Source organism: Lepidochelys kempii, chromosome 3 (assembly GCF_965140285.1).
Source record: "Lepidochelys kempii isolate rLepKem1 chromosome 3, rLepKem1.hap1, whole genome shotgun sequence".
NCBI classification, from domain to species: domain Eukaryota; kingdom Metazoa; phylum Chordata; order Testudines; family Cheloniidae; genus Lepidochelys; species Lepidochelys kempii.
The window spans coordinates 30,887,036-31,175,393 of NC_136382.1; the positions used below are offsets into that span (position 1 = coordinate 30,887,036).

At 43.4% G+C, this 288,358-nt stretch overlaps 3 protein-coding genes and 1 long non-coding RNA gene across 9 annotated transcripts; 2 read left to right on the forward strand and 2 right to left on the reverse strand.

The window, feature by feature from the left end:
- The first annotated feature begins 21,279 nt into the window (after positions 1-21,279).
- PDIA6 (protein disulfide isomerase family A member 6) lies at positions 21,280-43,661 on the forward strand. The gene is made up of 13 exons (XM_073336018.2): positions 21,280-21,406; positions 27,585-27,726; positions 29,852-29,909; positions 30,568-30,694; positions 32,057-32,163; positions 33,364-33,500; positions 34,007-34,121; positions 35,359-35,499; positions 37,120-37,204; positions 37,295-37,367; positions 38,838-38,996; positions 41,993-42,089; positions 43,338-43,661. The coding sequence occupies exons 1-13, from the start codon at positions 21,373-21,375 to the stop codon at positions 43,404-43,406; spliced, it is 1,344 nt and encodes a 447-aa protein (XP_073192119.1). The 5' UTR covers positions 21,280-21,372; the 3' UTR covers positions 43,407-43,661.
- ATP6V1C2 (ATPase H+ transporting V1 subunit C2) lies at positions 26,946-70,846 on the reverse strand. Of its 2 annotated transcripts, none has more exons than XM_073336015.2 (14): positions 70,674-70,846; positions 69,243-69,402; positions 67,476-67,543; positions 63,155-63,240; positions 55,660-55,754; positions 54,223-54,314; positions 51,681-51,779; positions 49,014-49,082; positions 47,841-47,933; positions 47,254-47,347; positions 46,799-46,896; positions 46,213-46,342; positions 45,488-45,578; positions 26,946-27,481 (listed from the first exon to the last, which is right to left on the reverse strand). In XM_073336015.2, exons 2-14 carry the CDS (start codon positions 69,369-69,371, stop codon positions 27,108-27,110), a joined length of 1,518 nt encoding a protein of 505 aa, XP_073192116.1. In that variant the 5' UTR covers positions 69,372-69,402; positions 70,674-70,846; the 3' UTR covers positions 26,946-27,107. The 2 variants fall into 2 exon arrangements, with proteins under 2 accessions (XP_073192116.1, XP_078708189.1); XM_078852063.1 differs by lacking the exon at positions 26,946-27,481 and adding an exon at positions 37,346-37,492 and having other exon boundaries at positions 70,674-70,840.
- An 8,003-nt stretch (positions 70,847-78,849) lies between these two features.
- On the forward strand, positions 78,850-175,365 carry NOL10 (nucleolar protein 10). Of its 5 annotated transcripts, XM_078852064.1 has the most exons (22): positions 78,850-79,044; positions 87,639-87,684; positions 90,283-90,381; positions 91,528-91,605; positions 93,004-93,041; positions 95,407-95,544; positions 96,844-96,980; positions 98,585-98,650; positions 99,255-99,315; positions 99,892-99,977; positions 100,359-100,437; positions 102,459-102,608; positions 106,277-106,343; positions 111,981-112,033; positions 146,612-146,738; positions 150,727-150,806; positions 150,948-151,046; positions 152,058-152,144; positions 154,488-154,661; positions 155,056-155,303; positions 162,244-162,346; positions 168,556-175,365. In XM_078852064.1, the coding sequence occupies exons 1-22, from the start codon at positions 78,979-78,981 to the stop codon at positions 168,670-168,672; spliced, it is 2,199 nt and encodes a 732-aa protein (XP_078708190.1). In that variant the 5' UTR covers positions 78,850-78,978; the 3' UTR covers positions 168,673-175,365. The 5 variants fall into 5 exon arrangements, with proteins under 5 accessions (XP_078708190.1, XP_078708191.1, XP_073192120.1 ...); XM_078852065.1 differs by lacking the exon at positions 102,459-102,608 and having other exon boundaries at positions 78,851-79,044; XM_073336019.2 differs by lacking the exon at positions 95,407-95,544 and having other exon boundaries at positions 78,852-79,044.
- An 85,626-nt stretch (positions 175,366-260,991) lies between these two features.
- LOC140908138 (uncharacterized) lies at positions 260,992-270,726 on the reverse strand. Its single transcript, XR_012157773.2, has 2 exons — positions 270,181-270,726; positions 260,992-261,525 (listed from the first exon to the last, which is right to left on the reverse strand). It is a non-coding gene; the product is annotated as an uncharacterized LOC140908138 (long non-coding RNA).
- Positions 270,727-288,358: the final 17,632 nt, after the last annotated feature.

Consider the following 288,358-nt stretch of genomic DNA (forward strand, 5'->3'; position numbering starts at 1 on the left):
TTTGAGTGTTCCTCACTGCAAAGTGGGAGGTTCTTACCTGAGTTAAATTGAAGCCTGGGTTTTAACCGGCACCCCCAGCTGCGTCAGCTAGCCCAGGCTGAAAGCATCAGGTAAGAGGTTGTTGTGTGTGGATGGTAGTGAGGTTAAGGTTAAAACCCTGGTAAGAGCCTGGGTTAACTGTGCAATGCAGATCCTACAGATCAAAATCAACACCTTAAACACCATCCAGAAATCCACATCAGGTACCACATAATCACAGCAAAATACCGGACTTAACCTTCAGCACTAGCTTCATTTTCCAAGCTGATTTAATAAATAGCCTTATGTAGAACACATTGTAGTAGTCTTATCTCGAAGAGAAAAAGACATGAATAACCATAGCAATGATGGTCCACAGTTGAGAGAAAAGTTACCATCTCTTGATTAAACACCGGGGGGAGGGGTGGAATTTGTCCTAGTCATTGCTGCTATCTGACCATTTAATAGCAGCTGGGTGTCTAGCAAAACCCCTAAATTGTGAATGCTACTGACAAGCAATAAATGTGCCCCTTCAGTTTAAAAAGCAGATCTAATCCTCACCCCATCCTCCAATTTCTTCTTCCAACCTACCAACATCACCTCAATCATCTCTGTATTGAGCCTCAGACAGCTGGCTCTTTCATCCATGGTTCAGGCTTGACCATACCCTTTGAGTTCATTGAAATAGGGATATAGAGATGAGTGTCTTTAGCACCCTTTAGCATAAGGGGTTGAGAGTGGGCTACCGACCTTCTCCTGTAAAAAACAAAGTTGTTAGGGTATGCTACTGCTCTGTTCAACAAACTCATGTCCAAGTCAACTAAATTTAAATAGACCTAGAAGAAAGATGATGATACAAAGTGGCCAAATCTGCAAGGAAGCTACTCTGCTGATGAATTTGCTTTCTCCTAAATCCATTATCAAAAGTTGGTACATGGAATGTGCAGATCTTGGTAAAATGGTCCAAGTAACAAAAGAAATTGATAGATAAACTAGATATACTAGGCCTAAGTGAAATGAGATGGGTAACATCAGGACAAATAACCTTACCAACTGGACACATCTTACTATATTCTGGACTACTGAATTCCAGTGATGTACACAGAGATGGTGTGGGTCTGATCAAGGAGGGCAGGCAAAAGCCTGATAGAATGGGCACCAGTTTCAGAAAGGATTATAACAATATGATTTATGACAAAGTTCTGGGACTGACATAGAAGAGGACCGATATTTCACATTTCTTGGTAGCATTGTAAGTACAGACCAAGAAATTAAAACCAGAATAACAAAAACCAAATATGCCTTTGTAACTCTTAAGCCAATCTGGAGAAACAGAAATACTGCGCTCCAAACTAAACTTTGAATATCTAACACCATTATAAAGTCAGTCTTACTAGATGGTGCTGAAACTTGGAGACTTATTAAGACCTTACTGTCTACACTCCAAGTTATCATAAACAGCTGCCTTAGCCAAATCCTCAATTTCAGGTGGCCAAAAAAAATCACAAACAAAGAACTCTGGAAGAGGACGAAACAGAAACCAATCGAACAGGAAATTTCAGAACGAAAATGGAGATGTCTAGGACATATATGGAGGAACTATCTGAATAACATGACAAGACAGGTGTTGGACTGAAACCTCCAGGGCAGGAGGTGATGAGGTAGACCAAGAATAACATGGGAACAAACAATAGAAGCAGAACTAAAAGCTATCAGAAATGACATGGGAAAAAGCTAAGACTGCAGCAGGTGACTGGCAAAGATGGAAGGCAGTGGACGAAGGTCCTATGCTCTTCATGGAATAGAGTGGCATAAGAGAGGAGAGAATCATTAGCATATTGAAAAAATTTCAACTCACATCCACTCACTAACCCTCATATTAATTCCATATAGGCATTGAGAAGAAAGGGTGATAAAATGGCACTTTGAGGGACCTGACATGAGGTGGCCTCTGGGACAGAAAAAACATTATCCAAAACTAACCTCTTAAATCACTTTGAGAGAAAAGGATGAAATTGCTGCAAGGCAGCTCCATCTTCTCTTGTTTGGGTCTGCGAGTCGATGATACCTCATGATCAATGGTGTCAAAGGCAGTTAACAGTTCTGATAATATCAGCCTGGACATCTGATCCTTATCCATCACCAGGAGGTAAACATAGACCAACACTGCCAGGGCAGTGTTCAGTGCCATAACCAGGTCTGATGCCAAACAGATGAGGAAGATCTGAGACTCTCTAGACACTCAAAGCTACCTCTCCACACCCTTCTCAATGATCTTACTCAAAAGTAGATGAGATACAGCTCTATAAAAATGGGAAGATCAGGTCATGAGGGTGATGGCACCTTTTTAAAAAAACTGAGGTATAAATCTTTTGCAATAAAGAGAGAGCATTCAAAGAAGCCATGTAACAGGGTGGAGTATTTATTCTGCAATGACTAGTACCCAGTTAGAGAGGAATTTCTATGGAGATGTATTTCATGCTCTAATAAAGACCCCATCAGTTCCTTATAAATAGTGTTATTGCTGCAAACATTATCTACATCAATAATATCTCATTAATCATAGTGTCTCCCAGATCAGACATACAGCTGATCTCTTCCAGGAAGGTCTAGAGGATCTCTCTACCAGACTCCCATTTAGGAAGGATGGGGCCCAAAGACCAGGTTGTGGAATTGAGTTCTTCCAGGATATCTGGAACCCTAGTGAGCACCAGCATCCTCAGGCAGAGAAGGCCTCATTTCCGTCCTCTGAAAATCCTGAAGTTACCACATATGTGGACAGATCAGTCAGAATCTGGGCTCTTTTCTCTACAGAGCAACAGGAAATATCCCATCTTTTCAGATGACATCATTGCCACCTGGATTTGCATGGAGAACTGCAGGAAATGTCCCATTGGCCTGAATAGGGGCTGCAGGTGGTTGCCAGGGTCCACCTGCATGTTGCTCCTTGTTGGGAAGGAGCCATTGACTGAATCTACCCAAATGAAAAGATATCCTTTTAAAGTTTGTGCATAGCAAATCTAAAATAATATGCATGAAAAATGGCACACTTTTGGTCAATAAATCAATCTGAAATTACATATTCCAGCCAGAACATGTAATCTATGTGCTTCAATTGGAGGTAAAAGCAATGACAAGTTTTAATTCAAGGTCAACAGAATAAGTGCAGATCTTTTACTTTCCATCTTTTAGTACAAGCAAGAAGTTTTTTGGTTTTGCCGTTTCTCAAGTTAATGGCAAAGTATTATGGAAGTGAATAACACATTAGATCTGTAGTTGGGCTCATTTGCTTCAGAGCTGTGATACGGTAGTTTTAGTAGCTGTATTATCTGATCTGGGAGACACTATGATTAATGAGATATTATGGATGTAGAAAATGTTTACAGCAATAACACTATTTATTACTGATGGGGCCTTCATTAGAACATGAAATACATCTCCCTAGAAATTCCTCTCTAACTGGGTACTAGACATTGCAGAATAAATACTCCATTCCCATTACATGGTTTCTTTGATTGCTCTCTCTTTAGCTAATCTTGTTCAATTGCACATTTATTTTTATTGCACAAGATTTATATCTCAGTGTTTTAGAAAGGTGCCATCACTCTCACTCACACTCACCTGATCTTGCCATTGTTATAGACAGTGGTACTTCAATTATTTTTAAAACATTAAATGTATCCTTTTCTACATTACTGCTTGTGTAGTGTGTTCTTATACTGTGATGCTGGTTAAAAAACGTCAAGAGTACCATCTAGTGGATTTTTATTATATTGTCAGAGGCCAACCTATAATACTAAATCAGGGCCCATTGCTACGACACGTCCGTGGAGAGAGAGAAAGAGAAATACAGAGAGAAAAGATGGAACAGACCCATGAGGTCATCCTTTCTGTCCCCCTGTCAATGCAGTTTAAATGCTCCAAGCAATATGCTTTCCACTACTTCCCTTGGAGACTATTCCACAGGCTAATTATCTGGATGTCTTTCCCTTTCTACAGCTTAAATGGTCCCTTTCTTAATTTCATCCCATCACTCCTAGTTGTATCACACTAAATAATTCCTCAGTCACCTTGATGTTTATACTCTGCAGATACCTATAAGCTGTTTTCATATGTCCCCTTTCCAGTTCATCATTGCTTGGGCAAGCTATACAAGAGCATACTTAGCTCTTTAAATAATTTCTCCTAAATCCTTCTTCCTAGCATGTAGTCATTTTTGGTGCTCTTCTCTGAAATCTCTTAAATTCATTGATACTTGTATGGCAAGGCAGTATCTAGAACTGAATGCATGTACCAGAGCCTTACAGGGAAGGTCAGTGTATGTACCCAAATTGGATTTATCTTTTTGCTGGCATGTAGCACTGCATACTCATGCCTTATTTGCTGCCTACTATAGACTTAGGGTGACATCCTCGCTCGGCTGAAGTGCACGGGAGTTTTGTCATTCATGTCAATGGAGATCTCACCCCTCATTTCCTGCTATATTTTCTGCTATTTTCCAGATGTTGCCATCTCAGTGAGTACCTGTGTTTCACATAGCTTTCCGAGATGTGTTTGCCTACATTTTTCCAAGCTCAGACTCATTATTATTTTCCGCCCTGGTTTCTAGGTCTTTGTATTATTTCTCTGCACTCACTTAGCATCATCTTCCAATGGACTATTGCCTGCTGAATTTCATGAGCGTGCTTTTTTTCTGGATCATTAATGAAGACATTGATACTGACACTAACCCTAATTCTTGCTGGCCTCATTAGGTACATACCCCTAATTTGATACATTCCTGTTTTTTCATTACCCTGGGTCTATGGTTGTATGGCAAATACTCTTCCTTCAGTTAAACATCTCAGAAATTTCTGTCTCCTTTCCTGATCCTGGCATCAGTTTTAAGCTCCTTCACTACCCATATCTTTATTATGACTTATTTTCTAGTGCTGTATGTGTACATGGCTCTGCAGCAGGGTGGCCGTGCCAGGAAAAAGCACAAAGCTGGAACAGTAAAAAACAGAGCGCTGAGTGGTAATCACAGTAACTGTGCAGTCCGCTAGTTGGTCAGAAGTAGAACCTGTCATTTGGCTATGTGGTTACCATGACTTTGTGTGCATGAGCAAGCTAAGGCATAGCCTGATAGCTGTCATCCAAGGGGCCTGTGGTAGGGGAATCCTCCCCGGTCATAACCAGGGCTTTTAGGGCACCTTGATGGTGTGCTGGCCCTATTAGCAATCTAAAAGAGGCCAGAGACGGAGGGTGAGGGTCCCCTCTAGAGAGCCTGCTGGAGGCAGAGAGGAAGGGAGCAACAGCTCTCCAGAGCTCCCAGCCTGAGGGCTTGGGAAGACAAGCTGGGTTGAGGGGAAAGCTTCACTTGGGAGATCTGCAAGGAGCAGAAAAGCTCTGCTATGGCAGAGCTAGCAAATGGCTGGGTGGAGGTGGCCTGCCAGCCCTTAGTAGGAGGGCTGCGGAGACGCAGCACCATAGTTGGAGTGATTTGAGCCTGGACTGGCCAATGGATTTGTGTGTCTATTTTGTGATGGCCCCTGGAGTGGGAATGTTATTTTAAAGCTCCTGGGTGCATGTGAGATAATTGGAGAACTAAGAGGGGAAACTGAGGCAGGGTGACTGCAGCACTACACCATGGTGCAGTGTGTTCCGGCAGCACCCTGCTACAGGGATGTTTTGAAAGGCCCCACTCTCCTTTTTGTACTCAACAAGATTTATTTCTGGGGACAAGTAAGTAAATGAAGTCAATAGTACAATATGCTGTGCAATTCAGAAGGGCTTGGTGAGCTATTATTAAGTTATCTCATTTAATTGTCAGTTGATGATGGGCTTTTTCTTTTTAACACAGCAGGATGGCCTGTGACAGCTGGAACATTACCTTTGGTCTCTTACCTGCAGGGAGAAACTCCCTGAAATGAAAGCTCAGCCAGGAGCTGGGGTTTCCTGGGTCTGAGGTGAGCTAAACCAGGCTAGATGAACTCATGAATTTTAAAAAGAAAGTATCAAATTTAAATTTTTAAATTGTAAATCATGACTCTTTTTCATTTCAATTGATTTTTAAACTTAAATCAGATTTTTGTACACACTTTCCTAGTTCCTTACTTCCCGGTTTATAGTTTTAAAATGAATGTTAGGCATTGTTCAGTACTTAATTTGTCATGAAAGAGGTGCCGGGGCTCAAGCAGTTTTTTTTTACTTTCATAACTGACCCAGCAAGCCCAGAGGTGCTGGGGCTATGAGGTGCTAGGGCCTAGCCTAAAGGTGTCTCAAATAGTTCATGCTATATTTTAATCAACACTAGCTTTCAGTACATTGGGGCCTCCACAAGCCAAATCTGGAATGTTTCAACCATACTACACGCTTCTGTCAGCATTTACAGTTTGAAGTCAATGACACTTGTGCTCCTAAGTCATTTAAACATTTTTTAAAATACTAGATTTGATTACATAAATATGGACTTAGGCCTGGATCCACACAGGGACTTAGGTGGGTGCGCTCAGCTTCGCAACACTTAACTAATAGGTGCCTAGAAAATTACATGAACAACACTGTGATCACAAAGCCTGAGTGAGGCATCTAGACTCCCTATACAATGAATGGGGACAGATACGTACCTGAGAATGTGATCCACAAAAGCCAGGATGCTAAGTGGGAAGCCTTCGAAGCTAGCCAATGGGAGATGCCAAGGACAAGGGTGTGTCCTAAACCCTGTCCCTCTCATGGAGATAAGCACTTAAGTCGGAGCTGCAGGGAGGCACCTGTCTCTGCTAGCGATCCACAACCAAGAGCCCCTCTCCTAGAGTCAGGTGGTATAGGTGTCTTAGTCATTTCTTGCAAGAATGAGTGAGGCAGGTGCCTCACTCCACATAAAACAGGAGGAGGAAAAAGAAGTGCCCATCTTATAACTTTTAGCCCAGTGATTCAAGTGCTCACCTGAGCTGTGGGAGGCCCAGGGTCAGTTCCTCCTCTCTATCTGATGAGGAGAAAAGATTTAAACAGAGGTCTCCCTCCTTTCAGGTGAGTGCACTACCCATGGAATTATAGCTATTCTGATGTGAGGCTCTCTCAGTGTCTCCTGTTGAAGCTGTTCCACTTTGGATATATACTTACAGAGTCATTGGGCATGAGAGAGAAAGAGATAATGGCTCTATAGCCCAGTGGTTAGAGTGCCCACCAGTCAGGTGGGAGATCCATTGTCCAGCCCCCCTGCTCCAGTGACCCTTCATTTAAAACACAGTGGAACAGTTTCAATAGGAGAGATTGAGGGATTCTCACATCAGAGTATCCCATAGTTCAGTGGTGGCAGCATTCTTTTGAGAGGTGGGAGACACATGTTCAAATCCTTTCTCGCCCCTCAGGCAGAGAGGAGAATTGAACCTGCGTCTCCCACATCCTGGTTGAATGATCTAACCACTGGGCTAAAATTTATAAGGTGGATAGCAAAACCACCACCACCTTCTTCAGCCGGATTCTGAATGGGACCTGATCCAGCAGGCAGCCTCTGAACACACCTGTTGGATTGGGCCCCATAGGTGAAAGAGGCAGTCCTTTGCCTGCCTTCACGGGTTCGTGGATAGCATGGGGCTTAGCCAGGAAATAAGTGCCTGGATGCCCAGAGACAGGAGGCAGCAACTTTGGTACCAAGGGAACTTTTACAGCAGAAATTTAGACACTGAATTAGTTTAGGCGCACACAGAGTTAGGCAGCACAATGGAGAGTAAAACTGGGACTTAGCCACCTAACTACCTTTGTGGATCTGGGTCTTAGGAACCTATCTTTAGTCTCCTATTTTTGAAAATGTTGGCCTGTGAGTATAAATATGTGCACAATAACTTTGCTAATGTATAGAAAGGCTAGATAACATTTCATTGTCACTTCAAAATAATTTTTATTGTTGTTAACAGATTTTATGCCACTAAATTTTTTAAAATAAAAATACAGTTTTAGTCCCTGTTGCTGCAGTTGTTTGGCACATCCTTAACTTCAAACCCAGTGGTAGTCCCATTGATTTCAATATTTAAGTGTCTGCAGGATCAAGGTCTTAATTTTCAATATCTTAGGGTTTTTTTGCATATAGCAGTTTTGTAACACTCTATATTATAAAATTTATAATGAACTACATTATAAATGCTGGGTTTTTTTTATAATTGCCACTATTGGTAGGGTATCTTGAATTTTATGTATTTTAATCTAAATTTGCAATAGCAAAAATTTTCAAATTAGCTTTACAAAGTCAACCTTTAAAAATGACTTGAAAAAAATCAAGTGATTTAAGCCAATTTATTTAGCTTGCCTTGAGTTAAATCATTTCCCCCTGGCATGAACCCTGACTCTAGGCTTGTGTGGTGTTCTGGGAAGCACGTGGCAGTAGCTGAGTATCTCTTACATTGCAGGCAGGTTTGTTGTGACTAGGTAACTGAGTTAATATTGGTTTAAGAGTTTTATATTTTTGTCTTAAAAATACGTTGAGTTGCCTGGTCAGCTGCAGCATAATTGGGGTAGGGAAGATTTCTTTTTATAAAGAGTTATATTGAGTCGGTTGTTATGGGTAAACAAGGCTGAGCTGAACCTCTCAGGAGAGCCTAGGTACAGTCAGAGATAGGCTTTGAATGGGGATAGACTAGAGGTACTTTCTTAAATCCACTCCACTATGCCAACCAAATGATAATGGGTAGGTGAGTGATCTATTAGTGATTCGTTAACAGCACCTGTTCACTTATTTCATTAAAATGACAAATAACTACAAAGCGTCCAAATTGTACAGCTAGTTAAAATATGCAGCCTTGTGTTCTTCTGGTCACTCGTTTTCCTCCTTCCTATTCTTTCTGTGTTCTATGCCTACCTATCTCATCCTGTCTATTTAAGCCCAGTCTTGCAAGTTAGTCTGCATGGGTGGATCTAGCTCCAGCCCCAGCCCTAGCATGCTTCCCTGAAGAGTAGCAGCCAGCCTGCCTTGGCTGGGGCCAAGGGGAAAAGGCAAGCAGGAGGGGGCCTTCCGGGTGGAGTGTGGACGGGGCCATGCTGGGCTGTTTAGGGAGGTATCGTCTCCCCCAGTCTACGATAGCGCTGTCCATGACTATGGAGTCACTGTTGATTGACACATAGTTTCCCCAAGTTTGGCCATGCTCTGGTGACACATCTTGAATCCAAATTTAAATGAATCCCACACTGCACTGAAGAACAGAAGGTTTCAGGAGATTACTATTTAATGATTTATTCTGATCACTGCAGAACACTATAAGGACATTAATTTTGGCTGCCCAGAAAACTGTGGGGTTTCATCAGTTACTACAGAGAATTTCTCAACACTCAAAGGATCCTTAATTGCAGCTTGCTGGTAAGCAAAAACTTCAGGTAGGTATTTTCTTCCGCTGATGAAGACATGGGCAAATGTGTGCTGCCAATGCATACTTGCGAAGCAGAGCTAATAAAAAGCTTGAACCATTGATCGGACTCATTAGAATCACTTCAGTGCACAAAACATTTACCAGACTATGGAATATCAGCAGCTTCTGGTAACAGGGTGAAGGCTCCAGGTGGTGCTTACCTCAGGTTGTTCCTAGAAGTGGCCAGCATTTCCCTTTGGCCCCCAGGCACAGGGGCAGCCAGGTGGCTGTGCGTGCTGCCCTGTCTGTGACGCCACCCCTGCAGCTCCCTTTGGCTGTGGTTCCCAGCCAATGGGAGCTGTGGAGCTGGCACTTGGCACTCGGGGCAGTGCGTGGAGCCTCCATGGCCATGCCTCTGCTTAGGAGCTGGATATGCCAGCCTCTTCTGGGAGCTGCATGGAACCAGGGCAGGCAAGGAGCCTGCCTTAGCCCCACTGCACTGCCAACCAGACATTTAATGGCCTGGTCAGCAATGCTGATCAGAACCGCCAGAGTCCCTTTTTGACCAGGCACTCAGGTCAAAAAACGGACACCTGACAACCCTACTTAGCGGCTGCCTTAGCCTTTTGTCAGGTGATCACCTGCTCAAATGCACCTTGCCTGGCCACATGGCCAGCATTGCCAGGAAGATATCCTTTCCTCCGGGACCATAACCAGGAGGACGAGCCTCCAGCCATGGGGGAAGCCATCCCGCTGCTGAACAGCTCCAACCTAGAGACAGCTCCCACACTCCCAGCTGGTAAGTCAGTGAGTGGGGCCATGACTGGATGATCATAATGGTCCCTTCTGACCTAAATATCTATGAATCTATGACAGTGGGGCTGCAGAGGGCTCCCTGTGCAGCCATGGGGCCAGTGATACTGGATCCCTGCAAGCATAAGGTTTGGAGGAGGCTGCAGTCCTAGTGGGGCAGAGACCCCCCAGCTAGGACTGTCAGGAGGAGGAATCAGAGTAACATCCGTGTTAGTCTGTATTTGCAAAAAGAAAAGGAGTACTTGTGGCACCTTAGAGACTAACCAATTTATTTGAGCATAAGCTTTCATGAGCTACAGCTCACTTCATCGGATGCATGCTGTGGAAAGTGCATAAGATCTTTTTATACACACAAACCATGAAAAAATGGGTTTTTACCACTACAAAAGGTTTTCTCTCCCCCCCACCCCACTCTCCTGCTGGTAATAGCTTATCTAAAGTGATCACTCTCCTTACAAAGTGTATGATAATCAAGTTGGGCCATTTCCAGCACAAATCCAGGGTTTAACAAGAACGTCTCTGGGGGGGTGAGGAAAAAACAAGGGGAAATAGGTTACCTTGCATAATGACTTAGCCACTCCCAGTCTCTATTCAAGCCTAAGTTAATTGTATCCAATTTGCAAATGAATTCCAATTCAACAGTCTCTCTCTGGAGTCTGGTTTTGAAGTTTTTCTGTTGTAATATCGCAACTTTCATGTCTGTAATCGCGTGACCAGAGAGATTGAAGTGTTCTCCGACTGGCTTATGAATGTTATAATTCTTGAAATCTGATTTGTGTTCATTTATTCTTTTACGTAGAGACTGTCCAGTTTGACCAATGTACATGGCAGAGGGGCATTGCTGGCACATAATGGCATATATCACATTGGTGGATGTGCAGGTGAACGAGCCTCTGATAGTGTGGCTGATGTTATTAGGCCCTGTGATGGTGTCCCCTGAATAGATATGTGGGCACAGTTGGCAACGGGCTTTGTTGCAAGGATAGGTTCCTGGGTTAGTGGTTCTGTTGTGTGGTATGTGGTTGCTGGCTGACAAAGGAGGTGCTGTTGTCATCATGAATAGGTCAGAATATGAACAAGAGGCTGCTCGGCAGCTCTCCAACACCACTTTCTACAAGCCATTACCCTCTGATCCCACTGAGAGTTACTAAAAGAAACTACAGCATTTGCTCAAGAAACTCCCTGAAAAAGCACAAGATCAAATCCGCACAGACACACCACTAGAACCCCGAGCAGGGGTATTCTATCTGCTACCCAAGATCCATAAACCTGGAAATCCTCGGCGCCCCATCATCTCAGGCATTGGCACCCTGACAGCAGGATTGTCTGGCTATGTAGTCTCCCTCCTCAGGCCCTACGCTACCAGCACTCCCAGCTACCTTTGAGACACCACTGACTTCCTGAGGAAACTACAATCCATCGGTGATCTTCCTGATAACACCATCCCGGCCACTATGGATGTAGAAGCCCTCTACACCAACATTCCACACAAAGATGGACTACAAGCCGTCAAGAACACTATCCCCAATAACGTCACGGCTAACCTGGTGGCTGAACTTTGTGACTTTGTCCTTACCCATAACTATTTTACATCTGGGGACAATGTATACCTTCAAATCAGCGGCACTGCTATGGGTACCCGCATGGCCCCACAGTATGCCAACATTTTTATGGCTGACTTAGAACAACGCTTCCTCAGCTCTCGTCCCCTAACGCCCCTACTCTACTTGCGCTATATTGATGACATCTTCATCATCTGGACCCATGGAAAAGAAGCCCTTGAGGAATTCCACCATGATTTCAACAATTTCCATCCCACCATCAACCTCAGCCTGGTCCAGTCCACACAAGAGATACACTTCCTGGACACTACAGTGCTAATAAACGATGGTCACATAAACACCACCCTATACCGGAAACCTACTGACTGCTATTCCTACCTACATGCCTCCAGCTTTCACCCTGACCACACCATATGATCCATTGTCTACAGCCAAGCTCTGCGATACAACCGCATTTGCTCCAACCCCTCAGACAGAGACAAACACCTACAAGATCTCTATCAAGCATTCTTACAACTACAATACCCACCTGCAGAAGTGAAGAAACAGATTGATAGAGCCAGAAGATTCCCAGAAGTCACCTACTACAGGACAGGCCTAACAAAGAAAACAACAGAACGCCACTAGCCGTCACCTTCAGCCCCCAACTAAAACCCCTCCAATGCATTATTAAGGATCTACAACCTATCCTGAAGGATGACCCAACACTCTCACAAATCTTGGGAGACAGGCCAGTCCTTGCCTACAGACAGCCCCCAACCTGAAGCAAATACTCACTAGCAACCACATACCACACAACAGAACCACTAACCCAGGAACCTATCCTTGCAACAAAGCCCGTTGCCAACTGTGCCCACATATCTATTCAGAGGACACCATCACAGGGCCTAATAACATCAGCCACACTATCAGAGGCTCGTTCACCTGCACATCCACCAATGTGATATATGCCATCAAGTGCCAGCAATGCCCCTCTGCCATGTACATTGGTCAAACTGGACAGTCTCTACGTAAAAGAATAAATGGACACAAATCAGATGTCAAGAATTATAACATTCATAAACCAGTCGGAGAACACTTCAATCTCTCTGGTCACGCGATTACAGACATGAAAGTTGCGATATTACAACAGAAAAACTTCAAAACCAGACTCCAGAGAGAGACTGTTGAATTGGAATTCATTTGCAAATTGGATACAATTAACTTAGGCTTGAATAGAGACTGGGAGTGGCTAAGTCATTATGCAAGGTAACCTATTTCCCCTTGTTTTTTCCTCACCCCCCCCCCCCAGAGACGTTCTTGTTAAACCCTGGATTTGTGCTGGAAATGGCCCACCTTGATTATCATACACATTGTAAGGAGAGTGATCACTTTAGATAAGCTATTACCAGCAGGACAGTGGGGTGGGGGGAGAGAAAACCTTTTGTAGTGGTAAAAACCCATTTTTTCATGGTTTGTGTGTACAAAAAGATCTTATGTACTTTCCACAGTATGCATCCGATGAAGTGAGCTGTAGCTCATGAAAGCTTATGCTCAAATAAATTGGTTAGTCTCTAAGGTGCCACAAGTACTCCTTTTCTTTTTTCAGAAGGAGGAAGAGTCCCCAGCTACGGGGGAAGTCACACCTCTGCTGAACGGCTCCTGCCCAGGGATGTCCGTGCCCCTCTTACCCACTGACTGGTGAGTGTGCAGGGCCTTGATAGTGGGGCTGCAGAGGGCTGGTGACACCAAATCCCTATATGTGCAAGGAAGGCTACACTTGGCCAACTGTTACTGATGGACATTTTTTTTTCTATCTCAGTGCATCAGGTGAAATTGACGTTTACCGACAGCCAACTATTTAAATCGAATCCCACCGAGCCTAATTATACAAACGTATTTTTGTCCAAGTAGTCTAAGAAATCAAGATTCTATTGTTCTATTCTATGAAAGTATTAGCCTCCAAACACAATATTATTCGTGCAGTTTTTCAGATCCTTTTCAGAGTCACTGCTTTCCAAGATATGATCTCCCATTCTGTGACCATGGCATCATTCTTTGTTCCTGGCAGTATGACCTTGCATGCAGCTGTATTAAAACACATTTTGTTTGAATGGGCCCAGCTAACCAAGCAATCCAGATTGACCTGCATGACTGCCCTGTCCTCATCATTATTTACCTCTCAGTATTTGTGTCATCTGCAAATTTTATCAGCAGTGATTTTGTATTTACTTCCAGATCATTGATGAAAATGTTGACTAGCAATGGGCCTAGTACTGAATCCTGTGGAGCCCCATCAGAAACATCCCTATTTGATGATGATTCCCCATTGCCAACTACTTTTTGAGATCTGACAGTTAGCCAGTTCTTCATCCATTTAACGTTTGCTTAACTGACGTCGTAAAATGCTACTTTTTAAAATCAGAATGTTGTGCAGTAGTAAGATGCCTTGTAAAAGTCTATTATATCTACACAGTTATCAAACTTATCAAAAAATGGAATCTGGTTTCTCTGCCAAGACCTGTTTTCCATGCATCCATCCTTTAAGTCTTTATTGTTTGATTCTTGTATTAGTTTTTCTGTTATTTTGTGTGGGATTGATGTCAGTTTAACCTGCCTCTAATTACTCAGGTCAACCTGTTTGCCCTCTTTGAATGCTGGCACAACATTACAGAAATCCTGACTGTAATTCTCCTCTGGGGAACAGTTGAAAGGATGCATTAAGTTCTTGACAGCAACTCCTGTTCATTTTATATATTAATTATGCTTTTCCTAATATTCCAGTGCTTTTTGTTCATATCTTCAAACTAGGGCAGTGTTCCCCCATGAGACGATGTATTGGCAATATACTAGCCGTTGTGGACTGCACATAACTTACATAAAATGAAACAGGCAGCAACCACCTTTTATCTTTCATACAGAAATGTAGCCAGCAGAGATGACAGGTCCAAACATGCAGTGTTTTATGTTGGTGCTGTGGAACATCACAGGCTACACCTTGCCAGCTCTGCAGGTTGCACCTTGTTATAGCTACTCAGATAACGATGATGTGATCTTTCTAGTGTGGATGGCCACTCTGATCATGGCTGCTTAACTTCTTGTGCCTCCGTCCCATGTGTGAGATAACTTGGGGCTAATACTGTCTGGGTGTCATTTTCACTACTGTACTAACAATGTAGCACTGTTGAGAGCCAAACATAAGTAGCACTAACAGCATTACTTGTGGGCACATCACCAATGGCAGGAAAAAGCTCAACACCAGATCTATGTGAGTTCTGCTTGTCTTTGGACCCAATCCTGAAACTGTACCATCAAAGTTGAAAACAAGACTAGCCACTTTTACCAAAAAAATCCAGACCTCAGCATATCCTCAAGCCTGAGCACTACAAAAACCCCAATCTGATATCTGGATCCTGCTGTCTTCAGCCAAAGTTTGGCTCAAATTTCCCATATTCTAGGGGTTAGAGGAACAGTCTATCAACGCTTACTGCATCAAAACTTCTGGACCCCACAGTCCATAAGCCTTATAAAAACTCAGATCACACAACTGATATCATGTAGGTGTGTTTTCAGTGCTATTAGAATGGAATGCAGATTTTTTTCCAGTAAAGGAGGAGCAGCTACACTGATTTTCCATTTATACTGAACAATTTAGAGTCAAAAATTGCCAAGATGCACCTAGATGTAAATGGTGGATCAAAAATTTTTCAGTGCTCATGTGACAAGATTCATCAAAGCCCAGAATGTTTTTGGTGCAATAGAAGAGGCTAGAGTTGTTCTTGATTTATGCATTGGAACATGGGGGGCATCAGGCCAAAATTTGCCTGAATCCAGGAGCTGGAACTGGGATTTTGTAACAATTGTGCCCAATGCTGTCAGAATCCAGGGGAGGTTGGTGCAGGAAAAGGGGACTTGATACTAAATAGCAGCAGAATCCAGGCAGATTTCAGCTTTGGCCTTTTTCTCTGATTGAATAAAAGTCTAAATGTGCAGTTTCCCCTTCTCTGCTCAGCAGGTGGGCGGCTAAGGGCTGGGTAAAAAAATCTGTTTGCATTTTGCCCTCGTACCACACCAGGGGCTGTTCAGAGGGGCAGAGGGGCAGATCCCCTCCAGGCAGCAGCAGGGGTTAGTTCAGAGCAGGGAGTGGGGCAGTGCCAGGGATTTCCTACACTCCCCCACCAATTTTCCCAGACACCCCCCCATGGTCAACTAGTTACATGCAGTATTGCCAATTTAGTCATTGGCTGGAAATTTGAATTCAAACTGAAACATTAATACACACTTTAAAAGCACATACAGTATATGATAAAATATGTGTATCTGAAAAAGCATGATAGGTTTGAAAAGTATGAACCAAGACTAGCTTCCTCACACAGCTGTGTTTTTTATGACACTGTCGACGCATTCATTTCAGGGATGTTGGCTGACCTAATAATTTAAATTATTATTTGCAAGCAGGGTCTGAATGAGCTCTCCCTTGACAGCTAGTGATGATCTAGGGTGGGTGAGGGGGAAAGGCTTCAGGACCAGATTGTATTTAAATGAAAACACCTATTCTGCCTAGGTATCCAGCAGACACAGTTGTGTTGCCCAAGTGATCAATTCTGGCTGGTGTTGGGTTATAAATCAGTTTAGAATTGAATGCCGGGGTAATTAAATGTTTGTTGTTATTTTATAATTAAAGGGCAGCAGAACTGTGCTTAGCCTGTCCTGACTGAGGGGGTCACCCACCCTCAAGTGAACTACACTCGCTAAGCAGAGGGCTTGGAGGCCAGGTCCCAGTGGAGAGAGAGGGTGGGGACAGGTGTTTTGCTTGATGGTGTGGGCTCTGCCTAAGGCTTTGTCTATACTAGGACTTATGTCAGCAAAATTTTTGTCTGTCAGGGGTGTGAAAAAAAGACACCCCTGACCGACATGATTTTCACCAACAAAAGCGCTGGTGTGCACAGTGCTATGTTGGTGGGCGCACTCTCTCCCACCGGCACAGAGCACCTACACAGGAGACCTTACAACAGTGCAGCTGCAACGGTTCAGCTGTGCAGCTGTAAGGTCTGCAGTGTAGACATAGCCTAAGGGCAAGTCGACACTACCGTGCCGCATCGGCACAGCTGCACTGATACAGCTGTGCCACTGTAGAGCATCTGGTGAAGACGCGCTATTCCAGTGGGAGAGCACTCTCCTGTCGGCATCATTACTCCATCTCTGCGAGAGGTGGAAGCCATGCCAGCGGGAGAGCGTCTTCCACTGACATAGCACAATGTGGACAGCGCTTAGGCCATTGTAACTTGCGTTGTTCAGGGGGTGTCGTTATCACACCTCTGAGTGATGTCAGTTAGATTGACTTAAGCGGTAGTGTAGACCAGCCCTAAGAGTGACCAGCACTATTTGACCTGCCTCTATCCCCTGTTAAAAGATAGAGCTGATTAGGCACCATTGAGAGTCTTTTGTTATTAGGATACCACTAGAGGTGAAATCACTGATAATCAGGCCTAAGTGCTGAGACCTGCTGTGGGACAGTGTTTCCGTGGAAGAGACTTGCCCAGCCTTCACCAGCAGTGAGGTTCCCCCACTGAGAGCTGAAATCACTGAGAGCTGGGTGGAACCTCAAGAGACCTACTCGCAGAGGTCATAGTGGTAGGTGACAGCATAAGGTGAGGGTGCAGGGCCATTGGCAATGGAGCGGTAGAGTGAACGGTGACATGATGAACAACAGTGGCCAGAGCAAGCGGTTAGCAGCTGGAGGAATCAGCAAGGTACTTTTCCCCCCACCCTCCTCCATGGGAGGTGAACTCTCGTGAAAGCACCTCTGCACTCCGGAACTCCAGTGACCAAAGACAACAACGGTGAGTGAGGTGGGGTGGAGGAAGACTTGACAGCGATGTTAAAGGAACCTTTGTTTGTTGGACTATGTTTTAGTGACTTTGCTCCAGAATGCCAGATTTGTGACTGGGAAACTTATATAAATATATGTTTCCTAGTAGGCCAAGATTTTTAAAATGCATTATTTGCCAAGGTTGTTATCTCACATTGTTACTATCTCAAGAGGTTGTTATCTTGGGGAGTTTCTGTACTAAACATTTTTATTATTATATCATAATTAATTTTTACATAAGAACGGCCATACTGGGTCAGACCGATGGTCCATCCAGCCCAGCATCCTGTCTTCCTACAGTGGCCAATGCCAGGTGTTTCAGAGGGAATTAACAGAACGGGCAATCATCAAGTGATCCATCCCCTGTCATCCAATCCCAGCTTCTGGTGAACAGAGGCAAGGGACACTCAGACCATGCTGTTGTACCTCTGCCAATCCTACCTAATAGCCATTGATGGACCTATCCTCCATAAACTTATCTAGTTCCTTTTTGAAGCCATTTATACTTTTGGCCTTCACAACAGCCCCTGGCAATGACTTCCACAGATTGCCTGTGTGTTGTGTGAAGAAATACTTCCTTTTGTTTGTTTTAAACCTTCTGCCTATTAATTTCATTGGTGACCCCTGGTTCTTGTATTATATGAAGGATTAAATAACATTTCCTTAATCACTTTCTCCACACCAGTCAAGATTTTATAGACCTCTATCATACCCCTTAAGTCATCTCTTTTCCAAGCTGGAAAGTCCCAGTCTTATTAATCTCTCCTCACATGGAAGCTGTTCCATACCCCTAATCATTTTAGTTGTCCTTTTCTGTACCTTTTCCAATTCCCATGTATCTTTTTTGAGATGGGGCAACCAGAACTGCAGGCAATATTGAAGGTGTGGGTGTACCATGGATTTATATAGCGGCATTATGATATTTTCTGTCTTATTATCTATCCCTTTCCTAATGGTTCTTAACATTCTGTTAGCTTTTTTGACTGTTGCTGCACATTGAGCAGATATTTTCAGAGAACAATCCACAATGACTCTGAAATCTCTTTCTTGAGCACTAACAGCTATTTTAGACTCCATCATTTATGTATGTATCGTTGAGATTATGTTTCCAACGTGCATTATTTTGCATTTATCAACCTTGAATTTCATCTGCCATTTTGTTGCGCAGTGACCCAATTTTGTGCAATCCCTTTGTAACTCTTCGCAGCCTGCTTTGGACTTAACTATCTTGAATAATTTTGTATCGTCTGCTAATTTTGCCATCTTACTGTTTACCCCTTTATCCAGATCATTTATGAATATGTTGAATAGTACTGGCCCCAATATAGACCTCGGGGGAACACCACTATTTATCTCTCTCCCGTCTGAAAACTGACCATTTATTCCTATCCTTTGTTTTCTGTCTTTTAACAGTTACTGATTCATGAGAAGACCTTCCTTCTTATCCCATGACTGCTTACTTTTCCAAAGTCAATTTAAATTCAATACATTTTTATGTATGTTTTTTGTTTTAGAAATCTAGAACTGTTATGTGTTTTGGCATAATTTGCATTATCCTTATGTTAAATTTGTATTATGCTAACAAAACATTTAATTTATTCATATCTGTTTTATGTGTTGCAAGTCCAAGTGAAAATGAAAAGACAAAAAACAATGCCACAATTTTTCCACTCAAAGGCCTCAAAAACCAGCCAAGATAAAGAACACATCAAGAACCAAGAATATACCTATATGTGATCTGAAGGTTAAAGTGGTATATACTATATCTGACCAGCCTAAAGCACAAATACAGCAACCTGCTGAAGAAACAGTGTCTCCAAAACCTAAAGGCAGTTTCCAATGTTTGTCGGTCAAAGTTTTCCCATATATTGAAGTGACAAAAGATGGCTACCAGTGCACCTCTTGCATAAAAGCTTATGAAGAAGGAAAGCTTCCCAAAGCTACAACTGATGTGAAGGGGCTTGGTTTTCCAGACCAACTTGCAAAGTCAATACTGACAAACTATGTGAAAAGGCTACAAAACCCCAACCATCTGCACTGCATCGATATGCAGAAAGCCTTATAAGCCAGTCACTGTCAAAGCCAATATTAGAAGTACTTTATGAGGCTGTTAAGAATGCTGGAGACACAACACAGTTTATGCGAACATATGGCTGTCACATCATACTTTCTATTTAAGCAAGAGATACCACACACTACAAACTTGAGGCCAATGTTAAGGGCAGTGTCACTTGCTAATCCTGAAGTTGGACACTGGCTCTGAACAAGACTGGCAAATGTTCACTATCTTTCTGCAAGAAACTCAACTGACTGGTTAGAAGCATGTGGTGCAACAGTGAAAGACTCAGCAGTTGAAAAAGTGAAGCACTCTCTCACTACATTCAAAAAAATTGCATAAAGGGCTGATAAATGCACTGATACAAATGGATGTCAAGTATTACGTCATTGCATACATTATCTTGATGCCAGTGGTAGGCCAGTAGATTCATTTCTAGATGTTCAGGTTATAGAAGACACATTGGCTGCATCTGTGACAACCCATATCTTAGAAGAGTTAAATACTTGTAAATTGGACCCCAAACAGATGGCTGCTTGTGCATTTGATGGAGCTGCAAACTTCTCTAGAAGACATAGTGGAGTACAAGCTTTGCTCAGAGAAAAGTGTAACCCTAATCTCTCCTGTACACGCTGCAGAGGCCATCTACTCCAACTAGCGCTAGTACGAGCGCCAGACTCTTCAAAAGACATTTAAAAAGCTATAAATGTAATGTCTTCATTATACTCTTTTTTCAGCAAGAGAACAAAAAGACTGAACCTCTTGGAAAAAACAGAAGATACTCTGGGATTGAAGTTCAAATTAGTCCAACCTGAGAAAACCCGCTGGCTTTCTCATGGGTAATCCTTGGCTGTTGTCTTAAAATTACTGCAACCGTGACTCTCCCTGCTTGCAGCAGTCTCTCCCAGCCGGTCATTCACCTGTCACCCATGCCTCTGCCTGATCATATGAACGAACTAATGAGCATATCAGTTGAAGGAATGGAAGTACTGGACACACGAGAAGCCACTGAAGATGGACGCACTGTATTCAAAAGTTCGTTAACAGAGTTGTGCAAAATTGTAACTCGAAACCAAGAAGGATGTAGCTGTTGTGCTTCATAGCCAGCTTGTGGAGCTAAATTTAATATATTCAATGATTTTAAAACATGAGTTAAAATTAATGAAAAGGTCACGAAACGTTTTTCAATTTTTGCTATGGTGCCATGACTACAGCCCACCTTCTCCCTCCTGCTCTCGCCCCTGCCCCAGTTTCAGTTCCTGGGGGATACACGGGGCAGTGCCCCTCTAGCCAGCAGCGCGAGGCAGTTCAAGGGGGAGAGGAACAGGGCCCCTCCAAATTAGCAGCGGGGACCTGTTCACGCGGTGCACTGCCCGTGTCCCACCCGCCTGCCGGGGGAAGCTGCTGGACATGGAGGAGAACGGGGCGGGGAACCCCACGCGCCCCTCCAGGCTGCAACCACAGACCCAGCCACGATCGCGCCCGCCATAGGCTCAGCGGGGCCGCCGGGCTCCACCCTCCGAACGCTGTCGCTCCCAGCTGGGAATGACCCGGCCGCCATCTATTGGCTATGCAAATGAGAGAACGGCGGCAGCACCAATGAGCAGCGGCCACGGCTGGGAACTCGGGGCCGCGTGGGCAGGAGGGTGAGGGTGAGGGTGAGGGTGAGGGTGGCGGCGGGGAGCGGATCTTAGGGGCCGGTTGCGGGGAGGTCGCGAGCCCGCCAGCGAGACACGGAGCAGCCCAGTCACCATGGGGATGTTCGGCGCGAGCGGCCTCTTGCTGGGTAGGCGCCCTGCGAGCGCGGGCTCCGGCGGGCGTGGGGCCGGCAGGCCGGGGTCAGGGCGCTCCCCTGGGAGCTGGTTGGGCGGTGACCCTGGCGGAGGCTCCATCGCTGGCCGAGCTCCCTGCTCTGAATGGAGCCGTGAGACCCTGGGCTCGGCACGAGCCCACCTTGCCCGGGGCCCTGCGGGCGCAGCGCGGCTGTCCCTGCCTCTCGGGCACTGTGGAGAGGGGGAGGCTCGCGGCCGAGTCAGGCCTCCCTGCTCGGTCGGTGGGCGGCTCCTGGAGATCCCACGCGGGAAGGGGGGGCCCTAGCGCTGCAGTGGGCTGTGTGTGTGTGCTGGGGCGGGGGGGGCCTGAGTGACTGGGGCACAAGCTGAGGGGGGAGAAGTGTGTAACCAAAGCTAATGGGAAAAGAACATAGATTCGGGCTCAAGGAAGAAACCAACTAATGGGGAGATTTGTTAGGTTGCAGAATAATCTTTGAGGGGAAACAGTGGGAGCCCTAAATAACGAAGAGTCCTTGTGGCACCTTAGCGACTAACAGATTTATTTGCCTAAATTTGTTAGTCTCTAAGGTGCCACAAGGACTCCTCGTTGTTTTTGCTGATGCAGACTAACAGGGCTACCCCCTCTGAAAATAGGAGCCCTGTTCCTGAAGACATTTTAAAATTAGGCCTGACAAATAGCAAGAAAGAATCCTGTGATTGCTCCTGGGGGAGTGGCCTACATGAGCCAGTGGTGAGCCTCTTCCATCCTTTCATAGAATATCAGGCTTGGAAGGGACCTCAGGAGGTCATCTAGTCCAACCCCCTGTTCAAAGCAGGACCAGTCTCCAATTTTTGGCCCAGATCCCTAAGTGGCCCCCTCAAGGATTGAACTCAGAACCCTGGGTTTAGCAGGGCAATGCTCAAAAACCACTGAGCTATCCCTCCTCCCACCCCTCATTTATAAGAACCCAGTTCTGTTCTAATTTGGGCCAAGCTCCTGTTGAACAACTGTGGAAGTTCATGGGATTGTTGGACTCTGATTCTAAAAATTTTACTTCTCTGTGTATTTTCTAACCTTACCAAGGTATCCATCTATAGCAAACCTTATTCTTAGTTGAGCCACACTTTCCAATGGAGGTGTAGGAGACTATTCTCCATGCATGAAGAAGATCATTCCGGGAGATAAGGGTTCAAGTTGTGAGATGTAACATGATGCAAAGGCCAAATCATAGAATGCATGGTTATGCTACTGGATTCCTGAATTGTAAAAAGTGTTGAGTGCATAACTTTGAGGGGAGGCCAAAGCAGCAACTAGATCTATGAACAGATCACTGCAGTCTCACAGATCATTTTATTAGAAGCATCATGTTGTAATGGAATCATGTTGATAAGTTGTATCATTTAACATCTTAAAGAATTGCTTATAATTGCTAGCTCCAGAGCACACAAGAGCAGAGACTATCATCCTAAGTAACACACAGGTGAGGAATTAATGATAGGTAGGCTACTGAGTTCTAGTGACCACAATGTAAGTAAGTTTTAGCATGGAGGGATAAGCATTGTGAGCAAGTTTAGAAAGTGAGACTATTTTTTTAAAGGAGGATAATCAAAAATGAGAACTAAATTTCTCAGACTCAGCATGTATATCATAAGCGGCAAAATATATCATAAGACTCAAAGCATGTATAATACCCCCCCTAACCAAAATAATAATTACAGGAAGGCAACCAGTATGGATAGTTAAATGGGAAGGTTCCAAATATGGATTCAGATGTGATCCTGGAAAATGGAAATCCATATTGAAACCAATAGGAATGTGCAGTTACTGTCAGGTGAAATGCAAGACGAATAAGAGGGAATGGCCAAAGAGACGCAACCAAATGCAACACAAATATATTGGAAGAGGAAATAAGTGCTGAGATGATGGCTCTCTTAAAATAGAAAGCAAAGCTGTCTACAATGTGCACTTCAACTGTTGCAAAATGATGAATCATTTGCAGTAGGAAATACAGTGGTAGAACACTTGAGATTACCTGTTTGTTTTTTGTAGAAAATACATACTGTGTATTTTTCCCTCTCTAATCCAGGCCTAATTAAATGAATTCTGTTTTACATCTCCAGTGAGTGTCTTGATGCTTTATTTACATGGCTGCACATAGCTAGGATCCTGCACACCAGTGTGAGAAATCGATATTTTATCAGAAAGCATAGAATTTTGATGGGGGGAAAGAAGGAAGGGTAGAGACTAAATAAATACTTCTGTGGCCTTTTTTCCACCCCCATTACTCATCCTGGCCCTCCAACGCTTTTGTGAGTGTGTATCCCTTAAAACATTCACAGGTAGGGAGAAATGCTGAATAAACAGCACCATGCATGGCCAGGGTGGAGTGTCTTACCTGTCATGCATGTGCACCAGTTTATGAACTGCACAGTAATCAGACTTTTACAAAAATCCTTAGTAAGGGACACATGAAATAATCTGCTCTTAGGGGAAATTTCTTCCTTAGCCCTGTCAATGCGTGGCTTTTGTCATGACAGTGAAGGTTTCTATGTAACATTTATACTTCTATTCTGTCATAACTATGGATGGGCTTGTTTTCTGTATAATTCATTCAAATTGTAAAGCACATTTTGTTTTGACAGTGTTGGGGATCCTTTTACTTTGTATTATGCTCTTTGTTTTGAAAGCCCTATTCCAGGTTTGATTACTGTTTGTGTGAAAGTGAGTTTTAACCTTGAATTTTTGCTGAAGGCAAATTTCAAATTGCGTATGCGGTTGTAGAAGTTGCAAATCACACTTTTGGTTAGTGCGATGTCTTCCAGTCTGGGAACAGAAAATGACTTGGGGCAGATTTCATAGTGAACTGTTAACAATTTGGTGATTAACAAAAGCTTCTGATAAATTGGAAGATCTGTTTATGAAAAGGGGGAAAATGGCAGAAATTATTGAATAAAATTCATTGAGCTCTAGTTTTGACTTCATTCTGCCACAGATCTCTTAGGTGATATAGAGTTACTTCCTGAAAAAGTTTTGCTGTAATTCTACATACAGCGTACTCAGCTCTGAGGGGAAGTTTTCCTTTTCTCTTAAGAGCAGCTGTACCATGCAGCTAAGGCTCTCTTTCACTTTCTCAATGCCTTACCTTACCCTAAATGGCAGCTGTTACTGCAGGTCAGCTTGACATGCTGCAGGAGCAATTGTATGTGGGCTGCGTGTCACTCCTGAAGTACAGTGGTGTGAGTTGATCACCTGTGGTGAGGGTAGGAAGGGGATGAGGGGAAGAAAGACTCTCTAGAACAGGGATCTCAAACACGTGGGTTGCATGCGGCCCGCAGGGTTCTTTCGTGCGGCCTGCCAAGCTTCCTGTACACCCCCACCCTTCCCGTGCGTCCCGCCGCCCATCTGCCTACCCCGTGGCGCCGTGAGCCCCGTGCCACTCCCTGAAGCGGCTGGAACCATGTCCCTGTGGCCCCAGGGGGGCAGAGGGTTCTGTGCATTGTGCTCGCTTCCAGGCACCGCCCCCCTCAGCTCCCGTTGGCCGGGAACAGGGAACCACAGCCAATGGGAGCTTTGGGGGAGGTACCCGGAGGAGCTGCAAGAGCAGCACACGGAGCCCTGTGCCTCCGCCTCCCCCAGAGACGTGGTTCCGGCCGCTTCCTGGAGCAGAGCAGGGCCAGGGCAGGCAGGCAGGCAGCGAGCCTGCCCTGGCCCCAGTGCGCGCCACTGCCACCCCAGAGCCTGCACCCCGAACCCCTCCTGCACCCCAGCTCCCTGCCCTGAGCCCCCTGCCGCATCCCACTCCCCTCCTGCACCCCAACTCCCTGCCCTGAGCCCCCGCCACACCCCGCATCCCTCCTGCACCCCCTGGGGGTAGGGAGGGGGCGGAGTTAGGGTGGGGACTTCGGGGAAGGAGTTGGAATGGGGGCAGCAAGGGGGGATGTCAGTGATGCGGCCCTCGAGCCAATGCACTAGTCCACATGTGGCCCTCGTGGTCATTTGAGTTTGAGACCCCTGCTCTAGAACATGAATAAACATACTTAAGTTGGTCCAGGATTACTTCAAAAGAAACTCCCAGATTTTAAGGCCAGAAGGGACCATTATAAGGCAGTGTGGAGATCACTGGAATGGGACTCAGGAAAACTGTGCTATATTTCCAGCACTGCCACTGATTTCCTGGGGTCGGAAAGGAATTTTCATCCAGGTCAGATTGGCAGAGATCCTGAGGGTCCTGGTGGGATTGCCTTCCTCTGTCGAGTGGGGCATGGGTCACTTGTTGGTCTGAAGTAGAGTAAAAGGCGTCTCTGTAACTTGAAGTCTGTAAATCAAGATTTGAGGATTTAAGTAACTCAACCAGAGGTTATGTGCCTATTACTGGAGTGGGTGGGTGAGGTTGTGTGGCCTGCTGTGTGCAGGAGGTCAGACTAGAAGATGATCACAATGGTTCCTTTTGGTCATAAGGTCTGAGTCTGAGTCTGGGCAAGTCTCTTCACCTCCATGGCTTAGTTTCCCCATCTGTAAAATGGGGATAATGATACTGACTTCCATTGTAAAGCACTTTGAGACCTACTGTTGGAAAGCACTGTGTAAGAGGTGGTATTATTACCTAGTCTGACCACCTTTATAACATGGGCCATAGAATTTCATAATCACTAAGGCAGATCTTCCAGAAAGGCAGCCAGTCTTCATCTAAAGACTTCAAAAGATGGAGAATCTACCATTTCCTTTGGTAGCTTGTTCCAATGGTTAATCACCCTCACTGTTAAATTCAAATTAGAAACACATCACACATTTTTATCTGCCTTTAACTTCCAGCCATTGGTTCTTGTTATGTTTTTCTCTTCTGTTGTGAAGAACCTTTTAGTACCTAGTATTTTCTCTCCACGAAGGTACTTAATATATTCAAGTCACCTCTTGATCTTTAGATAAGTTTAAACAGATTGAGTTCTTTAAGTCTCTCGCTCTTAAGCCATTTTTTCCAGCCCTTGAATAATTTTATGGCTCTTTTCTGCACCGTCTCCAGTTCAAGAAAAAGAGTTGCTCAACTTTTCACCATGAAAAATCTTCTAGAGTTCAAAGAACCTTTTAGAGTAGGGATGTAAATAGCAGTTTAAAAAAAGGAACCGTGTAACTGATTAAAATTTTAATTGGTTACACGGTTAAACGTTTCACCGGGGAACTGAGGGTGCGGGCGGTGCTGCAGTACCCTCACATTTTACGTGGGGCTCTGCTCCCAGGGATCCCGGCCCACGTGCCCAGGGACTCTGCCGCCGGCCTTCACCACCCGCCACCGCACCCGGGGACTCCGCTGTCGGCCCTGCGCCTGGGGCAGCAGTGGAGTCCTGGGCTCCAGTGGGCAACGGAGTTTAATCATTAACCGTTAACCAATACCAGTAAGTAAGACTGATGCTTATCGGTTAACCTTTTACATCCCTATTTTAGAGTGTTTGTTGTTGCAGGAGGTGTGACCCAAAGACTAACTTCTGGTTTGCCTCCCACCACTTGAGAAACAAAACAATACTGTAGGTGCTAGGACTCATCAGTAGCAAGGACAGAGGAGTTCCTTCCTTTCTTCCTACCCCTCCTGCTGCTGCTGTTTGGTACTAGTTCCAAATTGAACGTAGCAAGTCCTAGACTCCAAACCAGTGTAACTTGAAATAATTGAACTAAGACACATGTCCTGTTATCTTGGGGGGAAAAGATCTGAGAATTTTGGCCTATGCTGTCCTTGTATCATGTTGGGTAAGGGGTGTGGCCAGCCAACCCTCCATTTTTCCTGAGACCTGTGAGGACATCCTGCAGATCTCCAGGGTATGCACATGGAGGTCTAGCCTGTCTGTGCTGTTCCAGGCCTTCAGGTAGTTGCTATGGCCTCCAAATGTGAGCCAAAAATCTTTGAGGAGGTTTGGAGAGGCAGCATAAATTCCATCAGGTTTGCTGGAAGATGGTGGTATAGAAAGCATCCATGGAGTCCTGGACACATGATCTTTGCATAGGAAGGCTTCTGCAGGATGGCAAGGAGAGAGAGATGGGTTGCTGCAATTTCCCTCCCTCTGGCAGATTTGGTGTTCCTGTCTCTTTCTCCCTACTGCTAAAAGAAAAAGGGGGTGAGAGGGGGGTCATTCAGCCATGAATCTAGTACAGCCGTTGATATTTTTGATGAGACTATAATTTGGGTTTTCTTTTTGTTCTAGGAGCTGTGAGCTGCACATTCTTCCTGGCAGCTAACAGCCTATATTCATCCAGTGATGATGTGATAGAGCTAACACCAACAAATTTCAACAAGGAAGTCATTCAGAGCGACAGTTTATGGCTGGTAGAATTTTACGCACCATGGTAAGGATTATAGCTAGTCAGAGAATCCTAGCACATGCTGTCCTGCCAGGAGTGCTTGTAAGAGGGTTGACTAATTTCTATAAACAAAGGACTTCCTGCTCACCCTTATATCTTCGAGGAATACGAAAGGTGACTTACTAGAAATCCTGGACCAACCATTCACTCTCTCACACAGATCTCACTTGGGTTTCAATGCATTTCAATAGCCTTGTGGCCAGCAAAATAAACCTGGGTTTATAGAACAGATTGGTGGAAAATAATTAGTCTGGATTGGTAAGAGGTGCATTAGATTCCAGCCTAGACGCTCAAATCTTTTTGCATTTATAACTTTCAATATTAACTTCAGTAAAGATAGAAAAATAATTAGAGCTGTCAATCACCATTAACTCAAGCGATTAACTCCAAACAAATTAACTCAATTAATTTTATCACAATCACAGTTTTAATCACACTACAATAATAGAATACTAATTGACATTTATTATGAATATTTTGGATGTTTTTCTACATTTTCAAATGTATTCATTTCAATTACAACACTGAATACAAAGTGTACAGTGCTCACTTTATATTTTTTATTACGAATATTTGCACTGTAGAAAAGATAAATAAAAGAAATAGTATTTTTCAATTCACTTCATACAAGTACTATAGTTCATTCTCTTTACCGTGAAAAACAATGTAAAAATTAAAGTCTACAAGTCCACTCAGTCCTACTTTTTGTTCAGTCAATCACTAAGATAGACAAATTTGTTTACATTTATGGAAGATAATGCTGCCTACTTCTTATTTTACGATGACACCTGAACGTGAGAACAGGCATTCAACGCCAGCTACAATAGTGCCATATGCAAGATATTTATATGCCAGTTGAGTGCAGTTATGTAAAAAAAAATTCTACATTTGTAAATTGCACTTTCACGAAAGAGATTGCCCTACAGTACTTGTATAGATGAATTGGAAAATACTATTTCTTTTTTCTTATCTACAGTGAAAATATTTATAATAAAAATAATATAAAGTGAGTACTGTACACATTGTATTCTGTGTTATAATTGAAATCAATATATTTGAAAATGTAGAAAGCATCCCAAAATATTTAAATAAATGGTTTTCTGTTATTGTGTAACAGTGTGATTTAAAACTGCGATTAATCGCAATTCATTTTTTTTATTGTTTGGCAGCCCTAAAAATAATTGATTAGCAGTGTGTTCTAAATGAAGAGTTTCTCTGCGTCCAATCTTTCCCATCCTGACCTCGCCATGAAGGCATAAGGCTGAATTTGTGGTTATGATGCACGCACCTAGCTGCCCAACTTAGCCTGTATTACTATTCTAGGCAAAGCTTTGTGTCCCTCATCTCCTCTATGAAATGTAATAGCATACTAACAAGGGTGAATCACTGTTGGGCTAACACATCCAGGTTCTAATCCATTATAACTAAAGATAACCTATCATAAAGTAACCAGCGAAAAAGGGAAAGTCTTCAGGGTTAGCCTGGGGCAAAGCATAATGGAAGTATAAGAAACAGGTAAGATCTCAGTGTATGCTCTTTGCAGAAGAAAATGTCTTTTACACACCAGAAACAGAAGAGTAGCTTACTGAAAACCACAGCTTACCAGAGCATGTGTATACTCTTACAGTTTTCTCTGACATGCCTCCTGTGCAGATCTGCTTAAACAAACTACTCAGTTATCATCCCTCAGTCAGGATTGCTTGGGTGTTCTGCTTCACTGGAATAACTTCCCTTGAGATTTCCCCTTTCCTTTCTTTAAGGCTTAACAGTACTAGGCAGTCCAAGTTCTTATCATATACAGTTCTCTTGCTAGGTTGGAGCTCACCATCTCCGTTTGAGGCTAGTTTTTAGATTATCGTTGTCAGCAGGGTAAGAATCCTTTGCAGTGTTTGCTCCTGGTGTCTGCAGTGACACGGTGATATCACAACTTGGTATTCTTCCCCCCCTCATGTGGCTAGAACTCCCAACTCCATTTCACAAAATGCAAATAGCAAATGATAGATTACATTCGTATGCTGGACTCTTGCAGAGTTCAAACTTCATTGATTTCTTAGGTATTTTGTGAAATGAAGTACTTACTTGAATGAAAATAAATTTATTTTTCCAAAAGGTGTGGTCACTGTCAACGACTAACTCCTGAATGGAAGAAAGCAGCGACAGCATTAAAAGTAAGTTTAAACTTTCCCACGCACATGCAGTGCTTTGGAGTTGGGGGAAATTGGCTTTTGTGAGCTCTCTTAGAAATTTACAACTAACTTTAGATCAGCCTTGTGAAATTCTACTAGCCCTGGACAAGTAAAATTCTTTAACAGGCAAAACGTCAGGTTTTTCTAAATAATCTGTCCAAGGGTTTTTGCTTTTTCTGGTAAACTTCCATGACTGCTTTGGAAGGCTGTTATAGAATCAAAAATCAATGGTTTATAATCCAGATTTCTGGTTGAGAAATATTTTTCTTTCTCTCTCTCTCTTTCTCCCCCCTCCCCCAAAAGCCTCTGACTGCCTTTAGATCCCAGAACTAGCACAGGTTGGGTGTGTGGAAATAGCTCTGTAAACTGCAACATACTAGCATTTGTTTCAGTATGGTAAATGTGACAATGCAGTGATCTGCTGAGCTTTGAATTTGCTGTTTAGTCTTTCTACTCACCTTTTTGTTTAATACAAAAAAACCATTAATTGATAACTTTGTGTCTCCCATTCCCAACTACTAGGCTGCCATAGCCCCAGACTTCCCCAGTACATTACTCACTGGTTCTTTCCACCTGACCATTATGGCTCCTGCTGTCAAATGCATTAAATTACAGTTGAAGCTTTTTAAAATTTAAATAGGGTGTTGTGAAAGTTGGTGCAGTTGATGCAGATAAGCATCAGTCCCTAGGTGGTCAGTACGGTGTTCGAGGATTTCCAACTATCAAGATATTTGGATCCAACAAGAACAAAGCAGAAGATTACCAGGGTAAGTGCTGTGTGGTACTCTTTCATGTGTGGTGTGTTTTCATGTCTCATGTGATATGATTGGCACGATAGATAAAAAGAATTGTGAAATTGCTTATTCCATGTCTGCTATCTATAATCAGTAAGGCTATGTTTTATTCACAGTTATTTTTAGTAAAAGTCATGGACAGGTCACGGGCAGTAAACAAAAATTCACAACCTGTGACCTGTCCATGACTTGTACTGTATACCCCTGACTAAATCTTTGGGGGAGGACGGCCCGTGGATTGCGGGGGGCAGGGGCGTGCAGCCTGGGACCCCCGCTGTGAGGTGGGTTGGCGGAGCTGCCAGGCTCCCTGTCTGACTCCATGTCTCCCCGGAATTGGCAACATCCCCCTTCCTCAGCTCCTAGGCAGAGGTGTGGCCAGGCAGCTCTGTGATGCCTCCGCCCTGAGTGTCGGCTCCCATTGGCCGGGAACTGCGGCCAAAAGGAGCTGCGGGGGTGGTGTCTGCAGGTGGAGGCAGGGCACAGAGCTGCCTGACCACGCCTCTGCCTAGGAGCTGAAGGAGGGGGATGTCGCTGCTTACTGGGAGAGCGCCCCCCCCCCCCCGAGGTAAGTGCCACCCAGAACCCGCACCCCCTCCTGTGCCCCAACCCTGAGTCCCCTCTCACACCCAAACTCCTGCTGCTGGAGTGGGGAGGAGACTGAGACTGCCCCAGGTGTGACTGGCTGGGGGGCCACCCAAGCTGCTCGGGTGGCCTCTAGGCCAGCCGCACCAGCTGCTGCAGAAGTCACAGAGGTCTCGGAAAGTCACAAAATCCATGACCTCTGTGACAAACTCTCAGCCTTAATAATCAAGTATTTTCATGTAGATTGTGGTTATTTTAGGAAACAAACAGAAAAGAACTCTGCTGCTAGTAGTTGCAGTTGAGTAATTCATCTGATGTGATGGCATGGAAACATAATAGCAGATTCCCAGTTAAATCACGCTGCAGTGCTCAAGTTTGGAAGGTCCGAGGCATTGCAGTAAGATATTACTGATTTCTTGATGTGCATGCACTGCGGAGAGGATTTATTAGAGAGGGTATTTGTTTGCTGTCCTGGTGATGGTGACCTAATTCTTGTAGAGTATTGTGTTCAATATCAATATTGCCTTGCATGTAACTTCCTTGCTTTTTAGCATTTTTGAGGAAATACACTTGTGCAACCTTAGTGCCCAAGTTAGTTGAGTCCCACCATACATAAAATGTCAGTAAAGGCCAATCCTGTGCCCACTGAAGCCAACCGGAGCAGGATTGGGCCTTGAATCTAAGCTTGTAAAATAGGGTGCTAATATGATTTGACAGTTCAGCCCTTTATCTCTTTATTCTGCTGTGTCACAGGTGGCAGAACAAGTGAAGCTATTGTTGATGCTGCTTTAAGTACTCTTCGATCACTGGTGAAGGATCGTCTTAGCGGCAGAAGTGGAGGATATAGTTCTGGAAAGCAGGTAGTTCTGAGTGAATGGATAATGCATTATTTTTATTGATGAGGCTTCATGTCTTCTGCAGCAAATCAGAGCCTTGTGCTCCAAGATCTGTGTAGCACTTGAGGGTGCATGGGATCACTTTATGTGTTCATGCTGGAACGACACTTGCAAAGTGTGTGAAAGAACTTGGAGTATTGGTTAAGCTGATTGACAGAAGATTATCTCTTTGGGCTGTTTGGCAGCACATTCCAGAAAAGCCACAAGTCTCATTCTTAGGATATGTCCGCATGGCAACCAGAAAGCCTAGGGAGGGAAATGGGCTTCAGAGCCCAAGCTGCAGCACGAGCCTGAATGTCTATGCAGCTATTTTTAGTGCTGTAACTTGAGTCTGAGTCTGTCGACCCAGGCTCTGAGACTTACTGCTGTGGGTTTCTGCTTGCTGTGTAGACATACCCATAAGGTAAGATAAAGTGAATTACATGGTTTAGAAAACAGCCAGGTTGCATGTGACCCTGATGTGGTATACCAGCTGCAGCGGAACTCTTCATTGGCCAAAATGGTTTATATGGCATGTTTATCTCAGTCCACCAGTGAGCAGTCAGAATGTCTATCAGCCTTTTAGAGGTTCAGTAATTCAACTTGAAGGAAAAGTCATAGGGTAACACTGTCAAAAACGCTTGGTACCCAGCCCCCATTTTCAAAAAAGGCCATTGACTTTCAACAGGATTTGGGCTCCTGTGTGCCTAAGTCACTTCTACAAATATGATTTTTGCACCTAACTGATTTAGGAACCTCCTGAAAATTTTATACTTAACCTACCAAAGTGGATAAGAACTTTTTAATGGTAATTTTTTTTAACCTGACTGTGTCCCTTTATATTCTGGCAGTGAGACTTCTTTCTAAAAGTGAACCAAAAGATCTTGAGCCACTAAGATCAGAGTTCTGGTCTTTCCAGAGACTATAGTGTTGCTTCCCATAGGTCTTTAGGAGTTTGCTGCAATCTGTATGCTCTGTGGGTGTTCTTAACATGGATAGCTCTAGCATGGGAAACTCAGATTGTCTGAACTTGGAAATTTCTGATAAACGTGTTTTAATTTAGCAAAGAAATGTCTAGGTACACACACATGGAAGTGATCACATCTGGAGCAGCTGTGGTGTGGTTATGTGAGGGAGCAATGGAAAAGTTCCCCCGGCTTAACAGGTTTTATTTTTGAACTACAGAATAGCCAAGAAAGTGGAGGCGGTGATAAAAAGGATGTGATTGAACTGACTGATGACAACTTTGATAAGAATGTTGTGAATAGTGATGACGTTTGGCTGGTAGAGTTTTATGCCCCATGGTGTGGACACTGCAAAAAGTAAGTGAAGCTGTTGGCAATCATTTTAAATGGGTACTTGCTTGTCATCTGCAGTTTATGTAAGCAGGCTTATTTCTTGAATTGGGACCCTGTCTCTCTTGTTTTATTGGATGTGAGTCTTGACAATGGTGCAAGTTACTCTTTAACTTGCCCACTCCAGAATTTACTAGGGAACCTGTGTTTCTTCCCTCCCCACACCCATCAGCAGTTTTAGCATTTGTTGGACCCAGTCCTGCTTCATTTGAAATCATAGGCAAAATTCCCACTGCCACCAGTGGGAACAGGATCTGGCCCTTTGAAAGTTTCTTATGTTAGGAGAGTCTTCTAATCCTAGAATTCAAGATGTCCTGAGATATTTCATGTAGTCCTTGAGTCCTTTTCCAGAGCTGCTCCTACTCTGGAGAGAGTGCATTCCTCCAGGTATAAGCTGTGGGTTGTGGTTTCACTAACTTGCCTCTAAAATACCAGTTTTTACTGCTAGTAATTGGCATTATGTTGCTTTCCAGTCTGGAGCCAGAATGGGCAGCTGCTGCCACAGAAGTGAAAGAACAGACCAAGGGAAAAGTGAAACTGGCAGCCGTAGATGCTACAGTGAATCAGATGTTAGCCAGCCGATATGGGGTGAGTGTGCTCTGCAGGCTTGAAAATTCCCTCCCCTTGTTTGCAATCTCTCTAATAGGTCACGTTCCCTGGTAATACCTAAAGAACTCTTACCTCAGCACTTACTTTTAGTTCTTAGTACTAACAAATATTAGTATAAAAGGGACTTGAGCAATTCATGGGGAAATCAGTTGCTTTTCCCAAACGCTGAGAGAAGATGGAATAAATATGGATGTTTCCATTGAGAAAGTATCTTTGACTCCTGCAGTTTGCTTCCACGAGGTCTGGCATAACTGCATCCTATAGTAATTTACTAAGTGCCATCCTAAAATATATACCACCTCTCTGAGACTGGCAGTTTTTGTACATGGATCCAAGTGCAGCTGGTATCTCCAGCGGAAAGAATTCCAAAGGTGTCATGTTAGCTATACAGATGTGATACCTCAGGCTCAGAACTTGGTGCTTCGTTGGCTTGCTCTCCCCCAGAAAGAAGTTTCTTGATTTTTAAAGGTATTTAGGCACCTAGTGGGGTTTTCAGAGGCACCTAGACACATAAAACTCATTGATTTCAATGGGTGTGAGGTGTCTAGTTGCTTTTGAAAACCACACTTGGCTCCTAAGGGCCTGATTTTTAAAAGTATTACGTGTCCTTCCATATCTCATTAATACTAAAATAGTTTAAGAAAGTAGAAAGAAAAAACATCACTGAGTAGCATGCGGGTGGAGGGTGAATTCAATCTCACTGTAATTCAACAGTCATTGATAATCAATTGGCAATCAGTGAAGGTACTAGAACAAACTTATTAAAAACGAGTTGTTTTTTAAGGTCCATGTGATGTAGAGGTGGCCACAGTTCTTAACAGGCCTCCCTCTCTTCCCTAATAAACTCAGGGGATCTTCACCTTCAGAGGCATGGAGGAGTAAGCTGGCCCTGCTGATATTTAAATCCATGGCTCTAGGGAGATCTGGTGTCAAAACTTGGACCCTTGATGCACCACAGATGCTGATAGTACAATAGCTAATAGTGTTTTTAACATGTAGTGACTAACCCAATTTTAAATTGTAGCATAGACAAGGAATAACTAACTTGCCTTTTAAAATGTTTAGGCTGAGGGTGTAGCCCTGCAATGTAGTGTGGAGATCCCCTGTCTTGATGCAAAACTCTCCCTCTTTATCTAGAGCACATCATGGTGGTATTCCATTGCAACCACTAACATTCTTGTTAATTTGAACTAATAACTTCCATATTTTATTGCAGATCCGTGGATTTCCCACAATCAAGATCTTTCAGAAAGGGGAAGACCCTGTTGATTATGATGGTGGAAGAACAAGATCTGATATAGTTGCTCGAGCTCTGGATCTTTTTTCTGAAAGTGCCCCACAACCTGAGCTGCTAGAGGTATCCCTGCTCTGCAAACCTAACTTCTCTGAGTGCTTTTCCATCCTGTCTCTTGGGCCCTGCAGTTATTTTTAAGGAAAAATAGTGATGGTAAAGAAAATGACCAAAGTGGTGCATGAGCAGAGCTTGTTTTGGATCAAAAGTACCCAAAGATCACATCCCGGTCCATGGTGTAGCTTTACATTTTTTACAGTGTATAGTACTGCTCATTAAAGAAGCTGGACTGATAGTCCTGAATGCTGAAGACCTTGATCCATGGAATAGATACCGTGAAGGTGGCAGCAGTATGAGCTATCTTGCCAATGTATCTAAATCCTCATTTGGAGAAAGGGGGTGAGATGAAAGTTCAGATTCCATTTCCACTAAAACCTTGGCTGCTTTGCTGAGACTCTGGTGGTGGCTTTGTCATGTGGATCACCTGTAAATGAAGGACTGGGTGGAAACCACACTCATGTCACTTAGTCTAACGGCCTACAGTTGGTAACTTCTAGATTTGATTGACGTGGGCTGGATTTGAACCACTGACTTAGAAGCAGAAATTGACTCCTGTTATATAGTGTGTTGTGCTGCCATTATTTTAACAAGGAGCTTCCACAAATCTCGTGCCTTAGCCTGTGATAAAATCTGTGCTGAGGTGAGGGACTGGCCAATTGAATAACTTTGCCATTTAAACAAAAACTCCCTTCTAACTGACATCAGAGAGGCTAATGACGCTACTGGGCAAACTTATACTAAGCTGCACTTCGTAGCAAAGTGTTTACGGTATGCATGGAGAATATTAACATTGCAGCACTGTCAACGGTTTATGTAATCTGACACACATGCAAATTTCACCAGGGTTGGGTGTCTGCACCGCTTCAGTGCAATTCTATCTATTTCACAGGAAATAAACTGTTGTTCAGAAGTAATAGTTATCTGGCCTGGTATCACACCTCTTCACCACCACCACCCCCCCCCCCCAAATCATGGTATCTTAGTGACTGACAGAATTATAAAATGCACGCACCCCTCTCACCCCCTGGAGATTGGCAGGGTTGGACTAGGCCTTTTTTTGTTGTTGACAAACCACAATATGTCTGTCTAATGATCCTAAAGACTAGAAGTCCCTCTTGGCTTGGGAAGATTTAGCAGCATGCCAAGTGTGGTTGGCTCCACCAGAGGCACTGAAATCACCCAACCTGTTCCCAGTTCAGTGAAATTTTTACCATGGCGATTCTGTCCGCTGCACTGCCCCCCTCCTCCCCACATGTTGCTGCTAACCACTTCACTAGCTTTTATAGTTAGCCTGCTGACAGGCTGTATAAAACTTTATTTCCTATCAGCTGAGTCTCCATTTGATCTCCCTTCACATCTGAATATGCAGCATCAACAGTATTGGTAGGAATATTCATAGGTTTGGGCATGGTGTTTCAGATGAGCATCCTGCTAGTGGACTAGAGGGAGGCTTCCAGTGTCTCTTCTGGCATGTTGCCGTGGGGAAAAGTAGGTTGTTTTTTTTTCTCCCTCAAAGCAGTTGTCTTTTCAGGCAGGACTAAGTTTGAGGCTATGACACCCATGACTGTTAATCACCTGAGTGCTGTGGTGTTTTATAATCTGTGGTTTCTTGTTTCATTCTCCCAGATTATTGATGAAAATATTGTGAAGAGTACCTGCGATGCCCACCAGCTCTGTGTCATTGCTGTGTTGCCTCATATTCTTGATACAGGTAGAATAAAAGGAAGCATTTTTCTTTATAATGTCACTTAAGGAAAAAGAACGACCTGCCTTAACTTGTCAAATTCTGTCTGGCAAACAGGAGCTGCAGGTAGAAATTCCTACTTGGAAGTCATGTTAAAAATGGCAGACAAATACAAAAAGAAAATGTGGGGGTAAGTGTCATTGCTGGCTTGGCCACTTCTTTTGAAAAGGGGTGTGTGTGAAGGACCTCAGATGTCCACGTTAGATTCGGAGAGGTAGTTACTCTGTGTTCTGGAAGATCCCGCGTCTTGTTTTTCTGTAGAAATACATAAATACCTTGCAGAGATGGGCAGAGCTTTGCATCTGACGGTGCTATTTTGCAGATAAGCTAAGAGCATGGTAAAACGGAAAGCCCTGTGAATAGGTCAGTGGATACCTCTGTCAAATTGACTATTTTTTAAATGGGGTCTGTTTAAAAAAACAGACAGAAAACCAACTGATTTAATCCTTTTTTCACCTTGTGTGCATTTTGACTACTTAAGGCTAATGTCAGCTAAACATTGAGATTAGATCAAACATACCTCCCAGGTCTGAATGTTGAAAGCAATATTTGAGCTGTAAAACATGTCTGGTTTCTTTGGAGCTTTACTTTGGTAGGCTGGTTTTTCTCTGTTGTTGTGTCTGATTATATTTCAGAAGTGCAGGCTCTGTTAATGTGTTGCCTCACATTCCCACTGTGGGCCAGCTGGCATTTTCTTTCTCCTTCTCTCCCCCTTCCTCCATGCTGGGTTGAGCCAGTGTGTCTTTCGTTTCCCACAAGCCAGGGAGAGGTCTGCTAAGGAGGGTGATGTTGCCTTAGGGCTACCTGTGGACTCCAGGTTGCTGGACATCACAGGAAGTGTTGGGGAGCATTCTGACATGGCAGCTGCTGGGAAAGAGGCCATGGGAGGGAGAGGGGGTGGCATGACAGACTTCAGGGGAGTGCTGAGACCTTTTGAACTCCTGACTGGTCTAATGCTTCACTTTCTGTGGAGGACTTGTTAAGGGCAAGAGAAACTGAATTAGCCAACTGGAGAGTGGAAACATCACACTCCCCTTCTCTACTCAGCAATCTGCCTCAGGCGTTACTCAAGGCTACAGTTTTTCTTGTTTAGGTATGTGACTTAGCCCACTGTAAGCCTTGCCTGCCTAGGTTAAAGCACAGCAATCTGTTGAAGTAGAGCAAGTCTGTAACTGTTCAACTGTGCTTAAGCATTTGTTCACTAACATGGTTCCTGTCTTGTAGGAGCATCTGTTTATAGCCACTTACTATAGTACAGACTTCAATGGCTGGGCCTCCTTTGGGACCTTGGGCTAGAAGTCATTGTTGAAGATTGAAAAGTTTTCTTCACATAGTCAGAGCATGATTCCACATCACGGCTAGATCTTACTGACTTGAATAGAAATGAGGGTCTCTGTGCAGTTTTCCGTGATGATACTGATCAAAAACTTTGGAATCTTCCTTAAACTTTATCAGTTTTATTCGGTGGGAATCTGTGCAGCCCTGTGAACAGTGCTACAAAGGACACGGATGTTTTTGCAAAAAGCAGACTTGCCAAAAACTGGTGTAAAAGCAATAATATAGTACTGTCTTCAAGGTTCTTTCTTTTTTCTTTTTTAAGGTGGCTGTGGACAGAGGCTGGAGCTCAGTCTGAGCTTGAAAATGCATTGGGAATTGGAGGATTTGGGTACCCAGCAATGGCAGCAGTCAATGCACGGAAGATGAAATTTGCCCTCCTGAAAGGATCTTTCAGTGAACAGGGGATTAATGAATTTCTCAGGTACAAACTTTTTTTTTTTAAAGTAATTTAAACTGTTCATTTAACTAAGTCTCTGGATCTGTGGAGACAGAACACATTGTACAATGTACATTGGCATGCCAGTGTAAATTCATTCAGGAGTGTGGAGCTCTGGAAATAAGATTACAAGTTGCTGTGGATTTTTTGTTGTTAGTGGCTTTTTTTAACTAAAATATGGGGCTAAGGGGGAGCGTCAGAAAGCATAAGACCCTGATCCTGCAGAGGATTTGCAGGATCAGACCGAGCCCTTAAACTGTAAGTTGCCAAATACTCAAAGTAGTTAGTGTGGCAGTAGTGTGGGGGGACATGGCGCCTATCCCAACTGTTTGATTCTAATAGACTGAGATTGTGCTAATAACTGAAGTCCAATGCAGAATTTTCCTTTACCCAGTGTCTGAAGGTAGGTCTGCACCATCACCATTCTTCCTAAGTTTTAAAAATGCACTGTAAAGCAAAAACATTTCTGTGCTCCATGTCTCTTCCAGCCACCATCACTCTTTCCTCCCTCCACCAGATTGTGAGTGCACTAAGCATGGCATGTTCTAACCACCATTTCAGAAAAAGTTGTTTTTGCACCTGTGGCATCCTGGTTAACTGACTTCCCAGACAGTGACTTCACCAATACTAGATGTTCATTTTAATCCGGAGTACTTCATATCGTGATTATGCGCTCTGGGTAGCTTCAGTGAATCGGGAAGTACCTGATTTTACATGAACTTTACTAGTATGAGTCCATTGGTTGCGAGCAGCTCAGTTAAGGGATTTGTCTCTGATGGAAAACCCCACAACTGCCAACACCAGTGAGTTTGTAACCGTATTCTTTCAAACCAGTTGATGCACTGTGAACCCTAGCACTCTTCTGTGGTGACGGCACAGAACAGAATCTGCTGCATAACATACATACTTACAAGGATGTAAAAAATCATTGTGGAGGCATCAACCTAAACCAGTGGTTCCCAAACTGGGGTTCATGAACCCGTGGGGGTTCACGAAATGTTACAGGGCGTTCTTGGGGAAAATTCCCTAATGGCAGACAGAGCTGCCCTTAGGGACCTCTGGCAGCACGGGGCCATCAGCCCGGAGCCCCGGGGACTTCCAAGAGCTCTGCAGATCATAGCAAGCATATCTATCACACTGAGGAGACTGAAACTTCAAGACTCTACAAGAAATGGAAAGGGAGTGGATTTTTTTTTCTTTCTGTTTTTAAAATTAAATGACTACTAGTGTTGTTTTTAAAATGATTATGAAGAACAAGCTTAAGCTTTGTTTTAACGAGCGTTGGTTGCCTGGGCTGCTCAAGACCTGAATGCTTGTGCAGGAGGAACTCCTTTGAGTTGGCTTCTTAAATCCCTTCATGCTGTCTCACATCTGATACTCCTGGATGAAACATAGGAGCCTTGTCTTATAACAGGCTTAATCAAAGTGACACAAGGTACGAAAGTGAGGTCTTGGAAGAGTGGTGGTGTTTTCATAATGTAATGATAAATAATAAATAGTGTGTAATAAGCACGTCATAAAAACAAACTTTATATTTCCAAGATCGCTGCTTTTATAATTTATGCTCAGGTAAGGGAGAAAATCCCTGGAAATATTCATTTTTAGGACGGGGTTCACAAGACTGGGCATTTTAGTGAAAGGGATTCACGGGTTGTTAAAGTTTGGGAACCACTGACCTAAACCAATGTTTATTAGACTGATTTAGTGGGTTTTCCATTTAGTTTTGGGTTGAAATCTACCAGAATCTTTTTTTCCTTTAAGCAGAAAGATGTAAGTTTAACCCATGAAATTTAAGGTCTATTAAATACAAAAGTAATAGCCTCACAAAGCATACCAGAAAGTGTCCATATGCTGGTGGTCAGCACGGCTATGACAACTGTCTGTCATTTCTCAAACTTAGTAAGTTCTTGTATGTTTTAAAACAACTTTAGTGAGACCTCAACAGGTGCTGTGAATAGTGATGCCAGAGGACAGTCTTCCTAGGGCAAATATCCCACAGTAACCACCATATTGATGGGCTGTATAATTAAAGGTTCATGTTACCTTACCAAAGAGAAGGACTTGCAAAGTAGAAGATGACATTAACACTTCAGCTCTGGTGTGCTGTGTCTAAGGGAAGTAGTACAGTCACAGCAGCTCTAGTTAGCTCTCTTAGTGCACGCTGAGCAGGATGCTAAACTTACGACTTTATGTAATGTGATAGGAAGCCTGTAAACTGTTCAGCTGAAATCAGGAAAACTAAGCCTCCGAAGAGGAGAGGAGCAGGAAAACGTAGACTTTAATGAGATAATGAAGGACAACCTCAGAATAAGTGTGAATTTACCACTGGAAAAAAAAATACTGAAAGGAATAATGCTTGCTGTTCATAAAGGTCACTCTCTTTCTACAAACTGAATTAGCAGAGCAGGTTGAGATGAATGCAGAAGCTGTTCACCCTGTGAATCACTCTGTAACTGATAAAGATTTAGGCTTCTGACTTGAAGGAGATGAACTTCTGCAGTTGGCAACTAAGAAACGTTACTGCCCATCTTAAAATAAAAACGTCGTTGCCAGAACGTGTAAACCAACCAATAATTTTGGGCTTGTCTCATCTTTACTGTGAGGGGCACAACTAGGTTAATCCATTATAAAAAGGTGCTCAGAAGCTGACCAGTCATGGCAATAAATTGTTTTTAAAACCAACCTCCCCTGTTTATGGGTTGAATGCTTTGAAGTTTGTTGGTGTTTACCTTGGGATCTCCCTAAAAATTCTTCTTGTCACCTTCAAAGTTTTTACCGTTCTCTAATGATCTATGAACCTCAAATTAGGGCTATTTGATGTGGTGGAATTGGGATCCATTCAAGCTAAACATCCAGTAGCACACCTAATTCCCTATTAAATGTATACAAAGTAATACAGTGTGTTTGAGGTGGATGAGATTGGAAACTTCTTAAATGTGTTTGGGTTTTTTTTCCCCTTCCCCTCCCGCCCTCTCTCCCAGGGAGCTCTCCTTCGGTCGTGGATCAACTGCACCAGTAGGTGGTGGGGGTTTCCCTAAAATTAACACAGTCGAGCCGTGGGATGGCAAAGATGGTGAGGTAAGAGGCACCTCGCCGCTGGGTGCATGAACACCTTGTTAGGTTATAAAGAAATACTGGACATAGGAACTGAACCAGGGTGGACATGCTTTCTCAAAATACCTATTCCAAGAGTAAGTGAAACACTTGTAGTTTCCCTCACAAAGTATTCAGACTGCTGCTTTTTAAGCTTACCTCCATAGCCACTTGGTAATAAAGAATAGCTAGGTAATATTGTAATGCTCATTCTCTAAACTAAACCTCTGTTGAATCTCCTAGTTACAGAGACAACAGGATTTAAACAGTAGGAAACCTAACCAGGCCTACCAGATAGCTAGTTACCTGAAGTCATGGACAGTTATACTCTGCCTTGTTAATGTCTTATGTTCTGGTCAATAGTATTAAATTACAAACTGTTGAGGATGAAACGCAGTTTATTGCCAACATCTGGTTATGAGGGAACCTTAGTGTGTGAACTAAAGGGGTGACTACACTATAGCACCTGAAACTTAGATGGGTGTTGACTTTGTAGTGTAGTGACTTGAAACTCAGAAGTTTCACTTGCATGGGACGCAGCTATACAGTTTTCATTGATAATGAAGTCATGATAATTGAGGCATGCAGTAAATCCTTGATTATATAGGGTTCAGTGGCAAAAGGTGGTGGTGGTTGTTGTTGTTGTTTTTAAAAAGGCGGGGAGGAGCCAAAGAATCAGTGGTGTGGCTTTGTTTTAATAAGAACTTGGCAACGTCGTACAAGTTCCAACTTTCTGGATAGCGTGTTGTAAATAAATTCCCTGGTAGAAAACACTCCCAGCAACATGTATTGTACTGGTCCCAAGCTCAGTTAAGTGGCCACTGGGCCTGTGTTGAAATGCACTAAGGGTCTTTTAGTCATGTGAGCTTCAGCTTTTTCCACTGAAGTGCCATTTAGCTCTGTCTCAGAGTAGCAGCCGTGTTAGTCTGTATTCGCAAAAAGAAAAGGAGTACTTGTGGCACCTTAGAGACTAACACATTTATTTGAGCGTAAGCTTTCGTGAGCATCCGATGAAGTGAGCTGTAGCTCACAAAAGCTTACGCTCAAATAAATGTGTTAGTCTCTAAGGTGCCACAAGTACTCCTTTTCTTTTAGCTCAGTCTGTACATCCAGACTTAGTCTTATTTTGGATGACACCTCTGTCATCCTCAGCAGGGCATTGATTTTTCAAGTCACATATTAGAACAGCGTTACAAGCACTGGTGTTCAAAAACTCTGCTTGTGGTTCCACAGCTTCCAGTTGAAGATGACATTGATCTGAGTGATGTGGATCTCGAAGACTGGGATAAAGACGAATTGTGAGATCTTCAGGAAGTTTCTTTTCTTGGGAGAGTTTGTGCAGCAGTTTGGAACGTTGTTCAAAATCAAATGGATATTCCAGTGGCCTTTTTACAGAGAAGTAGCACTTGGCCAGCTCTCTGGAACACTGCGACAGTGAACTGTATGCCTCTCAAGAAAACATTGCAAAAATTCTATGAATTGTTGTAACCAGTAAATTTGATTGTATTCTGTGTAACAAATATTTTGAGGACAACATTGATCTTTGATTACATCTTGGTTTTTACTTTGTCCATAGCGTTTGTGCTTTTTGAATGTTTCTGGGGGATGTTACTGTAACCTGTTTTAGATGTGATTTTTTTTTTCATTTAGATGGAACCTGACCAGCTTCTGTTTCAATTAAAGAATAAAACAAGGTATTTTTGACATAGAGTATTCGTCTTGTACAGAGCAACAAACCAGCACACAATTAAAACTGTCCAGGTTCAGATGACTGTTGCAAAGTGAACAGTGTATCATAAGGAATGGCACTGTAAGGCTCTTAAACTACCCCGCCACTATAAAACTTCTTGACAGTCTTTGCCTGAAGATTATACCAGACAATCTTGCTTTAAAATGCTCTTTCTAGTCTAGTCCTTTTCCTCCTGTTTTCAGTTTCTTGGAAACAACATACCACCTCAGATGGTGATCTTGTCATCTGATAGCTAGGTTGCTGCTTGAATGGGAGATTTCTAGGGAAAATGCAGGCTCGTGAAAAGTACTGCTGATTTCAGAAGGTGGCAGTTTTCCTCTGAGTTGGTAGTGAGCGAGTGACCCACCAGAGTGTGAAGGGTCAATGTGCCGCTGTAGCTGCTTTCTCTAGAGAGAGGCCTAAAACTGATACTGACAGGTCTCTTCAATGGAATCCAGGTGTTATGTCCAGCATCCTGGCCCAATTCCAACTTGGGTGATTATGTTCTGCCTTCTTAAATGTCCCCTGCATTTTCCATTGGATCTGGTGTTCCTTGCTTCCCAACTTACACTGTTAAAATACTTACTGTTTCACCCCAGGGGTGGTTACACTTTGGTGTTTGGTATAATTACTGCTGTTTGTAAAATCAATATTATAAAAAGGCAAAAGGTACTCAAATTATTCTGCGGCTGGCCCCCTCTTGTATCAATGTCTAGCAAAGTTACTGTACATGGGACTGACCTGTGTATGAGAGAAGGAGATGGCACAGCTGAAAGCTCCTTTTCACAATAGTAATTTTACAAATCTACCCCCAACCCAATAATGTCTTTAAGGAGTCTTTCACACTGACAAGGTGATGGACTGTACCAGCTATGGATGATGATTCATGCTGGCCTTCAGTAATGATTAAATTCTAACTAAAGGATCTGGGATAAAAATTTTTAAAGTACAGGCAGCGCTAGGTCGACGGGAGAGCTTCTCCCATCGACACATCTGCTTCCCAGGCAGGTGGAGTACCTACACCAACGGGGGAAGCTCTCCTGTCAACAGAGGTTGCATCTCCGCTCAGTGCTGCAATGGCACAGCTGCAGCGGCATAGCTGTGCTGCTGCAATTGAAGTGTAGGCAAGCCCTTGGGCTCTAAAGTTGTGTTTTCAAAAGTGACTTAGGCACTTGAAGCCTTTGAAAATTTTATTCCATCTGGTTTTAAGGTTAAGAGCAGGATGTCCTCCCTTTCTGTTGGATTAGTAAGAAATCTGTTACAAAAACCTGATTGTACATTGCTAATTAACCCACTACCCACCAGACTACTTTAACTTTTGATTTTATTTTAAATTCCAGTAAAAATGATGATCCCCTCTTTGTAACTAAATAAATAATAACTACCTGCTTGTGAAGCATGTTTCTAACCATACAAAGTGAAGAGACTATAAAATAGTAAAACACTTTCCTTTCAAAGTGGAGTAGATTGACTGCTTTAAATTACTGTGCTACAGATGCAAAAGAATTCTTATAAAATTATCCAGCTAAGTAGGTGCCTGCATTTTAATTTGATTGTTAATGGCTGAAGAGCATAACTCTACTGGGACACTGGGGACTTGCACATGAGTAAGTCAAGCTTGATTTTTTGTTTAAAAATTTTTTTTTTAATTAACTGTAATCAAGAAGACTGAGGTCGATCTTGAAATAGACATAAGGATAGTATTCTTGATTGCTCAGTTGTAAACCAGGAATGTCCATGCTCATCTGCAAAAGGAGACAAAGTAACTTAGGTGCTAGAAATAAACTCTGTTCTGAGATACAATCACTTGTGTTTTTACATCCCTGTCAGTAAACAGAACATGCTCTTACATTTGCTTTAATCAAAGCTTTCTGTCTGAGAAGTCATGCTCAGTTCTGACTGTGGATTCTTTTTGAAGTATTTATAAATTAATTTTTTTAATTGTTCAAAACTAATTCTTCACCTCCTCCACCCTCCAGGGTGGATACCTACTAGCCACTTGTCTGTAAATTGCTCCCTACTATGGGATTGTGCTCACCTCCATTAGAATAAAGTGAGGTTTTTGTAAATATTGCTTAGGAATAGCCAACAGAGGCTGGGGAGAAACCAGGGGGGCTTTTTGGTCACAGGAATTGCCACCCTGGATCCGACACGCGATGGTGGCCAGATGTTTCAGAGGGAGGTGTATGAAATATCCCATTAGGCCTCCCACACTAGATCTCCTAGCCCCTTGAGATAGCACCTCATGCTCCAGGGTTTAGGCCTATGTGATCTGCTTCCTGAGCACTGGTTTTAATTAAATTGATACAAAGTCTTGCAACTATAGTCTTGTTCAGAACTAATGGCCATAGTCTCTCATGCAGTAGCCTGAACACATACATCCAATATACTTGCTGCTGCTACTTCGTCCAGGTGTTTGAAGACTGCATTTAGAACATCTCTCAGGCGTTTTACAGACTTCTTGCTGGGCTGCAGCAGCATTGCCTGGAAATTCACCGGTAGGCCATACCTTTAAATACACAGACGTACACTTTTTGCTCTTGCATTCCTTTCAAAACTCTCTGGGAACTCTTCCTCGTCTTTCTCCAATCTCCTATCAGCCTGTCTTCACCAGCTCACTCCTCTCCACCAGTGCAGAGTGTCTTTCCCTTGTGCTGTCTCATCACCTGATCACAGTGCATGGGAGCACCCTTGTGAAGTCTAAAGTCGATTAAACAACATGTTCTGTCCCCACTGTAGCCTTCATTTTACTCCTCCCCTGTAAATACACTTGAATAGTGACTTTCACCCTTTTGCCTCCTTCAAGCAACAGTGCTGTTCCTCTCAGTCATCTAAATTTTGTATGTGCTGGTGGCTCTAGCAATTCCTAACTCTAAAGTGGTGAGCCTTTCCCTCTAAAGTTGTCTGAACACTGCTACAGGAAAATAAACCGCTCATTTTAACTTCTGCATATTTGCCCACTTACCTCAGGACAGATTCAACAAAAACTCTCAGGGCTTTTACGTGAATCCAAGCCACAAATGCTTCACTGAAGTTCACTTTCAGCCAGCGCAGTAGTGGCCCCTATGGCAATAAACAGAGTAACATTGCGGTTTCTCACCTTTGGAAGCAGTGATACTGGTGCTAATTCTGAACCATTCAGATTTACGATTGGGGGCCTGTAGGGTAGGAAGGATGATTTAGTGGATGGGGCACTAGACAGGGTTCCAGGCTCGTCCACAAGCTTGAGTGACCTTGAGTGGCAAGTCACTGACTCGACCCTGTGCCTCAGTTTTCCCCCTGAATAAAAGAGATTTTTCTACCCTACAGGGATGCTGTGAGCTAAAAATCCATTTATGATTGTGAGCTGCTGAGATACTACAGTGATGAGGGCCAAATCAGTCACTGGAAGGTCAAATCAAAGTGTTACTTGTTACTTACATATTGTTGTTTCTTATCAGAAGCTAATTTAATCATTTCTTCCTTTTCACATTTCAGTTCTTTCTCATCAAAATAAAATTCTCGGACCATGAACCTTAAAACAAATATATTGGCTTGTAATAGCTGCCACTCATGTAACTTGCCTGATCATCTGTCATACGCTTCTGGAATAACATGCATTTCTAAATTGCCAGCCAATACCATACAGCATGCTGAATGGTGCTGTTACCCCAGAGCAATGTGGAGTCACTTCAGCATAGCAGGAGTTATTCTCCCAGACACATTGTGCCTTAGGCGGGCAGCACCAGGAGCGGCGGTTGTGGACAGCTGCTGTGCCACTCTTGGAGAATGCCGTGTACATTCACCCCACAGAGGACAGACCCTGCTGGGTTTCCCTGCTCTCAGTGAATCTAGAGCCAGCAGCAGCAAGAGACGTGAGCAGTCCTTGCACTTAGAGAAGTGTAAAGGCTCTGGTTGTGCTTGGCTCCTGCTTCATGCAGGCCAGGGGCTCCCTGCATCCTCTCCCCACCCTGAGCAACCATGTGAGGCTGGCCCACTCTGCAGGAGCTATTCAGTAACTACAGTACCTGTTTTCTCTGGCTTTGGCTTTGAAATCATCCATCACTTTTCTAAACAGTGTCACAGTGAAGAGTCCTCCCTCCGCATCCTCAGCAATCATTCTGCAGGAAGGAAATGCACTGCAGTGAGCAAGCGTAGAGGATGCCCTGTGCTTTGATTACCTGGTTTCTGTTGCAATTCTCTTTTCCATTTACAAAACTGAATGATAACATGAACTTTTTTAGGTCTGCTGCTACTGAAAGCAACGGCAAAATGTTCATTGATTTCTGCTGGAGCACGACTGGGCTTTCAGTTCTAGGCCCTCTATGACCAAGCTTCTGAACCCTGCCAGGCAGGTGGGTGTCTGTGTCTGCTTGCTTCTCTCCTATTGTTCCTTCTTTCTGGCTCCTGTTTGCCCCTCTTCTTCCTTTCTGTCCACCTATATTTTTGAGACAGGAAGTAGCAGACAATCCCCTTTCCTGCCCACTCCCTAACTTGCCCTTCTCCACTTTCTCCTGCTCCCATTGGTTCCTTCCCTCCTGATCTTCCATCTCCAAGCCTTTTATCTCTGGATTGGACCTTCTCTTCTGCCATGATCTACACTTTCCTGCTATTGGCTATCCACTGGAACTTTTACTTCCTGGTAAGTCCAACAGGGTAAGGGTTAACTAGGCTTTTGCTGCTACAAGAGACATCTTGGAAGCTGAATTAACCCATCCCCAATCAGGAAACAGTTAAATGGTAGCACTTGTGTAAGTGTCTGTAATTCCACTGGCTTTAATGACGTGCCTATTTACATCAGGACAGAACTTGACCCATATTATTGTAACAACGTGTTCCTCTATTTTCATAACAATAGCAGGCAAAATAAATGGTTTGTTGAGTAGTCAGATGTCAAGGTAAAAGGAGAGAGACCTGAATCACTAGACATTTCAAAAGAAAAGCAAGGTTATTGTAAAATAGCTCACAGAAGCATTTGCATTCATCTGCACTTTCCCACAACCAAGCAGCTTCCATTTTAATCAGGGATTGAAGTAGCAACAATGAGATTGAGAGGATAGTGTCGTTCCATACAGTCTCATGGAGCTCTTCTGTTACATGCACTATTCCCTCTGCAAGCCAGGGACTTCAAAGGATTAAGATGAAAACAGCACAGAGATCTCAGGAGCAAACAGGGGAGCTAGTTCAGGAATGTCACTCACTTTGTGGATCGAGGCACTACCATATCGGAGAGGGATTCATATGTTTTTTGCCATTGTGCATAGTTTGATCTGTTGGCAATACAAAACAAAGTGCATTAAGTAACGGAAAAGCGCAAGCATTTTTACTAAGTATATACATGGGTATGTGATAGCCAATGCCAGGCTGCACGGGGCATATTATAAATTAACTTATCAAAAGTCTATTACCACATCACCTGCCAATGAAGCTCTTTCACCAGGATTTATTCTAACATTCCAAACTCTAGAGCTGTTTCAAACTGCAGCCATTAAATAAATAAATTAATAAGAAATCAGCCTGCCAGCACACATTTCCTCATTCCCTCACATGTGGCATTCCTCCCCACTTCCTCCACCCAGTTATTCTAGCTGGAGGCCCAGCATGACAAAGGTTTCCAGTGATGGTTTTTCTAAATATCAAAATAGCACAACTTTAAAATCTGGCATCCTTGAAGGTCTAGAAGCAGCAGCTTTATCCCATGGGAGAGGGGAGATTCCCAGCTTCCCAAAGGGACCCAACACTTACTCCTAGCCCACCCTGGAAGGGCCTGAGATAACAGACTATACACAGTGACATTTTGATGTTTAGACAAGGTATTTTTAGAATGATTTTTCCCCTCCCTTTGAGCCTTGGCCAGTTGGCAGCATGGTAAAAAGATGCACTTAATGTGCCACTAAGAGCATCCTAAAGCCAGAGGGCAAGGGGCTCCCAGGTGAAGCACTGAGTCTCAGCTGGCCTGTACACCCACCACCCACTGTCATGTTTATTTAAAAGGTGTCTCGCAATATATCACTGGAAAGCTAACTCACTGATCAATTAGTATGCTTGCACAGGGTATGTGCAGTTAGCAGATAAAGAATTATAAATGTGTGCTGGAACTATGTTCTTCAACTGCGCTTGGCAGGCAGGGCTTAAGGCACCCAGCCCTAGACTAAGGAATGTGCTTCCAGCTGGCTTGAATATATCACCAGTGTAAATTGAGCAAAGAGAGACCATGGAAATGCATTTACAGAGCAGGTGAACAAAGCCACCAAACTAGCGAGTGGGGGAGATAACCACTTAATTGTCATGACAGTGGGAGGAGACTGCAAATATTAAGATGGTGTCAGCTCCTTGGTGGCCATACCAAGCTGAGCCCCCCAGGAAGGCTTCCTAACTTTGAAAAGAAAGATAAAATTTGAGGATATAGGCAAAGAGAGAGCCATTCTGGCATCCTTCTCCTGCTGAGACAAAGGAACAGAGTGCTTTGAGCTCTCTGTTGGCTCCTGGTTAAGAACTGGCCAGCCATGCTGGAAGAATGACCATGGCGAGAAAACTAGTTCATTAAGTTAGGTTTTAGTCTTAGAGGCACACTTTTACTTTTGTTTGTTTGTAACCATTCCTATCTCAATGCCTTCTACTTGGGATTGCTTAAATGTCTGTTATTTGTTAAAGAACCAAGGTGGGTGAGGTAATAGTTTTATTGGACCAACTTCTGTTGGTGAGAGACACAAGCTTTCGAGAGCTTGTGTGGCTCAAAAGCTTGTCTCTCTCACCACCAGAAGTTAGTCCAATAAAAGATATTACCTCACCCACCTGGGCTATCTGATAACCTGGGACCGACACAGCTATAACACTGCTGCATGTGCTTTGTTAACAAACTTGATCTTGTTTTATTACACACCCGTCTCAGTGCATTATTTCCAAATGTGGGGTAAAAACCTCAGCCAAACTAATAGCTGGTGCTGGGCACTGTTTCTTTAAAGGAGCAGCAAACTGAGTGCTACAGTGAGAGGGGCTGAGCACTGCAGAGGAGATGGTTTTGAGGAGACCCAGGACTGGAAGGGCTGCTTGGGTCACCCTGCAAGGAGTAATCAGGCTGGTGGAAGCCAGGGTGAGGCCATGGTGCTGCAAGCAGGCTGCTGGGACCAGGGCTCTGAGCCAACACAGAAGCGGTTAGGTTTACAGGGCAGATGGTGACACAACCCCATACTGTCTGGGGGAAACCCCAAAGTGTCACACACAGCTTTACAGGTACAGGGTTGTTTTTTTTTAAATAGTCCCAGTAAAAGTATTTTAAACTCTCAAAAAGTTTCTTAAAATAACTTTTCTGTACAATGTGTCATTAAAGAAACCATGATGATGGGGGTTGGTATAAAGGTTTAATGGGCTCTCAGTTGGCATGACTTGTGACATGTGCATTGCACGTTTATGTAGTTCCTAGATGTATCTTAGACCTTGTCTACACTCAAAAATTAGACTGACCTAGCTTCATGTGAAAAATTTCACATCCTGAACAATGTAGTTACATCAACCTAACCCCCAGTGTAGATGTGGTTAGGTCGATGGAAGAATTCTTACATTGACCTAGTTACTACCTCTCAGAAAAGTGGATTAACTACATGGATGGGGGAAAAAACCCTTTTCCGTTAATGTAGGAAGTGTCTACACTATGTAGACACAGTGCAACACAGCAGCAGCACAGCTGAGCCGCTCTCATGTAGACATACTCTTAGAGATGGGCCCAAACCAAAACCCTATATCCAAACTTTGTGACTCTGACCCTGTCTTTCATAACTACCTCCCTCCCTCTTAAAAGGAAACCACACACACTTGCATTCTGTCTCTCTCCCTCCTTCCCTGAAAGGGAAGACATGAGATTATCTTACTTTGGAACTACAACGAGAAGAGTGATGAGATATTCTGAATTCAGCACAAAGTCTTCTTTGTTCACTATATCAGCTAAAGTACGAGTTAACAGATTTCCCCTAAAATAAAACAAATCAGAAGAAAAGAATCATGACTGGAGCATATACAGGTGACTACAGCACTTGGGAAATGTCAAGTGCTATACAGCTAACTGCGAAGTAGTGTTACATACTGAGGAATGCACGTTCCAGATCTGACATGTCTAAAGGCCTCGCCTACACACAGGTTTTGTACTAGTATATCTATTTTGGTAAGGGGGTGAGATTTCTTACACGAGTTATACCAGTACAACTCCTAGTGTGGACTCAGTTATACCAATATAAAATTGCCTTATATCAGTTTATTTTATTCCCCTGCTCATGTGGGAATATTTATTACCCCGGTACCACCGTGCCCACACTAGCAGTGTTGTACCACGTTAACTAAGTCTAGTTAAAGCAGTATAAGTTTTGTGTAGAGAAGCCCTTCAGCATTGCCAGGACATACTGTATAGAAAGACACCCTCCATGCCCCTGAGTCTGTGATGGTGAGTAGAACTGAAGCTTTCACTATACCCTTCATTAAGGTTCTTCATATTTTTGCTTAATCTCTTATTACAGCTCAATATATAACTGGAAACAGAACCACCACAGCCATGTTATTTCTCGCCTTGTCTTTCCCATACTGGAGGTCAATCCCTCTGAGGAATTGGAGAGGGGACAGCTAGTCTGGGAGCATCTGTCCCAGCTCCACTTAGCCACCCATGGGTATCTTCTGTCCCATGCGGCAAGTGCTCTTCTGCTGAGTCGGGGCTGGGAGGAAAGACCCAGGGAGCACAGCAAAACTCAAGTGAACAAACATGAATATAAAACAAAAAACAAAAGCACAAGGGGGGGAAGGAGAGAGGCATGAAGGGAATAAAGAATGCAGACCCAAAAGGAGAGACAGAGTAACCCTGCCAGCGTATGCCACAAACAATTAAGAGGGTGTTGGGGGAGGGAAGATGTTAATCCACCAGTTTGTTGCAAGGGGGGGCAGGGGGCTGCGTCCTAAATAGAGCTAGGCAGGAAACAGTTTCTCTCTTTCTGGCAAAAATTTTGAGATTTTGAAAAATTTTCACATCCTAAATCTGGATAAAAAGTCAAAAATCTCAAATTTTTGTGAACTGAAACTCCAAAAGACTTTGATTGTGTTCTATTTTACTATAATTAGCTTACATTTCAAAACAAAAGGGCATTTCAAATGGAAAACCGGAATTGTTCAAACATGCCAAAATGAAACATTTCAACAATTTCAAAACCTTTTTTTCAAAAATGTTTTGTGTCGAAAAAATGCATTGAAACAGACCAGTTCCTGCTAACATTTTGGTTTTGACAGAAATAAAACAAACTAACAAAAAAAACCCACTAAGATGAAAAATGCCTGGCTACTTCTCATCCTAACCATTCTCCAAAGTGCTAAGCTACATTGCATGTGGCACTCTTCTCCATTCCTGGAGCCCTACTTCCCCTCCCACAGGGCCTGGGTAACTTTCATTGGTACAGTTCAGCTCCCTGGGAACAGTCCCAGCAGTGTGGAGTGGCAGCTGTGAGGCTGTTTATGGAACTAGAGAACCTGCACAGGAAAGGCGAGCTCACATTAGCATTGAGACTTGTGTTGGCACTGACAGTGGGTTTGCCTGGCACTCTCTAAGATGCGCCAAAAGTTCTGTTTACAGATGTTTTCTTCTCAAATGGGTTGCTTAAAATTCACCTTACCTAGGATTTTCTAACTCCCATTGGCAGTGGGGAGATGATAAAAGCAGACTTGAATTTAAAAAGAATGGAGCTGGCCAGTCAAATCTCATTGCTTGTTTAAGGAAAATTACAAAAGTAGTGAATCAAGGGAACCCAACATACTTTATATTTATAATAGTCTCAACATGTTTAAAGAGTGAACTTATTTAACCCAGTGACGAGAGGAAAGAGAACATTTACAAAAGCAAGAGGGGGTAGCTATGAGTAACAGGATGAAATTAAGAATGGGAAGGCTGATCATCAGTGAGATGCAGACAGCGGTGTAATGGTCTCCCAGGGGAAATAATGGAAGCACAATTGCATGTGACTTCTATAACCAAGTATAGGATACAATCTGCATCGCATGGGATTGCACTGGTTGACTTAGTAGAACGTCCCCATCTCTTATTGCTGATACTATGCGATATGCTCAGAACAAATGCAATGATATTAGGTTTTGATGCATTACAAAGCAAGTCAGTCACATTGCCTCTAATAGATAAGAGTTATGAACTTTAGCCGAAGCAAAGAGAAGGAATCTATTGGTCTGACTTTAAGAGGTACTGGACATCCCCATTCTCACTTAACTTCCGCTAGATCTGTGGGCACTCAGCACTTCTGACAATTACTCCCGATACTCATTCCTGTCAGAACATGTACACTTTTATAAAGTGGGCAGGAAAGTACATACATACAAACAACACCCCAGCACAAACACTCAACATACACAGGCACATACTGTACATACACAGTTTTTCTTTCCAGGCTTTGCAAATTTCCTTTAATGTTGTTGTACGCTGCTGTTCGGGACTTCAGGTCTGTTTCTATTTGTGTGATTTGCTAAATACAAAAGCAAAAATGCAACTGATGTAAACTGACTGCATTTACGTTTACAAAGTCAACAGTGCTGTCAAATAAGTAGCAAATGCTAAATTCGTTACAGGTACATTTTCATGACATTTTCAGTGCATCCACCAGCACAAGTAAGAGAGTTATCAGATGGCATGTTTGTTAATGAAGGGCGTTACACTTGCAAAGAGGTAGCTTCACCTGGGTTTAAGAAAATAACTATAGGAAAAGTGGTTGTGAACAGAATTCATTGTTTCCATGCTCTCTCCATTTCACCTCCCTCCCATTATATCCAATGCGTTAGGCCTCAACCATGATCTGGGCCCTATTGTGCTAGGCAGTATAGTGATATAAAATAGCAGATGGCTCCTGCCCCAAGAAGTTTACAGTGTAAATAATTCATCCATCCTGCAATGTGTTTTGATTTAATGTAAAGCCATGAATACTGTAGAAAAAAAATACAATATTTTCCACATGGACAACAACATTGTAATATATAATAATAACAAAAGTATTATAATAAAGGAGATTAAAGCAGTAGGAAGCTTATATAAAAATATTCTAGGAAGATGGGGTTGCCAGGCATCTGGTTTTTGACTGGAACATGCAGTTAAAAAGGGACCCTGGCAACCGATTCCTCGGAGCCACGGTAAACGTGGCCAGGAACCCCCCCCCCCCCGCCCATCGTACCCCAATCCCCTGCCCCAACCCACACTCGAACCCCCTGGCCCAGCCTGGAGCCCCCTCCTGCACCCCAAACCCCTCATCCCTGCCCCACCCCAAAGCCCACACCCCCAGCTGGGGCCCTCACCTCCCCCACACCCCAACACCCTGGCCCAGCCCAGAGCCCCTTCTGTGCCCCAAACCTCTCATCCCCAGCCCCACCCCAGAGCCTGCACCCCCAGCCCAGAGCCCATTCCCCCTCCCACACCCCAACCCCCTACCCCAGTCTGGTGAAAGTGAGTGAAGGTGGGGAAGAGTTAGGGAAGGAGGGGGCCTCAGAGAAGGGGCGGGGCAGGGGTGTTTGGTTTTGTGTGATTAGAAAGTTGGCAACCCTACAGGAAGAGCTGTTAAGGCACATTGTCATCCTCCTGTGACATGAGTAGGTTTCACCATATATTATTCTGAGTAGATTTCACCAGCATTATTTCATAATGAAAACATCACACTGACTATTTCAGTACAAACGGTCTGCTTCTGCTCCTACTCAACTCAATGGCAAAGCTCCATTGACTCTGATAGGGGAAGGACCAGACACTGATACTAGCCCTGAGAACTGCAACAGCATGATACTCCCATTTGGATGTCTTTTTAGAAGTCGGTGAGTACGATTTACCTTTGCTAATGCTTCTGAAATATTCTTCAATGGCTGCTTTATGGGATATTTGGCCATGTCCCACTCAAACCGGGTCAGGTAACTAATTAGGTCAACTGAAAAGATACAAATATATGTATGAAACAAGCAAGCTGAGAAATCCACTACACTATGTTCAAAAACTGAAAGTAAAATACAACTTTGGGAGCTATTCTCCACTTGCTTCACTAGCCATACCTTTCATTAACATTAGAGAGGGGCTCACCCAGAATCCCACTTCTGAATGACCCAAGAGTTCCGCACCAGATCTGAACTTCACAAACAAGAAGCACAACTCTAAAAAACCCTCAAGATCCTCCCCTGCCGCCCCCGCTTTCCCCAAACTTGGAAAAAGTTCAGATCCAGAATTAAACTTTGTAGCTCAGGCCCAACTAATTAATAATCAAGTCATACATCCTCACTGAGGTAAATTGTTCCCAATCAATTAGACCCAGATCCTCAACAATATTCAAACACCTAACTTCCAGTGGAAAATATTTTTGAGGATCGGGGCATTAGTATCTATCACCAAACTAGAGTCACTATAAAATTAGCTGTGCCTGTTCTGGACAAAAAGATATTCAACAGTATCAGATTTTGCAGTCATTCTCATTTGAGGCAAATATGCTCATGAAACACACCTCAGTTTTGATTATTAAAGTGTGGCTGAAGTTTATAATCATATCAGTAGGAGCTGATATCATTCGGGCAAACACTGGAGTTAATGGAATTGCACTGAGAGAAGTATTTCACCCAATTTGCTACTGATACAGCTGATACTGTTACTCAGTTTTGACTCTGTCAGACTCCTCCTGAAGTCAAACCTGAATAAGGAGTGAGTCAAAACTGAGCAAGAAACTCCTGATTTGGCTTTGACAGTGTACCAGTGCAAGCATAAACTCAGAATTCCCAAGCTAATGGAAGCAAAGCTGTGCAACAGTGTTTCTACGAAAGAATAAATCAATCCCAGGACCCAAAGTCAGAAATTCACAGCAAATTCTGTTACGCATACAGCCCCCATGAATGAGTCACTCTGAAACTGAGAAATGGGAGCCTCTACTCCTTCCTGTGATGGGGCAGAAATTTACCAGTGACTCCCAGCTAGCAAAAAGGATTCTTGCCATGATGCACCTCTTTGAAAACAGTGATCATTACTGTCCGCTACCATCAAAGGTTGAGTAGACATTACAAAACCAAATGAATGTTTTTGCTCATCAATATGTCAAATGCTGTTATGAAACAGGCAATTTTTTGCATAAGTCAACCCAGAAAAGTTGTACACTGATGTTACGTCAGTGTAGGGTTGTCTTTATGCAAGGTTGTACAATGTGATAAGCTCACATGTCCTCAGGTTGTGTCATGACGTGACAAGACCATGATGCTACATTAGAATTCTACCGTGTCCCATCAAAAGTTCAGGCAACCTTTAGAAATTATTGTAGGACTGTCATGGGGTGAGCTGGCCCTTTAAGGGAGCTGGGGTTTGGCTGCACCCTGTGCCAGGCTCAGCCTGCCTTCCCAACAGAAGAGAATAAGTCCTGTGATCACATGGTAGAAGATTGGGCCTCAGAGTTGGACCTACTGGAATATAATGGGCAGCCTGAGTTGAGGGAGGAGGCTGGAGACAAGAAGGAAGACAAAGGCTCTCTTCAGTATCCAGGCAGCAGGTCTGGGACTGTAACCCTGTAGGCTAGGAAGCTCGAAGTTCATATATTGGAGAAAGGCCCCAGCAGGCCAGCAGAGGACCTGGGGAGTGAGACCTACAGGGAACAGATAGGTGCCTGCAGGAGGCTGTGAGTCAGGGGAAAGGACCCACAAACTGGTATCATCCCACAAATAATATTTGGGTTCAATGTGAAAACAGTAATTCATTGTCCTCAACCAGTGCAACATTGGGAGGCAGTTTTCAGAGCAAGACAGCCTAAAATACAATGCCACCCAATGTAATTTCCCCACGACTATTTCCTCTACTCAGTGGATTTTACACCTGCGTAGTTTTTTTTATACATAATAAAAGCTGGCTGCCTCCTAGACTGCAATCAGAGTAAGACAGGGTGTGTGGTGTAGAGTCCATGCTTGGGGGAAACACCTTCAGGGCTTGGCTTTGCACTGTGCCATGTGAAGAGCTGAGAGTAGAAGCACCAGGTTGAAAGAGGCGAGCAGGATGGGGAATGCTGCAGTTTTCATCCTCAGACAGATGAGGCCCTCCACTACCTCGGAGGAAAGAGGCCTAAGAAAAGGACAGTATAGCGTCCCCCATGCTACCTCTTACTCAGAAGTATCTGTTTGAAGAATTGAGTGTAATGAGAGTAAAATAAACTTGTTAATTTTACAGAAATAAATAATATATAAATATGTGTGTAGATAAATGTTTGATGACTTTATAATTTTTTTTGCAATATGTAATTCATACTTAGGCCCTTCCCTCCCATTAGCCTTAGGCCCCTCATAACCTTAACCCGGCCCTGTTTGCAGGGTTGAGGATTTTGCCTGTTAAGAGCACATTAATGTTTATTATATTGCATGCTCTGTGTGGAGGCAGGCTGCACTTATGTGGGTGTTACAAGGTGGAAAGGCAAGGGGTCCAGCCCATCCCTACTCCAAGTTCTGGCCTTTGAGGACAGGCATTCTGGGACCCTGTAGTTCCCCAGAAGGATCATATGACTACAGCCTACAACAAGGCCTATTGGGAAAAGGGGCAGGACTATACAAGGCTCCCTTCTGCTCACTGTGACAGAGATTTAGTTGAGAAGGTGAAGGGCCAAATTGCCAACATGCCAAATCAGCTTAGCAGCTGGAGGGAAAGTGAGGCAGTGGATGCACCTCTGTGCTGGAGAGGTAAGATGTCTGTTACAGTCACTTCGGAGTTTGTTTCTTTCATGTGCATAGTGAAAAGTAATGCTTTATAGGTGACAAACCTAACTGAAACCTGGTTTCTAGGCAAGGTGTGCCTGAATACAACATGGAGCTACTTGCAACTAATGATGTAGAAATTGCTCATGAAAACACATGGAAGACAGAAGTTCCAAGAAGACTTTACCAACCCCCTCCCTGGGGCAAACAAGCCAAAACACTCAAAACATTAAATTCAGAGTTCTCTTTACCTTGGGCACGCCACATCACATGGTCCCTGCCCAGATATCTAACCTGGCCCCCTTCTGTGTTCTCTGCTGCTCCATCATCTCTGAACCTGCCAGTGATGCCAAGGATCCCCCTTTTCTGCTCCTTTTTTATGTCTGGAATGCCCCTCCCCCAATACCTATTCACCAAAGCACCTTCCTTCCCACATTCAGATGCCTCTTAAAACTCATTTCTGACAGCTTTCCTAGAGAAGGAGGTCAGGTAACATGCACACAAACTGAATTGCCTTCCTGAGGAAATGCATGCTCTTATTATTGTAGCTTATGGGTTCCAGCCATATGCTATGGAGTATGATAAAATAGCCTCAAGGGTCTCTCTGTGGCAACAGAAGTGAACACTCTGTGTGACTTTTCCTCACTGGGTTAACTGACTTCAAAATCATCTTAGAGCTGGTACAACGCCAATGAAAGCTGGTTACTGTAAACCTGCAAGTCTGTTAGCCAGTCAAGAGCGTTTGGAAGAAAGTCGGCATTTGAGCAGCAGGAGAGAAAATAGTATCCAGCTTGATACTATTGGTCAGAAGAAAGAGATGAGCACTGGTAGTCACCCACATAGTCTGTGAATGATCTGACGGTGTCAATCAGCCTAGTTTGGATAGTAAATAGATGTAGCAAATTCTACACAAGCTTCCACAAGCATTTGTTCAAACTTCACAGTCACTCTGACCCTTTTTATGTCTGCATTTCACTCACACTAGTACTTCCAAAGTGACCTTTAAGTCTTTCCAAAGTTGTTGTGCAACAGTACTCGGAGCTGGGATAATTTGAGGTGGGACGCTGCTTGACACAACAGGGACACACTATTCCCCAAACCCCTCACCAGAGCTACTAAATGAGCCAAACAATCTACCACACCTTTGCAGCTGGGACAGCACACACTGATTTTGTGTGTCCCAGGCAATCAATGCTCTGTCCCTGTAGTGTGCTAATTGTAGTAGGAATGGCACTCCAGGCAAGCCTTTGTTTCCTCTTATGGGTCATACATTACCCCTTCTAAAACTGATTAAGCTGCTATTCATCCCTGAGATTCAAAGCTCCAGAGCTTCTGCAAGCCCCTCCTCCTGATCATGAATTACATTTATCCACCTAGGAAGTAAACAGAATATCAATACCATCACAAACTTTCAATACAAAATACCAGATATTTACAGAAAACTGTAAAGAATCTATCCAAAGGTAAGAGAAAGATCCTCAAAAAATTGCATTAATTCAAATACTAAAAATCCTTGAGGAAAATCACTGCTAGTAGTAGTAAATATTCATATTATGGTAGCACCTGAGGTCTGACCTAGGATTAGGGGCTTCATTGTGCTGGGTACAATGTACAAACAAAGAAAAGAGACATTTCCTGCCCTGAAGTGCTTACAATCCAGCTGCTGTTGGCACTCCAAGAGCCAAAAGACAGGCTATAAGATAAATCCTACAAGGAAATTATTGAAATTATTATCCTTCAAGACTGTGAATTAGTCACTCAGCTGTAATAATTTTATTCCACACTGTTTAATTCTTCAAAATGTATATGTATTTCCACCCCTGTTTTATCCCCTCTTGCTGTTCCTATGAGTTTTGATCTCCTTCTACTATAGAACATAATTTGTAAAGCTGGCATAACTCCACTGAATTTCAAGTCACCTTGAATCAATGTTGCTATAAATGACAGCAGATTTGGGCCTAGCACCTTTGGAAAAGTTTTATTTTCACTCCCTAGCTTTTGAAGTTCGTATAATTATGCCGCAAGAAGGCATTTCCTGCTGTTGTGATGGGCTAGTGTTCCTGGTAGCATATTCATTTTGCTTTTTATAAAAGGCGTACCCCACCTGCCCAACACTAACTGGCTCCTGCCCTAATGAAGTCTGCATATGTCTGTTGGCTAACCTAAAAAGGCAGTGTGTTGTGCTATTCCCAGTCCTCCCTGCTTGAATGTAGACAAGACACTGTCATGTAGACACACATGCCATTTTGATAGTTTAGTCTCCTGAGGGCTGAAATACTTCGGTTTAATTCTGGGTTGGTGTGGAGATGGCTGGATGGTGTTTTGTCACCTATGATTTACAGGAAATCAGACTAGATGATCTGGTGGCCCCTTCTGGCCTTAAACTCTCTGAATTCAGAAAGTCTGGGCCATATTTCCGTCAATCACACACATGATCCAGCTGAAATCAATGGGATTGCATGGGTGTAACTGAAGAGAGAATTTGACCCAGTATGGTCAAGTGGGCTGAAAATGGGAGTAGGAAGCAGGAGCTCAAGTGTTATAGTATTGATGCTGACTTGCTCTGTGGCCTTGGGCAAGTCCTTAATTTTGGGGTGTCCGTTTCTTCCACTGTGAAGTGGGGATAATATTTATCTCAGATGGTGTCAAGAGGATTAGTTAGCTGGCGTCTATGCATGACATCCTAATGTATAAGGAGAACTCTTTAGTGTACAAAAATCTGACTCCATTTTCAAGACGCAATAGTCTTTGAAAGGCTGAAGTACTCCTAGCCTGAGTTTAAGAAAGAAATGAATTATCTTAATCATCAGAACTTAAACGTTTGTAACAAATATTGCACAGCCAACTCATTCCCACATTTGTCTGTTGTGCATGCAGAGTTGTTAGAAGAGGAGAGGAAAAGGGCAAAATGAGGAAATAAAAGAAGACAATGGGTTAAACCTGTTGTTATCTAAGTCATAGGGATATCGTGATCGAGCTATGAGGTTGTTACTTGAGAAATCCCTCGTAACCTGATCACTGTATCCCTACAACCAGACTGAGAGACCCATCATTTGCATTAACACACTCAAGTGCATGCTTGTAAAAACACAGCAACAATCAATACTCAACATACTCTTTAGACACTTCATTTTATTCTTCAGTCCTGAAACATAATAAGTGGGATTATTAAACTTTCAGAATTCGACTCATCAGATGCAGATTTATTATATGCAAGAGGAGCTTTTCTAAAAGAGAAACCCCAACACTGTTCCTACAGGGTTTGGAAAGCAAACAATGCAAACAGTCAACGCTAAACTACTTGTTTAAAATTGGAACACACAGAGTATGACTGCCAAAGTATTCCTCTGGTATCTAAGGATTTCTCGCTACAGGTCTGTGGTAGCCTAAGAAAACATGAGGAGAACAGACATTTCTAAACAGCTGAGACACTCATAGGCTAATGATATGAGCACAAGACTGGGAGCTAGAAGCTCTTAAACATTAATTCCAGTTTTGGCATAGACTCTCCCTGTGGCCTTGGGCATGGCCTGTAACCTTAATTTCTCCTTCTGTAAAATGTGAATGATGCTTACTGCAGAGGTACAATGAGGAGTGGTCATTGTAATATTTGTAAAGTGCTTTGAGAATGAAGAGCACTGTATGGAGTACAAATGCTGCTGGCTAGGGCAGAATTGCACAGGGAAGATTGAAGGGAACACACTCCAAACAGGAGCAGCATGTGTGTGTATCCAGCTACCACACAGCCACTGACTGCTGCACTGGAGTTGGTCCTGCTCTGTAATTGGCAGACTAGTACCCTGGCCACACACTGTGTCCTCAAGAGAACATCTCAAAACACTTTCAGCACTATAGCAAGTTCATGCCCTGGAAAAAGCCCCTCATCTGCTCTCTCTTCCTGTACAGAATAAAGCAGGATTTTTGCCCTATGTATCAAGCAGGAACACCATTATTCTAAGTTATTGGTACAGAAAACTGCTTAAAGTACTGCTTACCCCTGAAGTATTGAGACTACTGTATTATACAAATACAATGTCCGCTGTCCTGCTACCCAGAACTGGCACTTAGTCTCCATTAGATGAAGTGACTTTTAATGGTCTGGCTCTGAGGCAGACTGACGTGTCCACTTATGATATCAGGTAGGTAAAGCTGTAGTTACCAGAGAGTTCCTCCTTTCTCTGTATTGTAGTGGAGAATGAGAGGCATATATGCCTTTGCTAACTGATGTCACAAACTAGCATTCCAGTCAGACAGTCAATCAGAACAAATTAAGGCTCAGTGGTCCATACATTTTCAAAACCACACAGCCCATGAGGGGTCATGAGTCAGACAATGACGCCTACCTTCTTTTCTATTCCCCTCCCCAGGCTGATAAAAGTTCTCTCTTAAATGAAAAATGGACACTGGACAATGGAAAGGGGAAGTGAAACTGAAATAAACTGGAAAAAGCTTGTATTAACATCGGTGGAAGTAGGACCAGGGTTAAGATCTGTTTTAGAAAATTTAGAGAATTTCCTGCATCTCCCCCACAAAAAAGACAGATGTCTTAATGCTACTTGTTCAAATTCTAACGTAGATACAGAAAGCATCAATGAATAAAAACATTCATATTCACAGCACCTACCTCCATTGGCCAGAAGATTCTCCTGGACTTTATCTTTCGAGTCCTCCATAACCTCTCCTATGTACTGTGCTACTTTCTTTATTACGCTTATGTGTAACAAGAGAAGCTTTTGTTAGTGACAGAATCTAATTGAAGATAAAACAGTTACAACAATTATCTGATTAACAAGGAGGTACTTGTTCAACATATTTCTGAGGCAAGGCTTTTAATTTGTAATTCAAATGATGATGAACAAAAGACCTATGGCATATTGCATAACTACACTGTTTATTTCTAAATACACTGTATTCTGTAAATACTCTCTAGTCGAGGCTATAATCTGGCCCCATTCAAACCTATGGGAATCTTGCAATTGATTTCTTTGGGATTAGGATTTGACCTCATGTGCATCTACTACACTTCATAACACCGATGCATAAAGACTTAATCCTAGAAAAATGTATGTGTGCATAAAATTCCAAGGATGGTCAAGGGATTGTCTTCTAAATATTGAGTATTCCAAAGTAACTGTGGTTGAAATAAAAAAAGTAATGCAAATGTGCAACTAGAACAAAAATAAATCAGTTTCATAGGATGCTAAATCAAGTTCTGTAGTTCACTAAGATTTAAAAAGCTTCCTAAGGACAAAACCAAAATCCTACTGTACAGCAAAGGTGCACCCCCTATGTATTATCCCACAGAGGGACGGGCCTAACTGCCCCTCTCCTGCAGAAATATCCATGGGAGGTAGCTGGGGGAGTGCAGAATTCCCCGTACAGAGTTTCCTCCAAATTTTACTTCTGTTGGGGATTTCCCGCACCCCACCCCTTCACTTGCCTCCTTGCAGAAAAAGCAGCAAGTCCAGCCTCCTAAACTGGAAAGTTCAACAAGATATGCAGGGATCTGGAGACTTACTGGCTACAAAGAACCATCTTGCTGAGGCCTTGTGCCAGTGGTCCAGTTCCTTGAACCCCCTACTGTCTTCTCCAGCTCACTAGCAACACAGCTATTTCCTCTAGTCTAGGTTTCTTCCCTCTGGCTCCTTGAGAGAGATGGCAGCACTTGGCTCCTCACCACTCCTTTGCTGGGCATTGGTGTCATACTCTCCTGGGCTCCACTGCCAAGGAGAAAACTGAAGCAAAATATGCTTCAATTAAGCCTCTTATTTGAGTAATAAGAATCAGAACCTATGAACTGTGTTCTCTCAAAATAACCATCTTGTAGTCTATTATAATGGTCTAGAACAGCGGTTCTCAAACTGTGGGTTGGAACCCCAAAGTGGGTCATGACCCCTTTTTAATAGGGTCACTAGCTCTGGCGTTAGATTTGCTGGGGCCCAGGGCTAAAGCCAAAGCTCAATCCCCGCCACTCAGGACCAGAGCTCAAGCCTGAGGGCTTCAGCTCTGGGTGGCGGGGCTCAAGTTACAGGCCCCCTGCATGGGGCTGAAGCCGTTGGGCTTAGGCTTTGCCTTTGCCCCACCTGCCCAGGGTGGCAGTGCTCAGGCTTCAGTCCACCCTCTCAGGGTCATGTAATAATTTTTGTTGTCAGAAGGGGGTCGCGGTGAAATGAAGTTTGAGAACCCCTGAACTCGAAGAATCAAATATGTTGCATGTGAAAGAAGTTTGCAATGTTATCACCTAAAGAAAACTACCCAGCACTGGATTTGTAGGCAACAAATGCATTAAACAGCAGTTAGTAGATAGACCCAGAGGATACTAATGGAAAGGTTAGAGCAGTGGAAATGGTATGTGATCTGCAGCTCCTTTTCAATTGATGTGGATGAAATATTATGAGAACTGAACAGTGCAGAGGGGTGTGGGGGAGATAGGTGATAGGGACAGGACAGGGGTCAATGTCAGGATCTCTCTCAGGAACCAATTCTGAAAAGGTGTTGAACACCCTCAACAGTCTTTGAAACCAGTGGATGTGAATGTGTTCAGACCCTTACAGAGTGGTCCATGGAACAAAAATGCTGGTGAATCCCTGAGTAAAGGCATGTATCGGGAGTGAGCAATCAGAAAGTAACAGAGCCTAACACTGCCTTCCAGTGACATGGAAAAACACTCTGTCTTGCTGTGTAAATAAATAATAAAAGTATGTGGAAACAAGAGACCCTGAAAACTCTTGCCCCTTCTCTGCTGTCCTAGTGAGAAGTAGTGCTGACAGGTTTGTGCTGCCTCGCTTTAACCAGCATTTCTTGCATTTGTTTATCTAACAACAGTTCAGCAGGGAGCTCCTTTCAATGAGCAGGAATGTAAATGTCCAGTTCATTTTCATAGCCTGTCACTAATAACCAACTGTACATTGTTTACTTCTACTGAGGCAAGTGTGCTTGGTACATTAACCCTTGGATTACACAATCTAGTCTCAAAAACCTACCGGACTATTTATATAGTGAATAAAACATATGCTTTTTTTTTTTTTTTTTTTGGTATTTCACTGTGCTAAGGCCTTACCACAATTGTATCCACTGATATCTTTCTCTGCTCATCCTTTGCTTTGATATTGTACATATCTGTCTTATATTTAAACCAGTTTAATTCTTTGGTACTGCTTAGCACCACTGACAAGCAGGAGTTTTACAAAACAGATATACTGAGGCCTTGCCCCAAAGACCTTATAATATAAGGGCCTGATCCTGATCCCTTTGCTGATGATGGATATCACGTTACTTCACAAGTGGGACTGCTGAAGTCAATGGGACCATTTGTGGAGTCAGGTGCGACTTGATAAGGGATCAGAATCTGGAGCTAAGTTAAGACAAGGAAAACACAAGGAGATGACAAACAAAGGGAAGGGCTGGGGGAGGGATGAGGACACCTTGTATTTCTACACACACTGAAATACTCCAGTGCACAGCCCAAGCTCTAAGAGCCTGACTCTTAACAAGTACTGAGCACTCACTCTAGTTGATGGGAGCTGTGCATACTCAGCATCTCTGAAAATCAGGACCTAAGTGCTTTTGACAAACATTCAAACCCAAACCATGTAGTAACTTTGCCACTGGCTCACTTGGATAAGTGGTACCCTATTGTTACAGCTGGTGACTACAAAGTGAAAACCATCTTCCCCATTTCTTGCCCACTCTTCACCCCACACCACTGTGGACATTGACGGCTGTGACTAGGTTTTCAAAGATTCTGGGGAGAAAATCTGACTCCCTCTGCCACCACAGGAATGGCGGGTGAGGACTGATCATTGAACTAAGCATGAAATAGCTTCTGCTTTGCGAAAAGGCTGGAGAAGCAGCCATAAGAAGTGCAACTGCATGTGCACCATATAATGATTAAAAGCAATGGTCCACATTCAGCCCTGCTGTAACTCCACTGAAGTCGAGAATTACACCAGGAATCAGTTTGCTCTAATGGGCTTAATCCTGATGTAGCTGTAAGAAGCCCTCATATCCCCTCACAGGTAGCCCTGCATACAGCTTCAGCTGCTGGACAAAATCCCTTCAGGCGGCAAATATATATCTGGGCTAGGAAAACAGCCTGAAGAGGGTTAGCATGACTAGCCCATAAGTGAGCATGTGTGTATTCCGCTGCCACCGCCAGAACCATGACTATGAGCAATGTGTGTTGCCAAAAGAAAGGAGCAAAGAACACCCAAAAGCAGGTTGTGCTGGCTCAGCATGTGAAGTCTTGCCCTGTGCTACAGAATGCCTTGTAATGAGGCAACCTCTCTGCTCCCTTCATGATGCATGCAGCCCTCTGTGTGCAAGTGTGATTTGGCCCAAAGGTCAGACCTTAGAGCGGTCACTCATTCATTAAGGTGAGTCCCAATGAGATCAGCATGGCTCTTTGCTTCTGTACATGTTGCTCCTCTGCGGAAATAAGGGCTCAACAATCTGACCAGTGTTGGCATGGCAGGAGTTGAGGAATGTGAATTAGACTCCTGGAAAACTCAAACTTCTTGCTTAGACAAACCTTCCCCTGAAAAATCCTGCCTCTTACCGGGGAGGGAATAGAGTCTTTTGAGAAATCCTTTATTCATTGGAGCACCTGCTTTTAAAAACCTCCTACATTTCTCATTGGAGCTTCCTTCCTAGTACTATAGCCTTAATCAGGGTTACCTTTCAAACAAATTCTGCACAAGGACCCCAGTCCTGCTGCTCTTACTTGGACAAAACTGCCACTGACTTCAGTGGGCCTGTTGGTTAAGGAATGTAGAATCTGGCCCCTTATTTGTGGTGACCCACTATAGGCTAGCCAAACCTATCAACTTTAGTTGAGTTCTAGAACCAGGTTTAGACAAGTCAGGGTAGATGAACACAAGGACACTGTGTCCTGTGAAAACAACGTCCGTTTCTCATTTGTATGCAGTAAATAACATCTATTTTACCTTTCAGCAGAGCTATCAAGTTTTCCCAACTCATCTGAGAGACCAACAAGAGCATCCAATGTCCCCACCTGTGCAAAGGACCATAAATAAGTTAAATGTACACAAGCCTGTGCAAGGCGTATGCTTTAAAAGCTTTATCAGCACCGACTTCTCTTTAGCAATTATAAAACCAGCAAACTTAGTAGAACTTTGTTCGCTTAATGGAAAATAGCAGCAGGTGCTCTTTTTAGATTTTGGGACTATAAAGCGCATTATGATAAATGGAAAAAATACATACATTAGTCTCATGATCATGCACTGATGTCCTCCTTCCTATTTTTCATTCCTGAATCATCACATAGAATAGGCTGGACATTTCACTAATAAAATACTGTATTTTTGTAAGCATTTAAGAGACTAACACATACACACAGGAACAAACTTGGTGTGGGAGGAGGAACAGTATTTATACTAAAGAAATGCTTTTGAGCAATGCTTGTCTGTTTTCTTTGCTATTACTGAAGATCGTGTCTTTCTCCAAGCCCAGCTTCTCCTTTTTGTATGATTCCACACTATAGTCATAATCTTATGTTTATGACATCACAGTCTGTTGCTCAATCTATTATTGTAATGTTGCCAAATCATCATGATGGACTTTACTGCAGGGTCATACCAAGAGAGAAGAAGGGTTGAGTGGAAGAAAATGCTACGGAGTGTAATTAGCAAAAATATGGTAATCAAAGTAATAGGGCTACATCTTCAGTTGATGTATATCAGCCTAGCTCCCCTGGTTTCAAAGGAGATCTACTAACTTACACCAACTAATCTCCTTTGAAGCCAAGGGAGCTATGCTAATTTACACCAGCTGAAGATGTTGCTCATAGTAGGTAACTATATATTTGGAAAGCTGGCCCCAGTCTAAAAGCCCTGTGTTGCACAAACTGTTTTTCATTTCAGTGTTTTAACAGCCAGAAGGCCAGACTCTGATCTCCACTACATCAGTAGAAATCTGGAGTAACTCAATTTGTAGATGGTTAGTGGTTCCTCTGGATTTAGGGCTGGATTCTCAGATGTTCTGAGATTCTCCTTCAAAATGCTGCACATCGTCAACTTGGATTGTTCCCTCAAAAAATCTGTTCCTAAATCTAGTGTAACTCCATTGACTTTAATGGAGTGACTGGAACTGCTGGAACTGAGATCAAAATAAGACTCAGAGCTTTAAAAATAAGGATGAATAATGGACTGAAATTTGAAGTGTAATCATCTATCTATCTATGAGAGATTTAGCTCATTATCATATCTAAATGTGCACACCTTGGTGTACAACTCTTTGTTTCCTCAGAGCAACATTTATCATACAGACTCTATTTTCTTCTTCGTCAAGTTTCTCATTAACACACTCCTGGGTATCCATATATCTAACTACTCCCATTGCATTAGTGAGCCTATTGTGTGTAATGGTTTACTACCTTGAAGCGCATGGGTAAACGGTGAGCAGAGTGCAACAGAGATCAACCAGCATGTGTAGAGTTTTAATTGTCTAGCCACCCCTGGCATGTACCACTCCTTGCTGACATCCTCTCAGTAAAGTAAAATGTATGCAGGCAACCTCAGAAGACCCATTTCTTTTTTCTCTCCTGATCATCTCTGTCTCAGATCCATTTTCATTGGACTCCCTGCATAACTCTCTTCCATTTCCCAATATATGTACCCCATAAAGAAAAAGAAAGATTTCCCTGTTTGTGTTCGTTATGCCACCCAAACCCTATCCTCTCTTTCTGCTTTTACCTTGAGGTCTGGGATGAGGAATTTATTGTTGCTGGACAGGTTGGCTTTGGATGTCACTGTGTTCATTCTCTCCAGGGCTTGCAGATTTACTTTATCCCCCGGTGCAGAAATTAACCAGAACTCCGACATGCTTTTTAGCCTCTCTCTTCACTCCTGATTACTATAGCCACAAATAACAAGACAAGCAAAGGTTACTGTATTTCCCCTGTGAACTGAATCCAGATAGAATGAAGCACTATATAGATACAGAGAATATCCAGACTAACTTAATAAATAAGTTAAAGAACATTGTAGCTCCCTCAGTTTGAAACCTAAATTGAATGTGACCTTCTCCTGAATGTCATGAAAAGGCAGCAGAAGTTCCTCCTCCCCCAGAGTTGTTTCATCTGGTTTCTGGAGAGGAGGTTTTTGTAAAAATAAATCTCCATGATAGCACACCATCCTCTATCAGATTTAAGGCACTGATCCTGCTCCCATTGCAGCCAATGAAAAACTCCCACTGGCTTCAGCATCTATGGGGCAGGGAAGGAAGAGTGAACCTTTTGTAGGTCGCAAAAATCCAAATGTAATATGTGTTTCTGTTTGTTAAACACAGTCTCTTAAAAAACTTTAGTACCATGGTGGTCGTGTAGAAAAGGAAAAGTAGACTGTAAAATAAATTAAAAAATCCTTTTCTGAACTTTCAGGCAGTCAGAAAATGCCACTACCATAGTGATCAATTTCCACAATTCTATTACTTATATACAGAGAAGAGAGTTGGGGGAAACCACACTAATTGGTCTCAAATCTACAGCGTAAAGAACACGTCAGTAAATACAATATATTTAGCAACTAATAATGCAAACTGCAGAAAAAAATAGAGAGATGAATGAGAAAGTACATTATTAAACAGTTCAGAGTAAAGGAACAGCTGGAGTGGATGGGAAGAAAATTTCCCTCTCTGTCACACAGAGATTGCTGATTTTTTTCTTCTTCATAAAAATATCTCAAAAGACCCTTCAAATAGCATTTCCTGCAGTGGACTTCATGATTTAGGTTTCTTTGCCCATTTTCACAGGTTGTCCTAGGAGGGACATAACTAGTTTGATCATTTAGGGCTTAATCATGAATTATTTGCATGCACATACACAGCTCCTTGGGAATTTGGGGAGCATAAGAAATGCATAATCAGCGCTTAGAGTATAAACTCCTTGAGGCACAGTCAACATTTACTTATATGTTCTGTACAGAGCCTAGAACACTGTGGTAATTACTAATAAAATATAACTGTTGTCATTTGCCTCACATTTAAGATTCTGAGACAAGGCACTAGAGAGACCCCAGTTACCCAACACATTAAATCACTTAAAAATGACATAAAAGACCCAGGGCATAAATCGTTTCCCCAGCTCACACACAGACACTATCGTTCAGTTGCTTTGTTTCTCTTACCTTGTGCTGGATGGAAGTTTTCATTCCATGAGAGAAGAGGCTCCGATGCTCTGAGCCCCTGCTGGTGAGAACGGTGGCTTGGTCTGGACTAGCTACTCTGTGCAGCTTGCAAGGGAGTGAAGAGTTTCAGGCGTAGTGCCAGACACTGCTTCCTGCAACTGAGTATGTTCCAGCGATCTGAGCGTGCTCAATAACATCTTCTGAAGGCACTGCCCTAGCTGTACCTTCTTTGCTATCAGAATGGGAAGGGAAGGATGGGGAGAACTTTTGCAGGGAGGAATAACCAGGTGGAAGGAGGGGTAGGAGAGGGACAGACAGGCAGAACTGGGGACCTGATGACAGAGGTGAGCCCCTGGAAAAGTGGCAGAAGGGGAAACCGCACGAAAGGAGACTTGATTCAGTGAAATATTTTACACATACAAAATCCCAGAATCTTTCATAATTCTCATATGTTTTTGGTGTTTAGAAGAATTCCTTGTCAGCTTCCATAGCTGCAACATGTCTACATATAATCTCATGGCAAATCACAAATTTCTTATCTGATGTTCTGATTGCCCGCATACTACTCTATTCCTTGGTCCCCACACTTAATGTAGTTTCACTCCTAAAGTGTGCTTATTTTAAAAATGGCATTTTTATGACTTACTGTCCTGAACTAAAGTAAATGATGTGCTAACATTGTGCTACTTAAATTATTGTTCAAATAGCAAATCACCAGATATTAACATGCTAGTAGCTAAGCACTCGCATCTTTAAGTGTTTTTTTATGTTAATACTTCCTATGTTCTGACTTTGTTATTTTATAACTTTTTTTCTACATTTATTTATTTCTGTTCTACAGCACAAGTTTATTTTTTGCTGGGTTTCCTGCATTGCTGTCATGATTTTTTTTTCATTCCCTTGGTCCACTCATGAAGACTGCCTTTCTTAACTGTTATTTTGCCTTTCTCTTACCTGTTTTTTCACATCAGCACTTGTAGAACTTATTCTTCAAATATTCAGTAAGAGCACTACACTACCATATCTGAGGAACTGTCCCAGGCTGAGCTGTCAATAGAGAAGGTTATGGAACAAATTGATAAATTAAACAGTAATAAAAGTCACCAGGACCAGATACTATTCACCCAAGTTCTGAAGGAACTCAAATCTGGAATTGTAGAACTACTAACTGTGATATGTAACCTGTTGCTTAAATCAGTCTCCACATACCAGATGACTTGTGGACATATAATGTAATGTTAATTTTTAAAAAATGCTCCAGAGGTGATCCTGGCAATTACAGGCCAGTAAACCTAACTTCAATACTAGGCAAATTGGTTGAAACTATAGTAAAGAACAGAATTATCAGACATATAGATGAACACAATATGTTGGGGAAGAATCACTGTGGCTTTTGAAAAGGGAAATCATGCCCCACCAATCTATCAGAACTCTTTAAGGGGCTTAACAAACATAGACAAGGTGTACTTGGACTTTCAGAAAGCCTTTGACAAGGTCCTTCCACCAAGGGCAAGCAAAATAAGCACTCATGGATAAGAGGAAAAGTCCTCTCATGGATCAGTAAAAGATAAGAAACAACGGGTAAGAATAAATTATCAGTTTTCACATGGAGAGAGGTAAATAGTGGGGTTCCCCCAAGGATAAGTTCATGGAGGATAGGTCCATCAATGGCTATTAGCCAGGATGGGTAGGGATGGTGTCCCTAGCCTCTGTTTGCCAGAAGCTGGGAATGAGCTACAAGGGATGGATCACTTGATGATTACCTGTTCTGTTCATTTCCTCTGGAGCACCTCGCACTGGCCACTGTTGGAAGACAGGATACTGGGCTAGATGGACCTTTGGTCTGACCCAATAGGGCCATTCTTATGTTCTAGATTCGATCATGGAGGATAGCTCCATCAATGGCTATTGGTCAAGATGGTCAGGGATACAACCCCATGCTCTGGGTGTCCCTAAACCTCTGATTGCCAGAAGCTGGACCTGGACAACTGGGGATGACTCAGTTGATGAATTGCCCTGTTCTGTTCATTCCCGCTGAAACACCTGTCACTGGCCACTGTCAAAAGATGGACCATTGGTCTGAACCAGTGTGGTCATTCTTATGTGCTTAGTCCTGGTCTACATTCACAGTTTTTGTACTGGTATAAATTTTTTGGTTAGGGGTGTGATTTTTTTTATAACTGAAATAGTTATGCCAATACAATCCCAACTGTGGATACAGTTATACCAGTATAACATTGTCATCACTTATTTCCCTTCCTGGATGGAAACACCCATACGAGCACAAAGCACCTTTATATGGGCATAACTGTATCTTTTCTATGGGTTGTCTATGCTGAAAAGTTATATTATGAACATAAGAATAGCCATACTGGATCAGACCAAAGGTCCATCAAGCCCAGTATCCTGTCTTCCAACAGTGGCCAAAACCAGGTGCCCCAGAGGGAATGAACAGTACAGGTAATCATCAAGTGATCCATCCCTTGTAGCTCATTCCCAGCTTCTGGCAAACAGAGGCTAGGGACACCATCCCTACCCATCCTGGCTAATAGCCATTGATGGACCTATCCTCCATGAACTTATCCAGTTCTTTTTTGAACTGTTATGGTCTTGGCCTGCACAACATCCTCTGACAAGGAGTACCACAGGTTCACTGTGCATTGTGTGAAAAAATACTTCCTTTTGTTTGTTTTAAATCTGCTGCCTATTAATTTCATTTGGTGACCCCTAGTTCTTGTGGTATGAGGAGCAAATAACACTTCCTTATTTACTTTCTCCACACCAGTCATGAATTTATAGACCTCTATCATATCCCCCCTTAGTCGTCTCTTTTCCAAGCTGAAAAGTCCCAGGCTTATTGATCTCTCCTCATATGGCAGCCAATCCATACCCTATTAATTTTGTTGCCCTTTTCTGAACCTTTTCCAATTCCAATATATATATTTTTAAATAGGGCGTGTGACGGTGCCCCCCATAAGGCTTTACGGAAATATGCTTATGAATATATATATGATATAACTGGAATATGTTTTATGCTACATATGCCATGTAACATATCTCTGTAAAGGTTATGATCTACTGAATCTATTAATCCTATTTGCATGCATGTAACATTTTTGTATTTGAAGTTATGAATATTTACTGTGTACTAGCTTGATTTTTAAATAGCCTTTGTTAAGCATTTGGTCAGCTTCTTGAGAAAGGAATGTGCAAATTAAGTGCCGAATCAAGAAGCACTTAAGAGACAATGGATCTTGGAAGGCTCCAATCCACATAAGAAGTCTACCTGAGGATGATCAAGGTAGCATGTGACCCGTGGCTGCTACCTATAAAAAACGGAGTCATGCATGGACATGGGACTTGCCCATGTGACTCCAAAACTCCATCTTGAAGCTGGACTTTGCATAGGAGAGAGGAGGGAGTCTCAACCCACAAGAGAAAGTCTATTTAAGTCCATGGGAGACCCCTCCATTTTGTCTTCAGCTGGCTAAAGAGATAGCCTCTCCACCCCCAAGGATACCTGAAAGAAACTGGAACAAAGGACAGTAACTACAGGGAGTGTGAATGATTGCTGGACCCAGACTAGGAGACTAGTCTGTAAAAGGAAGCTTACTGGAATTCCTCTGAGGATGAGATTTTTATCTGCATTCAGTTTTCTTACTGTATTAGACATAGACTTGCGTGTTCTATTTTATTTTGTTTGGTAATTCACTTTGTTCTGTCTATTACTTGGAACCACTTAAATCCTACTTTCTGTATTTAATAAAATCACTTTTTACTTATTAACCCAGAATATGTATTAATACCTGGGGGGGTAGGGGGCAAACAGCTGTGCATATCTCTCTATCAGTGTTATAGAGGGCGAACAATTTATGAGTTTATCCTGTATAAGCTTTATACAGGATAAAATGGATTTATTTGGGGTTTGGACCCCATTGGGAGTTGGGCATCTGAGTGTTAAAGACAGGAACACCTCTTAAGCTGCTTTCAGTTTAAGCCGGCACCTTTGGGGCACATGGTTCAGACCCTGGGTCTGTGTTGGAGCAGACTGATGTGTCTGGCTCAACAAGACAGGGTACTGGAGTCCCAAGCTGGCAGGAAAAGCAGGGGCAGAAGTAGTATTGGCACATCAGTTGGCAGCCCCCAGGGGGTTTCTGTGATCCAACCCATCACAGGGCGACCACATCTGCATGCAGTATTCAAGATATGGGCGTACCATGGATTTATATTGGGATAGCTATGTCTCTCAGGATGTAGAAAAATCAACCCTCCTGAGATGTAGTTAAACTGACCTAACCTTCAGTGTAGACAGTGCTAGGTCAATGGAAGAATTCTTCCAACGACCAAGCTACTGCCTCTCATGGAGGTGCGTTACCTACGACAGGAATACTCCTCCCATCACTTTAGTGTCTACGCTGAAACACTAAAGCTGCGCAGCTTCAGCTGTATCCTTCTAAGTGTAGACATAGCAAAGTGTGGTGTACTGCTTTAACTATCCAGCATAATTAAATCAGTACAAGTTTTGCGTGTAAATAGCCCTTAGTGATAGTATTACAATAGCATTTAAGACCCTAATTCTGACTCAGAACAAAATATGTTAGGTGCTTCATATACATTAGAGACAATTCCTGTCCCAGAGAACTCAGTCTAAATAGACATGACAAAGAGTGGGAAGAAGGAATTATCTCCATTTTGCAGAAGAGCAACTGAGGCAGAGAGAGTAGTAAACTTGGCCAAGCTCAGGCATGTCTGTGGCAGAAATAGGAAGAGAGGTCTCCCTACTCCTACTCAAACACTGTTCATAAAACTATGTTTCCTCCCTCATCTTTTTTAGAATCATTTTCCTCAGGTGGAAATGTTGGAATAAAAGACTTCAAAAGGGACTAACCAGTCTTATTAGGTCAGATCTTGGATATTAATTGGTGTTAGAGCATTAATTTAAAGGGGCTTATGTTGTTACATTTTGGACTTGTCTGTGTAGATGGGAGAATACCTATGTTATAATTATGTTACAGTCTTAGCAAACAATTTGATAGCCACACTGGATACACTGCTTTGCCTGGAGGCATCATGATAGCTGTCCTATTTTGGCATACGGTACACCCTTTTGTTCTACTGAATGACACAAATATGGGAATGATCAGGCCCTAAATATTTCCCTAGATGGCAAATAACCCTAGATTAGACTAATCTTCACATCAACTCCTGAACACTTTGAAGAGCTTCTTTTCAGTCAAGAATTTAGCAAGAACCAACTTTACTTTTCATATATTTCTACGTGGATGCGTCTGCACTCAGGTAGATCAGAGACCTCTGTTTTCAAGATCAGCCTAGTATAGGAGCTTCAAAAGACTGAAATACAACAGCACATTTTAGTACCAGCAGCAGGCTTTTTTCCAGTGCTATTAAACGTGATTGCAAACTTGAATTCATGCACCTGAATGCTAGCAGTGATTGGACATTCTGGGTATCAAACTCGTTCTGTGGAGAGGACTGAACTGCATTTTTAAATATGTTCTATGTGCAGGGGCATATACTAACCTTAATAACATAAAAAAGATCTTTCACATGACAATAGTTCACTTGTGCATTCAGATATTCTAATTACATGTCGTCATGGTAAGCTGTTTATTGAAAGAGAAATACCCTGAAGATTAGACTCCTCATTAGGAGTCCTTATCACTATTGAGATGAATATGGCAGGGAATGTCTACATGGGGAATTTTACCAGCATAATTATACTGGTGTAACTCCCCACATGCATGCTTATTTTGGAATAAGCGTGTTCACATGGAGAGGTATACCAATATACTTATACCCCTTGTGGACAAGCCCTGAGGTCTGGTCTACACTACAGAGTTAGAGCAACGCAAGGCAGCTTACATTGACCTATGTAAGTGTCAACAGTTAAATTTCACTCCTGCTGATATAATTGCCCTGCTATACCAATGTAAAAAGAAAAGGAGTACTTGTGGCACCTTAGAGACTAACCAATTTATTTGAGCATAAGCTTTCATGAGCTACAGCTCACTTCATCGGATGTAGTAACTCAACCTCCACGAGCGGCATAGAGTCAAGGTTGATGCGGCTAGGTTGATGCAGAGTCAGTGTAGACACTGCATTGCTTATATCGACCGTTACTGGCCTTCAGGAGTCATCCCATAATGCCCCACACCAACAGTACAATTGATGCAAGTGCTCCTGGTGAGGATGCACACCCGCCAACACAAGAAGCAAAGTGTAGACATGCCCAAGAAATGTAATTACTGCGGTACCTGTATGCCGACATAAATTAGATGAATTTAATTTTGTAGTGTACACTTGGCTTAAGTGTTACATCTTTACAATACCGTGTCGCTCTATTTCCTGCAGGAGTGAATTGGAGCCGGATCAACCACCTCTGGTTGCCAACCTGTGCTCCTGGATGTAACTTTTTTTTTTTTTAAATTAAACCTTATGGTTGCAAGATTACATCTGGTTACATTTTTGAAGGTTAACAGACAACCTGAAACAACAGGTCACAGAAAAGTGTGAACTGCTCCATTTATCTCACTAGGTGTTAACTCTGAAGCATAATTACAGTATTAACAAGTTCACCAGTGATCAAAGCACACAAGAAAGAAAAGGAAGTTGCACTATGGAGTTCTGCAGGCTCTACTGTCAGCAGTATTTTGTTATAGTATCAGGAGGGGGTAGAGCTGGAATTGTAGAAACTGAACACTGGGAAAGTAACATCGCCCACACACAATTTGACCTCTGATTTCTAGCAATTTGCATGTCAGGTATTCTGATCTCTTTCCTCCCTGTACTTAGCTTGCTGTTTAAACTCTTGAAGACACTTTGTTCAGGTGTCAAATTTCCATTAGTATGTTCTCCTCTTATCTAACTGTTCCTTCAGTGGGTACTTTGGAAGATCCTCCTCATCCTCCCATCAACTTTCTGAGGGTGTTCCTGCAACATACTTCTCTCTAGCCTTGACAAACATAACCTTGCCATACTCATATCCGTTCAGAATGGTTCTGCAAAGAACATTTTCCTAACCCACTGCTTTGACCATCTCACCATCCTTTTGCATCCTTACAATGGCTTGGTCTTCTCTGCTGTATCAAACAGCTAATCAGCACCCTATCATCTCTCATTCACTTCAATCAGCTCATGATGTCAGCCTCCATAGCTTGACATAGAATCATAGAATATCAGGGTTGGAAGGGACCTCAGGGGGTCATCTAGTCCAACCCCCTGCTCAAAGCAGGACCAATCCCCAATTTTTGCCCCCAATCCCCTCAAGGCTTGAACTCACAACCCTGGGTTTAGCAGGCCAATGCTCAAACCACTGAGCTATCCCTCCCCTCATTTGTTAAGTTTGTCAAACAAGTTACTGTGTGCTTTAATCCACCCTGCCCCTCACACCTGTGAAGAGCTACCTGTAAATATCCACAAGTCTAATTCATTATCCCTCTTAAAATTTTCCTGTTCTGTGATACCTAAAAAAAACCCCTGACAACAGTAAAGCTGTTAGCGGCCTGAGGCCGCTGAGCAACGCTATCTCCTTGCGTCCTATCTGTCATTTCCTCTTAGACTGTAAACTCTGTATGGCAGGGTCCATGCTCTTGGGCTGTGTGCATTTGTACAGCCCCTAGCACACGGGGGTGCTGGGCCGTGACCGGGGCTCACTGGCCCTGCAGCAATGCAAATAAGGAGACAGGCGCGCTCTTTATCCCGCTGCCGCTTCCTGACTCGCCCCCTGGGGCTGCAGGCGCCTCCACTCTGATCCCAGTGACTTGTACCCCCTGCTTCGCTCCAGCTGTTGCGCTCTCAGTTCCCGCCCGCGGGCCCCCCTCCCCCATTAGCGGGCTTCCCCCGCTCCGGCTCTGACTCCTCTAGCGCCCTCCCCGCCCTCCGGTCTCCCCTGCGGGCCCAGCCAGCCCCAGCTCGGCGGAGCGGCTCTAGCCACAACCAGCGGCTCAGGGCCCCGGCCCGCGCTGCAGGCGCCAGACAGCCGCTGGAGGGGCGGGTCCTGACCCGCGCTCCGAGGCACAAGCCGCCACTAGGCCTCCCCGGGAGAGCCGGGCTGGAAGCAGGAAGCTGGAGGACCAGCACCTAACGGCTACTTTCCGCCCCCTCGGCGCGCGGGGGGGGGGTGTCACTCGACACTACCGGATCAAAGGGCAGCCGGAAGTCCCGGCGCGAGGGATTCCTTCCGGGTCGCTGATCCCGTCGCGTGCGCCGACTTCCGCTTGGCCGGCCACCCGCCAGCAAAGCGAGAGGCGCGGGCCGGCAGTCAGAGAAGGCGGCGGCGGCGGCCATGCAGGTCTCCAGCCTCAACGAGGTGAAGATCTACAGCCTGAGCGCGGGCCGGAGCCTCCCCGAGGTGAGGCAAGAGCGGCCCCCGCCCGCTGCTGCCCGCAGCGGGATCCTGGCCCTTTCTCCGCGGGTAGGGGGTGGGGCGCAGTCTCTGCTCCCGCGTGGGGGGCGCTGCACGGAAAGCACCCCCGTGCTCCCCCTCCAGGACCTGGACAGGCGCGTCTGCGGCAGGGGAACCGCTGCCTCTGCTCCGCCTCATGTCCCCCAGCCGCCTGGGCGCTTCCCTCCTGGCCGGGCCCACGTCGGCGGGGGAGGGGGCGCTCAGGCTGGGAACACGGTTGCTGAAACCCCTTTAAACTTTGTGCGTGAACCTGACAGAGCGACGGAGTTTCTTCTAGAACGGCGGTTTGGCGGGGGGGGGGGGGGGCGTGTTCAGGCCTGTTTTTCTGACTCTGTAAAGCCTGCCCCTGTCCGGGTGAAGATCTGCTTGAACAACAGGCGAAACGGTGAAACTTCCTCGACAAAACCTGCTGCAGTGTGCAAACGGGCCGGGGAGGGGGGGGGGCCAGAGAACTCCCTACATCAGTGGTTTTCAACCTTTTTTCAGTTGCAGATCCCCTAACAAATTTCCAGTGGAGGTGGCGATTGGGGCTGTGTACACGCTGCAGTTTAAGTCTGTATAAGTAATGCCACTCTGGTGTGAATAAGGGTTTGTCTACACTGGCAATTAACAGCGCTGCAACTTGCTCCCTCAGGGGTGTGAACCCCCCCCCCCCCCCCCCCCCCCCCAGAGCGCAGCAAGTTGCAGTGCTATAAAGCGCCAGTATAAGCAGTGCCCCAGCACTGGGCGTCATGCCCCTTGTTGAGGTGTGTTTTTTTAGAGCGCTGGGGGAACTCTCTCCCGGCACTGCGCCGTCACCACACAAGGCACATTAAAAGTGCTGCCAGTGTACGCTAGCCCTAATAAGCTACCCCCCTGAGTGAAGTACATTACACCAACGTAAGCACTGGTGTGGACAGCGCTGTCCCGATGACATAGCTGTTACTGCTCATGGGGACTGGAGTAATTGAGTTGATGGGCTTAGCGCGTCTGCACTAGCAAGGGTGCAGCTGCATGCTCTGTAGTGTAGCCATAGCCAGTGAACCTGCAGGGGTGTGCGGACCACAGATTGAAAGCCGGTGCCCTAGAACTTTCTTCTCTAGTCTCTCTGGGATCAAGGTTTCAGTAGCCTTCAGAAGGAGATTAGACCTGTATGCAGATAATATTAATATCCAGAATTATATTAGTAAAAACCTCTAAAAAGTAAATGTTTATGGAGAAATATAATACCTCAGGTTTCAGAGATTAAGACAACCTCTAACTATTAGAGGCTGGGGAAAGGTGAGCTGGGGTAGATTATCCCCTTTTTTATGCCTTTCTGCATCATGGTTTTTTTGCAGCTCTTCCGAAGCTCATGGTATTAACTACTGTTGGTGATAGGATACTAGGTTAGATATACCTGTGGTCTGATCCACCTCTGCAATTCCTGTGTTCATACAGATGTTATAAATTGTGGTAATAGGTCTTAAAAATTGGGTTTTAAGTTGATGGTGTCCCCTTAATATTTTTGTCCGTGTCTCACACGGATATCTGAGAAACAGAATCATAGAATATCAGGGTTGGAAGGGACCTCAGGAGGTCATCTGGTCCAACCCCCTGCTCAAAGCAGGACCAATCCCCAATTTTTGCCCCAGATCCCAAATGGCCCCCTCAAGGACTGAATTTACAACCCTGGGTTTAGCAGGCCAGTGCTCAAACCACTGAGCTATCCCTCCCCCCAAGGACAAAGTGGAGTGGACAAATAGGAATAGAACAAAGTGAAGAAAACTGAAGAAAATAAATTTTGTCTCATGACAAAATTGTAATAATTTTGAGTGAAGTCTGTGCTTGTTTTACCTAAATTAACTGCCCCAATAATAACCTTTTACATATTTGTGGATTATATCATTCTCTCCCACCCCACTCCTAGTCTCTTTCTTGACAGCTATCCTAATCCTTGGAATTGTAACTTGTAGGGCTTTTAGACTTAGATAAAAGTTGTGTTGCCAGTATGTTAGCTAGCACATGCTAACTAATACATTTGAAAAGTTTAGTGTAGACTATGAAGTTTATATACTTTAACGTGTGCTAAACTGTTAGACTTACAGCTAGGTAGGAGCCTTGTCTACACTAGGCTGTTAAAACTTGTTAGTTAATTAGTTAACATGCTAACAGCGCATCTTAAAGCCTCATCTAGACAAGGCTAGAGTTGATGGCAAAGCTGGTTTTGGGAGTGTAAAGGGGCTAAGCCAGGGCTCGACCATCTCCGGGGCGGTGGGGAGCCACACCGGCTCAATACACATAGTTATCTTTGGGGAATTTGTCTGGCCACTGGAGTCTCCCTCGGCAGCCATTGCGGTAACTGGACTGAGCACTGTAGGTCCGGGCAGGGCACCTAATAGTCAGTAGCTCAGGCCCTCAGGCAGGGCTGAGCAAATAGCCCAATGTTAGTAGGCCAGGCCCTGGGTCAGGGCGGGGCACCAAATAGTCAGTAGCTCAGGCCCTCAGGCAGGGGCTGAGCAACACAGCATGTGTGAATTAGCCCAGGCCTCCAAGGACCTGGAAGAGGGAGAGATTGCCATCCACGAGTTGAGTGGCAGGAGGGACACAGCATCCCACTCCACTGCATCCCAGCCCGGGGCCCTAGCAGCAGCAAACAACCCGCTGCTGGGTCAGTGGGGATCCTGACCGCAACACACTGACATGGGTTCTGGCAGAATTACAGCCAGACTAGGGTCGGCTGTCCCCGGGCTACTTCCTAACTCCCCTCCTTCTGGTACCTGGGTCCCGGCAGTGGTCTCCGGGAGGTCCAGCACCATTGGTTCCTTGGGGCAGTGGACAAGCGGCTGGACTGGTAACTCCCCTGGATAGCTGGCACAGAGCAGATCCGGCCAGTCTTGGTGTGGACCTGGGGCTGTGGGGTTTTCCCAGTCGCGGGCTAGGCTGGCTACGTCTGGCCTCCCCGGCGGCTGGTCCTGTAGTGAGCTCTGAGGGCCCACCTTTCTACTTCTGGATTGCCGCCTGTCCCTCTGAGAGGCGGGCTCAGAGTTTCCTGGCTCCGTCCACTCTGGTGGCTGGAGGGGCTCAACCCTCTCTGGGGAGCCACACCACCTCGCTACCCCCGTCTCCCCCAAGTCTGGCTCCCGCTTGTCGGGGTCAGACTCTTCCATCCCTCCTAGGCGGGACAGGAAGTCTGCATTCGCATGGTCCTTACCAGCCCTATGCCGGATGGTGAAAGCGTAGGGCTATAAGGCCAGATACCACCGCAGTAATCGATAGTTGTTATTTTTCATTTTTGTTAACCATTGGAGGGGGGGCATGGTCCGTGACTAACGTAAATGGAGCCCCAAGGAGGTAATACCGCAGGGCGCCACAGGCCCACTTCACGGCGAGTGCTTCCGTTTCGATCACGGCATAGTTCTTCTCGTGAGGGAACAGTTTTCGGCTGAGGTATAGGACCGGGTTGTCATCTCCATCCACATCCTGGGATAGGACAGCCCCGAGCCCCACCTCCGAGGCATCGGTGTGGAGGATGAACCCCCAGTCAAAGTCCGGACTGTATAGGACTGGCTGCTGGCAGAGACACGTCTGGAATGTCTGAAAGGCGTCTTCACAGTTTTGGGACCATTGCACTCGCTGGGGACTGTTCTTCGTCAAAAGTCCTGTTAAGGGGGCTGTGATGGAAGCAAACTGTGGAATGAACCGCTGATAGTAGCCGGCGAGCCCCAGGAACTGTTGTACTTGGTGTTTCGTAGTGGGAGGCGGACAGGCTCCCAGGGCTTGCACTTTCTCCATGAGGGGTCTCACTCGTCCTTTCCCTATGATGTACCCAAGGTACATGGCCTCCTGCCACCCGATGCAACACTTTTTCGGGTTGGCTGTCAGTCCCGCCTGCTGCAGTGATCTCAACGCTGTGCGTTCCAGGTGGTCCTCCCAGTGGTGGCTGTATATCACGACATCATCCAAATAGGCCACCACATAGGCTTGATGGGATCGCAACAGACGATCCATCAGTTGCTGGAACGTCGCCGGGGCCCCGTGGAGGCCGAAAGGCATCCGGGTAAACTGGTAGAGTCCCGAGGGGGTCGCGAATGCAGTCTTCTCCTTAGAGGTGTAGTCGAGCGGGATCTGCCAGTACCCTTTACTGAGGTTGAGGGTGGTAATGAACTGGGCCTCCCCCAGGCGGCCAAGCAGTTCATCTACACGGGGCATAGGGTAGGCATTGAACCGTGAGATGGCGTTCACCTGCCGGAAGTCTATACAAATGCGCCGGGTGCCGTCGGGCTTGGGCACAGAGACCACCGGACTACGCCACTCACTCTGCGATGGCTCAATGACTCCTAAGGCTAGCATGGCCTGTACCTCTTCCTCCACCTCCTGTCGCATTCGGTATGGCAGCGGCCTGGTCGTCTCCCAGATTACCTTTCCCGGCTCTGTCTGGATGGAGAGATGGACCAGGGTCGTATAATCGGGTAGGGCCGTAAAGGTTCTCCAGAACGCCTGCAGCAGACATTGAGCCTGCTTGTGCTGTTCCTCCATGAGGGTATTGCCGAGCTGGGGGCTGGCAGGGCCCTCGGTCAGGGGTGCGCAAGGACCCAGCTCTGGCGGGCAAGGGTTAATCAGCAGACCCTCCCGCTCTCGTCACGGTTTCAACAAATTCACATGATACCGTTGGGTCTTCTTGCGCCGGTCGGGCTGGTGGATCTCGTAGGTGCCAGGCCCGACCTTCCGAGCCACCTCATAGGGTCCCTGCCATCGGGCCAGCAACTCTGACTCGCTCGATGGCAGGAGGCGCAGGACCCGATCCCCTGGTTCAGCGACCCCCTGGTGCGCGCCTGCGCATCCTGGTTATAGGTTTGTTCCCGTGTCTCCTGCACCGCCTTCAAGTTCTTATGAGCTAGGGCTCCAGCCTGAGCGAGGTACTCCTGCAGCTGGAGGACGTACTTCAGGAGGCCTTGGGTTGGAGAAGGGGACTGCTCCCATGTTTCCTGCATGAGGTCCAACAGGCCTCGTGGATGGCCTCCATATAGCAGCTCAAACGGGGAGAACGTTGTCAACGACTGGGGTACCTCTCGGATGGCTAGCAGCAAGGGAGGGAGCAGCTGGTCCCACCGGCGTAGCTCCTCTGGGGGGAACTTCTGCAACATCTTCTTCAGGGTCCGATTGAACCATTCCACCAGCCCGTGCATCTGCGGGTGATAGACGGAGGTGCGTAATTGTTTCACCCCTAGGAGGTTGCATACCTGCTGCAACAACCGGGAGGTGAAATTGGTGCCTTGGTCCGTTAAGATTTCCCGGGGCAGGCCCACTCGGGCAAAGACCTTCACCAGTTCACCAGCGATGGTCTGGGCGGTGGTGCTCTGCAATGGCACGGCCTCCGGGAGGCGTAGTCAACGATGACCAAGACATACCGGAACCCTGAAGCACTTTTTGGAAGCGGACCCACCAGGTCCATGGCCTCTTGCTCGAATGGTGTCTCTGTTATGGGCATGGGAACTAGAGGGGCCCTGGGTACTCGCGGGGGAGCGGCTAACCGGCACTCTGGGCAGGAGCTACAATAGTTTCTCACTTCCTGGTGAACACCGGGCCAGAAGAACCGCGTCAAAATCCGGGCGAAGGTCTTTTCATGGCTTAAGTGCCTGGCAGTGGGGATGTCATGCGCAAGCTTCATCACAGCCCGTCAGTGACACCGTGGTACCAGCAGCTGCGTTCGTGGTTCCTTCGTGTGGGGGTCGCAGTCAATCCGGTACAGACGGTTCCAGCGTAGCTCGAAGTGGGGCCACCTGATTGCGCACTGAGGGTCGACCATAGTCCCATCAAAGGCCGCTAGGTATTTAAAGGCCTGGCTCAGGGTGGGGTCGGCTTTTTGGTCCTGGCAAAAATCAGCATGGAGTTGGGATTCGGCAGAGGGCCCCAGCAGGGGGCCGTGTGTTTCCTCAGTCCCTTCTCCAGGTTCCGGGGTCCCGTCGTCGTCCTCCGGTAGGGCCTCGGGAAATTCTCCTTCCAGCGTCGGGGTAGAGCGGAGGATCTCCTCGAAGGTGGGCCAGTCCTGCCCCAGGATCACCGGGTATGCAAGTCGAGGGGCCAGGCCAACAACGATTCGTTGGGTAACCCCGGCCACTGTCAATGGGATCCAGGCACTGGGGTAGGGCCGAACATCGCTGTGGATGCATTGCAGCTGAATTGTTCCCAAGTGGGAGTCCACCGGCGGTCCCAAAGCCTGACGAATCAGTGTCTGCCCGCAGCCGGAGTCTAGCAGGGACTGGGTGGGATGGTCCCCGACAGCTACCGGAACTGTGATCTTGGGAGCCTGTGGTAGCCGGGCCCTGGTTTCCCCCGCACAGACAAGGCCAAAGCTGCAGTCCATTTCTGTGCAGTCCTGCTGCAAATGTCCATACTTCCCACATAGAAAGCAGGGCCCGAGTTCAGGGCGACCATGCCGGGTGGGGGCTCCTGACGGGTTCCTAGGTGCACTCCAACTGGTCCCCGGGAAATTCAGCATGGTGGTTGCAGACCCTTGTTGAGGGGGGAGCTCAGGGCGTCTGGCCTGAGGCCCTGAGCAAGCCTTTTGCCTGCGGGGGAGGTTCCATCGCTTGGTCGGGGTGCCCCCTTTTCTTTCGGTGTTAGTGCGCTCTGGCCCAGGGGTTTGGGTTCGGATGACGAGCCTCACCAGCGTTTCAGCTGCGAGGAAGTCTTCCATCAGCGTGATGGCGGCTGCTAACATTGCTGGCCGATGGTGGAGCACCCAGGCCCGTCCTCGGGCCGGGAGGATTTGTACGAACGGTTTTAAAATGATTTGTTCCGTGACCTCCTCTGCTGTCTTCCTGTCTGGTTGTAGCCACCGCTTGCACGTTTACTTCAGGGTTTGGGCCACCAGCTGGGGTCTGGTGCCTGTGGGGTATGTCTGACTTTGGAACCGCTGTCAAAAGGTTGCTGACATCCAAGGCGTCCAAGATTGCTGCTTTTAGCTGCTTATAATCCTTTGCCTCACATGTAGCCAGCCCCCGGTATGCCGTTTGGACAGTCCCGGTCAAGTGTGGGGCCAAAAGAGTGGCCCATTGGTCAGGGGCCCACCCAGCAACCAGCGCCACCCGTTCAAATGTCACCAAGAAAGCCTCGGGGTCATAGTCAGGTCCCATCTTGGTTAGCCGGACTGGCACTGTGGTGCGTGAGGATCCGGCCGCATTTCCCAGCTGCGGCTCCGCAGGGCGCAGTGATGCCGTCACTAACTGCTGGAGCTGGGCTCCTAGCTGCTGCTGGAGCTGGGCGGCGGCTTGCTGTCGCTCCTGGGTCTCCATCAGGAGCTTAATTAGTCGATCCATCTCCATGGCTCTCTCGGGGTGGCTCTCCCCCTCAAACCCCTTCTCACAGGGGCTGAGGGATCGTGCCTGCATTCTCCACCACGTGTAAAGGGGCTGAGCCGGGGCTCGACCCCCTCCGGGGCGGCGGGGAGCCACACCGGCTCGCTACACACAGTTAACTTTGCGGAATTTGTCCGACACTGGGAGTCTCCCTCGGCAGCCCTTGCAGTAATTGGACTGAGCACTGTAGGTCTGGGCGGGGCACCAAATAGTCAGTAGCTCAGGCCCTCGGGCAGGGGCTGAGCAACACAGCATGTGTGAATTAGCCCAGGCCTCCAAGGACCTGGGAGAGGAGGAGATTGCCATCCACGAGTTGGGTGGCAGGGGGGATGCAGGCCCACCCATTCCACTGCGTCCCAGCCCGGGGCCCTAGCAGCAGCAAACAACCCGCTGCTGGGTCAGTGGGGATCCTGACCGCAACACACTGACATGGGTTCTGGCAGAGTTACAGCCAGACTAGGATCAGCTGTCCCCGGGCTACTTCCTAACTCCCCTTCTTCTGGTACCTGGGTCCCAGCAGTGGTCTCCGGGGTGTCCAGCATCATGGGTTCCTCGGGGCAGTGGACAAGCGGCCGGACTGGTAACTCCCATGGATAGCTGGTGCAGGGCAGGTCCAGCCAGTCTTGGTGTGGACCTGAGGCCGTGGGGTTTTCCCAGTCGCAGGCTAGGCTGGCTACGTCTGGCCTCCCTGGCAGCTGGTCCTATAGTGAGCGCGAAGGTCCCACCTTTATACTTCCGGGTTGCGCCTTTCTACTTCCGGGTCGCCACCTGTCCCTCTGAGGGGCGGGCTCAGAGCTTCCTGGCTTCGCCCACTCTGATGGCTGGAGGGGCTCGACCTTCTCCGGGGCAGCGGGGAGCCACACCGCCTCGGTACAGGGAGGCTGTGATTCTTAAGATTTTATGTGGGGGAAAAAAATGTATAACTGCTCTGATTGCAAAGATAAACGTTCTGAATTTAAAAGCTGTAATAATCAGGTGAGTGTTGAGAGACTCACAGCACACTCAAATTTTCAATTACTTTTTTTCTTAAGTGTGAAATTATTAAATATCTTCATGGAAATGCTTGCTTTGCTATACATAGCACAATAAACAGAAAAAGAATTAATTTGACTGTTAAATCCCAGCATTGTTTCACTGGCAAATTTGATAAATCTAACTCACACTTCCTTTTCCTAGCACTTTAAATTAGTACTGACAGCAATTATTTTCCTTTTCTTACAGTGGCTTTCTGATAGGAAGAAGAGAGCACTACAAAAGAAAAATGTGGGTAAGTTGTCCTTAACACATACTGTTCAGTAATGGGTTGCATTTACATAGCATCCTAGTCCAGAAGTAGATCAAGAAACTTTACAAACTGATTTAAGAGCTACAATTATATCTTGCTTATGTACGTAGATAGTTGGCAGCCACCTTTGGATTGAAGAGGCACAGCTGTAAATTGTTGTAGATTATGGGGTCAAGAACTAAACTTTCTCATGTGCAATATTGTACAGTTGACTGGATGAATTATGGGTTGTTCTTGAATTCCTATGAAGCATCAGGTGTCGGCCACTGTAGGAAGTGGGACAGAATATATGCTGGACCCCTTTTACATATACATTATGATAAGATTATATCTGCATCAGAAATGTGACAATTATGATCCTCAAGGACAATGCAGTTGGTTATACTCACATTTCTCAGCACTGAGTACTGATATCAGAGCATTCTTTTCTGGCAAGAAGTCCTGTCACCAAGATCTGTTGTTTAATTAAAATGTGGATTTTACATTTTGAGTTGAAGCCTCCTCTTCTTGTCCCAGACTCTATGCTGTTAAAAAATGCCCAGCAAACAAAAAAACCTGCAAACAAAAATTCCTACCCATGTGTAGTCATGCTTCTCTGCCTAGAGATCGGGAGAAAAAACCCCCACCTTTTTACTCTGGATTTTTATGCTCTTTTGTTTTTGGTATAAATACCATAGTGATAACTGCCATACAGAAAGCTAAAATAGATATATATATATATATATTGGATTTTATTGCATGAATCTATAACAGAGGGCAATGTGATACACTATATCAGGGTTTCTCAGCCCATGGGTTGGGACCCAAAATTGGTTCGCCAGAATGTTTCAGAGCGTCGTGTGGCAACTCCTGTGGCTACAATCCTGTGAAGCTGGCTGGGCTGCCTCCCTACTCCAGGAAACCTCCGGGGTCCCGGTGCCACTCAAGTTCACTGCAACCCTAGAAGTTGCAATGCCTGGAGTGGAGAGCCATGCCCAGCCAGCCCCACAGCACAGGAGCTGCAAGAGCCGCCACTGTGGGGTGAGTGCTGGGCAGAATCTGCCTGAAACTACCCCAGGGCCTCCATCCCCAGATTATTTACTGGGTCATGACAGGCTATTAACATTTACAGCCCAAAAAGGTTGAGAACCACTGCACTATACAATGTCTCTGCTATATAAGGTAAAAAGCTATTTAACACACTGTCTGTACTATAATTATACTAATATACCATAACTGAAATGACGTGATTTGTTCTATATTGATATAGTCTACTTCTGAAAATTCACAGAATTTACTGATCTGTAAATTTATCACTCAGCATATTTTTGGAAGCAGTATTAATTACTCCTAGGAGAATTCTGCGCATCTGTGGACTAGCAGAATTCATTTGTCTCACATAATTTTGTAAAAAGAAAAGGGGTACTTGTGGCACCTTAGAGACTAACAAATTATCCGATGAAGTGAGCTTTAGCTCACGAAAGCTTATGCTCAAATAAATTTGTTAGTCTCTAAGGTGCCACAAGTACTCCTTTTCTTTTTGCGGATACAGACTAACACGGCTGCTACTCTGAAACCTGACATAATTTTGTATTTTCCCACATAAAAAACACTTTGCCTAAGAAGTGCTGAAGTTCCGCCTTTTGCCCAGAAGAGGCTGCTGTGGCGCTAGAATAGCCAGCATGAAAGCAGCTGGCTGTTCTGGCGCCACAGCGACTTCTGGTGGACAAAAGGCGGAACTGCAGCACTTATTAGGCAAAGTGCTTTTTATGTGGGAAAATACAAAATTCTATTCCCAGTGCTGCAGAATTCTCCCAGGAATAGAGTTCATCACAGCACCCTGCCCGCAGAGCTAGGTTAGGACACAGTGGGGCACACAGGGCTGCTGGGGGTCACAGACTGGGGTTCAGAATGGCTCGTGGGGCAGGGGGACAGACTGGAGCATGGGCTCAGGAGCTGGTGGGGTGACAGCATTGAGCCTGGGGGAGGGGCGGGGCGGGGTCAGGGGCAGACATGCCTGACTGAATGAGAGAGGCTTGGGGTCAGCCAGGGTGGGAAGAAAAACCTCCCACCAACACCTTCCAGGTTCACTCCTAGGCTCCTTCCCTCTCCCTCAACTCCCTGTCTCCCCCAAGCCTTTGCACTGTTTTTGACAGGTGCAGGAAATACAATTCTGTATTGTAACTTAAATGACGTACACAAAGTTCTGTATTAATATGCCTCGTAAGGAATCTGTCAAAAAAAATTACCAGAATCTTTTTTTTTTTTTTTTTTGTCTGTGTTGTTACAGACATACTTTCTGACAGATATTTTGAAACAAATTACCAAAATAATTGTAACTGGCTTAATTATATTGTGTTATTTTGACAAATAAAATATGCAGAATTTCAAATATTCCGTACCAAATTTTAAATTTTTTGGTGCTGAATTTTTAATTTTTTTGCGCAGAATTCCCCCAGGGGCATTATATTAAATGTTAATCATGCTTAAAATGAGGATTTTTGTCCTTTGTTTAGTTACTAATGATGCTGCCTTAGAAAACTTTGCCTGTCAAACAAAAGATGTTACCAGTTTTCTTTAATAGGAATGTTTTCTCTTCAGATGTTCGCAGAAGAATTGAACTTATTCAAGACTTTGACATGCCCACAGTTAGCACAAAGATTAAGGTATCAAGGGATGGACAGTATATTATGGCAGCTGGTGAGTTAACTAAATGTTTATGTATGCCAAAGGCTAAAATATTAGAAAACCTTGACCTGGAGCTACCTTACTGAAGGAGAGAAAACTTTCTAGATAATTTTTAAGTGTCAATGTATAGGTGCTTTTTCAGCTTACTGTTACCAGGTGGTGATCCTGGTAGCTCACATGTCATGATGCTCCGTGAAGCACTTCTTTGTAGCACATGGGTATTTGTAGAATTTAATTAAGTTATTTTTTGCAAATGGAGGCTGCCCTTGACACTTCTATTACATGTATATGAATCTGGCTTTCAAAATAAGTTTTTAAAGTTTAATTGATTGAAAATCCCAATGGCCACCAAACTATTTACTGATCCAAATTTGCATAAGTAATGAAACCTGGTTTTGATTGTTTTTTTTTTTTTAAATCAAAAGTAAAAATCAGTGAAACTCTAAATATTTAATGGATTGGCCCAGGTAAACCATATATTATTTGATATTAAATGTACTATTTTAAGACATGATAGCTGCATGTCTGACTTGGTGAATGAACAGTAAATGTGGTCTTTAGTTATGAATCTCACTTTAATGGTAAAGTGTAAGGAAAATGTTATCTTCCTATTCCATTCTATGGGTACTTCAGCCATTTTGATTAAAATGCTCCTGTTATGATTATTATTCTTGTACAATAATCATATCTTCTTTTAAATTAATCTGGTATTCTTTAAAAGGATGGAGGTATAGTACTACAACTAAACTTCACAGAGAGAACAACTGAGAATTAGTTATTTAAGCAGACCTGGGCAATCTAATACAGTACACAGGCTTAGCCTTTCAGGCTGATTAGAAGGTACTATTGTTGAATCCAGGCACAGAGACCGTTATCTTCAGCTTAGATGTGTTTGTGTGTGGTTTTCAGAATAAATCTGCAGCACCAAGATCAAGGTTTTCAAAAACGGGTCCCTAAAGTTATGTCCCTACGTGTCTTGATATTTAAAAGTTGCAAGCACTCAGCAGCTACCATTGATTTCTAGGGCTAAAGGTCCCAACAGTTGAACTAATGGCAAAAGTAAACACTGTGCATACTTAAGACCTGACTCTGTTTAACTGATTGTTTTGAAAACATATTCTCTGCTTTGCTTATGTCAGTGATAAAACTGTTTTGCAGGAACATATAAGCCAAGGATCCGGTGTTTTGATACCTATCAATTATCCCTGAAATTTGAAAGATGCTTGGATTCTGAAGGTCAGTAAATGATATGGCTTTAAACTGTATATGGGAAACAGTGTAGACCTGTGAGTAGAGCACTGAAGTGGAGTAAAGAGACCTGTGTTCTGTCATTAACTTGTTGTGATTTATGCAAGTCACTTTTTCGTACCTCCATTTTCCTATCTGTAAAAGGGGGATAATGTTACTTAACGTATGTTGTAAATCATTTTGAATTCTGTGGGAACTTAAATAACATATCTAAAGCAAAGCACAGGCTATCTGATTTACCTTGTAACTTAAGTTTGTAAGATCATAAGGTTTTACATTGCACTTTTCTTGGTAATTGTTAGATCCAAATGTCCATGTGTATCTTTGGTCAACCCAAATGGGATTTCCGTAATCAATAAGATTGCTAGAAAGTGAGCCATCAATCCTAGATAAACATGCTTTTATGGCTGGCTGGCCTTTTACAATTTTTTTTTTTAATTACAAAAAAAATCTAATCAAATAACCTTTATCTAATCAGCTATCAAGAAAAGCAATAAGTACAGAGTAAAATTTACTAATTTGCCTACTCCTGTCTTGAATAGTAGAAACTGTCACACCAGTATTGCAGTTTCTTCTTTCCAAGTGAATCAATCTAGTTAGTGTTCTAGAAAACTGTAAAAAGCTTTAATTTTTTTTATTCGGTATCAAATTTAAATCTGTAAGCTAGTTAAGGTTATTAATTATATGTTAATTGCTTACATTCTGAATGGAATTTGAGCTTATTTGCCTTCTTTCCTATCTGAAAAGCACTTTACATGTTGTGAGTGCTACTAGAAATGAATAAATAATTTCATCTAAAAAACTAAATTAAGATATTATTAAAGTTGTGTGGTTAAGTGCTCAAGATATGACAAAGGCAAGGTTGTACTTTGTGCATATTCGTTATGATAACCTTTAATTTCATCATTACATCTCCATTTGTTTTAAACATGTGTATAGTCTTCTAGTATTCCAGAATAACAATCTGTGAAAGTCATTAATTTACAAAGAACTCCTTCAGAGTAAGTACAACAGTTTAATAGTGGACACCTGCTGGCATATAAAAGCTGCCTAAATTCACCAAAAAAAATTGCCTTTCTCTGACTTAACTAGCATCTAACTAGACTGAGTCAAAAAAGATATACTTGAGTATTATTTTAAGGAAAATACATTGTTTACAAGAATGATAAAACATTACGAGATGCTACATGTGTATCTCTAAGGCTTTAGAAAAGCATATGAAGATTGTATTTGATCATGTAATTAAAGATTGCATACATAATGCATTGACGTCAGTGTGAACTACTTACATGATGAAAGTTAAGCATCAAAGATCTAGGTCACTGTTTGTAAATCATGTTTACATAATTTGATTCTTAAACTTCCTTTATTCCTCCTCCTCCCCAGTGGTTACATTTGATATTTTATCAGATGATTACTCAAAGGTATGTTTAATATTTTATTTTTAATGTCTATTGAGAACTGAATTATTTTAGACTTCTATGTATTAAAGGGATACTGCCAATACAAACTTTTGAAGTTGATGAGTTAAAATGAAAGTCCAGTTTCTTTAAATAGCATGTCCTGACTCTTTAAAATGATCTTTAAAATGTTTTATTTTTTTCTGCCTCTGTTGTTTGGATGTCTTCTCCTGAATAGTCAGGATACAGGACAAAGAACAAAACTGGAAGTTAATGCAAAGTTTGGTCAAAAATACAAAAAAATGAAATGTGAAAAAGAAGGAAATGTCTTTACTAATTTCTTTCAGTTATAGACATTTTAGGCTTCGTCTATATTAGTAACAGTGTATCGGGTATGCGTACCTATATGCCTCAGTGACTAGCAGGCTGCGTCCACACTGCAGTGTACAGCTACACATGGCAGTGGATGGTCCTCTCCTCACTGCTTCTCCCCTTTCCCTGCTGCCAGAGCCTTCAACTTTGACAGGGAAAGCTCCCACAGCAGGAAAGGGGCAAGGCAGTACATTGCTAAAAATAGCAGGGTAGATGTGGGAGGCATTTTTCAGGTGTGTAAAGAGCTGTGTAGGATAGATACTCCCGCGGTTCTGGTGCATCTTTACTCGCCTAAGCAGTTCCTCACCATCTACAGTACTGTTTATACTCGTGCTAGGGGGCTATTCTCTACACACCACTGTAAATATAGACATAGCTTTAGTCACAGTCATTCACAACTACAAGGTAGGTACAAATTTTTCGGACAGAAATGTGATTTTTTTTCAGATTGACTGTTCCTTTAAATGTGAATGTATTTAAGGTGCTGATTGATCAAGTTGTTAACATGTGTCTAATGTTAAGCATGTGAGTAATTTTGTTGACTTCAATAAGACTACTCAGATGTTTAAATTTAGACATATGCTTAAGTACCTTGCTAATCAGGACCTCAGTTTCCCTGGACAGACATTGCCATTTTATTGGATACATAATCTTGTTGCTTTTCTAGATTCAGAATGTCTAAAATTCTGCCACCTGCTAGATAACTAAGAATAACTGTGTCGGCATTGAAGGGGAAAAGGAGGGAACTGATTCTATGAGTTACAGCAGTCTTCCACCTGCTTTCTCTCTAAAGGTACGTCTACACTATGGAGACTATACTGGCATAGTCCAGTAGTGTAGACGCAGCGTACATTGACAGAAAGGGGTTTTCTGTTGGTGTAGGAACACCTCGTCCTGAGCGATGTTAGCTACATTGATGGAAGCGCTCTTCCATTGACATAGCTGTGTCTACACTGGGGTTTATGTTGGCATAGCTGTGTTAGTCAGAGGTGTGATTTTTTTTTCATACCTGTGACCAATGTAGCTTTCTAGACAAAGCCTAAGAGAAAATGCTGGCCATCTTAAGGACTGAAAAAGAACTTGTGAGGTTATCAGAAGACATTTTTGTTTACAAATTAGTTTCCTGTCTGGTTACTAAATATAGTCTTGCTTTTTTGTGTTTAGCTGAAATTGCCAATATATTCAGATGTAGAAAAACTATCTAGAGAACTTGTCTAACTCCATATTTTCCTTGTTGTATGTCTTTTTTTAACTTTATTATCCAAAAACATACTATATAATCAATAAGGAGAAAAACTGAAAACCAGTCCAAATAATCCTACCTACTTTAAATTAGCAAAAAAAACTAGGAGTACTTGTGGCACGTTAGAGACTAACAAATTTATTTCGGCATAAGCTTTCGTGGGCTAAAACCCACTTCATTCGCCCACGAAAGCTTATGCCCAAATAAATTTGTTAGTCTTTAACGTGCCACAAGTACTCCTAGTTTTTTTTGCTGATACAGACTAACACGACTACCACTCTGAAACCTGTCACCATTTAAATTAGTAGTGCATTCAAGATATTTTTAATCAAAGAGGCATTACTCTGGAAGTATTTACTATTGGATGTTTTTATGACTCACTGTGTAGGTTTAGTAAGGAATGGTGTTTTTGTTCCCTGACCTTTTCAAAGAAGGTTGTCTTTCCATTTGTCTGTTACCCGTAGCAGTAGCCAGATACATTAGGGAAGTTGATCTTGTCATCCAGTGGTTTTATTCTCTAGGAATAACTCAGTGGTGGCAGAAACTGACATGATGCTAAGGGAAAACTAATATAAAAAAGTTCCACTGAGTTGGATCTATTTATTAATAAAGGAAAACCTGAGTGTTTTCCGTTCCAGTATTGTAGAGACTTTCCAAAAATATCTAAAACAACAATTATTAGAGATTGAGGGAAACTTCAACATTTGTATGTCCTTTAATTACTCTGAGCTTACTTTATGGAGGCATGAAATTTGATTGTGTTTTATTTTTTAGGTACATTTTGAAAAGTCTTTAAAAATTCTTTTTGTGTGGGAAGTAAAGGAGGATGAATATTCAGATTTGTCCTTGAAAATAAACTGCATCTCTGCTCCCCGTGAGAGTGATCCTTTGATGTCTTCCCCCTTTCCTTCTGTCAGTGGACTTAAAACATGCTGTTAAAGCTTAAATTGAATATGATCTCATTTTGCGTTAATCTCTTTAACTTATTTTCTGTACTGCTCCATGCTTCAGAAACTTCCTTTAGTTTTACTAGACTGTCGAGTTAGAACAGAAGAGATTCTAGTTAGACTAGAGAAGAGAATTGACCTGGGCATCATTGTAAAAAGCTGAATGAAGAGCTCTGCTTAATGTGCAGCTGTGGTCAAAAGCCAAGCAAGATGTTAGGCTGCATGAGGAATTGGATGGAAAATAATTTGGAAAATGTTGTTATGCCATTATATAAATGAATGAGGTGGCCTCATTTGCAATATTAATCACCCACATTGTAAAAAAATAAATAAATTGCAGAATGATCAAGGATGTGGGAAAACTATGTTGAAGAGAGATTGAAAATATCTGGATCCTTTATGTTAGAAAGGAGATGAATAAGAGGGGACATGATAAAATTATGTAAAATAATTAATGGTCTTGAGGATGTAGATCAGGAATTTCTGTTCTCCCTGTTTCATAACTCAAGAACAACAGATATTCAATGAAATTAAAAGGTGGCAAATTCAAGTAATTTTTCGCACAACCTGTAGTTGAATTCTGGAACACATTGCCACAGGAAATTGTTGAGGCCAAGAATTTAGCAAAATTCAAAATAAGTTTGGACTTCTATGTGAATAACATGAATATCCAGAGTTGCTATAATTAATGGTAACAAATTGTGGGGAATGGATATTCAACCTCTAGCTTCGGGGTTTAAGTCAGTCTCTAGTTCTTGGATCATGAGACCTAATGTATGGGGCAGATTATCTTGCATCTATCTGCTGCAGCATTCTTACACCTTCCTCTCAAGCATCTGGTGTGGCCACTCTCTGAGACATGAAACATGATATCAAAGGTGCACATCAGTTAGACATCGGTCCTTCCCTTCAGGGAGTGGTGATGGTAGGGGAGCTGTTCATATATGCATACAAATTTCAGACAAATGAACAGAAAATGCCACCACCATTATGCAACTTTTTAAACACATGTGTAAATTTCACTAAAAACATTGATCAAAGGCTACAGAAATCATTTGGAAAGATTCTCTTCAAATTAATTTATCAAAATCTCTCCCCATACCCAATGAAAATAGTGAGTCAGGATCAATGTTAGTAAATTTTACCACTGGAAAAATAACTGGAGTTTTCTTTAAAGAAAAGAGTAACGAGGGTGGGGAAGGGGAGGAAACCATCAGAAAAACAACCAACCAACCCCCAAATCCTTTCTGCTTTGTGTTTTCAGATTGTCTTCTTGCAGTGTGACAGATACGTTGAGTTTCATTCACAACATGGCCGTTATTACAGGACAAGAATACCAAAGTTTGGTAGAGATTTCTCCTACCACTACCCATCATGTGACCTGTATTTTGTAGGAGCAAGGTATTGATCCAGATGGGCTGGTCTTTGTTTTCATTTTTCTTAGGACTGTTTGTTTTTTTTTCTTCAAGTATAAAATGAAGCTAAAAATATACTGTAAAAATTGACAATTCCATCTACATGCATAGTGGAAGATACTATTCTTCGGTGAAGAGTAGAAAATGTTGGTGATAGAAAATCTAAGTTGGTTCATTAAACAGAAGACTTTACAAAATTAATTGCAATAACACTCAGGAAGGAAAAATCATACACAAATACTAATTTGGGAATAACTCTGTAGACAATAATACTGCAGAAAAAGATCAGGGGAGGATATTGGATCACAATTTGAATATGGGCCAACAATGCGATGCAGTTGCAAAAATGGCTGATATCATTCTGGGGTGTATTTACAAGATTATCATATGTAATATATTGGAGATAATTGGCTCTCCTTGGCACTGATGAGACCTGAGCTGGAGTATTATGTCCAGTTCTGGGCGCCATACTTTAAAAAGATGTGGACAAATTGGAGAGAGTCCAGAAGAGAGCAAAAAAACCAATAAAAGGTTTAGAAAAACCTGACCTATGAGGAAAGGTTAAAAAAACTGGATACATTTAGTCTTGAGAAAAGAAGATTGATATGTCTTCAAATATGCGAAGAGCTGTTATAAAGAGGAGATTGATTGATTGATTTCCATGTCCACCGAAGGTAGGACAAGAAATAATTAGCTTAATTTTTAGCAATGGAGATTTAGGTTAGATATTAGGAAGCACTTTCTATAAGAGTAGTTAAGTTCTTGAATAGGGGACGCTGTGCAATCACCATCACTGGAGGCTTTTAAGAACAGGTTGGACAAACACCTAGCAGAGATGGTGTAGACATACTTGGTCCGGTCTCAGCACAAAGGGCTGGGCTAAATGTCCCCTCAAGGTCCCTTCCAGCCCTGCATTTCTGTGATTCTTTAAGTCCTTTCATTTCCTTAGTCTGTTACCATTGGATAGTTCTATGCCCAGTTACATTATGTTTTTGAAAATAGCTGTCAAAAATTACAACACAACATACTGTCATGTTAAATCATGTGTATTATGTAATTTAAAAATCAGAAAAATCCAAAAGTCAATTTATATTTTTCCATGTTTGTCCTTGTTGATGATTTTGTTATAATTTTACTAAATTGAGTTAAATTGTGTAAAAGCATGAATTATAGAGTCCCTAGGAAGGCAGGGGAGTGAAAGCCATATGTAGACCTTCAAAGTTTCAAACCAAGATGAATAGTTGGTTGTGGGTTTTTTTTAAGGAAATAATTTATATTTTATCTATAAAATAAATAACAAACAACAGAAAATGCTGAGAGTTGCTAAGGTAACATATTAGAAAATTAACACATTCCTTATCTGGGAAGGTGTAGTTTTTAGTATAGTACCAACACTTTTTGTTGGTGAATATTTGGAGATGGGAAGAAAGATTAGTCGGGCATAGGAGTTTCCCTGTGCTATTCAAATTAAGTTCTGAAAATTTATATTTGCTGTAAAAATGAGATCTAAACAAGAATTGTCTTATGGTTTTCACTCATTTAAAATATGCAGCATTTAGAGAGAAATAATTAACTTTAGCTTCTTTGTAGTTCTGAAGTATACAGATTAAATCTGGAACAAGGAAGGTACCTGAATTCTCTACAAACAGATGCTTCGTAAGTAACTACAGTTTATCATGTTCATTACAATTTTTCCAGCAGGGGGAGCCAAATATTTATCTTGCTCATTATCAATAGCACATTCCATGTGCAATCCAAATGCACTTTAATGTAAATAAAGGTATATAGTTAGGAGGAAGCATGGTCAATTCTGAGCTTCATACTTTAAAAAAATCTTCGCTCTGACAGTTTGACATGTTCAGTTTATTTCTATGGATATTTTTTAATTGTCTAATCTGCTCTTTAAAATAGATTTTATGAAACTTCCTTTTGATTAATGTGCCCTCATATAACCATCCCCAGTGCTCTTCTGTCTAGCGATCATATGTTGGCTGATTTCTTGCAGTCTTCATGGCAGAAGTGGGTCTTGAGAAGGGACTTGGAGGAGGTGATAGACTTGTAAATCATTTCAGGGAAGATTTCAAGTACAAGAGGGGATGAGAAACAATAAGATATTTATGGAAGGAATGAATAAGCAGGCAGTTGAGGGTGGGATTGTTGGTAGGATCTTGGTTTTGGGATAAGCGTGATAATTAAAATTGTTGTAGTTCTTCTAAGTCATTTTGTGGGTCATTAAACTTTGCCCCTCTTTCTATTCTAGGGAGAATAATGTCTGTGACATAAATCCCATACACTGCTTATTTGCTACTGGGACAGCTGAGGTAAATGTTTAAATTAACCTTAACTGTGGTAGTATTTCTTTCTCATTTCTTGGTGATCATATGCAGATCATAGAAGTGAATCATAATATATAGCTGAAGAATTAATTTGATCTAATGTATTACGTTAAATGTGAATTGATTAAGATGTTGGACAGCATGGCTGTTTTCAGAGCATAATGCAAACACAATTTCTTGCACTATATTGGATGTGGAGACACTTATGATTCCACAAGAAAACAAAGAAAATAATCATCACATTTAATTTTAAAATATAGACATATGTATAACTTAAGTAGCCTACACATATCCTGTTACTATTTTAGGATTTAACATTTTAAAGATATTCAGATCTGATCGTATTTTTTAGAAAAAGAAGAAAACTAAAATGTGGCAATTAGCATGTGATCACTTAAATCCAATTCTTCCATGAGCTGTTCACCTTTACAATTAAAGTGGCTTGTCAATAGATCCAGCATCCTCTATAATTTTGATTTCTGGTTTCTGACAGGTCTAAATAATTGCACTGTAATCTTGAATTATATATTTTTTGTCATTAATTGTTTATTCTGTATTTAGGGGAAAGTGGAATGCTGGGACCCTAGAACAAGAAATCGAGTTGGTGTGTTGGACTGTGCTTTAAGCAGTGTAACAGCAGATACAGAGTAAGTAATGATTGGCTGTTAGTGCATAATGTTAGGTCCTGATCCTACATTCCAGTCCTGCTACACATCAGTAATCTCATCAACGTTAGTGTGTAAATGCTGTAGAATTGATCCTTTATCTGGAAAGTTAGGTCTCTTATTTCATTGGTCTGACAGGCAAAGGCTAACCTTTAAAAATGCACATCAACACAATGCTTGTGAAGATGAACAATAATATTTCTGAAAAATGCATGTCATTGGTGTCCCCATTAGTTTTTGTATCTAATTTCTGAGTATATAAATAAACATTCAGTATTTTAAGCCATTAACTGTAGGCATTTTAGCAAATATTCACAGTCTTTACTAAAAGGAAAATATAATTATAAACATTGTTCTTTTCAGGATAGATGGCTTACCATCTATTTCAGCACTGAAGTTTAATGGAGCTTTGAATATGGCTGTTGGCACATCCACTGGGCAGGTAGGCGTGCTGTTGAATTAACTTTCTTTGCCGTAGATCTTGAGAGATACAGTTCTTGTACCAAAGACCTGGATCTTTTCAGACATTCAGTATAGTTGTTCTGAAGCCAGTTTGTACTAGCGAAGGAGTAAAATATACACAAACAAACATTTTTGTTTGCATACAAGATAGTAATACTCAACCTTAAGGCACAGAGTAACTGCATCAAGAGGAATTAAAGAGCTACAAAATAACAATGTAGTGATGTCCTAATGGGATGGCACAAAATCTCCCCCACATGCACAACATCTCAGTGTAACTTTTGGTTGACTCAGTAGTGTGAGGAAGTTACTGTTTTTTGTGGTTCTTCAGCTGTTCAATTCGATGTATCATATCCACTCTCCTCCTACCCACCTCCTGGCTATTGTAGTGAAAGGGGTTATTTTTCATCTTTCTTCCAACTGCTCCTGGGTGAAGTTAGGGATTGGCCAACTCCAGTTCATTGATTCAGTATTACTTTGGCTGTCCATGTGTAGTGCAGTGTTACAATTTCTTCTGTCTTCAGTATTCTGTTTGACTGTAGAGCCCCAGGTTGAGTATTGTTTGTGTACATCTGCTTTCTGAGTACCTGTTCTGTATGTTTTGAGAGAGCCATTCACCTGAATGCTTGGGGTGCAAAGTCTAATGTTGCTGAACCAGAAGAATATTTAGTACTGGCATAGCTCTGCTCATGTGTAGAACTGGGTGCTTTACAAAGGTAAGTTAGCATTAGTCTCCACACTTTACATTTAGGAAATTGAGACACTGTCCAATGCCCGATGGCAGATCAGTGGGAGAGCCAGGACTAGAATTTAAGTCGCCTGAATCCCAGGCCAGGGTTCTTACCTACTGGACCACATTACTTCCCATAAAGGGAATGTGAACACTAATCTTTTCAATGAAAGAGTGAAAACGAAATTCCCAGGTAGTAAGTTGATTAAAAATTGCTAAATCCCAAGGGGCTTCTAAGAACCTGAGTTACATATTTTACTTGAAGTTACCTTGCCTTATCACCATCTTGTGCCATAAAGGAAAAATAGCACTGGAATACACTAGGCAGATGACAGCACAGATAACACTTCATTTTCGGTATTTACTAGGAAGTATGGTAAATGCTTACGTTCATATATAATTATCATAGTACTGAAGCATCCGTGTGGTATTGGTTTAAGACAGAGGTGGGCAAACTATGGCCTGCGGGCCACATCCAGCCCGCGGAACCATCCTGCCCAGCTCCTGGCCGGGGAGGCTAGCGCTAGCCCCAGCCCCTCCTCTGCTGGCTGCGCCGCCATGTGGGCAGTGCTCCAGGCGGCAGGGCTGTGCGCTCCTGCAGCGCAGAGCAGCAGTGTGTCTAGCTCTGGCCGGGCGCCACGGCTGCCAGACATGCTGCTCTGAGCAGCATGGTAAGGGGGTGGGAGGCAGTCAGGGGACAGGGAGCAGTTGGATGGGGCAGAGGTTTGGGAGGGATGGGGGGCAGGGAACAGGGGGGTTAGATGGGGGGGTCCCAAGGGGTGGTTATGGGCGGGGGTCCTAAGAGGGGGCAGTCAGGGGACAAGGATTGGGGGGTGGTTTGGATGGGGGGGTTTTTGAGGGGGGCAGTCGGGGTGGGAAGTGGGAGGGGGCAGATAGGGGGCGGGGCCAGGCTGTTTGGGGTGGCACAGCCTTCCCTACCCAGCCCTCCATACAGTTTCGCACCCCAATGTGGCCCTTGGGCCAAAAAGTTTGCCCACCCCGGTATAAGAGATTAATTCAGAGTAAACCAGGCTTGTTTCATAAACAATAATCCGTTCAGAACTTCAACTGCTTCTTAGTTATATTTTTACAGACTTGTCTAAATACAAAAGTTGTACCAGTAAAAGTTGTACCAGTTTAACCACCAGTGTCTCAAAGGTGATGTTGTACAAATTTAGTTTAACCGGTACAACACTGAGAGTAGGCCAGGTCTAGGTTGAACCCTCTTGATTAGATAGTACAGGGCATTCCTGTTGTCTTTATTTTTCCAGGTTTTGTTGTATGATCTCAGATCCAGTAATCCATTAATAGTCAAAGATCACCAATATGGCCTGCCTATTAAATCAATCCAGTTCCAGGATCCATTAGATTTAATAATATCTGCAGATTCACGAATTGTAAAAATGTGGAACAAGGACACAGTAAGTCTATTAAATTATTTTTCTTAATTTTGTTCGTGATTTGAACTTATGTCTTATGTCTGCATTTCAATATAGTGAGGTATTTTTGTGTATCCTAAATTGCTTAGTATTGTTAGATTCTGTTTGACTTTACAAACACAGCCTTGGGAAAATCTTCAGTAAGCTGTTGTGTATTCAGATGCACAGACTGTTTTCAACAGTTATATAGTTGCTTATAAGCCTTTTTTAAAAAAAAGTAAAGGTCTAAAACATATGTAAAATTGGTGAGATGTAAAAAAAACAAAACACAAAATGTTTTCCTTCCTCTGTCCTTTTGGCACAAAGTCTGTTTTGCCCAAAATGCCCTTAATTCATTTCTAACCCCTGTGATCAACATTCTGTAATTCAAGGAGTCAGATGCTTATATTTATATAACTATGCCAGTACAAAGAAGGAGAAATTAAGCCTACACTCAAATTGCAATGTGCAATATGTTATATATTGCATTAACTGACTCATTTACAGTAGATCTTTTTAACCTTATAAGCTTAAAAGGCAGAGATACAGTTGAGCTCTCAGCCTGAATATCCATATGATGCAGGAGATGTCATGTTTGTTGGATGTGTGACCATCTCTTTGTCTTAATCTGTGCATTCATACTAATATTCTGTAAGGAATTTACTATGCGCAAATTAGCAGATCCATAATAGCGCTGTTGTAACTTAGTTTCATTTCAGGGTCTTGCATTATTTGCTGTTTTTCTCTTACAAGTGCTTGCATTACAGTCCTCAATGACTCACTAGCTGTTCTGCTCCTGTACTCCTCTTCTGACTTGATGATGGACTTTATCAAGAGAAGTCACAGCCCATTCAGTAGTTTCCAAATGCTTTATAGCCTATTTCAGTCAGTCATCTAGGGTTGCACTATTATTTCTCCACCATAGGAAAACTACTTGCCTTTACAAACACTGCGAGGCCTTTTAGGTTCACCAGCTTTCTTACAGTTTTCTATGATCACACATGGGTTGGTTGGTAACAAGCCCCTTTGCAGTAACTGTATAGTTAGTTACAAGGCTTGATAAATCCTTGACTAGTGTGTAAACACCAGTGCTAGCCTCTCTCCATTTTTCTTAATTTCATACATTTCTCTCAACGACCGTTAAGCACCATAAAACTTAGTAGGTGGCTCCTGAGGTGGGAAGAGAGAGAGTTTCTTACTGCAGGAGGCAGCGCTGGGTTTGGACTCTTTCCTAGAGTGGGTGCCAACTGGCCCCACCTCCACCAGATGTTGGTTCCTGAATATCTCTGTCTGAGTGCCAACTGTGCAGAGGGAGGTTGGGGTGGAGAGTCTCTGGCTTTGATACCAGAGTAGCCCCGTGCTGAGACGTGCCTTCAGGTGGGGAGCGGGAGGCTTTTGTCTGCTGAGATGGGGGTGGGAGAATGCTCTTCTGTTAATCATCAGGAAAAGACCAGAAGTGGGTGGGGTAACAGCATTCGCCTGGGAGGTAGGTGCGACTGCTGCAGGGAAGGAAGAAGAGACGAGAAATGGGATCCAAGTTTGCTCTGCTTTTGTCCCTCATTTTAGAACACTGAGGACGTGTATGATCATGCTTTTAGTACTATGGCCTAAGTCTTAGAGGCTTCTTTCTTACTGGCTGTCTTTTAGGTGCTTTTATAAGCAAACATATCTGTGCTGTCTGGGTTTTCCCACTCTTAAAATAGTCTTGCTTCTGAGTCCCTCTAAATTTGCGCAATAATTCTGGATTCAGTGCAAAACAGGTTCTGACCATTGTGGTCATTAAAGCTCACTTGGCACGTTTCAGGTGAGTAGGAGTAGATGCGCCATTTCTTCAATGATAACAGAAAGGGAAAGAATAATAGGAATAACTACAAGCTGGCAAGGAAGGGTATGAACCAAGTGGGTGCCAAATGGCTATTTCAGGGCTACAGCTGCTTTTCTCTGTCCAACTCAAAGGGCCAGTCATCATAAAATTATTCTGGGAAAGTTTTCTATGAACGAGTGACCCTGTAGTCTGTGCAGTCGGAGAGAGGTACTTGCAGAGAAGGGACTGAATTCCTACATTTTCAAGCAAATCCTTTGCCTTTAGACATCCGCATCTTTGGTAGTAACCTAATGCTTGAAATATTTTTATGTATTAGAATTTCAAGCGCTATGTTTCAGTGTGTTTTTTGCTCATGTTTCTATAATGAAAACGGAGACGGACATCAACTGCTTCCCTCATTCAGTGCCCTGCCACACACGGTAGTTTCATTGTCCAGGCACCATTCTAATTGGTAATCACATTCTTCCTAGCTAAATTCCCCCTGTAGATTCTACATACGGTTTTCTTCACTTTGTCTAAATTGATGTGTAGTGTTGCTATGTGTTGTTAAACAAATCACGTTCCACTCAAGAACAGGCTGTCTTTCAGTTACGGGTGAAGTGATCGGCATATATCACTCATGTATCTCAGTTCGTGGTTGAGGATTTGAGATCCTCAACTGAACGGCATTGTATAAATGCCAAGTGGTATTAAATGGCTATTTATGATATAAGATTATACCCAGAATATACTGTATACCTAGTTTTCACCTCTGTAATTAAGAAGCAGGTTTGGCACCCTTCTATGTCAATTTGTTAGAACAGGCAGAGGCTCATTCCTTCTATGCTGTCAGTAAAGGGATCCATTTTAAAATATTTAAAAACAAAACTTTTTTTTTTAATTAAAAAACCAACAGTTTGGGTCACAAAATTATTTTAATGCATATCTTGCCTATCAGTGGGATTATGTGTAGCAACATGAACTGAAAAGGTTGTTCAACAGATCTTACCCTTTTCTTAATGTTGTGCAGCATTGTTTCCTGTTTATCTATTTCTCCTGTTCTGTTACTTTGGATATTTTTTAAAATAGTATCCTCTTGTCTTACTTCACTATAGTAGTTTGGCTGTAAACTGAGATGTGTCTTCTTTTTTTTTCTTTTTTCTTGATATATCAAGTCAAATTCCTGAAGAGACACACAATCCTTAAACTGCGTACTTTTAATATCATTATTAAATCACTATTAACCTCTATTCCAGTCTTTCTAAGTTACTTACCACTGGATCCTTTTATTCAGACCTCTTTAATACAACGTTAATAAATTACAGGTAGTGTAAAGTGCTATGCCATGCCTTAATTTACACACAAGAATAGGGTGGGAGAACCAAAGCCCACACCCAACCTGTCATTTCAGCTCTCTAGTATAGATGGATTACTTATTAAAATGAGACTACATAGAACTGGCACATTCAAACTTTGCCGAAACGAGGGCTACATTGGCAATTTGCCTTGAACCTGAGGGCCCCATCCAACTTAAATAAAATGGAGTAGATTGCTGATATCCCCATCTTCAATGCAGCAGTTCCAAAAGGGAGATTACAAGTCCCAGCATGCAGTGTTGTATTTTGAGTTGAGCAACCGGTAGGCCACATATTCTTATTGAAGAGCTGGTCAGCCAGGGGCTACAATGTAGAATTCCTTGAGCTGCCTTTGCCATCATAGTGCAAAGCCTTGTTTGTACCATGCCTTGCCTGCTGTACTCTTCCACTATATTTTTAATTTCCATAAGGGCTACTTTTTAATCGGTTTGTTTTATTGAACTTTGTAATTGCATCATTTGAAATCTAATGTTTTCTTCCTACTATTTCAGGGGAAAATATTTACTTCCATGGAGCCAGAACATGATATCAATGATGTCTGCCTTTATCCTAATTCAGGTATTTAAAATACCCTAAATACCTATTACATTCAACAGGTAAAGCACCTCCTGCCTCAGGCTGTGATCTCCTTAGCTGTCATAGTGATGGAGAGTCAGGCTTGGTTGACTTTGGTTGGTAGACTTTTTATGGAGCTTAGTGTGGTCTTATTTGTATCCTCCTTTCCTCTGAGTCGGTAATGAATCAGTGGACACTATGGTTATAGGCCACTGTACTGTCATTCGGAGGATCAGCTGCTTTTGGCCATTGAAAATCCCATGCCATTTTTCATAAGAGTAGTGGTTTTAGCTCTGTGTCCAGGCCAGGACATAATTTGAGTAAGGAAAGTTTTCTTTTCAGAACTGGACAAGTTTTTTTTTCATCAGTGTTTTGACCAAAAAAAAAAAAAAAACCACATTTAAAATGTTTGGGTTTTGTCATAATTTCCCATTTTAAAACCGACAATTTTGATTGTTTTGAAAAAGAATAATTTATTTTCCCATTCTGTCAATTCTCCATTCCCACAGATGTTTTTTCAGTGTGTGTGGAAAATTAGATGGGTGGGGGAATCTCAAAAAATTAAATGTTTGAATCTCAAATGAAAGGTTTTTTATTAGTGTTTTTTGTTGTTGTTGTTGAAAAACAAAACAAATTTTTGAAAATTTTGGTCAGATTGGTTCTTTGGCAGCAGGCATATCCTTTGATTCACTATTGTTTTGCGGGAGGGTAAGAGGACTGACTGTTTTCACAGTAAAATCTGCTGTGTCATTGGCGTGTTAAGTCATGACGATGACAATACTGTGTTACAATTCAGTTTGGTCTTGCCTGTTATACGGCAAGCCAGCTCTGCTATAGTTAAGATTCAGGTGCACTTTATAATCTGCATGTCTACTTAGAAATTTACTATGCTTCATAGAGGTGTAGGTGGTGTTAGTTGTCCTTGTTTGGGCTCAGAAGAGTAAGGGGTTCCTGAGATACAGCCCCCTTGGAAAAAACAGCATTTTACAAAATCTGGTTCTTATAATATTTTTTGCATGCACACCTGGGACTCTACCTACGTCTTTGATCATCCTCCAACTGATCTTAGTCTGTATTTATCTCACCTAGTGCATGGCACCCATTGCTTCTTTGGGGAAGCAATATTGACGAAGTTATTAAAGAAGAGTTTAGATCTCTAGAATGGCACATACCAAAACTATCAAGTCAACAAGATTGAAATACAGATGTGCAGCAAAAGTAGGACTAGAGGGTTTCCAGACACCTTGTTGACAGTATCTGGGTAGCTGAAGAGAAGATGCTGTGGTTATTGAACAGAGCTACACCCATGCACTGAGAGTTCAAACCCTAGCCTTATCAGGAATCTGAGAATGATCTGTAGGCATACTGCTACTGTCTGTCTCTGTCTCTGTTAAGGGTTTTTTGACTTTTGGGAAATGTGCCCTGTAAATTTAGAAGGAGCTCTGTTTTCTGAATGATAATCAATTACACGTGCCCTGCATAAATATATTAGAGTAATTGCTGGGTACTTGCTACTTTTCCACCTGGGGATTATTATAGCAGAGTGCTAGCATTGATTAACTGGAAGGAAGATGAAAGGCCTTTAGGATAATGTAATCATGTTTCCTGAACAATGAAACTGAGTGTCATTAAAGGAAACCAGGTCGCAGGATCATTTGATCAAGGTGTACCTGATACACAGCCCTCTCATACAAGGTGCTTATAACATTGTTAGATTCTTATAACTTTGTTGGTGCAGAGCTAGGGAATACAAGGGGTCAGAGCAGTAAGGTGGAATGTAGGAGGATGTTGGAGTATTGCTGGAGGTCTGGGGGATGAGACGGCAGAGGAGAAGGGTTTAGGTGATGAGGGGGATAAATGGAAGGGCGGTAGGGACAAGGGATTGTGGGTGTCAGGCCAAGAGGAGGGAGTGGGGATTAGGGATGGTAGGACGGATGGGTGGCAGGAAGTGGGTGGGGGATTAGAGGTTGGAGGCTTGTCAGCTTCACATTCTCCCCTTCTGTGTTCTGAGTCCCTCTCCCTGTTCCCCTGTGTGTGCCAGGATCTGGGGAGATCTGAGGCTGCCTTCCTTCCCCCCCATGTGTGTGCTGGAATGTGGGTTGGGAGGGGAGTCTGCCCCTCTCTGTATCCCCCCATGTGACCTGGTATTTGCAGGGACCATGGTTCCCCTGGAGGATCTGAATTCCTCTCTCTGTCCCCATGTGTGTGCCAGGATGCAGGGGGTGGGAGGACCCTGTTCCTCTGCGTGGTGAGCTGAGAACAAGCATGCATGGAAAATGCACCAAGTATACAGTGCTGAGTCCAGGATGGGGAGCGGCAAGGAGTATCTGTCCCTCCCCTCAGAAAATGTCCCCACTGACTCCATGCTAGTACCTATACTGTTCCTGCAGCCTCTCCCCAGTTCCTCAGTCTGCAGCTCCCACCCTGACACCTGGCTCGCCACGGGAGGACTCTTGTGGAGGGAGAACCAGGCCGTCTTGGACAGCAGAGACGGACAATGAGAAGATGGCACAGAGGGAGTGAAGGGATTAACAAGCAGCCAGTGCATTCTGTGGCCAGTGTAATTGTTGACAGGGATCCAGAGGCAGTGCAAAGGGAGTGCTGGCCTGTGGTACATGGGGATGCTGAGAAATAATTTTTTTTATAAAAACAAGGAAATTAAATGTCCCCAACGTCCATTACCTCATAATTAAGATTGCCTAGTGGAGCCTCGTACCTTTCTGGAACATGGAGGCTGGCTAAACTTCTGAAAACCAGGAAATAGAGTTACAGTAATGCAAACTTCTGAAAACTAGGAAGCAGGGTTAAGGTGCAATCCATTGCAGTCTTAACTCTGCCCTTGGAGTGCTGCTCCAATGTGCCCATAATATGCCTACTAACAATCTGCCTTTGCAGTTAGTGCAGAACACTCAGGGAACAGGGCACATGATTACTGTAGCACAGAGTTTAATACTTTGTTTGCTAAAGCAAAACTTGTATTCGGGTGAGGGGTACTAGCCAGGAGCTACCTATACCTGCCCTGCACTCAAACACAGCCTTCTCCACAGACACAACAAAAAACTTGCTCAAGTGTACAATCCCTTTGTCCTTTTGCACAGGATTCCATCAAACACTGTACTTTCATTTACCCCTCATTAAACCTACAGACCACTTTCACATCCCACCTCACTATGGCAAGAAGGGCCCCTATGCACCACTACTCACACAACTTCAGAAGTAGTGCTGAAATGAGGCATACTGCGTCCCTCAGGCTACACACGCACCTCTTTCCTTTTATATCACACACAGGGAGTGCCTTGGAGAGAGGCTCAGATCACTCCTTCTGTATATCTCCTTAAATCACAATCACAGTTTTGCCAAGCTACTCAGCTAATCCCTCCGCCACTCGATACAACTTCTCATAACATAATGAAGGCAGCTGGAACGCATGCACATAATTCCCAGTGACTGTTGCCATCTCGGGGGTGAGGGTGCAGAGTTAAGGTTGAGTTGGCATGTACCTTATCTGTACTTCCTGGTTTTCAGAGGTTTATATTCGGCCATTCTCCACGGTTTTGGAGGGCATGAGGTACCACTGGCCACCCTTAACTCTTCGTATCTAAGTTGTGTTAACTAAGTTTTTGGGTATATAATATTGATTGAGACATAATCATATTTCCATTAAGTAGAAGTCTCTCTGCCCCATCTGCTTCTGTTCATTGCAAGTTTCTAAAGAACTTGTTTTTTTCAAACAGGCTCCAAATTAACACTTCCCATTGAAAAGAGAGTTCTTGCTTATTCCAGTCTGTGAAATCTCTTGCATATAAGAAGATTAGTCTAGTCTGTGGTTTGATAGGTGTGTCTCTGTTCTCATGAAAGATGGTCAAGGCTAACAAGCTGAGACAGCAGAAACATGCATAGGAGACTTCTTTGATCAAGACTCTCTTTTTCTGTTTCTCAAATTTCCCCTATGGTATACACCCAGGTACTGTCCCTGAGACAGTTTCCTCCTCTAATTGTTGGTGGAAACTTCCCAAGATGCTTACCTTTACTGTCTTCTTTGAAGCATTAGGCATAATTGGTAAACTGCTTCTACCGTTCTGTCTTTGGGGTTTTCCCTGTTCACTGAATGAACGGTTTTTCCTTTTCTAGTGGTAGTGAAATGCTAATGCTCCAAGGCACTGTTAATCCATGAAATAACCATAAATCGTTCTGGTTTTGTTTAGGTTGCCCGTAAACTTTTCTGCACTTGGTTTTTAACCTTGCTACTGTGACTCTCTTGGTGTTCCAGAAATATTCAGCCCTTTTTCGGTCTTCTAGAGTCCAACTGCATTGTGTATTTTTAATAAAGGGATTGTCTGGAAGGGATTATCCCCACCCATATTAATTGTGTGCCTCTATTTGGGTATAAATTGTATTTCTCCCCTCTGGCTACATGATGATTGATTGCATTATTCATAGTCTCAGTGGAATCTTTTAGAATGTTTTTAGGTCAGAAAGTTATCTAAATTGATTGCCCCCCCACACACACAACACACACTTCCCTTCATGCTTTTTCTTATTTGTATTATTTAAAGGTCATTTATGTAGGAAAGTCAAATGACATAAATGCAGAAATATATGCTGAATGTCCTTACCTACTAGTTTGGGGGGGAGGGGGAGGGAGGGGAGAAGTATAGCATATCATTTGTCACATCAAGTTTGTACAGAGCCTGTTGCCAGTTCTGGGTTTGCTTAGATTTAATAATACTTGACACTTGTACCTCACTTCTTGTCTTCAAAGCATTTCAGTTTGCACAATACCTCCATAAGAGTAGGTATTTCCCATTTTAAAGTTGCACAAATTGAGGTACAGTGATAAACTGGCTTGTTCAACAATATCATAAATACAATTGACATCTGTGTCACAAGATCCTGGCTCCCACTTCTGTACTCAGACCATACGTCTGATTCCCAGAATGATGTATTCTGGGCCATCACCAATACTGTAAATGGCAGTTGCTTCACTGAGACGGTCTATAGATCCCCAAGTAACAGGAAACTAAAAATTGCTACCGATGAGGACCCTATCAATGCGAAGGAAATTTTTCAAAAATTTCACCCCAGAATTAACATTGTTTCATCTCCATTGGTGCTGACCACCAAGTTAAGCACAGTATTAATTAGACGCCCTCTGAGCAGAGTGAGAGGACCGTAGCAGCCCCTGGCAGCCTACATACAGTGGGGCTCATAACAGTGCTCACATCAGTGGAGATGAACCAGTATTAGCAATAATGGGATTTTTTTAAATAGGGCAATGAGGCAGGGATAAGCAACTTACTTGGGGCGCAGTTGACAGGCTCTATTCAAGTCCTAATCAGTTCTGTTTCGATATGCTGTAGTTAACACTTTTTTTTTTCCTCAAAGATCTTTCATGTTTACTCAGACTGCTATTCTAATAACTGTTCCTTTTTAGTCTTTTATTTTATTTTATTTTTTATTTTATTTTATTTTATTTTATTTTTAGGAAAAAATAATTTAAGGGAAATGGAATTGATGTACAAATCTGCTTTGTATTGAATAGGACCTATTTTCTTAAAACACTTCTAAATAAAACAATAAAATAAATAAGCTAGTCTTTTATGGCCATTGTTTACACCATGTAATTGTCTCTCTCTTTAGGAATGCTGCTGACGGCCAATGAAGACCCTAAAATGAACATCTATTACATTCCAGTAAGTAATGCAAATAAGTTTGGCCCTGCTAGAAATATTTATGAAATATTGTTTTAAAACTGTCAGCACTTTAATGTAACACATTTTCTTGTCCAATTGTTCTATAGTAAATTTTGTGTGCAGACTGAATTAATTCTGGAAATTTATAAATAAGGCTTCTACGCCTGTGTAATAATTTGTAAAATCTATTGCTTAATCTCATACTAAACTAGGTATTGGAAACAAAGTGTGGTGTATTTATATTACATCATTATTTTATTGAAAATCAATCCTGAAGCTTGCCACACTCTTAACAATTCCTAAATTGACTAGTGGCAGTGGGGAAATTCAGTCAGAGCCCAAGAGAGAGAATCTATCAACTTGTTAAGATAGATCATTAAATATAAAATGTGGAACTTACCATCAAGATATAAACTGTCTTCTGAAATAATTACCCTAGCATCATAGTTCAGCTATAAGCACTATATTCATGGCTGCTGCTCTGACAGCCATCTTAATTTTGGTGGCAGTTCTTAGCACCTGGTTACCCAATGTCCTATTTGAATTGGAGCTTTTGGTTTCAGAAATTTAAATATATCCTCAATCTTGAGGTATATTTTAACCAGGCTTGTACCCAATCTCTAGTTGCTCACATACAGCTACGTCTGCATTTTAGTCTAACGCATGCGTGTTTGGATTCTTTAAAGTGTATGCACACGTCTTTATCTCTACAGTGTTCAGGTGCTAATATACATGTGAACAATTTTACATACAGAAAAGGAGGCCACCTCTGAAAATAGATAGGCCTTTCACCAATCATTATATTCATGTTGGCTCTATATCATGCATATAAACCAAAAATGTTGGTATATCTGACCACAGAGAGGGCCACCAAGCCTTTTCAACATTCTGGCAACGCTGCCCTTCCACAAATCTGACTTGCTCTACAGATTGGCTCCTTAATTATCATTGTTCATTCAATAATTTGTTCCTTCTGAGTCCAGCATGTAGTTTGAAAGCTTTCTGTGGTAGCATATGAGTTATTGCAAAGTTCTCTCTTTAGGAAGATTGAAGTTGTGTTAAAAATGTTTCAATCTAGTGTCTTGTCAGTGTCTTCAGTTCAACTGAATAATTTGGTGACTGTACTTCTTGTCTCTAAAACAGCTTGAAAATTTTCTGAGTATGTTGCAGTATCCTTTTTTGTGCATGTTATGAATATCACATGTGCTTTACAAATGTAGTAACTTACCTATATTCTGTTGTGATGGTGCTGGGTTTTGCAGTGACAAATCCAATGTTGTTTCATAATGAAAACATTGCATGCATGCCTTCTTTTTCACAGACAGGCATGCTATGTTACAAAATGCTATACTCAGACTTATTTTGGTTAATTCCCTTTTCAATGAGTACACACGTATAAATTGTAAAACAACTAAAAAGAATCCATTTTGTCCATCTCAAAAGTCTGAAATTTTAAAAATCCTCCTAGGACTGTTGAATTTACACAGTGTTTCTGAATGCAACATTTTGCATTATATTTTAGATTATATCTGAGAAATGTAAGTCACGCATAGCCAGACATTCCCTAGCGTAGAGCATTTGTACTTGTACTTGTGTAGAGCACAAATTATTCCAGTTACAGTCAGCATTAGCCTAGACTCAGAATTTTCTCCTTTGTCCCATTTTCCTGTTAGCATATGTCTTAACTGTGTGTGAATCTATCCACTTTTGATTAGACCATGCCTTCTTTAGAAGTTTTCCCATCACAAATACAAAATATGGTCCTGGAGAGAGAGACTAGCACTTAGACATCCAAATGATAAATGTTCTATAAATACTTGTAATAGATGAAGTACGGGTTTTGCAGGACTGTAGCATTAGAGGAAATTGAATTTTGGTGTGGAGATCGTTGTCCAACCATATAAGAAATTTAAATTGAGTTCTCTCATTCACCTCAATGAGGCTGTTGAGTTTGAAGTCTACTGAGGATAATTTAAATGCCAACATACGTTTTTAGTACAAAAATCTGATCCATTTAAAATGGAAAGTTCTGGTACACCATAAAATATATTGAATTTAATATCAAAGTAAACAGCTGAACTAGAGGGGAAGAAAGCCTGGAAAGGCAGTGCCACATAATTCAGGGGGTCCATGATGCATATTGAATCTAACGTGTCACGAGCTGAATTTGCGGTGAACTATTTCTTGAAGTTAAAAATGTGAAAATGTTTTTACAGGCTTCATACTTAGCAAATGGAAATATAAAAGACAGAGATCAGGTTAGTCCTAAAATATTTCATGGCATTTATCACCAGGATTAACTCAGCATTTCTTAGTGTCTTCATACTACAGCTTTACTTTTTGAGCAGTCTGGCTCAGAAACAGGCAGATTCACATATCCATGTTTCCTGTAGTTTGCATGTCAGTAGATGATTTAAAAACAAAAGTATTTTTTCATTTTTCTTCACACTTCTGGCGTCCTAAGCAATGTGATGGTTCCCTTGCAGAGAGACAAAAATTGCTTTAGCCCTGTGGCTACTCTGAGCAGATCTTAACCTCCAAGACCCAGCAGCTTGCTGTTCTAACTACTCCAATTTTCCCCAGGCAAGTTTTTTGACGATTCTGGGATTGGTTTGAGCCAGGATTCAATTTTACCAACAAATAAGGGCTTAATTTATTTGTTTATTTGCTGCAAGTTAGGCATGAATAGTGCTTCAGAAACCCTGTCTTTTTGAGATGCAGACAAGAGCTGATTTATTATCCTTTAGTTTCACAACCAAATAAATGCCCTCAGAAAGGGCTTACTAACGTACAAGGCAATGTTCCTTCAGCACCTTTCGGGATAATTTAATGTGCCACACTCGAATAAAATCCGTTCAACTGATCCTGTCTCTTAATTATTTAGCATGTGCATAGTCGTCTAGCCAAGTGACGACATCTTCAGTGGCGTGATGCCATTCTTCTACGCCACCGCTGAAGCTAGTAAGCAGGCATTCATCAACAATGTGCGTCATCGTCTGTATTGCGCCGCAGCTGCATAAAGGGCTATCACAAAGGCCCCAGTGATACTGGTTGGCTGCACAGAGACCTTGCCCAATCCAGAACCTGTTCAACAGGGACCATTGGCAATGGGGCAGCTCATAACCAGGCAGGGAGATTGTGGGGTCGGTGACGAGGGACTGGTTGGGGATTATAACAGATATCCATTCCTCTCGCCAGAGTGTTTCTGCCCTAACATCCTGGCGTGGCGAATGAGACCATAATGGGTGACGTGACTGCATACGTGCAGCTGGTGGTTTAAAAAGGTCATTTTGCAGCAGCAGGCTTGAGCTGGCATGTACTTTCTCCAGGCTCCGGGAGGTGCTTAACTCAGGCAGCTCCCAGAAGTTGCCAGCATGTCCGGCTGCTAGGTGGAGGGGTCAGGGGGCTCTGCGTGCTGTCTGCGCCTGCAGGAGCCACCCCTGCAGCTCTCATTGGCTATGGTTCCTGACCAATGGGAGCTGTGGAGCCGGTGCTCTTAGTGCAGGCAGCACACAAAGCTCCCTTGCCACCCCTGCACCTAGGAGCCAGACATGCCACTGCTTCCAGGAGCTGCACAGAGCCAGGGCAGGCAGGGAGCCTGCCTTAACCCTGCTGTACCGCTGACCGGACTTTTAGCAGCCCGGTCAGCAGTGCTGACCGGAGCCAGTAGGGTCCGTTTTTGACCAGGTCGAAAACCAGATACCTGGCAACCCTAGATAACATTTAGTCATGTCCCAAAGGGAGCACAGAGGCAGGATGCCTTCAGGAGCTCGCTGGTACACCAGAACATAGATGCTGCTACGCTCATATATGTAGCAGGGATAGTAATGGATGTGTCTGCTCTATACCCCATCGTCACCCCTTTTGGGGTGCAGCATGTACCCCCAGAATAGTTGTAAGGGAGTAGTGCCTATATGCCCCACGGCCCAGAGACTACAGCACTGTCAAGGCCTTGTGCAGACCTTTAAATGGTTCCTTACTCCCTCCCTGCACTGCATAAAGGCCAAGTGGAATTTGGCCCTTGATGAGACGTTTTAATTTTATTTGGCTTATATGTCAAAGGGCCTGGCGTAGAAATTCCATTCTTGTTTTATTCTGTTGGCCTTAATGAGGGCAAGTGCCTCTGAACTGAATTGGGCAGTTTGGCAGAGGCTTAATAGTTACCTACAGTTTATGCAAACATTCGGAACCTGCATCCCATGAGCCGGTTTCCTGATACATAGTTTGATGTGTGCCTCAGGAAGCTTGAAATCAAAGGTATGTGTGCTTTGGGATATTTGAAGGCTATTGATGTTAAAAGTGTGCACTGAGACTGCTGCCAGGGAGATGAGGAGGAAAAATCTGTTGGGGCAGTGAGGTCCAATGGACTGAGATCTGAAATTGGAACCAGGAACTCTTTCGCTCTAATTGCAGCTGTCCGATAAATAGATTCATAGGTTTTAAGGCCCAAAAGGACCACTGTGATCCTCTAGTCTGTCCTCCGTTTACATAATGCCTTCTGTTCAAGGATTTCAGGACCCCTAATATAAGGGTTTGAGAGTCTTAAATTATCACTGAGTGAGAAAAGCACTGTTATCGACATTTAAAAATGAGGTGGGGAAATTGAGTCTCTGAAAGGTTGTATGATGAGTATATAGGGACAAACAGGGTTAGAATGCAGGGCTGAAGCCTTGGTTGCATGCCTAGTCCTCTAGCCTCATTGGCAAATTACTTATTAGTGTCTGTTTTCCCCCATACAAATTATGGATATAAGATTGCTGACATGTAAATCCTCAGGGCATCTCTGTGAGGCAGATGTTTTACCACTGAAAATGGGAAGCTCTATATCAGGGGTCTCAAACTCAAATGACCACGAGGGCCACATGAGAACTAGTGCATTGGCCCAAGGGCTGCATCACTGACACCCCACCCTTGCTGCCCCTGGCCCAGCCCCCACTCTGCCTCTTCCCACCCCTTCCCTGCCCTCATTCCAACCCCTTCCCCGAAGTCCCCACCCCAACCCTGCCCCCAGGGGGCACAGGAGGGGTGCGGGGTGTGGCAGGGCTTAGGGCAGGGAGTTGAGGTGCAGGAGGTGTGCAGGGTACAGCAGCGGGCTCAGGGCAGGGAGTTGGGGTGTGGGGTGCAGGAGGGGTGAGGGGTGTAGCAGGGGATTGGGGTGCAGGGTGCAGCAGGGGGCTCAGTGCAGGAGGTGCGCAGAGTGCAGCGGGGGCTCAGGGCAGGGAGTTGGGGTGTGGGATGCAGAAGGCGTAAGGGGTGCAGCAGGGGGTCGGGTGCAGAAGGCGTGTGGGGTGCGGGCTCTGGCCTGGCGCTGCTTACCTAGAGTGGCTCCGGGGTGGCAGTGGCACGTACCGGGGCCAGGGCAGGCTCACTGCCTGCCTGCCTGCCCTGGCCCGTGCTCCAGCATCTCCCTGCTCCGCGCTGCTCCAGGAAGCCGCTGGAACCACATCCGTGGGGGTGGGGGTCACACGGCTCCGTCTGCTGCACTTGCTGCTCCTCCAGGTATAGAATCATAGAATATTAGGGTAGGAAGGGACCTCAGGAGGTCATCTAGTCCAACCCCCTGCTCAAAGCAGGACCGATCCCGACTAAATCATCCCAGCCAGGGCTTTGTCAAGCCTGACCTTAAAAACTTCAAAGGAAGGAGATTCCACCACTGCCCTAGGTAACGCATTCCAGTGTTTCACCACCCTCCTAGTGAAAAAGTTTTTCCTAATATCCCACCCAAATCTCCCCCACTGCAACTTGAGACCATTACTCCTTGTTCTGTTATCTGCTACCACTGAGTACAGTCTAGAGCCCTCCTCTTTGGAACCCCCTTTCAGGTAGTTGAAAGCAGCTATCAAATCCCCCCCTCATTCTTCTCTTCCACAGACTAAACATCTCCAGTTCCCTTAGCCTCTCCTCATAAGTCATGTGTTCCAGTCTCCTAATCATTTTTCCTGCCCTCCGCTGGACTCTTTCCAATTTTTCCACATCCTTCTTGTAGTGTGGGGCCCAAAACTGGACACAGTACTCCAGATGAGGCCTCACCAATGTCGAATAGAGGGGAACGATCACATCCCTTGATCTGCTGGCAGTGCCCCTACATATACATCCCAAAATGCCATTGGCCTTCTTGGCAACAAGGGCACACTGTTGACTCATATCCAACTTCTCGTCCACTGTAACCCCTAGGTCCTTTTCTGCAGAACTGCTGCCAAGCCATTCGGTCCCTAGTCTGTAGCGGTGTATTGGATTCTTCCGTCCTAAATGCAGGACTCTGCACTTGTCCTTGTTGAACCTCATCAGATTTCTTTTGGCCCAATCCTCCAATTTGTCTAGGTCCCTTTGTATCCTATCCCTATCCTCCAGCATATCTACCACTCCTCCGAGTTTAGTGTCATCTGCAAACTTGCTGAGAGTGCAATCCACACCATCCTCCAGATCATTTATGAAGATACTGAACAAAACCGGCCCCAGGACTGACCCCTGGGGCAGTCCACTTGGTACCGGCTGCCAACTAGACATGGAGCCATTGATCACTACCCGTTGAGCCCGACAATCTAGCCAGCTTTCTATCCACCTTATAGTCCATTCATCCAGCCCATACTTCTTTAATTTGCTGGCAAGAATACTGTGGGAGACCATGTCAAAAGCTTTGCTAAAGTCAAGGAACAATACATCCACTGCTTTCCCTTCATCCACAAAACCAGTAATCTCATCATAGAAGGCGATTAGATTAGTCAGGCATGACCTTCCCTTGGTGAATCCATGCTGACTGTTCCTGATCACTTTCCTCTCGTGTAAGTGCTTCAGAAAGGATTCCTTGAGGACCTGCTCCATGATTTTTCCGGGGACTGAGGTGAGGCTGACTGGCCTGTAGTTCCCAGGATCCTCCTTCTTCCCTTTTTTAAAGATGGGCACTACATTAGCCTTTTTCCAGTCATCTGGGACCTCCCCCGATCTCCAAGAGTTTTCAAAGATAATGGCCAATGGCTCTGCAATCACATCCGCCTACTCCTTTAGCACTCTCGGATGCAACGCATCCGGCCCCATGGACTTGTGCACATCCAGCTTTTCTAAATAGTCCCGAACCACTTCTTTCTCCACAGAGGGCTGGTCACCTTCTCCCCGTGCTGTGCTGCCCAGTGCAGTAGTCTGGGAGCTGACCTTGTTTGTGAAGACAGAGGCAAAAAAAGCATTGAGTACATTAGCTTTTTCCACATCCTCTGTCACTAGGTTGCCTCCCTCGTTCAGTAAGGGGCCCACGCTTTCCTTGACTTTCTTCTTGTTGCTAACATACCTGAAGGAAACCCTTCTTGTTACTCTTAACATCTCTTGCTAGCTGCAACTCCAGGTGTGATTTGGCCTTCCTGATTTCACTCCTGCAAGCCCGAGCAATATTTTTATACTTCTCCCTGGTCATTTGTCCAATCTTCCACTTCTTGTAAGCTTCTTTTTTGTATTTAAGAGCAGCAAGGATTTCACTGTTAAGCCAAGCTGGTCGCCTGCCATATTTACTATTCTTTCTACACATCGGGATGGTTTGTCCCTGTAACCTCAATAAGGATTCTTTAAAATACAGCCAGCTCTCCTGGACTCCTTTCCCCCTCATGTTATTCTCCCAGGGGATCTTGCCCATCAGTTCCGTGAGGGAGTCAAAGTCTGCTTTTCTGAAATCCAGGGTCTGTATTCTGCTGCTCTCCTTTCTTCCTTGTGTTAGGATCCTGAACTCGACCATTTCATGGTCACTGCCTCCCAGGTTCCCATCCACTTTTGCTTCCATTACTAATTCTTCCCAGTTTGTGAGCAGCAGGTCAAGAAGAGGTTTGCCCCTAGTTGGTTCCTCCAGCACTTGCACCAGGAAATTGTCCCCTACATTTTCCAAAAACTTCCTGGATTGCCTGTGCACCGCTGTATTTCTCTCCCAGCATATATTAGGGTGATTGAAGTCTCCCATGAGAACCAGGGCCTGCGATCTAGTAATTTCTGCAAGTTGCCGGAAGAAAGCCTCATCCACCTCATCCCCCTGGTCTGGTGGTCTATAGTAGACTCCCACCACGACATCACCCTTGTTGCTCACACTTCTAAACTTAATCCAGAGACTCTCAGGTTTTTCTGCAGTTTCATACTTGAGCTCTGAGCAGTCATACTGCTCCCCTACATACAGTGCAACTCCCCCACCTTTTCTGCCCTTCCTGAACAGCTTATAGCTATCCATGATAGTACTCCAGTCATGTGAGTTATCCCACCAAGTCTCTGTTATTCCAATCACATCGTAATTCCTTGACTGTGCCAGGACTTCCAGTTCTCCCTGCTTGTACCTCCCCTGAAGCTCCCATTGGCCGCGGTTCCCTGTTCCCGGCCAATGGGAGCTGCAGGGGTCAGTGCCTGGAAGTGAGAGTAATGCATGGAGCCCTCTGCCGCCCCTTCCCTCCCCTCCCCTCCTGCAGAGGCATGGTTCTGGCCACTTCAGGGAGCAGCACGGGGCTCACGGTGCCATGGGGTAGGCAGAGGGGCGTGCCGGAGTTGGGGCACGGGGAGCTTGGCTGGCCGCATGAAAGAACCGCGGGCTGCGTGTTTGAGACCCCTGCTCTATATTGTGGAGGGATAACAATCGTTCCACATTTGAGGTTTTGACCAGCTTTCTGTTTAACACAGTCTTTACTCCCTGATGTTGCTAAAATTACATTAATCCACTTGTAGCTTCTTGTATGGTGTAATAAAATGACTGTGTGACTATGTCATTCTCCATCTGCTAGCTCAGAGCAGTCATAATACTGCTGCAGCTCCTAGAGATTGTCATTTCAGTTGTGGAGCCAAAGGTCCTGGATTCCCATCCTGGCTGATGACTGTGTTATATGGGTGAAATATGTGGGATGTTCTCAGTTTTCTACCATTTCATAAATTTTGTTTTGTAAAGTTTGGGAGCAATTTTATAAGGCTCGTCTTAACTTTAAACAATTAATCAAATCAATCAAATCAAATCAATTTAGACAATTTAAAAAAAATCAGTGTGTTGTACATTTAAAAAAAGTTTTTAATGTTTTCCTACCTTGTAATTGAAAGAGCTGTGCAGATGCCAGTTTGACAGATGCCTGCCTACATCATAAATTGTGCTGAATACTTAATTGAGATCAGAAATCCAGTTACAAATATCCTGGAGTCCCTGTAAGGTGAAGCAGTTCATTAATAAATTCTAAGGCCAGAAGGGACCATTGTGATAATCTAGTCTGACCTTCTGTATAATACAGGCCATAGAACTTCCCCAAAATAATTTCTAGAGCAGATCTTTTAGAAAAACATCTCGTCCTGATTTTAAAAATTGTCAGGGATGGGGACTCCACCATAACCCTTGGTAAACTGTCCCAATTAATTAGTAATATAGTTAAACACTGTTAAAAATGTGTGCCTTATTTCCAGGCTGAAGTTTTCAACTTCTGCCATTGGATTGTGTTGTACCATTCTCTGCTAGATTGAAGAGTCCATTACTAAATATTTGCTCCCCATGTAGGTACTTACAGACTATAATCATGTCACTCCTTAATCTTCTCTTTGAGCTCCATGAGTCTATCTTAACAATCTGTTTATCACAAAAGGCATGTTTTCTAATTGTTTAATCATTCTCCTGGCTCTTCTCTGAATCCTCTCCAGTTTATCAACATCCTTCTTGAATTGTGGGCACCAGAACTGGACACCGTATTCCAGCAGTGGTTGTACCAGTGCCAAATGCAGAGGTAAAATAGCCTCTTTACCTCTACTAAAGATTCTCCTGTGTATGCATTCCAGGTCTGCCTTTCCCTTCCCCTCCCTTCCAATAGCTAGATTTCACGGCAGAGGTCTGATTTCATGGTCCGTGACACATTTTTCATGGCTCTGAATTCGCTAGGGCCCTAGCGATTATATTGCTCCTGGTGGTCTGATCTATGGACCAAGTTCATTTATGTGTTGAGGTCAAGGCTGAAGTAGTCTGTGCAGGTGCAAAGGATTGTGCCTCTTTGATGCTATGGAACAGATTCCCTCAAGTAGGTTCCAAATACTACAAGAAGGTTGTGGAAAAATTGGAAAGAGTCCAGCAGAGGGCAACAAAAATGATTAGGGGCTGGCACACATGATTTATGAAGAGAGGCTGAGGGAACTGGGATTATTTAGTCTGCAAAAGAGAAGAATGAGAGGGGATATGATAGTTGCTTTCAACTACCTGAAAGGGGGTTCCAAAGAGGATGGATCTAGACTGTTCTCAGTGGTAGCTGATGACAGAACAAGAGGTAATGGTCTCAAGTTGCAGTGGGGGAGATTTAGGTTGGATATTAGGAAAAACTTTTTCACTAGGAGCGTGGTGAAGCACTGGAATGGGTTACCTAAGGAGGTGTTGGAATCACCTTTCTTAGAGGTTTTTAAGGTCAGGCTTGACAAAGCCCTGGCTGGGATGATTTAGCTGGGGATTGGTTCTGCTTTGAGCAGGGGTTTGGACTAGATTACCTCTTGAGGTCCCTTCCAACCCTGATATTCTATGATTCTAAGTTATCTCCGCTGAACCAAGTGCTAAGGAAAGCAAGGGGCTGAAGCTGTTTAATACTGATGCCTCGAAACTGGATACATGGACATACTCAATCCTTGCTTAAGTATCTCAAAGCAGACTGATTCTCATTTCCTAGACTTAAAGACAACTGATGTGGGGTTACATACTTATACCAGATCTCGATACTTTAGTGTATTGGCCTGATTGTTAAAAGAGGAGTGTGGAATTTTTCTAAATTAGAAGAGTGTCCGCTTTAGAAGTTGTTGACTTTCCTAAAGTCTTGGCATACAGCCACATAGACTGGCTTCTCTGACTGGAAGTAGTTTAGCTTCTGGTGCAAGGAAGAGATGTTAGTCTCTAAAACTTCCTAGAACATCTTTGACTTTCAGGTGGCTTTGGAAAATAACTTGATTCCTTAGCCCTTTCCTGGTTCAGGGCTGGTGTTCTACATGAAACTTGAAAATGCTTCAAGATCACCTTGTGGGGATTCTTCCCCTTGATTCATTTCTTCAAAGAAGTATCTTTAAAAGGTTCTGATTTTAATAGAATACTCTCTTTCAGCCTCAGTTTTGTTATGTGGGCATGTCTCCTTATGGCTCCATCCTCTGAATGTCTCTTCATTGTGATTTCTTCTCCCAGAAGGATCAGCAATTCGGTTGACTTATCCACTCAATCTTGTTTGCTTTTCCCCTATACAAGGTGCTGTTTAAATGATCAGTTCTTGCATTTTCTTGAAAGTCTTCTCTCTTATCGGTATTAACTAGGATATTTCACTACTTTGCATCTGTACTCATTAAAAATCTCATTTAGAAAAGTGGCGTTGATTTGTCAATAGCAATGCTCTAACACATTTTGTCAACATAGAACGATCTCATCAAATTCTAGGGTTATGTGTGCATGTGTCTTCCATTTAATTAACTGAAAATTGAATCAACAAATTCATGTTCAATGGGAAAATTTGTTCCCTTCCCCCCCCCCCCCCACATAGATGAAAGGAGCTTTTGACTTCTATAGTCCATCTCCCCTGCTTCACCCTCTTATCAATCCACAGCAATGCCGAATGGGTGGCAGGATTGGAGTACGAATGAAAACATTCTTTTTATCCTGCTGTAGGCTCCTGAGTTAGGTCATACTTCTAAGGCCACATGTAACTGAATGGGTAAAGAGCTGTGTTCAAGAATCCCATAGACGGAACAAGACAATTTTCCTGAATGGTATTGTACTGTAGCAGTCTGTTGGGGAACAGGTGCTGTAAGAGATGGCAACTAAGCTCAGGGGTCTTGTATAGCTATCTTCATCATGCCAATTCAGACAGCCTAGTGAGAAACCATCCTTTGTTCACCATTTGCCTCTGCAAGTACAGCCTTGAGTTGTAGTTGTGCCCATCTAGGGCTTCACAGATGTTTGTCACGTCTGTTTTTCATGATTTTTGGGTGTTGCTGGTCATATCCCATCTCTTGAGGCAGGACTTCTTTGAAGCAGAGTGTGGTGAAGAAGGGGCAGAAGCATCCAACCTACCCAGCACCCATTTACTCTCCCTCTTCATGCATACACCTTGCACTTTCACTCCCAACATTCAAAATCTCATTCCTGGTTTCTTGCTATGGCCAAATCCCACAATCCTTGGTTGGTGCAGAGAGTTTGCATTGCAGGAGGAACCTTTAAGTGGTTGGGCCCTGTGTGGAAAAAATTAAGAAACACATAGTGAAGGATGCAGGGCTTGCATCCATTTACCAGTTGATGCTTTAATAGAAGTAGACCAGCAGAGAGTGCTAGAAACAATACTGATTGTAGTTGTTGCTTCCTGTAGATGGCAAGAACTACATCCTATTTGTTATGTAGTGGCAACGCAAAAAAGTAGTCGTCTTGAAATAGACTTTATCAGTTACATTGTGCATTTATCAAATGTTAGCCCATTCTGTTTACAAAAGAAAGAAAGCTATCAATCTGGATCTTAATTCTCTGGGAGTTCCAAGTCTTTTCTAAAAACTCATTTTTTTCTGCAATGCTCAAAACCATTGACCTGTGTCAGTGAAATGTCGAGCTTTATGTCAAGGTGGAGAGATCAAATTCACATTCCTTTCTCTGTTTTTCCCATTGTGCTCTCTTACTTGTCTTTTGTAAATTGCAAGCTCATTGCGGTAAGATGGTTGTAGAACTAAGCACATTGACAATTCAGAAATAGTTAATAAATTGGCATCAGCCACGGTAGACTTTGATTTTTCTTTAGGACATTCTGTTGTTTTGTACTAGGTAGTATTAGATCACTGTGGGATCAATACTGTCATTAGGCCTTTTTAAAGCACACACTGTTGGATGAACTTTAGAAGACCAGTGATATGTATACTTCAATGTAATCCCTACTGTCCTAATTTTAGGTGAGGTGAAAGGCAACCATGAAGCAAATGAATTGTACCATAAGCTCATCGACTTTGATGAAGCACTATGAAATGTAGAACAGTCTCGAATCCCCAAATTAAAATCACTGGTAACATAAAGTTAGTGCAGTAAAGAAGATAATTAAAATGCCTTAACGTTTCTTCATCAGTAATACAGCTAACAGGGATGTTTGGGGGTTGTCATGGAATCACAGGGGCTGGTCTATGCCCCAGCCTGTAATCAGTCCCTTGGGAGTGACCCTTTTAATGTGCTGAGCCCCAGGGGTCCACACGGTTTCACAGGGGCAAGCCTGCCACCTCTACAACCCCAGACTGGGCCTTTGGGAATCCGCAATCCCTGTCTTTTCTCCGTGGCTCCCTGCCGTGAATCCAGGCAAGCCAGATTCCTGTGGGAGGCTTGCTCTGTACCCCTTCAGGATTCAGTGTTCTTAGTAAGTATCTGAGTATCTCAGTAAGTAAGTAGCACCACTGCTACAGCCTTTTCAAAAAGAAGGTAACAGTTTATTAGTCATCTGGCTACAGAATCTGAAAGTCCATAGGTGAACATAGAGAAACTAAGGTTAAGACACAGTCTGTACTGGCTAAAGCCAGGGCGCCGTTGAAAGCTTTGGCCTTGGGCTGTGCTAGGAACCATCTTGGTTTGCTTTCTCTCTGTCCCTTTGTTAGTCTCGGTCAGAGCTGCTGTCTCTTTCCAAGACCAGCTCTTACCACAGCCACCTGACACCTTTCAATTTTGTTCTCTGGCTCAAGGCCTTTCTCTGATTCCCTACGGGTGGGGTGGCCATGGGGGTAATCTCCTGCCTCTTGGCTGTTGGTTGCTAGGTGTGAGTGTCCTGGCGATTGAGGTTACCATTGTCTTTTGGGATCCTCTGTTGATATGGGTTGGTTTCAGCCAGTCCTTAAGGACCCATTCATATCATCCCAGGCAGTTGCATGACCTAAACACCTCATGACAGGTTTCAGAGTAGCAGCCGTGTTAGTCTGTATTCGCAAAAAGAAAAGGAGTACTTGTGGCACCTTAGAGACTAACAGATTTGTCTCTAAGGTGCCACAAGTACTCCTTTTCTTTTCGCTAAACACCTCATGTCTCCCACTGTGCTCCAGGTGCATTTTAACTGTTGTGCCCCCACTGGCTAGTCATGTAAGTCACTGCGGTGCATACTCTTCCTAAAAAGGTTATGGAAAATTCCCACTTCATCACAGTTTAGTGCTGACAAAGATGTTTTGGGAGCCTTGAGCTAAAGGGTGGTGGCATTAAAAGCACAAAATGTTTTAGTATTAAGAAAACCACTTCTTACTAAAACCAAAGATGAACTTGTTTTAAGACTTAGTACATCATCCTATTTAAAGTATTTGGTTGTTGTGTAAACTTGAAAATAAGTTCTATCATATCATCCTGATATCTTAAACATGAGTTTGAGCAAATACACTACGAAATGTGTTTTAGGTGAACAATATGTAGCCTGTTTTACAGTATGTTAACAAATTTAACACAAAAAAAATTGTTTGTCCATGCAGACGGAAGTGTGAGCTTCCTATCTTTTAACCTGAAGGTTTTCAGGCTGAAAAGTAGCACATTGGGCATATTCCCAACAAAGGAAATCCTCTATTTCCCATCAGCATTAATTGGTTCAGAAGAATCACACCCTTGCAGGCATGAATACCCAAACCATCAATGTGTGACATTCAGGAAGCAATTTCCTGGTCATCCTGTGGAATCTTTTTGGTGTCGATGTTCAGCTAAAATCATGTGTCTGCATTATGAAAGTATATGAAGCCTTCATATTGCTATTATATCTAATACAAGACAATCCAGTAATTAATTGTCCATTTTAAATTGACACTACTACACTGACTCATGACTATAGTCCATGTCTCATTTTGAGGGAAGTAGCCAGTCTAAATACAGACTACACCAAACAGCTCAGGTAGCTTAGTTAAGCAGGACAGCACTCCTTACAAAATACATTATGCTATGGCCACTATTTTTTGTGCTCTGATTTTTACATTAATAACAATAATTGAATATTATATCAAAAGTCCTTCAGACTAAATTCTATACAATTAGCAAATTTTACTGTAACAGTGATAAGGAAAAAGCAAGTATCTTCAGTCATCCTGTGAGTTAGAAGGGACCAGTAGTGTGGTTATCTACTTGCCCTCTTGTTTCCTAGTAAGCTAAATTAGTCCAGGTAAGACTTCTCTTTATGAGCTAGATCATATATCCATACATTCTTAACTCTAATAATAATAAAGAGGTTAAAGAAGCCAACAAGAAACTGCCCTTTTTGTTCATTAACCCTCTGCTGTGTAGCTCCCATTTTCTTCTGAGCTCTATTTGAGTCCTTAATTGCAGTGTTCTCTATCATTTCTCCAGCAGATTTGATATTCCAAATTGTGCTCAAATTTTCATTGCAGAGTGCTCCTGCTTTTTGAAGGTTAAATAATGTGCATGAGAATTTTTGAATTGAACTACACACTCCACCTTTCGCTTGGTAGCAGGGAGGGGGCTTGAGATAGAAGTAAATTCTCTGCCACTTACATGGTATGTTTCCTTCACCACCATACATGCAGATGCTGATATTCTGCGAGATTTTGTGTTGTGCTTCTAGAGGGGTGAAGCATAAAGTTGAGAAGGGTATGGCCCCCGGAATAACTTCAGTGGTCCAGGAGGGCAGCCTGTCCCTGGCTGCTCAGAGGCAGCAGTACCACCCAGAATCCTGACAGGGCTACATGCTGTGGCCCTGCTCGCAGTCTTGTCTCGGACGCCCACCCCACTTCACCCCCAATGCACTACAGCTTGTATGTGGAGCACTGTAACTGGGCTATTGCAGAGAAGAGAATTCCTTGGACAGTCTTTGTTGTAAAGTTTGGGTAGATGGGCAGTCATTGACCTACAGATCGTGGTTGCACCCTGCCAGTTGATTCTGTGGGTCTGACTTAGTTGAATCTTTTCCACAGATATGGTGAGAGTTTGTTTGCAAAGGAATCAGTAGTATAGGGACCTCTATTCTTGGGTTCTCATTTTAAAAATAAAAAATGGTTTTGGGGTTTTTTCCCCCCCTTTCCTTTCTCTAAGGAGGCAGAAGATTTGAACTTCAAGGATCTCTTTAAAAGTTGCACTTGGTAGTTCAGTATATCTGACCTTGTACACTGTGTGTGATTTTTCTTTGTCATGTTATATAGAGACAGTGCAGTAATTTACTTAGCCCTAGCCAATGAAAGGGTAAAGGAAACCATCTGCAAGTATTTGAAGGATGTAATAATGATGGAGGGAGAGTTTAGAAACTGGTCTTGTCTAGCAGTATATAAAAAAGAGTAACTGGATACTTGTCATGGTAGACTCCTTCTAATAAAAAAAGCATTTGTGATTTTTCTCTGCAGGGTAACTTTAAATGTTTGTGCTGCTATCCAACCTCTACATTGTTTCAACTCATATAGGTATCGAGTAGATTACTCTTTTTCCTGTGAGTAATTTATACAGATTATACTGTTTTACAGTGTGTTTAACTATTAAGCTAAATCCTTTCTCAGTTATGACTCCTCATAATTATAAACCAACAGTCACAGAATTATGAGGATGTAAAGATGTGTTCCCGTTTCTAACGTTTAAAGCTGAGAGCTAAATACAATCAGCAGATGCATGAAAGCCAGCTAGGGTGACCAGACAGCAAATGTGAAAAATCGGGACGGGGGTGGGGGATAATAGGAACCTATATAAGAAAAAGACCCCAAAATCGGGACTGTCCCTATAAAATCGGGACATCTGGTCACCCTAAAGCCAACATTAGGAATTATATATTTTGTTTTCATATTGAAAACTGCTTTTATATTCAGAAAAGCTATAAAAAGAACTTACTGCAAATCACTAACTGGTCCCTAACTGAAACTCAGCTATGTACAGTTGCAGGAATAGACTTTTACAGTTTATCAGTTTATCCTGGACATCTCTATGTTATCTGAATAGATGAATTGGAGACCCCAACAGTTACCCTTTCTTCCCTCTATATTATCAGGCAGGAGTTGTGAGAACTGATATGCCAGTCTTTCTTCCTTCAAGGCTTATAAGATAGGACGTTGTGAGGGAAGAAATTAGATTGCCATGCCAGTGATTTAGCACACACTTGCTCATCGCAAGATTCCCAACTAATTTTCAGTTACACAAGCTAGAAAACATATCAGTAGACCTGGCATTCCTGATTCTTTGTCATCTTTCTGACACACACTTCCCATTATTCCCCCCCACAGGATTCCCTTGAACGCAGCCAACACTTCAGACTCCACAAAATATGTAGACTAAACTTTTTTGATAAATTTAATTCCAGTAGAAAGTCTAATATACTTTAGAGTAGTCTCAATAAGGAAAGTGTCATAACCCCTATTGCTCTAAATGACTTAAAACTGAGCTAGACAAGTCAATTGATGATACAGCACATGAACAAATTTGTATTGTCAGGGCTAAGGGCAAGATGACCTGATGGAGGTTTCCATTTCTGGTTTCTAGAAATGACCCTTAGCAACTTGTATCAGTTAGTTTATATTGTATTATAAAGGCCAATACAAGCTTATTGAAATCAGTCTCTTGTGTTCCTCTCCTGTGTTTTTAGATTTTACTGCTTCAAGTTGGGTTCTGAGCTACCCTTAGTCTTAATGTTGCTCTAAAAATACTCTTGTCATGGAATTCTTTTGTATTTTGAGATGACAAATTCTAAAATTTAGAACAACTTTAAAAAGTGGAATGTTGAAGGAAACTTTTTTAAAATAAATTGTGGAAGGTCTTCATTAAATGTGTTCTGCCACAACCTGTGCCATGTTGTATCCCTTGGAATTTTAAAATACTGTTAGTGGGGAAAGGTCTCAGAAAATTACATATGAGCTGGGTTGCTGCACTTCATTATGAAGAACAGTGGGATGAAATAGTCATAGAGGCTATGGAAGCACAATGCTGATCAGGAAACAATAACACACAAGTTTCATGGATAATATTCTAAAGCCATCTGTGTGTTTGCTTGCATTAAAAATGCAAACTGTCTTGATATAAACATTACCATGCAGCTGGTGGTCAAGATAAATGAGACACACGTTTGGGCCAGGAGGTACTATCCTTGTGCCTCTAACATCCTGTATGAGCATGGTAGCCTGGGCACCCAAGGTTTTCTTCAATATACTTGGAAAACAAGGTAAAAGTTCTCTGCCAATGTCCAAAGTTACTGGGTCAGATTCTCCGGTCTGTAAAGGCTTCTTTGCCTTAATTCAGCTGGAGGTAGTCTGTGGAAACTTCCCACCTTAGGGGAACCCTCTGCAAGTATAATACTTGTGAGAATGGATCCACTGTGTTCTGTACCAACAACAGCCCCTAGAGTAAGATGGAGGTGGCATTGTGGGATTTGTATTCCCACAGAACATTATAGTATACTTGTGTGTCTAAATAGGATCAAACAGAAGGAAATAATTTCCTTCATTTTCCTCTTTTCATGGGTAATTTGGTTAACTAATACCAATTATCAGTCCTTAACATGAATATTCTGTTCAGCACAGCAATCAGAAAATACACAGGATACAAATACCCTAGAGGTTGTAAAGCTTATGAAAAGTAGTAATTATTTTTATGACTGCAGTACCTAGGAGCTCTAGTCAGGGACCAGGACCCCATTGTGTTACATACAGTACAAAGGTAGAATGGAAAGCTGGTCCTCGCTCCAGAGAACTTACAATCTAAGACCATATGGACCCAGAAAGGAGAATACAAGAAAACAATGAAACAGTATTGAGCAGCATGAAGGGCTATGCGTGGTCTCTACAAATTGTAAAATCATCCTTTTTAAAATGTACTAATCTTGTGCTTCAAAATGACAGTTATGAAACTTGTGTGCTTTTTTTAGACTAAAGTGCTTCTATTGATGCAAAACCAGTGTGTCTCCTACTTTAGTTTAGCAATTTCATCTGCTAGGCTTTCCTGCTGTTGGTGTGTCACTATCAATTTTTAGGTAATGGCTGGCAGCAAGAAGAAATTTAGAAGTAAGTAAATATAAATAGTTCTTTAGGTGCCAAATGGAAATGGAATTTCTAACTGGAAATGGAATTTCTGCACATTTTAAATGTGGTAACAAAAAAAGCTCACTTAGGGAAACTTATTGATCATAAGGTTTTATACAAAAAAAGCTCACTTAGGGAGCTCACTTAGGGAAACTTACCGATCATAAGGTTTTATATTGGAATCCATTATCATAGTGTTAGTGCTTCCCAAGTTCATTAGATTGGATTAATGAAGTCTTTAGTGAGCCTTTGACTCTCCTTCCACTTCTGTTTATGTGAGTCTCTGCTTGAAGCTTGTTGTCAGGGTTTGTTTTTGTTTTGTTTTTTAAGTTTACTGTCAGCCTGTACTCCAACCAGCTTGCTTGGGTGCTCTCACTTACCAGTTCTTGTAGCTGCACCTGCTGCACCGCAAGTGTGTGAAAGCACACACAGTCATAGGTGTGGCTGCAGGGCATAATGGTCTAGTAAGACGATCTGCATTTGAGGCCCAGGTCAGATGTTGCACCTAGGCAAGCTGGGGATGGTGCGTAAGTAATAATCTGGTATGCGGTAAAAGGAATGTTGAGTGTCACACTCAGGCTAGCCCTGGAAAAACCATTTTTTTATGGTTTGTGTGTATAAAAAGATCTTCTGTACTTTCCATAGTATGCATCTGAGGAAGTGAGCTGTAGCTCACGAAAGCTTATGCTCAAATAAATTGGTTAGTCTCTAAGGTGCCACAAGTACTCCTTTTCTTTTTGCGAATACAGACTAACACGGCTGTTACTCTGAAACCTAGCAAATAAGTAGGGAGCTGCTACTCCTTGGATGTGTGGCAAGCCCAGTATGAATGGGAAAGAGTTTGTTTTACTCTCGGGTATATATCTACATAGATTTTCCTTTTCCCTTATCTTCATATTGAAATCTGAAAGGGATTATGGTGAAAACTTAAAATCCTGTTGATGATCGCTTAAAGCCACTGCTGGTTATACTGAGAAGCAAGACATAAAAGATGAAAACTGATTCTGGTACTATAGAAGGACAAAAGAGTTTTCAAAGGACTTGCAGCTTCTGACACCAATGGTGAATTTGGCCCCAAGATGTTCCTCGCAAATAGAGTAACATTTAAAAACTTCTTGAGGGAAAAGAAAGATCTTCAAATCCAAACATAATGTAGGAAACAATGAAAGTGGTAGCAAGATGTTGGATGATAAAATACTAGAGACCAAGAACCAGAATCTAAAACTAAAAAGGTAAGACAATAAACACAAAATGTCACCAACCAGGGCAAATGGGGTGACAACAAAAAGGAGAGAGCAGAGTTGATGATGATAGAGGAATAAAAAGATTGATTTTTTTTTTTAATTAATGACTTTGTTACTGTGGGGACACTTGAAGATCTGAAAAGACAGCTATTTGATCAACTAATAAGAGTAGAATAAATGATGCATTAAAAGGAAGAAACAAAGGGAAAATGCCTCGAAAAGAGGCTTCTATCAGTTTTATTTACCTTTTTTAAGGAGTGACTATCCTGTCTACTCTGGAAAAACTATTAAACTCTTAGTGATTCCTGTTCCTCAGGGCTGCTCCCACAGACGATGAGCAACACATCCATTGTCTTAATCAGAATCCCAGAAGTCACCCACAGTATGTGAAGTTGGTCCTGTCAATGAATGACTGACTGCAAAACCCTGGCAGAGCGCAGGATATGATGCATAAAACTGTAAAGTCAAACTGGGCAGGATTAACAGAAATAATGGTTATTATCAGATAATACCAGAATGGGAAGATATTAAATATTACACATTGCACTAAATCTGTGCAAGTTCTTGCAGCAGTCTGTGTATCAATGTAGAAAAACTTTTTAATAAGAGTGTGGCATTCTTTGACATGCTGAATAAGCAAAAACAAAAAGTGGTGTTTTGGCAAAACTCCTGTACACATTGTCCAAGTTTTCAGTATGTGAATGTTTTATGCATGGGGGAGATTTGCCGTGGGGTCAGCAAGAACATAGCAATGCCCACTGTCCCGTCTTATTTGTTATGATTATTGAGCTACTGACACACTAACTTAAACTACAGAGAATGAACTTTTGGCAGGGGAGAAAATTAAACTGGACCTACTTTATAAACAAGTGATCTGTTACTCTCTTGTAAATCCTCAGAAGTCTGTCTCATGCACTGGACAGGGCATATCAAAGACTTATGGAAGTCAGGTTTTACTGTGTGATGTCAAAAACATCTGCAGCAATGTCTTTGAGAATACCGTGTAAACTAATTAAGAGGTAGAAGGCTTAAGAATCACATAGGGAAAAAAATTGTCTTCTAATGCAATTCCATCCTGAGAGAGAAAACTGAATGGGCTGAATGGTGTCTAAACCAGAAGGTGGAAAGGATAAAAAGATTACTGGAGAGATCGGGTATAAAAGGCCCAACAAAAATGCTGCTATATGCTTTTAGCCAATTTAAATTTCTCATTTGACTGGAGGAAGGGGAGCAAAGGATATAGATCCAAAGAAAAGTGTGGTTTTCTGGGGGAAGGTGAAGTCTGGTTTTCCCAAATGTAGAAAAATTGTGATTGGGTACTAATGTCTGATCTGTCCCACCTATTCTAAGGCTCCGTCTACACTACGAAATTAGGTCGAATTTATAGAAGTCAGTTTTGTAGAAAGCGTTGTTATACAGTTGATTTGTGTGTGTCCCTGCACAAATGCTTCAAGTGCATTTAGTTGGCATTTAGTCAGCGAAGTGCATCCACAGTACCGAGGCAACCGTCGACTTCCGGAGCGTTGCACTGTGGGTAGCTATCCCACAGTTCCTGCAGTCGCCGCCACCCATTTGAATTCTGGGTAGAAATCCCAATGCCTGATGGGGCAAAAACATTGTTGCGTATGGTTCTGGGTACATATCGTCAAGCCCCCTCTTTACTCCCTCCCTCCATGAAAGCAACGGCAGACAATCGTTTGGCGTCTTTTTTCCTGGGTTACCCGTGCAGACGCCATATGACGACAAGCATGGAGCCCGCTCAGCTCACCGTCACCGTACGTCTCCTCGGTGCTGGCAGACACGGGACTGCATTGCTACACAGCAGCAGCTCATTGCCTTTTGGCAGCAGACCGTGCAGTATGACTGGTAGCCATCGTCGCCGTACTCCAGGGTGCTCTTTTAGCTGACCTCGGTGAGGTCAGTCAGAGGTGCCTGGGCAAACATGGGCGTGACTCAGCCAGGTCATTTCCTTTTTATGTTTCGTCTCATGGCAATTCAGTCCTGCCAGCAGTCCTACTGCACCGTCTTCTAATGAGCAGCCAGGAGATGATGATGGCCAGCAGTCGTACTACACCGTCTGCTGCCAGCAAGATGTATAAAGATAGATGAAGTGGATCAAAACAAGAAATAGACCAGATTTGTTTTGTATTCATTTTCTCCTCCCTCCCTCCGTGAAATCAGTGGCCTGCTAAACCCAGGGTTTTGAGTTCTATCCTTGAGGAGGCCATTCTGTTTCTCCTTGATGCAAAGCCACCCCCTTTGTTGATTTTAATTCCCTGTAAGCCAACCCTGTAAGCCATGTTGTCAGTCGCCCCTCCCTCCATCAGAGCAATGGCAGACAATCGTTTCGTGCCTTTTTTCAGTGCAGACACCATAGCACTGGGAACATGGAGCCTGCTCAGATCACCGCGGCAATTATGAGCACTATAAACACCGCGTGTGTTATCCAGCAGGGTATGCAGAACCATACCCTGCAAGAAAAGCGAAACCAGGCAAGGAGGAGGCGACTGCAGCGTGGTGACGAGAGTGATGACGACATGGACATAGACTTCTCACAAAGTACGGGCCCCTGCACATCATGGTGTCAGTTGGGCAGGTTGTGGGCCACGGAAACAAGCACAGACTGGTGGGATCACATAGTGTTGCAGGTCTGGGACGATTCCCAATGGCTGCGAAACTTTCGCATGTGTAAGGGCACTTTTCGTGGAACTTTGTGACTTGCTTTCCCCTGCCCTGAGGTGCAATAATACCAAGATGAGAGCAGCCCTCACAGTTGAGAAGCGAGTGGCGATAGCCCTGTGGAAGCTTCCAACACCAGACAGCTACCGGTCAGTCGGGAATCAATTTGGAGTTGGCAGATCTACTGTGGGGGCTAGTGTGATCCAAGTAGTCAATGCTGTCACTGAGCTGCTGATATCAAGAGTAGTGACTCCGGGAAATGTGCAGGTCATAGTGGATGGCTTTGCTGCAATGGGATTCCCTAACTGTGGTGGGGTGATAGATAGAACCCATATCCCTATCTTGACACTGGAGCACCAAGGCAGCGAGTACATAAACCGCAAGGGGTACTTTTCAATGGTGCTGCAAGCACTGGTGGATCACAAGGAACATTTCACCAACATCATCGTGGGATGGCCAGGAAAGGTACATGACACTCGCGTCTTCAGGAACTCTGGTCTGTTTCAAAAGCTGCAGCAAGGGACTTACTTTCCAGACCAGAAAATAACCGTTTTGGGGATGTTGAAATGCCTATAGTTATCCTTAGGGACCCTGCCTACTCCTTAATGCCATGGCTCATGAAGCCGTACACAGGCAGCCTGGACAGTAGTCAGGAGCTGTTCAACTACAGGCTGAGCAAGTGTAGAATGGTGGTAGAATGTGCATTTGGGCATTTAAAAGTGCGCTGGCGCAGTTTACTGACTCGGTTAGACCTCAGCGAAACCAATATTCCCATCTTATTACTGCTTGCTGTGCGCTCCACAATATCTGAGAGTGTAAGGGGGAGATGTTTATGGCAGGGTGGGAGGTTGAGTTAAATCGTCTGGCCACTGATTACGCGCAGCCAGATACCAGGGCGGTTAGAAGAGTACAGGAGGATGCGGTGCGCATCAGAGAAGCTTTGAAAACCAGTTTCAGGAATGGCCAGACTATGGTGTGAAAGTTCTGTTTGTTTCTCCTTGATGGGAAACCTCCCCTGCCCCCTTCGATCACCACTTGCAGAGGCAATAAAGTCATTGTTGCTTCACATTCATGCATTGTTTATTTATTCATCACACAAATAGGGGGATAACTGCCAAGGTAGCCCGGGAGGGGTGGTGGAGGAGGGAAGGACAAGGCCACACAGCACTTTAAAACTTACTGAATGCCAGCCTTCTGTTGCTTGGGCAATCCTCTGGGGTGGAGTGGCTGAAGGCCCCCCCACCGCGTTCTTGGGCATCTGGGTGAGGAGGCTATGGAACTTGGGGAGGAGGGCAGTTGGTTACACAGGGGCTATAGCGGTGGTCTGTGCTCCTGTTGGCTTTCCTGCAGCTCAACCATATGCTGGAGCATATGAGTTTGATCCTCCAACAGCCTGAGCATTGACTCCTGCCTTCTTTCAGCAAGCTGACGCCACCTACCATCTTCAGCCCGCCACCTCCCCTCGCAGTCATATTGTGTTTTCCTGCACTCTGAGATTGTCTGCCTCCACGTATTTTGCTGTGCTCTGTCAGTGTGGGAGGACAGCATGAGGTCAGAGAACATTTAATCACGAGTGTGGTTTTTTTCGCCTTCTAATCTTCTCTAGCCTCTGGGAAGGAGAAACATATGCAGCTGGTGGAGGGGAAAAAAAGGGAGAGTGGTAGTTTAAAAAGACACATTTTATAGAACAGTGGGTACACCCTTTCACGGTAAACCTTACTGTTAACATTACATAGCACATGTGCTTTCATTACAAGGTCGCATTTTGCCTCTTATTGAGGGTATGCCGGTTTGGTGTGAGAAATCACACACGCAGGGCCAGGCAGCAGAATTCGGCTTGCAGGCAGCCATGGTAAGCCACAGTCTTTTGGCTTCTTTAACCTTCATAACGTGGGAATGGCTTCAAACAGCAGTGCCCTCATTTCCCATATGAAGTAGCCGTTGGGCTGGATATCTAAAATGGGTTGGCAATTTAAAAGGAGGGGCTGCGGTTTCTGAGTTCACGTGCAGCAGAAACCCAACTAACCCCCCCACACACACACAATTCTCTGGGATGATGGCTTCACCCCTCTCCCCACCACATAGCTAACAGCGGGGAAGATTTCTGTTCAGCCCCAAGCAAACAGCCCAGCAGGAACGGGCACCTCTGAATGTCCCCTTAATAAAACCACCCTATTTCAACCAGGTGACCATGAATGATGTCACTCTCCTGAGGGTAACACAGAGAGAGAGAGAACGAATGTTGTTTGAATGCCGGCAAACACCGGGACCATACGCTGCAGTGCTTTGTTCTGCAATGATTCCCAACTACGTGCTACTGCTCTGGCGTGGTAAAGTGTCCTACCATGGTGGACGGAATAAGGCTGCCCTCCCCAGAAACCTTTTGCAAAGGCTTTGGGAGTACATTCAGGAGAGCTTTATGGAGATGTCCCTGGAGGATTTCTGCTCCATCCCCGTACACGTTAACAGACTTTTCCAGTAGCTGTACTGGCCGCGAATGCCAGGGCAAATTAATCATTAAACACACTTGCTTTTAAACCATGTATAATACTTACAAAGGTACACTCACTAGAGGTCCCTTCTCTGCCTTCAGGGTCCAGGAGCCCGCCTTGGGTGGATTCGGGAGGTAGTGGGTCCAGGTCCAGGGTGATAAACAGATCCTGGCTGTTGGGGAAACCGGTTTCTCCACTTCCTTGCTGTGAGCTATCTACAACCTCCTCTTCCTCCGCATCTTCCTCGCCCCCCAAACCCACTTCCATGTTGCCTCCCACTCCTTGGACGGAGTCAAAGCACAGGGTTGGGTTAGTGGTGGCTGCACCCCCTAGAATGGCATGCAGCTCATCATAGAAGTGGCATCTCTGGGGCTCTGAACCGATGCGGCCATTTGCCTCTCTGGTTTTTTGGTAGGCTTGCCTGAGCTCCTTAATTTTCACGCGGCACTGCTGCAGGTCCCTGGTGTAGCCTCTGTCCTTCATGCCATTGGAGATTTTTTTCAAATATTTTGGCATTTCGTCTTTTCAAACGGAGTTCTGCCAGCACGGATTCATCTCCCCATACAGCGATCAGATCCCGTACCTCCTGTTTGGTCCATGCTGGAGCTCTTCGGCAATTCTGGGACTGCATGGTCTCCTGTGAGGATGAGTTCTGCATGGTGACCTGTGCAGGTGAGTTTGCCACGCTGGCCAAACAGGAAATGAGATTCAAAAGTTCGCAAGCCTTTTCTCGTCTACCTGGCCAGTGCATCTGAGTTGAGAGCGCTGTCCAGAGCGGTCACAACTGAGCACTCTGGGATAGCTCCTGGAGGCCAATACCGTCAAATTGCGTCCACAGTACTCCAAATTCGACCCAGCAAGGCCGATTTCAGCACTAATCCCCTCCTCAGGGTGGAGTAAAGAAATCAATTTTAAGAGCCGTTTATGTCGAAAAAAGGGCTTCGTCGTATGGATGGGTGCAGGGTTAAATCGCGATAACGCTGCTAAATTCGACCTAAACTCGTAGTGTAGACCAGGCCGAAGAAAATAAAGTATGCAGGCACAGCAGGTCCATTTCCTTGAAGAGTAAGTTTGGTTCCGTTTCCTGCATGTGATTTACAAATAATCTACCTAAAAGGGCTGCTAAGACACACTGGACATAATTGGATTGAGATCCAAATCGATCCAATTTGGAATTGTTCCCTCGTTTATAATGGGAAAGTTATGGGACCATCTGACCTAAGCTCACATGGGCTGAAAACCAATATTGCTGCCAGTAGTATGCTGCAAAAAGTGAAATGTGGGGTTCCCGCAACTGATTTCTTGTTTAAAACTGCGTTCCAGTGTGCTCCTGGCTGACTAAAGAGAAGCTGTGATTATGGTTATAGTGTTAAATCTCCCAGATATTGAGGCTGATGAGAATGTGAGATGTTAAAAAATAGAAATTTATGGGAGAGAGACGTGGGGCCAATCCCGCAAACCCTTATTCAGGCAGGTTGCTGCATTAAACTAATTTGGAGTACTTGCCAAAGTAACCGTTGCAGAGTTCGATCTGGTTTTAGAGATTTAGTTGGAAAGAGCATATTTGAGAGAAATCAGGGACGAGCCTGTGGAAATCAAAGGTAGCAAATTACAGTTGATATCTGATTTTTATTACTCCATGTGATTTTGCAAAATTCTGAGCATGAATGTAACAAGTGTTGTATATGGGCTATAGATGAGATGCAGTCAGACATATGCTAACAAAGCCACAAGATTCTTAGCTTGTAGGCTCTTTTGGACAGGGAGAGTTTCTTATGTGTCTGTGATGGAGATATCTCATACTGGGACCCCTTGGGGCCTCTGTTTCCTTCTACACTGTAAATATAAATGAAGTATGGAAACATACATTTCACACTTTATTGGATTTTTGTAAAAATTACTGAGCAGCCTGACTCAGCAGTGCCAAAAAGATGGGGTAGCAGGACAGAGAATTTAGAACCACAGATGTGTCAGGGTTTTGAGGTCAATCATGATATGATTGCAGAGGTACTCTTGATTGGAATGGCGATTTTGATCATTTATACCATAGATAGGGAGAGATGGATTTATAGAGATTATTATGAGATGGTTGAAAAATATTTAATGGAAAATGAATAAAAGACTAGTCCTTCTGATCATTGATGGTATCTGAAAACAGAAATGCCTTGACCAACTGTTGGGGCTCATTGCACTAAATGAGTAGAAGATTGTTTTGTCCCTCATTAAGACCGCAACTAAACAAAGTAGCGAACGAAGGCTGTTCCTGTGCTTGAAGTCAGACCCATACCATGAATTGCAGCCTAAAAAGTTAAAAAGAAATAGAAAGCAATGCTGTCAAAGATATAACTTGGAAACATTAAAGGCTTGTTTGCATATTGGTTTTATTTCAGACTAACTGCCATTTTATAAATTAAAGTGGACTGCATCCACACGATGTAATTCTTCTTCTGAATTAACTGGCTAGTTAATGTAAATTGGATAATTCACGTTGAAAGTTGGTTGAGTTCATTTCAAAATTAAATTAGTGTGGGAAAGGTTGTGTGGTCTGTATTTTGTGTTAACATTTCAGTCCTCCCTCTGATATTCCACAATGCATTGTTTCACACCAAGGTCAGCCTGTCTTTTTACATGTGCCCTCTACTGCCCCAGGGTCATGATAGCGGGATGTTACCTCCCTGTTTAAATCTGTTCTTGGCTAGTTACTGTGTTAAAGTAAAAATGCCTTCTCCCTTCTCTTGCCTTTTCAATACAGATGATGGAAAATTGTTGCACATTCAGATCGATACCTCTAATATTAGGAAGTAGAGAAGAAAACATTAAAAATAGTACTCTTTACGTGAGTCATAATTAATCACTCATACAAGTGCATTGACTAAACTTGGTTGTGCAATTAGAGAACTAATTATGATGAAAATGCAATTGCACATTTAAATCGCCACCCATACCCTGAGGGTCACCCATTTGTTTCTCCTCCCTCATTTAGGCTTGCTGTAGTCTCTCTGCAATTAAGCAGCACTACTGAAACCATGTGCAAGTGTAATTATGTGTCCATTTAGACATACTTAACCTTTTTAACAAGTGCATCCTACTGAAAATTTAACAAGTAATTTTTTTAATGTTAATTAAAAATATAGATACATTTAGACAAGTTTTGCATGAAAGTCCTAATCCAGTAAGCTCATATACGTGGATTGACTCTGTTGAAGTCACTAGGGCTCTGCATGGGCATATGAACTTGCACCGTCGGAGTCTAAAGAATATATACCTTTCATAACTATTCTAGTCTGTCAGGCTAAATACACAGTAAAAACTGTACAAAAATCCACCTTTATTAGAGAACCTTCTGTTTTAAAAAGATTTCCTCAATGTGTCCCCCAAACATAATGGGCAACGTTTTCATTTACACTAAGGCTCCTTTTAACCACATTCTGGGAGTGTGAAGAGGCCTTGCCATGAGAGTGTCTTACTTTTGCATCCATTTTAAGACCCCTGTGCATTACCAGAGCAAAGTAAAGTGGCCATAGGGTATGTCTGTACTTCAGTGTAAGCCCAGGGTTAGTAGAATTCAAGTTAGCAGAGCCTGGGTCTAACTTAGGGCTTGAGTGTCTGTCTATGCTCACTTGTAACCCCAGGTTTGGAATTGTTGAAACCTGGGACTCCAGCATCAATGCTGCATTATGTGGGTCTGAGTCCGTCCGTCCGTCCCCTCCTCCCCCCATCCCAGACTTCCTAGTGCCCTCCCAAAGTGTGGTTGCTGTAGGCATTTGTTTGTGGCTGTGTGCCAACACTGCAAAGCAATAGGGATTGAACGCTGGGTCCCAGCTTGACTCAGGCGTGGACCCTCCACCCGCAGGGGTACTGGGACCCTGGGTCCGATCCCTGGGTTAGCACAATTTATGATGGAGCAGGGTTAGGCTTGAGCCTGAGTTCGAACCCTGGGCTTACATTGCTGTGTAGACATAACCTTACTATAAAGGAGAATCTGACCAACCAAGAACAATTCTGTTCCACCTTAATTTGAAGACCACCATTAGATAATTTTGTGTGTTGCCTGTTCAAGACCAGTCTGACTGCATAGTCAAGCTGTAGTAAAAGGCTGTCTTTGTTGTTTGAACTAGTTATTCAAACCTGATGCATTTGTATTTTTGTTTATTTTTTAAATACATTAATACCGTTTTGCCACATGGCTGAGATCTTGCATTCCAAGGTAAATAACCAGTTTGGAATCCCCTAAAAGAGAGGCTTATTTAATATGAAGAATGGAGACGCAAGTTATATGCACAGTGATATGGTGTTAACTAGGCAGCGGAGGTGGGAATTACTGGGGGGGTGGGGTGGGCTGAGCATTGCAGCACCTGCCGTCTAAGCACCCTGTTGCCAAGTGGAATTCACAACTCCATGTTAGGCACCCAGGCTCCCTATGCAATGCAAGGGGGGTTAGTTAGGCGCCTGTATGGGCAGTTAAGAACTGAAGTCCCCCTTTTGAATCCCACCCGTAAAGCCGCCACTCTATGTGCTGTGGAACCCATAACAAAGTAGTAAATGGATGTTTTACAAGATTACACATTAATCAATACTGACCTAAAATAAGAATCCTAAGATTGACTGACTGATAACTTGATAGCCCATATATCCTTGTGTGTTTTGTAAAATGTGAAGTGTTAATTTGAAGCATTACAAATTAGTTTTGTGTTCTGCCTTCTGGGCAATTTAATGCAGTTTAGACTATATAACTGCATTTGGAAATCCAATTTCTGCTGCTTGCAAATATATATTTTAATATTTTTACTGCAGTAGGTAAATAGTGCAAAATATTTTTTGTGCCGTGGGAAGACTTACTGCAATTTCTAGCATCCCATTTACAATTTGGTAATTCCACTATAAACTCTCTTTAGGTTCCTATAATGTGGCATTTGATAAAATAGAACTTTTTATAGAAACTTCTGCTTCCTTTGAAAACTCTTGTTAATTTCAGTTGCATGGGATTGGGCTCATAAACTGCATCAAACTGATACTTAACATAGTACTGTCCCCTTCTTAAAGTCAACTTTATTCTGTTTATCTCATAGGGCTTGATCTTGTGCGGTACTGAGCACCCTCAACTTCCTTGTGAAATCAATAGGAGTTTAGAGAGTTCAGCACCTTTTGGGATTGGTTCTGTTGTTTCTATGGTTCAAATGAAGCTGTGGAACTGACTAATTAAACAGTATTTAACTGCTCAATTGCTATCAAATGTACCAAATACAGGTTCGCAAGAACGTGCTGTGCTTTTGAAATAATATCTGGTATAGCCTAACATTTCATTAACTTTAGTGGAATGTTAATGGGATGACAACAGCATGGTATTATCAGGAGAGGTCCGCAGGGATTTCATACACTTTCTTTAAATTCATCTACAACAACATAGATTAACAGTTGCATTGTATGAGAGCTGTACCACATGAGGCTCTTGTATTACAATATCATTCTCTTGGTGTTGGTTTAATTGCCCTTTAAAATACAAAGAATAGTAAATCTAAAAAAAAAAAAATGTAATTTACAGTAAGTCTTTTTGGGGAGGTTAATCCCACCAGAAATTTTTTCCCTTTTATAATTAATGTTTGAATAAGTTTTAGGCATATTTAAAACTTAGTTGAACATCTCAGAACATTTCAGTAATAGAGGACCCATTACACTTTGTCTTGTGTTAACAACGAAAAAGCTGAGAGAATTCTTTGCCCAAACACTATAATGTGGACTAGGAAAACTAGGCACTGTCTGTTGATTTTTGCATCTTTGCCTGGTGAATCAGAGACGTAATGGCTAGATAATTTTGTCCATATTAGACTGTAGGGGGGAAACTTAGGTGTCCGGCTCTCATTGATTTTTCACTTGGAGTTTGGTGCCTAACTTCCCTTTGTGCCTTTGAAAATCTTCCACTTCTTGATGAATATTGCTAGTGATTTTGAAATTTCTATGTTTATAGAAATATAGAACACGAATAAAAAATGAATTTAAACGTGTACTGGCTCAGTGATTTACAATTTGCTAACTTTATTAAAATTGTCATTTTAACAGATTAGAAATGTCATTTGTTAATATTGTACAACTGGGAACTTTCTACTTTGAGTCTAGTTTCATCACATTGTTTTCATTTCTTTGTGTATCTGCAGTTGCATCAGCTATCCTGTTCTTGACCTAATTGCAAATTTCAATGCATTTTTCTCCATTTGGATTTTGTAGAATTATGTATCTTCATGTTGGTTCGCAGGCATATTAACCACTTAGTCTAGGCAGTCCTCCTGCTTAACCTCTCTCAGTGCAAAGCCTGATCTCTCAGGTGGGGAAGGAGTCTCTGTTCCCCTGGCTGTGGCATTGGTAATAGGGAACTGGACAGTCAGACCCTCTCAGCTCCCAGAACACTTGCTGACCCATCAATAGTCTATGTGTTTGTGCCAGGGGAGGATTTGTCTCTGAATAGGAGAAGCATAGAAACTCTCTAATGGTGCCTAGGGCCCTGTGGAGATGGAAAGGCCAAGGCTGTTTGAGTGGTTGCTGGAAGAGAGGGGAGGCGAATGTAATGTGTTTTAACGGAGAGAGGAAATAAGAGGAGGAAAGGAATTAACAGTTAAAGAGGAAAATAAAACTGCTATAAATTTATTAAAATGGAACATATGCTGTAAAGCAAAGGGAGGATGGGCAGGAATTCCGTTTCAGAGGGCTTTAGGGGAGAAACAAAAGTGGTAAAACTAATAAAAGAATATCTGTATTTAGAGATACAGTACTGTTAAATGTAAACTAGATAAAACAGAGTCTTTAAAAAAAAAGATTTGACATGGTAAAGAAACTGTTCCTGTGCTTGTTTCATTTAAATTAATATGCTTAAAAGCAGCATTTTTCTTCTGCATAAAGTTTCAAAGCTGTATTAAGTCAATGTTCAGTTGTAAACTTTTGAAAGAACAACCATAACGTTTTGTTCAGAGTTACGAACATTTCATAGTTATGAACAACCTCTATACCTGAGGTGTTCGTAACTCTGAGATTCTGCTGTATTCAAGATGTCCTTTGGAGCTCACTGTGCATCTGAAATAACCTGTGCTTTAATGGATAAATTTGTAGTTTTTAAATTTTGTTGGACACAGCCTGAGGATGTGGTGTAGTAGCAATGGATGATAGCTATTTTTTTAAAAAGTTGTCCAAGTGACAAGCAGGAACCTTGCATTTGTTAAAGCAACGTGACAGCAAGATGTTATGAAGAGCTAGTTTTCTGTGGGATTCAAATATACATGAGTTAAGAACTCCACTTACTTCAAAGACTCTTCAGGAGACAGACTAAGATCATGATGAAAGAAAATATTTCTCAGCAGTAACATAGAAAAAAAAAAGTGAATAGAATTGTATCCAAAACAAGAATGTAGGTAACCACAAAACATATGACTAGGAAAAATCCTTTCTTTTAGCTATGGTAATGAAGCAACATTTAGCAGTGACCATTTGAATTAGCATGAAAGACTGGAACATTTGTACTCAGTTGACTGAAATCTAGTTTTATTAAAAGCTTTTCATTTAGCTTTGAAGCAGGGAAAAAACAGGAAATATAATTGGAGATGTTTAAGATCTAAAAGGAGGAAAAAATGTCTGACAGGAATGATGACTGTAAGATTTTTCTGAATGTTACCCATGTTAGTCAAGTGGTTACTGCTGTTCAGACAGCCATGGAGATTTGGTTAATCCAACCTTATTGATTAAGTAGGCAGCTGTTTCTGTTGTCCGAGACAAGTTAATTGTGATCTTCCGAGGAAAGAGCTAATCTGGGTAAAACGAATGGCGTGGTTAATGATGCCAGTGTACATCTCCAGTTGCCATGTTTGTTGTGGTTGCCAACTTTGATCACAGTTTGACCTTATTCTTATTTCTTATGACTTTAAAAGATAGTGCTGCAAATTTCTAAACTGCAAAGGATATATATAAAGCCAGTTAATAGAGCAGATTAAACAAAATAAGGAAACCGTGCTAAATCTGCCCGACATTTTTCTCGATGAAGGAAATATTGCATCAGGGGCGTTTAAATGTTGTTGAATAAATTTGAATGTTATGGTGTGGAATACAATACTGCTATTTTAAGGCAACTATAGTTATTTGAAGAAAATACATTTTTAAAAAGGGAAATTACACTTTTCTAATTGGAGCAGAGTGTCTTGTCACCATAGACTTTGAGAGATCCTTATTGGTGTAATGCAGTCTTCTCATTAAGAACAAATTATATGTATTTCATTATCAAATGTTGCCTAAAAATTTCTTTTGAACTGCATCCACTGCCGTATCTATTGCGACTTTTTTTCTCCCATTTCACATATTAGTAATGATGGAACAAAAAAGAAAATGGATTATTAAAAGTTCCACTCTGCTGGAGTTAGTGACCTCCCTTACATCCCAAGCTTCCCATTGATTCTCCATTTTTCCCCCTGGAGAGAGGACCTTCATGTTGACCTTTTTTCCACAGAGCTAGCACGCCTACTAAAATAATAGGCTCAGCACAGTGGCTGTGACTGTATGCATCAAGATTGAGAAGGATTCGTATCAGCAGTGGAAAAAGTGAGGGGTGTTAAAAAAAAAAAAATTAATACATGCTTTTTGGGAGGAGGAAGCATGAATTGAAAGTACATTGATAGTCTAGCAAAACTGAGTTCAGATCTCACACATTGAGTATTTAAATTTTTTAAATGTTTCCAATTACCAGCTCACAACAGTGTGCTTTTCCTCGAATGAAAGTATGTGAAATGCGCACAGGCATCTTAATTACATGAACAGGTCAAAATGGGATTTAACATAATTGCCCAGTGAGCTAATAAATTCAAGATCCAGCTGAGTGTAAAAGATTTGTTTGATTTCTAGCATTATTAGGTAAGTTCAAAACTATCCATCATGTTTGGCTTTTAATATATAATCAGCTCAATTTGTCACATTTTGAAGTAATTAAACTAGAAGCCTCTAAATTGTTGACTTAGATTAAATTACCTAGATTGTAACAATAGTGCTGTCAAAAAGTATACAGGATTATTTCTGTTTGTACTACAAGCAGTAGGTTTGACTGTGCTGTGCTCTCAAGATGATGTCTAAGCATATTTGGCTTCAGTGTTGTTTATTTACTCTCATACTGCAGTAGAGCAGCAGATGTGAGGAGCTGGCTGTGCTTTTATCTTTTGAGTGCATGTATAAATTCAGAACTCTTCTTAACATGCCTACAGGTTTTAGGTCCTGCCCCGAGATGGTGCTCATTCTTGGACAACTTGACAGAAGAACTGGAGGAGAATCCGGAGAGCACAGTTTATGATGATTACAAATTTGTTACCAGAAAAGACCTTGAAAATTTAGGTAAAATTTAAGAGACCCCCCCACACCCCACCCTTTCTTTGTGTATGTGTGTGTTTCTTGTCCTCTTTTCCTTGTTCAGTTTTAAAGCACTCACATTGCTGCATGTTGCAGGTCTGAAGTTTGGGTGTGCTGTATAGCAATAAAAGGACTGTTAGAAAGTTACTCAAAGTAGTTCTTCCTAACTCTTGCCGCTGTTTCTAACATGCCAGTCCTGATTGCCCTAATTGGTGGTAATCTTTGTCAATTTAATGAGAACCTTTGCTCACAGCTTGTCTCCTAAGGAGAAGGTTGATGTACAGTGATTTAGTGTGTCTGTGGAAGTGCTTTGAGGTTCTTTTAGCCCAGCGTTTCTCAAATGGCGGCATGCAGCCACCCCTGTGGCCAGGAAGAGCGGTGATGCGGGGGAGAGACAAAGCATCGTCCCTTCCCAGCTCCTTCCCTGTTCTTCCTGGATGCGCAGCCCTGCCCAGGTGGTGCACAATGTTGCAGGAGCACGATGAGTTCTCTACTTGGGGGGGGAACAATGAGACTTAGGGCATGTCTACACTTACCTCAGGAGTGATCGATCCAGTGGGGGTCGATTTATCGCATCTAGTGAAGATGCAATAAATCGACTGCCAAGCGCTCTCCCGTCAACTCCAGTACTCCACTGAAGCGAGACTCGAAGGCAGAGTCAACGGGAGAGCGTCAGCAGTAGACTTACCGCAGTGAAGACACCACGGTAAGTAGCTCTAAGTACGTCAACTTCAGCTACGCTATTTTCGTAGCAGAAGTTGCGTAATTTAGACAAACTTAGCTACCCTCCTTCCCTCTTCCACAGCATAGACCAGGCCTCAGGCTTCAGCCCTGAGGTGCTTGGGAGGCAGGTTCCAGTGGCGGGACTTAGGGAGCCTCGCTGTGTGGACCAGGGCTCCAGGCATGGGGCTTCAGGTGCCAATACCTGTCTCCAGCTGCAGGGTTTCAGGTGCTGACTGCCAACTCTGGCCATGCATCCCCAGCCTTCGGCCATGGGGCTTCAGTTCAGGCTCCAACCCCTGGCCACGCGGCGGCAGGCTCCAATCCCCATCTCCGGCCATGCGGCTTCGGCCCAGTGCCCCGACCCCTGACCCTGGCAGCAGCTGCTGGCCCTGGGCACCAATCCCCGGCCACGTGCTCCGACCCCCAGTCCTGGCCGCTGACCCTGGGTGCTGACCTGTAGTGCCAGCTGCGTGGCAGCAGGCATCGCTCTGGGCACCAATCCCCGGCCCTGGGGGTGCGACGGTCCCAGGTGCGCAGTAATGGGTGCTGGCTTTCGCCTTGTGGCGGTGGGCACTGACCCCCACATCCGACCACGCAGCCTCAGGCTCTGGCCACGTGGTGGCGGGTACTGGCACTTTGCTCCAATGCCCTGCCTCTGCCATGCAGCTCCTGCTCTGTCCACGGTCACTGACTCCCAGCTGCACGGCAGCAGGTGCCTATCCCCAGTTCCAGCTGCAGGGCTCACCACCCACCCTCCTCTCTCTCATCCATGCCCTCTCCCCATCGCCCCTGGACCCCACTGTCTTCCTGGCCCTGCATCCACCCCTCCATCACCCCAGACCCCCACTGCCTCTGTCTCTGACTCTCAACCCACCCCCAATCCAGGGTTTAATTTGTTCTGAGACTTGCTGAGAAAAGTGATATTAACGAGCATACAAATATCACTTTTCACTGTAATATTTTTATTATTGAGTCTGCAAAAAATCCCCTACATAAATAAATTACAGTGGTGTGGATGTGTATATGTGCTATGGATTTGTTTTTCCTGAAGTTAATCAAGTATTTTAGGAAAAAGCGTCAGTGCTGCCTTGGTGGCCACTCTGTGAGGCCGCCAAAAAATTTGTTGCGAGAACCCCTTAGCCACACAATGAGAAACACAGGAAAGGAAGAGAAGTTGTTTCTACTTTTAAATACTTATGAGATGCTCAGATACTGTGGTGCTGAGGCCATAGTAAGTACCTTGATAAAGGAATCCACTTGCAAATGGTATCCTCAGTAAGGAGTATATTTTGGACTTTTATACAATGAAATTCATACAGCTGTCAATGGAAACTTATTTTTATGGGCTTTTTTTATGTATACACCACCCATAACGCTTTACCTTCATAACATCACTGGGAGATAGGCAGGTATTATCCCCCCTAGCCCCCCCCCCCTTTTTTTTTTTTTAAAACAGATGGGGAACTGAGGCACAAACTAATGTCTGGTCTACACTGGAAACTTAGGTTGACATAGCTACAATGCTCAGGGTTGTGAAAAATCCCCAGTCCTGAGTCCTGTAGCTATGCCAACCTAATCCCTGGAGCACACACAGCTAGGGTATAGAAGAATGCTTCCAGTGACATACCTGCTATTGCTAGAGTTCCTACAGCTATGGTAAAAACCCCTTCTATCACTGTAGTCTCTGTCTACACTACAGGGTTACAGTCTCATAGCCACAGTGCCATAGCTACGCTGCTATAGCGCTTGTAGTGTAGACATGATCTTAGCAACTTGACCAGCATAATACAAAAAGTTTGTGGTAGGCCCAGGAATAGAATCAGATCTCTAAGACTGTGTCTACACTACAGAGCTTACAGTGGCACAGCTGTACCCATGCAGCTGCGCCACTGTCAGATCTCCCACTTAGCTGTTCTATGCCGATGAGAGAGAGCTGTCCTGTCGACATAATTAAACCACCCCCAGTGAGCAGCGACAGCTATGTTGCACTGTGCACGCTTCCACTTATGCTGGCAAAATGTATGTCACTGAGGGTTCTTGTTTTTTCCACACCCCTGAGCAACATAAGTGGTAGTGTAGACATGGTCTAAGACCTAGTCCAGTGTTTTAACCAAAAGACCATTCTTCTGTGAACTTGGAGAGGGTTCAGAATGTCCCTTTTGAGCAACTAAGCTGCAGTTTGGGATTTTCATTAACCTGCAGAAGCTAAACCAAATTCACCTAGGATTGACAAATCAGGTTTATTGGGGCATCTTGCACCTAGAACTTACAGGTATTACTGTTTTGTATCATTAGATGTCAATTGATGTAGCGTCTTTCGGAGCTATACATCTGTATAAGTTTAAGTCCCTTCTATGACTAGTAGCAATCAAGTTTATAAAATTTAATTTCATGTTTTACAGTGATAGCATTATTTTTTGAACTCAGTCACATTTTCCTCTCAAAGATGATGCCTGTGTCTTGTTTTTAAAAACAAAATTAGTTTGGGAGATAAGAGAGAAACTCAGGGTAAATCTCTTATTTTTGAAATTGTCTTTTAGCCAAGATTTATTAATTTCTGGAACTATTGGATCTGTAGGTAATGTTTGCTTTAAAGAAAAGTTCTCCTTTTTCTCAACTATACAGAGCTGCCTGAAGATAAATACTCTCACAATCTTCTCCCATTTGGAGATTTTCATTCTTTCTTTAGGTTAGGGCCTAGGGTAACAGTTTTATGAACTGCTGTGGTATCTATATCCGTGCTGTATTTATATCTTTCAGCATACCCCTTCTTCAAAGGTAGTGACCCAGGGCAAAAACTCTTAATTAAAACATCAGTATGCCACACCAAAACCTGTAATTCAAATGTGTATATCAAACACGTACATACCTTCAGAAAGCTCTCTCCTCACAAATAATGCTTCTTGGTAAACTATCCATAGATTGTGGGCTAGTGGGCATCTTTAAAAAGTGTGCAGTAAACATTTACTGCAGCGAAAAGAAAAGACTATTTCTGTTGTGGAGCTGCTCAAGTACTTTGCTAGCTTAACATAATGGTTTGTAGTGCTACCGTCTCTATAGAATGGACATGAATATGGGTAATTTTGATACTTTCAAATCAGTACCGTTGTTTTGCTTTAGTCAAGTATTCAGTCAGCTTAATTGGGAGAATTTCCTATATCCTACTCTCCTTTGAAGTCCTCTGATAACATTATGCTGTTTTGTTTTTGTTTTGTTCCACCTCTTCCCCCCCCCCCCCAAACACCCCCAGGCCTTGCCCATCTCATTGGATCACCACTACTCAGAGCATATATGCATGGCTTTTTCATGGACATACGACTGTATCACAAGGTAAATAAGGTTAATTCATTAAGGCTGATCCTTATTTTGGTACATTTTTGCCATTATGTATACTGTATATTTACTAATTTATATATTTACTCCTTCATTATTTGTTTCCTTTCTTTAATGCCTTCTATTTGTGTTTAAAAGGTGAAAATGATGGTCAATCCATTTGCCTACGAGGAATATAGAAAAGAGAAAATTAGACAGAAGATAGAAGAAACACGTGCACAAAGAGTTCAACTAAAGGTAGAATCCTATTTATGATGATTAAACTTTTAGAGAAAATTGTTCATATGGAATAATGTAAAATAACTACACCACAGAGCTGTAACTGGATTAGGAGTTTATGGTGTTTCGCCTCAAACATGAGTTTGTTGATGTTACCATGTATATGGAACCCAATTTGATTAAAAGAAACCTGAGATGAAGCAGTAGAAGAAAATGGACACTTTAGTCTTGTCATGCTTCAGAACTTCCCCAGACTACTCAAGGCATAAAGCTTGCACTTTTTTTCTACTTCTACATGTAAAACTGGAGGTTTACCAAATGACTCAGATCCTTAAAATGCAGTTATGCCCTGAAAAGTGACTGTTGAAAATGGTATCATGGGCTTCCATGTTTGTTTATCAAGGCTTTACAGATCAAATCTGCTCAGCATACAAAAAAACCCAAAAACTCCCCCCCTAACTATCTGTCCTGATATCTTATCCCTGCCAAGGCCAAAGATGCTTCAGCATTTAAGTACAACCCTACCAATTCCTTTGGACTAGTGATCAGAGAGAATATACAGCTTCTGCAGCTTTCTAGGTGCTGTGTTAACACTGCTTTTGCCCTGTGGTTATGGCAGATGAATGACCTCTTCTGAAACCATGATATGGCTTCGCAGTCAACAATTAGAAGGTGAATACATGGTATGCCATTTGCCAGAAGACTCAGTACTGCTTTGGGGACCTTGACCTTTCTTATTAACTTGACAGGGAATAGTCCCGTGACTGATTCTGTGCTTAGGTCTTAGGAAGCTGTTCGGTTAAACATTTTTTATAATAATGCCTGTAACTGTATTGGATGGGTAAATCCAGTTTTTCATTAATTTGGGTTGAACTTTGTGATCACAGTGAGGAAAAAAGTAGAGATGGTAGAGATTATTTTTGTCCTTGGAACTAAATTCATGATTGTCAAATGTGTAGTGTAGCCAAAATTTCTTGGGCACGAAAGAATAATATACTGATGAGTTCTACATTTCCTTTTTTTCATTAGAAACTTCCAAAGGTTAATAAAGACTTGGCACTCAAGCTGATTGAAGAGGAAGAGGAACAGCAGCCTACTAGAAAAAAGAAACAAAAGGTAAGACTTTATGTAGGAGGTGTCCAAAACTCTACAGAAGCACCAGGATAATAAATTGTTCTTGTGTTCATTATTATAAATGGTTAGGCAGATTCGTAGGTCAGTGTTCCTTTGTTTTTTAGATGATCATACACTGAATCTTCTAAATAGGTGGCTTTCCAGTGGAATTCATCAGTGCTAGGGAATCAGGAATACAGTGCGATAACATCTGGCCAATTGTATAACAAACCTATAGTGGGGAAGCACTTGCTGTGGAGATGAGGTGGGACGGAGAGTCCAAAAACACTCTAACTTTTGATTAGTAGAGTATCCAAAGAAATAAACCTATCTACCTTCTTACTTACTTCTCTCTCTCTCTTCTTCCCCCCCCCCCCCCCAATGTGCGAGGCATTGTCCATATTATAGGATGTGACAGTTCTTGTCCCAAAGAGCGAACAGTGTAAATATTGTACTTTGTTCACTCTGATGCAACAGTAACTCTTGTACAATTGATATTGAAAATGCCATATATGTTTTAGATACAGGCAGGTCTGAACAAATGTTTAGTATCTGGTGGAAGAGAAAAATAGCATATTGCAAACCAATGGTGGAGCTGTGTAACACCTTTTGATGGCTCTTTCCAACATGGGCCATATAAAATCTGCCCTGACACCCTCCTGATATGCAGCAGAGACTCCCTTTACTTTATATAGATGAGAAGGGTGACTGAGCTACAACAGAAGAGCACTGGAATTCATATAGTTAGCAGAAAAAACATACGGTTCATGTGGTGTCTGATCAGGTGAGAGTTTCTGGCTGGCAAGTGGGATGGTAGGAAGAGAGAAAGGGGTGAAGAGGTAGATGATGGTGGTGGAGTCTTCACTGCAAACTTTCTGAGCATCTATCAAAAGTCTCAGCTTTTACTTTCATAGTATATTTGTTTGGAGATATATATTATACACTGTGCATTAAAGTAGAAATAAAATGCCATATAAAAATACAGGTTCTGAATATTTCCCTGAAACAATATTAAGGATTTTACCAAGGACAGGTGATTTAGTTTTTGTTTGTTCTGCTGTTTATTTTTAGATTAGACCATTAGCCAGACATTTGTAGATACTAAGCTTCTCTAATTTAAACCTATCCCCTTTTATGTTTTTTCCTTTCTAAGCAGCTGTGAAAACAAATAGTTGGACCATAGAGAGCCCTCCTGGTAGAAATTTTGCAGCTGCATCAGGCAAAAGGGTGGTTTTTTTTGTTTTTTTTTATTAAAGGAAAAAAGTCTTGAGGAAATCTTTAATATGAAGCATATTAATACTAGCTGAAATTATAAATTCCTTGTGCCTGATCCTGGGTCCAGTAAAGTCAGTGGCAAAACTACCATTGGCTCCAGTGTTGCAGCATTAGGCCCTTTAATGAGACAGACAAAATTGTCTTTCCTTGCTATGTTTGGGATTGGTTGGTGAGGGGGAGGGAGAAAGTATGCAGGATGCATAGAACCATTGTGGGGGGAGAGTTGTAAATATTTTTGATACTAAAGCAGTCTTATAAAATATGAATGGAAATGCATCTCTGAGGAATAGTGTTTCATATGTGATGGAACCATCCTGGTCAAGCAGTTTTCTCCACCTGTAAACATGGCTGATTAGCTAACGGATGCAGAGGAATGTCCAAGTTCACATATATTCAACACATTATCGATGCTAGAGTTGGTTTCATGGAAACTTTTTTTTTGTGTCAAACGGTTTCATTAGGACACAGAGGACTCTTAGATCTAGAAAAGGAGATATCCTGTCTCAGTACTAAGCACCTGTCCTTAATGATTTCAAAAATAAAAATAGACTATTTTTTTAACTATTTTGTCATCTCAGCAGTAGTAGTGCATAATGACATGTCATAACATAATGTAAAAATGAAGAAAAAACATAAAATAAATTCTAAAATAAATATTTGAAATTCCCAAATGAAATTATCGTGCCAAAAAGAAATTTCAAATTTTAAAAGTCAGAATTTCCCATGAACTGGAAAGTTGGAGTTTTGACCAGCTCTAATAGACACTTACCTTGAAATATAAAACACTGGACCTGAGGTTCCTATAGTTTGAATAGCAGAATATGTATTGTTAACAGATGTGTCAGAATAGTTTTTGTGATTTATATGAAAATAGTAAAACCATACTATAGATAAATTGAACAGATCTTGATGTAAATGGTCTGGGAGAACCAAGCAATCAATACCTATATCTAGTTGTCTTTTCTTGCTTAATTAAACCTGAGTAGTAATTGAATGAGCTTTACGTTTTAAATCATTGTACCAGCATTTGTTTCAAAATTTTGTAACTATTGTTTTTCTTCTCCATTGTAGAATCTGCCTAACATTCTCACTGATGACCGGTTCAAAGTCATGTTTGAGAACCCAGATTTCCAGGTGGATGAGAAGAGTGAAGAATTTAGGCTGCTTAATCCACTCGTTTCTAAAATAAGTGAGAAAAGAAAGAAGAAACTAAAGATTTTAGAACAGCAAGAAGCACAAGAGCAGGTAAAACTTTTTCCTTCTAGGTTAGGATTACTTCTAGTTCTTTGTTTTTTATTACAAGCATTCAGGCTTTTCTTTTATGGACCTTAGAAAGGTGAAGAAAACAATGGAAAATTATCAATTTGTCTATAAATGAGTGTGATTAAGATTTATATACGTAACTTAATATTAAATTAATATTAATGTCTAAATATACTAATTTATTGTTATATCTATCACATAGTGTGTCTGTGGATGTAATTAGCATTTACTCTGCATGCTGTATTTGGTTAATGGATTAGAATTCTAGTTTTCTTCAAATTGGACATATGTAGAGATTGTCACGTACTCTAATTGGGCAAATAGTTTTTAAAAGAATCAGTTAATGGTTCCTTAGAGTAACTATTTTTGTCTGCAGGAAGAGGAGGAAGAGCCAGAAGGGAAACCAAGTGATGCAGAAAGTTCTGAGACTTCAGATGATGAGAGAGGCTGGGTTGAAGAGGTCAGGAAACAGCGCAAACTTCTACGCCAAGAGGAAAAAGTAAAACGGCAGGAAAGGTTCAAGGAGGGTCAGCAAACAACGTTGAAACCCCAATTCCTTGAGCTTAAAACAGGGGAGGAATTCAGAAGCTTCAAGGACTCTGCCAAAAAGCAAAAGTTAATGAAGTAAGACTAACACTTCAGTTTAATGACGTTTGGTTGGCTTGTTCGCAACTGTCTTTTTGTTATGGGGGCCCAGGTTATTTTATTTAGCAGGCACAATGGTCCTGGAAGCAGTTTCTACAGCTAGACTTTTTTGTAATGAGGGGGCATAATTTGAAGTGACACTCATTTCATCTCTTATTCCCTTGTTATGTGAATGTGGTATGTGTATTCCCTGTGCCTTACGTTAAGGGAAAAGAGTAAGGGTTGGATACTTTGAACTAGATTGGGAGGCCCTTACCCCACACTGGTGAGAAGTTTCTCATATAGATAGTCCCATTGATGTTAGTGGGACTACTCCATGTGAGTATCAGTTCACCAGTGTGAATAAAGGGGCTTACAATTTCACCCTGTGTGATCTCTCCCCATTAGAAAACATAGAGTACCCCATGATTTCTCCGTGCTTACAAAGTAAACCTCTCTTTGCTGGGCAGGGACAGTAAAAACATGTTTTGACCTACATAGGTCCAAAATGTCTGGATTCTATAAAAAATAATCTATTTTAGTTGTCAGAGTTCTAGTCTCCAGGCTTTCTCCTTGCAGTGCTAAAAGCCATGGTTAAATATTTTGTCTGAGTTTCATATTTTGTTTGTATATAGTGTTGTTCTAGCCTTGTTGGTTCCAGAATATTAGAGAGACCAGGTGGGAGAGGCAGTATCTTTTATTGGAACAACCTCTGTTAGTGAGACAAGCTTTTGAGCTGATACAGAGCTCTTCTTCAGGCCTGGGGAAAGGACTGAGAGTGTCACAGCTAAACACAAGTTGGAACAGGTTGTTTAGCATAGTGGGTTGCACTCCCCTAGGGGACTTGGAGGAATATTTGGTGGGGGAGGCGGGCAGGGCCCAGGGCAGCCCCCAGTGGGGGGCAGGTAAGCACACATTTTAAGGGAGCATTCAAGGCGAAGTGGCCAGTTGACACTTTTCTAGTCATAGGGGTGAAAGGAGACATTAAAAATCATGGACTGAATAGAGACACTGGATTTATGGCTTATTTGCAACTATCTATAACCCACTAAGCTGCCTCCTTGTTTTTTTTTTCCTCCTTCCTTGCCTCATGACAGGAGACGTGTTAAATACAATTTTGTTTGTATCCTTTAACTCAGCTGTTAGCTAAAAAAGTAGGATTCTGTATCTAGAGCATTTCTGTCCTTTAGAGATGACAGAAAGTGTCCTGATTTTCCAGGTGTTTAGTGCCACACATTCTCATTGATCTCACTTAGATATCTTCAGCATTTCAAAAAATCAGACTTTTATTACAATTTTATTAATTGGAGAGCTGTGCTGAAACTAATTAAGAAGCCTTGAAAGACAGCAGCTGCTGAGATAGATATGTCACAGCATGCCAAGTGCTCAGCATAGCTCTGACTAGAATGAATGCTATAACAAGAGGGCGATTATACATGCCAAAACATTTCCTATACAAATAGTGAACAAATGCATCCATCCTAATGTCTGATGATCATTTTGCTACTGTTCAGATTGGGCAGATTTGTCAAGGTACCATTTTGTCACTCAGCTGCATGTTGATGGGCATTTTAGAAATAGTTAAGTAACACAGTGATGTGCATTGAAAGGAAACACTGAACCCAAAACCTCTAGGACCTGTTTTTTTGTTTTTGTTTTTTTTTAAACTATAAAATTGGTTCTGTAATATCAACCTTTGGGTTCTACTGTAAGCACTATAGAAATCCCTAAGATAGAAAACAATACGAGAAACAATTTTCTTATGGAGTGCTATCTAAAACAAACACACAGCATCATAAAAACTCTGCAGTTCATATGCATATGGGGGGGTTCTTTGCTCGTAAATGTTATCAACATGTGTGAAGAGGCCAGTGCTCAAAAATCTATGCACTTGGAGGCCAGGTTAAAGAACCTTGGGAAGAGACCAACAATCTACATGGTCTGTCTGTAAAGTGACATACACATCTTGGGCACCATATTATAAATCCTAATTGAGATTAGTACTTTAACCTTTGTCTGTTCTGCAGGTTTGCTCGCATTTTCCCTGCTCACTTTTTATTAGCAAATTTTACACACAGCAGGTTTGTGTTCATATCTTTATTCAGCGTACATGTTCTGGATGCTTCAACTCCTTATCTAGAATCTTCTTCAGCTTACGTATTAAGTTTTCAGTTTACTTGCTCCTGGCTGTTTTCCTTCTTTTCATTCCAGGGGATGGGGCTGCTTTTGTGCCCTTTTGAGTTTTTCAGAGGCATACAGATTGTAGTGTAAGGTCACCGGGTGCTCTGTCAGAGGGGAGTGGATTGTGTGCATCTTTGTTTTGCTACTTCAGCCAATGATCTGAAAAGGAGAACAAATTGTGATCAGGTGGCATGTGCTCTGATTTCCATTGCAACAGGGGCAGAAATGGAAGCACGTTTCACTATTGCCAACCTACTGTTTTGTAAGTGCACGCAATGACCTCTGATTAAGGTGTTCTGTCCCACTGAAAGAAACTTTCAGATGCTTCCTTGATCTTAAATGAAATGACTGAGGAGCAATCACAAACAGATGGGAACCTTAACTGTAAGCAAGCAGACTGAAAGATTCAGTTAACAAGCTAAAGTCAGCTCTAGATAAGACTTAAAAGTTCAGAAGAAATTAGTACAGTGCAACACAGCAGGAAAGAAATTACTGTGGAAATTAAGTAGAGTAAAGAATCTTCTGTGTGGATGGGTGGTTGGGTGTGTGTCTGTGTGCATGTGGGTATATTTGTTTTCTGTTGTAGAGGAGAAAATTGACAGCAAATACTGTAGATCTCTTCATGGGATAAAGGAGTACCAGTGATGACAAACTGAGTAGACTTTAAAAACACTGCCGTTTGAAAAAAGTGCCTATTGTACTGCCAGTGGGCATGACGTTTTACAAACGTAAAACAAGACATGATTCCACCATGTGGGGTTTAGGCAAAACACAAATAAGACATAGTGACGTGATAGCAAATGAAATGAAGAAGAAATAGGATAATTAAACAAGTGAAGTGGACTAGAGTGCACATCGCATCCTTTTCCTTTTTCAGTGAACTGCTGTTGTCATGTCACGTGAAATTCTTTCTCCGCGGAAAAAAATGTTTAAATTACGAGTTCTGTGAAGAGTGATCCCATTTACACTCAGTCAAGAAGCATTCAGATTGCACATAGGGTACTCCCCAAACTCTTCCAAAACCTTAAATTATCAGCTGCTGTCAGTTTATAATACCATATAGCTGATCTGATGCAAAGCATGATTTGTCCTGGTCTGTGCTTATCATAAAGGCACAATCATCATAGTGTCAGCTAGCTTTATTATTTAGAACCATGTTTGCACATGGTAGAATTTTGTAAAGAAGACTAGCCCTAAAGAGAGGTCTACTGGCCCTATAGCATGATAAATGCTCAGCACTTTTATCCTGACTCCTTAAGCAATGTACTGAAAATTGGAAAGATTGTAGTGGCATGTACCATCTGGTGATTCTGGCATGTTTGTCTTTGATTTGATTTAACCAATTTAAAGAATGATGGTCTGTGACCAACATAATTAAGTACCTTAATGCCTCCACTACCCACTTAATGGCAAAGCGTTTTTTCTATAGTTGTATAATGTTCCTGGGGAAACAGTTTATGACTTATATAAAACTGGGTGTTTCTTTGTCAAGTTCCTGACTCAGCGCTGCTCCAAGCCCAACTTCTGAAGAATTGGTGTATACTTAAAAATTTCTTCATAAATTCAAGGATTCTCAGGACAGGAGCATTCTGAAGCATATTCTTAAATGCAGCAAAGACCTTAAGAGTAGTCTCTAATGACATTTACGTAGCGAGCAGACTGAGCTCAGAACCAGTACTCCATCCTCATTCTACTTTGACTTGTCAGCCATGTTTGACACTGTTGACCATGTTCTTCTTGAAATTCTTCTTTGGTTCCATGACACACTCTCCTGCTTCACATCCTACCGCTCATCACTCCTTCAGAGGATTCTCCTTATCCCCACTCCAACTTTTTGTGGGGATTTCACAGGACTCTGTCTGTGGTCCCCTTCTCTTCTCCCTCTACACCTTATCTCTGGGTACTTTATTTGCAAACAAATTCAGATACCATCTCTGTGCTGACAGCTTCACAGATCTATCTATCTACTCCAGGCATGTCTCCTGTCCAAATTAAAATCTTGGCCAGTCTTTCTGACATCTCCTCATAGATGTCCAGCCATTAGCTCAATTTCAACATGGCTAAAAGAGCTCTTAATTTTCCCCTTTCCTTTCCCTCCAAAACTAATCAAAGCAAAACAACCAGAACCCTCCCTGCTACTGCCTTTATTGGTCACACTGGACAACACGAACATCCTGCCTGTCGCTCAGACCCACAACCTGGGTGTCATCTTCAATTCAGCCTGCGCGTGAAGACATAGACCTCTCTCTATGTCCAAATCTTTCAGACTCTTTCTGTGTTATATCTCTTAAGATACAACCTTTCATATCCGTCTCCTATAGCTAAGACTCTCGTCCAGACTATCATCATATCATGTCTTGATTACAGTGACATCCTTTTCTCTGGTCTTGACAAATGCAGTTGTGCCCTGCTCATATCCATTGAGAATGCTGCTGCAAAGACCATTTTCCTACCACAGTGCTTTGACCATGTCTTCCAATCTCTCTGCAGCAAATATAAGTTGCTTGTCTTCACTTTCAAGCCCTTCCCAATCTGTTGCAACCCTATCTTTCATTCTCTGTCAACATGTCAGCCTCCATGTGTCTTCTCACATGTTGCACCTCCTTAAAACTCCTCTGCTCTGATGCCTGCAAAAACTCCACAACTATTAAGCCGCTGGTGTGCTGAGATCAGCCTATTATGCTGACCATTGTTTCCTTGTGCTCCCCTGTCTGTCTGTATCCATCTGTTGACTCCTGTCTTACACTTTGTTTCTGCCCCAAAGAGCTTACGATCTGTCATCTTTTTCTGTCTTTGTACAAAGCCTAGCAGGAGTCCTTGGCTGGGACTCCTACGTGCTATGGTAATACAAATAATAAATAATAATTGAACAGCACTCTTAGTGTACCCGTTGGGCCATGTTTTTGGAGGAGATAAAAAGTATGTTTCCTTCCCCTTCGCTATGTATGGAGTAGTTGTATGTCACAACATAGATGTTTAAGCAATATTTTTGTGAGTGCATACCACACAGATACATATATGCACCACCTTATTTATAGAATAAAGCTATTATCCTATAGCATTTTCCTACCATCTCCCGCACATTAATTTTCCTCTGACTGAAGCACCATCCAAGCAGTCATGCTAAAGAATTGCTGGGTAGTAGCCACATTTCTCTCATTCACTTTCAAAGGGGAGAAAAGTGAACTTCAGTTTAAAGTAGAAATCCCGCTACACTGTCAGTGACTGATCTCCTGCCATAGTTAGCTCTGAGGCTTAGCTTGTCTTCTCAAATAGCACAGATGGAACAAGTTTTTACAAGTTCTCACTGAAAAATATACTGGAGAAAAACCAGAGTCAAAATAGCTAGTCATGGGGGGAAAGCAATTCTTGACAGTAATTTTGTATAGTTCATATGAAAAAGCCTTTCATATACATAAATTATTTTTTAACCAACATCCTGCAAACTCCCCTGGCTCCATACTGAGGGCCCAGTCTTTCAGCCATTTGTCTGTCTGTTTTTTCCCTTCATAAAAGTAATCTGTGAAATATATACATCAGTACCTTGCTGATAATTTGCACAAAAAAGGCAGTCTCTCTCCCCATCTCAACAAAGATCTAATAGTGAGATTGTGGATTTCTAAGACTTCATTACATTTATGAATGAATGAAGTATACTTCATTTATAATGAATGCTATTTAAAAGTAAACTACAATTGTCAGACTAAATGATGTATATTGCATAATAAAGTTTAATCTTCCTTATTGATTGGTCATTTGGGCCCTGTCCTATTTGCAGTTAGTATTACAGTACTGTACTACATAGGGCCCCAATCATGGATCAAGGCCGCATTGTGCTAGGGACTGTGCAAACACATAACAGACACAGTCCCTCTCCCAAAGAGTTTAGACTCTGTTTCAGTGGGAGAAGGGGTCTGTCCACATAGAGCTCCTTATGGAATCAGGGTCTGTCTTGCTAATTCAGAAAAATTCAGTCATTCACAAAGGTCTTCCATTCATTAGTGCAGAATCATGAGGTTTGACTCTATTTTTAAATTTTTAAATCTAAACCTATGATAGGTATAGAATATTTTCTCCTGATATAGAAGTAGGATGAAACTTTTAGAATCACTTACATTGAGCTCCCATACCGCCAGTGTTATTTTAATCAGCTCAGGTAGCTGCTACAAATAAGGGAGTCAGAAATGCCTATTATAATGGGGGGAAAAATCAAAATAAATGTTCGTAGAAGTAGAAGGTAGAAAGTATTTTTGGCTTTAGAAACTAAGGTTGCTAAGCAAAATGGGTGCATTTTGCTTTAAAATGCCTGTCTTACATTTTATTTAAGATCAATACACTAGAATATCTACTGCAACTGAATTACTTGGCACCTGCAGATATTCCATAGAAAACTGTTGTCATAGCACATGTTGGTTCAGTGGGAATGGCATGGACTAATTGGGTCTGGTTTGTGTCTGAACTAAGGCCTGAATTTAAAAATTAAAAAAATCTGTCAGAAGTTGAAAAACGGCTGTACAATGAGCAATGCTTGAAGGGAATAACTGAAACTTGCTTTTCATATGTGTTGGCTGCATGTATGTTGCTTAATAATGGGGTGCAGAATGACAGAAGTACAACCCAATTGCAATTTTTTTGCATGTTATAGGATTTGACTGTTTTGTAGAGTTTGTGATTTCTTCTGTTTGCTATTGTAAAGACTGATGATACAATGTGATGTGACAAGAATAGAAACAGGCTTTTCTTTAATTGTTCTCTGCAGAAAAACTCTTGGAGATCGTTTGAAGCTTGAAGAAAAGCTTGGCACACTCAGTGTATCTGATACCACAGTAGGCAGCAAACAGATGACATTCAAATTAAAAAAGGTGAGTTAAAAAATATCTTCTGTAAATAAGATAATGCACAGGATGATAAATTTGTCATCTGAAAAAACAGGGAGCCCAAATCCATCCAAAACAGATGTGCTTCTTGATTTCTTCATAAATTGACTGCACCTTTACTTTTTTGCACACCCGTGTGTGTGTGTGTGTGGGCAGCCCCACCAGACTCATATCGTGGTGGGAAACACTAGTTCCCTCTCTTAGTAGATCATCTGTAGCTATATCATCCAATGCTAGCACCTTGTCAATTCTCACAATATTGTGTTTGATCAGTACTTGATTCATAGGCAAAAAATACCCAGGATGCTGAAAGAAGTGGTGGTGATGTCCTGTAGGTGAGAGTCTTCCCCCTGAGTCATTAGTGATGGGAGTGTCTCATATTGATAAAACAGAACTTCCGACGACTTTGATCACTGAAGTTCCATGGCACTACTGACAAGAATAAGAAATGTAGTTCCAATGTACTTGCCAAATTACAATTTGAGTGAGTAACTGCATTCTTCCCACCTAACTTTGCCAAGCAATTTCAACTGGATGGTGTTTTCGTAATTTCTTTCCGGAAACAGTTGTGTAGTTTCTAAAAAGCTGTTTCACCCTCCAGGTGATTGCATTTGGGGGGATGGGGAGGAGGCAAGGAGGAGGGAAATTGATTGCGTATGTGTTTACATATTCTGTAAACCACTTTGGGATCTCTGGGTGGAAAAGTGATGCACATGTAAAACATGGTCGGAGATGGTGAAAGATAAAGATTCATATTAGTTGATTCTTCAGCTGGTGAAATCTGTTTCAGTTAAAACTGGTCTTCCTCTGGGCAAGTTGTTCATCATCATCCATTTGTGTTCAGCACCTGTCAATTAACTCTCATCATGGAAGTAAAACTACAATAGTGTGGTCAGAATGTCTGAAGTAGTTATTAGAATGTGCCACTTTGGATAATTGGGACACAAAAGGTTAAGTAAACCAAAGTCACTGGAATTTCTTATTGTACTTCCTATCACCAATTTTTCACACGCGTTTCTCATCAACATTTCTCTGTATCCACTTTGGAATTTAAAATGTGTGGACTTTGGAATAAGTCACAGATTCCAGTGAAGCTCTGGAAAGGATCACCATTTCAGGAGCATTACCAGCAGGTGTAACTCCTTACAGCTAATTAAATGAGCGTTGCAGGGCTTCCCATGTATACCCGCTTTATATTAGAAAATGATGAGACAGAATGCTTCCTACAATTGATGATGGGGAACAAAAGAAAGATCAGCTTCCATAAAGATTTTTGGGGGAGGGGAAGATTTGGGAATAGTTGGAAATGCCATTCTGGATTTGATCCCAGCAGAATCAGTATATTACTTTGTTACAATTCTGTTGCAAGTGACTCCATTTAAAAGTTCTTCAGTGTGGGTGCTTTATTGAATATAGAAATGTACACAATTTATAATGGTAAGAAGGCCTAGTTAAAAGTAAATATGACACATAGTTCAGTGAATGTGGGCCCCCAGTGTCCTCTCTGTGAAGTGGGGAGAAGAGAGATGAAGAAAAGTAAAATGGGATGGAAAATCCCCCCTTCCCTGAGCCAATCCCACTGTAGTCCATGGGAGCAGAAAAAAAGTAGGGCTGGAAAGGAGCCATGTCATATGATATGATCTTTTCAAAAGATGAAGAGAATGCAGTTGGCAAGCCTAGAGGGAGTTTAACACTGCTAGGACCATCATTAACTCCTGCCTTTCATTGTCCCATCTCCAAGGTTTAGACACCGATATCATGCCCTTTTGGAAGAGGGCATAAAATTAATACATAGCCTTCATAAGAACAGCTGTACTGGGTCAGACCAATGGTCCATGTGGCCCAGTATCCTGTCTTCCAACAGTGGCCAATGCCACATGCTTCAGAGGTAATGAAGAGAACAGGGAACTATTGAGTGATCATCCCCTTGTCCACTTTCAGGTTCTGGCAATTAAAGGCTTAGGACACCCAGAGCAACTATCTTGACTAATAGCCATTGATGGACCTATCCTCCATGAACTTCGTTAATTCTTTTTTGAACCCATTTATACTTTTGGCCTGCACAACACCCGTTGGCAATGAGTTCGACAGGTTGACTGTGCATTGCGTGAATTAGTACTTCCCTTTGTTTTTTGTTTTTGTTTTGTTTTGTTTTTCAATCTGCTGCCTATTAATTTTATTGGTTGACCCTTGGTCCTTGTGTTATGTGATGGGGTAAATAACACTTCCTTATTCACTTTCTCCACATCATTCATGATTTTATAACCTCTATCATAGCCCCACTTAGGTCATCTCTTTTCCAAGCTGAACACTCCCAATCCTTTTAATCACTCCTCAGATGGAAGTTGTTCTGTCCCTCTAATAATTTTTGTTGCCCTTCTCTGTGCCTTTTCCAATTCTAATATATCTTTTTTGAGATGTGGCTACCAGAACTGCATGCAGTATTCAAGGTGTGGGCATACCATGGATTTATTGAATGTCATGATATTTTCTGTCTTCTTATCTATCCTCCATGGGTTTGTATTTTTAGTTCTTGTGGATCAATGTAGTTTGGAGGTTGAACAGGTTTTGGTACCTGAGTGGCTCTGTGGTATCTGCTTCCCTCCAAATCCCAACTTCCCCCACAAAGGAATTGATCATTGTTAACGTTACAAAGTTTATCTCCTGGTATTTCCTAGATGGTCTGTCTTTTTCCATTGTTTTTACTGAGGGGTCCACAATATTGTCCAGTGCCTTTCAATTCCAATTGTTTGCAGTGCTGTTGTAGCTGTGTTGTCCCAGGATATTGGAGAGAGAGGGGAGACACACAGTAGTTGAGATAATATCTTTTACTGAATCAACTTACACAGGGTTTTCTTCAGCGCTGGCCTTCTAATGTCCTTCATAACAAGTGACATTTGACTTAATCAGTAAAGTAGCATTTCTAATGTGCTGGATAAAGATGTGAAAGGGACTGTGTGGAAGCAAAGTCTGGTCATCAAAAGAGAAAAGCATGATTCAAGTCAGTTCCATATTAACAAGCTAATGCTTAAATCAATGCAACTTTATTTTCTAAAGAGTACTTTAGAATGCATTCTGGACAATGGTAGGAAACCCCTTTTTATGCTATCTGCTTATAGGGTAAGAACAGCGGATAAATTTAAAAGTCCAAAAAGCAATAACTTTTGGCAGTATAGTAAGTGTTGCAAAGAAATACTGTGTGGAGATTTAAGGTACTTAGGAGAGTTTCTTGAACCAAGAAATGTATTAACAAGGGTTTTATGGGGTATTCAGATGCTCTCCAGGAAAAAATATTTAAAATGCAAGAACAGTCATTGCAAGTTATTTAAAAACAATTATAATTTGTTTTAGGAGAGCTAGCACATGTTATAAAGACGTCTATTAAATTAGTCAAAATGGAGGTAGCTGAACAGTTAAAGCGAGGGGAATCTCAGGGTATGTTGACACTGCAGTTAAAAAGCAGTGGCTGGCCCATGCCAGTTGACTTGGGCTCAGTTTAAGGGGCTGTTTAATTGCAGTGTGGATGTTTGGGCTCAGGCTGTTGCCCAAGCTCTGGGACCCTCCCACCTCGCAGGGTCCTCGAGCCCGGCTCCCGCCAAAGCCCGAATGTCTACACTGCAATTAAACAGCCCCTTAGCCTGATCCCCGTAGCCCGAATCAGCTGCCATGAGCCAGCCACTGGTTTTTAATTGCAGTGTAGACATACCCTTAGTAACTTTTTTTTTTTTTTTTTAAAGGAAAATCTTTTTGGATTAAATTGATCAGTTAATAATACTCATCCCATGCTTTGTGTGCCTTTCAGCAATCAAATTGTATTACTTTTTTTTGCTTGTTAGCGTAAAATGTTGCTAATGTACCAAAATGCTGAGTGGTATAGTAAGTAAGTTCTTGATACACTCATAAAAATATCTATGAAACTAAAGATACATAACTGGAAGGAATAAACTTCTGAATTAACTGGTTCACATACATTCAAAAAAGTGCTAAAAAGCAAAATGGCATGTATTGATTTAATGAACATAGAAACTAGTTCTTTCTGCATCTCCAATAATTGGCTCTTCGCTGTAGCAGACAAAGGTCTACTGGCTAGAAGCCAAATCTAGACAAATTCAGACTAGAAATAGGGCACACATATTTAACCATTGGAACCACTTACCAAGGGTCATGGTGGATTCTCTGTCACTGGCAATTTTAAAATCAATATTAGATCTTTTTCTAAAAGATATGCTCCAGTTCAAAACAGGAATTATTTCGGGTAAAGCCTCTGGCCTGTGTTATAAAGGAGGTCAGACTAAATGATCACAGTGTGGTCCCTGCTGACGTTATCTATGAGTCTGAGTATGACACAGATTGATTAATACAATAATATTAATACAGTGGTTAGTATAGTGTCCCTCCTGTATTGCATTGCATTCCTGACAGAATCTGAATAAAAATAATTCCAGCTGTTATTTATGGTTTGACAGATATAAATAATCTTATCGCATCTAAAGTATACTAGTCATTTTACAGCACACAGAAAAGATACTTCAGTGCTTTGAACAGCTTCCAGACAAAGGCCCTGATTTTGCAGTGTGAGCCCAGTGGGCAGATTCCTGCTCTCAGGTGGATCATGAGAGTCCACTCATATTAATCAGATTGCAGAAGCAGGGCATAAATATTCTGTATGCATAACTATTAGGTTTGCTTTGGTTTTATTTCCCTATTAATGTGATTTCTCTCCCCCCCCGCCGCCTTTTGTGTATTTCCATGACTTATTGGTGGTGATATGTATTTTGTGCTCTAAAGGGAAAACATTTCATTTAACACTGTGAATTCACACTCTAGTGAATTTCCAGGATTGCAGTTTATTGCTAAAATACAAAACAGGTGAGGTGGTGCTCGTGCCTCTGCCTCCTTCCAATGTGGGTGGAAGAGAAATTGTCACCACCGTATAACCCATCCCTGTTCTGGCTTGCGTGAGTCTTTGGGGCATGGGGTTATGCAGTGCTCCCCCACTGGCCCATGGAGAATGTGCATGCTGGCCTCTCTGCCCATTACCACATTTTCCAGTCAGTTCTTGGGCTGGCCCTACAAAAGTGCTGACTAGTGAAGCTCTACTATAGTTTCTTGTCTTATAAAGTAATACCTGAATTTCCTGAAGTTACAGGAAATTACAGGAAATGATTTGTAGAGAGGCAGTTTAATTTGCACTGGGTAACTACGTACCTGCTTTGTTCCTGTTTGTCCTGAAACGTACAGTGTGCTTTTAAGGTTTTGTTGAGCTAGTATTTGTAGTCAATGATAAATGAGAAGGAGGAATAACATTATCAACAAAGCACAGAAACATGCCATGTTGGTACAGAAATTTAATCAATTTTTTTGTAAAAACATGCCTAGTAATGTAATCAATAGCAGAGCTATTGTGTAACATGATACAAGTTTAAAAATACAAAACAAAACAAAACCCTTTGTTTCTGGGAGTTTCTCTTATTGTCTTTTGAAATACTTGTGTGTAAAGTGTGTGATAGCCATCTTTAGCCAACAGGAACAAACTCTTCTGGGCTTGAACATGAGTAGGTGGAATAGAACACATGGAAGCCTGCAATGAACTGTAAACCGTGTGTCTCCATTCTGAAGTAGAGGTGACGTCAGGAAAGCACAAAGTAAAAATCTTATGTATGTTTGGAATGTAAATAATTTTGAGTTCAAACTAGAGAGGCAGAAGATTTGGAGAACAAAAGGACTGAAGATTTTTTTTTTAATCATTACATTAAACTGTGTGCCTCTAAAATACACTGCATTTTAAAGCTGCAGTGCTAGAACCTAAAGCATCGTGCTGAACAAACTGCTATAACATCACCTTAATGGTAATATTTTTACCATTAGAATTCTCTGCTGGAAACATAGCTTTTTATGCTCAAATAACATGATGGATGCATGTATAAGAACCTTAGTTTTACACAAATTCATGCAATGTAGATAAAATTAAAAACATCATTTCTATGGTACCTGAGTGCTTGACAGTTTAATGGGGAAAGTTTTTGTAAACTGTAAATATTACACATAAATTATCTTGTTCCTTTTCGTGTTTATGTCTAGAATTGTGCAGTTTTTACTACATGTAGCTCAGGAACTGCCCTGACTTTGTTAATGTTGTACCATTTTTGCGGGCCAGCTGGAATTCTAACTCGTCTGTTTTGTAAATATTCCAGTCAGGGCAGCAGAAGAAACAGCAGGAAGCTGAGAAGCAACATCATCAGGAGAGGAAAAATATCAGGCGTTCAGCAAGCCACCTCAAGAGTAAACGTGGTAGAAGAGGGCCATTTTAATTACGTTTTAAAGAAACTGGTTTACTTTCACTTGCTACCTGGAAGGTGGGACTTTACAGCGCAGACATACTCCTTTTTGTATCTAAAAGGTGGACACAAGAAAACTAGAACCTGTTAAACTGTATGCGAGCTAATGAGAAGTTCACAAAATGCTTGGAGTATTTGGAGAAGACACCATGAGGACAGTGTTACAAACTCAAAGTCTTGATTTTGACTTGTGCATGGAGCAGCAGTGACTGGTTATTGTGTAACCCTGGATGTGATTTATATGAAAGTCCTGTCTGTGCAAACAGGACGTTATCTGTCTCTTTAATTTGAGAAACAGCGATTTTTTTTTTATAGCATCATGAAATGTTCACTGTTTAAATGTGGATTGAAAAGTTTTAGGCTGCTAAGACCTGAGATCAAGGGTTAAGTCATTTTTCCCTATAATAGCTGACATTATAAACACACAAAATAGGAATCACCATAGCTTTGGGTATTGCTGTTGTCCTGATAGCAGATTAAATCAAACACAACCCTGAGCATTGGCTTTGGTATGTACTGGTAAGTAAGGCCATAATTCAGCAAAGTAGTTAAGTGCCTAAATGTCTGTAAGTTGAAGTCAATGAGACTAGTCGCATGTGTAAAGTTAGGCACATGATTAGTACCTCGATGAATCAAGGCTTAAATTAGGAAGTGACCAGTATGTTCAGTGCTGTGTGAACATGGGGCCTGATCATGCAAACCCTTCATTTATGCAAGCAGTCCTCACCCACATGAATTAGTACCATTAACTTCAAATGTTGCAGGATTGGAATCATGTCAAGGAACATACTGTAAATGGGATGTCTATCAAATGCTTTAAAGAGAACTTAGTTGTAACTTTAAATCCTACACTTTTCAACGGGGGTGAAATTAATTTCAGTGCAGAGAGGGCAAATACAAGGCTCTAGGCAATGGAATGAATTCTGCCTTAAGTGTTTTGAATCTTAAAATAATTTATTCATCATTTAAAAAAAATCTGATACCTCTTTGGCTAGTCCAAATAAATTGTGAACTTTCTGGATAGAGCCAGTTTTCAAAATCTCCTTAATTCAAAGCACTGAGCAGTGATCTTCAAACTTGGGACAATGAGATCATCTAGCCTGATTTCTAAATAACACAGACTATATAACTTCATCCAGTGACCCCTGTATTGATCCCAGTAATGTGTGTATGACTAAAGGATATAATCAAGAAAAACATCCAGTCTTGATTTGAAGATATCAAGAGATGAAGAAACCATAATTTCCCATTTTAGTTTTTTCCAGTGGTTAATCACCCTCCATTAAAAAGTTATGCTTTGTTTCTAATTTAAATTTTATCTTTAACTTCCAACTCTTGGTTCTTTATATGCTTTTTTTTTTTTTTTTTTGGTGGGGGGGGAGTGCAAGATTAAGTACCAGGTATTTTATGTCAAGTTGCCTTTCAGTCTTCTTTTTGATTGAGGTCCTTCAGTGTCTCTGTGACAGAGTGTATTGGGTCCAGAGGCCCTCGGCTGGAGGCCTCAGGGTCCTACCACACCCTGTCCCAGAAAGGAGCAGTAGAGAAGTCTTCCAGTCTGCCTAAAGGGGCTGTGGGGGATGCAGCTAATTGGAGAGAGGCTGCAGGTAAGCAGCCAATCAGGGCCCACCAAGGCCATATATAAAAGAAGTTGGCGTACAAGAGACAGTCAGTTGCTGCCTGCCTGGAGCTGGAGGCATGAGGACTGTGTTCCTGGCTGATTGCAGGAACGACAGGACCACAAACAGTTCAGTTGCTGGCAAGATCTGGGGGAGCAAGAGGGAGCTCCTGGCTGGCAGCTGGGACTGAGTAAAAGACTTCAGCCTTATGGAGTTACTTTCACCTGGTGGCATACACACCTGGTTTCCCACTGGCAGCTTGGAATAATCGCCCAGGTCTCCAGCGGTGATTTAAAGGACCTGAGGCAGCGGCAGCCGGAGCCTCGGGCTCTTTTAAATCGCTGGCCCCGGAGCAGCTGCTCCCTTTGCCCCACGATTGGCGGCCGGGGGGAAAGGGGGAGGCAAAAGGGGCAACGATGTTAAAGCGTTGCCGCGGCAGTGCTTTAACTATAGGGTTATTATGCCTATTAAGTAAGTCTTCGGATTTCAAGAACTGTTCCGTCCTCCAAAATGTGCAGTTCCTGAAATGACAGGAGTAGGCTTCTGTAGGCTACCAGCCTCCCCACAACTCCAGTTGCAGAGCCTGGGGGGGAGTTGTGATTTTTAACTTATGATTCTCTCAGCACTTCTTTCACTGTGATTAAACCAGCTGTGCCTAAGGAGTTTGTGCCCTCTGCCAATATATTGAAGTTCAGTTTTCAAAAAGTAACATTTTCTGCCCTTGATATTCCAAAACGATTTTTTTCTGTGCTCTGGCACTGGGCTATTTGAGACAACCCTCTATGTCTTGTCCTATTCCAAGCCCTTCGCCCTCTACAAGCTATAATACCGCCAAAGCTTCCCCACACTGCAGAAGCCTGGCTCCCCATAGCTTCTTGCACTGTTACAAGAGGAAGCATTTGTGTACTTACATTGACATTCTGGCCCAGGCCAACAGGCAGGTTGAGTACCAAAGGCAAAGCAACTTGCAGCAAGAGGAGAGATATGGTGAGAGGCTGGCTTGGCAGCTTGAGCATAGGGTAGCAGAACAGGAGCAGACATTTGTTTGCAGTTCCTGGAACAGGAATGGCAGTGAAGGGAGGATGATAGAGTGCACGAGAGAGAACTGTGAGCAGCTGCTGTCTCTAATAGTCATAAGACATACCCCTCTGCAGTAACCTGGCCTGCATTCCAAGAACAGCTTGGACAATTGCATAGCTGGGTGGGCCATGCAGTTGGGCCATATGAACAGTGGGATGCATGCAGTCCTCAGTGCTGAACCCCTCCCTTGTGGATGCCTCCCCCCTTGCTCCAGCCTCAAGTGTGTGGCAAAAGTGGAAGGAATGGAAAGGAGAATGGGAGGACGGGACATTCAGTAGTAATGAGGGGCGGTGTCTTGTACATCATTCCACTGATTGTACTTGTTTATGCACTTTGTGCTTGGTTACTTTAAAGCTTTTTGTGTTGCTGGTGTAATGGCAGCTGGCTTGCCAGGCAGTGGTTTAATAGTGTACTTGTCCAATATATGTGGGAAAAAATTATAAAGAAATTTTATTGCCCTCATTGCAACACATCAGCTAATGTGTTTTTCAAGTAATAAAGGTCAACACATGATCAGGGACAATTTGGGGGCTGTATGCAAAATCCATGTCTCAGCACAGTTATATACATAAATCCATATGGTTTCTCTTCTGCCCCCCCATTTCATAAGCAGTAATGTCATTCAGAAATACAGTGCAATGCAATCAACACCCCACCCAGACAAACAATCAATGCCTCCCTCTTCCATTGGGCCATGCAAACATCCCTGATTTCTGTTGCTGGACTGCATCCAGCCGCAGCTGCGGTAGGTGCACTTTCTGGCTCAGTACTAGTTCAGCTGTCCCTCGCTGTCATAGGTCCATTCAGCTTCACAAAGACTGTGCAGAGCACAGCAAGCTACAGTAATGCAGACAGCATTGATGACACTGAAATCCCATTGGCAATGTCTACAGACCTGTTTGGATTCCAATGTGCAAAACACACATTCCACCACCATTCCACACCCCCTGAGAGAGTAATTAAATCATCTTTTGTCAGGGCCTCTGAGATCAGGGTATGGTTTCATAAGCCGTGACAGAAGGAGGTCTGGGGGGCTGCCTCCCAGAGTAACAGTGGGGACAGTAACTCTGTTTATGACAATGTCATGTGGATGGAATAGTGTCCCAGCTTGTCCATGAACGTAGTCGCCGAAACGTCAGAAAACTTTGGCAGCATGAACTTTCCAGAGCAGCCAACACTGGCATTCATAAATCAGCTTCTGTGGCCCACCAGAGCCAGCATAACTATGGAGTTAGTACCCTTTGCAGTTTATGTACTCATGCTCCTTGAGGAGGACAAACTATGGGCACAGGAATCCCATCAATGGACATGGCGCAGCAAAGCCAGCAATTACTTCAGGCATGTCTTTTATGCCTACCACTTTGGGGTAAGCCACATGACTGGTTACCTCAGAAACCCTCTGCCACCATTTTCCTGCAGTCAACTTCCCAACACCAAACTGGTTAGTAACGGACCTGTAGCAGTTTGGGTAGCCACATTCTAGGTGGTTATAGCAACCTACTTGTGGACCAGCATGGCTGCCCTTATGCGCATCTTTATACTGGGCAAGCTATTCACGGTGCTTCAGAACCTTTCTTCATGCAAATGTTTTGGACCTATTGCTTGTCATCCCATCCAGTCTGTGCTTGTGACCCTGCCCCAGAAACACTGGCTGCATATGGGGCAGTGGCTATACTGAGTGTCATAAGCAGCATCAGCCAGTCTGAGTCTTCCATGACTGTCACCTTCCTTCTTCATCATTAAATCTGTCAAGTGCCTTTGGTGGGTCAGGAAACACCACTGAGCTTCCCACCAGTGTCTCATGGAAGCTCTGTTTACTTGCTGAAACAGGAGAAAAAGCCAAAGTTAGAAAAGTTCTTGAAATAGCAAGTCCCCCATGTTGCTGAATCTGGGAGCACTCAGACCAAAATGGTGACTCGGCAGGATGTGTTGACAGCCTGTTCAAACTTCCTGTAACATGCGGGGTGGACAGTCTAATTTTTCAGCACTGCACCACGAACGAAGGGGTAGAGCAGCCACATTTTGGGAGTTTGGGATACAGTTGGCTGGACATGGCAGTGTAGATGCCAGAGCCCTCGGTTCAGGCCTGGGTTAAAAAATTCTTAAGTCTTCCTTAAGTCAACCTTAAGCTAGGGTTGGCAATCAGTGTGCTTAAGCCCTGGCTTCTCAAACGTGGATCCGCTGACTCAAATCCCACTAACCCTGGGATTACATTGCAGTGTGGACATACCTATGGGGACGAGCACTCACAGAAGAAATGGAGAGGTTACTTACCCGTACCTGGAGAGTCTTTGAGATGTGTGGTCCCTCTTTGCATTCCACTACCCACCCTCCTTCCCCTCTGCTTCAGATCATTATGATTTGTGGTAACAGCAGAACTGGAAAGACGTCAGCCTGAACTGCCTCTTATACCCTCAGTTCGGAGCATGAGGAGAGCAACTGTGCAGATGCGGACAAATGGACACTACTTGCTAGAAATCTCTGATCTCAAGCACATGCTGCACATGTGTACCCAGGTCTGGAATTCAGATAGGGACCACACATCTCAAAGAACCTCCAGTTGAAGGTAAGTAACCTCAATTTAAGAGGTAGAACTCATTGCCACAGGAAGTCATTGAGGCCAAGACTTTAACAAGAGTTAGACTGGATATGGATACAGATATCAAGAATATCCAGAGTTGCTATAATTAATAACGAATTTTGGAAGGGATATTAAACCTCATGCTTTAGGATTTAAACCAAACTCTGATTAGGCTGAGACCTCTGTGTGGGCAGATTATCCCACATCAGCTAACTGTGGGTTTCTTACACCTGCCTCTGCTGCATGTGATGCTTGCCACTGTTGGGACAGGATACTGTCCAATGGACCTCTGCTCTGACCCAGTGTGGAAATTCCTAAGAGGTTTTTGACATTTATTGAAATTGCTTTGGGCATCTTAGAGAAATTAATGATTCTAAATGATCTGTGAGGAGTGACCAGATAGTATGGCCTTTTAGAAACCAACTGCTCAGTATGTACTTGGAGTTAGCAATACTGCTCAAGTTTCAAAACTGACTGTAGAAAAAAGGCATACTTAGTAGCTCCACTGACTTCAGGGGCACTATTTGTGGCATTAAATTACTATCCCACTTGGATAAAGTTCAGAATCTGTCTCTTAATGATTAAAGTTTAATACCCTTCCCAAAATACTTATGAAGATATTTTAATAAATCAAGAAACATGTTGAGCTCCTATGACGCAAAATTCACTCTGAAATCTAAAAACAACCATGGACTTACCCTAAATAATGAAATAACATTGCCCTCCATTGAGACAAGTCCTTTGCCAATATGCCCCCTTGCTTGAATAATCTTAGTGAAATAGGATCCAAAATATTTCACTCTTTTAAATGTTTGTTTGTAGATGTATTTTATCATAAGATTTTACAGATGAGTAATCCACCAGCATACAGAGCTTTAATGTATTGGTTGTAGAATGTAAGGGAGCTACATTAATTGAAATATGGGTTTCCATAATATATTCCTCCTCCCCCGCTTCCCCCACAGACGGTCCCTCTGAATTGCAAAGCAAACCACTTCCTACTTTTGCCTTCCTACTTTTCTTCATAATAACACTTTTCTTAGCTTTGTTACACAGACAACGTGCTTTGTGTCTGATCTCACTAAGCCTAGCTTTTATATGCTGAATGGAAGCACTGCAAACTTCTATTATTAGCTTGTAGTCCTTGATCATATTGTTTTCCCTCTAAGCCTTTGTGTTAAATAACTGACTCTGTGATGAGCCTTAAGCAGTCCTGTTGTATCAACAGAGGAGACAATCTGCATTACAGTCTCCAAAATATATATATATTAGAATCTAAGGCTTTTACAGTAAATACATATTTAAAGACCATTTACTGGAGTACACGGAATCCAAGTTGTTTAAGTATTAATGCAACAGGTTGAATAAACATAAAGCTCTTAATATAAAGTGCTGCTTCAGTTATTTTCGCTCTGAAACTGCACAGCAGACTCTCTGGTTTAGCTGATTTTTCTCCCCGCTCCTCCATAAATCCACATCTGACACTCGTCCTTATTGTTTTCTTTTAATGTTTACTTCCTTCTTCAGTCTCCCTTTTAACTTTTCCTGTATTTTCATCTAATTTTAGGTATAGCTTCCCCTCTGCTCCCTTTTAAAAATTTTGTTTGGGACATATCCTGGTCCCAATTCAGTCCCAGTGGCAAAATTCCCATGGACCTTAATATGACAGGGTTTGGCCTCATGTGTATGTGTAGGCTTGGAACCCTTTTATTTTCACTTTCCTCTCCTGTTCATTCTTCTTTCATTTTGTGTGTGATTTCTTCTCTGCTCACACAGTGCTCTTTGTTTGTAACAGATATAGCCTATGCTTATGGAATACTTGTGCACAACCTCAGGTACCTCGAGATAGCTTATTAATATAGCCCTGATTGTGGGAAAGAGGTGAATTGTATAAACCAGAGTAAAAACTACATTGGTTGAGAATACTCATATTTTAACGTAAACTCCTGCATATTTTTATTTCTCTCCTACAACATCCAAGAAGGAGAAATATTTGTCACGGAATGTTAATTTATCAATTAGACAATCAGGTGTGCACATGCAGCAGATTATTACAATTCAGTATAAATGAAGGAGAGAATCTTAGCAAGAAAAACTTAGTGAAATCTAGCATGAGCCCTCTGTACACAAGGCTCCCATGCCTGGACCAGTGTCTACCGCTATAGAAGGTTTGGATGAGACTATAGTGTTAAATAAGCATTTATTATAATCATTTATTATTAATAAATTATTATAACACTACCGTCTCGTTTAAACCTTCTCTAGTGGAGGGCTCACGCTAATGCTCCCACAGGTTTAGCTGGACCAGTGGGAATGTGTATAACATTGTTTATTTTTCCCAACTGTTATATGGAGGCTATAGTACTTACCTATGGTACGGATGTGTGGCATAAACTTGAGGTTAACACATTTTTAATACTTTAAAAAGTAAAGATGTGTGTTTTCTGTCCAAAAAGAGCCTCCAATTTGAAACAGAACAGCTCTTTATTTCTAGAACACTGTATTTGGTGGTTGTTATTGTTATATTGCAATAATCTGCCCAATATGTGCCAGGCACTTTCCAAACAAAGGAGGGGCACAATCTCTGCCCTGCAAATTGTACACTAGAATGTGTGCTTTACACACATTTAAATAATTTGCAGTCTAAAATAGTGTACAAGCAAAGGAGGAGGAAAGGAGATATCACAAGGCTATTCATCACAGAATGTCCCCAGAAGTGGGTGTGTGTGAGAGAGAGAGAGAGACTAATCCACTAAACTAGTTTGAATTTAAGGGAGGAAATGAAAATTATTAATAAGCTAGAACTGATTTCTGGGAGACTGGGTTGTAAGGAGATGGAGAGGAACCAGGTGTAATGTGGTAAAAGGCTCAAATCAAAATTGTGAGGAAACACCAAGGGCAGGGGGAAATGAGAGCTCAGACGGAGGAAGAAGGAGGCAGCAAGATTATCCAGGACTTTGTAGAGAGGGAAGAAAAGCTCAAATGTGATGCAGTAGGAGACAGCAAGTTAATTCAGAGATTCAATGAACAACTGACCTGGCAAGATTGGTGGGAATGAAAGAAAGCTGACTCCAGTGGTAACTTTTTGGATAGACATGAGGGGGAAAGAGTCAGGATGACTACACTGGAAATTGAGATTAATCAAGACAAAGGAATGAGCACTGCAGGGAAAATAATTTCACCAGTGGGAACAATGAGAAGAGGGCAGATTTTGGTGATGCTAAAGAGGAAGGAATCAGACTTCATGAGAGGTTAGACATGTAACTCGGTCACCACTGAATGACTGGAGGTGCAATCTTCCTTAAGAATCTATCTTGTCTCCCATGTTTGAACAACATGTGTGTGAGGCCTCTTGAAATCCTTTCTAAACATTATGAATACAGTATAATAAACACACTGATGATACACAATTGTGGGTATCCTGGCACTCATGGGTCCTGCAAGTTCTCTTTCTATCCTGCCAAAGTGATTAAACTGTATTGTCCTCTAGATGTGTGAAGGAGAATGGGGAGGAAGAATACCTTACCCTAAACTCTGGGAAAACAGAACTCTCACTACTCTGCAGAGATTGCCCATCTTGCTCACTCCTTTGTGGGATTCCAAGTAGAGAGAATTAGTTTGACGCTGTGAGTCACTTTCAGCTATGATGGTGAAACAGCTGAAGGGGAAAAAAAAGTCATTTGTAAAGCTGGTTAAAATGTTTCCATCAAAACCTTTTTTTAGTTGGAAAATGGCTTTTTGATGAAAATGGAAATCTTTGCAAAAAATTCAAGTTTCATCAAACTGAAACAATTTTTTCACTGTTCGGAGAAAATAATTTTCTGACTTGATCTAGTCACTTGTACAAACTGTTCTCAGTCTTCAAGATAGAATTTTGGATTTTTCCAGCCAACATGCAATGTAATTAGAGCTGATAAGAATCACAGAAACATGCTCAAACTTCTTGTTTCAATTTTCATTGAAATTTGGACTCATTAGGAATTTTCCATTCAGCTCTATGGAATCACAAGATTTGTCAGTCATTCCAATTGGCCACTAAGCTTCCTTAAGCTCCCAGAACTGTCTTCCGATGCACTCCCTTCTGGGTTTATGTATCCACCTTCTTGCACTGTCTGCAGTAGAAAAATGACCAGTTGTTGATAGTGGTTGTTATCAACAGGTCCCCGGTCTCCCCTCAGCTGGTTGAAAAACGTTTGTGTTAATAGCACAGTAGTCCAAAGCAGTTACAGAAAGTTTGATAGGAAACCTCTTCTGTATTTCATGCTGTCTGTATTTGTTTTGTCCTAGCACCTAAGTGGGATGTAGTGGGAATGAGTTGGTGACAACCACTATCAGCACTGAGGGTTTTTGCTAGTATAGGCAGAAATTGATGACAACTAGCCCTGATAATCTAGAAGCGGGGATGATTTCATTTTTAAATCACAGGAAGTTGTGGCACCTCTGACAATTACTTGTGGCAGTATTTTTACCTCCAGCTTGCCAAGCATTATCCAAGGTCCATCTGCCCTGTGAAACTGACAAATCTGTATTTATAAAATTCAGTAATTTCAGGGCATCTTGATTCATGCACCAAAATAGAAAAACCACTTAAAAAGAAATGTTTAGAGAATCCAGTGTTGTGCAACATGCTTATACAATCAACAAGCTTCCACTACACTTAAGTTACACGGTCTCTACAGATCTAAATGCTTGTCTGTTAATTAGAAGTGGGTCCAAGCCTTGCCACAAAAATACAGATCATGATCCCAAACGTCTCCAAAGTTCAAAGGTGTTTTGAATCCCGAGCACGGGCCCATCTCTACTATTAATAATAGAAATAAAAGGACACTGTCCAGTACTCTTACAAATCTTTAGTGTAACACCCTCCTAAAAGCTTGAAAATAACATTTATCCATTTGCTTTATCCTGTTCCATTTAACCAGTCGTCATTTCTGAATGGATCAGAAGCCAATATTATGTTGTACCTTCTCAGATGGCTCCAAAAAAATTCCTTTGTCCGTTCCAATCTCTTTTTAGGCCTTGTCTACATGCACATGTTGTACCACTTTAATTATAGTGATATAAAGTGCTACAACCCACACACCCACCCCAGTGTGGATGCAATTATAGTGGTCTAAATGTGCTAGACTAGTATGGCAATTCTGACACAGGAAGGGGTATAACTGTATCCAGGCAAGATGTGGTTACCGGTAGGACTGGGGCCTCATCTATATTCAAACCAGGATGATTTTATCACTCCAAAGAGAAGAACTGGCTACAGTTTCCATAACTTTCTAACAAAAGAAAGCTATTGCGAGAACTGTATTATAACCATATTATAAATCCATGCAATAAGGTTACCTCACTGGCTGATCTGTATCATGGATTGACTAGCTTGTTTTAGCTGTGCTACTTAGACATGCTTTTCTTTAAATTAAAAATACACATTTGTTGGGTGCATAAGAAAGCCTGCCCAAAGGCAGAGAAGTAATTTGAGCGACCAGTACTTCAAATTATATTGGTTCTTATGGACGTTGGTTGCATTAATTACAGGGTTCCTCCCTGCAAAGTATGAACTATTACTGAATCACTTCTCAGATTTATTGCACACAAGAAAGCTTTCATCCTACGTGCGCAGGGCTTTGAACTGTTACTGAATAATTTTTCAATTTTTTTCAGGCTTTCATTCCCGCCAATTCTCCCCTCCCCCACCCCCGATCTTTTCCTTTCCATCTGCATTTTCTCCAAAAAGGGTTTGATCCTGCAGTCCTGACGCAGGCAAAACTCCCACTGATGTCAAAGGGTCAGGATTGGGCCCAGCGTGTAGGTATGTTGTGAGGCAAATCACACACTCCGGTTTTCCTATTGCCTTTCTTTCTTGCAGGGTAGAGATGGAAGTAGGAGATATTGTTCCACTGAGGCATTGCACCTATTGGCTGGAGCCGAGGACTGGGAGTTAGGAGTCCTGAGTGTTATTCCTAGCTGATTTGCCCTGTTGGTACCTCAGTTTCCCCTAGGATAAAACCCTTCCCTACTTCAGGAGGGTGATGAGCTTTCCAAACACAAACTGAGCCACACTTTCAGATCTTTAGCAGAAAAGTGCTACTGTATCAGAGTGCAAAGGATTACAAATATGCTCTGTCATCTCTGCAATCATTTCCAGTGTAACCTTCTAAGCATGTTACACAGATGTGGGTTATTGCTGATGCAGTAGGGCAGGTTTTTTCCCCCATGCTGTTGTTCGCACTGCTTAGCTGACATCTTTGAGAATTATTTATAAGACCTTTAATGCCAAGGTGGTGTCCTTTGTAGAGAACATAGGAAAAATACAGTCCCTCCCCTCAGGAGTTAACAATCCAAATAGAACCAGTACTTCCCAAAATATCTTGGTGCCTCCATGACTGTTTCTGAGTATTTATAATATGTACACCTTCCTCCTTGGAGAAGTTCAGCTGTTTGGAGCAGCTCGCTTTTCTTATAAAAGGAAAAAAAACTTTTAAAACCAGCAAGGGGCAATTAATTTACCAACTAGTGTTACTTGCAACATTAGAGATGGTTAGAGCTGAGATAGATGGGAGACGTCTGTATTTTTCAGCTGGTTTGCTCTGTACACTTACCAGCGCTGTGTATAGTCCGTTTCACCGTTTCCCTTGGAGAGTAGGTTCCATTTCCCTGGTTGGTTGTGTGGGTCTTTCATACGGCAACAGAGGAGAGAAAAGCAAGCTGGGTTTTTGTTGTTTTGTTTTTAAAAAGGCTCGTGGGCTTGCAATATGGAAAAATAGCAGAGGGCTTGTCAAGGTTCCTTCCCCATTCTGAACTCTAGGGTACAGATGTGGGGACCTGCATGAAAACCTCCTAAGCTTACTTTTACCAGCTTAGGTTAAAACTTCCCCAAGGTACAAACTATTTTACCCTTTGCCCTTGGACTTCCACTGCCACCACCAAACATTTATCTGGGTTTATTTATTAGGAAAGCGTTGTTTGGAAAAGTCTTTCCCCCAAAAATCCTCCCAACCCTTGCACCCCACTTCCTGGGGAAGGTTTGGTAAAAATCCTCACCAATTTGCATAGGTGACCACAGACCCAAATCCTTGGATCTTAAGAACAATGAAAAAGCATTCAGTTTCTGAAAAGAAGGATTTTAATAGAAGTAAAAAGTAAAAAAGAATCACCTCTGTAAAATCAGGATGGTAAATACCTTACAGGGTAATTAGATTCAAAACCTAGAGAATCCCTCTAGGCAAAACCTTAAGTTACAAAAAGACACACAGACAGGAATATCCTTTCTATTCAGCACAGCTTAATTTTTCAGCCATTTAAAGAAATCAGAATCTAATGTATATCTAGCTAGATTACTTACTAAGTTCTAAGACTCCATTCCTGTTCTGTCCACAGCAAAAGCATCACACAGACAGACTCTTTGTTTTTCCCTCCCCCCAGCTTTTGAAAGCATCTTGTCTCCTCATTGGTCATTTTGGTCAGCTGCCAGTGAGGTTATCCTAGCTTCTTAACCCTTTACAGGTGAGAGGATTTTTCCTCTGGCCAGGAGGAGTTTTAAAGGGGTTTACCCTTCCCTTTATATTTATGACAGGGCTCCAGGGCAGGATTAGCCCTGTAATGATTTTCATTTCCTTCTCGGAAATTCACTACATGTTGAGTTTATGGTGACCCTTTAAAGTGCTCTAGGAACACTTATTTTGGATGGATGTGCGATAGCTTAAGTGGCCTGCTGGAGAAGTGCGCAGAGGGCTGTTGCTTTGGGACTGTACCATATTTTGCAGAGATGCTTCAGTCTGTTTCATGGACAAAGCAGCAGTGTGCCAGGGGAGCTCAAAAGAGGCCAACACCTTTTGTTCAGTCATTTAGAAGAGCCCTTCCAGTGATACTGGGCTTTAGGACCGGTATACAGTGGGAGCTTTGATCTGCCCAATCTAGGCTCAGAGCAGGCAGAGCAAGTGAGAAGATCAGGCCTACAGTGCTAGAGGTGGTTCAGTCACGGCTGGGCAGAACCTCTCTCATTGCCTTTGCCTTCTGGCCACAGATGAGAGGGAGAAGAACCACTTTCCAAGAACTAGAGCTCCCCCTTCTATGGCCTCCAGCATTGGGAAGGGGAAAGAAACACCCAAGAGTGAAGATGTCTGCTTTTCTTATGTTCCACACCCCTATTCTGTAGTCACTAAACAGGTGTAGTGCTGCTAAGAGGGATCTGGGAGTTGTGTGGATCACAACCTCAACATGAGTCAACCATGCAATGCTGTTGCCCCCCCTCCTCCCCCAAAAGCAGCAAATGCAAGTGTAGGTTGCATTAACAGAGCATAGCATGCAAGTCATGGAAGGTGATAGTACTGCTTTATTCGGCACCAGTTAGGCGCTGGAGTACTGTGTCCTATTTTGGTCACCAGTGTATAGAAAGGATGTAGAGAAACTGGAAAGAATCCAGAGGCAAGTGACAAAGATGATCAAAAGGATGATATGCAAGCTATATTAGCAAAGGCTGAAGGAACTGGGTATGTGTAGTTTGGAAAAGAGGAGATTCAGGAGGTATATGGTAGTGGTCTTCAAATACTTGAAAAGCTGCCATAAAAAGATGGAGAAAAAGTTGTTCTCTTTCGCCACAGAGGGCCGGACGAGAGGCAATGGGTTCAAACTACAGCATAGCAGACTTGAATTAAATCTCAGGAAAAACCTCCTAACTGTAAGAGCAGCAGGACAATGGAACAGATGCCTCGGGACGTTGTGGAAGCTCCTTCACTGGAGATTTTCAAAAGGAGGCTTGATGGCTTTAATGCAACAAATCCTGCATCTTGGGAGGGGGTTAGACTGGCAGTCCCTTCTAACCCTGTGATTCTGTGAGAGAAGAACCTCTGGATGTTACAGGGGAAAAAAGTAGGATAGCTGGGGCTAGGGAAGAAACTGTGGCAGCTTGTCTGAAGAATGCAAGTAATGGAACTGGCTTGCTCAAAGCCCTGTGAGAAAGGAATTACAATACAATAATCAAGACTGCTGGTCCCATGGACATGTGGTGATGCTGCAAGTTCCTATTGGATAGACAGAGTCACAGATTAAGCAGTTTCATAACATGTCTGACACTCAAACTTTCCGCAGTTGAAACTGAAGCAGTCCATTGACTGGGTGTTCTTAAGTGACACGTAGGCAACCTTATTTCTAGCAAATCTTCACTCTGCACCTTTAATAATGTTCTTTCAGTGCTGTTCTTTGTGTTGGATTTATTATTTAGACTGTATGGCTAACCAGCAGACACTTTCCAAAGGGAAAGGCCCTGCCCTAAACAATGTACAACGTAAAGGGGAAAAAAGATTAACATTGAGAACTATAAAAAGAAAAGGAGTACTTGTGGCACCTTAGAGACTAACCAATTTATTAGAGCATAAGCTTTCGTGAGCTACAGCTCACTTCCTCAAGTGAGCTGTAGCTCACGAAAGCTTATGCTCTAATAAATTGGTTAGTCTCTAAGGTGCCACAAGTACTCCTTTTCTTTTTGCGAATACAGACTAACACGGCTGTTACTCTGAAACCTGTCATTGAGAACTATGTATTTACAGTCAAAGATTAATCAAGCGCTAACGTAATTGGCATAAACATAAGAAACATTAACAATTACAAAAAGAAGAGTAGATAACATCTGTGAATGTGTACATATTCCTCTAATTAAAGTCCTATCCAGAAAGAGGCTGTGGTTTCTGCTACCTTGTATTTTAGCAGTCATGCGGTGCTTGTCTCTTACCTTGCCACGCTAGGATAACTGCGCCTTTAACACCCAGATCCAGCTAATCAGCCCTATAAGCATGAATATCCACTTCCTTTGGAGACTGTTTGACCACAGACTCCCAAGCCTGGACAACCTATCTCCAGGCACAGTAAAACTCCAGACCCAGACTGTCTATACCAGTTCAGAAACCAGAAGATGCACTCTATGCCTGCTTCATTGCATATTATGAGCCAACTACACAGCGTTCCAAGTCTACCACAGTGTTCACCACATATAAAATATTAACATCCCAGCTTTGAACTACAAATAAACCACTTCGGTGCAGTTCCAGAGATATAAATCCTGTTCCTATAGCGACTGCCAGCAGCTACTCCAAGGCTATTCATGCTGCCCATGCTCTGCAAAATCTTGATTTATCTTTCCCTATTGGATAAGGCCTTTCCTTATAGGCGACAATCCAGTGGAGTACAATGGAACTCATTCACAGCACCCTTCATGTGAAAATATCCCTAAATGCTGCTCCACTGAAACAAGTAGCAAGGAGGCCTAGCAGAGGAACACTGGGAGGTGAAAGGTTGTGCTTATGAAACAAAAGCTAGCTGGAATAATAATCCTCCTTGTATTGTCCTTTATGACAGTGTTCCTGCAACTACTGGAAAATTCAGCAGAATATTGGCATAATATGTTCAAACAGACCTGTGAGTTTTTTTATATTTTTTTGGCTGAAAAGATTGATTTGACAAAACCAAACTTCTCCTGGGGAATGTACAAAAACTTTTGTTGGCAAAGGTTTCTCAAGTCCAGGAAAGGGAGAAAGAAAGGACTTGAATCAGGGTCTTCTGCATTGCAAGTGAGTGCTTTAGCCACTAGGCGCTTAGAGTGTTATCTCTGTTAAACTCTGCTGTTCAACTTGTTCACCTTCATATGGTGCAACTGTATGCAGAAAGAGTGCAACTCTGTAACCCAGTAGTGAGGGTTCTCAGCTGGGATACAAAAGACTTGGGTTCAAGTCCCAGGTCTTTGTGATTCAGAGAATTTTGCAAATTTTTGAAATCTTGAAAATTTTTGCTAAATGGGACAATTGTTTCCTGCCTAGCTCTATAAATAAGCCAGCCTAATAACAAATCTCTATCTTGTTCTCTTGGAGAGGAATTGTATCTAAATGTTTGGTTTTGGGTCTGGGTCATTGCATCATGGTTGCAACATGGCAGTGAAGTACTATTATTCTATTATTAGGGTTGTATTTCTGTTGCAGCTCACAGAACTAGTGAAGTCAGAAGATTAGATTTAAACTTGCTGCAGTTTGCTTAAAGGATTATTTACGATTCTTGAAATGGCTTCTGTTGCAGCTGGATTGTGAGATGATTATTGGGTTGTCACACTTCTCACGCACATTCTTGGAATGAAAAAGCACATCTCAAAAGATTAGCTAACATGCAATTTTATAAAGTTTAAATATTGGACCCACACCAGGTAATTTTTTTTAGTGTAAGCTGTAACTTTTTCATTTGATGTGAAGGTTTTTCCCCTTCAATTTCGATTTCATCATAGATGGAAGAATGTGTATTGTTTCTTTAAATTTATAGAACGAGGAGTATGGGTATATTTCTAGGAAGAAGTTCTACAGTGAAGCCCAGAGAGAGACAGAATAGTCTTAGGGATAATTCCATAGGTGCTGGAACTAAGGGTGCTGTGGCACCCCCTGGCTTGAAGTGGTGTCCAGCATATATAGGGTTTAAAGTTTGGTTCAATGGCTCTCAGCACCCCCACTATACAAATTGTTCCTGCACCCCTGGATAATTCTGCTTTCTTTATTGTAACAAAGTTCTTTGGTGAATGGTAGAAGAAAGATTCTTCTGTGAGTCTTTACTATTATCACATAGAATCACAGAAGATTAAGGTTGGACGAGACCTCAGGAGGTCATCTTGTCCAACTCCCTGCTCAAAGCAGGACCAACCCCAACAACATCATCCCAGGCAGGGCTTTGTCAAGCTAGGCCTTAAAAACCTCTAAGGATGGAAGACTCCACCACCTTCCTAGGTAACCCATTCCAGTGCTTCACCACCCTCCTAGCAAAATAGTTTTTCCTAATATCCAACCTAGACCTCCCCCACTGCAACTTGAGACCATTGCTCCTTGTTCTGTCATCTGCCACCACAGAGAACAGTCTAGCTCCACCCCACCTCAGGTAGTTGAAGGCTGCTATCAATTCTCCACTCACTATTCTTTTCTGAAGACTAAATAAGCCCAGTTCTCTCAGCCTCTCCTCATAAATAATGTGCCCCAGCCTCCTAATCATTTTTGTTGCCCTCTGCTGGACTCTCTCCAATTTGCCCACATCCTTTCTGTAGTGGAGAGGCCAAAACTGGATGCAGTACTCCAGATGTAGCCTCACCAGTGCCAAATAGAGGGGAATAATCACTTCCCTCAATCTGCTGGCAATGCTCCTACTAATGCAGCCCAATATGCCATTAGCCTTCTTGGCAACAAAGGGCACACTGCTGACTCATATCCAGCTTCTCGTCCACTGTAATCCCCAGGTCCTTTTCTCCAGAACTTCTGCTTAGCCAGTCGGTCCCCAGCCTGTAGAGATGCATGGGATTCTTCCGTCCTAAGTGCAGGACTCTTAGTGTCACCCGCGAACTTGCTGAGGGTGCAATCCATCCCATCATCCAGATCATTAATTAATGCCCCCAGGCCACTGCTAGTAACAGCTCCCTGCATGGCTGGTCTCAGAGCAGTATGGGGATGGGGGGAGAGAGTTACAGGGCTCCCACAGCTCATTCCCCTCCCTGCTACTCCACTCAGTCTCCTTAGCTAGGGTCTCTGTGACTGTCTCCTGTTTCTTTGCAGCATCTGATTCCACAGGCCACTTTTGCAGGATATGGTCCCACAGTCCCCTTCTTACCCCAATGCCCCCTGCAGGCTGCCAGTTGACCTTGGTAGTCTTCAGTGGCTTGGGGCTGCAGCCAAGTCTCCAAGTCCAAATGAATCCCTTCTGAGGTATTAAGAAAATCCAATAAACAAACAGTCTATTTTTCCTCACTTCGGTCTTTAGCCCTGGCTCTGGACCCTTTAAATTCAGCCCCTTTGTTCAGGCTCCCAAATGAGCCCTACCCTCTTCCTGGGCTTTATGCCGCTTTACCTGTGCCTGGTAGGGGATCCCAGGCCCACCCGCTACTTCAGGTTCCAACTCAGGGATCCTATGCCCAGCAGCCGCATACCACTCACCTCAATCCATCGTGGCTACTTCCCTGGGCCTCTTCCTACAACATCCTCAAGTTCTTCTCTCAGCATTTCCTGCTATGTAAGGTCAGCCTGCCATACTTCTGTCTGGTTGCCAGGCCCCCTTAGAGAGAGAACGGCCCCCCTCTGAGTCCAGCCAGGACATCTCTTTTCATCTGGGCCAGCAGGGCCCTGATTGGCTGTTGCTAGCCCCTCTAGCCCTTGGAGGACCAGGCCTCTTTAGTCTCCAAAATGGCTGCCCTGGAGAGGGCTCTCTACACAAGCTTGGAGGACCTACTTCTGCGGCTCTTTCCCTCTCAGCTTGCTGCTTCTTGCAGGGGGACTGTAATAGCACCACAGAGGCCCCAGCTGCAAAGCCTGAATACGCCCTGTCACACACATACAATGGGGACTGAAGATGAAATCATTTTGCTTTCACTGAGTGAAGAAATAAGAGTAAGTAAAAAGAAATAGTCACAAAACACCTGGCCTAGTTTATCAGCTCTGAATTCCAAACTTTTGTGATAGTCTGATTTAAGTGTTGCTTCCAGCCCCCATTGCTTGCAAGGCAGTGGACTAATGGACAGGAAAGCACTGATTTCTAGGAGAGCTCTCCAATAAAATGGCTCCATATTTGTTCTACTGAGCTACAAAATTAATCCGTGTACGGTACTAGAGGAAACCCTGCTTAGCTGCTCATGGGTTCACAGATCAGAACAGCAGCCCCCAGCATTAAAGACTTCTCTAATTTTTTTAATGAAATAAAAACTACTGGGAATTGTGTGATTATGGGACACGTTAACTTCCCAAATATAGATTGGAAGACAAATGCTACTACTAATAGAAGGGCCCAGATTTTCTTGGATGTGATACCTGACAGATTTCTTGAGCAAATCTATAAGAGGTGATGCCATTTTAGATTTGCTATTGGTGAGTAGCGAGAACCTCATAGAAGTACTGGTTGTAGGGGACAACTTTGGTTGGAGTGATCATGAGCTTATTCAGCCTAAACTAAATGGAAAGACAAACAAAAATAGATCTGCAACTGAGGTCCTTGATTTCAAAAGGGCAAACTTTAAAATTTTAAGGAAATTAGCGGATTGGATTAAAAAAATCAAGGATCTGAATGTGGAGGAGGCTTGTAATTACTTTAAGTCAAAGTTGAAGAAACTTTCTGAAGCCTGCATCCCAAGCAAGGGGTAAAAATTCATAGGTAAGGGTTGCAGACCAAGCTGGATGAGCAAGCATCTCAAACAGGTGATTAAGAAAAAGTAGAAAGCCTACAAGGAATGGAAGATGGATAGATCAGCAAGGAAAGCTACCTCTTGGAGTTCAGAAAGTGTAGGGGAAAAGTGAGAAGTGCCAAAACCTAAGCAGAGACAGACCTTGCAAGGGAAATTAAAACAAATAGGAAGAGGTTCTATAGCCATATAAATAAAAAGGAAACAAGGAAAGAAGAAGTGGGACTGCTACACATTAAGGATGGGGTAGAGATTAAAGATAATCTAGGCATGGTCCAACACCTAATACCTTGTCTGCGGTTTTAATAAGGGTAATGAGGAGCTTAGGGTTAGTGGCAGTGTGGCTAATGGGAATGAGGATATGGAAGTTGAAATTACCACATCTGAGGTGGAATTCAAACTGAAACGGCTTAATGGGACTAAATCAGATGGCCCAATTAATCGCCATCCAAGAATATTAAAGGAACCAGCACATGGAATTGTGAGCACAAGAGCAAGGAGTTTTAATGAATCTGTAAACTAGGGGGTCATACCCTGTGACTGGTGGATTGCTAATATAGTACCTATTTTTAAGAAGTGGGGCAGGGGAGGAAATGATCCATGAAACTACAGGCCTGTTAGTTTAACCTTAATTATATGTAAGGTCTCAGAACAAATTTTGAAAGTGAAAGTAATTAAAGACAGAGTGGTAAACAATAACTGGGATAAAATACAACATGGTTCTACAAAAGGTAGATTGTGCCAGACTAACTTGATCTCTTTCTTTGAGAAGCTAACAGATTTTTTAGACAAAAGAAATGCAGTACTAGATTTCAGCAAGGCATATGATACAGTTCCATATGGGAAATCATTAGTTAAATTGGAGAAGATGATAATTAATATGAGACTTGAAAGGTGGATAAGGACCTGGTTAAAAGGGAGACTACAATGGGTCATACTGAAAGGTGAACTATCTGGAGGAAGGTTAGTAGTGGGGTTCCTCAGGGCTCAGTCTTGGGACCAATCTTAAATAACATTTTTATTAATGACCTTGTCACAAAAAGTGGGAGTGTGCTAATAAAATTTGCAGATGATACAAAATTGGGAGGTATTGCCAATACGGCGGAGGACTGGAATATCATACAAGAAGATCTGAATGACCTTGAAAACTGGAGTAATAGAAATGGGCTGAAATTTAACAGTGCAAAGTGCAAGGTCCATGTACTTAGGGACTAACAAGAATTTTTGCTATAAGCTGGGAGTGTAACAGTTAGAAGCGACAGAGAAGGAGAAAGATCTGGGTGTATAGTTGATCACAGGATGACTATAAGCCACCAATGTCATGGAACCATGAAAAAAGCTAATGTAATCTTAGGATGTATCAGGCAAGGTATTTCCAATAGTGAAGTGTTATTACCATAGGCACCGACTCCATGGGTGCTCCAGGGCTGGAGCACCCACGGGGAAAAAAATGGTAGGTACTTAGCACCCACCAGCACCCTCCCCATCAATGGTTTTCCCTCCCCCCAGCTCCTCCTGCCCACTGGTGGGCCCCGCTGATCAGCGCCTCCCCCGTCCCTACTGCCTGCCATGGATCAGCTGTTTCGCGACATCTGGAGGCACTGGGGAGGAGGGGGGAGGAGCGAGGGCGTAGGGCACTTGGGGGAGAGAGCAGAACTGGGTGGGGAAGAGGTGGGGTGGGGGTGGGAAGAGGTGGGGCAGGGTGGGGCATTGGAGGAAGGGGTGAAGTGGAGGTGGGCCGGGGGGAACTCTGCCTGGCAGATTAGAAACTTGGTGCCTATGGTTAGTACCCTTATACAAGGCACTGCTGAGACCTCATCTGGAATCCTGTGTGCAGTTCTGGTCTCCCATGTTTAAGAAAGATGAATTCATACTGGAACAGGTGCAGAGAAGGGCTACTGGGATGATCCAAGGAATGGGAAACCTACCTTATGAGAGGAGACTCAAAGAGCTTGGCTGGTTTAGCCTAACCAAACGAAGGCTGACAGGAGATATGATTGCTCTCTATAAATACGTCAGAGGATAAACACCAGGAAGGGAGAGGAGTTATTTAAGTTAAGTGCAAGTGTTGACAGAAGAACAAATGGATACAAACTGGCCATCCACAAGTTTAGGTCTGAAATTAGATGCTGGTTTCTAACCATCAGGGGAGTGAAGTTCTGGAACAGTCTTCCAAGGGGGACAGTGGTGGCAAAAAACCAAAATGACTTCAAGACTGAGCTTGAAAAATTTATGGAGGGGATGATATGATTGTACTGCCTACAATGACATGTGGCCCATTGGCAATTGCCAGTAGCAAAAATCCCCAATGGCTGGAGACCAGACACTAGATGGGGAGGGCTCTGAATTACTACAGAGAATTCTTTCTCAGATATCTACCTATTGGGTCTTGTACACATGCTTAGGGTCTAACTGATCACCATATTTGGGGTTGGGAAGGAGTTTTCCCCCAGGTCAGATTGACAGAGACCCTGAGGGGTTTTCACCTTCCTCTGCAGCATGGGGCATGGATCACTTACATGTTTAAACTAGTGTAAATGATGGATTCTCTGTAATTTGAAGTCTGAAAATCATGATTTGAGGACTTCAGTAACTCAGCCAGAGCTTAGGTGTCTATTACAGGAGTGGGTGGGTGAGGTTCTATGGCCTGCAGTGTGCAGGAGGTCAGACTAGATCATGACGGTCCTTTCTGGCCTTAAAGTCTATGAGTCTAAGGTGAATCTTTGCTCTGGCTTCCCAGGGACCAGCCAGATTTTGCGTAGAAGCATCTTCTGGTAGGAGTAGAAGGGAAGGGGAAAACCTCTTCCAGAGCCCGCTTGTTTGGCTTTTATTGAAGAAGATGATTCTCAGGGCCCTAGTGTGAATCAAACTTTTGGGAGCCATGTTTGAGCCTTTAGGCTTCAAACACCCTTTTGACCTTCTGAGCTGGAGTTTTAATAGCTGAAATATACTGTAAAATGGGTTAACATTACTGTAAAAATATAGGACCAGATTCTTCCCTCTGCATCATCATGGTAACACTATAGATTCAATATTCAGTTTGATACATTCATATAATATTTGCATATATCATAATGTCATTGTAGCAATTAGCTGACTTTCCTAACTTCCATAGGCTCCACGATGCAAATGTGAAATGTAACGTGCTAATTTGTCAGAGACCAAAGTGGCATTTACCCATTCATTTTGCAGTCCATTAGCTCATCTGTCAGGTTGCTCTGTTTGCTAACTTTCTACCTGATTTCTTTCAAGAGCAAAGGAAAATAATATATTTTTGTATGAAGAGGTTGACTCTAGGGGGCCAGGTTATCAGCTGGTGTAAATTGACCTAACTCCATGGAAGTCATTGGAACTTGACTGATTTATACCAGCTAAAGATCTGACTCTGTCTTGTGGTATGAAATCTTGTCCAGCCTAGATTTAGTAGCATCTGGTTTTAGGTATCCTTTGATTTGTAAGGGATTTGTTACTGCTCCATCTGAAATGTTTTACTCTTGTATAATAAATGTAGTATTGTATTATCTGAACATAGTTTTTCACTTTAGCCAGTTGCTGTGAAGATGTATTTGTGTACACACGGCCAATCTCAGATAAGTCTCTTATAAAGAGATAATCATAATCAGTTTAATCTGTCGACCCTGGATAATCTAACTACAGGAAACTTTAACAGGTCAGCACGGCTTCCAACATTCTTCTGACTAGCATTTGCTTTTCAAGGCCATTATCTCTAATTTCAGAATCTTTTAAGGCTCTTTAACATCAGCTTGTTCTTTTATTTGCAATTGTTGATTTCACCTGTGTTGTGGCTGGTGTTACAGTGAGCTGTTAGGTAAATGGCTTTATGTGCTTAACTGTGTGAACCAGAGCTGATAAAATGCTGCAAGCATACATATGCTATTTGTTGTAGACAAAACCTAAGAATAACTTGTAAAGATAAATAACAGATTGCCAGCATGCCTTAATCATGATTTAGTACCTTTGAAACTCCATTAAATGACACAGTACAGCAATCTCTCTGCTTAAATAACATGCACAATGTGCACATCTGATATTAATTGGCTTTGCTTTTAATGTCATAGATGTTATTAGATGATCCACCTACATGTATCATTTATTACTCCTGTCATAGATGGTGCCAATGGCTCATTGTCATTGTACATTTACCCATATTAATAAGAACCTATTTAACTTATAGGTGCTGTGAATCACACACTGTACTTGCAACAAGTCCTTTTTATCTGACTTTTTGGTCACTTCTATGGCTTGTACAAAACTCCCATAAATGGATTGATTCTGAGATGTGCTGAGCAACATGGACTCCCATGAGAATGGTGAGCAGTCAGCTTATTTCAAGCCCAAAATGGAAGGAAGTGAGAAAGAGGGGGCAGAATTTATGACCAGAAAAACTGGCAGTATTGTTATCCCACTGAAAATCTGTTTCATTTTTTTAAACTTGTTGTTAATACTATTGAAACTTGGCATAGGTTATGTAAAGCAATTGTTTCTAATTATTTTGCCAGTGGTTCTAGTATCTCAGCTATTTGTCTGATACATTAAAAGCATCAACACTCTGGCAGAAGTAAGGAAATCAAACACAGTCTTGGCAGTTATAGAGGCTGGGTATAAACCGGCAAAAGATACTTGGGTTGTATATGAAGCATTAATAAGTCAGAATTTGGGCAATCTGATGAGACTAAGAAGGTGTAATTAAAAAGAAAAGATCATCTTCACCATGGCAAATCTTAAAGTGACATGGCCTCCTTGCAAATCTAGTGCCATGCAGATTGACCTCTGGCAAGGTGCTTAAGGTGGTCCGATGGTATATTCAGTTTATGTCCATGACTGGCAATCTTGTCATGCCACTGAAGCTTTTGTCGCCCAAGTGATCACCAGCCATGTAGCAGCATTCCTTGGTACGCACACTTTGGGATTCGTTGGTCTGGCATTCTAATAATAAATCCTCACCAAGAAAGCTGCCAAAACTGAATCAGTGCTGAAGGATGCTGTTGCTGAATTTGGCTTAGAATATCCTTGTTTCTGACCTGGTCCTGCCACTTGATGTGAATCAGCTGACAGAAATGATGAGAATAAAAAATGTCAATCTGAAGGGATGGAAACATGGCAGCAGCTGCTTCTATATACAAATGTTCACACGTTTCCAGCATCCTCCTGTATTGCCTGTGACACTGCCCAAATATTTGGTAGCTGCCACCTGCTCACTGTTATAGAATCATAGAATATCAGGGTTGGAAGGGACCTCAGGAGGGCATCTAGTCCAACCCCCTGCTCAAAGCAGGACCAATCCCCAACTAAATCATCCCAGCCAGGGCTTTGTCAAGCCTGACCTTAAAAACCTCCAAGGAAGGAGATTCCACCACCTCCCTAGGTAACGCATTCCAGCACTTCACCGCCCATCCAGACAGATTAATATTGAGGTGCTTGTAATCTGGAGCTGAAGGCTGAGAGCCCCAAGCTTTATGGGATTTGTCTAGGTTTGATAATGAGACAAAAGAGAATATTATGATTTTTATTTATTTGGTTTATTATTCCTTGATTAATATTTCACCCTTCACAAACCTTAAAGCACCTAACAGAATTACAAACTGTGCCCAATCCTGCAACCCATACTCGTGAGACTAGCTGTCACTCTCCAAAGCGATCCCATCAAAGTGAGTGAGACTGCTCATGTGAGTGAGTTCTACCAGCATAAAGACCCTTAATTCAAATGGGGGATCTCCCATCATGTTACATGCCACTAAAATACAGCCACCTCTGGAGTGGAATGTGGCCAGCGTTATAACAATGATAGCTATGCTACACGACAGATTAGAGTCAGGAAGTGACGGGCTATACAGCTGTGACGGAAGTGTCAGGCAATTGAGGGCTATACAGTTCTCTGAGAATGGGCCAGATGTGTAGTGTCACAGGATATTAATGTTCATAAATGTCCAGGATTTCCATTTTAACATGGCACCTTCACCAGCACATTGTCCCTAGAAATAGGCTACCAAGGTTGGTTCTATTTTTACTCAGAAGAGTGATGCGTATAGAACAGCCCATGCTAAATAGTGTTTCCTGCATCGCAGTACTTAGATATTATAATAATGCTGTGATACATAGCAGGTTTGGTAAAAGATTGCACATTGTTTAGCGGATCCCATCCCATGGGAAGTTCTCAGAAGGAATGATAGATGGTTAAACACTAGCGTAGGACTTGGTAGATCTAGGTTCTATTCCTAACTCTGAGACTTCCTGTGTGACTGTGGGAAAGTCACTTAATCTCTCGCTGCATCAGTCTTCCTATTTTTCAAAATGGGGACAATAATACTTTCATAGAATCATAGAATATCAGGGTTGGAAGGGACCTCAGGAGGTCATCTAGTCCAACCCCCTGCTCAAAAGCAGGACCCATACCCAATTAAATCATCCCAGCCAGGGCTTTGTCAAGCCTGACCTTAAAAACATCTAAGGAAGGAGATTCCACCACCTCCCTAGGCAACGCATTCCAGTGTTTCACCACCCTCCTAGTGAAAAAGTTTTTCCTAATATCCAACCTAAACCTCCTCCACTGCAACTTGAGACCATTACTCCTTGTCCTGTCCTCTTCCACCACTGAGAATAGTCTAGAACCATCCTCTCTGGAACTACCTCTCAGGTAGTTGAAAGCAGCTATCAAATCCCCCCTCATTCTTCTCTTCTGCAGACTAAACAATCCCAGTTCCCTCAGCCTCTCCTCATAAGTCATGTGTTCCAGACCCCTAATCATTTTTGTTGCCCTTCGCTGGACTCTCTCCAATTTATCCACATCCTTCTTGTAGTGTGGGGCCCAAAACTGGACACAGTACTCCAGAGGAGGCCTCACCAATGTCGAATAGAGGGGGACGATCACGTCCCTCGATCTGCTCACTATGCCCCTACTTTCCTGCCTCATAAGAGAGGAAAATTAATTAATGCTTGAGGGTTGATCAGATAATATGTTGACGGAAGCCCAATGAGCATCTAGAGAGAGTTGGGATGGGTTAGGATCACATAAGGTTTTCAGTTTCTGTCCAATGGCAGGTGTCAAATATTTACTGACTCCAGTAGCTACTGTTAATAGTTTCTAATTGTGTTAATAATTTGTAATTATGGTGACTGGCACTATTAAAAAAAAATCCTTGAGTTTCTTTTTTTTCTTGGAGGCCTCCCATCCAAACAATGAACAGGTCCAACTCTTCTTAGTTTGTGAGATCTAATGATCGTACACCCCCAGGAGAGATGGCTGTAGTAGCTCTTTTTATATAAGAATCTTCCAGTGTCTGCATATAGGCATGTGTGTGGGTAGGAAACCACCTCAGAAAGTCTGATTTGTGTAAGCAAGGCAGCATTTACAACAGATTTCTGTTATGTCATCTCCCAATATTAATTATTTTTCACCTTCTTTCTGAGCTGAATTTCACCATAATTAGTAGTTTTGATTGATCTGGATTGGTTGCCTTTACCATGTATGTTCCTCTGTCGGCAGGAGGCACTTTAAAGGGAGCATCTTTGTGCCATTGACTATAGCAGTGCTCATTGAATCAGGGAAGGGAGCAATTTATAGATAAAACACTGACACCCAGCCCAGAACAGGGTGGGCAGGGAATGCCCCGGATATATGTATGTTTGCTGAATTAACAAGCAAAGGATCACAAGACCTTCCAGAAGAGTATTTTATTGTTGCAAGGCCAGATTTTCAGATGGTTTTAATCAGTGCAGTTCCCTTGAAGTCTGTAGATGAGTAAATGGAGATCTGGTAGTTGCTGAAGACAGATAACCTAACAGAGTTGTTGGTGATTTTTCAGAGGGCTGGCAGTTGGTCACTAGTTAAATAATATAACATTTATTGTTTGGTTTTTTTCATGGTTTAGGTGGGGTTCTCCATAAGTGCCGGAACTCGAGGTTCTGGGGGTGCTTCCGCACCCCCTGGCTCAAATTGTTTTTCATCATATACAGGATTTACACTTTGGTTTAATGTGTCTCAGCACCCCCACTATAAATATTGTTCCAGCACCCCTGGGGTGCCCCTACTCTACTTGCGCTACATTGATGACATCTTCATCATCTGGACCCATGGAAAAGAAGCCCTTGAGGGATTCCACCATGATTTCAACAATTTCAGTCCCACCATCAACCTCAGCTTGGACCAGTCCACACAAGAGATCCACTTCCTGGACGCTACAGTGCTAATAGCGATGGTCACATAAACACCACCCTATACCGGAAACCTACTGACTGCTATGCTTATCTACATGCCTCCAGCTTTCATCCAGACCATACCACATGATCCATTGTCTATAGCCAAGCTCTAGGATACAATCGCATTTGCTCCAACCCCTCAGACAGAGACAAACACCTACAAGATCTCTATCAAGCATTCTTACAACTACAATACCCACCTGCTGAAGTGAAGAAACAGATTGACAGAGCCAGAAGAGTACCCAGAAGTTACCTACTACAGGACAGGCCCAACAAAGAAAATAACAGAACGCCACTAGCCATCACCTTCAGCCCCCAACTAACACCTCTCCAACGCATCATCAAGGATCTACAGCCTATCCTGAAGAACGACCCATCACTCTCACAGATCTTGGGAGACAGGCCAGTCCTTGCTTACAGACAGCCCCCCAACCTGAAACAAATACTCACCAGCAACCACACAACAAAAACACTAACCCAGGAACCTATCCTTGCAACAAAGCCCGTTGCCAATTGTGTTTACATATCTATTCAGGGGACACCATCATAGGGCCTAATCACATCAGCCACACTATCAGAGGCTCGTTCATCTGCACATCTACCAATGTGATATATGCCATTGTGTGCCAGCAATGCCCCTCTGCCATGTACATTGGCCAAACTGGACAGTCTCTACATAAAAGAATAAATGGACACAAATCAAACGTCAAGAATTATAACATTCAAAAACCAGTTGGAGAACACTTCAGTCTCTTTGGTCACTCTATTACAGACCTAAAAGTGGCAATTCTTCAACAAAAAATCTTCAAAAACAGACTCCAACAAGAGACTGCTAAATTGGATTAATTTGCAAACTGGATACAATTAACTTAGGCTTGAATAAAGACTGGGAGTGGATGTGTCAGTACACAAAGTAAAACTATTTCCCCATGTTTATTCCCCCCCCCCCCCGCCCCTACTGTTCCTCAGACATTCTTGTCAACTGCTGGAAATGGCCCACCTTGATTATCAGTACAAAAAGTCCGTTCCCCTCCCTCCCCCCCCCTGCTCTCCTGCTGGTAATAGCTGACCTTACCTGATCACTCTTGTTACAGTGTGTATGGTAACACCCATTGTTTCATGTTCTCTGTGAATATAAAATCTCCCCACTGTATTTTTCACTACATGCATCTGATGAAGTGAGCTGTAGCTCACGAAAGCTTATGCTCAAATAAATTTGTTAGTCTCTGAGGTGCCTCAAGTACTCCTTTTTCTTTTTGCGAATACAGACTAACACGGCTACTACTCTGAAACCTGTAAAGATGATGTCAAGGTTCCTTCCCCACCCTGAACTCTAGGGTACAGATATGGGGACCTGCATGTAAACCTCCTAAGCTTACTTTTACCAGCTTAGGTTAAAACTTCCCCAAGGTACAAACTATTTTACCCTTTGCCCTTGGACTTTCGCTTCCACCACCAAACGTCTAACACCGGTATTATTATTATTGTTAGGAAAGAGTTTGTTTGGAAACGTCTTTCCCCCCAAAATCCTCCCAAATCTTACCCCCTTTTTTCTGGGGAAGGTTTGATAAAAATCCTCACCAATTTACATAGGTGAACACAGACCCAAACCCTTGGATCTTAAGAACAATGAAAAAAGCATTCAGTTTCTTAAAAGAAGAATTTTAATAGAAGAAAAAGTAAAAAAGAATCACCTCTGTAAAATCAGGATGGTAAATACCTTACAGGGTAATTAGATTCAAAACATAGAGAATCCCTCTAGGCAAAACCTTAAGTTACAAAAAGACACAAAACCAGGAATATCCATTCCATTTAGCACAGCTTATTTTCTCAGCCATTTAAACAAACAGAATCTAACTCATATCTAGCTAGATTACTTACTAAGTTCTAAGATTCCATTCCTGTTCTGTCCCCGGCAAAAGCATCACACAGACAGACCCAGACCCTTTGTTTCTCCCCCCTCCAGCTTTGAAAGTATCTTGTCTCCTCATTGGTCATTGTGGTCAGGTGCCAGCGAGGTTATCCTAGCTTCTTAACCCTTTACAGGTGCAAGGGTTTTTCCTCTGGCCAGGAGGGATTTTAAAGGTGTTTACTCTTCCCTTTATATTTATGACAGGTGACCTGCAAAGGAAAAATAAACTTGGGCTTGTGCATTAGGTTTGCTTCACTGTGATGTAGAAAGAAGGTCTCTGAAGTAGGGTTTTTTTAAAAAAAAAAAAAGAATTCTGCTGTTTTTTATATTAAAACTTGTCTACCTTTCAACCACTCGTGCTGCCATGGCTACATTCTATTTTTAGCATATTAGCTCAATCAGACCTAGTGGGAGTATAAATTCTTGAGCAGGGAATCACACCCCCAGCTTGAATTGTAACTTACAGTTTGTCTTAAATCAGTTTCTGTGTCCATTTTTAAACCCATACATCGGTGCAAACACTGTGGGTAGAAATCTTGTATCGGTTTTAGAGCTGGTTTGCATTGGCTGGCAAGCATGTGAAAATCAAGAGTCAGGTGCCAAAAAATCATGAGATTTAGTAAATTTTCAGTTCTTTTTATTTCCTTTCTGGTTTATGAGCCTTGAGGGCACACTCAGGTCAAGGTTCCAAGTTTTTCTACTGCAAGCACAAGGCCTAGAAACCTCCTTTTAAAGTGTAAATCAAGATGCTCACCTAATCACATGGCTGCAGGGGTTGATGATTTAAGAAATGCACCAAACATTGCAACACTTGTGATCAAATTGCAGGAGTTGACAGCATTGCCAGTACACCTATGTGTGCAGATCAGGCCTAATTTGGCTTAATCTAACTCATTATAAACCAGGTTGATATTGTTTTAAGAGTGTCCACATAGCCTTTTGCACCAGTTTAATTAAATTGATTTGAAATTGCACTTCTAATTCAACTGGTACAAGTTTGCATGTAGATAGCCCTAAAATAAGCAAATATGAGGATAAAGGGAGTGTTCAGGTGTCTTGGAGTACATCTACACTGCAATTAAAAACCTGTGAAACTGACTCTTAGAGCCTGGGTCAGCTGGCTCGGGCTTGTAGACCTCGGGCTGTGGGGCTATAAAATTGCAGTATAGACATTTGTACAAGGGCTGGAGCTCAGGCTGAGACTCTCCCTCCCCTTGCTGGGGTCTCAGAGCCCAGGCTCCAGCCCAAGCCCAGCTGTCTACACTGCAATTTTATAGCCGTGCAGCCTGAGCCCTGCAAGCCTGAGTCAGCTGACCTGGGCCAGCCACAGCTGTGCCATGGGTCTTTTATCACAGTGTAGATGTACCCTTGTTTTTTAGCTATTTAATTCCAATGTCTAATGTATATTTCGGAGAAGGGATGTCTTTGTTAAAAAATTAAATGTCCCACTCCTTTACCTAAGGTGTAAGAGACCACACTGTGTATCTGAGATATCCAAGAAATCCTCTAGCAAAACTAGGAATACCAAACTTGACATTCTTGGTATTACCAAGGTAAAAAAATATATTTCAACCCTTTGTATATATCCTAAATCAGCAAAAAGAGCTCAAACCCAATTTTAAAAATCCTTTGCAAGTTAAAATTAAAGCTGTTTATCTTTGCCTGGGTGTTTCCACTCTCTAATCTTCCTTTTTTGTCTCTTTTGAAATTTATTTTGGTTCTGCTCCTCAATGATCTCCCTCCCTTATTCCACACCAAAACTAAATGGGCTGTGATTTTCTCATGGTTCATTTCCACCCTTCCTGCTCCTGTTGACACATACTCAGAGTGATTGTGTCATTTGTAGACAGAATGGAACTGCAGCCATGATGACTGTGGTTATTTCCAGAAAGGGTGGCTGAAGTTAGTTTCCATGGGACTGGATGAACCAGGGGATGGATAATGGATCCTTCCACCCTCTAGATTGCTGATTAGACTCTGAATCAGGTCAGTAGAGATCAATATTGCCCTTTGGTGGCTTTTTAGTAGTCTATTTGATATGATTTAAATTAATCTTAATCCAATTCCATTCGTGGAACCACCACCACAGCTAAGACTCTTGGTACTAATCCTAAAGTGCTCAGGTAAGAGGCCATGGATGGCATGGGCTTGTCAACTGAACTACTATCTCATCCCTAGATGAGTTCAAATCTGAGGCATATTGGTGGGGCAGTGTGAGGAAGCTGGCGCGCCTACTGCCTGTTCCGTGGACACAGCACTTCATATTCCCGGGGAGTCAATATAGAACCTTTCATCAGCACGAAATTTGCTGTATCAAAACACAAAGCTGTGTACCTGCTGCAAGTGTTGGCTCTAGGGCTGAGTCTAGTGCATTATACAAACTTAGCGTATGGCTACCCTTCGAGCTGGGGATGTGATTTCCAGCTCAAGGAGACATACCCAGCCTAGCTTTCATCGAGATAGGACACTAAAAGTCGACTGCAGCCGCAACAGCATGAGCAATGGGAGGGGCCAGCTGCCATGAGTGCATGCCTAGTATCTTGCATGAGCCCCTCTTATATCTTGCAGGTAGCCCCTCCTCTTGCTTGCATCAGCATGGTACGCTCTAGTTTTACCATGCTACCTCAGTCAGTGCTTGCATGGGGATGTCTTCCCAGCTCAAAGTGTAGATGTATCTATGACTGAAAGCACCCCTGTATTCACACCCTCTGTACCCTCTGAAACCCTTAGAAGACTTCACTTCAAAGGTTAACTAGACTATAAAAGACAGGGGTAGAAAACCCCAAGCTATCTCTCTCACTTTCTCCTAAGACAACAAAGGAACCAGAACTTTGATTTTTGGGGGAAATCCTGACATGAGAATTTGGCTAGCCATGATTCTGGGAACTTGTGGGAAGGATTTTACCCTAAACCAAGTCTAGCTTGTTAAATTTTAGCTACTAGAAAGTGTTTTATCTTTATTTCTCTTGTAACCATTTCTGACTTAATACCTTATACTTGAATTCACTTAAACTCCTATCTTCTTTTATTAATAAGCTTCATTTATTTTTTAATCTAAACTAATCCAGGGCTGAGTTTAAACTGAACTGTTCGGTAACTACAGTTAAAGTAGGAAATTGTTGAATATTGACCCTTTAGAGGGACAACAGACCTCTAATACCTGAACCATCCAGGCTGGCTGGGGCAGAACACACATTTTGGGAAAATTTGGAATTGGGAGTATGCTGGGGTCATCCTGCAGGTAATAACCCAGGCTGGTGGAAGCCAGCGTGTGACTGGTGTGTTGCTGACAGGCTGCAGGGGTCAGAGCTGCTAGACCAGCGCTGCAGCTCTACACAGACACTCAGGGCGTGACCTGCATGGTGTTAGGCTGTTTGTGAGCAGCCCAGCTTGGGAGTTACAACAGCAAAGCATTGTGAGGCACCCAAGGTTGCAGGGCAGGTGGTGACACAGCCCCTCACTGGTCTGGATTGCATCATGGAATGTGACCGTACCCTTTGGGTCTACGCAGCCCACGGAGGCGAGCCTTCCAGCTGGGGTCAAGAGACTCAGTCTAGTGGGGCTCACACTAGCAATCTAAAAATAGCTATGTAGACAGCACTTTGAAGTTGTGGCCCTAGGCTTCAGAGCCTGAGCTCCAGCCTGAGCCACAACTTCAAAGCACTGTCTATACAGCTATTTTTAGAGTATTAGTGTGAGCCCCACTAGGCTGAGTCTCTTGACCGAGGCTGTCGACCCAGGCTGGGAAGCTCACTTCTACAGGCTGAGTAGACATCCCCTTAGTGACCCCAAAGAGAGGCAAGTGTGCTTGACCAGATGAGGAACTGGACTGGGAGTCAGGAAGCCTGGATTGTCTTCATGCCTCTGCCATTGACCTGTGTAACGTTCAGCAAGCCACTTCACTGCGCTGTGCTTCTATTTCCCCTCCCATCCTTTGTCAGCCTGGCCCATTTAAATGGAAAGCTCTTCTGGGGGGACAGTCTATTACTATGTATTTGTACAGCACCTAACACAGTGGGGCCCTGATCATGGTTGGTGCTTCTAGATGCTGCAGTAATACAAATAATAATACAAGAACCACCATGCAGAAGTTTGACATTTGATTAGCTTTTGTTACTGAATTCAAGCTCTACTGTTAATAGCTCTTTCGTGAAACAACTGAATAGTTGATTCTCACATCCTTCAGGTGTCTTATCAAACCTTAGTTGGCTTGCCTGCCAGACATTATGCAGAATTTCCATTGTTTTTCTGGAGGTGATTATGAGCAGGGCCAGTCAGAGGGGGGGCCAGGAGAGCCATTTGGCCTGGGCCTCAAGCTCAAAGAGGGCCTCAGATTTAGACACTTGTTATTTTTTTGGCATTTGATACGTTTTGAAAGTTGTTTTTATGCGCATCCCTATCGGACAAAATGTGACACTCTCTCAGCTTAGAGCTGCAAATTTAAGCTAGTAAGAGATGTGGTTTGGTAAAAGACATAATTTTTTTGTTAACTGATATAGATTTTTGTCATATTAAAGAGTTAAAAATGTTCATAAATATTGTGTATTTTTGTCAGTTCGCCTGCATCAGTGGAATCCGGTGAACACACCTTCAAGGTGTTGAAGCAGGTAAAGAACTATCACTGTTCAACTATGGGACAAGAGCATTTGAATGGGCTCGCCAGGCTTAATATCAACTGTGACATTGCATGAAAACTAGATTTTTCCTCAATAATTAGTGCATTTGCACAGAAAAAGGCTAGAAAAGCATTTGTTAAATAAAAAAATATTCAAATGATGTCTCACTCTTTTTGTGGTGCCTCATTTCGTTTTCATGTGTTGTCATTTTTTATTTTTATTATGGCTAGGGGCCTCAAAAGCTGGAAGTGGCCCAGGCCTCTCTGGACCTCTGAGAGGGCCTGATCATGAGGTACTCTGCTCTTACAATCAATTCTTTCCTTTTCCTGGTCTTAGTCATTAGTAAGTTTGTTTATTTATTTTCACTGTGTTCTCTATGCCTTTGATCTTGTGGTTAAGGCATATGACTGAGAGCTGGAAGGTTTGAGCTGTTTACTTGCTGTCACAAACTTGTTGTGTGACCTTGGCCAAGTTACACCGTATCAGTTTCCCCATCTTTAAAATAGGTGAAATATTTCACAAACACGGCTGTTGAGAGACTCAGTTCATTGCTAGTTGCAGACCGTTTTTAAATTCTCGGATGGAAGTTGCCACAAAGTAGTACTAGTCTCTCTACTTTATTTAACCTATCTGGAATGTGTGGCTAATGATGCTTTGCCATTCACATAGTGGTGCTTCATCTTTGGGTTTAAAAGTCCCTTGCAAGGTTGGCCTCAGATATTACAGCCAAGCACATATGTGACTGGCTGGCTAGTTACTGTCTCCTAAGGCACAGGAGTGGGTGTGCCCCCCAGGAGCACAGAGGACTGTTCGGCAAGGCATGGCGGGGCCCGGGTCAGGCCCCGTGGGGAGTGGTGAGGAAGCACTGGCCAGATCCGCTCCTTGGCCCCCAGCTAAGGCTCCTCTCCCACTCCCAGCCTTGGCCCCCTTACCCCATCTGCATCCCCCCCTTCCTGCAGCCCTGCTCCTGGCCCAGGGTCTGGCAGGTGTGGGGGGCACAGATGGGGGTAAGTGGGGGCACAAGGTAAAAAGTTTGTCCCAAATGTACTATGGACAGGCCCAGGGAGTAGCACAGACCCATTAACCCAGTGCAGAGCAGATTCAACCCAGAGGGCAGGAGAGCAGCTATGTTTGTGCCTGTGTGTATGGCCTGTGTGCTAACCCCAGGCACTGGTGATGACTCCATAGTCTCAAATCCACATATTTCTTCATATCCTTAAATTTTCCTTGGCACGGGAAATAGGAATTTTTCCCAAGATTTGTTCAGATTATTGAGCACAAACTTTGCCCTAAATATTGGTGCCAAGCACTGGCTTCAGCTATAAAATTGTGCTTGATGGAGAGTGTGATGTTGCACCCCATATGTTTATGGAAATATGTTTCTGAGTGTGAATATAATGTAACTGGAATATGCTTTATGCAAAAGGTCTCTTGTAAGGCATCATTACAAAGCTTATAATCTACTGTGTCAGGTTTCAGAGTAGCAGCTGTGTTAGTCTGTATCCGCAAAAAGAAAAGGAGGACTTGTGGCACCTTAGAGACTAACAAATTTATTTGAACATAAGCTTTCGTGAGCTACAGCTCACTTCATCTCCTTTCCTGGGGAAGGCTTGATAAAAATCCTCACCAATTTGCATAGGTGAACACAGACCCAAACCCTTGGATCTTAAGAACAATGAAAAAGCAATCGGGTTCTTAAAAGAAGAATTTTAATTAAAGAAAAAGTAAAAGAATCACCTCTGTAAAATCAGGATGGTAAATACCTTACAGGGTAATCAGATTCAAAACACAGAGAATCCCTCTAGGCAAAACCTTAAGTTACAAAAAGACACAAAAACAGGAATATACATTCCATTCAGCACAACTTATTTTATCAGCCATTTAAACAAAACAGAATCTAACGCATATCTAACTAGATTGCTTATTAACCCTTTACGGGAGTTCTGACCTGCATTCCTGCTCTGGTCCCGGCAAAAAACAACACAGACAGAGAGAACCCTTTGTTCCCCCCCACCTCCAGCTTTGAAAGTATCTTGTCTCCTCATTGGTCATTTTGGTCAGGTGCCAGTGAGGTTGTGTTAGCTTCTTAACCCTTTACAGTTGAAAGGGTTTTTCCTTTGGCCAGGAGGGATTTAAAGGTTTTTACCCTTCCCTTTATATTTATGACAGATTGTAAATGGCTCTGTTTACTTGTAAGCCTAAGTGTGTTCATGTGAGTCAGGCCAGAAAGAATGGAGGCTTGGGGTCTCACAGGACATGTAACCATGTCACCTGGTACTGGAATCCGTCTTAAACCTGGTGCTTTTCCATTTAGAAGGAGAGGCGGGGACCCAGAGAGACAAAAGATTCCCACCTTGTGCCAAAGCCATAAAAGGGGGTGGAACAGAACACAAGGGGCTGCAGTCATGAGAAATCCCCTAGTTACCACTTGCGCTACATTGATGACATCTTCATCATCTGGACCCATGGAAAAGAAGCCCTTGAGGGATTCCACCATGATTTCAACAATTTCAGTCCCACCATCAACCTCAGCTTGGACCAGTCCACACAAGAGATCCACTTCCTGGACGCTACAGTGCTAATAGCGATGGTCACATAAACACCACCCTATACCGGAAACCTACTGACTGCTATGCTTATCTACATGCCTCCAGCTTTCATCCAGACCATACCACATGATCCATTGTCTATAGCCAAGCTCTAGGATACAATCGCATTTGCTCCAACCCCTCAGACAGAGACAAACACCTACAAGATCTCTATCAAGCATTCTTACAACTACAATACCCACCTGCTGAAGTGAAGAAACAGATTGACAGAGCCAGAAGAGTACCCAGAAGTTACCTACTACAGGACAGGCCCAACAAAGAAAATAACAGAACGCCACTAGCCATCACCTTCAGCCCCCAACTAACACCTCTCCAACGCATCATCAAGGATCTACAGCCTATCCTGAAGAACGACCCATCACTCTCACAGATCTTGGGAGACAGGCCAGTCCTTGCTTACAGACAGCCCCCCAACCTGAAACAAATACTCACCAGCAACCACACAACAAAAACACTAACCCAGGAACCTATCCTTGCAACAAAGCCCGTTGCCAATTGTGTTTACATATCTATTCAGGGGACACCATCATAGGGCCTAATCACATCAGCCACACTATCAGAGGCTCGTTCATCTGCACATCTACCAATGTGATATATGCCATTGTGTGCCAGCAATGCCCCTCTGCCATGTACATTGGCCAAACTGGACAGTCTCTACATAAAAGAATAAATGGACACAAATCAAACGTCAAGAATTATAACATTCAAAAACCAGTTGGAGAACACTTCAGTCTCTTTGGTCACTCTATTACAGACCTAAAAGTGGCAATTCTTCAACAAAAAATCTTCAAAAACAGACTCCAACAAGAGACTGCTAAATTGGATTAATTTGCAAACTGGATACAATTAACTTAGGCTTGAATAAAGACTGGGAGTGGATGTGTCAGTACACAAAGTAAAACTATTTCCCCATGTTTATTCCCCCCCCCCCCCGCCCCTACTGTTCCTCAGACATTCTTGTCAACTGCTGGAAATGGCCCACCTTGATTATCAGTACAAAAAGTCCGTTCCCCTCCCTCCCCCCCCCCTGCTCTCCTGCTGGTAATAGCTGACCTTACCTGATCACTCTTGTTACAGTGTGTATGGTAACACCCATTGTTTCATGTTCTCTGTGAATATAAAATCTCCCCACTGTATTTTTCACTACATGCATCTGATGAAGTGAGCTGTAGCTCACGAAAGCTTATGCTCAAATAAATTTGTTAGTCTCTGAGGTGCCTCAAGTACTCCTTTTTCTTTTTGCGAATACAGACTAACACGGCTACTACTCTGAAACCTGTAAAGATGATGTCAAGGTTCCTTCCCCACCCTGAACTCTAGGGTACAGATATGGGGACCTGCATGTAAACCTCCTAAGCTTACTTTTACCAGCTTAGGTTAAAACTTCCCCAAGGTACAAACTATTTTACCCTTTGCCCTTGGACTTTCGCTTCCACCACCAAACGTCTAACACCGGTATTATTATTATTGTTAGGAAAGAGTTTGTTTGGAAACGTCTTTCCCCCCAAAATCCTCCCAAATCTTACCCCCTTTTTTCTGGGGAAGGTTTGATAAAAATCCTCACCAATTTACATAGGTGAACACAGACCCAAACCCTTGGATCTTAAGAACAATGAAAAAAGCATTCAGTTTCTTAAAAGAAGAATTTTAATAGAAGAAAAAGTAAAAAAGAATCACCTCTGTAAAATCAGGATGGTAAATACCTTACAGGGTAATTAGATTCAAAACATAGAGAATCCCTCTAGGCAAAACCTTAAGTTACAAAAAGACACAAAACCAGGAATATCCATTCCATTTAGCACAGCTTATTTTCTCAGCCATTTAAACAAACAGAATCTAACTCATATCTAGCTAGATTACTTACTAAGTTCTAAGATTCCATTCCTGTTCTGTCCCCGGCAAAAGCATCACACAGACAGACCCAGACCCTTTGTTTCTCCCCCCTCCAGCTTTGAAAGTATCTTGTCTCCTCATTGGTCATTGTGGTCAGGTGCCAGCGAGGTTATCCTAGCTTCTTAACCCTTTACAGGTGCAAGGGTTTTTCCTCTGGCCAGGAGGGATTTTAAAGGTGTTTACTCTTCCCTTTATATTTATGACAGGTGACCTGCAAAGGAAAAATAAACTTGGGCTTGTGCATTAGGTTTGCTTCACTGTGATGTAGAAAGAAGGTCTCTGAAGTAGGGTTTTTTTAAAAAAAAAAAAGAATTCTGCTGTTTTTTATATTAAAACTTGTCTACCTTTCAACCACTCGTGCTGCCATGGCTACATTCTATTTTTAGCATATTAGCTCAATCAGACCTAGTGGGAGTATAAATTCTTGAGCAGGGAATCACACCCCCAGCTTGAATTGTAACTTACAGTTTGTCTTAAATCAGTTTCTGTGTCCATTTTTAAACCCATACATCGGTGCAAACACTGTGGGTAGAAATCTTGTATCGGTTTTAGAGCTGGTTTGCATTGGCTGGCAAGCATGTGAAAATCAAGAGTCAGGTGCCAAAAAATCATGAGATTTAGTAAATTTTCAGTTCTTTTTATTTCCTTTCTGGTTTATGAGCCTTGAGGGCACACTCAGGTCAAGGTTCCAAGTTTTTCTACTGCAAGCACAAGGCCTAGAAACCTCCTTTTAAAGTGTAAATCAAGATGCTCACCTAATCACATGGCTGCAGGGGTTGATGATTTAAGAAATGCACCAAACATTGCAACACTTGTGATCAAATTGCAGGAGTTGACAGCATTGCCAGTACACCTATGTGTGCAGATCAGGCCTAATTTGGCTTAATCTAACTCATTATAAACCAGGTTGATATTGTTTTAAGAGTGTCCACATAGCCTTTTGCACCAGTTTAATTAAATTGATTTGAAATTGCACTTCTAATTCAACTGGTACAAGTTTGCATGTAGATAGCCCTAAAATAAGCAAATATGAGGATAAAGGGAGTGTTCAGGTGTCTTGGAGTACATCTACACTGCAATTAAAAACCTGTGAAACTGACTCTTAGAGCCTGGGTCAGCTGGCTCGGGCTTGTAGACCTCGGGCTGTGGGGCTATAAAATTGCAGTATAGACATTTGTACAAGGGCTGGAGCTCAGGCTGAGACTCTCCCTCCCCTTGCTGGGGTCTCAGAGCCCAGGCTCCAGCCCAAGCCCAGCTGTCTACACTGCAATTTTATAGCCGTGCAGCCTGAGCCCTGCAAGCCTGAGTCAGCTGACCTGGGCCAGCCACAGCTGTGCCATGGGTCTTTTATCACAGTGTAGATGTACCCTTGTTTTTTAGCTATTTAATTCCAATGTCTAATGTATATTTCGGAGAAGGGATGTCTTTGTTAAAAAATTAAATGTCCCACTCCTTTACCTAAGGTGTAAGAGACCACACTGTGTATCTGAGATATCCAAGAAATCCTCTAGCAAAACTAGGAATACCAAACTTGACATTCTTGGTATTACCAAGGTAAAAAAATATATTTCAACCCTTTGTATATATCCTAAATCAGCAAAAAGAGCTCAAACCCAATTTTAAAAATCCTTTGCAAGTTAAAATTAAAGCTGTTTATCTTTGCCTGGGTGTTTCCACTCTCTAATCTTCCTTTTTTGTCTCTTTTGAAATTTATTTTGGTTCTGCTCCTCAATGATCTCCCTCCCTTATTCCACACCAAAACTAAATGGGCTGTGATTTTCTCATGGTTCATTTCCACCCTTCCTGCTCCTGTTGACACATACTCAGAGTGATTGTGTCATTTGTAGACAGAATGGAACTGCAGCCATGATGACTGTGGTTATTTCCAGAAAGGGTGGCTGAAGTTAGTTTCCATGGGACTGGATGAACCAGGGGATGGATAATGGATCCTTCCACCCTCTAGATTGCTGATTAGACTCTGAATCAGGTCAGTAGAGATCAATATTGCCCTTTGGTGGCTTTTTAGTAGTCTATTTGATATGATTTAAATTAATCTTAATCCAATTCCATTCGTGGAACCACCACCACAGCTAAGACTCTTGGTACTAATCCTAAAGTGCTCAGGTAAGAGGCCATGGATGGCATGGGCTTGTCAACTGAACTACTATCTCATCCCTAGATGAGTTCAAATCTGAGGCATATTGGTGGGGCAGTGTGAGGAAGCTGGCGCGCCTACTGCCTGTTCCGTGGACACAGCACTTCATATTCCCGGGGAGTCAATATAGAACCTTTCATCAGCACGAAATTTGCTGTATCAAAACACAAAGCTGTGTACCTGCTGCAAGTGTTGGCTCTAGGGCTGAGTCTAGTGCATTATACAAACTTAGCGTATGGCTACCCTTCGAGCTGGGGATGTGATTTCCAGCTCAAGGAGACATACCCAGCCTAGCTTTCATCGAGATAGGACACTAAAAGTCGACTGCAGCCGCAACAGCATGAGCAATGGGAGGGGCCAGCTGCCATGAGTGCATGCCTAGTATCTTGCATGAGCCCCTCTTATATCTTGCAGGTAGCCCCTCCTCTTGCTTGCATCAGCATGGTACGCTCTAGTTTTACCATGCTACCTCAGTCAGTGCTTGCATGGGGATGTCTTCCCAGCTCAAAGTGTAGATGTATCTATGACTGAAAGCACCCCTGTATTCACACCCTCTGTACCCTCTGAAACCCTTAGAAGACTTCACTTCAAAGGTTAACTAGACTATAAAAGACAGGGGTAGAAAACCCCAAGCTATCTCTCTCACTTTCTCCTAAGACAACAAAGGAACCAGAACTTTGATTTTTGGGGGAAATCCTGACATGAGAATTTGGCTAGCCATGATTCTGGGAACTTGTGGGAAGGATTTTACCCTAAACCAAGTCTAGCTTGTTAAATTTTAGCTACTAGAAAGTGTTTTATCTTTATTTCTCTTGTAACCATTTCTGACTTAATACCTTATACTTGAATTCACTTAAACTCCTATCTTCTTTTATTAATAAGCTTCATTTATTTTTTAATCTAAACTAATCCAGGGCTGAGTTTAAACTGAACTGTTCGGTAACTACAGTTAAAGTAGGAAATTGTTGAATATTGACCCTTTAGAGGGACAACAGACCTCTAATACCTGAACCATCCAGGCTGGCTGGGGCAGAACACACATTTTGGGAAAATTTGGAATTGGGAGTATGCTGGGGTCATCCTGCAGGTAATAACCCAGGCTGGTGGAAGCCAGCGTGTGACTGGTGTGTTGCTGACAGGCTGCAGGGGTCAGAGCTGCTAGACCAGCGCTGCAGCTCTACACAGACACTCAGGGCGTGACCTGCATGGTGTTAGGCTGTTTGTGAGCAGCCCAGCTTGGGAGTTACAACAGCAAAGCATTGTGAGGCACCCAAGGTTGCAGGGCAGGTGGTGACACAGCCCCTCACTGGTCTGGATTGCATCATGGAATGTGACCGTACCCTTTGGGTCTACGCAGCCCACGGAGGCGAGCCTTCCAGCTGGGGTCAAGAGACTCAGTCTAGTGGGGCTCACACTAGCAATCTAAAAATAGCTATGTAGACAGCACTTTGAAGTTGTGGCCCTAGGCTTCAGAGCCTGAGCTCCAGCCTGAGCCACAACTTCAAAGCACTGTCTATACAGCTATTTTTAGAGTATTAGTGTGAGCCCCACTAGGCTGAGTCTCTTGACCGAGGCTGTCGACCCAGGCTGGGAAGCTCACTTCTACAGGCTGAGTAGACATCCCCTTAGTGACCCCAAAGAGAGGCAAGTGTGCTTGACCAGATGAGGAACTGGACTGGGAGTCAGGAAGCCTGGATTGTCTTCATGCCTCTGCCATTGACCTGTGTAACGTTCAGCAAGCCACTTCACTGCGCTGTGCTTCTATTTCCCCTCCCATCCTTTGTCAGCCTGGCCCATTTAAATGGAAAGCTCTTCTGGGGGGACAGTCTATTACTATGTATTTGTACAGCACCTAACACAGTGGGGCCCTGATCATGGTTGGTGCTTCTAGATGCTGCAGTAATACAAATAATAATACAAGAACCACCATGCAGAAGTTTGACATTTGATTAGCTTTTGTTACTGAATTCAAGCTCTACTGTTAATAGCTCTTTCGTGAAACAACTGAATAGTTGATTCTCACATCCTTCAGGTGTCTTATCAAACCTTAGTTGGCTTGCCTGCCAGACATTATGCAGAATTTCCATTGTTTTTCTGGAGGTGATTATGAGCAGGGCCAGTCAGAGGGGGGGCCAGGAGAGCCATTTGGCCTGGGCCTCAAGCTCAAAGAGGGCCTCAGATTTAGACACTTGTTATTTTTTTGGCATTTGATACGTTTTGAAAGTTGTTTTTATGCGCATCCCTATCGGACAAAATGTGACACTCTCTCAGCTTAGAGCTGCAAATTTAAGCTAGTAAGAGATGTGGTTTGGTAAAAGACATAATTTTTTTGTTAACTGATATAGATTTTTGTCATATTAAAGAGTTAAAAATGTTCATAAATATTGTGTATTTTTGTCAGTTCGCCTGCATCAGTGGAATCCGGTGAACACACCTTCAAGGTGTTGAAGCAGGTAAAGAACTATCACTGTTCAACTATGGGACAAGAGCATTTGAATGGGCTCGCCAGGCTTAATATCAACTGTGACATTGCATGAAAACTAGATTTTTCCTCAATAATTAGTGCATTTGCACAGAAAAAGGCTAGAAAAGCATTTGTTAAATAAAAAAATATTCAAATGATGTCTCACTCTTTTTGTGGTGCCTCATTTCGTTTTCATGTGTTGTCATTTTTTATTTTTATTATGGCTAGGGGCCTCAAAAGCTGGAAGTGGCCCAGGCCTCTCTGGACCTCTGAGAGGGCCTGATCATGAGGTACTCTGCTCTTACAATCAATTCTTTCCTTTTCCTGGTCTTAGTCATTAGTAAGTTTGTTTATTTATTTTCACTGTGTTCTCTATGCCTTTGATCTTGTGGTTAAGGCATATGACTGAGAGCTGGAAGGTTTGAGCTGTTTACTTGCTGTCACAAACTTGTTGTGTGACCTTGGCCAAGTTACACCGTATCAGTTTCCCCATCTTTAAAATAGGTGAAATATTTCACAAACACGGCTGTTGAGAGACTCAGTTCATTGCTAGTTGCAGACCGTTTTTAAATTCTCGGATGGAAGTTGCCACAAAGTAGTACTAGTCTCTCTACTTTATTTAACCTATCTGGAATGTGTGGCTAATGATGCTTTGCCATTCACATAGTGGTGCTTCATCTTTGGGTTTAAAAGTCCCTTGCAAGGTTGGCCTCAGATATTACAGCCAAGCACATATGTGACTGGCTGGCTAGTTACTGTCTCCTAAGGCACAGGAGTGGGTGTGCCCCCCAGGAGCACAGAGGACTGTTCGGCAAGGCATGGCGGGGCCCGGGTCAGGCCCCGTGGGGAGTGGTGAGGAAGCACTGGCCAGATCCGCTCCTTGGCCCCCAGCTAAGGCTCCTCTCCCACTCCCAGCCTTGGCCCCCTTACCCCATCTGCATCCCCCCCTTCCTGCAGCCCTGCTCCTGGCCCAGGGTCTGGCAGGTGTGGGGGGCACAGATGGGGGTAAGTGGGGGCACAAGGTAAAAAGTTTGTCCCAAATGTACTATGGACAGGCCCAGGGAGTAGCACAGACCCATTAACCCAGTGCAGAGCAGATTCAACCCAGAGGGCAGGAGAGCAGCTATGTTTGTGCCTGTGTGTATGGCCTGTGTGCTAACCCCAGGCACTGGTGATGACTCCATAGTCTCAAATCCACATATTTCTTCATATCCTTAAATTTTCCTTGGCACGGGAAATAGGAATTTTTCCCAAGATTTGTTCAGATTATTGAGCACAAACTTTGCCCTAAATATTGGTGCCAAGCACTGGCTTCAGCTATAAAATTGTGCTTGATGGAGAGTGTGATGTTGCACCCCATATGTTTATGGAAATATGTTTCTGAGTGTGAATATAATGTAACTGGAATATGCTTTATGCAAAAGGTCTCTTGTAAGGCATCATTACAAAGCTTATAATCTACTGTGTCAGGTTTCAGAGTAGCAGCTGTGTTAGTCTGTATCCGCAAAAAGAAAAGGAGGACTTGTGGCACCTTAGAGACTAACAAATTTATTTGAACATAAGCTTTCGTGAGCTACAGCTCACTTCATCTCCTTTCCTGGGGAAGGCTTGATAAAAATCCTCACCAATTTGCATAGGTGAACACAGACCCAAACCCTTGGATCTTAAGAACAATGAAAAAGCAATCGGGTTCTTAAAAGAAGAATTTTAATTAAAGAAAAAGTAAAAGAATCACCTCTGTAAAATCAGGATGGTAAATACCTTACAGGGTAATCAGATTCAAAACACAGAGAATCCCTCTAGGCAAAACCTTAAGTTACAAAAAGACACAAAAACAGGAATATACATTCCATTCAGCACAACTTATTTTATCAGCCATTTAAACAAAACAGAATCTAACGCATATCTAACTAGATTGCTTATTAACCCTTTACGGGAGTTCTGACCTGCATTCCTGCTCTGGTCCCGGCAAAAAACAACACAGACAGAGAGAACCCTTTGTTCCCCCCCACCTCCAGCTTTGAAAGTATCTTGTCTCCTCATTGGTCATTTTGGTCAGGTGCCAGTGAGGTTGTGTTAGCTTCTTAACCCTTTACAGTTGAAAGGGTTTTTCCTTTGGCCAGGAGGGATTTAAAGGTTTTTACCCTTCCCTTTATATTTATGACAGATTGTAAATGGCTCTGTTTACTTGTAAGCCTAAGTGTGTTCATGTGAGTCAGGCCAGAAAGAATGGAGGCTTGGGGTCTCACAGGACATGTAACCATGTCACCTGGTACTGGAATCCGTCTTAAACCTGGTGCTTTTCCATTTAGAAGGAGAGGCGGGGACCCAGAGAGACAAAAGATTCCCACCTTGTGCCAAAGCCATAAAAGGGGGTGGAACAGAACACAAGGGGCTGCAGTCATGAGAAATCCCCTAGTTACCACCTGAGCTGGAACTAACAAGAACTGTACCAGGGGAAAGGATTGGGTGCAGACTAAGAAGGAGTCTAGTCTGTGAAAGAAGCTTATTGGAACATCTCTGAGGGTGAGATTTACCTGTATTCAGCTTCTTAAATGTATTAGGCTTAGACTTGCGTGTTTTGTTTTATTTTGCTTGGTAACTTACTTTGTTCTGTCTGTTATTACTTGAAACCACTTAAATCCTACTTTTTATACTTAATAAAATCACTTTTGTCTATTAATTAACCCAGAGTAAGTGATTAATACATGGGGGAGCAAACAGCTGTGCATATCTCTCTATCAGTGTTATAGAGGGCGGACAATTTATGAGTTTACCCTGTATAAGCTATACAGAGTAAAATGGATTTATTTGGGGTTTGGATCCCATTGAGAGCTGGGTGTCTGGGTGTTGGAGATAGGATACCCGCTGAGCAGTTTTGGTTAAAGTCTGCAACTTTGGGGGCATGATTCAGACCCTAGGTCTGTGTTGCAGCAGGCTAGTGTGTCTGGCTTAACAAGACAGGGTTCTGGAGTCCTACACTGGCAGGAAAAAACAGGCTCGGAGGTAGTTTCAGCATGACAGGTGACAGTCCGAAGGGGGTCTCTGTGGCCGAACTCGTCACATAGAGTAAATATAAAAATGAATAAATCCATGTGTGGAAGCAAAAAAAGAGAAAAAGGAGGATCTGGGGGTAGAAGTCTTAGTCAATGTAAGGATAGAGTGAAAGGAAACCCTGACCTTTATCCTAATAATGCGGGAGTTGTAAGAGATGCTGTTTTCGCCTTGCTTTTAGTTTTTAAATATGGAATGCTGACTTAAGCAGAAACCTTGAGATAAGGTAGCGTCTGGAGGGAATTTGTATAAACAAAGGATAACTGTTAGCCGTTGATGTATGTCACAGGAAAGTATAAATACCTGTCTTACACTGCTTGTAGGAGGAAGATCTGCCTAAGATCAGGGGACCCCCTGTTAGACTGCAGTCTTCCCTTGCAATTGCTCATAATAAACTGTCTGACTTGTTGCTAACAAACACAGAGGACTTGTTTTCTTCCACAGTTGTCACAATTTTGCAATATTCAGACCATGCACAAACTTAAATTCCTGGCTTTCTCTAGCAGTTACATTTGCTCTCAGCCACTGGTGTTGATTTCTGTGGTTCTTGGTGCTGCTGATGTGGACTTAAATCAACATGCTAAAGATTTTTCATCCATTACTTGATCTGAGTCATGTTCAGCAAATTTCCCTTCAAGGGTGCGGGGGGGGGGGGGGAAGGGGCACACGACACAGTTAGGATTTGAGAATTTTTATGGGTTTGTCACTTGCTACCTTTTTTTTTTTTAAACACTTTGGCCTCTCTGATTGTTTCCTTGTACTGATCCCTTGCTGTCCTCCTTTAACTCAGGTCACTATTTGATGGTCACAGATGTTTTGTAACCCAGAAAAACAGAGCCCTGCCTTACTAGGGGTTGTGACAGGCTCCACGTGAGGCAGTTCTCCAATGTTGTGCCCCGTATTAGAATGCTCCACTTACAAGCCATTTTGTCAACAGAACAAATCTCCCCAATACCGTGAGGATCTTAGGCTATTTAAGGCAGAGAGTTGTTGACTAGAACTGTACTGGCATGTACATGCCTCCTGATATCTGCAGTCCCACGTCTATCTTTTGTGAGGTCTTTGCCAGTAGAATGCAATTTGCTAGAGTATTCTCTATATTTTTTTTGATATCCTAATAAATTGTTTCATACACCAGATTCTTTAGTGGCCAAATTTCTTCAGTTAAAACAATGTTTGAAGTGAACAAACAGAGGTCTCAAAACCCAAAATAGTGAAATTTAAATTTCAAAGGATACATTGACTGAAACAATCAATGAACAGCACGTTTTAATCTAAGACATGCACAGAAAAGTAAGTGTTATGCTACTGGGAAATTAACAATTAACCCCAGATGTTGTATTACACCATAATATTCTTGGCCACAGGCAAACCAAGAAGTGGTTTGTGTGGTCTCGTTTACGGGAATCAAGTTTGCATGGACAGTAATACACCTTCATGTTCCAATAGCTCATCTTTGTCCTGCATGCTCAAGGATAATTCGGTCTGTCCACAGGCTGTGCCTAAGCTGCGCAAATCTACGGACAGCTGGGCCAGTAATTTTAATTATATTTAACAACTAATCCCTTGTTGATGCCTTGGCAGCATGCCTAGCATAATGCTGGAGCATCGCACCATGACTATAAGATCTCAAGTCTTCACATTTTTAAAGGACTCCAGTGAACAATTATAAAAATGTCTTGTTTCAAGACTAGTGAATTGAAATTACTCCAGAATGTAGTAGGCTATTCTGTTTGTCAAGGGAGTGTTCTGGTCCACTTTCTAGCCTGTGCTGTCTACAACTAGAGCGTAGCAATCGGAGCTCAGACAACTCTGGGTACTATGTGTATGCCAGGCACTTCCAGCCACTGTGTGTAACTCTTCTACCAGTCAGAGTTGGCAGCAACAAGGGCCGTGTTGAGCATCTAGGGGTTCCTTTTCAACTATACAACACAAAACAGGCTAAAGCCTCTCTCCCACTCCCCGTGACCTGGAACAATTATACACACCTCCTGGGTGCCTCTAAGAGGCAGTACTTCCCCTCTTGCAAGCACAGAGTCTGAGTGTAGCAAAGAAACTTTCAATAAAAAGTGGGGAAGTAATCCAGTGTCAAATTGGGAAAACACCACAACTAGGGCTCATAAACATAAAGCATGAGCAAAAGACCCACCCCCAGGTAAGTTGGGCAGTGCCCTTTTCCCTCAGGTTCTTAAGTCCAGCAACCAAAAGTCCCTTTAACATGCCCATCCCTTCTCTGCACCCCACTCACAGTTGCTGTCCTTGGTCAGTGCAGACCCGGAGTTCAGAGGTGCATCAGCAGAGTTCACCTCCCACCCTGGGTGGAGGGTGTGTGTGTAAGAAGGCACCTTACTTGCTCTGCTGCCCAGGCACTAACTTGCTGCTCCTCTTCGCCAGCCACCCTGCTGGCTGATCACCATGCCTCTCTGCAGGGCTCCACTCTGGTGGCTGCCCTGCCCGCCAATTGCCATGCCTCTTTGTTGGCCACCCTGCCAGCTGATCACTGATCCACCCCGATGTCTTCAGGTCCCCTTAACACTTAAGGTCCCACTTAACACAGCTCTCAGTGATTTCAACTGTTAGGGGGAGAGCCTCACTATTGATACACACTGGGCAATCTCTTGCATCAGAGACACTGTCCCAAAGCAGGTCTAACACTTAAACCTAAATATCAGTGATTTCAGCTCTATAGTGGGTAACAAGACTCTTAATTGAATCTAAATTAACACTTTTATTACACAGTGGAGAGCCACATTGGTAGCTAGTACAAGTGCCTATCCTCCACCCTCTCTCAACTCACTGGGCTGCTGCTTTGGAACTCATGTCCCCTACCTAGCAAATGCCATTTAGTTGAGGGTGAGTCCCTCAATCAGGGCATGCCAAGCACAGTTCTGCTGCCCTTGATTCACACAACAGGGATAACAACCTTTTATTACTCCTGCCCCAATAACAAGGAAACTGGGGATCTAACACCAGCCAAAAGTGATCATTTTGGCAAGCAGTCCCATCATATTGAGCACCTAGGTAGAGTGGGTATGCCCATGCAAATGAGATCAGCTCTTGAAGTCCTCTTCCACAGCTCATGACTAGATGTCAGGGGAGAGCTCATTCAGACTCTGCTTATATGTGCAAGATCTAGTGTCTGACTTACAAAGTGGCCTGCAGAATAAAGATGAACATCATGGTCCAATTAGGGCACGGTTGGTAGAAAATTATTATTTTCGGGGGAGGAGGAAGACATCTAGTAAAAAAACAAATGCACACTTGCTTCCAAGTATTGGACAAAAAATGACCCTTATCTCCCCCTTTTTACTTTTCAGGTAGTGTTTGTGGCTTAGCAAGGCAGTGTGGTCCAGTGGCTAGTGCACTGAATAATAGATAGGGCACTGGGCCTCTCAACACCAGGGTTCTATTCTCATTTCCACCTTCTCTGACCTCAGGCAAGTCACATCCCTTTGCTGTTTCTTTTGAGATTATGAACCCTTTGGGGCAGGGATCATCTTACTATTTGTTTTAATGGTGCCTAACCCAATGGAGCCTCAGTTGTGGTTGATAGATCTCTCCTTTAAACATGCTTAACACAGACACACACCGTTACTTCTGCCTATTAGTTGCTAGGTGGAGTTTAACCTATAAAGCCCTGAATGCCCTGGGATATGTCTGCCTGCAAGACAGTCTTGTTCTCCATGCTAAATTGTTGCATTTACAATTGTCAGAGGTACTGGGGCCCCCTCCATGTATGAGAGAGGAGGCTGGTGGCAGGGTATTCTCCCAAGAATTGGAACTTTCTCCCTATTGCCCCAAAAGAGCCAGACTCTGTTCACCTTTAGGGGATACTGCAAAGTCCATATATTATTCTTCCTGACTTTTGTGGAGGAGGGAGAACTCTGAGGTGCTGAGTGCTGGGAAGAGGAGTGGATTTCCCATTGTTTGTTTCTGTTTGCCTGGCTGTGGTTGGTTTGGCATTGCGGTGAAATCAGTGGACCTGTAAACTCGATTAGTTATTTTGCTAAGTATTTTTGTCCCGGGCACCTAGAATACAGCCTAGAATAGAGACTTTTTGTTTTATCTTGGTTATAGATCAAACTCAATCAACACTGTGGCTGTGAAGAATGTTACACTTTTAGGGTCTTCTTTTCTCATTGTGCAATCATGATGCGTGGTCTACAGGAATGTTGTATATCCCCAAAATATTAGAGTTAATAAAGGCATGTCCTAGACTGTAAACTCTCTGGGGCAGGGACTGTCTGTTTTATCTGTAGAGCTGATCAAATATTTTCCAACTGAACACTTTTACATCGGAAAATGCTGATTTGATGGAATTGAAACATTCTATTGAGAACATATTGATTGTATCAGAACTTTCAATGGAAACCAACCAGCAGGCTGCCTGCCTCACCAATTCCTTGGAAGCCTGCTTGATGGGCTCCCCATCCCTGGACTGGCTGACTGGCAGGTGGGCTGCCCTACTCCTTGGGTTCCCCAACAAGTTGGCGAGGAAGTTTGGGGAAGCAGTTTGCCAGCTGCCTGAAATTTTAAATAATTCAATTTTTCAAAAATTTCCATCCCATGGAAAATTCTGTATTTCCAATTTTTATTCCAATTCAGAACACAGTTACTTTTGGAAATGTGAAATTTTCCAAATGACAGAAATTCTGATTCCTGCACAACTAGTGATGTATTTGTGCAATTCCTGGTACGACTGGTCTCTAGGTGCTACTGAAACAGAATCAACACAAATGTTGTTTTTTTCTATTGTCACTATCTGGATAAAGCTGAACTTTAAAACAACAAACCTTCCTGTAAAAGGCACATTAGGGGTGAGGTAGGTTAGTTTTGATATTATGGCTGACTGTTTGTTTCTCATGGCAAGAAATAGGAAACGCAAAAGAGTCATACCAAAAGATGCAAATGTGATATAATGTTAGTGTTATTTAAAAAAAAATAAAAGAGAGAGAGAGAGAATGTTCCTTTTAGGCAGAGCTACCAGTAACTTTTAGTGTTTGTTTAATATTCTAGCAAACAGTCTGATCCAAAACCCACTGAAGTCAGGGGGAATCTTTCCATTGACTTCCATGCTGTCTAGAACTAGCTCTTTCTGATTATATGCAATGACAATGTCACATGATTTTAAGTCCTGTGGAAGGCTTTTTCCCACGGCAGCCAGTTTATCTTCTGGTGAATGCCTGTAGAGCTGTGGAGGTAGCTTGCAGGGACTGTGGAAGGAAATCCATAGCATTTCTGGCTCCAGACAGCCTGGAGCTTGCATTTTATTAACAGGCTTGTGGCTTCTAATTTCCACCTCCATTGTGGCTGGCAACTGACCTCAATATTGCGAATGCTGTAACCAGGCCTAACAAGCTCTGCCACGTCACTCAGGCAAACAGCAAATCACAGTGAGGAGATGATAATCCTTCTGCAAGGGAGTGCAAATTAGAGAGGCAAATGCTCATTTTCGGTAAATGGCTTTCAAATAAAACATGACAGGACTGTTTAAAGGCCTTTAAATCAGTCAATTTCCCTTCCACTGTTTCACACTTTTTTTTTGCTGCTAAGCTTTTTATTGCTTTGTGTCTCTTTGCCAGTTCGCATGGTAATGTGGTGATCCACACAGCCTCTGATGTTAGCAATGTTCATTGTTGGCCAAAAGCAATTGACATTTTTTTAAAAAGGAACCTCCAGAATTTTCTCTGTGAAACAAAAACGCAGGAACAAAGGGAAGTTCGGTTACAGTGTTGAGAAAAATGCTTTGCCTGTGGTGTACTTTAGAGTTATCAATACACTGCGAGGAAACCGGGAATGAGGCTAGTTCTCTCTGTGTTCTGATGACATTTTGGGAACTACCAGAACAAATCCCTCTTTCAAGGGACACCACTGACCTGAAAATCACATTTCTACTGGAAACAATGCACCTCCTTGTGTCCAGATAAAACAGTAAGGAAAGGGTTAAGGCAAGGGGTCTCCCAGCAGAGGGAGCTGAAAGGGGCAAGAGGAAACCTGGGGGCTGCATCCTGCATTGGTCAGGGCAAAGGCTTTGGTTTTGTGTTATTCATTAGTTTGTGCTGTTGAGTAATGAAAAGGGCCCTGAAGCAAGGGTGTGAAATGGACTTGGGTGTGGTGCTGACTCCCTTTCCGGGATGGTGAAAGCACCTACCAGCTTACTCTGTACCTGTGTCCATTTTGTCATTGCTGTCCATTCTCAAACCATCCAGTGACACATAATATTACGGAGTCTCTGCTGATTCCCTTCTTTCTCTAGGTGCAGATTTTCCTCATTTCCTTTTTGATGAAACAACTCTTCATTATTTTTGGTGATTCCTTATATTTTGAGGAAATATCTTTTCTGACATTTCCTCATATTTCAGACCCTGGATTAGAAAGTGCCTCTCCGTCTACATCTCTTCTCAGGTGTGACTTTGGTTACAAACTCACACCCCCTTCAGGGTTTGGACTGGACTTTGTGACTCCCAATTTCCACCTCTAGTTTAAGGTATTTGGTGCCATGGTTTGGCACATTAACTGCGGTAAGGGAGTCTGCTAGTACAGTGGTTCTCAATCTGTGGTTCGCCCCGGGGCTCCATGAAAATGCAAGCAACTATGGGCAATGTGTGACTCCTGCTCTTGGGGAAGCTGGGAGTGAGCGCTGGAAGCTCCCTAGAAGTGGGGGCACCCACAGTGCCTGGATTGTTTGAGAACAAAGCACAGAAATACAAGTCTGATGTATTTAAATTACTGAAGTAAAAGCTGAGGTTCTGCATTTTTTAAATTTATCATGTGCCAATCACACATCTGGTTTACGCCAGTTGAGTTAGATTTTGGTTTAACATGGACCTTGTAATTCAGCATGGAAAGAAAAATGCTATTTCATGCTACAAAAATACTATATTTTTCACAGCTGCAACTGTGAAATATAATTAATTTGTTTAATTTCTATAATGAATAAATTTTGTTATTTGTAAAACGACTCCATCTACTTTGGCAGTTCATGAAGCAGAAAATGTCTCAAATAAGACAGGAGAGAAAAAAAGCGAAATTGAACCACCTTCAAAAAACCAAAAACTGAGGAAATATGATGACAGCTACATTAAACTTGGTTTTATGTGCATGTGTGTCGGAGGAGAATCAAGACCCCAGTGTGTAATTTGTGGAGACATACTTTCTAATGAAGCACTTAAGACTGCAAAACTTAGAAGACATCTGCGATCTTTGCATGCGGAAAGCATTGACAAGGCAGTGGAGTATTTTGAAATGAAGCGGGATTGCTTACTAAAACAAAAAAAGACTATACAAACTGTGTCAACTGTACAAGAAAAGGCTCTCAGAGCATCCTACTGGGTTGCAATTAGAATTGGTAAAAACAAAAAGCCACATACAATTGCTGAAACTTTACTGATGCCAGCTGCAATTGATATGTGCCATGTTCGGGGACGAAGCTGCTAATAAATTGAAAAATGTGCCAGTAGCAAACAATGCCATTAAAAGGCGAATTACAGATGTTACAGCTGACATGAAAGACCAGTTGTTACACGGAATTCAAGCAAGTGGGAAATACAGCTTACAACTGGACAAATCTTTGGATGTGCCAGGTGAGGTTCAGCTGTTGGTTTATGTGTGATACATCTGTGATGGGAAAATGGAAGAACTGCTGTTTTGCAGATCCCTACTGACAAAAATGACAAGTGATGAGATTTTTAAGAGTCTGGATACTTGCATGATGTGCAACATCCTAGACTAGGGACAATGGTATGGTGTTTCCACAGACCGTGCTGCTGCAATGACAGCGAGGCACCATTCACAAAAGTGTAACGCACTGCATGCTTCACAGGGAGAACCTAGTCATGAGAAAGATGGCAGATGACCTGAAAGATGTACTTGACAAGACCATAAAAGTTGTTAACTGTATCAAAGCACACCCATTAAATGCATGTATTTTTTTGTGCAATGTGCAGAAATGGGTGAATTGCACCACATCTTCTCCTGCACACGGAGGTCAGATAGCTTTCAAGGGAAAGGTTTTGAATCACGTTTTTGAGCTTCATGAGTCTCTGAAGGTATTTTTGGAGGAGAAAATGCACAAATCAGCAGGTAGATTCTCAGAGGAGAACTGGCTTGCTCGACTTGCTTATCTTGCTGATATCTTTGAATACCTGAATCAACCTAATATTAGCATGCAAGGATGCCAGCCAACTCCTGTCACACTGTCAAACAAAGCGACTGCGTTTGTTGAGAAACTGGATCTACAGCAGAAACGAGTACACAAAGGGAATATGAGCATATATCCTCTCCTTCAGGAATTTTTGATAAATTTGACTTTGACGAAGTCAAGACCGACCACCTGACTTTGTGCTATTATCACAAAACACATGGATTCCCTTCTTTACCAGCTCAGAATCTACTTCAGTGACTAGGTAAGCAATACTGAAATGCTGTGGCTCACAAATCCCTTTTTATCTACTAATGCTTGAAATAATTCCTAAAGAGGAGGAGGAGGAGGATTTTATTGAGCTGAGAAACATCATTGATAAGAAATGTGCAACGAAACCATGCCTGTTTGCCGAATTCTGGTTGCACGTCTGGTGAATTTTCTGAACTGGCTACCTGTGCTCTGGGAGTCCTCCTTCCATTTGCTACCACTTACCTTTGTGAAAATGAATTCTCAGGCTCCACCTGCATTAAAAACAAACACCTTTCAAGAATGAATGTTGAAGATGACCTTTGCACTTGCCTAAGTGAAATTACTTTTCAGCTGGACAAGCTGTGTGCTGTCAAACAAGCCCAAGGATCGCATTAATATCAGATAAGCTGTCAATATTTGAACTTGCTGTGTTTTTTGTTGATCTGTTCAAATAAAAAAAACTTCTCTACGGTAACATTTTTGATTGTGAAAGAAACAAATTATGAGCAACAAAATAAAAGGGGGGACCTGGGGATCCACAGGTTTCTCTGTTTAAGTTTAGGGGTCCCTCGGTTAAAAAGAGGTTGAGAACCACTTTGTAAGTGGGACAGTTTTGTGTAGGGTTCTAGCTTGCACGACTGTCTCAGCTTTCATTTTTTAAAAGTGAGCTTTTGCCCTTCATGGTTGTAGAGAAGAACTTGTAAATGTGAACCCTAAGGGCTGAAAAACCAGGAGGCAAATAAAAAGAATAAGCCCTTATTTTAATTTTATTTTATTTTAATTTCATGAGTTTTAAGCCAGTCTCATGATTTCTGGGGCCTAAATAATAATTTTTTCTCTCTCCTGCTGCAGTCACCAGGGTGTATTTATTGATACTCTTTTGGTGTATTTCAGGCTTGAAACATTTTCCTAATGCTTACTACCCTGAGGACTAAATCCCCCAAAGGAGAATGAAGAATACCTTTGACATCACCCAAGCCACGTGCCCCCAGAGCCATCGCTGCTGCAATTTAAAGGACTGAAACATTTCTTTGACAGTTAAACTTTATTTTTGTTTAGATTTTAGGGCTAGAAGGGATCATTAAGAGCTAATCTGACCTGCTGTATAACACAGGCCACAGAATTTCACCAAGCAATTCCTGTATCAATCCCATATTATTTTAACTGTTTTGTTTTTTTTTACATAGGGCCAGATTTTCAAAGGTATTTAGGCATCTAAAATGCAAATACACCCATAGGGGATTTATAAAAGTCCCTGAACAGGTTAGGAACCTAACCCACTTACGTACTTTTGAAAATCTGTCCCTTATGACGTGTGGATTAGATTAAGTGTGGAATAAACTACAGTGTGGACAAGAATTCTGATGCAAACAAAATGTGCAAAAAGAAGAGAAAACTTTGAAAGGGACACCAAGCTGATTTTAACTGACTAATCTTTAAAAATTCCATTTGCTGATAGTGTACTCTTTAAAAAACAAGTCCCTGTAAAAAAAAAAAAAAAAAAAAAAAAAAAAAAAAAAGCTAACAGAATATTAGGAACCATTAGGAAAGAAAGAGATAATAAGACAGAAAATATAATAATGCCTCTTTATAAATCCATGGTACACCCACACCTTGAATGCTGCATGCAGTTCTGGTTGCCACATCTCAAAAAAGATATATTAGAATGGGAAAAGGTACAGAGAAGGGCAACAAAAAATTATTAGGGGTATGGAATAGCTTCTGTATGAAGAGAGATTAAAAAGACAGGGACAGTACTCTAACATGAGGGGGAAAGGAGTCCAGGAGAGCTGGCTGTATTTTTAAAGAATCCTTATTGAAGTTACAGGGACAAACCACCCCGATGTGTAGAAAGAATAGTAAATATGGCCGGCGACCAGCTTGGCGTAACAGTAAAATGCTTGCTCATCTTAAACACAAAAAAGAAGCTTACAAGAAGTGAAAGTTTGGATGGTGGGGGGGCGCGGAGAGGATAGCTCAGTGGTTTGAGCATTGGCCTGCTAAACCCAGCGTTGTGAGTTCAATCCATGAGGGGGCCATTTGGGGCAAAAACTGGGGATTGGTCCTGCTTTGAACAGGGGGTTGGACTAAATGACCTCCTGAGGTCCCTTCCAACCCTGATATTCTATGAAATGACCAGGGAAGAGTATAAAAATATTGCTCAGGCATGCAGCAGTGAAATCAGGAAGACCAAATCACACTTGGAGTTGCAGCTAGCAAGAGATATTAAGAGTAACAAGAAGGGTTTCTTCAGGTATGTTAGCAGCAAGAACAAAGTCAAGGAAAGTGTGGGCCCCTTACTGAATGAGGGAGGCAACCTAGTGACAGAGGATGTGGAAAAAGCTAATGTACTCAATGCTTTTTTTGTCTCTGTCTTCACGAACAAGGTCAGCTCCCAGACTACTGCATTGGGCAGCACAGCATGGGGAGGAGGTGGCCAGCCCTCTGTGGAGAAAGAAGTGGTTCAGGACTATTTAGAAAAGTTGGATGAGCACAAGTCCATGGGGCCAGATGCACTGCATGCGAGAGTGCTAAAGGAGTTGGCGGATGTGATTGCAGAGCCATTGGCCATTATCTTTGAAAACTCATGGCGATCGGAGGAGGTCCCGGACGACTGGAAAAAGGCTAATGTAGTGCCCATCTTTAAAAAAGGGAAGAAGGAGGATCCTGGGAACTACAGGCCAGTCAGCCTCACCTCAGGTCCTGGAAAAATCATGGAGCAGGTCCTCAAGGAATCAATTCTGAAGCACTTAGAGGAGAGGAAAGTGATCAGGGACAGTCAGCATGGATTCACCAAGGGCAAGTCATGCCTGACTAATCTAATTGCCTTCTATGATGAGATAACTGTCTCTGTGGATGAGGGGAAAGCAGTGGCCGTGTTATTCCTTGACTTTAGCAAAGCTTTTGACACGGTCTCCCACAGTATTCTTGCCAGCAAGTTAAAGAAGTATGGGCTGGATGAATGGACTATAAGACGGATAGAAAGCTGGCTAGATTGTCGGGCTCAACGGATAGGGATCAATGGTTCAATATGTAGTTGGCAGCTGGTATCAATTGGAATGCCCCAAGGGTTGGTCCTGGGGCCGGTTTTGTTCAATATCTTCATTAATGATCTGGAGGATGGCGTGGATTGCACCCTCAGCAAGTTTGCGGATGACACTAAACTCGGAGGAGAGGTAGATATGCTGGAAGGTAGGGATACGATACAGAGGGCCCTAGACAAATTAGAGGATTGGGCCAAAAGAAATCTGATGAGGTTCAACAAGGACAAGTGCAGATTCCTGCACTTAGGACGGAAGCATCCCATGCACCGCTACAGACTAGGGACTGCATGGCTAGGCAGCAGTCCTGCAGAAAAGGACCTAGGGGTTAAAGCGGACGAGAAGCTGGCTATGAGTCAACAGTGTGCCCTTGTTGCCAAGAAGGCCAATGGCATTTTGGGCTGTATAAGTAGGGGCATTGCCAGCAGATCGAGGGACGTGATTATTCCCCTCTATTTGGCATTGGTGAGGCCTCATCTGGAGTACTGTGTCCAGTTTTGGGCCGCACACTACAAGAAGGATGTGGAAAAATTGGAAAACGTCCAGCAGAGGGCAAGAAAAATGATTAGGGGACTGGAACACATGACTTATGAGGAGAGGCTGAGGGAACTGGGATTGTTTGGTCTGCAGAAGAGAAGAATGAGGGGGGATTTGATAGCTGCTTTCAACTACCTGAAAGGGGGTTCCAAAGAGGATGGATCGAGACTGTTCTCAGTGGTAGCAGATGACAGAACGAGGAGTAATGGTCTCAAGTTGCAGTGGGGGAGGTTTAGGTTGGATATGGGGAAAAACTTTTTCATTAGGAGGGTGGTGAAGCACTGGAATGCATTACCTAGGGAGGTGGTGGAACCTCCTTCCTTTGAAGTTTTTAAGTTCAGGCTTGACAAGGCACTGTCTGGGATAATTTAGTTGGGGATTGGTCCTGCTTTGAGCAGGGGGTTGGACTAGATGACCTTCTGAGGTCCCTTGCAACCCAGATATTCTATGATTCTATGATGCTATGTTCATCATAGAAAAGTGACAACTAAGAGGGGATATGATAGAGGTCTATTATATCCTGACTGGTGTTGAGACGGTGAATAAGAAAGTGTTGTTTCCTCCTTCACATAACACAAGAACACAATTTCACCCAATGAAATTAATAGGCAGCAGGTTTAAAACAAAAGGAAGTATTTCTTCATACAACGCACAGTCAACCTGTGGAACTCGTTGCCAGAGGATGTTGTGAAGGCCAAAACTAAGACAGGGTTCAAAAAAGAACTAGATTAGTTCATGGAGGATAGGTTCATCAATGGCTATTAGCCAGGATGGTCAGGGATGCAAAACCGTGCTCTGAAGTGTCCCTAGCCTCTGTTACCAGAAGCTGGGAATGGGAGACAGGGGATGGATCACTTGATGATTACCTGTTCTGTTCATTCCCTCTGAAGCACCTGGCATTGGCCACTGTCAGAAGACAGAATACTGGGCTAGATGGACCATTGGTCTGACCCAGTATGGCCATTCTTGTATTCTTCTGTTGCCCTGTTTCTGTTAGAATGATCCCAAGAGCCATGCTACCAACCATGCTCATGCCCATCTTTTCCTGTCTAGACCTGCTTATTGCCAGTTCACTTTCAGTTTGTACTCTGCTGCTCTTGTATTGGGTAAGCACCTTCCCTTCCCACTGGAAAGAGCGTGAACCATCAACCAAATCAGTGAAAATAACTATACACAAAGTGCTCTCAATTACACAAAGTAAGCACACTAGGGTGGGGAGGAAAATACATATTCTGTCTAAATGCTGTGATAGTAAATTTAGAGGTTGCTTGTAATAATAAGTACATTTTCAGACAGAAATGTGACATTCAATTTGACAGGCTTTCAATATGATGAGTGGCTTTGCTGTCAAAATTCCATCAGTCAGTGTCCCATCTGTATCACAATCCTTGAGAGATGACCCATTCATTGATATCATTATCAATTCATTTATGCTACTGTTTCTAAAGATGCCCAAAGCTTGTTTTTGAGTGAATCCCCTCTCACACAAAGCAGTAGATGCCAGCAAAATAGCTATTCTGGATAGCAGTCTGCTGAGCGCTTGAAATTTTGAGTTAGAAAATGCCCTTTCCAAAAGGTCACCCAACCTGAAGTGTTGGCTTCAAACTTTAAATATGCATCACTCATTAATTAAAGTCCTGGCCATGTCATCATCAGAATCACAGGGCAGAGAAGTGGGATCCTAATAACTGAATTTCTTGGTCCCTAACTAATTCTGATGCTTTGCCAGTTCACCATGAAAGTGTGTCCAGAACAAAGCAAACATTTGTGACATCACCTTTTAGCAATAAAAACCTGTTACAGATCAGCAGCTGCTGGTATTCTAGTCTACAGGTGGCAGCAGCAGCTGCTGTGGAAGGACTGTATTGCAGCCCAATGACTTGCTCACATGTTTGGGAGATAGCAGTGACCTCTGCTTAGTATCTTACTCTGGCTTTGTGCTTGTCTTCAGTTGTCCCTGTAGCTTCCTTTAAGAGATGTGGGCCATACTTATTCACTTGTACAGTATTTGAACCTGACACAGTAGTAGATTGTGCCTCTGAAATAACTTAATTGCTTAAAAACCTTGCATGTATGGAGAAGGAAGTTACCTGAAACCCAAAGTCCTTTGTTTTCCTGCAGGGAGATACCTTCATCGCCTTTGCCTGTAGTTGATTTGGCCAAGATTTTCAAAAGTGGCTCATTGGGTGCCCCCCTTTGAATCTCTTAAAGAGGCCTGACTTTCAGCAGGTGGTTTTCAGCCCTTTCTGAAAAGCAGGCTCCTTTAAGGCTCTTCAAGTTGGAAACCTAAAAGTTGAGGCTTATAAAATGACTAGTTGCTCTTGAAAATCTTGTCCTTAATCATGTCTAGGAGTATGGCACAATCCTTCTATTCCATCCCCTTCCCCCATCACACGTGAGGTAAAAAGCTGAACTTTTATTTCACAGCAGCAAGACTTCCTCTCATTTTCCTAGCTGCCAAATAGTGATGAAATCTGAAAAACATTTAGGAAATTTGTCAACTTCACTTAAAAATTGAGGGCTTCTTAAGGACATGTAGGTTGAGATTATGAATCACAAAGTGCACATTAATAAGACACTTAACAGCCATTTTCATTACTGTTAACCAATCTGACATTCCATCGCTGCTGCACAGATAGTGCCTATCCCAACGAACCAGTTGCGGGTCAGCAAAGTCTATTGTTTCCTAGAAGCCATTATCTGCTGCTTTTATTCACCATGTTTTATTCTTGGGTTTGTAATTAATGGAAGCCAACAGTGTTTTGTATCTGAAGCCTGTCTCCTCCATTGGTTAACTTCAGCAATTATTTGCAACCGGAGTTCCGAAAAGAGTGTAACCATTTAAAACAGGCCCTTTAGCACTGGCCAAAACTGAGCTGCTTTGTCGGTATCTTGCGCTTTCATTTATTCCCTAGGTTTTTATCAAACACAAAAGCAGAATCCAGCAAACCATCATTAGCATTCACTGAAGTTAAGATGAGGCAAAATAAGAGATTTCAGATCTGTCTTATATGGAATGACCTCGTTTCTTCTCTACACAAAATCTAAGTAATAGGGCTGCCAAATTTTGAGGAAATCTGAGGGCTTGTCTACATGTTGAGTTAGTGCACACCAGCTGGGGTGTAAATCCTAGTGTGCCCCAGTGCATGTCATGCACTAACTCTCCGTGAGGACCCTGGTGGTGTGCAGTAAAAGTTCCCTCATGAGCATTGACGTAGTACTGTTTGAAATAGTACTGTCTCTCTGAGGTCTCGACGGCTCCTCCATCTCACTACTGTGCCGCTGCCTGTGCCTTCAGCTCCCAGTCTCCTCCATGATACCACTCTACTCTACAGATTGCCACTGACAGAAACAGTAATACGCGTGGCAGGGGAGAAGGAATGCATCAGGCTGGAGGAGCACCATTTGGCACTGCATGCAGGAATTGCATCATAAGTGTTCCTTAAAGCATCAGTGCAAACATATTTGGATATTGTTAGTAACAGGAAGGCAGCACCTGGGCTTCTCACTCAACCATCTTGGAACTTTTGGAAGGGTTTTTAAGCCTTATTCTACATCTATGTAACATGATAAGTGAGACAATTAGCAACTAGATACAGAAATCTTTATTGCTCTAGGTTCTTTGGACATAGATCAAATTTAGTACATGATTGAGATCACTGGAATCCTATAGTTTACCCTTAGTGGCTGTTTCTAGCATATACAGCATATCACATGCCGGGATGGTTAATCCAGTTCCTAGTTAGCTGGAACTAGCAGTGGTATGTTAGAAAGCCCTTTTTTATAGTTTTTCGCTTTAACGAGCTGTACCAAATCCTGAAATGTGTTTACATCGCCTGGAGATATGTAGGTTGGAAATGTCTTGAAATAGGAAACAGTGTCCCTGCTGAATGGGTAAACTGCATGAGATTTAAAAAAAAAAATTGCTATCATCATTTCCGTACAAAGTTGCCAAATTCCTTCGTTTGACCCTGATTTCACATCCTGCAGATGTGCTTTACTTGAATATCCCTTCTGGTGCTTTCCTGTTACATGGTTTGTTAAGCATACTACAAGTAAATTTACCTGAGTATAGCGCAAGTCCTGTTTTCTTAAAGGATAGCTGAAATAATTGGCTGTCAGAGGAGCAGTAGGAGGAAGTTAATAGAGAGAGAGCAAAGCAAAACACTGGCAAAGTATAAGTTGTGTTCCAACCAAATGCAAACAATTCACTTTTTGACTGGGCAGTTTCAGGAGTTTTGTTGCAAGTGAACAGCACTTTGGGCTCAATCCTGCATGGTATTAAATGCATTCTGGTTGGTGCCAACTGCCTTCAACTTCCATTACACTCAGTGAACCCAATTCTAATCCCACACTGGTGTCAATCAGAAGTAATTCCAAACCGAAGTCAGTGAAGTTACATATGTGTACATCAGATCAGAATCTGATCCAATGAGGTGGAGGCATTCAGTACCTTGCAGTATTGGGTCCCTTTGCAAGTAGAATGTGAAATTAGTGGCATTCACAATAAGGAGACCTTGCAAGGGAATGGAGACAGCCTGGGAAAGAGCGAGGCTAGTTTTAGGTGTAGGCTGATTTTAGGTTCGTTTGTTTGGATTTATTTATTTGTATTACCATAGAGCTCAGGGGCTCTAGTTATGGACTGGGACCATGTTGCCCTAGGTGTTGTACAAACACAATGCCCCACCTCCCACTGGGCCAGACTTAAACATAATGTACATGTGTGTAACTTCATTGACTTTGGTTTGGAATGACTCGATTCTCACCCGTGTGAGATCAGATTGTGATGTCGTCAGGGGTGGTTGCTTACGATGCCACTATCACCAGGGTCATGGCCTTATTGCAGTCATTCATCTTCAGGCAAGAGGGACCACAAGACGGTTTTCCCCTCCCTGGGAGAGCTCTGCTATAGCTATACAAAGGATTCTGGAGTGGAGCTGGTCACGGATTTTTCGATACAATATTTTTTCATTGAAATTGAAACTTTTTGCAGAAATGTGCAGTTTTGATAAAAAAAACATTTCTGGTGAGGTTTATTGCCCAGGATTTAAGGGGAAGGGAGAGACAGCCAGAGTGTTTCACCCCAGAATAGCCAATAGCCCAGTCAGTGGTCATGGCACTCTCTGGGACTATGGAAGACCCAGGTTCAAGTCCTTGCTCTGCCTTATTTGCAGCTTTCTCACATCCAGGTGAATTCCCTGACCACTTAGGTATTGATTATTCTGGGACAACGCTCAACTGTTTTTCATAAAAAAATTCAAAAGGCCTAGCTTTCATTCCAATGTGGAACAAAACCAGCTACTGAAACCTTGCCATTTTTTGTGAAATGGAATTCTTGTCTTCCAGTCAGCCCAGCTGTGGAGCACGGCCAGTGGCACCAGATCCTGTCTTCACCTGAAGCACCAACATACCTGGAGCCAGTCCTGAGAGAACCAGAAAGAGAATGGTCTTAAAATGTTGCCCCGTCCACCCTTTTCTTTTAAATTCTTCTGTTGTTTTCTCACGTACTCTAAAAATGCACCTTTGTTTTAGTGAGAGAGAACATGGTACTGTGAAGGGGGACGGGGGGCAGTGTGAGAAGATGATGGTGGTGAGAGAGCAAAGGGGAGTAGGTTAGAATGAGCCAGTTAAGCAGGGAGAGGGAAACCTACTAAAAATGGGCCTGATTCTTCCTCCCTTGTTCATGTTGAGTAGTACCTTAATCCATGAGTTCCAGTGGGACTATTTGCATAGTAAGGGGTCTACTCAGCTTATTCTACAGAAGCTCCTAAAATTTCCTCTGTAAGAAGAAGGGAATAAGGAGCAGGTATTTCTGCAGCATCAGCATCTAGTTCTTTGACTTGGAACGAGAGTTTTTACCTTTCCCTGAAGCATCGGGTATTGGATACTGTCACAGACAAGATACTGAAATTGATGGATCATTGGTCTGTTCCACTATGGCAAACCTACATTGCATCTGACTGCATGAGGTAAGGAGGGTCTCCATGGGGATCGCCACTATGCTGAGCAGTGCTGCAATGATGACGAAAATGGCAAAGGGGGAAAAGCAGTGATAGAACTGGGGAAGGAGATAAGTTAACTAGTATACTTTGGATGTCAAATGTGAGTCTCTAATTTGGATTAATCATGGCCCTAGAACAGGGGTAGGCAAACTTTTTGGCCTGAGGGCCACATCTGCGTGGGGAAATTGTATGCAGAGCCATGAATGTAGGGTGGGAGTTGGGGTGTGGGAGAGGGTGCGGTGTGCAGGAAGGAGCTCAGGGCAAGGGATTGAGGTGCAGGGGGGTTGCAGGGTGCAGGAGGGGGCTTAGGGCAGGGGGTTGGGGTGCAGGCAGGGGGTTGGAGCTCAGGGCAGGGGGGTTGTGGTGCAGGGTACAGGAGGGGCTCGGGATGTGGGTTCTGGCCTGGTGCTACTTACCTCGAGTGGCTTTGGGGTGGCAGCAGCGCATAGTAGGGCTAAGGAAGGCTCCTACTGCCTACCCTGGCCCCGCACTGCTCCCGGAAGTGGCTAACATGTGCAGCAGGTGCTCCTGGGGGTGGGGTGGAGCAAGTGGCTCTGCCGCATGATGCCTTGCCTGTGGGTACCACCCCCAAAGCCCCCACTTTCATCATCTCAGGGTGTTTGAGTTCAAGTCCTGTTTTGAGCCACAAGTGAAAATTAATTCATTGATTGTTCTCGTCTTAGCCCTTAGGAAGCCTATCTGTATCAAAACATGCCTTCAGAACTTGCCAGATTAGAATTCTTGGTTGCTAAAAGGCATAGGCCTGGAATAATAACAGCAGGAGGCACATAAATGTTAAGATTAAGGTCTTGTCTACAGGGGGAAAATTGCACCAGTTCATTTAAATGGATTTTAGACTGATCTAGCTGAAGCAGTGCATACACCCAATATGGAGGCATATACCAGTGTAATAGGAGTTGGTAATTTATCAATTTTACAAATCCATTTAAACTGGTGAAACTTTTCTCTTATAGACAGAGCCTTAGAAGGCAGCCTGAGAGAGGAAGGATGGTCCAGTGATTAAGGCACTAGTGTAGGCCTTAAGAAACCTAGATTCAAGCACCTGTTCTGCCTGCACAGGTTTCCTGTGTGACTTTGGGCCAGATTTCCAAAGATATTTAGGCACCCAAATATGCATATAGACTTCCAGTGGGTACTTACCAGCCAAGCCCTTAGGTTATGTTTACACTGCAGCTGGGAAGCGTGATTCCCAGCATAGGCAGACAGACATGCTGGTTTAGCTCAAGCTAGCATGCTAAAAATAGCAGTGTGGACATTATGACACTGGTGGTGGTTCTGGCTAGCTATCCATGGCCACCTGATCCCCTGGGTCTGAGCTCAGGTGGCTAGTCTGAGCCATCACCTACGCTGCAACATACACACTGCTATTTTTAGCAAGCTAGCTTGAGTGAAGCTAGCAAAAGTCCGTCTACCCATGCTGGGGATCACACCTCCCAGCTGCAGTGTAGACATACCCTTAGGCCAGGGGTGGGCAAACTTTTTGGCCTGAGGGCCACATCGGGGTTCCAAAACTGTATGGAGGGCTGTGTAGGAATGGCTGTGCCTCTCCAAATAGCCTGGCCCCCACTCCCTATCTGCCTCCTCCCACTTCCCGCCCCCTGACTGCCCCCCCTCATAACTCCTGACCCATCCAACCCCCCCGGTCCTTGTCCCCTGACTGCCCCCTCCCTGGACCCCCCACCCCTTATTCCCCCAGGACCCCACCCCCTAACCAACTCCCCTGCTCCCTGTCCCCTGACTTCCCCAACCCCTATCCACACCCCTGCCCTCTAACAGGCCCCCCGGGACTCCCACACCTATCCAACCCCCCTGTCCCCTGACTGCCCCCCCCAGAACCTCCACCCCATCCAACTGCCCCCTGTTCCCTGTCTCCTGACCGCTCCCCCCACGAACCTCCACCCCATCCAACCGCCCCCTGTCCCCTGACTGCCCCTCAGGATCCCCTGCCCCTTATCCAACCCCCCACTGCACACCCCCTTACCGTGCCGCTCAGAGCACCAGGACTAGCAGCCGCGCCACCAGGCCAGAGCCAGCCACACACCACACTGCCCGGCAGGAGCTCACAGCCCCTCCACCCAGAGAGCTGGTGGCATAGCAAGCTTAGGTTGTGGGGGATGGGGGACAGCAGGGGAGGGGCCGGGGTCTTGCCTCCCCAGCTGGGAGCTCAAGGGCTGGGCAGGACGGTCCCACGGGCCGGATGTGGCCCACAGACATAGTTTGCCCACCTCTGCCTTAGGCACCTAGTGAATTTTTCAGAAGTGCCTATCTGCATCTTTAGATGCCTAAGTAGCTTTGAAAATGTAGCCCTTGGTCTCTCTGTACCTCTGTTCCCCATCTATAAAATGGAGATAACAGCACTTCCCTACCTCACAGAGGTTGTGAGGAAAAATACATTAAAGATCATGAGGTGCTCAGATAATACAGCAATCAGGGCCATATGAGAACCTTGAATACACACATAGGTGCATTGGCAAAGCTACATGGAAACATTTTCATTGTGTCTGCTTGCTCTATAGCTGGCTGTATCTAGTGCTGTAATGCTCTTCACTCCCATGTCCCCAGATTATGGGGACAAATGTTGTCAGAAAGCTAGACACTTTGAATCAGGTCGCTGGAGTGATGTGGCCTGATCTGAAAAATTGTTGCTGTCAGTAATGTTTTCTCACATCCACACAAACCTTGATCATAGCTGTAAATGTGCAGTATTATCAACATGATTAGGGATTAGGTTTGTTTTTTAGGCTTTTGAATTAGTGATTTATCCTCTTAAATTCTGTTTAAGGTGATGATACAGTTCACTTCAAAATCACATACCTCATCCTTTCATTTTCAGCCACTGAGTCTTCTGTGCTGCTTACTTTATGATGTTATTGTCATTCTGTTTCTGTTGCTCATTTTGCAATGTAAAAGCTCAATATAAAAGAAAAAAGGTGTGTACATGTTACTGACAGCTTGACCATAGCTTCCCTCAGCTCTGAACAGAAACTGTTACTTTGCTTTACCGGTTGTATAGATAATCCTATTCTCAATGGCCCTGATCCTATCAGATGCTGAGGTCCTTGTGTGTGGTACTGAATATCTGCAACTCTAATTAATAGTGTGGATTAGGGGTGGTTAGTATATCACATGTGGCATTCAGCATTTTCAGGGTTAGTTTCAGTATCCCCAACACAATCCAACAAAAATGCTACCAGCCCCTCCATTAAACTCTCCTCAGTTTTTGTAAATAGAGATATCAAATTACAAATAAAGGAGTTACCGTGCAAGAGGCCATGCAAATATCCCCAACACACACACACTTTTTTCTTACATCTGAACCAAAATACTATTATTTGTTGTAAGGTGAGGTTTGTTGAAAGTATGGGTTGACTATACTAATTCTCTGAGCATGTCTAATGCGATTGAGATTTTTCCAAAAGTCTGAGCAGACTCAGAGCTGAGTGCTTAAGCTGTTAATAAAAGTGGCAGCTCTTTCTCTCCTGACAGACGTGACTTCTGAATTACACAGCAAAATAGTATTGGTTTAAGCAACAGTTTGACGTATTTCTCATCACCATCGAGGCTGTTCAAAAAATACCTAAGGTAGCAGTAGTGATTTACCTTCATGTGGTAGGCCTGGTAGTGCTGCATGTATATGGGTCCGAGCTGCAGCTCATGGTTAATAATAGCTCTCCCGCCGGTTGTCCCAGTAGAAGAGGTCCTGCAACCTCCCGAACTGCTTCGGGGGTGGGGCAATGAGAACCCTGGTGGTTAGGTACTTTCAAATGGGGAAAAAAGGAATGGTAGTAAACCTGGACCGTAGCTTTGTATTTCAGTGGACTGCAATGTATTTATACTGGGAAAATAGTTAAAGTGTGAGTCTGCTCTGAAAAGTGACTCTGTAAAATGGTATTACAGGGCTTGTTTGTTCTCTCAGTGACTCCAGATCAAAGGAGCCCAGTTTGCAAAATTAAATAAATATGTGTTTTTCCTACATTTGTCCTACTCCAACTGAGATCTGAGAGTCAAGCTGGGTTCTTTTCTTACACATCACCACTAGCTCTGTAGGTCATGACACCTGTGCAGCTCCAGTATTTTGCACAGGGAAAACCGATTGAAATTTAGGATGATGCACAGAAGGATTTGAATCCAACTAACTCTGTTTTAGCTCACAGCTGATTATCCAGGGCTCATGTTAGTGGAAAAAAAAACAGTTAGTAGGACAGGTTTCAGAGTAATAGCCGTGTTAGTCTGTATTTGCAAAAAGAAAAGGAGTACTTGTGGCACCTTAGAGACTAACCAATTTATTTGAACATAAGCTTTCATGAGCTACAGCTCACTTCATCGGATGCATACTGTGGCAAAAAGAAAAGGAGTACTTGTGGCACCTTAGAGACTAACCAATTTGGACTCTGAACATACAGAGGGCTCTGACGGATAAGAAGCTGCCTTTTTTGCAGGCATACTAGAGCCACATTTTAAGCAAACTGCATTAATTTAAGAAAATTGTTTAAGACTAAGATGTGCCATTTTCTATGGGATCCATTTGTTTTATTGTACCAGGTGTGTGTGTGTGTTGGGGAGGTGGGGGGAATGTTGAGAGACACCGAGAGACATGACTCCAAATTTAGAGTATGGAAATTTGAGTTTGGAAACTGAAAACTTGTAGCTAGGCAAATATTTTCTCTGTAAAGTGTTCCCACATCCATTATTAGGATTTTGCTGAAGTTCTTCTGATTTATCCCATTATATTCTAATGACGTTATCACGGTTCAAAGTGATTGTATCAGTTCTTTTAAAAGATACTCATCCTTTTATTTTTAGCAACTGAAGTGTACTGAGCCACGCTCCTGTCATATCATACATTACAGTCACCATTATGGGCTCCGGCAGAATACCATGACTAAGCAGCATTCTGAAACAAATGCTACAGTGTGACAAAAAATAACCAGGGGCTGGTAATAGTCACTGATGGCTTGAGCTGTTCTAGCTCTGGCATGGGCTTAGCTCTGTGACCATAAAAGAAGAGAAGCTAAGCCACTGAGAATATTCTGGCATTAATTCCTGGCAACCAGAGTGTCCTTATATATCATTTCATGTATTTTCTTTTCCCCCCTCTCTCTGCAGTCAGCGCCAAAAGCTGAGTTCACATCTTGTTTTAGCAAGATAAACTAGACCCCCTACATCACTTTAGATAAGCTATTACCAGCAGGACAGTGGGGTGGGAGGAGGTATTGTTTCATGATTTCTGTGTGTATATAAAGTCTGCTGCAGTTTCCACGGTAAACATCTGATGAAGTGAGCTGTAGCTCACGAAAGCTCATGCTCAAATAAATTGGTTAGTCTCTAAGGTGCCACAAGTCCTCCTTTTCTTTTTGCGAATACAGACTAACACGGCTGTTCCTCTGAAACCGGAACACTTTCTTCAGACTCTCATGGCATCCATTTAAATCAAGTGGGAATTAGGCCCTTTGTCCTTGCCCAGGTTTAGGGAAATATATATGACTAAAATATTTGCATGGGATAGCCAAACATTCATTCAGTACATACAGTGTTTGTGAACCTGTTCAAATTATCCATTAGGTGAGGAGCAGTGATATCTTTGTAAGCAATACAAACATTTTAATTCGTTTGTGAAATTTTGCATACACACAAAATTAACAACGTGAGTCAGACACAAAAGTCTGTGACTTTCAACAAACCTCACCTTACAACAAATAATAGTATTTTGGTTCAGATGTAAGAAAAAAGTGTGTGTGTGTTGGGGATATTTGCATGGTAACTCCTTTATTAGTAATTTGATATCTCTATTTACAAAAACTGAGGAGAGTTTAATGGCGGGGCTGGTAGCCTTTTTGTTGGATTGTAATGGCAGGGACTCTGCTAAGTTTCGTACAAGTGCTTACATAGGGATATCACTATATCAGTCTTGTGATACTCTGGTGTGGAATGGATTCTAAATTAGAATTGCAGGATTATTGCTTCCTGGATCACATTAGTTGGTTTCCTTTCCATGACTGCAATGCCTGAAGGACAAGCTCCCACCCTGGAAAAAAGGCTTGTAGACAGATATCCTGCACAGCTGTATGTGAGAATATTTCCTATTTATTGTTTAAATAAAATCTCTGGAGTAAATTATGGAAAAAACCCACTGAAGCAAATGAAGGTTATGTTATTTCCATGGATGATACCTTCTAACAGACCACAGTACTACAGAGAGTAAGAATTTGAGAGCTTGTTACTTTATTTTTTCTAGGTTGTCTCCTTTTACAAAATCCTTTTCTTGGATTATATCATTCTAAACACAGACACAGAGAGCTTTATCTGCTCTCAAACTGATGTCAATCTGGAGTGACCACACACTGACTTCAATGGACTTCCTCCAGATTTACACTAGTCCGGTGCAATTGAGAGCAGCATCTGTCCCATTAGGCCAAAGTCTTTTGTTGTTTTTGTTTGTTGTTGTTATAATTTGCATTATAGTAGCATCTAAAGGCCCTAACAAAGATCGGGGGCCCATTGTGCCAAGAACTGTACACTCAATAAAATGAAAAGATAGCTAGTAAGCTTTGTGGGGGAGTAACTAAGTTACTCCTTTGACTTGGAAGGAGTTAGGCCAGAGACTACTTTTGCCTCATTCCTCTCCCACTGGTCCTTTGTCTTCTCCTTCTTAGCCTTAATACAGTAACTCCTTACTTAACGTTGCAGTTATGTTCCTGAAAAATGCTTCTTTAAGTGAAACGATGTTAAGCAAATCCAATTTCCCCATAAGACTTAATATAAATGGGGCAGGGGTGGGGAGGAGGTTCCAGGGAAATTTTTTTTCGTCAGACAAAAGACATTATATGTGGTTTGACTCACAGCTGTGACTAGGTAAGTGAATATCCTCCGGCCCCAGAGCTCTGGTGTGGGTGTGGGTGTGGGCCAACAACACCCCCACTCCTAGGCCTGCAGAGTCCTCCCCGTGCAAGCTCTGCGGGTTTGGGCTTGATAGGGGATCCAGACAGAGTAGGCAAGTGGCAGCAGATAGGAAGGGACACTGTGCTGCATCCTTCCCAAGCACCCGAAGGGGATGTCTCTGCTGCCCTCTGAGCAGCAGATCACATAAGTGCCTGCTCCAGTTAGTCACTGAACACCGTCCTACCCCCCCGGGTGCTGGGAAGACCATACATCTCCTAAGGGAACCAATCTGCCAGGTTGCATGATATGCTTGGGGGACACAACGCAGAGGCACTGGGCCTCTATATCCCTGCAGATCTGGAGACAGCCATAGGCTTCTGGGGCCACAGTCGCTGACTTTTCAGACTGCCGGGGGGGTATTCGACCCCTGGTTCTGCCCCAGACCCCGCCCCCACTCTACCCCTTCCTGTAAGGCCCCAGCCCCGCCCCACCTCTTCCCCCCCACTCCACCCCGCCCCGCCTCTTCCCACCCAATTCTGCTTCCCCAAGTGCCCCGTGTCCTCGCTCCTCCCCCCTCCCTCCCAACCTCCCTGCACACCACGAAACACCTAATTGTGGCAGGCGGGAGGCGTGGAGAGGGAGGGGGAGGCGCTGATCTGCTGGGCCCGCTGGCGGGCCGGAGGTGCTGGCGGGGTGTGGGGTGGGGTGGAGAGCGTTATAATAGAACATTGCACAACTTTAAACAAGCATGTTTTCTAATAGAACAGTGACTTAATAACTAAACAACTTTAACCAGGATGACTTTAAATGAGGAGTTACTGTACTGTATTTGCTTTGCTTCTTTCTTTTATTTTTTCACATTATTTTCACATTTTTTCAGCTCAGTGGAGCCACTCTAGTTCACTGTGCAATGAGTAGACATGACATGCACCAGGCATTCAGAGTGCTCCTGTGTCTCCTACTCCCAGAAGAGTTGTCTCCATGCCAGTTCTGTGATGCCCACTGTAGTGGAACAGTTTGAGGGGCAAGGGCTTTTGCCACTGGTTCCATGAGTATACAAATTCAGTAGGCAACAAAGCTCCACTCAGGTGTACAGAGGTTGTATAACCCAGGAGCTGGAATATTGTCTGTGAATCAGCTGGAAGCCACTCTGCGTCTTGGTCACAGGTTATGGTGGGGAGGATGCTCTGTCTACATGAACCCCTGTGTGTTTGACACACAAAGCCCATTAGTTAGGCTCTCTGCAGGAGGGGGTGAATTGAATCCCATTGGCGTAAAGTACTTGGGGTTGGGGAGAAATCTTTTCTATATATTCTTTGATTCCTATTAAAAGTCTTGATCTTGGAGCATTACATCTAAAGTTCTGTGTCAAGTTTCATTCTTAAAAGAGCTGTTTCCTCTGTGTATTATCTTTGCTGTCTTAAAATGTTGGGAGTCTATTGTCCACACAAAGTTGGATTTTGTTCATTTTGGCAAAATATTGTATCTAAATTGTGATAGTCCACAGTTCACTGGGGAAACAGATCTTTAAGTTACTTTACTTCTGTTTTAGAGATGGGCCTGAGCTGTGGCATTTGGATCCGGATATCTAACCTCGGGGGGGGGGGGGTGTTGTACAGGTCAGGGGGGTTGGTGTGACCCATTAAAGAGACACAGGGATGCTATTATATTTCGCTGCATATCCTGAACCCTCTCCTCAGAGTCTGTGGGGATTTGAATGTGGAGTTTGTTTCAGGCCCTGGTCTTTATGTGTCTGAGCTAGGGATGTTTAGTGTGGTTGGTATATATAGCTTGAGATTATGTTGCCTGCATTTTCTGTGTACTGCACCTTTACATTTCTTTAAACTCTTTCTGTATGCAGAGACAGCAGCCGTTACATTCTCAGAGTTGCTGCTGCCCTTACCAAGGAGACATACGCTGTGAACTGTCTCGTGGAGATCTTACATTCGTTCGTTCTTCTTATTGTGTCCCTTAATCTAAAATAAAATACATTTAATAAAGAAAGTACCTGGCCAGTTCTTTGTGTATGGCAACATAACAGGAATCCTGGTGATGAGGAAGGGTAGTCAGCTGCATGTCTAATCTTATACCACTCTATGTCTAGTCTTCTTTGTTCTTTCCCATTCAGAGGGCTTATGGGTTTCCTTATTTAAACTGCCGTGTCTCACTGAGAATTGCACTGATAATGTCCAGTGGTTCACTGTGAACCCATCAGGTTTTGCTGCTTCATGACCAACTTCAAGCTGTCAGGGTCATCATTTTTTGTCCCCTAAGGGAATGCTGAAATAAAATGCGTGTTCTAACAGGAACACACTCTCTGCCATGCTTCGCAGACAAATCCACCCCACCACCTAGTTTATACAGACTAGTAACTTTTTTTTTTAGCATGATTATTTCCTTTTGCAAGAAACATAAGAGCCAATCAAATAAGGGGGGTTGACTTTGAGTTGTGTCCTAGAGGCTCCGTATTAGAACATGTCTGTAAGTGGTTTAATCAGCTGTTTCAGAGCTGTTGTTTTATATTTAACATTGTTATGCTTTGGGACAAAGATATAGTGGCGCCTCCTGTCTGACTACTTTTATGCTATTGAAAACAGAACTACTTTTTTCCTTCCCTAAAAATCAGCTCCAGTAGAGATCTTTTTAAAGAACTAGATAATTTGCTGTCTACTTCTGGTTAATGCTTGATTTACGCTGTTGTTACTGTGCCTCATAAAAAGGGCTTTTCCCATCACAACATTTCTAGATACATAAACAATCCAGACTATCCGTTTGAAAGTTCCTTGCACTGTATCCCAATATTCTTTAGCTTTTGCTTTGATCTTGCGCCTGGAAAAAATCTTTTCCTTGAACCGGTGAAAGTTATTACAATTCTAATAATGCATCAAAGCAGATATAGTGTGTTGTTCAGCCAAACCTCAGCATTAGCTCATTTTGAGAACACAAATAAGTATCTCTTTTTTCTCCCCCCGCCCTTTCAATTTTAATTTCTTGTTTTCTTTTCTGTGAATCTGGTGAGTGTGGCTTTTAGTGCTTGTGGAAGCGAGAGATACTGTGCCTGGCTCTGGCCAGAGCTCACTGCAGTCAGACGCTATGTAAGCTTCCTCATATAGGTCTGCCAGTGCCCATCAGACCTGCCCTGCAGCACATCTAGACATCTCCTGAGCAGAGATTGTTGCTTATGCCAAATTGTGTGGCAGTTTGTGTGATGTGGACAAATGCCCAGTTGATAGTGATGCTTCTCAGGGTTACTTATTACCACAGTGGCTATTTGCTTGGTGCTACCAAAATCAGAATCTCTAGAGGTGAAATTTGGAACATTCATCCATGGCTCCCCTGAGCCTCCTTTCAAAAGCACACGATTAACATGCCTGACATATGAGCAAGTGTAGCTTTGCTCCGTGTTACTTCACTAATGCATTACTTATCCTCATAGATGTTAAAGCCAGAATGGATCATGTTGGCCATCTAAAACTGGCTCCCTGCGTGACACAGCCCTTAGAATTCCATGCAGTAATTCCCACATCAAGCTCAATAACTTGTGCTTGATCTGGATCATATCTTTTAGAAAGATCTTCATTCTTGACTGAAAGAGTCCAAGTGATGGAGAGTCCACCGCATCCCTGGGTAAGCTGTTCCAAAGGTTAACTACCCTCAGGGTATGTCTACACTGCAATCAGAGGTGAGACTGCAGCATGTGTAGATGTACCTGTAGAGCCTGTAATGCAGCTCATGACCATGTGGCTTCCCTGCTAATGTTATTCAAGATATATAGTTCAAAGCTAGTTTGGTTATATCTACATATGCTGTAGTCATACCTCTGACTCCAGTAAAGGCATACCCTCGCTGGTAAACATTTGAACCCTAATTCCAGTTTGAATTTGATAAGCTTCAGCCACTGGATCTTGTTATGAATGTGTTTGTGCAGTTTACACAACTTAGATCCTTGTAACATGGCTGTTGTACAAGCGACATATAATACTTCTCACTTCCACAAATATTAGGAGCAAGAGAGGAGAGATGCATGTCCAAGCTAAAAGCAGCGTTGTCCAGTGGTTACATGACAGGACTAAGCCTTAGGAAACCGTAATTCTAGTTCCAGTTTAAACTTGGATTTACTGTATTATCTTTAGGCAAATCTGACAGTGATTCAGTTTCTCCACTATAAATAGGGTTAATAATACTTACCACACCTACCCCACAGGGGTCTGTGAGCACTAAGCCAACTGATTTTTGTTATGTGCTTTTAGATGGTTGGATGGAAGATGCTCTTTTTGTGCTAAGTATTATAATTATTTTATTATGGGAAAGGGAAGAAGGGAAATGACACTTCAACAACGAGAGGTGGAAATGCCTAAAATGAGCTACATACGTTTATTTTCTATTTTCAAAAATCATGTAAAGAGTACAACTTAACTTCTGTCAGTGAATGTACTTGAGGGATGTTACTTGCTGTGTTTATGCTACTACAGGTGTTGTGCCTATGGCACCAAGATGGTTCTTTTGATAGACCTCAACTTTCTTCCTGTCCATTTTACTTTGCAGATGGAGGCCCCAATTCAGCCCGGTACATTAGTATGTAAATTGTTCCATTGACTTCAGTTACCCTGAACCAGGCATGCATTGTCTATGGGCTAGATTCACAAAAAGAGATGTAGGCATGTAGCTGCCACTTAGACACCTAAATCCCAGAATCAGGCCCAGCTGGGATTCATTAAACCCCTGCTCAGCTGCTCCCCATACATGTAGGCACCTACATTTGCTTAGTGCCTACATTTTTGCAATAAAAGTTTCCTACACACTTGTGTTCTTACCTCTGAGCACACACTCTTGCCAGGCTTCCAGACTCCTAGCCCCAGAGCAATGCACCTAACTTGATCTGGTAAGCATGCTCAGATCTGGCCTACTGGATCATGTCCCTGTAGGTGAGCTTCAACAGAACAGCCCTGGTGTGGGGAGAAGGCCCTCATAATTTTTAGCCTTGTTGTTAAGGTATTCACCTGGGATGTGCGAGACCTCTGGTTCAAGTTCCCACTCTACCTGTGCAGCTGGTGGGAGAAGGCATTTGAACTGGAATGGTCTGCCACCTCTCAGGTGAGTGCCCTATTTACAGGGCTATGGGATATCCTGGTTGGGGTGGGTGTGGGGGTGGTTCCTTCAGTCTCGCCTGTTGAAGCTGTTCCACATCCCAGGTGAGTATCCTAACCACTGGGGTAACAGTTAAAGGGAAGTCCTCCCCCTCCTCAATGCCTAATGCCAAGAGAGGGTTTGCACCTGAGACTCCCAAGCACCTCCCTGCAGCCCACATTTAGGCACCTATCTCCAAGAGAGGGGTGGGGATCTGGCTGAAAAGCTAGTGTTTTAAATCTTTGGAAAGACTGGAGTGGAATGAATGACTATTGATTGCTGCAAGGGTAATTGTTTGATAACTCTTACACAAGCTGCACAATGGACTCCATTACAGGAGGGCTACATATAGCCAGAAACAGTCTATACTCCTTGGCTACATACAGCTGGTATTATAAACACAGTGCTCCCGCACATCGGGAAAGCAGACCATTGTGGAGACCACAGTCAGCATGTCTTATCTCCTAACAGGTGCAGCTAAGAAGTGTGTATGCTTACTCCTAACCATGAGCCTGGGACCAGTGCAACTGAGAGATAGCATCTCTCTCTGTCACTGTGGTAGCGGGCAGAATCACTGATACTTGATACCACTTGGTTATAAAAGAGAGGGGGCAGCTGGTAGCGTATTCTCTATAAGGGCCTTGGGGCTCTGAAATGTCTATCCCAGATCCAAAATAGTTCAGATTTACTGATTTTTCAGAGCACACTTCAGGGCCCGTTTGTTTCATCTGGTCTTTGAAGAGAAGTAGAGGAACTGAGGTTTAAGACAAGATAGGGGGATTAGTATTTTAATTATGTCCTGTTGCTGGGTAGAAGAGATGAGTTGACTGTATTGCAGGTTAGTTTTGTAATATTAAATACTAGGCAGGGCACTGTATGGATGAGTGCTTCATATATATTCTGTAGCCTGTGGATGAGTGCTTTGTAATACATTCTAAATCCAAAGGCAAAAAATAAATGAAATGTTCCATAAATATTTTAGCCAAGATGCTAAAGAGGGGGAGAAAAAGCAAGTGTAGGAACAGAAGGATAAGGAGACAAATTCCAGATTATTAAATATAAAGCTGGAAATAGAGCATAACTGCTCATCAGAAAGGCAGGGAAACTTAACAGAGTGTCAGTGAGAAAAACAATTTTTAGGTCAAGCAAAAGAATACAATCCACACAACTGCAGAAGAGGCACATGGAAAAACAAAATTAAGAAATTCAAGGCAGCAGTGTATTGCATGATACAAGCTCTTGATATGGTACAGTAGCAGCCAAACAGATCTAGACAGGCATAACCAGCATCATCATCCCTATCGTAATGAATGAGCAGCAGGAATCATAAATCATAAAGAACTAAGTGAAATGCTAAAGAAAACACGACAGGAGGAAAAGTGACTGACACAACAGCTGACATCTTAAAGGACAGAGCAACTCAGTGATGAAAGAAATAACCTGTTTGCAACATATTTGCTACAGAATTCCACCAACATAAACAGACAAGGGAACGAGAAGAAAGTGTTCCTCTTATCGGCAGTACGCAAGGCTTTCACTTCTGCCCTAGTATGATATGCTGTTTCATCAGCCAAGAGGATGGGTTAGTTTACAGTCCAGACTTTCACAAGCCAGACAGCATGAATGAGATAAGTGAATGCCAGGAGAGGTTGGGTTAAAAATAAGGTGTGGCGCTGTAGGTTCCAAAGACACAAACAATGCTCCCATTACCTCCTTTCTGCCACCCACTCCAGCCCTATCCCATAGGTTATCAGATTTCCAAAGTGAAAATCTAGGACAGCCATCAGAAGTTGGTTCATGGAAGGTGGGAGAGTTCTGGAGTAGTCTGGCAGAGGGGAGGAGAAAGGAGGAGGATTGGGATTAAGGAGGTGCACATAGGAGTGTTTTGGCCTCTCTCTCCCGCCATTAAAATCCTATCTTCTCCATTCTTTGTGCTGAACTCTCTGCTGGGGTGAACCCAGATAACATCCAAAGTGGGTGACAGGTGATAGAAAGATAGTTTCAACTTACAAGCATGTTAAAAAAAAAAAACTGCTGTTGAAAGAAAACCCTGAAAGGGTGTGATCTCAGTTTGTCTGGAATAAAGGAAGCACTGACTGGTGGTTTCCAGAACTCCATTGATTAGGGCGAGTCTTCAGAATTGTTGATGAGGGAAAATGGCCGACCCAGAAATGTACGGGATTTTGTTTTGACTGGGCAATATTAATGGAACAAGGCTGCCAGCCCGTTAGGACATTTCTGGGAAAGGTTGCAGGATGTATAGCAGTGGCGTTGGGCAGTATCTTCCTCACCACTTCAACCAGCATCACCACTGCAGAGATTTACCCTCGCTCTGGTGAGCCTCTTTTTTCCTGACAGGGCCAGCTGAGGAGAGGGAGCCAGACGACACCACCATCTCCATGGCTGCAACCTGAGCAACTTCTGGGATGTGAACCTAAGGTCCCTGTTTGTGCTTAAAGTGGTGGATGTTGCAGGGAGGAAGAGGGAGGAGAAGAAGATACCTGGTTCTCACAGGAGGGGAGAGGGCATGAGGGAGCGGAGCCACCTTAAGCTGCTGGACTCTCTCTCTTCCCCCTGTGAGAATGATTCTGGCTTCTGAGGGGATGGGGGGAGAGAGAGAGAGAGAGCGCTCACCTGCTTCCTGCCCCAGCCCTGAAGGGTGCTTCTAACTTCAGCAACCTCTTGCTGAAAGTGGTGGGGGGGGGGGGCTTTAATAACTATGCCAAACGTGCATCAAGAATCCTGAGAGGAGGTGCAGTGCCTCCTTCCTGCTAGCATCCCCATGGGCAGTAGCTGTCATATAGAACAGGCATGAGTATGTGGAGCCATGCCTGCCACACCAGGCTGCTGCCTGTGTGTATAGATAAGGGAGCCTGGGGGACACCATCGTAAAGAGTGGTGAGGCTGGTGTTGGGGGTCTAGTTCAGAGGAAGGTGAAAGCTTTCTAGAATGTACCTCTCCAATTATGAAATTGTGTACATTAGGGAAAATATTCTGTCTTGCATGTGATCAGCTAAATGCCCTGAAGCATAGTAAAAGTGTTTTTAGAGTTAGGAAATAAATAAGAAAGGGAATTCTTGGAAGCCACAGATGATTGCTTCTTGGAACAGATAGTCCTTGATAAAGAGAGGAGTTCATGCACAGGTCCAAACCAAGCAAGTTACGGGTGAGGGAATTAACAGTGGTAAAACTGTTGGATAACATTAACCTCACTAGAACCATGCAGTTCTATGTTATTGCAATATTAAGGTTGTGATTTGAACTACCAGAAAATCAGGAAATTCAGAATTGAAGTTTCCACGATTCTGCCCAACTCTATTGATCAAACTTATTTTATTTTTCTTATCTACTTCTATCATCTTGCCAACTAAGCAAGATGTAATAAGAAACAAACAACTAAGAAGACAGTAGAAGTAGGTAAGAAAAATAAAATAAGGGGAAGAGGAGCAAATAATGGAAGGCTCGAGTGTTTAATCCTTTTTTGCTTCAGTCTTCACTAAAAATGGTTAATTGTGACCAGATATTTAATACAATTAATACTAACCCGGGGGAAGGATCTCAGGCAAGAATAGGGAAAGAACAGGTTAAAGATTAATTACCGTATATACTCGTTCATTTATAAGCCAAACCCCCAAGATGGATAGGTAAAAATAGTAAAAACTGTATGACCCTTTCATAAGCTGACCCTATATTTCAGGGGTTGGCAAACTTTGGCTCCTAGCCCATTAGGCTCAGCCGCTGGCAGGTCGGGACGTTTTGTTTACCTGGAGCGTGCACAGGCATGGAGCCCCTCAGTTCCCAGAGGCCGTGGTTTGCCTTTCCCAGCCAATGGGAGCTCCATGCCTGCAGATGCTCCAGGTAAACAAAACGATAATGTATTAGATATTGAATTTAATGATTTCATAGAGTTTAAAATTAAATTTTGGTGTAGACCCATTTATAAGCCAACCCCTGCTCTTTTATGCTTCACTTTTTTACCAGAAATATTCTGCTTATGAACAAGTATATACAGTAGTTAAGATCGATGTACTCAAGTCAACAGGGTCTGATGAAATTCATCACAGGGGGTACTAAGGGAACAGGCTGAAGTAGTGTCTGAACCACTAGACATTATCTTCCAAAGAACTGGAGAAAGGCAAACCAAGTGCCTATCTTTATAAAGGGGGTGGGGGAGAGGATTATAGAGAGGTGGGGGATTATAGACCAGTCAGCCTAACTTTGACACCCAGACTGGAACAAATTAGAAACTCATTATTTACTAAGCACTTAGAAGATAATAAGGTGTGATAGTGTTCACTCACTATTGCAAGGCCTCCTGCTGGCTGTCCCAGGGATTAGCTCTGCTTGTCAGTACGCCCTCTTCTGGTGGTGTCTCACTGCTACCACTTCTGCCCCAGGACCCATGTCTCTCCCAGGTCTGCAGCATTCTCTTCATGACAAACCCCCCTGGCTGTATCATGCTCTGTCCTCCCTACCTCTGGGGGAACTGCAGTCTGCTGTCTAGCCACTTCCTTCAGTGACTACTGCAGCTAACTGCCTGGCCACTTCCCTAGTGGCGAGTGGAGGGAGCCAGGCCAGGGACCCTGTAGATGGCTGCCACTTCCTGCATCCCCTCTGACTCCTCAGTTCATTTTCCTAGGCCACTTCCCCATGGCCCCCAGCACCCTCTTTGCCCTTGTCTCAGGGTCTCAGCCTGTGAATCCCTGCAGCCAACCAGGAGCTGTCTTTAGCTCTCCCCTGTCACTGTTAGCAGCACTGCTCTGTGCTTCCTTCCTTGTGATCTTCCTTCCACAAGCTCCACGTAGCTACTGAATTTGCTCTGCCCTGCAGCTCTTCTTCTGTGGGCCAGCCCGGCCCTGATTGGCTGCTCCTCGCAGCCCCTTTCCTATTGGCTGCTTTTCGCACAGCCACCCTAGAGCTCCGTTAATCCCTAACAGGCCAGTGTGGAGCAGACACCCCATCACTTAAGTTAATAAGTAATAGCCAACATGGATTTGTCAAGAACAGCAACCAATCTAATCTCTTTCTTTCATGGGATTGTTGGTTTAGTGGATGGTTTAGCAGTAAATGTGATTGTCTGGACTTTAGTAAGGCTTTTGACACAGTCCTACATGACATTTTCATAAGCTAACTAGGAAAACATGGTCTAAATTACATTAATGGAAGGTGAGTGAATACCTAGTTGAAAAACTGTACTTAGAGCAGTTATCAATGGTTTGCTATCACACTGGGAGAACATATCAAGTGGAGTCCCATACAGGTCTGTTTTGGGTCTGGTACTATTCAATATTTTCATTAATGACACCAAGCTGGGAGGGGGTGGCGAGCACTTAGGAGGACGGAATTAGAATTCAGAATGATCTTGATAAATTGGAGAATTGACCTGAAATCAATCAAATGAAATTCAATAAAGACAAGTGCAGAGTTCTACCCTTAGAAAAGAGAAAAACCAAACGCATAAATATAAAATAGGGATTATCTGCTTAGGCAAAAATACTGGAGAAAAGAATCAGGGGGTCATAATGGATCACAAATTGAATATGTCAACAATGTGACGCTGTGGCAAAAAAGGCAAATGCCATTCTGGGCTGTATTAATAGGAGCACTGTACGTAAGACACAGGAAAAGATTGTTCTGCTCTACTCGGCACTTATGAGGCCTCAGCTGGAGTATTGTGTCCAGCTTTGGGCATCACATTTTGACAGATGTGGACAAATTGGAGAGTCCAGAGGAGAGCAATGAAAATGACAAAAGGTTTAGAAAACATGACCTGTTAGGAAAGATTGGAAGAATTGGGCATGTTTAGTCTTAAGAAGGGAAGCCTGAGGGGGAACTTGAAATGGTCTTCATATATGTAAAATGTTGCCATAAAGAAGATGGTGATCAATTGTTCTCCATGTACACTGAAGGTAGGACAAGAAATCATCATCTTAGTCTTCAACAAGAGAGATTTAAGTTCGATATTAGGAAACACTTTCTAACTAATTAAGCACTGAAACAGGTCACTTAAGGAAGTGGTGGAATACCCATCAGTGGAGATTTTTAAGAATAGGTTGGACAAGCACCTGTCAGGGATGATCTAGGCATACTTGGTCCTGCCTCAGTGCAAAGGATGGACTTGATGGCTTCTTGAGGTCCTGTCCAGCTCTCCATTTCTCAGACATCACTTATATACATTTTCATAGCAAAAATTAGATGGAAATAGTGTTACCAGATTTGCCTGTTACTTTGGGGTATGCTCATTTATTAGGGATACTCTACTGGGGCGGGGTGGGGGGGTTCTGTAATCCTATCAATGTACTGCTTGTGTCACTTGTGTTCTCATACGGAGCTCTACTTCTCCCTTCTGCAAGTCCCCTCCCATTGGAGCTATCCTGCAGGACCTAGGTTCCCCAGGGCTGGGTTATTCCAGCCCCAGAATCAGATAAAAACACACACACACACTGAGAGGACCGGGTTAATCAGCACTCACAAGCTGACCCTTTATATGCCCCTAGACTCAGCAGGCTGGGTCGAACAACACTTCCAAGTTGCCACCCTCATATGCCCCAGGTTCAGCATGTCCCTATTCCCACTTTCATGTTACAATTGTTCTGGTAGTAATCCACTCGATGAGCAAACCCCACAGGATTTTTGGGTGCTGCAGGGATCTTTAGCTTAGGTATGAGGAGTGTTGCTGCAGAGCGAATGGGGAAGCCAAAAAACACCCACGCAGGGTAGAGAGAGAGAGAGAAGCAACCAGCTTAAACATGAAAGTTATTTATTGCCAGGTGATAACCATACAAGGGGAGCCAAACAAAAAAAAAGTTATAATATTACGTTAATATTAAGTATAATGTATAATATATAATATTAAGTTAAATGTTATTTAATTTAAATCTGATTACAAAAGTCAGGTTTAGAAAACTATAACTGATCAAACAAGTCAGGGTCAGAAGGCTATACCTAGAGAGAGAGAGAGCTGGGTTCTAACCACTTCCTGAAGCTTGAACCGATCAGGGTTCTCAGGTGGTGGTGGTAGCTGAGGGTCCTGAGTGCTGGAGACAAGCAGAGCCCCCAGCATGATCAGTCAGGAGAAGATGAAGTCCCAACAGAACTAATGCAGATTTTGGATCCAGGCATCAGAGCACTTACTTGAGCGTGGGTACGGGTTTTTGTAGGGAAAGAACAGTGGTTCAAGGGAGAACATTAGATTTGTTTATGGGTAAACTGATGGCTCAAGGCAGTATACCAAATTTGTTTTGTTCAGGCTAGACAATAGGAATAGATCATATCTGGCTATGGGCAGTGTTCCTTCAAGGGAGCTCACAGTGCAATTAGGCAACTTCAGTACTTTGGATACCAGTAAAGGATTTATTACTAGAATTGGTCTGATAACTACTGAGCTGGGTGTATGCAGGTGTGGGTTCATTAACATCTGGAGCAGGGATTCCCCATGATGCAGTGCTTCCCTGCTTTTCTGGTCCCAGAGTTCCGTGAAATTCTTGCCTTGGAATCTCTGTTCTCCATTCTGTATGCTAATGGAGATGCCTCCCTGTCCCATCTTTGATGCAAATATGGCTAGGGGAGTTTCCTTAATCCTGTCACCCTTGTCTGGAGGGGTTTAGGTGTGTCTTCAACTGCGTTTTCATTGCTTTTTGTAAGTCTTCCTTCTGATCGGCTTTGGTTCAAGGAGAGGCTGGGGGGAGGGGAAGGCATTTTGTGAGTCAAACATGCTGGACACTGCACTTTGGTTCTCCAAGAATACAGAGCTGATAGGTAACAATAGGCATCAAATGTGTATTCACTGATTGATGGTCTCTTACTGGTCTAATAATATTTTTTCCCTTCGCATTTTGTAATACTACATGGATCCATTTTAATAATAGATTATAAATTAATCCTTTTTCTTTAATTTCACATTTTTTCATTTCTTGTAAGAACATAAAATGTCTTATTGTTGTATCAAATTTTATATGCAATTAAATGGAATATTTCCTTACTACATGTAGAATTAATTGATAGAATTTACTTCCACAAGAAAAAAAGTGTAATATTTTAGTGGAATTAATAACAGTCCCTACTTTTTGAGACACATAAGAAAAAGGGGTGAGGTAGATATGCAAGTTCTACCCACACATACACACATTATGCTTCATAATATACAAATAGAAATTTGATAAAAACATAAAACGCTCTTGCTGGAAGGTTGCAATGTAACGCTACTTTATTTCTTAGAATTCAGAACAATAACACAAAATAACCCCAAAACAGAGAGACAAAACAGGCTACTCCCTAAAACAGGGAAATACAATTCAGGCCACCTTATTCCAGGCTCGCTGTCTGCACACTCGATAGAGCCCCAGGCATGGTGTGCGGTCCTGAGAGCCGTTGAACCAAATTGTAAACCGTGTATGTGATGGAAACCACTTCAAGAAAGGGGGTGCAGGAGCACCCCCAGCACCCCTAGTTCTAGCACGTAGGCAGAGCCCCATAGCCAAGCAGAAACAGGAAAATCTCTGAGAATTTAAGTGTTAGGTCACAATTTTAACACAGTTTTCAACCCACCCTGGATGTTATGGCCATGGCCCCTTTAAGAGGGAAGAAGCCAGTGCACCTGTGACTGGTCAGCTGCATCCCAACTGGGCTTAAGAGTGAGCACCTGGGCCTTCAGTAAAGATACTGGAAGGGTGGAGTGTGAATGTGGGTGCATGCACGAAAGAAAGGAAGGAGTGAGCAAGTAGCAACAGCAGCAGAAAGCGGTCAAGAATTATTGGGAGAGAGCAACAGGAGACCTGGGAGGGGGAGAGAGAGAGAGCTAATGGTGATGAGAGCTGATAAAGAGAGTTGCTGGTGTAAGCGGGGGAATACTCCTACTATTGTGGGGAACTTTCCTTGCTTCTGCACTACCTCGGTGAAGTGGGCTAGCGAAAGGATCTGAGTCCTCGCTCCCACTTCCTTTACCCTGTGGCCTCCCTCCCCTTCCACTCTCCTGTCTGGCAGAGTCCTCGTAACCCCAGCAAGGCTGGGCCCAGGATTTCTGGGGGGCTCGACCCCCAACCCTGCTGCAGTTACCTAGGACAGGGGCTAGGGTGTCCCCACTCCAGGGTACTCTTTCTGCCCTGGGCACTTCTCTGACCCGCTGACCATTACATACAAGTTAAAGCAAATGCAAGTTATTTAATCAACAATTAATTTTAAAAAGAACAAGGGAAAATGAGAAAGGTTAAAGCAAACACATCAACCCGCTCTGTGGCAGGGAACATCACAAACAGTGTCTCTGGAATGTCAGGGCAGTTCACTGTCTGTTCCTTGTAAGGCCCAGGCCTTCTTCTCAGGCCCTGGCTGTGCTGCAGGGATGCTGTGGGTTGGACACTTGCTCTGGTGGTGGCCTCACGCTCTCAGGCTGTAAGTGGTAGGACCCTTCTGCCCAGTGTTGCCCCCGCCCTGTCGAGGTTACGATCCAAGCCTGGCCTGCAGAGCCTCTTAGCTGAGGCATCTCCCTGTGCTGCGCCAGCTGCCCAGGGTCCCCCTCGCTCTCCCCAGCTGCTCACCGCACCCAGCTCCGGACTGCTCCAGCCCCAGCTCCACCACTCTGTCTCTGCACTGCTGCTGCTGCTCTGCCTCCAGCTCCCTGGGCTGCTTCTTTGGCCCCTCTGGCTCTGGTTGCTACAGCTCTGCTCCCAGGACAGGTCTGCTCTGCAGGCTGCTTCTGTGACTCTGCTCCCAGCACTGACCTGCTTCGTGGGCTGCTTTTCTGGCCCCTCTGGCTCTGGTTGCTGCAGTTTTCTTCCCAGGGCAAGTCTGCTCTCTCTGGGCTGTGCCTCTGGCTTTGGGGCTGCAGCTCTGCTCCCAGGACAGGGTCTGAGGCTCTCTCTGGATCTGGCACAGCTCTGCTCTCCAGCTCAGCTCAGGCCCCTGCTTTCTCCTTAGCTCAGCCCCACTCTGTCTGACCCAGGCAAATCCAGCTCACATGGAGGACGGGACCTCCCTGGCCTCCTGACTCCCTGATTAGCCTGCCCGCCCTGTCATTCAGGCTAACCTGGAGCATTGGCCTCTCCCCATTGTTCCTGGGGACTATCAGTCTCAGGGTCCTGATTTCCCATAGACCCTTCCCCTTTTAGTACTGGGAGCTAGCAACTAAATCACCCTCACTGAATGTTAGTATGGGGGCAACAGTCCCCTTACACTGGGAAGAACAGAAGCTGAAGAAAGTTGTTAGCGGGGACTGTTTTAACCTTGTAAAAAACTCTCATTTCTTTTATTAGTTAATAAATCTTAGTTAGTCTATTACAGGATTGGCTGCAGGTGTTGTCTTTGGTTTCAGCTCTGAGTACAAATGACCTGGGTGACTGGTCCTTTTGGACTGGGAGTAACCTGAATATCGTTGTGATTTTTGGTGTAAAGTGACCATCTATCACATAGTCCAGCTTGCCTGGGTGGCGAGATAGACTGGAATGCCCAAGGGGACAGTCTGCAACTCCATGTATGTAGTGTAGTTGTAGCTGGGTCAGTCCCAGGATATTAGAGAAACAAAGTAGGTGAGGTAATACCTTTTATTGTATCAACTTCTGGTGCTGAAAGAGACAAGCTTTCTGTAGAAGGGTGGAAAGTTGTTGCTGCAACACTGTGAAGGCCGTTGAGCTGCTCAGTGCTTCTGTCCTTGGAGCTCCAGTGTTATCAGCACTAGCAAAGAGCGCACCTGTTAATTCAGCAGACCTTGATGTTACTCATAAAGAAAGACCACAGTCAGAGTTTGGTGACAAAGGCACTCAGATTTATTTCCCTCAAGGCACAGTTCTAACAACTCGCACAACTTGCACAAGTACATTAACACAGGAGTGCCCCATGGCAAGGAGCAGCTCAATCTGCAGCGGGAGTCTCTGCTGTTCTCTCAGCCACATAAAGGCTTAAGGTGAGGTACCCTGATATTTATAGACTGAGACAAACTGGAATAAATGACTTGCATACCACCTTAGGTGTTTCATGACGTCTGTTTACCTCCCCTTGTTCCTGATATCTTGGACACAAGATCCCTATTCATTGTTCTGTCAAACCATCTTATCTTGTACTAGATTGGGGTGTGTCTGTACTAGCCTTCTGGAATATATTTACATAAATATCTAGTGCATAGTACTTCTTAGGAGTGCTTATGTTTTAGCAACACTAGCAGCAACTTTGCCAGGTTCATGTACTGAACAGTGGACCTGTAAGCATCTGCTTTAATGAATGGCCTGACTTCTGTTCACAGCCTTTGTTACAGGCCTCAGGTCTTGCACCAGGCCTGGTACTCCAGGCTGTCTCTCTTTACTACGTTTCCCTGCTTTTTGTCTTTTTATGGGGAGGATGTTTACCCATCATCCCAGAAAAGCATAATACATGAACTGAAAATGACCCATGGGGCTAAATAGTTTCTTGGCCATTTTGCTTTACCCATCCATACACTCATGCCCCATGTGTCCAATGGTCTGCACTTTTCCTCATATGACCTGTGGAAAGTTTCCTTCAGTCAACTGATCTTAGTCTCATGTAATGGGCCTGTGAATGTTAGGTCTGGGACTTTAGAGGTCTAGTCTTACAGTTGTTCTGAAATACTCGGATACGCACTGTTACAGTGTGTTCCACAGTGTTATGTACATGAGGAGTAAAACAGGAATTTGGAATAGTGACATCACAAATGAGGCCTTCATATATAATTTTTTAATTAGCTATTATAGTAGAGAGAGAGAGAGCCTGGAGCACTGGGCCTGGTGTAAGGTCTGAGGCCTGAACCGAAGTCAGCAAAAGCCAGGCTATGAGCAAAAGGCGGGCTCTGTCATAAAGCAGATGCTTGATTGCAAGTTCACTGTCCGATACATGAACTTGGCAAAAACATAGTTAGCATATCTAAAATACAAGCACTCCTAAGAAGTAGTAGTACTGAGTATTCATGTAAATACATTGTAGAAGGCTAGCACAGGTACATCCCAACATAGAGGTACGGTATAAACACAATCCTTGATGATGGTATGGCAACACACCGATCTGGATTAAAACAAGGATGGGAGGTCAGGATAATGGATGAGGATGTTTTGTTCAAGCCATCAGGTACAAGGTGTAGGGTTGGAAACTAACATCAGAAGTGTAATATGTAACATGTTTGTATCAATGTATAAAATGAGAAGTCATAGGAGGGGCCCTTTTGTCCAGGTAAGGGGGCTGCAGAAAGTCCTGCTGCTGACTGAGCTGGTCCATTGTGACAGGTATATATGTGTTAGTGTGCCTGTAGCTCCTATGGGGCACTAGTATCATGCTTTGCCAACAATAAACCTGACCGAGTGCCTTCACCACTGAACTGTGGTCTTTCTGAGCAGGACTATCAAGGTCTGCTGAGTCGAGGGTTGTCAGGTGTCCAGTTTTCGACCAGAAAGTCTGACCGGACACTAAAAGTCCAGTTACCTGTAGTAACCGGCCTCTGCCACCAGGGGTAGGAATAGCAGCAGCTGCTGCTGGAGTCTGGAGGAGCATTCAGGAATGGCCAGCAGAGAGAGGTACCGGTGGCACCCCCTCCCTGCCCCACTCACCTCTCCCACCCCGGAGCTCGGCTCCCTCTCTCCCCCCACCCCACTCATCCCCCAACCCCCACAATGTGGTTCCCCCTCTCCCTGTCCTCCCCCAGTTATCCCCCGACCCCTACAGCCCTGCAACAGTGGGGGGAGTGAAAGAGGAGCAAGGAGGTGAGGGCTTGATGGAAAAAGGCAGAGCAGGGGTGGGGCCTCAAGGAAAGAGGCAGACCACGGGGCAGCAGAGGTTCCAGCACTGTGTCCAGTTTTCACACATTAGAAAGTTGGCCACCCTAGCTGAGCCAGCTATCTGCGCAGGACTGGCATAGCATATAGAGAGAACACACATGTACACCAATTGACAACAGTTACTATACAGTACTGTCCTGCCATGTTATAGGTTACCCTTACTGCTGGTTGTCACTACCTGGTAAGCTTCGCTGCGCAGGAGACAGGAGCAGCTAGCTTCTCTGTTCCATTGGATTGGCCTGAATTATTGTGGCCATTTCGATGTCAAGAACATTCCTGGCATAACAAGTGTGTGCGGTGCTCTTGAGGTTTGCATTGCTCTGTAATACACCAGTAGTTGACATAGATCCAGATGTTTCTTGTAGATGCTGTCTTTCAGATAACCTACTGAAAGGACAGTAATTTATCAAATATTGCTGTCAGAATTCAATAGCGGTAATCTGACACTGGACAAGATTGTTTTGAATAACATGTGCCTTAGTTAGCATGCACTGTCTCTAACCCGAAATCATGACTAATACTAACAAAAAAGTTGTCTATACAAATGGCAAATTACATACAGCAGTGCTATGCTGAGTTGATTAGACTCAAATGCAGTGAGGATGAATGCAGGATAAATCATAACTCCAAAGTTATACAGAAACCTTCTCCCTTTATATACACTACACATCACATTGCATTTACTATACATTACATCACATTGTTTTGCAGGAACTAGTCCCTGTGCAGCATGTACTGTCCATGCACTAATTGTGGTTCGATTTTCTCTTTACCTCATCTCTACATTCTTATTTTAACCTCATAATCTAATTCATAGTAAATAGTTCACGCCATGGTTTCTGTCTTATTTTAGTTGGTTCAGACATTCTGTCTTCTTAGCCTACTGACTTATTTACTTATTTAATACAAAAATTATGTTTTCAACCTAATAATTTATTTCCTTCCCTAATCCTATCTTCCAAAAAATGAGGCCTCCCTCCATGTGTTAATTACTTCTGTAAGGCCAGGCCCCAGCTACATTCCCTTGCTTCTGTCTTTCTTTTTATATTAGCATTCATTTCATTTGCATTATATTCCTGTCTTTCAGTGCCTTCTTTTTCAAGTTTATTACTCAGCAGCACATTTCCAAGACCACAGTGGTGGTAATCATTTGAACTACCTTTAGAATTAAGGTAAAAGTTCAAACCAGGGGGTGCAAGCTCACCTATGGTACAGCCTATCATGGGTACAGCCTATCATGGTGTTTCCTTTGCCTGAACAATATCATCCCCAATTGCTTGTTGCTTGGCTATTAGCTGGGCAATGGGCACTAATTGCTCTATTTTCCTTTGTACCAAATTAGCAGTGTTAATGGACAAGGGAGGTCAGGTGCAAAGAGATTGGTCACCAGTGATTCCCATTTGGTGATCTCTGTCACATTCTCCTTCATCTGCACAGTTGGCCATAGATCCCAATCTGAGTCAGAGAGGTGAGGTTCAGACAAAATCCATCCTGGCATGGTATTGTCCCCTTCTGAAAAGTTGTGGTATCCCAGAGCACATACTGTGTACCTGAGCTGTACCACCTCCTTCACGCTCTCTTTAATGATGAGTTGGGTTCAACCTTCCTCGCTTGTGGTCAGGTTCATTCAAACTGAGCACTCACAGAACCATCTGTGTTTGATTAGGTTACAGCAGACTGTGTTTATTTCATCTCCACCTTGTGTTGCCATCTTCACACTGGAATAATTCTGTTTATAGATCCCATTCTGTATTGTACCCATACTGTTAACATATACCAATACTGTAGCGAGGCGGTGTGGTTCCCCGCTGCCCTGGAGACGGACAAGCTTCTCCGGACACCAAAGTGGGCAGAGCCAGTGAATCCTGCGCCCGCCCCCGAGAGGTCAAGGTGCAGGACACAAAGTATAAAACCCCAGAGCTCACTAGAAGAACAGCCACCCAGTTGGGAGACCCTGGCAATCGGCATCTGACCTGAAGACTGGCCGATGCCTGACGCCAACCAGAGCCTAGAGGAGCTGTCAAGCCTGCCCCTCGCAAGTTACCCTGAGGAGCCAATGGTGCTTGACCCCTTGGTGGACACTGTCTGGACCCAGGTACCTCTACAGGAGGAGTTAGGAAGTAGCTCGGGGGCAGCCGACCGTAGTCTGGCTGCAGCGCTGCCAGAGCCTATGTCAGTGTGTTGTGGCCAGGATCCTCACTGACTCAGCAGTAGGCCTTCTGCTGCTGCTAGGGCCCCAGGCTGGGATGCAGTGGAGTGGGTGGGCCTGCGTCCCCCCTGCCACCCAACTTTTGTGTGGCAGTCTCCCCCTCTCCCAGGCCCTTTGAAGCCAAGAGTCTGGACTTGCTGTTTACCTGTTTGCTCAGCCCCTGCCTGAGGGCCTGAGCCATTGACTCTTTGCTGCCCTGCCCTGACCCAGGGCCAGGGTCTGCTCATTATGTAACAGTTGCTCAGCTCCTGTCTGAGGACTTAAGCCCATGACTCAGTACTGCCCGCCGACCGCGTGTGAATAACTGTTATGTTTTGCCTTTACTGCTGCCACGGCAAGAGACTCTCATGGCCAAGCTAATTCTCCGTCACAACTGAAAGGAAGTAGCAAGGCAGTGTGGTTCCCCGTCACCCCAGAGAGGGACGAGCCCTGGCCAAACCCCTCTACAAATACCAATACCAATTCTTTAGGATTCCCTGTCCATCTAGGAATCATAATTGGCACAGTTGAATTATTAATTTCATTGGTGCCCAAGGTCCAGGACCTTCTAGCCTTGAAAACTGCAAATTTTCTTTCCCAATATTATGAATTCTTTTTTCCACTAGTGTGGTCCAAATAAGTGTTCTGTTTAACAACCTTGATTATGCCCCCTGTTTTATTTCTTCTATTCCCTTCATTAAATGCATAACCAGTTTACCATATGTGCTGCAGACAATTGCCTGAGAAACATTATTATTATTCAATGACTTAATCACAATATTCAGATAAATTCACTAACTGATCAATATATTTTAAGATTTAATCCCTCAATGTCTGCAGAATTCCACAGGGAGATTCCAGCTTCCGTGCCATCCAGTATGGTTGCCACAGTGACCATTCTGGCTCGACAGCTTTTGTGGAGCACCTTTTAAAAAAGAAAAAAAGATTCTATGCTAGAGATGTTTACTTAGGGCTGCGTATTCTTTATTATTCGCCACCAAAACAGTTGGGTTCCATTTACATACATGTCCACCAACCATTGTGAGCCTACTACAGTGCAATTGTATTGCATTAGAAAAACCCCAGACTTGTTTATATGCCACAACATTCAGCACCTTTTAAAGATGTCTTTCTGGAATGTATTATAGACCATAAACCCTGAAACCAGACAGTCCCTTCCCCATTTGTCTGTTTTGGCCCACAGATACCATCCAAGCACAACCCTTGTAGTTCTCCAACTGCTGCTGATACTACCCCAGTGTCCAAACAAGACAGATTTTTTAGAAAGGTAGATTGGTTCCATTTAGTTCCAGATGGTGGTTTGTAGACCATTTTCCCATCCACTCTTATGGTGCAATTGGAGTCTGTTGTACTCCTGCAGTGGTCTTGGAACCTTGGAATCACCAGTTGGAGTGTTTCTAAACCTTGGGACCAACTGCAGGTCCTTCACATCAGGACATAGTGTTGTAAGCCTCCACCACATCACAGTTGCAAATCTATAAGACAGAAAGGGAAGAAACCATTTCTTGCTGCTTCTTTTACTTACTTTTGTGAGTTTTGAGTTGGCTTCCTTGAACCCAGCTCTGCCCTTTACTTCCCAGCTCTAGCCAATCCCACACCAAGCACAGCAAGTACCACCTTGCCTTTGGGAAAGACTAGTAGGGAGCTTGATCTTGGATCATGACTTTAGATCCCACTTGGTGCTCAATTAGGTCTCCTTTGGCATCAAACCACACTTGGTCTTCTGTGCTTCTGCCTCATCGGTTGCAGGGCCGGCTCCAGGCAACAGCAAACCAAACAGGTGCCTGGGGCAGCAAATGGAAAGGGGCGGCAGGACGTCGGGCTCTGGGGCGGCAGTCCGCCCTCGGTGGTAGTGCGAATTCAGTGGCTGCTTCGTCACAGCATGTTCAGCAGCGGGGATGTGACACTTCTTCAGTCGCCGGCGGCAATTCGGCAGCCACACCGTCACTCCGCCTCCGTGTTCGACCGGCAAGATTCCGCCTCCCCGTTTGGCGGCAACTTGTTTTTTTTTGCTGCTTGGGGTGGCAAAAACACTGGAGCTGGCCCTGTTGGTTGACACACTCTCCTTTCCTTGATCTTATTACAAGTGGTTCCCCTCACCCCGCTAGCACCAGCAGGAGAGTGAATTTGTGTGGGGGGGTGGAGGGTGAGAAAACCTGGATTTGTGCTGGAAATGGCCCACCTGTTGATCACTTTAGATAAGCTATTACCAGCAGGACAGTGGGGTGGGAGGAGGTATTGTTTCATGATTTCTGTGTGTATATAAAGTCTGCTGCAGTTTCCACAGTAAACATCTGATGAAGTGAGCTGTAGCTCACGAAAGCTCATGCTCAAATAAATTGGTTAGTCTCTAAGGTGCCACAAGTACTCCTTTTCTTTTTGTGAACCAGATGAGTTACTCCAGTAACTCCCTGAATTTTGCCTTGCTTTGTCCCATCTGACAAGTGCCATGCCATAGTTATTGATGCCATGCTGTCTAATAACATTTTCTTTATCCCCTGCTATCGTGGTTTTTACCATGTGGCATCTCCAGCCATCCTGTGAAAGGGGCACTACAAAAGACAACTCTGGTGCGGGGGTCTGGAAGCCCTACTGGGAGTTTACCAGGTGATGCTGCTCATTGGGCTGGCCCCCTGAACAGCTTTTAATCTTTTCACTTCTGCCTTTAGTTTTTCATTCTTAGGCTGGCAAAATGGCACCCCCGGTCTTCCGTGTTCCTGATCTCCGTTATTGTGCTCTGTTAACTGTTTTATCAATTGTCAAGGTTCCTTCCCCACTCTGAACTCTAGGGTACAGGTGTGGGGACCTGCATGAAAACCTCCTAAGCTTATTCTTACCAGCTTAGATTAAAACTTCCCCAAGGTACAAACTATTTTACCTTTTGCTTTACCTTGTGCTTTATCACTGCCACCACCAAATGTCTAGCCAGTATATTACTGGGAAAGAGTCCATTTGGAAACGTCTTTCCCCCCAAAAATCCTCCCAACCCTTACACCCCCTTTCCTGGGGAAGGCTTGATAAAAATCCTCACCAATTTGCATAGGTGACCACAGAGCCAAACCCTTGGATCTTAAGAACAATGAAAAAGCAATCAGATTCTTAAAAGAAGAATTTTAATAGAAGAAAAAGTAAAAAGAATCACCTCTGTAAAATCAGGATGGTAAATACCTTACAGGGTAATTAGATTCAAAACATAGAGAATCCCTCTAGGCAAAACCTTAAGTTACAAAAAGACACAAAAACAGGAATCTACATTCCATTCAGCACAGCTTATTTTCTCAGCCATTTAAAGGAATCAGAATCTAATGCATATCTAGCTAGATTACTTACTAAGTTCTAAGACTCCATTCCTGTTCTGTTCCCGGCAAAAGCATCACACAGACAGACACAGAGAGAGAGAGAGGCTTTGTTTCTCCCTCCCTCTAGCTTTTGAAAGTATCTTGTCTCCTCATTGGTCATTTTGGTCAGGTGCCAGCGGAGGTTATCCTAGCTTCTTAACCCCTTACAGGTGAAAGGGTTTTTCCTCTGGCCAGGAGGGATTTTAAAGGTATTTACCCTTCCCTTTATATTTATGACTTCAATATAGTGAAAATATTGTTTGCTATTTCTCCCTCCTGTGCACTTACTTTCCCCCTTTTAACAGGCACATGTCTAGGTCTCAGTTAAAGTTTTACTGAAAGCTGGCTCTCATCATACGGTGGTGGTTGCAATGTGGTAGTCCCTGCCCATGGGCTACTTGGTGGCTCTTAGTTTGGTTCATTCCACATGTTCCCATTCCATCTTTTCAGTTTGCTAGGGCCTCCTTTTTTCCATTTATGTCCCATCCTTCAAGCACTATGTAAGTACCTGAAGCTCATTGTTGCCCAACAAGATTTATAGTGGGGGATGGCACTTTTCTTTTTTTCAAATTCTCAACAGCTGTTTCCAATTTTCTGTTCTGTCCCTGTGCTTTCCAGTGCTCTGTTGCTTCTTCTAACTTTTTCTTTGTTTCTGTTACTTGCCTCGCCAAGTTTGTGGTGTGTTGTCTAGGGCACCTCACTGCTATGGCCATTGATTGCAATATTCTACATTTATTATTACTTTTTAAAGCCTTGATCTCTGCCATCACTTTACATGTTTTTCCACTATCTTTTTTGACCTCATGCGGACCTCCTTTGCTGGCTACACAGTGCGTCCATATGTCATCAAACTCTGTGGGGATATTTAGAGAGGGGATTAGGGGATTTCCTAGCTCAGAGTTTTCTGCCATCACAGGTTGCTTGTCACTTACTGAATCAGTGGTCTAGGTCACCAATAAAGAAAGGTGGAAAGTTGTTGCTGCAATGCTATCAAAGCTGCTAAACTGTTACAGCTGCTCAGCGCTTCTGTCCGTAGTGCTCCGGTGTTGTCAGCGATAGCAGAGAGTGCAGCCTGCTAATTCAGGAGACCTCAATGTTACTCATAGAGAAAGACCACGGGCACGGTTTGGTGACAAAGGCACTCGGATAGGTTTATTTCCCTCAAGGCACAGTCCTAATGACTTCCACAACTTGCACAAGTACATTAACACAGGAGTTCCCCATGCCAAGGAGCGGCTCACTCAGCAGCGGGAGTCTCTGCTGTCCCCTAGGCCACACAAAGGGGTACAGTGAAGTACCCCTAAATTTATAGACTGAGACAAACAACTGAGATAAACAACTTATGTACCACTTTGTGTGTTTCATGACATTTGTTTGTTACTTTACCTTGTTCCTGATATCTCAGATACAACATCCCTATTCATTGTTCTGTCAAACCATCTTATCTTGTACTAGACTGGGGTGTATCTGTACTAGCCTTCTGGAATATATTTATATAAATATCTAGTGCCTAGTACTTCTTTGGAGTGTCTGTTTTAGCAACACTAGTTGCAACTTTGCCAAGTTTATGTACCGGACAGTGAACCTGTAAGCATCTGCTTTAATGAATGGCTTGACTTTAGTTCACAGCCTCTGGTGTAGGCCTCAGGTCTTGCACCAGGCCTAGTGCTCCAGGCACTCTCTCTCTTTTGACTCAGACAGGGCTCTTCTTCAGGTCTGGGAAAGGTATTCCCAGTCTCACAGCTAAATGCACGGTGGAACAGATTGTTTAGTATAGGTAGTTAACTCATATACCAAGGACTGTTCAAAGTAGAGTGGCCTGTTATTAAACATGCACACCTGGGAGCTTAAATTCATAACTCTTAGAGATTTATGGCTTATTACAACCATCTGTAACCCACTAACCCCTCGTTTTGTCCCGTGAATGCAGGGGTGTTAACAGATGGTCCCTTAGAATATGTGCTAACTACTTATGCTAAACAATCTGTTCCACCTTGCATTTATCTGTGATGCTTGGAGAACCTTTCCCAGATCTGAAGAAGAGCTCTGTGAAGCTCGAAAGTTTGTCTCTCCCACCTACAAAAGTTGCCTTGTCCCTGTGACTTCAGGGTAAGTCTGTTGTAGTGCTTTAGGAGTTCACACTTGTTACTGAGTTGGTGAAATCTAATTATAGAACATACAACCAGTTTGGGGTTTCTGCCCTGCTTTTTGACCGTCTGACCTGAAGTTGGCTCTCAGTCATGAGCCACTCCAGACAGTGTGACACATGGGACAGGGAATCAGGAGTTTTAATACTGGCCCCACTACCAGTTTACCTGGGCAAGTCACTTAACTCATCTGGTTCATTTTCTCCATCTGGAAACCAGTGATGTTTAACTATTTTAGAAGAGTCTAGTGAGGATTGATTTATTATTTAATGTGTGTAAAAAAACTGTAAAAGTGCTAAGTATTTTTATTAAGCCAGAAGGGTGAGTCAGTGACCCATTTCCTATCTGAGCTTGCCTTCAGGGTATTGATGTTTCGGCAGATTACAGAAACTGAATTCCTGCCTTATATTGTGCTCATATGCCAGTGCAACTAAAGAACTGTTTGTGGGCGTTATCTTGCCTAAAGGCTTATGATTATAGAAGGAAGATGCATAGATTCATAAAGCTAGTAAATCTATAGGGCCTTCACAGGCTGCATGTATTAGCGCCTCTGGGAAACAGACAATTTGGCTCATACCATATAGGAGGGAGGAAGGATGGTCAAGTGGTTAGGGCTGTAGCCTAAGACTGCAGAGATTGCCTGCTCTCCCACAGACTTACTGTGTAGCCTTGGACAAGTCAGTTCCCTGCCCATGAAGTGGGAAAATATACTTCCCTACCTCACAGGGGTGTTGTGGAGGTGCTCAAATACTATGGTAATAAGTAAGTAACTAAGATATCTCAAAATGATTGTATTCACCAAGATTCAGATTCAAGCAAGCATCCTTATTCAACAAAGCACTTAAGCATGTAGTTAAATCCCACTGAAGTCTACAGGGCTTCAGTGCTTTGCTGACTAATAAAAGCTTACATGCTTCTTGAACTGGGCCCAAAGAGCAGGGCTTGGTCCTAGCTTCCATTATTCCTTCAGCTGCTCATTGGTCTCTCCCATTCTCTCTTGCACTCTGACAGCATATCTTTTCCCAGGGGAATGCTGTATACTGGCCCAGTCCTGCTCCTATTAAAAGCAATGGCATTTTTGCAACTGACTTAACAGAGAACTTGGATTACATCTTCACATCGGATTTTCAGAAGATACAGTTGAGATTTTATTCCAAACCAGGAAACCATTTACTAGTAAAGAAATAAATTAATAGAGACTTCAATCAAAATGTTCAAAATATGATGCCTAAACTAGGCACCCTGGGCCAAATCTTCAAAGATATTTAGAGCCCAAAAGCACAAAAGTAATTAGGTGCCTAAGTCCCTATTTTTAAGCACCTAAGAGTCACTGGGGGGGGGAGAGACTTGACATGAAAAACACCTTTATACAGATAAAATCCCATTTAAAAACTATTTGAAAATGTTATAAAATTAAAATATATGTACAGAACAATATGAATAAAATAAAGCAAAATGCATCTTAAGCAAACATTACACATGGATCTCTAAAGCATCATCATCACCAAGTTCACTCAAAATCTTATTAACACACCAAGTCAACCAAAAAGTGTCCCGGTTACAGAGTCAGTTTATAAAAGCTGTAATCAGTCTGGAGCTGGGCCACAATCAGTCTGCAGAACAGCCCTAGCTCATCACACCTCTCTACTCCAGCCATTCTGTTCCAGTGAGATTTCAAACTGGCTAGTTTTGCCTGACCCAGTGAAAAGTTTGCCAGGCAGGAAGTTGTCTGAATGCAAGCTCTGTATCTCACTCCAAGAACAAACAGGGGCCGGAAAAAACCAGCCACGAACAGCTGAAGAGCTGCTACCAAAAAAAAAAAAAATCAACAAAACAAAAAGAGGAATCAAACAGAGGCAATGTAGAAAATACTGAGCCACCATCTCTGACGCTCAACAGATGGGGCACTGCAGAGACACCTCAGAGGTAAAATGGTGCACAAAACGGTTAGTTGCTATGATACTATGCAGGAACTGTAAGATTGGGGCTCTAGATTGCAAGCGGAGGAGGTTTGTACAATGTCCTCTAAGCTGGCGACATAGAGTCACCCAGGGACAGGGGCATCCTCCAGGATGTACTGAGGAGGTCAGAGAAGGTGGCATAATGCTGCATCTTGACACACATGTCATAGAACTGCTTCTTGGTCATAGTTGTAAAAAAAATCCACCAAACCCTTCCAGGACAGCAATCTGCCTAGTTGCACAAGGATATTGTCCACAGAAAGGGAGACAATTAGTGAGGGGAGCACAGGATTCCCCCCAGAAGAACAATCCTTGCAAAACTTTCTGCAACTACTGAGCAACCCGCTGAGGAAGCACCACCTGGAATTCAGTGGGGAACTTATCTAAAAGACACACAGACCATATTCTGGTCTGAACAGCAAGAGCTGTTGCTGACTTCCAGCTTGACCACCTAGGAGCAAGAAGGTGGGACAGCTTAGTCAACCCAGCCTGAGTCAAAGCAGAAATCAGGCTGTTGGAGGAGAGAGCTTTAGCAGAAAAAGTGAGTCTCTTCCAAGAGCCATAAACTGGGAAACACCTGGTCCAGCCATGTACTTCACAGAAGTTGCCAGGCATTAAAAAGACCATTATAGAACAGAGGCAAATCTAGACTCTGTAATGGACCAGGTGCCAGCAAAAATAGGTGAGAGTCAAAGCCCATCCACACAGCATGACCTAGGGGAGGAAAAGCAAGGGATTTCCAGGCCAGTGGGGAGTTGGAATACAGCAATCACTGAACAGACTGGACATGAAAGGCTACCACCCTGCTGCCTAAATCAATAAGCCTCTGTCCCTTGTCATCTAACAACAGGAACAGCAAAGCAGGGCACAACCAGTGGTAACTCTTAAAAATGGTTAGTATGGCTCTGAAACCAGTCCAAAAAGCCCAGGGGAGGGTCCAGGCATACCAGCTGATGCCACAACAGTAAGGCCACAAGGTTGTTGGCAATCAAAACTTGTTCCTGAAAAGAGAGTCCAGGAAGGAAGGAGACAGCGCCATTTCTGCAGGCAGCCTTGCACCTTCTCTTCAGCCTCCTCCCACTTCCTTAGCATATATTGTTCAGATCTGAAAAAGACCCTCAACACCTTAATCCCAGAGGTGCCCCATTGCAATTGTTGGGGCAACAAAGGGGGGCCGCTACACTGCCAAGAGCCCAGTAAGATCGAATTGCTCTTGGCCCAGTTAATGCGGGCAGAAGATGCCCTTTCATAGACTTGTGCAAAGTGCTTGCACATCACCGTCAGATGTGATAAAAACTGAGGTATCATCAGCATAGGCCGACAGATGAACCAGAAAAGCAACTGGCACCCCAGCACAGAAAGGCCAGTCAGATGACTTCCAAGGAGGTGCAGAAATGGCTCCAAACTAAGACCATACAGTATCCCAGACAGAGGACATCCCTGCCAAATGCCTCTGCAAACCAGGAAGCAGTGGCTAAGACCAGGGAGATGAGGTGGACGAGGGTTTCTTCTGGCAACTAACAGAAATTACTAGGTCGCAGGCCCTGGTTCTCATGGGAGACGTCAATCACCCATGATATCTGCTGGGAGAGCAGTACAGTGGTGCACAGACAATCCAGGAAGTTTTTGGAAAGTGTAGGGGACAATTTCCTGGTGCAAGTGCTGGAGGAACCAACTAGGAGCAGAGCTCTTCTTGACCTGCTGCTCACAAACTGGGAAGAATTAGTAGGGGAAGCAAAAGTGGATGGGAATCTCGGAGGCAGTGACCATAAGATGGTTGAGTTCAGGATCCTGACACAAGGAAGAAAGGAAAACACGGACCCTTGACTTCAGAAAAGCAGACTTTGACTCCCTCAGGGAACTGATGGGCAGGATCCCCTGGGAGAATATCATGAGGGGGAAAGGAGTCCAGGAGAGCTGGCTGTATTTTAAAGAATCTTTATTGAGGTTACAGGGACAAATCATCCCGATGTGTAGAAAGAATAGTAAATATGGCAGGCGACCAGCTTGGTTTAACAGTGAAATCCTTGCTGCTCTTAAATACAAAAAAGAAGCTTACAAGAAGTGGAAGATTGGACAAATGACCAGGGAGGAGTATAAAAATATTGCTCAGGCTTGCAGGAGTGAAATCAGGAAGGCCAAATCATACCTAGAGTTGCAGCTAGCAAGAGATGTTAAGAGTAACAAGAAGGGTTTCTTCAGGTATGTTAGCAATGTAACCCTTCTGCCCGTCAGAGTTGGCAGCAACAAGGGCCGGGTTCAATATCTAGCGGTTCCATTCCAATAACACAATGCAAACCGGCTCGAGCCCCCACCCAGTGACCTGGGACAAATATATACCACCCCCGCTGGGCGCCTCCAAGAGGCAATACTTCCCCTCTCGCAAGCACATAGTCTGAGTGTAGCAAAAGTCTTTTAATAACAGAGAGAAACAATGTGGCATTATGTTGGGGAAACACCACCAACCGGATTCATAACACAACCCATGAGCAAAAACAACCCCACCCCAGGCAAATTGGGGCATGCCCTTTTCCCTTTGGTTCTTGAGTCCAGCAACCCCAAAAGTCCAATGCCCCAAAAGTCTCTGTCCCTGGTCAGGGCAGCCCCAGAGTTCGAAAGTTTATCGGCGGAGCTTTACCTCCCAACCTGGGTGGAAATGGGACGGGGGGTAAGAGGCACCTTACGTGATCTGAAGCTGACCGTCCCATAGCTCCATAGCGGTGCTCCGCTCCGCCAGCCGCCCCACGAACTCCTTCACTCAGCTCCACGGCCCACAAGCAGCTCCTGCCATCCACACACTGCTCCGCGTCGAACTGCTTCACCAGCCGTCCCGCAAACTGCTCCACAATATATCTTCAGGCTCCCCCACTACTTAACACAACACTCAGTGATTTCAGCTCTTAGGTGAATTCAGCTTATAGTAGGGGAGCCCCAGTGCTGGTGCACTGTCAGCCCAAAGTGAGCTCAGCAGCCTATAACTAGACTTCTAATGAAATCAAAATTAGCTCTGATATTCCACAGTGGAGAGAGGAGGAAGTGCAATCAGCATGTAAGGCCCTCACCAAGGGGCCCATGCCACCAAGTATTAATACTTGTCCCCAGCCTCTCTCCATTCACACAGTTTTGGAACCCATGACCCTTGCCTAGCGAGTGCTACTTAGATGATGGTGAATCCCTCCATCGTAACAAAAGGCCACGTACAGTTCCAAGCACAGTTCCCATAATCAGGGTAATAACAATTTATTCTTCCTGCCCCAATAACAGAGACACTGGGGATCCCACAGCAGCCAAAGTGACCATTTGGGCAGCTATGGTCTCATTCTAGGCATGGTGGGTGTGCCTATGCAAATGAGATCGGCCCCTGAAGTTCTTTTCCACAACTTGCCACACCTCACCACCAGATGTCAGGGTGGAGCTCATCCTGACACTGCTTACATCCTCCCCCCAGCCGAGACTTTGTCGTCCCGACAAATCACACTCCCTTTATACCAACTCATTGGTTTCCTCCAAAGGGCCTCAGGAAGCCCACTTTAGCTTCCACAAGCCTGTGTGCTAAATGTATTGGCTCCTCACTAGTCACCCCAGGTGCATCATAAGTTAACCGTTTCACTGGTCTTATCACCCTGTCTCGTCTATTGAGAATCTCTGTTGCCGAAGTAAGGGGAACATCCTCTTGAGTGACGGATGGAGAGGCTTCCCTGGAGGGTCCCTCGGCTACTGGCGTAGGCCCCTGCACTCCTAGTTCTAACGCTGGAGGGTCCAAGGTGCCCAGGACATCCTCTACCTGTCTGTCCCCATTGTCCAATAACCTGTGTGTGTCATCACAGGGGGGTCTCATCAGCAGCACCGGGGTATCAGAAAGGGGCCTAAATAGTTCCGCCATTGGGTTTAGGGCGGAAGAGGGAAAACTCTCGTTTGGTTCAGCTGATCGAGACTGAAATCTTGTCTCCATCCCAGGATACACCAGGGTTGTGTCTTCCTCCTCAGACTCACTCTCAGATGTGCAGAATAGGGGTAAGTTAGCTGCAGGGGGCCCACTGTCTGTGTTGGATGGCGGCTTTGGTCTAGCACCTCTGTTCTGCCCGGCGGCCCTGCCGTGGCCCGTCTCACAAGGGGTGCTTACCAATTCCCCCACAGGGAGCAAAAGGTTTCTATGCACCGTCTTTATTTGCCCTGGACCGTCTTCAGGTTTGATCTTGTAGACCGGCAGATCTCCCAGCTTTTCCATCACCAGGTAAGGTATTGCCTTCCATCTGTCAGCTATCTTGTGTTTGCCAGCAATACCCAAATTTCGCAGCAGGACTCTGTCCCCCGGCTGGAGCTCCTGCGAACGCACTCTAGCATCATATCGATGTTTGTTGTGGTCTGCGTTCTTCCGAGCCGCAGCGGTAGCTAAGCGATAAGCATCCCGCAGCTTTTCTCTTAGTCGGGATACATATTGCTGATGAGTTTCATAGCTATCTCCATCCTCTGATACACCAAAGCACAAGTCTATGGGTAATCTTGGTTCTCGCCCAAACATCAAGAGATATGGGGTGACTCCCGTAGCATCGTTCTTTGTGGCATTGTAGGCATGCACCAGAAATGCGACATGCTGGCTCCAGGTTGCCTTCTGCTCTGGTCGCAAAGTTCCCAACATATCTAATAGGGTTCGATTGAACCTCTCTGGCTGAGGATCACCTTGGGGGTGATAAGGCGTTGTCCTAGACTTTTTAATTCCTGCTATCTTCAGCACCTCCTTCAGAAGGTGACTCTCAAAATCCCGCCCCTGATCAGAGTGTATCCGAGCCGGGAATCCATAGACTGAGAAATATTTGTCCCACAATACTCGAGCAACGGTGGTGGCCCTCTGATCACGTGTGGGATATGCTTGTGCATACCGTGTAAAATGGTCAGTCACTACTAGAATGTTTCCAACATTCCTCTTGTCTACCTCTACAGACAAGAAATCAATGCATACCAACTCCAAAGGTTTGTTGCTGGTGATGTTCTTGAGATATGCAGCCCTCGTGGGCAGAGTTTTCCTTTGAACACATCGAGCGCAAGTCTCACATTTCCTGCGAACATCTTTAGCCATTCGGGGCCAATAGAACCTACTACGAATAAGTTCCAGGGTCCTCTCCATCCCTAAATGCCCAAAGTCATCATGCAGGGCCCTCATGGCCAGGGCTCTGTACTTTTTTGGCAGTACTAGTTGTGCTCGTTGTTTTTGTAAAGGGTCGGTGGTCATTCGGTGTAGCACTCCCTGAATCAGTTTTAGTTTGGTCCATTCTCTCAATAGTAGTTTACCCTCCGGGTTAGGTGGGACAACCGCAGTTGGGCTTCGCCCCTCCCTTTTGGCAAGTAGTGTATCACGAATGTCAATATCTTGCCGCTGGGCTTCTTGCCAGTCAGCCGCATTGAGCATGGGCAAAGGAGATTGGTCTAATGCAATATAGTTCACCGAAGCAGAAGGCATGCATTCAGGGGGCAGGCCCAAAGCTTCTGCAACACATCCCTGAAAGTCTTCACGGGCCTCTGGCTCTCGGCGACTCACACTGCAAATAGCTCTCACTCCATCTGTGGGTATCACAGCAACTTCTGTAGCCTGCGGACGCCTGGACAATGCATCTGCATCTACATTGCTTCTCCCTGATCGGTACTGAATGCTGAACTCATAGCTAGCCAAGGCGGCCACCCATCTCTGCCCTGTAGCATCCAGCTTAGCACTTGTTAACACATAAGTCAGTGGATTGTTGTCTGTCCACACCTGGAACTGAGCACCATACAAGTAGTCTCGAAATTTCTCAGTGATGGCCCATTTCAAGGCCAAAAACTCCAGCTTGTGGGTGGGATAGCGAGTTTCACTATCAGACAATCCTCGGCTGGCAAAGGCTACAGGTTTACATTTGCCTTCCACTTCCTGGTACAGGACTGCTCCCAGACCCTCCAAACTGGCATCAGTATGCAGGATAAATGGTTTGCTTGGGTCAGCAAAAACTAGGACTGGAGCATGAGTTAGGCAAGTAATGATTTCTTGAAAAGCCCTTTCACATCTCTCATCCCACCGTGGCCCAAATGGTGCAAAGGGGCCATTGTGTCTCTGCACAGGAGGCTTTGGGGACCTCCCCTTATTCTTGGACTTAGATTTGTTCTTGCTGGACTGATGTCCCCTGGTAAGATCATTCAGAGGCTTTACAATCGTAGCATAGTTTTTCACAAATCTGCGGTACTAGCCAATAAATCCAAGGAAGGTCTTGAGTTCTCTGTAGTTACTTGGACGTGGCCATGTAGTGAGTGCTTCTATTTTATCAGGATCAGTACTCACACCTTCTTGGGACACAATGTGACCCACATACTTCACTGAGGTTCTGCAGAACTGGCATTTGTCAATTGAAAGCTTCAGACCATAATCCTCCAACCTATCAAGCACTTTAAGAAGTCTTTCTTCATGCTCCTCTAAGGTTCTTCCAAACACAATCAGGTCATCCAAATAAACTAACACTTGCAGTAAATTCATGTCTCCCACAACTTTCTCCATGAGACGTTGAAAGGTGGCAGGTGCTCCAGAAATCCCTTGGGGCATGCGTTCGAACTGATAAAACCCTAATGGGCAGATGAAGGCTGTCTTCTCCTTATCTTCTTCTCCCAGAGGGATCTGGTAGTATCCACTTCGAAGATCCAACACAGAGAACCACTGGCTTCCCAGCAAACAGTCTAAGGCGTCTTGCACTCGAGGCATAGTGTACTGGTCGACCACCGTACGGCTGTTTAGGGTGCGGTAGTCAATACACATCCGGATTTTCCCATTCTTTTTGCGGACTACCACAATGGGTGAGGCGTATGGGCTGCGGGACTCTGTAATGATGCCATTCGCAGCCAGCTCCTGAAGATGATGTCGCACATCTTCCATCTCAGAGAGAGCAATCTTCCTAGATCTCTCCCTGAAAGGTCGAGAGTCATGTAGTCTGATATTGTGCTCTACTCCTTTTGCACATCCCACATCCCACTCATGCAGTGAGAACACCTTGGATCTTTCACAAAGTTTCTTCCTCAGGCGATCTTTCCAGTCCTCGGACACTGGTGAATCTCCAAAGTCAAACTTTGCTGGGTCTATTGCCGGAACTGGAGTTTCATACTGGGGTTTTACAATCGACTCAGGCTCAAAGAGGTCTGCTATCTTTTGTCCTTGCTTCACAAAAATATCACGACTCGTTTCATTAGCAATCAGTATAGTCACCCTTTCCTGGGCTTCAGCAGGTAGGGTTATGACTCCACTGGGGACCAGCACTCCTTCAGGGAGCTCTCCTCCCATCGGCTGCTCTATCATTGCTAACGTCCCTTTACTGCCTTTCAGACAGGTACTCATGACAAGCACTTCTTGCTCCGTCCTTGCAGGCACTACTAAGGGGGTTGTGCCCGCGTACTTCAGTGCCCCAAGCGGTAGCTCAGATGTGTCCCTTTTAGCGCTCTCAATTTTCCTATAGGCTTCAGCACAAAGCGTATGGATCATCAGGGTATTCAGGTACTGGTCCCCAGCCCGCCTTCTGCAGTAATCCGCGAGTACCTTGAAGAGACTGGAGTTGGTCCCTATCAGCACAGACACATCAGAAGTCCCTTTAGGGTCAGGGCATATTAAGGCAGCTGTGTCTACCTCTTCTCTTACCCCAGCAACCTCCTCTGGGAATTCCAGGTGCACTATGACATACCCTTGATAGGGGTATTCATCCATGCTGAGGCCACATAGGCCAAGGCCAGTCAGTGGCTGTATAGGCAGGTGCCTAAGCATCTGTTGGTAGAATGACTGAAATATAATAGTCACTTGAGATCCAGTGTCAAGCACTGCTTTACACTCCACCCCTTCGATCCTCACCATGACCTCTGCTCGAGGCCCTATCAGTCCTGCAGGGATCCCAGCTGGACAGTCTTTTCTGGGGGAATCTTCAAATCCTGCAGACCTGGGGGGTCCCCGTCCCCAGACCCTCTGGCAGCTACCGGATCTCTCCCAACTGATCCTCAGCTTTCCATACACTAAGGAGGGGTTTTCTTCATTACGGCACTTGGCAGCACTGTGTCCATCCTGACCACATCGGTAGCAGAAGAATTGACCTTTCCCCCTTCGCCTGGGGGGGATGGTGGCTCTAAGTGCGGGCTTCTCAATCGCCACAGTTTGAGGCTTCTTATTCCTAGAAGTCTTAACTCGGTCAACGGTACTTTGCAGCTCAGCTATCCGTTCCGTCAGGACCTGCATTTGTTGGGCAAGTTCCTCTCTGGTGCTCACCATCAGTACACTGGCCATTTGCAGTGGTGTTGTGCTGGCTGGCTCCGATGTTTGGGCTTCCCAAAACTCACTGGCAGCCTGCCTTTCTTCCTCCTCTCGGACCTCTTTTATCAGCTGGGAGTAACTTGGGGGATGTTCCCGTCGTTCTCTTAGCCGGAGATGAAGTAGAATCGGGTTCTGATACTGAGTTCCTCTTACAATTTGAGCCAGTCTGGTCTGATCCATCTGCTCAGCAGTCACTGCTCCCCTCATGACAGCTCTCTGAAGCAGTCTCTCCAGTCTCTCTATGTAGGCTGAAGCCTTCTCGCCCTTTTGTTGTCGGGAATTAAGGAACTTACAGTAGCTGTCTTCAGGGCCCTCTACGCTCCCAAAGTTGTGTTCAAGGGCCTCTAGGCAGTCCTTCACACTGACCCCAGGGTCATTGAGCTTCAGGGTGCGAATCACATCTAATGCTGGGCCGCCAAGGCTCTCTATAAGGCATCTTCGCTTTTCTGCATCTGGTACGGCCCACTCTTGCAGCATTTCAGTGGTATGCTCTAACCAGGGTTCAAACTCCTCCTCCCCAGCAAATAATCTTAACTTACGACAAGAGTCTGACTCAGCATGGGGCAGCACAACCTTTTCCAATATTTGCCCGAGAGCTTTTGTCCAATCATCAGCCGAGGCTGCAGCCTCCGAGCTAGAAGCTGCTGAGCCAGAGCCCAACAAACCTGACATATTAGCCATTATACAAACAGTAATTTCCTCAAAATATAAGCACAAACAAAAAAAAATATAAATTGTTTCCCAATGTAGTGGATCACTCAACAGGTGCTTGCGAGGGGTACTGACCCAGGCGATCCCGGACGAGCCCCCAAAAATGTAACCCTTCTGCCCGTCAGAGTTGGCAGCAACAAGGGCCGGGTTCAATATCTAGGGGTTCCATTCCAATAACACAATGCAAACCGGCTCGAGCCCCCACCCAGTGACCTGGGACAAATATATACCACCCCCGCTGGGCGCCTCCAAGAGGCAATACTTCCCCTCTCGCAAGCACATAGTCTGAGTGTAGCAAAAGTCTTTTAATAACAGAGATAAACAATGTGGCATTATGTTGGGGAAACACCACCAACCGGATTCATAACACAACCCATGAGCAAAAACAACCCCACCCCAGGCAAATTGGGGCATGCCCTTTTCCCTTTGGTTCTTGAGTCCAGCAACCCCAAAAGTCCAATGCCCCAAAAGTCTCTGTCCCTGGTCAGGGCAGCCCCAGAGTTCGAAAGTTTATCGGCGGAGCTTTACCTCCCAACCTGGGTGGAAATGGGACGGGGGGTAAGAGGCACCTTACGTGATCTGAAGCTGACCGTCCCATAGCTCCATAGCGGCGCTCCGCTCCGCCAGCCGCCCCACGAACTCCTTCACTCAGCTCCACGGCCCACAAGCAGCTCCTGCCATCCACACACTGCTCCGCGTCGAACTGCTTCACCAGCCGTCCCGCAAACTGCTCCACAATATATCTTCAGGCTCCCCCACTACTTAACACAACACTCAGTGATTTCAGCTCTTAGGTGAATTCAGCTTATAGTAGGGGAGCCCCAGTGCTGGTGCACTGTCAGCCCAAAGTGAGCTCAGCAGCCTATAACTAGACTTCTAATGAAATCAAAATTAGCTCTGATATTCCACAGTGGAGAGAGGAGGAAGTGCAATCAGCATGTAAGACCCTCACCAAGGGGCCCATGCCACCAAGTATTAATACTTGTCCCCAGCCTCTCTCCATTCACACAGTTTTGGAACCCATGACCCTTGCCTAGCGAGTGCTACTTAGATGATGGTGAATCCCTCCATCGTAACAAAAGGCCACGTACAGTTCCAAGCACAGTTCCCATAATCAGGGTAATAACAATTTATTCTTCCTGCCCCAATAACAGAGACACTGGGGATCCCACAGCAGCCAAAGTGACCATTTGGGCAGCTATGGTCTCATTCTAGGCGTGGTGGGTGTGCCTATGCAAATGAGATCGGCCCCTGAAGTTCTTTTCCACAACTTGCCACACCTCACCACCAGATGTCAGGGTGGAGCTCATCCTGACACTGCTTACAGCAACAAGAAGAAAGTCAAGGAAAGTGTGGGCCCCTTACTGAATGAGGGAGGCAGCCTAGTGACAGAGGATGTGGAAAAAGCTAATGTACTCAATGCTTTTTTTGCCTCTGTCTTCATGAACAAGGTCAGCTCCCAGACTACTGCACTGGGCAGCACAGCATGGGGGGGAGGTGACCAGCCCTCTGTGGAGAAAGAAGTGGTTCGGGAATATTTAGAAAAGCTGGACGAGCACAAGTCCATGGGGCCGGATGCGCTGCATCCGAGAGTGCTAAAGGAGTTGGTGGATGTGATTGCAGAGCCAGTGGCTGTTATCTTTGAAAACTCATGGCGATTGGGGGAGGTCCCAGACGAGTGGAAAAAGGCTAATGTAGTGCCAATCTTTAAAAAAGGGAAGAAGGAGGATCCAGGGAACTACTGGCCAGTCAGCCTCACCTCAGTCCCTGGAAAAATCATGGAGCAGGTCCTCAAGGAATCAATTCTGAAGCACTTAGAGGAGAGGAAAGTGATCGGGAACAGTCAGCATGGATTCACCAAGGGCAAGTCATGCCTGACTAATCTAATTGCCTTCTATGATGAGATAACTGGCTCTGTGGATGAGGGGAAAGTGGTGGACGTGTTATTCCTTGACTTTAGCAAAGCTTTTGACACGGTCTCCCACAGTATTCTTGCCAGCAAGTTAAAGAAGTATGGGCTGGATGAATGGACTATAAGGTGGACAGAACGCTAGCTAGATTGTCAGGCTCAACGGGTAGTGATCAGTGGCTCCATGTCTAGTTGGCAGCCAGTATCAAGTGGAGTGCCTTAAGGGTTGGTCCTGGGGCCGGTTTTGTTCAATAACTTCATTAATGATCTGGAAGATGGCATGGATTTCACCCTCAGCAAGTTTGCAGATGACGCAAAACTGGGAGGAGTGGTAGATACGCTGGAGGATAGGGATAGGATACAGAGGGACTTAGATAAATTAGAGGATTGGGCCAAAAGAAATCTGATGAGGTTCAACAAGGACAAGTGCAGAGTCCTGCACTTAGGATGGAAGAATCCCAGGCACTGCTATAGACTAGGGACACAGGGGTTAGGCAGTATTTTGGGCTGTATAAGTAGGAGCATTGCCAGCAGATCGAGGGACGTGATCGTTCCCCTCTACTCAACATTGGTGAGGCCTCATCTGGAGTACTGTGTCCAGTTTTGGGCCCCACACTACAAGAAGGATGTGGAAAAATTTGAAAGAGTCCAACGGAGGGCAACAAAAATGATTAGGGGACTGGAGCACATGACTTATGAGGGGAGGCTGAGGGAACTGGGATTGTTTAGTCTGCAGAAGAGAAGAATGAGGGAGGAATTGATAGCTGCTTTCAACTACCTGAAAGGGGGTTCCAAAGAGGATGGATCTAGACTGTTCTCAGTGGTACCAGATGACAGAACAAGGAATAATGGTCTGAAGTTGCAGTGAGGGAGGTTTAGGTTGGATATTAGGAAAAACTTTTTCACTAGGAGGGTGGTGAAGCACTAGAATGCATTACCTGGGGTGGGGGGGGGGGGATCTCCTTCCTTAGAAGTTTTTAAGGTCAGGCTTGATAAAGCCCTAGCTGGGATGATTTAGTTGGGGATTGGTCCTGCTTTGAGCAGGGCGTTGGACTCGATGACCTCCTGAGGTCCCTTCCAACCTTGATATTCTATGAATCTACTGTTAATCTTTACGATGCTAAAAACAGTATGGTACAATTAAAAAAAATACATGATGAGAACACTGGCTTAATCCCAAAAGCTTCTAATGTTTTTAAAAGATAACTATGGTTAATTCTATCAAAGGCTCATTGAAGTAAACCCCTCATCCAGATTACAAAGTTTGCCAACATAATGAATTTAAAAACATTTATCAAAAATACAGCATTGAGGAATAAAATATGTTTGATCAGGGTGAATCAACGAGTCCAGACAGTCCTTCAGCTGGTTAGCTAAGACCCTGGATAAAATCTTAGGCCATGTCTACACTACGAAAGTACTCTGATTTTACAGAAGTTGATTTTTGGGAACAGATTATATAAAGTCAAGTGCATGCGTCCACACTAAGCACATTAATTCGGCAGTGTGCATCCACAGTACCGTGGCGAGCATCGACATTCCAAGTGCTGCACTGTGGGTAACTATCCCACAGTTCCCGCTGCCCATTGGAATTCTGGGATGAGCTCCCAATGCCTGATGGGGCCAAAAATTTGTCGCGGCTGGTTATGGGTAAATGTTGTCAGTCAACCCTCCCTCCCCCTCCCTCCGTGAAAGCAACAGCAGGCAATCATTTCGCGCCCTTTTCCCTGGATTGCTTGAGCAGACGCCATAGTACAGCATGCATGGAGCCCGTTCAGCTCACCGCAGCAGTTGTGACCATTGTAAACACCTCGTGCATTATCGTGCAGTTTATGCAGAACAAGTACCTGAAAAATCAGGCAAGGAGGCGACGGAAGCACGGTGATGAGGACAGGAACACAGATTTCTCTAAAACTGCGGTCCCCAGCAATTTGGAGATCATGGTGTTACTGGGGCAGGCTCATGCCATGGAACGCTGATTCTGGGTCCAGGAAACAAGCACAGAGTGGTGGGACTGCATAGTGTTGCAGGTTTGGGATGATTTCCAGTGTCTCTGAAACTTTCGCATGCGTAAGGGCACTTTCATGGAACTTTGTGACTGACTTTCCCCTGCCCTGAGGCACAAGAATACCAAGATGAGAACAGCCCTCACAGTTCACAAGCGAGTGGCAATAGCACTGTGGAAGCTTGCAACGCCAGACAGCTACCGATCAATCAATTTGGAGTGAGCAAATCTACTGTGGGGGTTCCTGTGGGGGTTCCAGTAGCCAACGCAATCATTGAGCTGCTGCTATCAAAGGTAGTGACTCTGGGAAATGTGCACGTCATAATGGATGGCTTTGCTACAATACGCTGGAGGGTAGGGATAGGATACAGAGGGACCTAGACAAATTAGAGGATTGGGCCAAAAGAAATCTGATGAGGTTCAACAAGGACAAGTGTAGAGTCCTGCACTTAGGACCGAAGAATCCCATGCACCGCTACAGAGTAGGGACCGAATGGCTTGGCAGCAGTTCTGCAGAAAAGGACCTAGGGGTTACAGTGGACGAGAAGCTGGATATAAGTCAACAGTGTGCCCTTGTTGCCAAGAAGGCCAATGGCATTTTGGGATGTATATGTACGGGCATTGCTAGCAGATCGAGGGACGTGATCATTCCCCTCTATTCGACATTGATGAGGCCTCATCTGGAGTGCTGTGTCCCGTTTTGGGCCCCACACTACAAGAAGGATGTGGAAAAATTTGAAAGAGTCCAGCGAAGGGCAACAAAAATGATTAGGGGACTAGAACACATGACTTATGAGGAGAGGCTGAGGGAATTGGGATTGTTTATTCTGTGGAAGAGAAGAATGAGGAGGGATTTGATAGCTGCTTTCAACCACCTGAAACGGGGTTCCAAAGAGGATGGATCTAGACTGTTCTCAGTGGTAGCTGATGACAGAACAAGGAGTAATGGTCTCAAGTTGCAATGGGGGAGGTTTACGTTGGATATTAGGAAAAACTTTTTCACTAGGAGGGTGGTGAAGCACTGGAATGTGTTACCTAGGGAGGTGGTGGAATCTCCTTCCTTAGAAGTTTTTAAGGTCAGGCTTGACAAAGCCCTGGCTGGGATGATTTAATTGGGGATTGGTCCTGCTTTGAGCAGGGCGTTGGACTAGATAACCTCCTGAGGTTCCTTCCAACCCTGATATTCTATGATTCTATGATTCAATGGGATTCCATAACTGTGGTGGGACTATAGATGGAATCATATCCCTACCTTCGGACCGGACCACCAGGGCAGCCAGTACATAAACTGCAAAAGCTAGTTTTCAACGGTGCTGCAAGCACTGGTGGATCCCAAGTGATGTTTCACCAACATCAACGTGGGATGGCCAGGAAAGTTTCATGATGTTCGCTTCTTCGGGAACTCTTGTCTGTTTAAATGGCTGCAGGAAGGGATTTACTTCCCAGACCAGAAAATAACTGTTGGGGATGTTGAAATGCCTATAGTTATCCTTGAGGACCCAGCCTACCCCTTAATGCCATGGCTCATTAAGCCATATACAGGCACCCTGGACAGTAGCCAGGAGCTGATTAACTATAGGCTGAGCAAGTGCAGAATGGTGGTAGTGTGTACATTTGGACATTTAATGGGTTGCTGGTGCAGTTTATTGACTCGGTTAGACCTCAGCGAAACCAATATTCCCACTGTTATTACTGCTTGCTGTGCATTCCACAATCTCTGTGAGAGTAAGGGGGAGACGTTTATGGTGGGGTGGGAGGTTGATGCAAATTGCCTGGCCGCTGAATATGCGCAGCCAGACAGCAGGGTCGTTAGAAGAGCACAGCAGGAAGCACTGTGCATCAGAGAAGCTTTGAAAACCAGTTTCATGACTGGTCGAGGTACCGTGTGATTGTTTGTTTCTCCTTGATGAAAACCCACCCCCTTGGTTGCCTCTAAATTCCCTGTAAGCCACCCACCCTCCCCCCTTCAATCACAGCTTGCTTGCGAAGGAAATAAAGTCACTATCATTTAAAAAACATGTATTCTTTATTAAAAATAGGGAGATAACTCACAAGGGTGGGGCGTGGGAGGAGGGAAGGAAAAGGCCACTTTAAAACTTGTTGAAAGACAGCCTTCTGTTGCTTGGGCTGTCCACTGGGGTGGAGTGGTTGGGTGCCTGGAGCCTCCCCACCCCCACGTTCTTGGGCGTCTGGGTGAGGAGGCTATGGAACTTGGGGAGGAGGGAGGGGGTTAAACAGGGGCTGTAGCGGCAGTCTGTGATCCTGCTGCCGTTCATGAACCTCCACCAGACGCCAGAGCATGTCTGTTTGATCCCGCAGTAGCCTCAGCATTGCCTCATGCCCCCTCTGATCTTCCTGCCGCCACCTCTCCTCACGTTCATCGGCCACTTTACTGTATTGTGCTCTTGTGTCCCTCCACACAGCTCTGTCAGTGCCGGACGACTGCATGAGCTCAGAGAACATTTCATCGTGCGTGCGTTTTTTTCGCCGCCTTATCTGAGCCAAACAGGAACAGCTCAGCGCCAATGCCCCCCCCGCACACACTGTGTGGCTAACTGCGGGGAGGATTTCTTTTCAGCCACAGACAAACAGCCCAGTAGGAACAGCCACCTCTGAATGTTCCCTTAATTAAATTCCCCTATTTCAACCAGGTTACCATGAACGATATCACTCTCCTGAGGATAACACAGAGAGATAGAGAATGGATGTAGCTTGAATGCCAGCAAACACCAGGACCATATGCTGCCAGGCTTTGTCATGCAGTGTTACCAGATTACTTGCTACTAGTATGGCATGGTAAAGTGTCCTACCATGGAGGACGGAATAAGGCTGCTCTCCCCAGAAAACTTCTGCAAAGGCTTTTAGAGTACTTCCAGGAGAGCTTCATGGAGATGTCCCTGGAGGATTTCCGCTACATCCCCAGACACGTTAACAGACTTTTCCAGTAGCTGTACTGGCCATGAATGCATCCCAAGTCCTCGGGGCTACTTATTAATTAAAAAACGCTTGCTTTTATAACATGTATTATATTTAAAAAGGTACACTCACCAGAGGTCCCTTCTCCAGCTTCATTGGGTTGGGAGGGTATTTCAGTCAGGGTGATAAAAAGATCCTGGCTGTTGGGGAGAACGGTGTGCTGTGTGCTCTCCTTAAGCTCGTCCTCCTCCTCATAGAATCATAGAATATCAGGGTTGGAAGGGACCTCAGGAGGTCATCTAGTCCAACCCCCTGCTCAAACCAGGACCAATCCCCAATTAAATCATCCCAGGCAGGGCTTTGTCAAACCTGACCTTAAAAACTTCTAAGGAAGGAGATTCTACCACCTCCCTAGGTAACACATTCCAGTGTTTCATCACCCTCCTAGTGAAAATTTTTTTCCTAATATTCAACCTAAACCTCCCCCACTGCAACTTGAGACCATTATTCCTTGTCCTGTCCTCTTCTACCACTGAGAATAGTCTAGAACCATCCTTTCTGGAACCACCTCTCAGGTAGTTGAAAGCAGCTATCAAATCCCCCCTCATTCTTCTCTTCTGCAGACTAAACAATCCCAGTTCCCTCAGCCTCTCCTCATAAGTCATGTGTTCCAGACCCCTAATAATTTTTGTTGCCCTTCGCTGGACTCTCTCCAATTTATCCACATCCTACTTGTAGTGTGGGGCCCAAAACTGGACACAGTACTCCAGATGAGGCCTCATCAATGTCGAATAGAGGGGAACGATCACATCCCTCGATCTGCTGGCAATGCCCCTACTTATACATCCCAAAATGCCATTGGCCTTCTTGGCAACAGGGGCACACTGCTGACTCATATCCAGCTTCTCGTCCGCTGTCACCCCTAGGTCCTTTTCCGCAGAACTGCTGCCTAGCCATTCAGTCCCTAGTCTGTAGCGGTGCATTGGGTTCTTCCGTCCTAAGTGCAGGACCCTGCACTTTTCCTTATTGAACCTCATCAGATTTCTTTTGGCCCAATCCTCCAATTTGTCTAGGTCCCTCTGTATCCTATCCCTGCCCTCCAACGTATCTACCACGCCTCCTAGTTTAGTATCATCCGCAAATTTGCTGAGAGTGCAATCCACACCATTCTCCAGATCATTTATGAAGATATTGAACAAAACCGGCCCCAGGACCGACCCCTGGGGCACTCCACTTGATACTGGCTGCCAACTAGACATGGAGCCATTGATCACTACCCGTTGAGCCCGACAATCTAGCCAACTTTCTACCCACCTTATAGTGCATTCATCCAGCCCATACTTCTTTAACTTGCTGACAAGAATACTGTGGGAGACCGTGTCAAAAGCTTTGCTAAAGTCAAGAAACAATACATCCACTGCTTTCCCTTCATCCACAGTAATCTCATCATAGAAGGCGATTAGATTAGTCAGGCATGACCTTCCCTTGGTGAATCCATGCTGACTGTTCCTGATCACTTTCCTCCCATGTAAGTGCTTCAGGATTGATTCCTTGAGGACCTGCTCCATGATTTTTCCGGGGACTGAGGTGAGGCTGACTGGCCTGTAGTTCCCAGGATCCTCCTTCTTCCCTTTTTTAAAGATTGGCACTACATTAGCCTTTTTCCAGTCATCTGGGACTTCCCCCATTCGCCATGAGTTTTCAAAGATAATGGCCAATGGCTCTGCAATCACAGCCACCAATTCCTTTAGCACTCTCGGATGCAAAGCGTTTGGCCCCACGGACTTGTGCACGTCCAGCTTTTCTAAATAGTCCCTAACCACCTCTTTCTCCACAGAGGGCTGGCCATCTACTCCCCATGCTGTGATGCCCAGTGCAGCAGTCTGGGAGCTGACCTTGTTAGTGAAGACAGAGGCAAAAAAAGCATTGAGTACATTAGCTTTTTCAACATCCTCTGTCACTAGGTTGCCTCCCTCATTCAGTAAGGGGCCTACACTTTCCTTGGCTTTCTTCTTGTTGCCAACATACCTGAAGAAACCCTTCTTGTTACTCTTGACATCTCTGGCTAGCTGCAGCTCCAGGTGCGATTTGGCCCTCCTGATTTCATTCCTACATGCCCGAGCAATATTTTTATACTCTTCCCTGGTCATATGTCCAACCTTCCACTTCTTGTAAGCTTCTTTTTTATGTTTAAGATCCGCTAGGATTTCACCGTTAAGCCAAGCTGGTCGCCTGCCATATTTACTATTCTTTCGACACAGCGGGATGGTTTGTGCTTGTAACCTCAACAGGGATTCCTTGAAATACAGCCAGCTCTCCTGGACTCCTTTCCCCTTCATGTTAGTCCCCCAGGGGATCCTAGCCATCCGTTCCCTGAGGGAGTCGAAGTCTGCTTTCCTGAAGTCCAGGGTCCGTATCCTGCTGCTTACCTTTCCTCCTTGTGTCAGGATCCTGAACTCAACCAACTCATGGTCACTGCCTCCCAGATTCCCATCCACTTTTGCTTCCCCCACTAATTCTTCCCGGTATGTGAACAGGAGGTCAAGAAAAGCTCCCCCCCAGTTGGCTCCTCTAGCACTTGCAACAGGAAATTGTCCCCTACACTTTCCAAAAACTTCCTGGATTGTCTATGCACCGCTGTATTGCTCTCCCAGCAGATATCAGGAAAATTAAAGTCACCCATGAGAACCAGGGCGTGCGATCTAGTAGCTTCTGCGAGTTGCCGGAAGAAAGCCTCATCCACCTCATCTCCCTGGTCCGGTGGTCTATATCAGACTCCCACCACTACATCACTCTTGTTGCTCACACTTCTAAACTTAATCCAGAGACACTCAGGTTTTTCTGCAGTTTCGTACCGGAGCTCTGAGCAGTCATACTGCTCCCTTACATACAGTGCTACTCCCCCACCTTTTCTGCCCTGCCTGTCCTTCCTGAACAGTTTATAACCATCCATGACAGTACTCCAGTCATGTGAGTTATCCCACCAAGTCTCTGTTATTCCAATCGCGTCATAATTCCTTGACATCACCAGGACCTCCAGTTCTCCCTGCTTGTTTCCAAGGCTTTGTGCATTTGTGTATAAGCACTTGAGATAACCTGCTGATCGCCCCTCATTCTCAGTATGAGGCAGGAGCCCTCCCCTCACAGACATTCCTGCCTGTGCCTCCTCCCGGTATCCCGCTTGCCCACTTACCTCAGGGCTTTGGTCTCCTTCCCCCGGTGAACCTAGTTTAAAGCCCTCCTCACTAGGTTAGCCAGCCTACTCGCAAAGATGCTCTTCCCTCTCTTCGTAAGGTGGAGCCCGTCTCTGCCCAGCACTCCTCCTTCATGGAACACCATCCCATGGTCAAAGAATCCAAAGCCTTCTCTCCGACACCACCTGCGTAGCCATTCGTTGACTTCCACGATTCGACGGTCCCTACCCAGGCCTTTTCCTTCCACGGGGAGGATGGATGAGAACACCACTTGTGCCTCAAACTCCTTTATCCTTCTTCCCAGAGCCACGTAGTCCGCTGTGATCCGCTCAAGGTCATTCTTGGCAGTATCATTGGTGCCCACATGGAGAAGCAGGAAGGGGTAGCTCATCATCTTCCCCATCTGCAAAATCCTCAGGCATGGCAGAGAGGCATCATCGGAGTCCACAGACAGGGTAGGGTAGTGGTGGCGGCCCCCTCTAGAATTGCATGCAGCTCAGCATAGAAGCGGCATATCTGGAGTTTTGTTTCAGAGTGTCCATTTGATTCTTTGGTTTTCTGGTACGCTTGTCTGAGCTCCTTAAGTTTCCCGCGGCACTGTGTTGCTTCCCTGCCGTAGCCTCTGTCCCTCATGGCCTCAGAGATTTTTTGAAATGTTTTGGCATTTTGTCTTTTTCGAACATAGTTCTGATAACATGGATTCCTCTCCCCATACAGCGATCAGATCCAGTACCTCCCATTCAGTCCATGCAGGAGCTCTTTTTCGATTCTGGGACTGCGTGGGCACCTGTGCTGATGAGCTCACCTGGCCAAATAGGAAATGAGATTCAAAAGTTCCTGGGGCTTTTCCTGTACACCTGGCCAGTGCATCCGAGTTCAGAGTGCTGTCCAGAGCGGTCACAATGGTGCACTGTGGGATAGCTCCCAGAGGCCAATACCTTCGAATTGCATCCACACTAACCCCAATTTGAAACGGCGATGTCAATTTCAGCGCTAATCCCCTCATTGGGGAGGAGTACAGAAATTGGATTTAAGAGCCCTTTATGTCAAAAAAAAATGGCTTCGTTGTGTGGACGGGTGCAGGGTTAATTCGATTTAAGGCTGCTAAATCCGACATAAACATGTAGTGTAGACCAGGCCTTATAGTCAGAACAGAGAAGAGAAATAGGTCTCCAGTTCTGTAAATCACAGAGGTCCCCATTTTTGTGCAGCTTTGATCAAAGCCCTGTGGCAAATGAGGGTCAGCTTTTTTCTCCTGGGGACACTCCAGCACCACTAGAAAAATGTCAGGATCAGGAAGATGCTGGAAATGCTTGTAAAATTCAGATGGCAGCCCATCGTTTCCTGGAGCCTTGCCTGTCGAGAGCAAGCACTATAATCTGTTCTATCTATGTGGTGCTTCAAAACCAGTTTCTGGGGCTGTTCAGAGTTATTTAGAACCACATAAACCCGGTGCCAGAACGACATAACCTGACTCACATCTGAGTTCTTGCAGTCTAATGGAATCATCCTAACAGCAGAACCTACCTTCCCATAATGGGAGAGAGCAGACACTAGTGTTTTACTGTGAGGGAATGGGGGCGGAGGGGACATTGGAAAAAACTACTTTCATAGCAGGAGTAAACAAGGGGAAAACTTATACAAAAGACTCCTTGATGCAGAGTCCCTGCTGTACCAAAAAATTCACAAACTGCTCCTGTGCCAGGAAAATCACTATAGATTTGCTCATTCAAGAGGCAGATTTTATATTAGCACAGCCAATACCCTTACCTACACTCAGCTACGCAGCCTCCACAGTGCAGAAGACAACAGGCACACACCA

Coding starts and splice junctions, on each gene's coding strand:
- ATP6V1C2 (XM_073336015.2), bottom strand. CDS start 69,371: ATGTCGGAGTTCTGGTTAATTTCTGCACCGGGGGATAAAGTAAATCTG. Junction 67,544..69,242: donor TCCTCATCCCAGACCTCAAG/GTAAAAGCAGAA, acceptor TCCTTTGCACAG/GTGGGGACATTGGATGCTCT. Junction 55,755..63,154: donor GAATCTTCTGGCCAATGGAG/GTAGGTGCTGTG, acceptor GTATCTTTTCAG/TTGACCTAATTAGTTACCTG.
- PDIA6 (XM_073336018.2), top strand. CDS start 21,373: ATGGGGATGTTCGGCGCGAGCGGCCTCTTGCTGG. Junction 29,910..30,567: donor AAGCAGCGACAGCATTAAAA/GTAAGTTTAAAC, acceptor AAATTTAAATAG/GGTGTTGTGAAAGTTGGTGC. Junction 34,122..35,358: donor TGTTAGCCAGCCGATATGGG/GTGAGTGTGCTC, acceptor ATTTTATTGCAG/ATCCGTGGATTTCCCACAAT.
- NOL10 (XM_078852064.1), top strand. CDS start 78,979: ATGCAGGTCTCCAGCCTCAACGAGGTGAAGATCTACAGCCTGAGCGCG. Junction 91,606..93,003: donor AAGATGCTTGGATTCTGAAG/GTCAGTAAATGA, acceptor CCTCCTCCCCAG/TGGTTACATTTGATATTTTA. Junction 98,651..99,254: donor TCTCTACAAACAGATGCTTC/GTAAGTAACTAC, acceptor TTTCTATTCTAG/GGAGAATAATGTCTGTGACA.